Source organism: Ammospiza nelsoni, chromosome 17, assembly GCF_027579445.1.
Source record: "Ammospiza nelsoni isolate bAmmNel1 chromosome 17, bAmmNel1.pri, whole genome shotgun sequence".
NCBI lineage: Eukaryota > Metazoa > Chordata > Aves > Passeriformes > Passerellidae > Ammospiza > Ammospiza nelsoni.
The window spans coordinates 6801763-7064277 of NC_080649.1; the positions used below are offsets into that span (position 1 = coordinate 6801763).

Consider the following 262515-nt stretch of genomic DNA (forward strand, 5'->3'; position numbering starts at 1 on the left):
GTTGCCAATCAAGCCGCGCTCGGAACAGTCGGAGGAGGGCGGGGCGTCTCTCGGATTGACGTCTCCCTCCGCCAACCCGCTGGCGGGGCGGGGCGGGGAAGGCGGGGCTTGGCCGAGCCCGCGCGCAGGACTCGAGGGCGCGGCGGGAGCGGCTCCCCCTGGCGGCTGAGTGTCCCCTCAGGGCCGGGGAGGGCGTGGAGCCCCTCAGAACTGCCCCGGGACCGGCCCCGCGGGAGCAGAGAGCCCGGGCAGCCCTTGGGATCAGCCCTGCGGAGCACAGAACCCCTGCTGCCATTCCTTGGGATCAGCCCTGGGGAGCACAGCCCCTGCTGCCATCCCTTGGGATCAGCCCTGCGGGGCACAGAACCCCTGCTGCCATCCCTCGGGATCAGCCCTGCGGGGCACAGAACCCCTGCTGCCATCCCTCGGGATCAGCCCTGGGGAGCACAGAGCCCCTGCTGCCATCCCTCGGGATCAGCCCTGGGGAGCACAGCCCCTGCTGCCATCCCTTGGGATCAGCCATGGGGAGCACAGCCCCTGCTCCATCCCCTGGGATCAGCCATGGGGAGCACAGAGCCCCTGCTCCATCCCCTGGGATCAGCCATGGGGAGCACAGCCCCTGCTCCATCCCTTGGGATCAGCCATGGGGAGCACAGCCCCTGCTCCATCCCCTGGGATCAGCCCTGCAGGGCACAGCCCCTGATCCATCCCTCGGGATGAGCTCGGCCCGTTCCTGCTGCTCTGCGGGGCTGATGAGCCCCAGGTCGGACACTGGGATGGGGACACCACGCTCCCTCTGCAGCCCGAGCGCTTCCAAGGCTGGAGGTGACCTTGTTGAATTATTGATACCAGCGGGGTTTAGAAATAAAGATTATTCTCGTTTAGGTCTGTGATTATGCTGAACTTGGAGTACATGAAAATGAGGTGTCAGCTCTAAGCAGCATAAATGCAAGTGTTAATCCTAAGCAATCAGAGCTCTCTGCAGTGAGGAAACAGGGAAATACCATATGACTAACAAACCTGATTTCCGTTTTCCAAATAATTTAACAAAAAGGCTAATTATGTCAAGATTATATAATGACTTTGGGAGCACAGATTGTCCAGAGAAATGTACAATGAGTGCACCCCTGGGAATACATGAAAGGAAAGTTTTGTGTTCAAAGCAGTATTTGGAACATGGTGTCCAGGAAGACAAAACACAAACCTAAATCCCCGCTGTCCCTCTGAATTTGTTCTACCATGGGGATATACTTGAATCAAACTATTCTTACCATGTGTGTGTGTTACCTCAGTCTGCTATCTTCTGTCTGGTTGAAGACACTAATTATGTTACCAAATGACCCATATTTTTTGAAACATTCTAATTAGTTTTCCTTCCAAAGGAAATATTTTACTTGAATAATAAATTGAATACAATCATCTCTTTTGTTGCTTTAGTAAATTATTACTAATTCATTATCCTATTTATAATGAATTACTCTTTAAAATAATCCCAGAATACTGTTTGTCTGGTTGTATGTGGATGTCATGGATAGCAGGCAAAATGTGATCCCTTCCCTTTAAAATTAGTGATATATTATGTACAATACATGATATGTATGACATAATTTTTTCATACACAAACAGCCACCATCTCCATTTAAATAGCTCTTTGCTGCTGTAATACTGAGGCTGGTGATGACAAAGCTGTGTCTTTTTCTGTATGTGCTGTAAATATCCAGTGGAAGCATCAAGGTTAGTAATTTATCCTTCACTCTATGCCATCTCCCATGAGCATGGACACCATGGCATGGGGACAGTGTGGCTCCTTGCAGCTGAGGTCAGAGCCACACTTTGTAGTGATGGTTAATCAAACAACACCAAACAAACACTGTGTTCCTGTGGTGTAACACAGGCAGATCCTGCACCCTGATACCTGCAGAGCCTTGGGTCTGAGTTACTTCTGAGTTCTGCCACCAACCTCATGCAAATTCTACAGAGAAAAAATGTTGAGATTGATAGCAGCTACAGACATGAAGTTTAAACCTTCCTTTGTAGCCTTCCAGCACATCTACAGTGCAAGGGTGTTCTCATTTCACTGCTGAAAACAATTCATTGCACCTCAGCACAGCAGGCTGCTTGATTTCCCAACCCAGCCTATCATAATTGAATGCTGGGCCTTTGATGTAATTTTCTGATAAAACATCATGTGGTAATATCATCTGGGGCATTATGGCAGCATATCATTACAGGGACTTGTTAGAGCACTGTTCTATAATGAAGGGACACTTAAGGTTGGCTGTGAATTAGTCACTGGTAGAAGTTAAATAACCAAACCTTCCAATCCTTTGTTCTACACCTTAGTCACAGTTTACTCCCCATCTTCAAATACACCACAAACATCAAAAAAAATCCAAGGATGCAAAGCTTCATCTCCTATCTCCATCCTTGGGAATGCTAGATTCACTCATTTACAATTTCTGCAATTAAACATCTGTGGTAACTACACGAGACTAATGGGATGAGCAACATAATAGTGAGTAATCTGAAAGGTACCTACAAAGAAAAGATATTTACTTCAACCAAACTCTTCCTGTACACAAAATGGGACGTGTCACCACGTATCACTGCCTCGTGTCTCCTCATTATGCACTGCTATCATGGCCAAATTACTGAAGCTGCTGTTCAGCGTGGGAGGTGTTAAAACCTTTTTTTAGAGACAGATAATTGGATCAAGGAGAGGATGTTGATAGTTTGATTTTCAGTTGGTTTTCTTCAATATTTTTGATAACATTATTCGTGCAGAAGGAATATTTGTCCGGCGGGCTCGGTGAGCTGCCAGGGGGGTGTTAAAGGTCCTCGGTGTAACTGTGAACACAGCCCCAAAAGAATCACAAAATCACAATTCATTTACTACAAAACAGCATCACCAAACACCTGGAGCTGAGCTGATCACAGGACCCAGCTCCTATTCCAGATCACTGTTTTAAGCACAAAGATTGGCTTCTCTATTTGGGAATGTTGAGACACACACTCTGCTCTCCCTCTCCACAAAAGAATCACATCTCCTGCTTTCAAATATAACCTTTCTTTCCCTGTCAGTGCTGTCTTTTTGTATTTAACAAAGTGATTTGCTTCTCCACCTGACAGAGACAAAATAAATATCACTGGTTTTAACCTCCACCTTCAGTCATCAGTGACCTAATAGTTTTTTTATATAACTGGAGGCTTTTTTCTCCATTTCAAAGTCCAGCATCCAGAATTTCACATTTTAAGGAAAATTGGCTGAAGAAAACTTCATTTAAAAGTTCCACAGTAAAAGAAATCTTCCCATTTGAGTCAATTGTTTTCCCATTGTATCTATCTGTCATTCTAAAATGGGTCTAGTCAGAACACCCTGATTTCTTCCCACAAAGGATTAAATTTGCATATGGAGAAACAAACCTCTGGATTATATGATATTGCATATTTTCAATTGCTAGTAGAAAATTCAGTTTGCATTAATTTTAAAATGTGTTAAATAAAGATAAAACAGCTCTTTTAAAATCCATTCCTTGTAAATCATGAAGGAATTACAGTCTTCTTGGGAAATATTTAATATTTGGACTTGCATCTGCCACTAACGTCCAGCAAAATTTAGTACAGATTTCATGTATGTTGACTCAGGAATACCTAGTAGATTTTTATGAGCTGGATTAGGAAGGTTCTGCTTCCTTTGACTTCAAACAGGTAGACTTTCAGTAAGTTTTAACATTAAGATATGAAAATGGATTATAATTGTAAATGTGTCTCATGCAATTAATTTAAATTTACTTTATTTACTTTATTAAATTATATTCATTTCACTTTAGTCCACTGAACCATTATATGGAATCAATGTAGTTAGTCAAAAGAATTAATTTTTGTGAAGGAGAACTTAAGTACTCCCTCAAAAAAGTATAAGTGCCAACATCAGTATAAATTTATTCTCAACAAGATTCCATCCTGATTTACAAAAAACAGTCACAAGTGGGTAAATTTATTTCCCCACATGTTATTCTCATGATGTTACCATCCAAACTGTCAATTCATGCCAAATTTGAAGCTGTTTTTTATGCCACTGACAACTACCTAATGCTGAAATAAAAAGATTGTCTGTGGTGATAAATCTCTATTTTAAAGCTTCCTCCAAAATTGTAAGAGAGAAATTATATGTGACTATTCCCTTCTCAGGTACAGGAGGTTTAATTAATTTCCATCACACAAAAGGAAATGCAAAGTTTTGATTTTTGTGAAAAAAGCTGTTGTAAAACTTTCTCAGCTACATTAGAAATTCCTTCCACCCTCTCCTATTTATTTTTAGCAAATATTAAACTCTGTGGACTATTACATTTTGCTCCAGATGCAGCAAAGCAGGACTGAATAGAGTGAGAAACCATTTAACCAAATGAATGCCTAATGCAGTCCTGATCTAAATATACATTGTATGTGTGTCAAGGGAAAAAAAAGCAAAGCAGAAAGAATATTCTCACAAACAGCCCAAGTAAGAAGCAGGAGATCAAACAAGGAGGTTGCAGTTCAGCATCTCCTCATGCGATCCTTCCACGAAGGCAAGAGCTGGGGAAGGTGCTCAGCAGCTCTCAGGAACTTGTCCTGTCTGAGCTGGCTCAGAAAAGCAAATGTCACCTCGTGGGGCTCGGGGTGTTCTTACACTGGAGGTGTAGGTGACAACAACAGCACTTCTGCAAAGGAACAGCTCAGCAGCACTTCTGCCTCAGTGTAAGGGTTTAGTAAAGCTGCCCACAAGGTACAGAACCAGGCAGTGCCTCTGAGGAACAAACCATCCCCAGGCTGCAGTGCTCCTGTAATTAGCCATGTTCAGCTAAGTATTTGCTGATGTAAACTCTGCTTACAAAATGCCAAAAAAGCATTGTCTGCTTCTAGACCTCTTGAACAGCAGGAATCTCTTAATCACAAATCCTTTCAGTGAAGGAAGACAAACTTTTGAGTGCAAGATAAAACATGATTCGCATGTCTGTCTAAATAGGAATTCTCCTGCTAAATTTTGATCAGTGTTATATGTCACTACTTGAATGTGTCACCTACTGAAAGCCAAGAATTGTTTGGAGTCCTACCAAACAGGGGATTCTTGATCAGCCTGTCTATTAAGGTAGTCTTTTCCATTTCCATACCACTTTGTACCTAACTATAGAAAATAATCAAGAAAAAGTCTCATACAAGTACTAGTTCTCATTAACATTGAGCAAGCTGAAATTCACTTAAGATTAAAGGACTTTTTTTACATATGCAGGACTCACTTTTCATTTTCAATAGCCTTAATAACCCAATCCTATGAAAGTGCTCTAAAATTAAACCAGAAATTACCTTAGAGCACTTGCATTTCATTTCAACAGTCTCTCACTGGCTTCCACACTCAGTTTTAGTGAAAGCACAAGCAAAGAGTTCAGGCTGAGGACCCCCTGTGTATGGGGGGGAAGCTCATCCCAGTTTGAAAATCATTTGTAATAATGACAAAAGGAATTTTTAACAGAAGCACTTGGATGTGGAGGGCAGATCCAGAAAAGGATAAAGGAACAGACTAAGGAAGCTGCTAACAGAGACAATTGGTGTCTCAATGCCTTCAGCTGGAGTGCTCACCTGCAAGAAAAGCACAAGGATCAAGGATTTAAAGGAAGGTGCAGCTTATTGCTGCACTGCAAGGGAAGGATGTACCTTGTACTGCAATTTTATGCTTTCTTATGTATTTTTCTTATATTAATGAATGTTGTCTTCCACAGCACTGACATTTCAACATGAACAATTACACAGAGAATTGAGTGAATCAAGACAACTTAAACAGGATCAGGAAGAATCTTGTAAATTGAGGAAGGAGCACAAATCAATGATCCTGCACATGTAAACTGGAAAACAAAATTTTCAATATTTTCATTATTTTTAATAATTATTGGTTCAAAAGATCACATTCAGAACAAGAACCATTTACAGAAGGTAACAATTGTTTATAAATGTCTGTGCTATTTGTTAATCAGAAGAAAAAGAGGTATAAAATACTTCAGTGCAAATTTATTAGAGAAAGCAATAAAAGCTAACAAGCAAAGCTTATGCCACCGACAAGGAACAACTCACTAAAATCAAATATCAGATGCATTTTAAAAAACCTTGGCCATTTTAAGAACAGCACCTTAGTTTAAAAGTTTACTTATTAACTGGTTACTTACAAAAACAAACCTGAAATATTTAGCTCATTTTCCTTATCCTTGCAGTCTGAGAGTCCAAAGATCATCCAAGAACCAAAGCCCTTCTATCTTCCACAATCCCTTTATCTTTTTAATAAAGCTAATTCAACAGAAACAGGTTTACAAAATTATTTACATTTTGTAGTCTTACAGATGAAGTTGCTTTTCAAAGCTTTGACCAAAGTGAAAAGGCCTAATCTTATTCATTAAATGTCAATTTAACAATTTTGCTCTCCAGTGCCATAAAAGAAAAATTGGTCCAGATAAAAAAAGTACATTTATCTTCACAGGGAGCTGGTGTTTCCCTTTGATATCAAAGCAATGTAAAAACCAACAAATATACCTTAGTGGGGTGTTTCTGGTGTGTCAAACAATACAGAATCTAAATGACTTCTGAAGAGTAGAAAGGGGTTTGATGACAATTTGCTGACAATATATGAATCTCTAATATGAATCTCTATATACACTCTATATACACTGAGTAATCAGCAATCAATGGTAGCTGGAAAATGCATTTTATTCTTCATATATTCAAATGTAAATTCTTTGAACATGAAGGAAATTCAATCTAAAGGTCTAAAGCTAATCAAAGCCCAGGGGCTGTAGAATGTTCAGCAGGAGGATCTCTTTCATATCTGTACACAATACAAAAGGGATGTGAAGTTCAGTGCTGTGAACTCCAGAGGGTACAGTGACTACCACTGCAAATTGAGAAAAAATATTGTAAGAGATTAAACTACATATGAAAACAGTTATCAGCACCTTTGCCAAAGGTTTAATTCCTCTGCAAGTGTGTGCTACCATGGCTAAGCAATTTTGACCACACAAATATTTTAGAACATGGGAGGTGACAAACCTGCTCCAAGACATCAGGAATGCTCATGACACATCTGCTTGGAACTTCCTTTAATGCCAAAGCAGACTGGGAATTTTAAAGATAACAAAACCCCCACAACTTTATGTCATGATGTACCATATAAACATGAGGAATTATTTCCTCTTGGATTATGGGCATGTGCCATCAGCACACTGCTGGAAAACTGCCTAACAAGCTGACAGCTTCTGAATTCCCCTTGTGTGAGCACAGCTCAGGTTATCTATTTATAAAGTCCTACCACAGGTGTTGCCTACGGTGGCACATTACAATAAGCAGCAGTTAAAGAGCTTTTCTGATTTTGATGTGACCCAGGTGCTCGGTTGTGTCCTGTCGTTCTTTCTAGTCAGTGCTCTCAATTAGAAATTTGGAGAGCCTGGCATCTGGCACAGGAACACAACAGAAATGAACATTACCATTTCCCAGGGGTCATGGATTAAACATGGCTTGCACCTGCTCTGCTTACTGCTGAGCTGGTAAAAGCAAGATTATCACTTTTATCCTTTCATTGGTTAAATTTTACAGCTTAACTACCCACCAAAGTATAGACCACTTTTTATTTGACCCAAATATAATCTTCATTCCATGCAAACCACTAGATATATTTATTTTTCTTAAAGACATGTCTCAAAAAGCTGATTCTCTAAACGTAGGTATAGAAAATATTATTTTTATCCAGCAAATTAACACAAGTCATATTAAATTCCTACAAATTAAATACTCCTGTCGTACTAGAAAATATTGCAATGCTCTCTGCGCATAAGCAGTAACATCAGTGTGTGATATCTGATTTTTCCTCTGCCTGGATTTGCTTATATTTGTTGGGGATCAGGACAGTTACAAGAGCTTTGCTCCTCACTGGCTGGTCCCACCACTGGCAAAGGGCTTGGACACACATCCCTGCTGCATTGTGCTTTTCTCCAGCTGGCAAACACGAGCCTGGCAGCCATCTGTTAACATTCTCCATGCTGATCTAGATTCCCTGCCTGGGCAGACCCACTGCAGAGGAAATCCACTCTGGGATTCCTGGTCTCATGTACTGTGAGCCTTATCCTGCAGACAAGGTGCTAATGGGAGAGAAAGGGGAGAAGTGTGCTGGTTTGGCTGGGATAGAGTTAATTTTCATCACAGTAGCTGGTATGGGGCTGTGTTTTGTGTTTGTTCTGGAAACAGTCTTGATAGCACGAGATGTTTTTGTTATTGCAGAGCAGAGCTCACACAGAGTCAGTGCCTTTGCTGCTCCTCTCCCCACACACCTGCCAGGAGAATGGAGGTGCATGAGGAGCTGGGAGGGGACACGGCCAGGACAGGTGACCCCACTGATCCAAGGGATGTCCCAGACCACAAGGCTCCGTGTTCCATGTCTAAAGCTGGTGGAAGAATAGACAAGGGGGGACTTTCAGAGTGGTGTCATTTGCTTTCCCAAGTCACTGTTACATGGGATGGAGCTCTGCTTTCCTGGGGTGGCTGAACCTGACTGCCCATGGGAAGTGGTGAATGAATTCCTTGTTCTGCTTTGCTTGTGTGTGTGAATTTTCTTTACCCATTAAACTGCCTTTATATCAACTCATGAGTTTCCTCAATTTCACCCTTTCAATTCTCTCCCCATCCCACCAGGCAGACACCAGTGAGTGGCTGCATGGGGCTGAGTTTCCATCTGGGGTCAAACCACAATGAGAAGGAAGGTCTGTAGAACATCAAGCTGATCACTGCAAGGCAGCAGATCCTGAATGTGCCCCACCATCACCTGCCAATGACTCCCAGAGAGATCTGGACAGCACCAGCTCCAGCCTGAGCCCAGGCTCACCTCTGCTCTGGTGCTGTGACACTCATGCAGGTGGCTCAATTCTTGCACACAGCTCTCCTTAGAGAGCAAACTCAGAGTGAGAAACACTCAGGAGCTCTGCCACAGGTTGGTTTAATGTCCAAAGAGCTCACCAAGGAATATTGTTTCCCATATTTGGTTTAATGTCCAAAGAGCTCACCAAGGAATATTGTTTCCCATATGTGCTCTAAATTCTTTTCTGCTCTGTCTTTCCTGTCCTTGTCTGGAATGCACTTTGTCCACTACTGAGAAATTCAGTGCTCTCCAGATGGCTCTGGCCATTTTCTTCCCTTAAGCAGAGTTTTGTGCTGCTGTATAGAACTGCATGACATTACAGAATATGAGGGAAAGTGTGTTTAGTGCTGTGCAATGAAAACACAATGCTCCCTGTTAGAGGCAAAAATCTAAATAAGACATAGATACAAAAGTCGCCATTTGGAAGACAGCATATAGATAATAACTTACATATTTTCTGATTATATGATGAAGGAATCTTGCATTTAATGATTTTTAGATATATATAGATAATTCACATAGAGAAAGAATATTCATTGGTTCAGAGGACCAATAAATCAGTTGTTATACACTGAAAATGGCTTGACAGCAAACACTAACCCAGTTATGTTTTATTTTATTGCTACTGCACAACAAGCAATTAGCATAAGCACTTGTGATAATTACAAATTAAAATATGCAATTGGTCATGCATTTTGTGTATGTAATTTTGAGTCTAATTCATCATCTGGCCTGGGAACAGCTATCATATATAGCCACATTTATTTACAGAAAGAGACTCTTACACTGCAACTGATTGTTTTGTGCAGTAATTTCAGCATAAAGGAGACACAGTCAAATGTCAAATGGATGTGAAATAGAACAGTCATTCCTGTGTTCTCTGTCTACTGCATTATTATTGATATGCTTTTGCTTTTGCTTCACAGAACTATATTTGGCAGAAGAACTCAGGCTCCTGCCTGATCTTAAAAAAAAAAATTAAAATTACTGAGGAAGGATGGCACAGATAGATTTGCACAGGATAGACATACATGTGTAAGAATGCATTCAAAATCCCAATGAAGCAATGTCTACAAGTTCTGTAAGCCTTTAAGCTGCAGAAGAATCCCTCATTGATTGTGCCCTTTGTTTAGTGCTGCAGACTCCACAGCAGTTCCGGCCATTCACACAGGGAAGGGTCAGCCCTGAGACTGATAAGATACTGCAGAGATTACTGAAAGGAAGAAATACACCCACTTAAAAGAACATGGAAGAAAACAGTGCCTTTCAAATGGAACTACAAGGAGAAGGAATCAGAATCTCTGGCTATGTTTAGAAGCACAATATGATCCTATTTATGCAAGGGCCTCAACCCAAATAAGTTGAGGAAATTCCCATTCCCAAAATTAGGAAAAGAAAATGTAACTTGCATTCACTTAAGACTCCTTTCAGATTTGCTCATCTTTCCTTATACAGTTTTGTAGATAATTAGCTCCTAACTGAGAAATTAAAGATGAAGCACACTAAGAGTGAAATAAACACAGTATGGGAATGAGAGGAGAACCTAAGGAAAATTTCATATCACGTTTCCTGAAAGTGAGCTTCTGTCAGAAAGATGATCATGACTGCATTAACAAGCCCACTAGTTATTCCCAGCAACATGACTTTCAACAGCCTTTGATACACATAATGACAGCTTTGCAGCTTTAAAGCTTAATTTGGGGTGAATAGAATTCCTCCTTGATTTTTCTCTCCACAAAATCTGATGCAAATAATTCCCCTGACACTGCTGCTATTAAAACCAGGTAGGTCAAATTAAAGCGGTTAATAACAAATATATGTGGACCAGAAGGTTTTTTCCCCCTGACTGCAGTATCCTGTACATAATTTTACATAGAATCAATTGACTCTTGTTAAAAATACTACATGGTTCCTGTAATAAGAGGTTGGAACTCTTGATTCTACATAAATATACATTAACAGCCTTAAGAAGAAAATTGCTGCGGAAAAAAGTCAGAACTTATGTATCTTTCAGACATGAGAACTGGATCTAGGTCAAAACTGAAGCTTTAAATAAATACCATAAATAAATTGAAGTCTAGACTGTCTAGTTCTGTAAACAGGAAAGATTATTCTGTATTTTCTGTGACATGTAGTTCACATTACAATACAGTTTGGAACAAAGAAGTGTGTGATCACTCATAAAGCATTTTCCCTAAATGCTAATGAACCTGTGGTGAGCTAAAAAACAGGCAAAGATGCTGGGACCTTCCTTTCTGCTTAACCCTCAAGCAATCATCCCCTGGAAACTCACATTGTGCATCTTCAGGTTACAGAATGAGATGTGAGATATTGAATAAGGCTTCTCTCTCCCACAAGCCAAATAAGTCTTTGCACTTTGATTCTGCAGTCAGGACTTGAACCCAATGCTGACTCATGTGCATCTCACAGGGTCACAGCCCTGATTTGCTAATACTGCCTGGCAGTCAGAACAAGAGTTTCCATTGCAAAGTTCATTTTATCAAAAAACCCAATGTGAATATAATGCCTTGAAAAGAGCTGGATTGATGCTGCAGACTACAAGCTGAAGTAGTAATTGCCTTGACTGTAGAGGCACCAAAACAACATGGTTTTCTAAACCAATCAGTCACCCTGAATTGGACCTGGGACATATATTGGCAGTTAGGTACTATTAAAATACTGCTGGTATTAATTACAGTGTCATTAATACTGTTGTATCCTTGCCATCTCTATTAAGCTGTCACACATACTGCTGCATGTGCAAAACTCCCCCTGAGCTGGAGCTGAAGGGTGATGTTCAGAAACAGAGCACACATTTGCCCAATTTTCAGTTCTGGTAGTATTTGCAGTGACACTCTGCCTAGGAGCTGAAATCATGGACAAAATTCTGTCTACCCAATGGGGGTTCCAGTCTAGGTAGCATTATACAGACTGCACAGAATTCCTGCATGGAATTGCTGCTATGAATCCCACAAGCTGGACTGTTTGACCAGCTTTAGGTAAGACTCCTGCTCACTCTCCATCCTAAAACTGCAGACACAAGATCAAGTGTTTATTTCAGCAGCCACTTCCCACGTGCAATTCTTCCTCCAGGTGAAACAACCTCCTGTCTCAGCCACCTTTCCACACAGGCAAGCAAAAAGAACTCTTAGAGATGCAGGTGCCTTGACAAGACAAGAAATTTCAGATAGTTTCCTGACATTCTGCTGATGGGAAGAATGCCTGCACACTTTGTTACCAGTAGACCAAAAATTCTTTGCCAACCATTTTATCTTACTGCACTGGTGGTGTGACTTTAAACCGTATTGTCCTTTTGCAGTAATCAATCCCCAAACTCCTCTAAAGAAGTGCCTCTGACCAAATATCTCTTTAAAAATATTCTGAGCATCAAACAGCCCACAGAAATACCAATGGGACATTTCAAAACAGAAATTGCTGTTTCTATCCTCTCTATTGAGAGATTACCCCCCTAATACCCTCTGAGAACTACTAATTAAGAGCTACTAAATTGTTTTGCAGATACAATATGCCAGGTAAATGCCAATCCTTTCTGTAACATACTACAATGGAATGGCATGATAACAGCAATAAGGAAACATAGTCAGAAAATGTTACCAGACAACAGGAGAGCTATTGTATCTGAATTTATAATGTTGCAGTTAAAGAACTGTTCTTGCTACATGGAGAAAGGCAGAAGTTCTGACCAGAGCTGCTCAACTGTGAACACTGTGGAGCTGCTGGCACTTTGAAGAGACCTGGGCTACTTTTGCTCTGATGGAATGATTTGAAGATGAATCAGATACAAACTTATTACCCTTCCTCCAATTCACCGAACCTTTTACTGCTTTCCTCCTGTCTAATTTAATTTTACATCTCTGAAAAATTAGGCATGATGCATTGCAGCCACTGGTAATGGCTGAAAGGGAGAGCATTCCTTGAGCTGCACAGCTCAAGTCTCATCCTCCTGTAGGAGACAAGAATTGCTCTTCACTTGCTGCTATGCTTTGCCTCCAGGCTCCAGCCACAAGGCGTGCTGCCCTTAGCTATTATCTAATCTAGAAATGCACAATATTTACTTTCTGAAAACAGTTGCTCCTGAGCCTATCATGGCAATTCTTCATTGTGCAAACATTTGGAAAATGCTTTGCATCACCCAGCTCTGTCTGGAGGCACTCCCAGCCACAGCAGCTGGGTGTGTGCAGACACAAGTGACTGGGCCAAAAGAACTCCAGCAATGGCATTTCTCAACAAGTCCTTTACTTTTTGTTTGATCTTGCAGTCAGTGCCAAGAAGCAAATCTCTGATGGATTCAGGAGATCAAGTATGTAGGAGCATATTTTCCCCCTGGCTCTGCTAAAATTTATAACCTCAGTGAATGGCTTTGTGATGGCTCCTCTCTCCATAGGAGGTGCTCTGACTATTCTCATTGGCTGTGAATTCCAGAAAAATACTGGAAATATGACATCCACAGGGGAACAAATCAATAAGCACAAAAATCAGTGTGTCTGTACTCTTTCTTCATATTAATACTTCTCTATGACAATCCTGAGGGTGTAGTCAGGGCCTGAGGGCCTGTGGAGTCAGGGGGTTCACACAGGCAGCTAAGCTATCAAATGTCTATTTTCAGGTCATCTTTGGTTGTGAAAAGGGTTTGGTTATCATCTGGGCATGGCAGGGCACAGCCTCCCCCTGGGCCTCACACAGGACATGCCCTGTCTTCCTTGGAAGTTGCCTTGCAAGACAGAATGGCAATGCCAAAGGCAAGGTGAGGTATCAGGAGCTCACCAGTAACTCTGCTGGAGCATGGAGAGGTCTTCTGCATTTCTGCTGAGAACAAAAAATTCCCACTAATGCAGTATGTAGAGAATTTATTAAGGAAGACAGAAATGAGAGGAGAGGGAGGCTGTCACTGAATGTTGAGGAAATGACGGAGTATTAAAGAAATCTGTGATCACACTGACCAAACAAATTCTGTTTGGTGGAAATAACTCAGACTAGGGATGACAAAAACTGCCCCAGCAGGACAGTGCTGGGGATCTTTTACAGCCTCTTTATTCAAACTTGAATATAAATTATAAGAGATGTAAAATTACAGGAAAGTAAGAACTGCAATTCCTTGTTTAAGGAACACTTTCACTTCCCAGACCTAAAGCAGAAAATTAATGCCACCAGTGATAGCAGAGCTCCATCAAAGACACAGAGATGGTATAAAGTGGTTTTCTTAAATAATAAATCAGCAAACAAGAGATGGTGTTTCTTGAGAATAAGCAATGATCCTTTGCTTTGACATTAGGCTAATAACAGATGGGATTGACATATAAAGGAAGCAGTAGTCTAACAGAAATTACAAGTCTTAGGAAAAATAGAGTATATTTCTTCATGCAAAAAACTATTGAGGAATACATACAATCTCCTCCCTAGCATACTGAAATGACTGGTATATGAATTTACAAGTAAAAGCAAGCAGTGTTTAATGAATTTCAATGAAAGCTTGCCTAGGACTTCAGCATAGCAAATGCAATGTTTATATTTCTGAAGTGTATTTTTAGAAAGTATACATATTCTAAAATGTATTTTAAAAATTCAGTATAATGCCAAGTCTTAGAACAAATTAATTGTAGGGAGGCAAACAGAATGTGAGAAAACATACATGGTTTACCAGAGCAGAGGATATCAGACTGAGCTGCTGTATCATGAGTAAGATAATTGTCTCTCTGGAATGAAATAATGCAGTGAACTCAGTCTATTGAAGTTCAAACAGATCATTTGATACAGTGCTCTGCAGGAATTCATTACTGAAAGTGGAGGTGATAGAGATTAATATAAAAACAATGTGAAGAAGGAGCAACAGGTTATAATGAAAAAGGATTTACAAGAATGGAGCAAATTACCCAACAGATTCGTTAGGGATCACTCTTTGGAGCAATACCATATAATCCACATTTCCATGAACTAGGAACATCATCAGGCCCAGCCTCAAAAACTGTCATGTGATAAAAAGCTGGAGGGTATTGCCAGTCCTGAGGAGGACCAGATCACCACACTGGAATTAGATGACCTTCTTGCCTGCAGTGATAGAAACTTAATAATGTGAACTGCAAAGTCATGTTCTTGGGATTCATCAGCTGGAAGCAACAGAGAAGGAAAAAGATCTGAGTGTTCTGATAGACTGACAGTGTGCCAAATCTGCCAGCACAACACAGATGTGGAAACAGATAATGTAGTGTTCAGATGGGTTAGGTGAGATTTTTAGCAGAGAAGGAAATATTGGCACTTTTAGACGAGGCACTGGTAAGATTTTGTGTGAAATATTTATACAGTTCCTGTCAACAGTGTTGAAAAAGATTAGCTTGAACTGGAATCAGTGCAGACTGGCTATTAAAGCAATTACAGAATTAGCAGTCTTAGGGAGAGATAAAAAGAACATGAACTTCTTCAGTGTGACAGTGGAGGAACAATATGCAAGTCTTTTATAAATAGATCTTATGATAAATAGAGTGGGAAAAGAACTAAGTTAAAGGTTAACATGACTGTGAGATAAAATTGTTATAATCTGATCAACAAAATGTTTAGAATGAAAACTACAGAAAACTCCTTTAGCTATTGAAGGAGAGCACACTCTTGCATGGTGTTTCAAAGACAGAATAAGGGCAAAGAACCTAAGCAATCTTAATATGGAACTTGGTAATCTGACAGAAGAGTTTCATGACTAAGAAAATGAGTCTGTGGGCAATCAATGTTTGGGAAATACCAACAGAGGCTTGAAACAAGGCTTGATCTCTCTTGTTCTGTATTTCTTGTGTGTGGATCCCATGCTTCATCACAGAGTTTTCTGATACCCAAAGTGTTTCACCAGCAGGAGACCAGCAGGCTCCTCCCAGCACATCCTCATTGCTGCACAAGTTAGTTTCTGGGATTTTTTCACATACTGGGCCTTTGCCAGTTATTCAACTTCACCTCCAAAAAATTACATCTGCCTGGGAAGTGCAGAGTACATTGGATGACACATAGCCAAATGATGTATTTCTCCTCCCAGGCAGCTGGGATTTGCACCTGGCTGCACTGATGTGCAGAAGGATTTGGGTAGGTGTGTAGACAGACCAACTCCTCCTCTCCAGACCCCTTCTGCAGCACTGGAGCACCTGCTAGTGCAGTGTGGCTCTCCCTTTTCCAGCATAATGCACTCTGTTCCATGGCCCAAACTAATCATTGGATGACATTTTATTCTGTACAATCTTATTGCTGAATTTTCATTTCTCAGGTGTCTGTTTTTTGCATTCTCGCTTATATTGGTATAAATCTGGAGTAACTTTCCTGTAGGCTGGCCCCTGCTAACTGAAATTAAACACAGGATTAAATACTCTTTACCTCCTAAGACTTCTATTCAGCATCAGCTGCCCAGTCCCCATTCCCTGAGTTATTGATTCTGCTCTTTTATCACAGTATGGAATGTGATAAAGCTGTGACGCTGCGGAAGTTCAAGGACACATTTCTGCACCTGCCAAGGGTGATTCCCTGAAATACTGCAGGGTGTATGTCTGCATTTTTCCTTTCTCTACAGTTATCATCTTCCCCACCCTGTGTTATGAGGAAAGCCAGAGTAGTTACATAACATGTTCTCAACAGGAAGCCAAATAATTGCTAATGCGTGTTTGTTTTATTTGTTTCCATGTCAAACTGAAAAAAAGCTCATATCCCACTGTGATCTACCTGGCCAAATGTAATTCTTTCTTTTATGTCTGAAAAATACTACAACATCTCAAACATTTGTGGAAAGAGTATTAGTAACAGCAGCAACAACACATGCCATGGTTTGATCTCACTTTGTTATGTTGCTTTTCAGCCCTTTCCCAATGATATCATAATCTGAATCTGGGGCTCTCACACAGTCTGCCTGGGTTTTCCACCACATTAAATAATTTCTTATTTTTCTGGAGTTTTGAACATGAAATTGGTATGAATAATTCTGATTTAATCACAAAATCCTGTGTAAGTTGTAGCCTGTCAGGGTAAGGGGATTTTTTTCTCTTAGAATGCATAATTTCAATAAGCCCTGCCTGTGCACTTAGACACTCCTGTGTCCCAGTGGATATGACACTGCAGGATATTTCAAATCCCCAAGAACTGCTTTGTTTGAAATTGGGTTCTTCATTCATTTGAGGATCCAATGTTTGTCTACATAATAGAAGGCATCTATTTAAGGTTTAGCATGGGTGATATGAGTCAGGTACTGATGCCAATGGCAGCTTTTCACAGCTTGATGAGAGAACCAGGACCTTAGGGAAAAATCTTTCTGGAAAGCTGAACCTCCACTGCAGAGAAATGCACCAGAAAAGATCACAGTGGGATGGAGGATCATGTACAAGACACTCTGGCAGGATGGAGAGGGTCTGGGTTATGTCACAGCAGCTCTGTGCTCACCTGAGGGAGCCAGAGGAGTCACAGACAGAGGGGACACAAAACAGCACAGCAGCTGGAAGGGCAGCCCTAGAAGCTTCCTTGACCTTGCTGCTGATATTTTGTGCCTCGTTTTTTGCGCTGCAGAGCAGCATTTAGTGTCCTATCAATAAATCCTCATATCCATCCTCCTGGCTGACTCAGCAGTGTAAGAGGGGCAGCTTTTTCCATAAAATATTTTCAAATAATTTTAGAAGCTCAATTTTTTTTACCTGATTACGACCTCAGCTGCTCTGTGCCGCTCGCACGCAGAGCCCGGCGGCTGCCGAGTGTTCTGCGGGAAGGCAGAGCCCAGCACCTGATCCTGCTGCTTCCCGGCCCCGAGGGACCCCCCGGCCACCCTCCCTTCCCAAAAACCCCGCGGCCACAGCCCCAGCACGGCAGGCACGAGGTGGCGCTCAGCAGCCTCCCTGCGCAGGGAGCGGGGCACTCCGACTGCGGGAACTCTGCGATCCCAGCACCGGGATGGGAGACGGGCATTCACAGCACCGGGATGGGAGACGGGCATTCACAGCACCGGGATGGGAGATGGGCATTCACAGCACCGGGATGGGAGATGGGCATTCCCAGCACCGGGATGGGAGACGGGCATTCACAGCACCGGGATGGGAGACGGGCATTCCCAGCACCGGGATGGGAGATGGGCATTCCCAATGGCAGGATGGGAGATGGGCATTCCCAACACCAGGATGGGAGCTGGGCATTCCCAATGGCAGGATGGGAGCTGGGAATTCACAGCACCGGGATGGGAGACGGGCATTCCCAACGGTGGGATGGGAGTTGAGCATTCCCAGCACTGGGATGTGGAACTGGGCATTCCCAATGGCAGGATGCAGGGCTGGCCATTCCAAAGCGATGCAGAACTAGGCTGGGGACAGGCCAGAGGCCAGGAGCCAAGCTGGGTAAGGGCTGCATACTCTTAGCCCTTGAACAAGTGTTTCCTACATCAATGCAAATCCTCCACAACTAAAGGCTTTAGGTTTTAAAAAGTCTTGAGAAGTGTAACAAACATATTAAGGAAACACAGTAAGAGAAGGAAAATTGAGGGAGGCAAGAGACATCTTAACACACTGATGTCAATCCTGCCAGAGCCTGTAAGTCAGTGTTTGCAGGCTACCAGCCTTGTCCTGTTCTTCCTGCCAGGCTCAGACAACAGCAGCTGAAAGGAGAAAGACAAAATCACCTCCAATATGTACTACAGAACAACATCTTGTTCACCTTTTCACTCTCATTATTTTTCTGTCTTTTGGTCATTCTCCGCTCCCTGCCTATTTATTTCTCTTCAGTCTCCCTTCTCTGCTTTGGCTGTTTTGTCTCTCAGAAAGCACAAAGAAAGAGGACTCAACAAGCCAAGCCCTGACTGACAAGTCCAATACTTTCATCTCCCCATCTTTGCAGCAGAGCCCACTTCTGAGTGCAGTTCATGGGTCACCTGTCCTTCCCTGCCTGAAAGCCTGAAAAGCAGCCTTTTTTTGAAGGAGCCTGATCACAGTGAAACATTCTCCCAGAACAGTTCTTTATTATGATCACCCCTCTGTTACTTCTCTTTGTCCTGTACAAGCAGGTCAGGCCATGTGTGTTTCAGTCACACACTCATGTCCACATGCATCACATGCAACACGTGCTACCTGTGCTGGTACCAGCTGGGCAAGATGAGGTATCTGTATTTATTTATATTGTACTTCATCTTGGAACAGGTGGTCTCTTTGATTTCTTGGCATCACCAGCATGTGTGAGGCCCATTCTTTCATGCACTGACGTTTATGGCTGCTATAGATGTATGACTTATCCCTGGGTAACGCCAACTAAATCAAAATTATGTTTATGCATAAGAACTGCTTTATTTTTTCAGGCATCCAGCTTTAGTGCAAGCAGTTCAAAAATGCTTTCCCATCTTTTCTCCTTAATACCTTGTCAAAATTTGATTAGTGCATTATCCCTTCTATTCTAGCAGGACCAGCCTTTAAGCAACAGAATTCACTCTTCTTTTCCATCCTATTCTTATGACATTTCCTCTTAGGCAAATCTTGCCTGCTCCAAGAAAAATAATCTAATCTGCAAGGACTGCCTGTCAAGTAGGTGCAGAATTCAATGAGTTTGCACACAGTTAGCACAGATGAGTTCCATGCTTGTTGACTGCTGCATACCGAGAATGTGTTATGGAGTGCAAGGTGCTTATTTGGGATTAATAATAATGCACTGCTCTGCATCACCCTGCAGGAGCACCACAGCAGCACCAAAGCCTTGGATGGCACTGTGCCCCTCAGCCTTGATGACAAGTTTTAGCCACTGCTCAATAGCTCAGCTGAGCTGGAGGAGACAGTGTGTATCCTTCTGCTTTGGTTTTAGTTAGAGCAATTGCCCAGCTTGATCCCTCTACTGCTCCATCAATGACTTCCAACATACAGCACTCCTTGGACCATTGTAAGAGCAGAATACTCCACAGCTGACTGCTCCAAGAGCCCAGTTTAAGTTACACCTCATTCAAAAGTGCAATACTATGCATCTAAAAATTAAAAAAAAAAGCTGGAAGACCTCAGCTCCCACCCTGCTGCTTCAGTCACTTGGGAATAAATCATGAACCTTCAAACACCATTCAGAGATCACAGACATGAACTCCCACATTCATGATGACTTACCATCTTTTGAGTTGTCCTTCTGTCAATCCAAACAATCCAAGTGATTAATAAATCCCAGCAGTTTCACAAGGCCTGCTGAACTCTCAAAGGTCAGAGCTGTCTCTCACAGTGGGGAAGATGTGCTCGCTCTGCCACTGCTAATTCAGCCTTGGGAGGTGTGTAAGCCAGCCACAAACAGCTACTGCTAATTACAATTAAGCTCCAGATCTTCACCTACCACAGATAAATCTGCAAAGTGTTTGTATGTTTGTGTCTTATTTAAAAGAGTCACAGTGTGAAAAACCAAAGTGCAGTGTTGCTGACTGGCTGATTAGCAACAAATCTGCATGATCTTTACCCACATTTTTACACCAGCTTAGTCTGCAACATTAGTTAAAGCATTCCCCACTCCTGGCACTAATCTGACTTATTTACATACTTATTCTTGCACTGCTTCAAATCCTGCTACAAGATCTACCTCCCAGAAACTGGATGTGGATTTGGAAAAAACAATATAAACCCAAAATTAAACAGGAGTTTCATTCTAGAATTGAACCTCCCCCTCCACCTTTCACACAAACATTATTATTCTATGCCATATACAAGTAGCTGTTGAGGTGCTGTGTGAAAACCAGGACGCTTTAAATTTCTTACTTTTCTTTAAAAAGGCAAAACAGAGAAATTATTCTTTGATTACTCTGTCTGATGCTTGATAGTTATTTTAAAGGTAATTTATTTATTAAAAAATGTCATTTCCTTTAAACACTACGGGCTTTTTTTAATGAGTCTTTCCTGTTACATAGTTCACAGAAAGTCACATATCAGGTTTTCCTGGTGAAACAGGCTGAAAGAACAAAATCAATACCACAGGTGGAGATTTTAAAAATGATTGTTGATCCTGTAACAACCAATATATTTGATTAGCAGCAGAAAAGCAATGACTGGCCTTTTCTTTAAAAAGGCAGCACCTTGTCCAATCTCTGAGTTTTGCAGCCAGACCACCCCAGGCAGTCACACAGTGAAGTTCAAGGGCAGAGGATCTGGTGTGCAGGGCTGTGACAAGAGGGTAGCAGAGTTCAGACCTAACCCTGGCTCTAAGCCTGGCTCCAGCAAGGATTTGTGAGCTGGAATTTTGAGCTGTATCCCCACCCAAGAAGCCTCTCCCCCAGCCTTGCCCACAGTTTCCCTGTGGCCCTGCTGGGGTCACACCAGTGCAGGCACAGGATGGAGGGTTAATGAAGGCCAGTGTCAGCACCAGGATCTGGTGTCTGCACCCAAGAATGAGTCATTTTAAAAGAATGTAGGTATCAAAATGCAGGCACTTCTCCAGCTACATACAAGTTAGACTATCTGTTTCTTGCTGATACAAATTTTCACACACTAGGGGGGAAAAGTGCTGGTTTCATGCATCACTTTGCACTGGATTGTGTCCAGTTGCTTTACTTATCATTATGCAACTGAACCCAGGGCAATTCAACACCCAAGACAAAATTAGAAATACATAAACATATTTGCTGCTCTTTGCTCTCCATAACAATATCCCAGCCCAAGATGAACTGCACAGAACAAAATGAAGTAGAGAAAAAATCCCCACTATTTTATTTTTCTGAATTGAGTACTTTGCCATTTATTATTGGCTTGCAGAGCAGATCAGATGGAACTATTTCAGTTTAAAATAAAATACCATCTTGATAGCTGGGAAATTCATGCATGGACCAAATCTACCATAAGGCAGCCCTTAATTGGCAGAAGCTGAAACTTTATCAATATAGGGACAAGCAAAGACTCATGACCAATGCAACTCAAATTCCATTTCTACTAAACTAAAGAACTTAGAGAAAAGCTAAAAGATAAACCAAACCAAACCAACCCCACCCTGACAACAAAACCAACTAACCTGTATTCCAGTACAATTTTTAATTTCCAGAAATCATTGACAGTAACTGTGGAGTTCACACAAACCTTTCAGCCATTAAAGATATTAGCCAAGTTTTGCTTATGGGGAAGCAGCATCTTAAGTGATGGAAACAGCATCTTTGTGATACATTTACACTGAGTAGGATCTGATTCCTGGAATCATCTGTCTTGCAATTGAGCAGTTTGTAGCATAAGAATGTGTTCAACATACACTGAGACAGTATCAACAATTTTCCCTTTCAGCTTTGACCTCTTCCTTTGACCCTTTTTTAAAGACAAAGCCTGTCACTTAAATGCCTGTGGCAAACTGGCACAAAGCACACAATAAATATCAGCTGTCCAGGGCCACAGGGAGGCTCAACATCCACCTCAGAATTAGAATTCAGATGGTGCATCCAGGGTTTTGCATTTCTCTCTCTGAAAAGCATAAACAATTTCCATACACAGGCAGGTGATCCCTGGAGGCAGAACTGCAGGAGTGGGGCCCAGTCCTGCTGATCCTGCCAGGGCAGGTCCTTGCTCCTGAACTCAGCCATGAGAGCAACTCAGCCAAATGCCTGCTGCCATTCCTGGGCATCCTGCAGCCACTGCTGCCTGAGGAGGGGCTGCTTCCTCCTTCTACTGACAATTACCATCTTTCTTTGAAATGTTGAAATGTTCCTCTTTTGACTGGGAAGTAGATTTAGGAATATGGCTGAAAATGACCACATCACCTTAAGAGAAACTTCCATGTGTTTTGACAATGGTCACAAAGTATACTAAAATGGCTTTAACCATGATGAGGTACAGGATGAAAAAATTACAGATCTTGGTAAAAACAAGGACACTACTTAATTTTCAGTAGTTGAGAAACAAATCTCTCAATTTCAATTCATTCTAATGGCCCACTTCTTCTGTATCTATCACATCCACCTTGTGAAGCAATTTCCAAATGTTAATTATAACATAATTTTGATGGCAACATGGCTTATTGTGGTCCAGATCATGTTGGCACTCAAATAAATGGGAATTTTTCCATTGACCTCAATGGAAACAGGAAGTCTCATACAGCAGGCATTTATAAATTTCAGATATTTGTCCCTATAATTTATAAATGATGATGTTGTTTTCAAGAATAAATCTTACTCCAGTCCCAGTAGAAACCCAGGGAATTTCTTTCTTTTGGACTCAGGAACACTGTGTTTTCTGTGTATTGTATTTATTTCTGTCAGGGAACGTTAATTTCATTCTGCAATCTGTTCTCCAGACAACAGAGGAATGACAGCAGCAGCCTCTGAGAGAGCTGTGTCCACCCTCATGAGCCGCAGGTTGTGTGACTGTGCTGGGTGAGGAGAAGGACACAGGGACATGGCTGGGCCCACACAGACTGTGGGGCTACCCAGGGTCACATGTGCTGAGATTCCTACTTGATTCATTTTCCCAGAAAATCTCCTTATCAGAGAGACTCCTCAATGCAGAATAAAACCACCAGAGCAATTCTCTGAGTATCCTCTTCTTATAAAGCTATAAATACAAAAATCATAAAGTAAAGTCTGACATGCCACACACATACAGAGCCTGTCTTCCCATGCACAGGGAAAAAATTATCTTTATTTGCTTTTCATTCTTATAAAACCTTTGAGTTTCTCAGCATTGGGATTGTGGCCTCTTAACTTTTTATTTGTATTTAAATCCTCCCAGCTGAAGAACTTAGAGAGAAACAATCTTTTGTATTTGAAATGTTTTATAAGAATGAAAAGTAAAAGAAAGTAATATAAATAGGAGCACATAATAAATTTCAGTGTTGTCATATTTAGTGGTGCAATAAAAACCCCTATTATATATGCACTTTACCCTAATCAAAACACATTGAGAGATTGATTCCACAATCTGTATTCATTAAATTCCCAATCACTCCTTACCAGAGCTTTATTTAGAAATTTGCCAAGACTCGTTTCCTACAACTTCACAGGTGTAGAATTTACAATCCAATTCACCACTAAGCAAATGTTGCCTGCAGAAATGTCAGATAATACAAAATATCTCAGAAAGATCAGGAAAGTGCTCTGTGCTCCCCAGAACAAAAACAGCCTTTACCACCAAGGAAAGATTCCTGTCACATATGATTCAAAGAAATGGACTTTATAATATTAATTGCAAATATTTAGAAGTCAATAAAATACAGGCAGTATATTTGTGTGGGGAGGGAAGCTAATTATCAGTGTTAAGAAGAGTCATTTTGCCCAGGTTTTCCACTGTACCAGGAGTTCTACTATGATATTTACAGACAGATTTGTAAAACTCAGCATTTTGTCTGCAGCTCCTTCCTAACTCCAGAGGTCTGATGTTATCAGCTGTGAGATAAAGGCAGAAATAGCTCCGTGCACAGATGTGCTCTAGGCAACATCAGAAAATATGTCCCTTCTCTCAAGCTTGTCAAGACTGCACGTTTTCCCTTGCATGAAAAGGAAATCCAAGGCTGCATTTTTAGCAGCACTATAGAGAAAAGACACTAAGTCCTTGAGAGTTAAAAATTGGATGCATTTTAAAAACCCATCTTCCATGTATTTACCTCAAAAACATATCTCTTTCCCTAAACAAGCACAATCTGATAAAATTTGAAACCAGTGTGTGGGATGTGATCAACAGAAGCTAGAGAGAATTTGGATTCTGGGGACTCTTTTGGGTATGGAGGCTGAGTGTATTCCCCAAACACAGAACTCAGTGTTTTTGTTAAATATAGCCCTAAACTCTCACTGTGCTTGAAAATATGTGTCAGCTTTATCTGCATTGACCAGTCTGTAATTTTACACCCTGTCAGTGATCTGAAAAAACAGTCTTAACACAAACTAGGCTGAGAGCCTGTGCTTTTAGAAAACCCTGGGGCTAGAGTAAAATTCGTGGTCTTTTTCAATTTTGTACTGTTGCTTTTGTGCCAAGATCACACCATGAGGCTTGTGAGCAGCAGCACAAGCACAAGTTCTTGCTGCAGGATTATTCAGCTTTGCTCAGTTATGAGCACAGTGGGAGGAACAGACATGAACCTTAGAAACTAGAATTTAGGGGGGAAAAAGCATTTAAGGGTCATATTACATATACTTCATGATTTTGGTGGACTTTCCCACCAAGAAGGAACTATTAAGCTTCTTTTTTCTTTTGTTTTCTACTGAATAGTTATTAATGAATTGCACTACTAGCAGCAAAAACAAAGAATATTCAATACATCATCCTTTACTTCTGAGTTTTCTAATACTGATGCCAATATCCTTTAATCTAACTGCTCTGCCATATTCAGGGAAACAAGCCTCTTATTCACTAAGTCTGTAAGGTTCTCTTAGGAATGGTGCTAAAACCATCATGGGGATCTTGGGTCACCTGAGACACAGGATATCTGATCTAGCAGCTCCTTAGTTGGAATTTCCTTAGTAGCTGAAACAGTAGAGGACAAGCTGAATTATCAGATTCATCAGACAACTTAAAATGTTCTAAATTAAATGATGGTTAAACACATTGATTTTCCTTTGCTAGGCTGGAGTGAATAGAAACAAAGATCATTTTGAAAAGTATTGTTTGAGTTGAATTAATTTGATTGTGAATGCAATTAACAATAACTTTTGTATGTCAAGCCTTTTTCACCAAAACACCCTTCAAAATAATCAGGAAAGAGACTACAGAGAAACCTCGTGTTTGTTGCTTTAATTGTTAACATTTCTCATCTATAATTCTATGGTTTTTTAATCTCTTCCATCTGCTCTGCATGTGCTCAGCATTCCCCGGACACAAACAGTTTAGTAACTATATCAGCTCCATTCTGTATTTCTCACATCAGGCCATGTCATGCCAAGCAAGCATGGGATACTCAGCCCTGCTCCTGCTGCTCGTGGCAGGGTTGTAAATCTGTTGTAGGAACAGACCCACGGGCACTGCTCACACTTGGGACAATGTCAGATCCCCTCAGGGGAACAAATGGCTGCTCTATTGCAGTGGGGCTTACCCAGATTACTTTAAATAAGCCAGAAAAATCTTGAGCTTTGTCCAGTCATGAGACAGTGTCTCCAGACAGGTTATGCTCTCTCGGGAAATCTGAATTTCAGGCTGTTTTCCTCCCCAGAGGCTCAGCTGAGTGTGCTGTGCAGGGCTGGCTCCTCACTGCCCAGGGACAGCTGAGACCTCCCTGAGCCGTGGCCTTCAACTGGGCTTCCTGGAGAACCTGAGCTAACAAGAATCAAAGCACCATGGCCTCATTCCCAGGTCTGTCCTCTCAAATCCCACCTCTCTGGCAATATCCCTACACAGGTGATACCCCACAGACTGCAGTCTCCAGGAGGTTTAGAGATATTTTTTAACCTCTAAAGATTGCACCTTTATTTTCCATTTTACTGATTGTGTTTGTTTCTCTAAGAGCAGCCATGCTATTTTTGCCATTGTTGTTGTTTATGCAGTTTTCCTTGAAAAACTCTAGGGGGTTGCTACAGAACTGGCAGAATTAGGACATCAAGATACAAGTGCTGCCTGATTATCAGATTGTGTTTTTTATACTTCTAGTTTTAAAACTGAGTGAAATCCAATTCCACTCAATCAAAGGAAATCCTCCTCTTGGAAGATGACCTGCTGGCCATTTCAGCAGAAAAGAAGTTTACATGTTTTCCTTTTGTTAATAACACTGAGCTTGGGGTTTTCCTTTTGTTAATAACACTGTCCATATGCTTGGGGTCTAAATAGAAATGTACTCTGCAAATAAGTATAATTCAGATTATAGAAGATGTCCAAGCAAATGTCCCAGAGGAATGGGTCACACTGAGTCACTGCCCTCAGACCCAGCAGAGTCACTGCCCAGAAACTCCCAGGATTGCCTCCATCAAAATGGAATAAATTGACAAAGACCAGGCTGGTCATTTCAGTTGTTTGTATCCATAAAGGCACTGACTTTTAGAGATTTTATAGAGAACTGCTTATAGAGATTTTAAGAGTGGTGGCCTTATGCATCAATTTCAACAAGAACAACTTTCAAACCTTATCCAATGGATGCTTCTCTATCCATTTTGTAATACCTACATCTTTAATAGAAAAATCTGCTTGTTCACCAAATATTCATGAATGTTAAACCATGCCTAACTTAGTACTTTTCTCCAAAGCATGACTTGAATTCTTCTACCAGTTCTAATAATGCATACTCTTTAATTCCTATGCCAAAAAAATCCATCATTCATAACCAGAAGCATTCATAATTTAAATGACTGTCTCTGCTGTTGATGGCACCATCAATTACAGGCTTAGGTGATGGGGAAGATCTGCACTGATTAACATGCATTTTTCAACATCACTGCTCAGGAAGGTTTTATATAGCTGCAACTTTCAGGAAGTAGCTGGGATCTGGTATTCTGAAATTACCTTGCCATGGTATTCTGAGATAACAGCTTTGGAGCATTTCTTAGTAAAGGCTTCACATTTCATTTAAGAATCAAATTTCAGTAACATCACATTGGCCACAGAAGTAATTAACTTTCCAGAAAAAATTCTACGTGACAAATTTTGCCCAGAACTACAGCTTGTACAGCCCAGCTCAGCATAGTGTAGAACATAGAATATATTTGCAAAATGTTCTTACTTCTCAAATTCAGCAAAGTTCTTACGCATTTATTGTCCTTATCAGCTTCTTTCATCCACCCCTACTCAGAAAAGGACAAGCCAAGATGGAGAATTTGGGAATCAGCAAGACACCTTCTGCTCTCACCATCTGGATTTTTAAATATGGATGTTGCTGTATGGTATACCAAATGCAAAAGTCAAATAAAATAATAAGTGAAATCCTTCAAAAATTGTGAGTTCTCCCAGAAAATCAAAAGTACATCAAGCACCTCCCCATTTACCTCCTCCTGTGTGAGCAGGAGCTCAAGCTCAATTCCTCTGCAGTTCAAGGGCATTTTCTGCTGTAACAATGAACCAGGCACAGCCAGGCTGAATTCCTGTTCCAAGGGAGACAGGCCTCCTGCTCTAGAGATTCACCTGGCCTTTTCCAGCCTTCTTCTCATTAAGCTTCCTGTTTAGTCAAATTCCTTTTTAAATGCATCCTTTTTAGCAAGGTGCAGTCATTACTATAATTCAGCCCAGATGAAAGCCATTACAATTCAAGGAAAGACTGTTAAGTGAATTTATAACTTGAATACAATAAATTAAATTTTTCATTCAGAGCAAGAGACTTGAAGTAATTTACTTTACACCTGACTGCAGCAATTTGCCAATGAAATCCACAGTGAATATAATGTGGTTTGTTCATAAATGGAAAAGAAGAACTTGCATTTTCTGTATGGGTTGTCCTATGCTATACAATAACGCTTGAAATCACTGGATTATCTGGACACTGATATCACTCAGGAGCTACAGCACAAATGCAGCACTGTATGGGAAGAACAATGCCTGCTTCTGTCTTTTCATCCCACTGATCCTTCAAATATTTGAACAGTGGAATCACTTCATTGATGCACCATTTGATTAAACCAGGCTTAGCTCTCAAATGCTCAATGGATTCTTGTTTGTAAAGACTTGATGCTTTCATATCCGATGCTGTTATGTCTCTAGTACCCATTTCCATATTCATTCAGCTTACTTCTCTATAGTCCTCATTCTAATTATTGTCAGTGTTGTTGGCAACATCTAATGAGGGATGAAGGAATGTTTCTGAGGTCCTAGGTCCGGGTGTTGTGCCCTGGAGACATGAACTCCACATTTGGACAACACCCAAACACACACCAGCCCCTTATCATGCTCTAGTTTGCATAGAAAAGCAGCCCAGCACCCCAGACAAGTCCTGACCATTTCCCAATCTCAGCAAATGGAGGAGAAGGGAATTAAGTCACACCTCGCTGGGCACCTTTAAGTCAGATTGGAGCTCAGCTTTATGCACAGAGAAAACATCTCTGAGTCAGCATCTGGGACTTTTGAAACATGTGTATCCTTGGAATATATATATATATATACACACACCTCCTTGAAAAGCAATTCTGCCAAAAGAATCAAAGGCCCTGCTTTATTCAGCACTATGGATACCAGATCAGCAAAGCACAGACAGTGACCCAGTTTGACTCAGTTTTTACTTGGTGCTCCTGCAGTTACACAAGCCAAGGAGCTGTTTCTGTTTATAGTGGGACCTGTTGTTTACACACTGGGATAAGGACTCTACAAGAACATACAGACAGGCTGAAAAACATCTGAGTTCATTTCAAACACATCTATATTTGAGAGCTTGCTGCAACTGAGGATTATTTATAGTGCTTATAAACCACAGTTATGGAGCAGGACTGCACCAGGCTACGTAGTGTAAACACACAGAGTAAAGTTACAACTCCTGTAACAAGGATGGGGAGGGATTTTACCACACGGGATTTGAAGAACAGAGCTCAAGAACAGAATATGGTAGATGAAATATTGAATAGAAGTTCTGTTTTCAGCATATGTCTTTGCTTCCAGCTTAGCTAGAGAAGATTGCCTTGGCAGAATTTATTTTATTTTCCACACAAAAACCATTATATTCCTACACACACCTTGTTATTGCCATTTCTGTTTGGACACTTTCAAAAATAATAAGCTTTTTGTTTCAGAATTAAGGCAAGAAAATTTATTCTATTTTTTTTACACTTACTGCAGGTAATTTAAACCTAGGGAGGGAGTCATCTGGAGGTTCAAGTATCTTGTCTGTTTATGAATGATTGTATCAGATTTAACAGACTCAAACCATTTCAGAAATCAGACTATGAGAATTTCTTTCTTTAAAAAAAGGCCTTTTTCTTTCTGTACCACCGAATGAACATTTTTAGAAAGAAACAGAAATGGAAGTGAACTGGAAAGGTTAAATTCAGGAATAAAAGTTTTGAACTACAGCTTCAGAAATCACATAGAATTTACATCTGGCCCATATTCCTTTCAAATGTTGGAATCAGGATTGAAATTCCCATTTCAGACATGGAGGACCACAAATTGTCTGATATATGTAAACAATCTACTTGGCTTAAAAATTATGTTTTCTGCACGTAGGAAAAATATGACTGAAAAAGTTTTGTACATTAACATTTTACAGGGCACCAGAAATTGAAAAGCTGCATTGTAAATTTTTAGCACCTCTGAAAATCTGCCTCAGAGGTTGAACCCACATGACATTAGAATGATAGCTGGTGAAAAATAAATTACTTGAAGTTTGTGATTCATTCAAGTTTGCAAGAGTAAACCAGATGTTATTTGGTGTATTTCCCACAAACAGCCTCCTCCCCTCATAGCAATCCTTCCAGCATTTTTCTTTATTCAGTATTTTACTGGGGTGGGGGAGGAGTAGTTATGAGGTGTCTATCGATAGTAGGTTAAGTAGTAAAACCTAAAACCCCTCACAGATATTCCCAGATCTCTCCAGGAGTTACATTCCTCAAATGACTGGAGCATGATGCATTAATATAATTACACTAAATTACATCTACACAGCTTCTTTCAACTCATAGATTCCCAAAGCAAATTACAAGCTGAATGAATATTCCACTCTCACTGCTCACAAGCCATTTAACAATAGGTTACACACATTTTGTCAGGTGATTCCTGTTCCCTGACTCGTGACCATGGATACCCCTATCAGAGGCATTCATCTCATCCATCTGAAAATTATCTCAGGCATGTAAGAGGCACTAAATCACACTTATTTAAATTAAAGCAGGCACTCACACAACTCTTGTTGCTCTCTTGCACGTAATTCATATTAGCACTCAAAGTAGAATGACAGGAATAGATTATAGAGCAATCACAGAACTTAGGATGACCTAAAATACAGCTTTTCAACCTGGGGAGGTAGCTTCAGCTTCAGATGCTAAAAGAATTAAGGTTAAAAACGGGAAGAATAAAACAACTCCATGCTTCCAGAAAGAAGAGCCTTGAGCAAAGAGAAATGCTCAAGCCCAAGGGTTTAAAACTGCTTTTAGTGGCAGCCTGACAGGCTGAAAGGAATATCTTTTCCTTACTTTTTCATAATTCCTCAGTTCTTCCCCTGTGAAGTTGGATGGCAGCTGCAAAGTTCCTAACAGTATTTGATTTAGACAGATGCTTATGCAATCTCTAATGTAGGGCTTGAAAAGAAAATGGTTGTTGGACACTGGTTGTAAATAGTTACATGATCCCTGTGCATTTCATCAGTGCACATGTTCTGGGTCTCTAGTGCCTCCAATCTTACTGCAAAAGTGACTCCAAAACTTGCTGGAGTCTGAATACAGCTGAACAGATCAGAACCATAAATCATTTGACTGCATGCTTTACCCTTAAAATCGTAGGGCACAAAAGAAATTACCTTGTCAAAACCTCTTAGAAAACAGAGCACACTTTTAAAGACTGCATCCTTATATGCTTCACATAAAGTTCAAACTAATGGCAACAGCCCACAGGCATTAAGAGAAATAACAGCAATCAATGCTATTTTTAAAGGGAAGAGTGGGGGCGAGGGGTTAACATATGTGGAATTAGCTCTGGGCAAAATGAGAAGCCATTGCATCTAAAATCAAATGCATTCTCTGAAATAGACACCAGGGACCAAATTCCCATGCAGACTCCTGCAGTCCAAGAGTTTCAGCAGAATTTGGCCTTCCTCTTAACTTAGCTTCATTAGGTCATTTCATGCCATCAGTTTTTATGTTGGACACCCTACGTACTGCACATCAGTTGTTGGCACTATGTAAACAATTTTCCAAATTGGAGGAGGAGGAAAGGGTGGTGTGTGTAAAAGGGAGAGGAATTTTTGCCCATTTAGAATAAAAGTAATTTCTCATAAGAGTTTCAGGGGGAAAGTGGTATTTGTACCCCTTCTACCAGATGTCACCACTGACAACAAGAGCCAGTATTAAATATCTCTCCATCAAATTCTTCTTGAAATTTTTCAGCGCCAGCTGGTCAAGAACCCATTCAAAAAAATAGGGAAAGCTGAAATCTTCATCAGCCATTCCTAGCCAACAAAAGAATTATCTTCTCTGCAAAACAATTATCTGTGGAGGACAGACTTGCAGAATTTTTAATAAGAAAAAAAAAAACTTGTAGCAGTATTTTTTCTTACATTTATATACTGCAAATGAAATAGCACCTCCTCCACAGAGAGGATCTTTTGCAATGGTCTTTTGTTGCCTTTTGATCAGCTGCTGCCATTGCTGGATGCACTAAGGTTCAGTAGGTACTCTCCATTTGTCACTTTTCTGTCTGGTACCCTGATTTATTAGTGACTGGCTTCAGTGACTGATTGAGTTTGTCTTCCATCTTAGAGGGAAATGCTTTGGAAAAAAGATGCCTTGATGCTCTCTCTGACATTAGGACAGTCTCTGCACCATCACTTACTGTGCCACCACCTCAAGCTGTGATGCCCCTTGCACTGTCATCCCTTGCCATCCCTTAATCCTGGCCATAATGACACCTTGTGCTGTCATCCATATGACTTGTCTTTCACTGTCCTGCTACCTCAAGGCACAAGTGAGATCCAAGCTGACAGGCTCCTCACCCAGCTAGGCTACAACGTTCATGGAAGAAAATTGAGATGATCACATAATATCCATGAAAAAAGTAACTAGCACAAAGGAACACTGGGCAACAGCACTGGCCAAACAACTCTAGAAAATAATCACTCCGCTGAAAGGGATTCTAGACAGGCTGAAAAGGGAAAAGACACTCTTCAGAAATTGCTACAGCGATGATGTTGCTATTGAAATTTTCCTCTCTATTCTGAAAGCAAAGATCGATCTTTCATGTAGGGCTCAGGGGCTTTTGTCTCAGAGACAGCTGGGCAGATCACAACCCCTTTACTTCATACATACCCAACTAAACAGGTTGTCAGAATCTTGCAGAATTGTAAGATTTTCTCTGGAAACAGAGCAGATGAAATACCCTCCCCCAACCAACTGTTCTGATGGATTGACATAATATTATTTTACCTCCTATAGCAACAAATTCACTGTGTGGTTTTTTTTCCAAACAACAACAGATCAGATATTCTGGAGATAACATGGCTATTATTTTCCCTGATTGGTTTGCTATGCAAACAATACCTGAACAGTTAAAAGGATACTTTTAATTTTTTTTCTTTTTGTTTAGTGCTCCAATGATGAAATTCTATCACGGAGAGTGTCTACAGGTAAGATAAGTTATTGCTTTTAAACAGTCATTAAAGACACTTCTTCAGAAGTTATTGTGCTTCATTTCATCTGACTCTTCAGATCAAGCATATCAGATAGTGGGGACTTTTGTCTTGCCCTACATCACATGAAGAAGCTGGTGTTTTCTGCTTAAATCAGAGGAAATTTGACATGACTCTGTTCTTTTTGCCTATCTGGCCACTTATCTTGTTTCGTTTGCAAATATCATATGTATTCTCTTGAGATAAAAATAGTGCAAGATGATTAGTTAGGCAAGTTCATTTGACACCATTCCCCCTTCGTGACGCTGAAATCTAAAATCTGTATATGGTATACAACTTAAAGTATATATATGCAAGCTCAGCTCTGCTGGAGACACACTGCAAGTACCTTCCTCCCAACCTGACTGCTTCCTTACCCAGTCAAGAAGACCACAAAGGTAAGCTGATTACATCTTCTGCTTTCAAAGAAACACAAAAGCAAAACTAAAGTATCTATTCTTATCTCAGCTTCCAGGATGCTGTATCTTTACAAGCTAATATAGAATAGAATCAGAATTTGGATTAGAGGATGGAACAGACAGGAACGATGTCCCTTGTCAAAAATGCTGTGATTTTTAGGTTTTCCTTCAACTCTTCCCCTTTTTAATCCTGTCAGCAGTGAGAATTAGGTGAACAGATGAGCTCAAAGTTACATTGCCTAATGCTGAGAGGGGGAAGTATTTTGCACAAGAACCCACTGGGACAAAATAATTCAGCAGTAAAAGAAAAGTAACCCAGCTGCCTGAGCTGGGGAAGGATCCATTGCCATCAGTGGGAACGTGTGCCATCACTTTCTTAACCATTTCAGAGATATTCAGAAAGGAACTAAAATGATTGACAATTTCTTCTGCTGCAAACCAACAGGTACAGAGGCAGCCATTTCATATTTTAGAGAAAGTTTAAACCTGTGTTTAGATCTCAAACCAGTGCACAGACTATAAATGGGTATCACTAGTTGATTCCTTCTCAGTCCGTGCTTAGACAGGAAGAATGATGTTGCTGAAGACCAGTTAGGGATTAATGAAAATATATTTCTATTCTCTTCTGGCTTTCAAGAATAACTTTTCTATGCCTTAGTCCCTTTCCTTCACTAACATGAATTAAGAGTAATGTTGCAAGTTTTAAACTGTAACCTGTCTGCACTGGTGTGTACAGTTTACCAAACTGTAACTGCATCAATTCACTAAAAATTGATTAGAAATTCAAGCGTTATAGCATTTTGTTACATGATACACATTGCACTGGCAAACTATTGCAGCTGTTGGTGGCTGAATGGGACAGAGTATTTTTCTCACATGAAAAGCCGCTGTGTCAGAAAAAAACACCTCCTCCACTTTACTAAGAATGAATATTAAGTCATGATACTTCTGTTCTAAAGACAACAATCTACTGAAATGCCAAAATCTGGGCAAAAATGAGGTTTATTATAACTTATATGGAATGCAAAAAGAAAAAGACCTCAGAAAATACTGACAAAAACGTTTTTACAAAGCTCTCATGAAATGTAATATTTCACTGGTGCAGTAGCCCAGCAAGACACATTTATCATTGTAACTAAACAGGAGAGGAACTTAGTCTCCAAATTTACATGAGTAAAATTACTATTACTAATTCTACACTAATATTTTCATTCTTTGTGAAGATCACTACATCTATTGATAATAACACCAGATTTTTCACATTCCTTTTACTCCAGGTACAGTTCTAGGGGACACACCAGCCCTATCTCTCATGTGTGCTGTAAATACCCTCTGGGTTTTACTGAGTAATAATCCACCTCCAGGAAAACCCACACAGAAGCCATGAAGTTGTGTGGTGCTGGACACCCTGGATGTGCTCTCCCAGTGCAGCAGATCCTCGGAAGCCCCACGCTCCCGCGTGCAGAATTCCTCCCTCATTCCCAGCTTTCAGTGGAGGCACCTGCTCCAGACATCTGTTACAGCCTGCTCCACTTGCCATCAGATGAATAATGTCTCCCCTATCACACACTGTCACTGCTGAACTTCAAATAGAGCCATGAAAGTAGGAGAGAAGTCATTTTAATGACTAAGTAGCTCACATTTAATTTATTTTACAGTTCAACAATGGCCATCACTGACATCCTCTCTGCTAAAGATATTGAATCTGCTCTCTCCAGCTGCCAGGGTAAGGAATGGTTGCTCTGCAGACAGAAGATGCATATCATTTTTATGTCTTAAGATGACATGCCTATCATTTTCCCCTCAGATTCCTTCCCTGTGAGATCTCTTTCTAAGCTGCATTACAGTATAGTCCCTTAAATTCAAAAGGTCTCACAAGTGGTGAACAGCAATTAAATAATCACCATTTCAGTTAGGGCTGCCTTCACACTAAGCTGTCAGTGTCTAAACCTGTTAAAGACTTAAATTTAAAGTTGGCCTTGTCCTTCAAAATTTCAGAGAAAGCCTCAGCTCGCAGAATGAGAGTGTAATTTGTGAAGCAATTATCAGTTTCACTTCTCTTAAGAACTGTTCAGTAAGACCAAGTCAATTTTCCAAATACTCAAAGATCTGGTTTGTCTGTGAATTACTTACTCTTCTATCAAATTCTTCACCTAAGTAAGAACTCTGTGAAAATTAATGAAGAATTACAGGAGTTGTTTGTAAGTCACAGCAGCACCTTCTCAATATTTATTATTAATTGCATGTGACACATTGCATAAATCCTGATTTAGCGGAATGTGCATTGTAGCAGAAAACTTCAAACTGGCTGAAAGGAAACATGACCACGGGCACAGAGTGATTAAAAAGGGAAATTATTATCCACTGTATCTTCTCTTTTGCTACACCAGGGAACAAGAGAAAGAGAGCAGGCTGATGCTTTAAAAAAGACATACATATTCACAAGGAATACACACAGTAGTAGCAACTTCAAAGGAGAATATTTAACAACTTCTGTTTCTTCCAGCTGATGATTCCTTCAACTACAAGTCTTTCTTCTCCATGGTTGGTTTATCCAGCAAAACTCCTGATCAGATAAAGAAAGTTTTTGGAATTCTTGATCAGGACAAGAGTGGTTTCATTGAAGAGGAGGAGCTGCAGTAAGTACTGTTCAGCTGCTCTATTTCTTTAAACAACAAACAAAAACCTTAGAACTTGTTTGGTGTCCTTGAAGAAACTCTTGATGTTATTTTAAAAATAAAACACAAATTCTGGTAGTTTCTTGAATCTTGTGTGGATTCCCTCAGATAATAAGAGCAGACATTACCTTATGGGATGTTTCAGAGAGGAAAACTCAAGCACAGCACCCTGTTATATTTCAGGCTGTTCCTGAAGAATTTCTCCTCAAACGCCAGAGCCCTCACCTCGGCAGAGACCAAGGCTTTCCTGGCTGCAGGGGACACCGATGGTGATGGCAAAATTGGAGTTGAAGGTAAGACTGGAAAATTGATAAATTTTGTGGTTTAAAATGCACACATTTCAGGCTGCATTTAAACTGGGGCATGAAGAATACACACGAGTACTTTGGCCTAACACTTTCTGCCACAATTTTTGTATGAGCAAATATTCTTTTATTTTCACAGCTTTATTCCTATTTGATCTCTGTCGTAGCAACAGAATATTTAAGCCCAGTGTAAAGTCTGGTCTTCCAATCAATGATAACAGCTTTAGGGTTAATTCTGCAGTGTTTCTGACCCATAGACTCAATGTGTCAGATTCTTAAAAGATTCAGAACACCTGAAAGTCTCTGATTTTCTATTACAGCAGTAGATGTTCTGCACTTCTGGCCATACAACAGTTCCATTTTTAAACACGTCTGACAAAAAAAACTTATTTCTTTGTCTCCTATCAAACACTGGCCACTATTACTGGGTGCTTAATGCACTAATGTAAAATATGACTGGTATTGTTTCTCAAGGCTGCAACTACAGCAGTGCAGCACAGGATTTTCTGCTGGAAAATTATCTGATAAGTTAACATGTCACTGGACAGTTTCCTCTGAGAAACTCAATCAAATTCCTGAAGAAAACCTCACAGGGATGATGTGAACTAGTCAGGATATTTCTTTTAGAAACTGCAGCACAGAAAAATAGGACATTATGCATCATGTATTAGAGATGAAGTCACTGAAAACAGGGCTGTCTCAGCTGAACTAGGACAGGTGGCAATAACTCCAACAGACACACGTGCTAATCTTAGCCAGATTTGGGAGGAGAGAGAGATACACTGTTGGAGGAATTTGCTTTAGCAGCAGCTTTAGCAGCTTCTGTTTATGAGCCCCAAATAGGGCATTGTAATTTGCAGATCTTGGCCCTTAACCATTGAATCTCCCGTTCTGGAATTACTTCACTACAGATATTTTCTATTTGGAATAACAAAAACTCTCACTGAGAGCTACAGGCTCCTCTTCCTTGGCTATTATCAGAGTTTGTAATGGGGTAAAGATAGTTTACCTTTAAGTCAGGATTTCCCACAAATACAAATTTACAGACACACTCCTCCTCCCTGCACTTACTCTTTTTAAGGAGTGAAAAATCTGTTACGCCCCCAGAATCTCAGTTTAGCAGTAGCTTGTGCAGTGTTATAATAACTTTGGGAGCCCTCCATGCCTAGGAGTTTTAGTCATTTTTATCTATCTTTTTAAAGATGTCAAAGAACTACTTTCAACAAGTTTTATTCCCTGCTTTTTTCACTTTCTTCCTTGACAGAATTCCAGTCTCTGGTGAAGGCATAAACAGCATTAGACCAAAGGCAACCTTGGACTGACTCTGCCAATTACCTCGTCCAGCAAGCACTTCGCACTCAGCATGTGTTTGTACATTTTTATATTGTTCCAGGCATTAACAGTTCCCCACACATGAAGTTCACACACCTGATTGCTGAGAAACCTTGCAATGTTTTGGTCACATGGCATTGTTACATTTCCATTGTAAAGAAGGCACTTTGTGATTTTCCACCACTGATAATGTTGAAATTGTGGCTGGGAGAGGGGAGAAGACAATTAAAAAATCAACTAAACAAAAAGACCCTCGGGAGAAAAAGCTGCTTTTAAAAATTTTATTTAGGTTCTCCATCCTCACACTTGAGCATGCTGACTCACCAGACAAAGTTTTGATGATCTTAAACCCTATCATATCTTCTCAGGCTTAATTGTACTGATTTAATTGAGGTTTTTTCTGATTAATTCTCTGATACTTGAGGAAAAGCAATGCTGAAAAGATAGCTAAAAATAATTCATATTAAGTCCCAACCCTGAGAATACAAGAAAAAATTGAGACGTTTCAGAAGAGTTCACACCTAGCTCAAAGCACAGAATAAGTTTGTGGGTAATTTTCCAAAATAAAGTAGTAGACCACAGCGTAATCGTATCACCAGAAAGTGTTTATGGCCTAAAATGTGTCTCTCCCTTAAGAAGATTTATCTTTCATGAAATCTAAGGCAGCTGTGAGATAGAGGAGAAGGGTCTAATCCTACTCTGACACTGTCACAAGTCATGGTCCCCTGACAATCTGGGCCACAGGCCTGGAGGTTTTTCCATGAATCATGAGCCTGTTGCTTATTGTCTCTTAACATGTACAAAACAAAATATTTGCCTCATCTGTGAATTTCTGCATTTCCTGTGGATGAAACTACAGCAAATCTTGCTGTTTGGTTATCCTAAAGCTCTTACATTGTTAAATAATGGCCATTTCTCAAGTCTTTCATTTATTATATGAAATATTATCTATATGTTCCGTAATATCAGCAGTTTTCTTCAGTCTGAAAACTAAGAACTAGTCTTCCCTTTGAGAAGTGTCTTACAGGATTTAGAGTTGATTATAGCATTGTCTTCATCAATGGACAAAGTAAATAATGTTCTAAATGCAGACATCAGCAGGCTGAGTAGATGTGCATGTCTGGCTGAGTGTGTCAGAAATTTCCCCACCCTGATTTAGCTGTTTCCTTCCCCATGTCCCATGCTGTGGCTCCAGCTCACAAGCAGACTGTAGTTTTATTGCTCTTCACTAAAACTGAATGATAATTATGATTTGGCAGCTGTTTTGAAGAAGAGCAGAAACAAAGCCTTTGGAACTTTTATGTAACAGCCAGTGTTGGCATTTCCATGAATTGCAAGATGATTATGTGAGGCAAGCACAGCTCCCTCATTCCCAGGCATGTAAGAGAGTCGGTCGACCGATTTAAGATGGTAAATGCAAAAGAGGAATTCTAGCAATCAGACTCACTGAAGCCTTGGCAGAATTATAATGAATATAAATCCTAATTCTATCCCCACTGCCTTTGATGTTAAATCTGGGCTTAAATTATAGCTGCTGTTAATTGCAGCACTGAAATATTTTGCATAATGATGAGACTGGCTCCTTTTACCTTAATTATTTCCCTGTTGAAGAAAAAACCTGGGGCAACCTAGATGTGCAGCAATACCCAGATGCAATATATACATTGGGTCTTCACACTGCTGATCACTAAACTATCCTTCACTGTATGAGCAGATGGCACACACAGTACCAGAAGTGACAGACCTGACACTGCATTCCTTGCACCTCTGAGACTCTCATGTGGAATGCAAGAAATGCAAGACTGCTCAGTGGCCCATCCTGTATTTCAGAGATGCTGAACAACTGCACATCACTGCCTAGTGCTGCCACAAGGGAATGAAACACTCTCAAGAGTCAGGAAATCCTTGTGTGTGCTGCAACTTCACCTATGCTTATAAGAAAATCCATTCTTTTTAAATAGTGGCAAGAAGATGTGTTTTAAATATTATTAAAATTATCCAGCCATTTCATTTGAAGGAATTATAATAAAAATCCAAGAAGTCCCCAATTAAAAAAAAAACCTGTAGGCTTCAGCAAAAATACCACCTACTCTCTATTAAGGTTTCTTTTGGCATTAGGATCCATATTTTAGATCCACATTTCAACCAAATTAGAAAAGAGCATTTTTCAACTAAAGGAAACAAATTCAAAAAATGTGATGTTTTCTGGCAAGGTTCATTTTAATTAACTTAAGTCAGTGGCAGCTTTCAGTTTTTTATGGAACATCATGGAGTGTTCTGTGAATTTGACAATGCAATCATGCTAGAGAAAAACTTCAATTGCAGGATGTCTATGTGAATGCCAACTGAAGTACCAAAGAGACACATGGTTGGTATCACAACGTTACCATAATTAAGGTACAGAACCAGAGAGTAATTCCTGATGGAAAGGTCTGGAGTTCTCTGGTCCAGTCACTCCCTCAGAAGGGAGGGATGGAAGGACTAAGATGAGTTTGAGTATCATGAGGGATACAGGTTCTATAACCTCCCTGGTCAATCTGATAAATAAGGATTGAATCCTCTGCATTAAGCTGCTATGAATGAATTAAATAAATAAAACACTGCTGAGTACACAGTTAAAAACTAAAATTCTGTTAGAAATGGTTTATGCTACATCAAATCAGAAAGAATCTAGCAACCCCTGGTATTTTCACATTGATCACCTGCTCTCATGTTCAGAGTAGGACCATCCTACTCACTATAACAATACTCAGTATAAAACTGCTTCACAGTTCCCAGCATAAAGGAAACGTGGTTTGTGTGTTTTACCTTCACTTAAGGCAATTAAAGAGCAACCCAAACTGTGAGTGGTAGATCTGAACTCCACTAGGACTCTGAGTTCTCAGACATTTCTGTCCCTTGCTCATCCTGTGGGAGCAGTTTAATCTCTAATCCTCCCTATACTTCTTAAGAAATAAAGATGTGCCATGATCCCTTTAAGCAGGAGCAAAGCACAAAGAAATCTACAGTCCTACATGAGCTCCTGGAAAAAGGATACAGAGGGCCAGGGTCACGATCCCAAACCCACCCTAGTGCTCCAGCCACTGAATTCACCATCTCTCTTAAACAAAAATTTTGAGTTGCCCTGAAAGAAGAGCAGAACCATGCATGAGATAAAACCTCCTGCTGTTTAGTGGAAGCTGGCTGCCCCCTAACTTCATGTTCCTTTGGAAATCCCAATCCAAAAGCCATTTGTAAACCTGAGATTCAATTTCAGCTCTCCAACTGCTTGAAATTTCAGTCATCTTCTAACAAGTAGAGAGCACAGAAAGGGCAAGGGGATGTCAGAACATTCATTGCACACATAGGCTGGTACAGTTTCTTCTTTGAGTTAGCAGCCAGCCCATGTGGAAAATCTTTGATGCAGCATCATCAGAGGTGCCTGGAACTCTTCACACAAACAGTGTGGGCAGAGGGGGCCAAGGCTGGATTAATTTCCTGGAATGAGTTACTGAAATAGACACATCTTGATTAAATCCCTGAACAGACACATACCTAAAATTTTCATGCTCAATTTTTCACATATTATAAAACATTTTAATAAGAGGATACTGGGGAGCATGACCTAAAGTGTTCACATTTTATGAAACCAAATTTCCCCATTAGTTTTGATCATAAGCACAGAAAGATACCATTATATTGGTCTGGCCTTTGTGGTCAACTTTCTGCACAAATATCTATAGAGCTCATCAGCAGCTGAGATATGGCTACTCCAGAACTTTTGTTTGTCAGCATGTCCTACACTTGTGGAAACAAGAAAATCAGTCTTATTTATCAAGCTTCAGAAGAGAAAAACAGATCACCATTCCAGTTACAATAGAAAAAGAAGATACCCTTGGACAATGCCTTTCCCTGCAGTTACAAATTATTGACCCTAAATTCAAAGGGAACTTCTGTCCAAGTAGAATATACAAATATTTGACTCAACAGGAATCACATCAGTTCCATCACAATGACGTATTGATCAGCTGTATTTCCTAGACACTGACTTCCTGCTTTAGCTCCCAGGCTTCCAGAACAATTTTATTTTATATTTGTAATGATATCCATAATGGACAGTAAAATTTAGCCAACATAAAAATAAACAGTAAACCCTGATTTTGTTAGGCAGATGAAGTAACACGTTCTTCTAAATCATCATGAAGGGAGAATCCTCAGGAATTATTTCGGATTTATCAGTCTAGTTTGTTTATATTCCTGTTCTTTCAAGTGATTTCCTAGGCTAGATTTTTTTCTTATAAATACCTGTTCCCTCTTCTCTCTCCCTCTGATGAACACCCTCCTGTTACCCTGTTCTCATCCTGGTCCTCGGTTTTTCCTCACCCTCAGTTCCATAGAGCTGTCAGGGCTGGACTTGCCTGTCTTTGGTGCCACCTTCGGGCAAGTGCTGGTTTGCCACAGAAATACTCCAAAACTCTTCATAATAAATGCTTTGTAATATCAGTATGGGCTCCTCAAAAGGATTACTCATTAATTAATTCCCATACAATTATCAGATTTTCTCTGATCCCTGGCCATGCTCTTGATTATTTCCTAGGTACCCAACCCAAAGGCACAGCTAGATTCCCAATGGGAAAATTGAATTATTTAATTTATATTTCCACCCGTTCAGGATAAAATGCCTTTAAAAGTAACTTGTTCAGTTGATCTTATATCAAAAAGTTAGTTTTCACAATTTTCAATTTACCACACTGCATGAGTTTGGAATTAACATAGTCAATGTTTCTCTTAAAAATTCCTCTCTGGAAGAAATCAAGGGGAACTGAGGTAGATGAGGTTTTGTATTTATTTTCATGTACCTAATTTTTGAAAGACAGCAGCTTTATGTTATAGTGATTAGAGAACAGGCTTTGTTATAAATTTTCTTGTCACTCAAATGTTATTTAAACCTAAGCAATACTCCAGCCATGCTTATGTATGTGTGAGTGTGAAATGTTCTCTCAATGGCTTTTTACACCCCTGGCCTATTTTAATTATTCTCAAGGCCGTTAAGTCCCAATAAATTCCATGAGTTTACTGACTGGGAGTTCCAATTCATATTCAGTAAGAGAAAAGCTGCAGTTTGAGCTTAGCTGCTGTTTGAGACCTTACAGAAGTTTGTCTTTTCAATGCAGCAAAGAAGAAGCAAATATCATTGATTTCACTGCTCTGCTTCCCTCCTGGCCATAACTGATCCACTCTCCTGTGTCCTGCTGAGCAGCTGACAACCTTCATTTTGTAAATGGTCACAGTTACTAGGATGATTTTAAATGTGCACCATGCAATTAATTACTGCTGAGCAAATGCTGTCAAGATGAGACTTTTATAGCTAACCAAAGCTTATATAACAACTTATTAAAAGTAATTTGGGCTGAAGAAGTTCTGTCTTTGAGCTTGTACTTGTATATCAGATATATCCATTACAAATGTATCAGTATTAGTATGTTTTGAAGACTACTAGGGCAACTGCAGGGTAGTGTTTCATAGATAATTCATATCAGGATTGGGCCCTGAAAAGTCAAAGTCTACTTTGAAGATGTCAATTTCTAGCTGTCGTTAAACAATTAAAAATATATTTATTTTTTCATTTATACATTAAAAAATTCATTTCACTAAAATATGATCAAGCTGAGAGGATTTAATTAGTATGGCACTAAACCTTCCATATTGTCTAAAGCACCATGCACATTCCTTTGGGATATAAATATCAATCTGATTAGCTAGCAGGTCTTGTCAGCCACAGTAACTTATCCCCTGGGGTATCTGAGCCATCACGTGCCTCCAGGACTTCTCTAAAAGGTCAAGAGGACTTAACTAAGTTCTATATAAGTCCTTCTCTATGTCATTTGAAAAAGAATTAAGTCAACAGGACTCTGCTGATTTTTTACCTGACAGTATTTTCTGTTCTTGGTTGGGGAAAACTAAGTGGCCAGGTGAGTTCAATGTTTCCTCTGGAACTTAAGAAGACATCACAATAATTCACACAAAAAACGCATGGAAATAACCGAAGATGCCCAAATGCCAGGAAGTTCTATAAATACATTTGGCTTTGTCCTCAGCTTGTACACCTGAAGATTTAACTGGAAATACCAGTGACTCAGATGCACAATGTGTGTCTGAAATGAGGATGGAGCAGCTGGCACCTGCAGGGCAGCTCATCTGCTCTGCCCTGGGACCTGGGCTCACCTCGGGGCACCTGCACAGCTCAGAGACCCAGAGCAGTGGCAATTCTACCCAATTCTACCCAACAGTATTTTTCATTTTGCAGTATCCTTGGCATGGCTCTTTCCAGTATCCTGACAGAAGCTGAAATTGCTGCTGGTCTGCAGAGCTGTCAAGGTAATATCTATGTTTTAAGTTTAGCTATCAAATTCCTTTGTCCTTGCTACCCCAAAGTCCCAATCCCAATAGAAACAGAAAATTCTCTCTTACTAAAACCAAAAAAAGGACTCAAGGTAATGGAACAGATGCAAGCTTTAATCTTGGCCAAGCAAGCTACAGATACCCACAATCATTTGTGCATTGCAGCAATTTTAAGGATGAAAAAATCCAAAGGCTGAATCCTGCATCAGAAATTCTGTTTTTTCAGATAATAATAATAATAAAACTACTGCTGATTTCAATACAAGCCCAATATTTACTACCAAGTTCTACAAACATGTCTTTCAATGAAGTATCTATGTTACAAGGGTCTTCTCTTGCATGCTGAAGACCACAGTCATTATTTCGTTACCTTCCTAGTTGTGAGACATCGTTGATGGAAAAATCCCATTTATCTGATATAAACTCAGGAAAATCAAAGACTGTTACTTGGTATTTGTAATTACCCTCACTGTACTGCAGAATAGTTTGCTGCTTTTTGATCAAAAAGCTATTTTTTTTTTGTTCCAGATTTTTGACTACTTTTTTTCATCTCTCCTTGTTTCCATCTGCTTATTTCAGCTGCTGATTCATTTGATTACAAAACCTTTTTTGTCAAAGTGGGTCTCAACTCCAAGTCCAAAGACGAAGTTGCCAAAGTCTTTGGAATTCTTGACCAGGACAGGAGTGGCTTTATTGAGGAAGAGGAACTGAAGTAAGTAAATAAAAATGTTACCAACAGGGTTGTGGTTTATCACTAAAAATGCATGATAAAATCAGAAATATTCCCTTTCCTCCTCCCCCTTTGGATGGGAGACAATCATGTGTTTGTGCACCCGTGTGTGAGTGCTGGTGCTGGAGGAGCTGCAAGTCAAATAACAAAGTCAAGGCTGGATCACAATGGGGAAACTCTGACAGCACTGAAAATTCTTGTTTCATGTAGCAATAACTGTCAGGCTGTGAAGATAAAAATAGCAGTTCTGCTATAGCTGCTTTTTATTATTGTAAGATTTTTTTACCAGACTGAATTCAAAGGGCCATTTTTCTCTCATCTTTTTTCTGTCACATGAATTCTACCTTCCAGATCACATTCATCAGACTTTAAAGTTAAAAGTAAGCTTAGAGAAACTCCTGCTAAGACTCTGCATCTTTGGAGAAAGAAGGAAGATAACAAGGGAGGGAAGATGAATCCTGCCACTACAGAGGATTATTTAATTTTGTCTTTTTAATTCAATTCAACCAAGATGTCATCAAGGATTTTTTTTAGGCTGTGAAGCAGCATCCTCTTACTTCCTTACCCTCACTCTCAACAAAGTTAGAGGAAGTTTTACCATCTAAATAGTTCTCAAGAACTGAATCATGCTTGAAATTTTGCAGCTATTACCAACCCAAACCCTGAACACTTTCAGTACAATGTCTCTCTCATTTGCTCTCTCACCTTTACCAGACTTTTCCTGAAGAATTTCTCAGCCAGTGCCAGAGCTTTGACTGATGCTGAGACCAAGGCATTCCTGGCAGCAGGGGACAGTGATGGAGATGGTAAAATTGGAGTGGATGGTAAGACTGCCCTTGTCAAAATGATAATAACTGCCTCTGAGACTTCCTAAAGGCAGCTCCAGGCACCTGCCCTGCTCCATGTACTGCGTGTTGTGGATCTGATGCTGAGGTGCTCAGATCTGCTGTGCTGTAGAGAGGATCTGACATAGAAACAGCTCTCTACTCTGCCCCTGGCTAAAGTGCTCAGTCCCTTTTCTCATCTATGGAGATTTTTTCAGGAATGGAAGTAAATTCAGTTTATAATTTCACTGCTTTTTGCTAGTGAACAGTGATACAATGGGACACTTAAATGCAACACTTCCTTTGCCTTAAATATCTATCTGTGTCAGGAATACACAATGTGCTGCCTTTAAGGAATTTTTATCAGGGGAAGCAGTGTTAGTTTCCCATTTGAACTCTAAAAATTAGGAGAGAAAATTTTGGGCTGTGTGATTACAAACAGAGGTCCCACTGTATTATTCTTTTTTTCTTCTTTTACAGAGTTTCAAGCACTGGTCAAATCATAGTCAGCAGTCAAGTAAAGACCAAGACCTATGTGCCATAAACAATCTTCCCTATTGCAAACCTACCATTTATTTACACATTTTGTACCCTGAAAGGTCATGAACAATTGTTGGCAAGTGGTTTCATATTGCTGGAAAACATCTGAAGTGGTAAAAGCACTACTTAAGCCACACTGCCAGGTGTTTTAAGCAGGTGTATGCCACTGAGGGACTGAACTGGAATCCACTCTTCACATCTGAATTTAGGGCATTAAAGCTATAAGCATAAATATTAAGAGAAGAAATAGAAAACATCTCTGTGGGCCATTGAATTTTCAATATTTGCATAAATAGCTAGCATATGTTGTAATAAAAACCAGAAATAATAAAATGTCCAGGTGTAAAACCTGTTTCTGGTAACCAGTGGCAGCGGTATTCAATCAAGAGGTATTTTAATATTCCATATGTTTTTCTGTCATTCTTTATGCAAGTGATTGTGTTTCAGAGACTAAGTATATTGCAGAAGCTTGCACTAATTAAGTCATCAATTTAAGATCAACTGGATCCAGGATTAATTTAGATTTCTGAAACAGCAGTACATTCAAAATTCCCCCAGGAATCCCTCACCTTCATGCCCACCCGATGGCACTATTGTTCCACTGCTGAGAAGCTAAAACAGTGCTCTGTGTGCTCGAATGATTCCATAACACTCCCGTGTCCCACCTGCCACTTCTGCAAAAAGCACTTCAAAAACACCAGTCCCAGTGCTCCATAAGAGCAAATGGGGGAATGTTGCCTAAATAATCAACATTCTGCTGCTTTTCTTCTCAGCACTGAGAATAACACAATGCCCACATCTCACAGGGGTGTAAAATGCATCAATGTTTGTAAGGAAAGTATCATAAAAAATTGCTATAAAAATTGCTAAAAAAATAATAATTCTTTTCTTTACAGACAGATTGAAATAGCAAGACAGACATAATGAAAAATTCTGAGTAGTTTCTCACTAACTGAAGTTCATTTTGTGCCCTAGGTTAGGGTTCTGGTTGAAAAGTGTGGGTGTGATGATGTCACCACAACTTTGTCATAGTATAAACACACAGAGCAATCAAACTGGGCTACAAAAATGAACTCATTGCTAATAGTGTCTAATGAAACACCACAGTGTATCAGGGTTTTGTCTTAGACATGTGACCAAAATAAACACATAGCCAAACAGCCTTTTTAAAAATCTAGATGGCTTTAACCATCCCAAACATTAGACTTCCAACACTACAGTTGCTCCTACATACTCGTGGAAAAAAATTTGGAGCTCTTGAAAAGTCATTCTTGGACAATAAACTTGTAAAAACTGGCATGACTGTCTCACAATGTATTTGTTGGAGGTATTCAAGAAGATATTTCAATATCTGCAAATCAAAAACCTTAATTTCAAAATTGCCTGCTGATGTTATTGTGGTTCTGATGCACAACATATTTATGATGAGACATTATGGAAAAGGAAGGATATCAATACAATGTTGTGGAAATCATCATATTACACAAAGTTAAAGCAGTCTACAAGACTTTAATGAATACTCAATAATGTGTTCATGCTCTATACATTAGCCAAAAATATATTTCCATTAAGTCTAATGAATGAATCAGGTCCTAATATTGTAGAATTTTCTGTAAGAGTGAAAAAAGAATCATCCATCAAGCAAATTGACATTCATTATTTCAATGTCATCTCAGAAGAGCAATTAAAAAAGGGAATTTTGCAGAATTAATAACTGCAGCCTGACTGCAGGGCTAAAAGCTCTCATTATTGTCAGAAAATGCTTTGTTTCTCAGCAGATATCAAGTTTTATGTTTCCATTGTGCAATATGGGTCACCCAGACTTTTTCAAGCGTTGTACCAACATTAATGGCTAAATAAGAGAGAAGGGCACAGACAGCTCAGATAACTTCTGAGATAGCAGGCAGCTCCTTTATTTAACCACACTTACTTCCACCCTGATTAGCCTGCTAGGCCTACAAATCTAAGACAATTTCACCACTTACCATTCCATTAAGAACAGTAAAAAATTCATGACAAGGTAAGTCTGGTATCAGCTTCAGTGATCACTCCAGAAAGTTAAGAAGAGCTTGTGACTAGAGAGGTTTTTAGACCTTTCCTTCTTCCAGCATTGCCACTAACAGATCAGAGGAGAAAAATGCTGCTTTCTTTGCACAAGAATATACTCACTCAATTTCTTTTCCTCTCTTCCTCACGTGGGCTGTCAGTACTGTGAAATTTCTGTTACTACTTACCATGGGATTTAAGAAAGCTCTTCAAATTGTGCCTCAGCTGGAAATAATGCTGCCTGGTCACAAGCACAGAGTCCCAAACAGCTCCCTTAGAGTGAACAACTCTGCTGGAGTCAGACATTTGGAGGTCTGAGACCTTAAATATGGGACTGCCTCTTGTCAATGGAATTTTGTCACATGCTTGGTGCATGTGTTTTAACAGTTTGTCTGAACCTCCTTTCTTTAGCCCATTTCTGCTAAACAAATTACTTTTGATGATTATTTACAATAAAGTTAGCTCTAATTACAGGGTAATTTTATTTCAAGCCTCACTAAGGGTTACACATCCTCCTACTGCTGAAATTAATGGCTGAAATCCACCTGAAATCAATGAGAACAGGCAGTGAATACAGAAGACGCTGGAATTGGGTTTATTTCACCATGGTTCCGTACACTGTGGGGCACAGTGAAATGCAGCCATGTGCAAAGAGCCTTTGGTAACAGTAGAGTAGAACTGTACTTATCTTTTTATCTTTTACATGGCACAATAGCAGCATCCAGATTTTTTAACAGCCTCCAACATTAAGGCACAGTTATTACTAAAATGGAAAGAAACCCTGAAAAATGTAGATTTTTAAAGGTGCCTCCATCTGACACTGTCTATAATGCTGACAGCAGACAGAAACATGTTAGACAATTACCTTTAGGGTCAGAGACAGAAAATTGTATTACTGAGTCTCAGAAGAACTTCCAAATGCTTTTAAAGACAAACACAAATCAAATGCTGTCAGAGATCTTCCAGGACAGCTTTTTAAGTGAAAAAATATGTTTATCAGACCAGACTCTTTGAACTAGTGACACTATTACTCAGCTATGTTAGTCTACTCTGCTGCCATTTTAAAACAGAAATTAAATTCACTCCCACAGACTGATAAGAACATAATTTGAACTGAGGAAAGTCTACATGGGATTCCCCTAACGTGAGAGAAGTACCTGTTTTCCTTTAGCTCCAGACCCACTGTGCTGCAGAATCTATCTTGAATCTTGGGTTCTCTAGTCCAGATCTCTGCTCAGTGCTCTGGGTAATGTCCTGTACCTGCTGCAGGGAAAGAAAGCTTTGTCACTGGGGCCTGGCCTTCCTCCTTCTTTGTAGCAAAAAAAGTCAAATACTACAGCACGTGCTCAGACCTCTCTGTTAGAAATGGCCAAGCAGCAACTCAAATTAAATGCTGTAATGATTTCTTTATTTCTCTAGGACTAAAGCATCTGCCCTAAGAGACAGCTTGAAGTGGCAGGATTTAATTAATTTTGTTGTCAAGGTCCTTTTCAATGATTATGGCTGGGAACACACTAAGATTCTCTGCTGTCACCACTGAGACATCAACACTACTATCAACCACAGGGGTTACTGGGTATCTATTTTAGTTACTTCCAAACTCATTACAAAGGCAGAATCTGTTATCCAGGATCATGATACCATTGGCCCTGACACAAGCAGGGCTGAAAGATGGAGTTGTGTGGGTTTGAGAATAGCTGCTGCAGCATCTCTTTACACTCTTGTAGCTGGTCTCAGGTTAACACCTCTCCTCTGATCTCACCTGAGACAACTGCTGATGTTTCTTCTGCATCTGCCACAGCTTTGCTTGATTGCCACTGCTCATTAACTCTGTACTTTATGCAAACCAGAACACAGAGGGTACAAGACCAGTCCACAACCTGTCAATGCTTTACCAAAACACAGCTTTCCTCTACACTTAGAGAAGTAAATAGCACTTGATTTGAAGACAATTGTCTCATATGTTTAGATTCCTAAAGAACCTAGAACCTTAGCAAGAACTTATCAATATGAATATTCTGTATTTTTCAGAGTAACACCTTCAGGTTTAATTTTGGTAGTCTGAAAAAAAAGAGGCTTTAATACTATTTAATAAAGACACCTCAGGTGAAAACAACACTAGGTAAGCAAGTACATAAATATTCAGATGATCAACCCAACAGAACTTTTAGATGTCTCCCATAGAGCAAAATAAAAAAAAAAAAAAAAAGCCAAAGCAATCAAACAAAAACTAATTTTTTTTCTTTAATTTCATAGGAATGAGTGTGAAACATTCTTGAAAACTGTGCAATACTAAGATTCTGTGTCAGATTTTGAGCTATTGTTAACTGCTCATTACTTAGCAGCTGTTGTTCTGGTTGATTTATTGAGGATTTTCATTATAGTGTTACATTGTTTGCATAGCATCTCTAAAAAAAACCACTTCCATAGATCTCTAGTTTTTGAATGCATAAAGTAATTACAACCACCTAAGTTAACACATAACCAAGAAAGAAGTAAAACAGGCAGATAATTTAGATGTAAAATAAATTATCTCATTAAAATATCCCTTAATATACTAACCCCTGATTATTGCATTCTAATTGTAGTGGAGGGAAACCTGTACTTCAGATGAGGTGTCATTAATAAATAAATAAAACCCAGTAACCCTAGATTCCCACCTGTATCAATGTACAGTGACATCAACTTGATTCTGAAATTCAGCTCTTTTAGGCTTTTGTAGACCATCTTTCAGCCAGGATTAGCATCACTTTTGTTGCCAGCATTGAATTTCAAACATTAAAAGATCTCTTCAAAAGCAATCATAGCAAATATCTCCCTTTTATTTGAGATCATATTTTAATATAATACTAATTCTGGCTATTCTACAACTGTTGAATACACATAAAACCAGCTCAGCACTCTGCTATGCCAGAGTGCATGAGGTAACCAGATGTCATTCTTTGAACATTTGGTGTTTATATTTTTAACAATGTCCAAATTAGTTGCAGATCTATTTTGAGCTTGAGCATTATGTGCTCACCTTGATCTTGTCATTTTTCTCCATTTCAGTTCCCTTGTTCTCATTAACTGTCAATAATTAGTGTTGCATGGCAAGTCAGACAAAGAGAGCAATTCCATGAGTACTGTGTAGGAGCCAGCAGAAACAAAGGAAGTTTCCTGTAAAGGAACATCCATGGCACTGTCACAGAGGACTGAAAACACCTTTTTCTCTAGAAACATTGTGGCAGTAAGAAAAGAACCCTTCTGCTCAAACTCATATTAACTTGAGATGATCATAAAGGAGAAAATACAACAGAGTGTAAAAAGGTACCTAAGAGAATGAAAGTTATTTCAGGATAGTTCTGGAGAAAGCACAGAAAGAACATCCCTACAGTCACTGCCATGGAAATCTCAGGCAGAAAGCAAAATGAATATATAGCACTGAATGAAAAACATAAATGGAAAGGACACCAAAAGATCTGTGATCAGAGCTTCAGCTTGTACAAGTCAGCACTGTTTAATTTGTTTTAATCACAAAATGCTAATTTACAGCAGTTCAGGGTTCTTAGGTTCACCAGTAAAGTCTTCTTCCACGTCACTATAACAAATTTTCCTACTGGAAGCAATAGAACAAGTGCCTGGTTGTTCCTGGCCAGCTGCATTTGGGACCAAAGGTAAGTCTGAATATTTGTGAATTATGCCATGTTCCGTCACATACAAAGTAGGTAACAAGAAAGTTAAAAGTGTCATTAAATTATGTCTGCATTTTGTGTTTCTTATACCTTGCATTTCTCTATCCCAATTCAAACAGAGCTATGGAACATTTGCTATGATTTACACTTTTCTCACTGTCATGAAACCAAGCAGGGTAAACCCACTGTAGTCCATTAATTTACATCAAGGCTCAGTTATATTTATTACTCTGCTCCACAGTATAATTAGTAACTGTTGCTACTAGAAAAATATTACCTCTTTGGCATACCATGCTATTTCCATTGGTTTAAAAATGAAACAACGTTCATGGAGTAAGAGAACATCAGTTTAGATACCACTACTGACTACTATACAATAAATACTAACCAAAATACATGTGAGTTTTATTGGTCTCCATCCTAGAATTTTGCCCATTTAAACCCCCTTAAAGATGGAAACATATTTTTGTCTGAGAAGGAAAACTTCCCATCTGCTGTTATGAATTTTCTTAAGGTTTTTTGTTCCAAAAGTAGTACTCCTGAAATATATAATAAACTCTCATTTATTTAAATTAAAATTTTGTTATTAATGAAATAGATTGTGCAAGTGTATTATAAAATCTATATACAACTATTTCCACACTAATAAAATCTGATTTCTACAACCTGTAGAACTTGCTACAACTAGTAAGGCTATTATTGATTTCATGTAATTCAAAACATTCAAAATGGATTATTAAGCAGGCCAACTGATTATATACAATCTTCCAAGGAATACTGATGACAAGATCAGTTTATTCAGCATTACCTAGCTCATAGTTTTCTCTCACTGAATACACTGGTTTCTGTTTCTGTAATTCAGAAAATGGTCAGGAAATACAAAATGAACCTTACTGCAGAAAGATCATCCAAATTAGAAATGCTTTCCCCCACCCTGGTGACAAGTTATCTTTGTCAGAATGACACATTGGCACCTCTGATCTGTCATCTCCAACCTCCTTCATACATTCCAAAGGATCAACAGAGCCAGGGAACAAACAAATTCATTTCTTTTCACGAGGATTTGACTGCTGGAGTCATCTTCCAAAGAGTGACTCTCAGGTGCAGAGGTTACCTGTGAACATACTTGGAGCTGAAAGGCTGCTTTGATGGCAGAGTTGTACTTAATTAAGCACTAGTGGATTTATTTTTTAAAAACTGTTCTTTTTGTCCATATTATCTTAGGATATAAATAGAAAGAAAAGTTTAATTAGTTAAGGAAGAAATTTGAGCCAAGTCCCAATTCAAACATTTGATCCATGGAAGTGTAACCCAAGTAGTGGTTATTGTCACCTTTTGAATCCTTTATAAGACAGAGTGGCAAGCCAGAGCCAACATTACTATTTTGCCTGGTATCTCCTCAGCTATTTTTCCTTTACCTAGCTGAGAAAACTCTAAAGGTGAGCAGCGACTTGAGATTAATTAAATAAAATTACTGTGCAGAGCTGCACCATTAGTAAGTACAACAACCATTGTTCTAAGGTTTTTATTTTAATTGCTGGAATTACATATGGATGGGCTTTACATAGATAAGTATCAGTTTTCTTTTTATTCTTCAGAGCTGTGGGGGGAGAAAATAGAAGTAAACTTTCTTACCTTTTGTTTTTCAACTGCATGTATTGTTACTTGTGTTGCCAGATTCTGTGCATTCCAGTAGACTATTTGTTAGATGAATGGTTACATAGAGTTTAAATATGTGCTGTATTTATACAGGTTGCAGGTAAATGATAAAATATTGATCATCAGCTTACAACATGGTTAATGTAATCCATCTCATCAACAACTGTTATTTCTGAACTGCCATTTTTAAGGATGTACTAAAACTTGTAATTAGTTAAGGAATACCAGAGATGTCACTCTGATCAATGAGATCCATCTACTCTTGTTGACCTTATAGTAATCTTCAAAACACAGAAAAACCCAATTTGTTGTAAGATGCATTTGTATTTCAAAACTCTGTTTGCAATATTCTATTTTGCACAGGTTTAAAATGAGCCTTACAGACATTCTAAGCCCTTCTGACATCGCTGCTGCTCTGCGGGACTGCCAAGGTGAGAAAACAATTCAAAATCTCAAAGTCTCTTATTTTGTGTAACCTGGGGCAAGTTTCACTCAGTCCCAAAGGAATACTGAACAAGTGCATACTTTAAACAGATTTCTGTAATCTCTTTACTCAGCTGTCACAGTATGTTTGTTCATTACTGGTTTATATAGTCAATTTGGAGCTCATTCTCAAATGATTTTGTTGGATGTTTAGTAGGGTATGGGGAAGTATTGCAAATTCATTCATTCTTTGACAGGCTTCACCTACTGATCATGTTTAGAACAATGAAATTGTAACAAAGTATCATCCTCAGACCATTTAGGAACACTGAATGCAGTGGTCTGGGGTTAATTTCTTTATTAATTTATTTTCAGCTCCAGATTCCTTTAGTCCCAAAAAATTCTTTCAGATCAGTGGGATGTCTAAAAAGACAAGCAGCCAGCTCAAGGAGATCTTCCGGATTCTCGACAATGACCAAAGCGGCTTTATTGAGGAAGATGAGCTCAAGTAAGGATTTTGTTAACTACTTGGAGGATATTATAAAAATAAACACTTTTTCCATTCCAGAGCTTTCAGTAAATGTGAACACAATTTATGCTAAATGTTGATAAACCTTCAGCAGACTGTGAAAGATATATTTAAATAGATCATTCAGAAAATAGCAGATTAGTAATACCTGCCTTTTATGCTCATTATAGAACAAAAGAGCACCCTGGGGCTGGATTTTCATAGTGGACAGAATCAATTCAACCAGGGTTGCACTTATAAAGCAGAAATGCAAACAAGTAAGATTTAGCTTGTCAAAAAAAAAAAAAAGCAGTGTTTTAAGGACTTGGCTATTGTGGTAAATTATTTGGAGGTGGTTATCTCTTTGATTGTACAACAACCCTAAAAATACTGTGGTGTGAAAATCTAAATCCAAGTTGTTTCCTCCCAAGGTATTTCCTTCAGAGGTTTGAGTGTGGAGCCAGAGTGTTAACTGCCTCAGAAACCAAGACCTTCCTGGCAGCTGCAGACCATGATGGGGATGGTAAAATCGGGGCTGAAGGTATTGACTGCTTTAAGTACAGAATGAGGAGTGATGTGGGATTCTCTTTTATGTTGATGGTAAATTAATGCACTCCCAGAGATTTTACTGAAACCCTGGAGTACCAACCTGTTTAAGGGTGGAAATGGTCCCTGATCTTACAGGTTCATCTCTGCAACTCCTTTTCCTGAGCAAGTAAAAAACCTTAAGGAACTTTCCTGATGCCACTGACTCCCATATTTCAAGGTGTTCTGAAAGGAACTGCCCCTTATTTCTCCTCCCACTCACTCTAATGTAAGGCAGCACTGGCATCACTTGGAACACACAAATGTAAAATCAAGGACAAAAGAACCAGCTGTACAGGAGAACAAACAGCTCATAATCAGCTCATTTCCAGCAGCTCCTGCCCCACAGAAATGCCACTGGGCACTGAAATCATTCTCAACATGAAGCATGGAGCTCTGTATTTGCTCTGCATGTAAGGATAACAGAACGATCGAGTGTCACAGCCCCAGTAAGAGATCCCAGAGCAGGATGTGTGCAGGGATGGCTGCTCTTTATCTCTAGGGGCAGGTTAAGATCCAGATAGGAAGGAGCAGCTCTTTAAGGAAGCAGCAAACTGCACTCACCATGTGCAAACACTGGTGTGATTTAATGGCTGCACGGTGCAGAAACCTCCTGATCTCCTAATTCCATATTTCTGTGCCCTGTTTTGGAGACAAAGCACACACACAAAGGCCTGCAGCTAATGGCAGCCTGCCCCATGAGAGCAGTGAGCTGCCCAGAGCAGCATGAAAGGGGCTGAGGGAATAGCATGCAGGGAATGTGCCAGCGTGCAGATTCCCCAGCTCACTGCACTAGCAGGACAGAACCCCTCTGTTTCTTTCTTTGGAAGGAATGAAATCCAGTTCCTTAGGAACTATGCCAGAATAAACACACATGATTTATGGAGCAATCTGTATATTAATACAGACACATAATCACTCAGGGGTGGGACTGATCAGATACTCTAATTCACGGAAGCCAAACATTTAAAAGATCTTTAAAATAACAGTATCTTATTGCACAACTCACCGCCCCAGGATCATACCTCATGGAACTGCACAGTGTTTTTAGCTTAGGCTGTGCTTGAAATCAACACTTCTCAATGTCTGAAGCATTACAAACAGCTAATATAACATATGGACTCGCTTTTCATATTTTTACTTGAGCTCTTAACTACTTCTCACTTAAATTCCATGTAAGCCATTCCATTATTTTTGCCTAAGATCTGTATTATGCAGAGAGAAGAACAAAACTACCCTGAAGATTTAATTATGCCCTGTAAGTCAGCAAAACAAACTGCCTGTCCATGTGTTGTTTAGAAGGAGATGTCTAGGCAATGCCTCTTGTCCACACATTTCTTCCCTGGTCATCATCATCAGTTAGAAAACATTTTATGTTCATTCCTATTCTAAATCTCTTGATAAGCTACTAATTCTTTACTCCTAATCCTTTCATGTTAATATTTCTTTCATGTAAATATTCTTTTCTCTTTCACAGAATTCCAGGAAATGGTGCAGGCTTAGAGGTTCAAAAGGACCAAACCAGAGAGAATTGGGATGAATCTGCAGGAGACACTCCCAGACCTTGAAAATCAGGAGTCCCTTATTTATCTTGACAGTGTCTGTTATTTTTTCACTGCCTTAGCAACATAATGAAACACTGATTACTGATTTTTTCATTGTGTGGACTATTTACCATGTTTTAACCTCTACTTTAGCAGACACTTCCCTTAAAAATATCCAATAAAAATTAATCATATACTGTAGTCTGTGTCTATTTTTTTGACTCCTTTACTGAGAATTCTTAAACCAAAACTGTTAATCCCTCCAAGATCTTAAACTTATCAGATCTTCATATATGGAATACCTTTTGCAATTTTGGGGAGTTCTGTTTACAATAGCCCTTCTGGATTAAGCTCAAGTTCTCAGAACACTCAGGTCTTCATTGAAGACTAGGAGCTCTGATACAATAATTTGACATACAAGTTGTTTGTAAGCTGGCAGACTCAGTACATTTAATATGATCATCACAATTTTTCCTCTTATTGTACAAAAATAATATAAACTGATAAAAAATAAATATTGGATTTTGATACTACTTCTTAACATTATGAAACATGCTCTAGAATATAAATCTCTAGAGCATCAGTGACTTAAACAGAGCTCTTCAGATTTACACAAGCTGAGGGTCTGAGCCATGAACTGAGCATGGCCATTCTCAGAACACAAGATGGATGTCACAGGACAGTCACAAGAAATAAAGTGTGTCCTTGGCAGTGAAACCACTCTGATGACAGAAGGGCCTTTGAGTAGTTCACATGTAAGTAACAAACTGCTCTCCATTTCACTGACAATTAAGTTTCCTGACCTTGACTAATCATGTTACATCAGGCAGGCAAATGCCTGTAAAATAAAGAATTTTCCAGGTGCTGCTGCACTCTGCTCCTTTCAAAGTCTCAGCCTTTGCACTGTGGACCTCAACAAAGAAACCCAGAGGCCAAGTACAAATTCTGTTATTCTCCACCGAGATGCAAGTAGGATGCTGGAGCAGGTCACCAAACATAAAAATACACTTGCCCTACTCAAGATATTCTGAGATCTCTCAAACATCCAAAGCATTGCAGTTAAAGAATCTTTCCATGCTTTCCATCAGGAAAAAAGTATCTTAAAAACCCATCAGTACAGCACCCACCCCAGCAGATTCAAGTAAGGGAAAACTTGTTGACTTGTAGCAAGAAACATTTAAAATTAAAACATCTTATCACTTCCCCAGGATCCTTGAAACATTAAATCATACTTTTGAATGCTCTTATAAAACATGTGATGGTAATAACTCAAACTGAATTTATTCACTGACAAAGAGACTGGTCTGCTCCCTAGCCTAAAACAAAACACCACCAGTAAAGCTCCTAGAGACATGGTATGTAGAATTCCCACTGCTTCAGGCAGGCCCCTGTCATTGAGAGAGCTCCTGGGCAGGATTTTACTGACTGACAAGGAAGGAAAAACTAAACATACTGACCATTTTTAACCCCCATTTAACACATGGGTATGGGTGTGTTACTTACTCACTGTAAGTATATATTTAACAAACAGGATGGAAACAATAATCAATCTGCATTCACCACAATTTGACATGAAAGCAGCAGTCAGAAATCAGCCATCACTGGCAGTCATGCTCACAGATTGGTTTTCAGAATTGGTTTTCAGAATTGCCAGTTGTACATTGCATACAATGGACACAACTACTATAAAAATACATTTTTAGAAAGCACTAGAATACTTATGATTCCCTTAAAATACAGGTCTCAAGAGTGCTATTACATGTTCACATTAAGTACACACCTTGTGCCAGTGTACTGTATTTATGAACAGTTAAAATTAAGATATAAAAAAACTCATTAGCTTTATTCAACCTCTAAGCAGAAAAATGCCATGCCTTAAATGTGTCAAACTGTGACATCATTCTTAATGTAATTCTCATTTTTTGCAGTGCTCAGAATGGAAATAATTAACTTATTAATACAATCCATCCTCAGAGCTGAAATTCTTTTAACTGCCTAGCCCCTTCCTCATCTTCTCTTCCCAGCTTTTCTTCAGGTGCAAGCTAGTAACATTAAACAAGCAAAACAATTTCAATATCTCAAGTTTTCCCTGAAAGCAGTTTCTCAATAATTGCTACTCAGTAACTTTGTATTCTTAATCATAACCCAAGCCAGTGTGAAGTTACTGCCTTCCTTTATGAATCTGTGGTCCTGCAAAGCAAATGCATCCATTATTAAACCATTACTCACCAGGACAGCCCCAGTGCTGCTCACACTCCCTGACATCACTCAGAAGAAGCCTGGGGGATGTGAGGGCTGTCTCAGCAGGAGCCCAGCTCCAGCTGCACTCTTGTGTTTTCCCACACAGCTCCACTGGCCTGTTGCAGTGCTAACAAAGCCTGCAGCCCAGGGATACACAGGCATTGTGCTTTTTGCTGGGTCACAGCATTATTTTGTAATTTATTTGCTAAACTAATCCCAAAGTGCTGAGTCCACGCATTTGTTAACACATTTAGACCACATACTGTCAATGGAGCAGCTATTTGAGCTGTCAGCTGTATTTATTTAAAGCTGTCAGCTCTAACACCCAGAGTGATTTATAGCACACCTTTTTGTGAAGTCTGCTACTACACAGCTGATGGAAGTGCTCAAAATAGTATCCAGAAATAGGCTCCACAAACCAAAACATATGTCTACACAGTATTATTTCTTACTTCTATGTACTTTTAAAAACAAATTGGAAAGCACTCATAAAGCTGTTAATTGTTTGTCCCTTGATGCAGGGGTTGTCCTGCAAATTCCCAATGTACTTATGCAGCAGTTTAATTTTACATAATCATGGGCTGGGAATCACATTTCAAACTCGGGGTGATCTGATGCCACTTTGCAAATGTCAAGGTGTGGTGTTACTGCACATACAATTAAGAAGATGGGATGAAATTGGAACCACAATTGAAGTTTCTTCATGCCCTGTTAATGTGCACATTAGAAATGTAATAATTTAATTGAATTTGTTATCACTTGCTCATTGTAGATTCTCACAAATACTTCCACCAAAAGCAATGCCAAGTTGCAGATGAGGTTGCACTGAGCAGAATTCTATGTTAGCAATCACTACACATACATGAATTCCCTTCCCAGGGAAAGCTGGACATGCAAACACCTTCCTCAGCAATCCCCCTTTACAGTGAGTGCCCAGTGGAGCTCCATGTACCCCCACAATATCTCCCTGCAGCAGTGTTGGTATTGCAGCAGCAAACAGGCACCCCAAGGCACAGCCCAGGGTGTTCATCCTGCTAAGTCCTGAACAAACACAGCTAAACATTTCAACCAGCACAAGCAAAAATCTACAGTCACTGCTGGTTTTTAGTTTCTTTGGTGAGAAATTATTAAACTTGATAATCAATACCACCAATTTTCATAATTTCTTTTTTATGCAGAGTAGTACAACAAATTAACTTCCCCTCTGGCCTGAGCAACACCTCATCCCTGCCTGCAGAGGAACACAAGCAAGGAGGGGAATTTGGCTCCTTTTGTTTGATACTTTCAACCCTGACTGGATGTTCCCAGAAATTGTCTCAAGTGTGCTGCACCCTTCAAATGGACAGATCTCAATGAAAGAGCCATACTGCACACACTGCTGAATTTTAACTCAGAGCTGTAGGGGAGGAAATGAGATTTACTGAATGTGGATATCTCATCCTGACACATTTGGCCTGATCCTTCCTCAGACCCTGCTCAGGGAAATGCTGGGAGCTCAGCACAGCAGGGTCTTCCTGGCAAGGGAAAGGAGTTATCCTCTGCTGTGACCTTTCTGAAAACACCACAAAACGATAATGCAGATTCCCTCTGCAGCTTTGAAAACATTTCCTACAGCTCTTCTGCGCTGGACTGTCTGGAAATGCTCTGCCTGTCCTGCCCTGTCACTCCTGCCTGTCCAGGAGTGACTGCTCACTCTTGAGCAGTTTGGGTTAAAATTACCTGTGCAGGCAGGAAAGGTGACAGCCAAGGTGGTGGGGATCTCTGCACCCAGGGAAAGGAGCCTGAACTCACACCCAGGAACCCACATATCCAAACTGCAAGCTGAGCCACGGCACAAGGCAGGAGGGAAGGGATGGAGCTGACTCCAGAGGGATTTGCTGCCATGGCACAAAGAAGTAGGGATGGGATGAGATGGAGCTGACTGCAGCAGCCCTGGGGGAAACAGTGGTCATCCCTCTCTGGCTTACACCGTTCACTTTTTGAGTGCACACATTAAATATTAAATTGCTGCAGTCTTAGAGCATCTCTATTCCACACAGTGCTCCTACTGCACTGGGTTGGAATCTCAAGGAATACACCAGCTGCTGAGGCTGAGGAAGACTACATAGATGATACTACTGGCAATGAAAGTAAATAAAAACTAAGAGTGATGACAGAAACTGAAATAATAACAGAAGGAAAACAATTACAAGAAATATATCAAGAAATATTACCCAAAAAAATCAATAAATACTGTATTTTTCAGATTTAATTTGGCACAACTAGGAGAGTTTACTAGTACATTTTTCTAAATGACTTGGCAGAATAAGGTATTCAATTTTATGTTTTATACCTTACCCAGGTGTTTATTTAAGCAAATATCTGACCTTAGTTTATTCAGATTCCTAAACTTCACTCTCCTGTGAAGAAGAAAATTATACATCTCACCATGTAGCCATTTTTACTTCTAGTTCAGCTCACACTGAATTTTATTATGACAGGAATGGAAAAGCAATAGAAAAGCTTATTTTATTAGCTAAATTCCACTATCTTAAATGTGCCAGACAGAAAATGGAAAAATAATCAGAATAGACATAATATCTCTACTTATGGTAAAAGGATTACCTGAACTAAGTGATGCTGCATGCCAATTCCTTCTATTTACTCAAACTTGATTGCATCTTTCAAATCTCGGATTCTACCTCTAAAAACAAAGCGCTTCTACATTTTGCAGCTGCCGGGCAGCTCCGAACGAACCTGAGGGAATGAACCGCTCGTGGTTTCGTGCTTCGAACAGGGCGCAATGGCCGGGGCACCGCGGAACCCCCGTGCCCACCGGCCGGAGCTCTCTGCGGGAATGGCGATCCCGACCGGGCACGACCCCGGCTGAGGGAACGCCGGGCACAGGCTCCGGCTGAGGGAACGCCGGGCACAGGCAGGCTCCGGCTGAGGGAACGCCGGGCACGGCCTCTGCCTGAGGGAAGGCCAAACACAGGCTCCGGCTGAGGGAACGCCGGGCACAGGCTCCGGCTGAGGGAACGCCGGGCACAGGCAGGCTCCGGCTGAGGGAACGCCGGGCACGGGCTCCGGCTGAGGGAACGCCGGGCACGGGCTCCGGCTGAGGGAACGCCGGGCACGGGCTCCGGCTGAGGGAACGCCGGGCACGGGCTCCGGCTGAGGGAACGCCGGGCACGGGCTCCGGCTGAGGGAACGCCGGGCACAGGCAGGCTCCGGCTGAGGGAACGCCGGGCACGGGCTCCGGCTGAGGGAACGCCGGCACGAGCTCCGGCTGAGGGAACGCCGGGCACGGGCTCCGGCTGAGGGAACGCCGGCACGAGCTCCCTCTCCCGCCGTTCCCGCGGCCGCCGTTGGGGGCGCTGCGGGGCTCCCGGGCCGGGAGCGCTTCCCGGCCGCCGCTGCGCTTCCGGGGCGCGGAGGCGGAACCGCGGCCGGGCCGGGGCCGCTGGAAGCGCGGCGGGGCCGGTGCCGCGGCGGCCTCGGGCCGATCCCCGATGGTGTCTGGCGGCTGCTGGCCCCAGGCTCAGGATGGCGGCGGCGGGGGCGGCCGGCCAGGAGAAGCAGCTCGCTCCGACCCTTCTCAGTTTCTTCATCTACAACCCCAAGCTGGGGCCCAAAGAGGGAGAGGTACCAGGGGGATGTTGCGCCCGGGGATGCGGGGAAGGCGCGGCGGTCCCTCCGTGCCCGAGGCCGGGCCGCAGCGTGTGCGGGCTCGGCGCTGTCCCTGCGGAGCGGCCCCGCACAAAGGCGGTCGCAGCTGCGGCTTTCCCGGCCCGCGGCCGCCGCATCCGTACCGGGCATTTGGGTACCCGCGGGGCTGGGTACGACTGCCGCCCCCACTGGGGTCTGGCACTGCCTCACACCGAAAAGAAACAGTAACCAAAGGTGTTGTCAGCAGCCCGGCGTATGTTGTAGATGGGGAGCTGGACAGTCAGCAACTGTTTTGCTGATGCTTTAACTTTGTCTAAAAATCTTTCTAGACGTAGCTACAATATGGTAGAAAGGTTACTGTTTAACTTAGTTACAGTGAAGTTACTGCTAGTGTTTATTCGCCGGTGTGTCCCTTAGTAAGGAGAGTCAGGAAGCTCTGGTCTCTCGCTTTAGGTGACAGCGTGTTGTGTGGTTCAGCTTTAATAGTTCCTGAACAGAGCAGTACTTACACACAGAGCAGTGACAGGCTGAGGAGGCTGAGCCTGCCCTCAGCACGTTCCCGGTCACTCCGGCCCGGGGGAAGCTGCTTGTTCCGCTGGAGGATGAGGCGCTGTCCCGAGGGACCCCAGCGAGCGGGGGACGGGGCCGGCAGGAGCCTCTGGAGCTCAGCACAGCCCCGTGTGTGGGGTGGAATGGTCTGGCTCACCGTGGCAGGTCGGGTGGACTGGCTGGGAGCAGCTCTGCACAACAGGATCAGTCTGAACAACAGGTCCTACGTGAATCAGCAGTGAGCGCTTGTGGCTGTGGGAGGGAGGGAGGGTGGCTCAGCAGGTCCAGCCAAGCCAGTGCTTCCCCTCTGGCCAGCACAGTGGCTGCTGTGATCTTCCAGGGATTCCCAGAGTAGGAAAAATACTGGCAAACTGAAATAGCCTAGTGGAGAAGCCCTGAGTGAGTCAGTCAGTCAGGGGGTGCAGTCTGTGGGGTACCAGAGGAGCCTTTGATAACTGCATTTGTGCATTCTGGAGGAGAGACAATGTGGAAAGGGAGCAGAGGGCAGTCTCTGCCTGAAGGAAAGCAGTAGATGATGGGGTGTGGTTCTTGAAGTGAAAGAATGAGGATGGATGGAGGGAAATTCTGATGAGATAGAAAAAAAAATTCTTCAAGGTGAAGTGATCTAACATCAGAGCAGGGCTGGAAAGTTGTGGGATTCCCATCTCTGGAGGTATTGAACACATGACTGGACAAGGCCTGGGGCAATCTGAGCTCCCTTTGAAGCTTGTCATGCTTTGAGCTGGCTTTGAAGCTTGCCTTGCTTTGAACAGGCCCAGAAGTAACTGGGGCCTGTGATATCAATAGCCTTCAATTTACAAAGCCCTTTGACATATCATGGGATGTTTGACTGCTTAAGTGTGCTTAATATATCTTTTATCCATTATTACAGAAATCCATTTTGGTACAAAATAAAATTCTGCCTATGTTATTAAGGGATTAAAGAAACAAACAAACCATGAACTCAATATTCTTTGATTTTGTTAAAATGCATTTGCTTGGATTCTTTTTTTCAAATTTTAGGAAGAAAAGAAGATTCTCTTCTATCATCCAAATGAAGTAGAAAAGAATGAAAAAATTAGAAATGTGGGGCTGTGTGAAGCTATAGTACAGTTCACAAGGTAGGAATTCTGATTGCATGGGTGATTGTTTTGGCACAAGCACTGTATTTTAAATATCTCAGTTATATGTCTTCTTGCGAGTGTGTATAAATATCTATATCTACTTACATGTTTTCTTTTCAGGACCTTTAGCCCAACAAAACCTGCAAAATCCCTACATACCCAGAAGAACAGACAGTTTTTCCATGAACCTGAAGAAAACTTCTGGATGGTCATGGTACTTATGCACGTGATATGCATATTCCTAAAGCACCATCCTGCAATGTTCTCAATGCATTCTGCATTGTCTCATACCAGCCTGTTCCACTTCCTAGGTTGTACGGAATCCCATCATAGAGAAACACAAAGATGGAAAGCCAGTCTATGAATATCAGGAAGAAGAATTGCTGGTAATAATGAATTTTCCTTTTTTTTTAATGAGTTATGTTGTATTTTTGAGAGTACTTCCATCTAGAAATATCTTAGTTTAATTCTTCTTGAACTGCTGTTAAATTGATTTTTTATATATCTATATCTATCTTCATAAATGGAAAAAGGGCAAAGTACTTTTCAGTGAAGTTTAAAGAAGAGGACAAAATAGAGAATTATCCAGAGAACAGTTCAAGATCATTCAGTAAACACTGATGAAATATTCAGCTGAGACTTTTAGCTTGAAATAGGTGAATATTTCTTAGGATCTGTTTGTTTAATTAAGTTCTTAAATCTCTGTATTTTTATTAGGTGCCAGTATACATGTCATTACTTTCTTAAGACTGCTAGTAATATTTACTAGTCTGGAAAACGAAAAAAGCTCATAACTGTGATGGGATTTCTTGTCCAAGCTGCAGAATCATTATGTCTGTTGAATTGTATACAGGAAGGGTATTTGGCAGGGTGGGATAATAATTAAAAAGCTGGTTGGTCATCCTGCCCCTGTTCATTACAGTGTGCATTACTTTTGTTCCTCTCTGTTGTCCTGAGAAAAGGATTGGAGTCCTAGGGACTCTATTTTGCCAGATAAAATGATCTCTTTTTGTTCTGGGTTAAGATCTCAGCCCCATAAAACCTGCTGTAGTGTCCCACATTCTTCAGCCTTTGATTTGGATGAAGAGGACCATCAGAGAGAGGATCATTTTCACTGACCACTGGCCTCAGGGAAGGGCACTGTTTGTAATCCTTGGCATGAGTTCTGAAGGTTCTTTTGGTACTAAATGTGATGGGGGAAGGGACTCCCTTTATTGAAATCATACTTTATAAATACAGAGACATTTCTAGATGCTGAATGACAATGTCATTTAGCTTTTCAGAGCTTGATTTCTCCGATTTGTGTCTTTGCTGGCTCTTTGCAAACACATGTTATGTGTAGCTCAGCCAAAATACTGGTAATTCTGCCTCTGCTTGTACTGATGTGCTGCTCTCTTTCCTGCAGGACAAGGTTTATAGTTCAGTCCTCCAGCAGTGCTACAGCATGTACAAGGTAGGGCTAACTCTGGGGGCTCAAGGCCTTTTACAGGACAAGAGCATGAGATACTTCAATCACACATAAATTCTTGCTTCTGCTGCCATTAATACCTGGACTCTGCAAATTTAAATGTTTTTTTCAGTAAAGAAGGGATACATTTGAATTGATTTGGAGTATGTTAAGGAATGGGAGTTATTTTGTAATCCATATTCATAACCAAGTTAAAAGAAATGTCTGTAAATGATTACCCAATTAACTGATTATTTTCTTTTTAAACTGTTAGCTTTTCAATGGCACATTCCTGAGAGCCATGGAAGATGGGGGTGTGAAAGTGCTAAAGGAGAGACTAGAGAAATTCTTCCATCGGGTAAGACCTCATTTTTCAGGCACATACTGTGATTCTGCACTGGAAATAAAACCCAAAAAAAAAGAAAAAGTGGCAGCAATGTGACTATAAAACACAGGCAGTGGAAAAGATGTAGAGTCAACACAAAGTGTGTGGTTACTCACTTTGTCAAATACTTCCTGCTTTTCTGACAGATTGGGGTTCTTTCAGTGGAGTTGAACCACAAGCGTGGTTATGACTTGATGGAACAACTTAACTGTTGGATCTTTTTTCTGATGGAATTGTGTTCCTTCTTTCAAAGTTCTGCTTTAATGTTTGAATTGGTTACTGTGATAACAGTTTGTACAGACCTATTTGAGTGACTGTTGAAGATTCATTGAGCTTAGAAGGAATTTGGGGAGGTCATCCAGTTCAGCCTCCTACTCAAGGGTAACACTGAATTTAAACTCTCCTGCCCAGTGCTTTGGGTGGTTGAGACCTGAAAACATCCAGGGGTGGAGATTCCACAACCTGCATGCTTAAAGTCCTTTCATACTGTGAAATAGTGAATAGATGAATTTTTTAACTCCTCCACTCTACTCCACTATGTGGAATTAGTAGCCAATCCTAAGAAGGCTTCAGGAAATATTGCATGCATTGTAAGTAGTCTTCAGAATGTTATTTAATAGCTGATGTTATAGTGAAAGGATAAAAGGCAAAACCTATTTTTCACATAAAGTAACTGACTGAGTAGTCTCATCTGGCACAATTTTGAGTTCCTACATGAGAAGTTTCATCACACTTGAAAAGTGCCTGCTCCCATTTTTCTTGTTTGCAAGCAAGGAAACAAGACTGCTGTCAGCAGTTTGTACTTTGTGGTATTGAGATCTGAGATAGTGATGGAGTGTAGGCACTGTGTAATGGTGTTTAAAATTTTGTTCTTTTAACAGATTTGTAGAATGGCACAGTGTTGTCACAGCATAAACAAAAGTACAGGCTTTGCTTGTGGACTTGGGGAGGGTCTTGCTTGTGTAAGACTTATGGTAGACTCCACAATAAACACCACTGGCACAAGGAGCACCATGATGAGCCTTTGTGTGCTGCTGTCCAGACTAAATTAAAAGTAGACCTTTGCAAAAAACAAAGTAATAAATTTTTATTGCTAAAACAGAGAGACTCACAAGCTGTGCCAGAGATCTGTCACCCTGTTGGTCTGTATTTCTTGTGGGCATTCAGGAATGTGAAGTGACTGTAGAGGGAGCCATTGGATAAAGCATCTTCCACAGACCACTTGACAGAGCATTTGAAATCTCTTGCTAAAGATTACAGTCTATCAAGAAAGTGAATAATGGAAATTATTTATTCCATTACACATTGGAAGCATCTGTGCCTATTTCTACAACTGGATCTGAAATTAAATATCAGTAAGATAGGCTTTGCTTGCTTATACTCTCAAAAGATCTTGAACTTTCCTTAAAAGCTGTTTTCATAATGACTAAATAAAAGCAAAGTGATGCCTGGAATCCCATTCATGCACTCACACATGGAATCACAGAGTGGTGTGGGTTGGAAGGTACCCCTAAAGGTCATCCTGGCCAGCCCCCTGCTATGAGCAGACATCTTCAACCAGATCAGGTTACTCAGAGCTTTGTCCAGCCTGGCTGTGAATGTTTCCAGGGATGGGGCAGTCACCACCTCTCTGGGCAAGCTGTGCCAGTGTGTGACCACCCTCATTGTAAAAAACTTTCTCATGTCTAACCTAAATTGAGCTTCCTTCAGTCCAAATACAAACCTTTGTAAAAAGTCTGTCCCCACATGAAAGAATGTGTCAGACAAATAGCACTGGAAGAACTTTTTTTTCTTTGATTTTTAGTCCAGATTGTAGGGGATTAGACTCAAATTTGTCCTTTAAATCCACACCTTGGCAGTTTTCTGAATTCTAAAAGCCAGCTGTCTTTGTTCTCTCAGTACTTGCAGACACTGCACTTACAGTCTTGTGATCTGCTGGATGTGTTTTGTGGAATCAGCTTCTTTCCACTGGATAAAATGACTTACTTGAAAATCCAGTCATTTATAAACAGGATGGAAGAAAGCCTGAGTATAGTCAAGTACACTGCCTTTCTCTACAATGACCAGCTTATCTGGTAGGTACTTCAGTAATTCTTTTGTGTTTCTTCAATTTCTAGTCCTATGAGTAAGTGCCATTATAGGGAAGCTTTTAAATTAGTGACAGAGTTGGATGAAAATGAGAAAACATGAGTCAGGCTGCCATTCAGTAAGAAAGGCATTGGTCTGAGCTAGTTAGAGGAAAATGTGTGATCTGAACTGCAGCACAAACATAATTTGCTTCTTTTTCCCCACAATATTCTAGGAGTGGACTGGAGCAAGATGACATGAGAATTTTGTACAAATATCTCACGACATCTCTGTTTCCAAGGCACATGGAGCCTGAGGTAGCTGGGCTGGGGGTTTTGAGGGGCAAGGTAGTTGGGTGGTTTTGGTATTTTGTTCCTGTTTATCTGGTACTAAAGACTAAAATACCAAAGAGAAATCTCTTTTCTCTCTCTTCTAAGCTGTTTTTTCCTGTATGTTCTTTTCCCCCTCAGTTAGCAGGAAGAGATTCTCCAATACGTGCGGAAATGCCAGGAAATCTCCAACACTATGGAAGGTAGGTCTTGTTTTACTGCCACCATCTACTGCTTCTTCCCCCCAGGCAAAGCATTTGGGAGGAGTGTGTGTGTTTTGAATACATATTCCACACACAGTTCATTCCTGAGGGTCACACAATTGTTGCTGCAATGTAAAACTTCACCCTTGGAAAAAAGAGAAAATGCTTCATTAACAGTACAGCAGATTTATTTTTCTTCCCATTGTTCTTAATGCACTGTGTGACAAATTTGGGAATTGTTCCAGTCATTTCTTTTCAGTCAAGCTCTCCAGACAAAGGTGCAGTTTAATCTAGGATTTATCTATTTGTTCTTCCTCTGCACTCTGCATGTCAGTGAGGAATTCTGTACTTAACCAAGTGGGCAACATTATTTTGCATAATTGTGGGTTTGGACATCCTTAATCATGAGAACTCCTAATTGCAAGTTTGGAGAACATCTGTTAAATTCAAGAAACTGAAATACAAGTATTCATCACATCTGACCTGTTGAATTATTTTCTAGGTTTCTTACTGGACCTTTAAATCTGAATGATCCAGAAACAAAATGCCGTTTCCCCAAAATATTTGTTAACACTGATGACACTTACGAAGAGCTTCACTTAATTGTTTATAAGGTATTACAATTTCCTCTGCAATTACTCCTCAGAATTAGGAATCATTGTGCAGTGAAGGTGACAATGATGTGAAATACTTAGGAATTGTATAGAAAGGTGTACTATAAGAGACAGAAAACTGGCATTTCTAGCAACAAGCTTTAAAGCTTGAATCCTCTTCTCTCCTCTCCTGTACCCTGTACAAAACAATTATTTTGTTTTATTCAAACAAAATACCAGCCTTTAGTTGCTTTAGGTGATTTCATGCCTTGCTTTATATGGGATTAATCAATAAAACAAAAAATTTTTTGTTCTTACCTTAAATGGGAGATTCTTGCAGGTATCTTTGTATGAAGTGCATTTTTACCAAGTTTTATCTTTCCCCTACAACTTAAGCAGTTAATTGAATTTTAAAATCATAGCTGAATTTTAAAATCATAGCTAACCTGTGTTGTGCAGGACTGCAAAAAGGTTATCCTATTGAAGTGTTACCTTTAAAAAGGATTTTTAAATCTCTTCTCACCTGTGTGTGCAACTTCAAAAATGAAGTTTTGTCATTTATTTGACTTAGTGAAAGTAATCTGTTGTAAATGGCTTTTTTGCTTTTGTTTTGTTCCAGGCAATGAGTGCTGCTGTCTGCTTTATGATTGATGGCAAGTACCTATTAGCATCAATTATTTGCCAAGACTTTTCTATGTAAAATACTTTGACATGCAGCTTGTTTTACTCTTGAAAAATACACATATTAATTTGGTTTTTGAGTCTCTTTTTCATGAGTGCTTTTATCAGTCTTTTATCTTTGTTCCAGTGGTCCAAGTAACTCATTTTACACAATAAAATGACTAAATACTGCTTCACTTAGCCATATTCAAATTCACCTCTGAGGTTTGAATTGTGGGAGAAATTTGTCCTTGGACTCTCACTGATGTTTTAAGAAAACAACTGCAGAAAGTGTACCTTCAGCTGTGGGAAGAGAATCTCACCTTTGCCTTTTCTCTGCCTGACAGCTTCAATTCCACCCACACTGGAGTTCTGCAGAAAACTGGACAGCATTGTTGGGCCTCAGCTCACGGTGTTGGCATCAGACATATGTGAACAATACAACATCAACAAGAGAATATCAGGGTTTGTACCACACTTCTTTTCCTCATTAGTTGGTGAAATTTAGATTAAATGAACCGCTTAAATAATGAGCCCAAATTTTGAAAGCGTTAATGGTGTACTTAAAGCAATGCTTGTCTACTTTTCTGCATCTTAAGTGTTTATAAATGCATGTTATTGCATATCTGGGTCTCCCTGAAGTAACAATAGGTGTTACTAATTTAGGAACAAATGTTTATTGTCTGGCTGGAATGGCAATTTTAGTGAGTAAGTTATTGGGTTGCAGTGGAAGCTTTACTGTTGAGGACTTTTCCAGAATTACTGCTTCTTGAAGTGTTGCCATGTATAGTAGGTGAGGAAAAAAGGTCTTTTATTTTCCTATTTTGCAGGACTAAGGTAATTACTTGAGGGGCAAAAAACAGTCAAAAGAAAAAGGATGCTAATGCTTTAGAAAATATCCTTCACTTAGAACTAGAGCTGACTTGCAATAAAATTGCATTTATTTTTTGATAGATTTATTAGTTAGGAAGCAAGAGCAGTATCCCATATGGCAATATAAAAGGATTCAGCCAAAGATAGGTGTGTGAGTGAACTCAGTCAGTGGTACCATCCCAAATCAGCAAAACTGCACAGGATAGAATAGGGTGTGCTTGAAATTGTGCCAATCTACTAAATCATTAAACTTGGGGTTTTTAGATGTCATCTGGGACTGGCTTTGGCAGCTTTAACTCTTTAAAAGTTTAATGCCACGGTGTCCTGAAAACATGATACAGTTCCTTGACACTAATGCATGTGGGTGACAGAGAGCAGGGGTATCTGGTTGTTTGCTAAGGTGAGCAGTGTCATCACAGTATCTTCTGCTTCTAAATAATGCATTGCCTCAAGTACCAGTTGCTGCAGCCAGTTTTTGGTCAGTCTGAGTGTGTTGTGACTTCTACAAAAAATTACAGCTCTAGGTTTTTAATATTAACTTCATAAAAGAGGAAATGGAGGAAGACTGCCAAGGCAGGAGTTTGAAAATAGTCTCTTGCTTGGCCCACACAAATGATGTGGGGGAAAATCTAATTGCCTGGATCAAGAAAGAGTTTGTTCTCTTGGTTGTAATAATGAATAGCACATGACTTATTGCTCAAATTAAAGACCCAGGATCCATTCAAATCAGCTTTGACTGGCATAAGGGAGAGCAGCAGGAACAAAATGCGGCCAGGAAAAAACAGCTCATTAGAAAAATGCAAATTAATTACTATTCTGAAGTGGGGCAAGGCCTTCAGACTCCCCTGTGTGTGTTTTGCTGGCAGCCTGAGAGGCAGAAGGGGAAATACTGGCTGGTTCTGCAGGCTTGGTTGTCTTATTTTTTTAAACTGTGTTAAAATGAACTTCAATCTCAAAAGTCTCTTCAGTGTGAAGAGAAGTCCAGGCTGTGTAAGTTAGCTCTGCACTGGCTCACTAACCATTCTCTTGGAAGCCTGTGCTTAAAGAGCATCTTGGTATTCACAAATCACTTTTTCTTTTTAAATCTTCCTAGGGCTGAGAAGGAACCTCAGTTTAAGTTTATCTATTTCAATCACATGAACCTGGCAGAGAAAAGCACCATTCACATGAGGAAAACCCCCAGTGTATCACTTGCATCTGTTCACCCTGACCTCATGAAGATTCTGGGTGACATCAACAGTGACTTCTCCAGGTAATGCCTGACTGTTAAATAGTCTGGAACTCCTCCTGTCAAGCAGATTTTTTTTCTTTGCAAAGGAGTGGCCCTTTCCAGTCTTTTTGTTGATGGCTGGCTATTCATGTTTGGTATTTTGTGCTGCTTAGAAGTAGTCCATCTTAAAAAAAAAAAAAAAAAAAACAACTTCTAGTGTCCTTTTAAACAAAAAATTAAAAGAGGGCCAGGGCCTCTATCAAAGAAAGTATCTCATCTATTGGAGGCTTCAGAGTAGTCATAGAAAATGGGATGGGAAGCACAAGAGTCTGTCTAATCTGGGAAAGCAGTGTAAAGGACAGGGACACCTGCTTCTGCCTGTGTCACCTGCCCTGACACAGCTGGTGGCTTCTAGGGCTGAGACAAAGGATGAAGTGCAAACCTTGCAGTTACTGCAGCCCTGCTGACAGAGAAGATAATGCCTTTAGTCAGTGGGTGTCATGCTGCAAGGTAGGAGAGACCCTCTGTCACTACAAAAGTTAAGAAAGAACATGACAGTGCTGAATGATTGGGATGCCCCTAACTCCCATTAGCAACAAGCTGTTTCCCCACTATGCTTAAGGACAAGGTTTCCATTTTTCTATAAATGAAGAAAGTGTGTTTTATGATATAATGGAAGTACTGGGTTGTGACAGCTTTATAGCAGATATCCAATTGTTGAGCACAGTTTAGGTCTAGGTGTAGCAGTTCTGGGAAAGCTTAGTATCACCAACCCATCTCCAGCTTTCAGTGTTTGGTCCCTGTGCAGCAAATCCTCATTCTGTGAAGTGTGTCCTTACCAGAAGGGAGGGGAGGTGCTTTCTTCAGTGTTTTCACTGCAGTGCTTGGCTAATGAAAAAAATTACTGATTGACACATTTGGGCACGTCCTGAGCAGCCATTTCTGAAGCCTTCAACCTGGACTGAATGATGGCCAAGTTAGAACTGGTGTTTTCTTTGATACTGCACAACCACAATTTCTGACATTGAGCTGTCCTAACAAATGCAGATAAAGTTGTTGAAGATGATCTTGCTGCCACCTTCTTTACTTTTTACAAATTCTTTCAGAGTTGATGAAGACGAGGAAATTATTGTGAAGGCAATGAGTGATTACTGGGTAGTTGGGAAAAAGTCTGACCAGCGAGAACTCTATGTTATTTTGAATCAAAAAAATGTAAATCTGATTGAAGTTAATGGTAAGGATTGTTTCTTATTACCTTTAAATACAGTTACTCCTAAAATGTGTCCCTAGAGAAGTAATACAGCCCATCTCATGAGGAGTCTAGAGAGGGACTGATCTTTGATGGAGCTGCTGAGTTTGCCTAAGGTTTTAGTCTGCCTACTCCCAGCTGTGAAAGGAGAGCATAAATATTCAGCAGGCATTTTTAATTATTAATCAGTCATTCTTCCTCCTTCAAATAATAAAGAACAGCACTGTGAGCTTAGTTTAGGCATAATTTAAAAAGTGTATTACAGCTGAGAGATGAATATATTTACATCTGTTTGTCAGTGATGCAGGGTTAGTTACTCACACATCGTGGCTGTCCTGTCAGTGATCCCCATCCATCACTGTCTTGTTTCTAACGTGGTTTTGAGAATGATTTACTGGGACTAAGAGGGAGAATTAACATTAAGATGCAAAAAGCATTTACATTGCTATTTCTGTAAAAATCTGTTTGAATCTTGCAGCAATGCTAGGGCTCTCCATTCTAACAGGAGGCAATGTGCTCCTGTTAGCACATCCTTCCCTTAGACAATGGGAAAGAATTCCTACCTTGCAGGACCAAAGCCCAGCAGCATTTTAAAAAGAGGAATGAGCTGTGTAACTTGGCAATCTCTCTGTAACTGTATTTCAGCATCAAACCTACCACAGAGAAACAGTGAGTGAGTGTTTCTGTGCCTGATAAACCTAGGAAGTTTATCAGTCTACCAAATAACACAAAGCAAAAGTTTTGCAGACTTGATTTACTGTAACAGAATATCCTAATTCCTCCTTTCTCTGAAAAAGGGGTTATCATATACTTCCCTTAACTTCATGTTAAGCCAAGTCTGCTGCTGTTGCAGTGTTTTTGAGAGGCCCACAATTTACACTTAAACCACTTTCAGCCACTGGGAGACATCAGACTTGACTTTCTCCTACTGAAGAGAGAGTAATATTAAGTGTGTTTCTACATTAGAAACTCTCAGGACTTTTTCTGTTTGAGTTTTATATTCTCCATGACAATCCCCAGGGCTTTTCTTGAGGAGGTTTCTGTAAAATACAAGACTGATGGGGCTTTTTTGTTTTTTTTTAACAGAAGAAGTGAAGAAACTTTGTGCAACACAGTTTAATAATATTTTCTTCTTGGATTGATCTGCAAAGGGCTGATTTATTGAAGATGTCAATGTCAGGCACTTGTTCAACATGAGAAGTTATTAGTCATATTATTGACTGGAATAATGACAATAGTAAAGCAATACTTGCTTTGTAAGAATCAAAATTTCTACTAAAATCTGTAAACTCTGACCATAAAATTTTTAAATTTTAAAAATGTTTATGTCCAAACTAATTAAAAACCAGTCTGAACTCATCTGTACCATTCCATTCTGATATGTTATGTGAATATTTTGCTGAAAAATAAAACTAATAATTGTTACACTTTAGAAGCATCTGTGTTCATTTGCATTGTGTAACTTGCTGCTAGTTTACCCAAAACTGGTGTAAAAGGCTGCTCCCTCTGAAAGCAGCAAGTCTTGTGCACACAGTTGAGCCATTCTTACAGCTTCCTACAACTGTGGGTCTTCTGGGGCTGTTTTGGTTTGGTTTTGGTTTTTTTTTTTTTCCCTTATTGGAAGAGGACTTGCTTGAAGCTTCAGCAGTTCCCAGCAGAGGATTTATTTCTTTTTCTTTCTGTCAGCAGTTGCCTTGGTAGCTGTGGGTGCTGCCTTAGCCTCACTGCCTCGTGAGCTTTTTGTTGGTGAGGGTTCTCTCTTGGAGACCTCTTTTTTCAGCTGGAGGTTTCTCCAGTAGAGCAGTGTCTCCCAAGATGATGAGGCTTCTTCACTGAGCCTGACACTCTCCTGTAATGCAATTGCTTCTTGCTTTCTTGCCTCTTCTTCTTCTTCTTTTTCAGCAATAAGTCTGCATGAACAAAATTTGAATTTAAGGTACTGTAAGAGAAGGGAGAAAGGTTTCCACTGGCCAAACAACTGCAGCTCTAGTCAGAGTATGAGCAGCATAAACTGCCACAGTGTAGAGAAGCAGAAAGTCTCTAATATCCCCCTCAAGTCCAAATATGTCTTAACTGCCTTTGCACAGAGCAAGAACCAAGTGCCAGGAAATACCAGAGCTAAGTTTGTAACTTGAAAGCAGCCTGGATTTGTTACCCCAGTCAGGGGCAGAAAGCACATGAGTTACATTCTGTATGTTACTAATGAAACCTGTGTGAGTCTGTTTGCCAGCTACAGTAAGCTATATTAATTTCTTGAACACGCTTCTCATTTTCAATTATTTTGCTAGTGGAAAAGAAAGGATAAACAGTACTGCCAGACAAGATTCAACACTCACCTTTTCAGCTCCTCAGCCTGGATCTTTCTCAGCTCAGCTAATTCAGCATCTTGGGGGTTTTTTTCTTTTATTTTATCTCTCAGCACTATTTCACGCTCAAAAGCAGGGAACAACTTAGTTGTGAAAAAGATTTCCACCTGACACATCCAGAAACTACACAGCTCCTTTTGTTCATCTTTATCTTCTTTTGGTTCATCTGCAAGATGTAAATTAAACATGTGTATTTAGCAGGGCACTTCTATTTCAAATGTGTTTTGGACTACAATATTTCAGCTCTGACACTGCAAAGGGAAGGTCTGGCCTCTGCATGGTACAGAGGATGAAAGGTGTGAGACACTTGGAACTGAATGGGGGGGGCTTCAGTGACCTGGCCCTGGGAATGGCACAAAAAGACAATGAACTCTCCCCTTTAATCCTGTGCTAAGAGTCTGCTGCAGTAACCTGATGACAGTTCAGTATCTGTGCCTCCTGTGCATGGGGGAAGGGATGGACAAACATGACCAGCTGAAAGGACAGAGGGTGTGCCAGTGTCCCTTGTCATGTCAGGGAACAGGCCAGGCCCAGCTGATGGGCCCTGAACAAAACTCAGCCGTGTAACATTTCACCCATCAGATTTCAGCTAAAGAGCTGATGACTGCACAAAGATCCTTGTCTACCTCTGTCCTTGGATTTGAGTTCTGTAGCAGCAGAAAACATTAAACAAATACAAAAACCAACCCAGATGAGATCTGCTAATGAGCTGGAAGGAAGATGGTACAGAAAACTACAACCCTCAACATTTCAAAGTGCTCTTACTGAACATCTCTCCTGCCTGAATGTTGGCCTGTCCTAACATAAGGCATCTTATCCCAGCTAGTGGTGGTGCACCATTAATAATAATTCTTATTTTAAGTAGAAGCAGCAGGACATGGCAGTAATACATTTTATTTGTCCAAGACACTCCACAGACAGGCTTGCATCTTGAGCTTCTCATAGAGTAAATACAAATTACAGCTTATAGATGTCCTGCAGATAAAATGTAGCATTTTGAAACTGGGGAAACTTTGTGAGCCAGTTCTTAAATATCTTATTTAATTTTGAAGTTTTATTTTATTTTTTAAAATATTTTAAATTTTTTAAAAATCTTCCTCCAGAATTAATGCTCATTTACTGCCCTCTTGTGACAAGCTGAAATCTGCCTATACAAATAAAACTTCACAATTCAAGAGCTACAAGAGATTTGTGTGTATAAGTCCTAAAACAGTAGGATTGTTTTACCTATCAATTCCTTTTCTGGATAGGAATCTTCTTCTTCTTTTACATCCTTGTTTGGCATTGATCCATCATCTTTGCTTTCTCCAGGAGTTATGGGAAATGAAAGAAGAGTTTCTGATATTGCAAAGAAAGAAAATTAAAATTTCTCAGCCTTTAATCCTGTGCATGAAATTCCAAGTTTGATCTTCAGCACAAACAAATACAGGTTGTCATCTGCCATGAAAGTCAGACCTGTGGTTAAAATGCTTCTGAAATTATGAAAAGTTTGTTTCTAATGAAGGCACAATGCAGAGTTCAAGCTCCTGTTTCCATGCCCACATGAGTGGACAGAACAGGATAAATTAAGATTTAAAAAATATTTTTAATGAAAAAATGATAGCTTCTAATTAAAAAGCATAGAAAATTTAGAGATTCCAACTTAGCCAGCCATCTGTGTACAGCAGGCATGGAAAGCTAAACTTAAACTTTGTCATAATTGCCAAACTGAATGGAGCTGCCCTCTGTGACTGCAATACATCACCTGTTTCCATGAGCAGCTCCTGTTTAATTGTTTTGAAAGCTGCAGAAAAAGTGAATCTCCTCAAGCCACTTTATGGTTTTATAGTCACTTTATACAGTACTCACCCAGCAGAGAAGGTTGAGGAGCAGGCTCTGTGTCTTCACCAGGTCTCTGTGGCTGGCAAAAAGTTTTAAACTCAGTTACTGAATGTCTGGCCCTGTGTTCAAATCCCAAAGTGAAATCCCAAGTCCCTTTCAGTTGTGCAAATTCCCATCTCCAAAGCATTCTGCCAGCCAAATGCATCCTGCCATCATGCTTATCTCAAGATATTTCTATTGCAGGAGTGTTTCACCTTTTCAAGTATTTCCAGGTGACACTTTCCCTTCGATACCAGCCAGGCCAGCAGGATTATCCTATTTCAGAGCTAGGGAAAGACAGCACTAGAGAAAATGAAAGCTCCTGCTCTTTGAGCTGTTCTCTGTTCTTACATGTTGCTCTACATATTGTTCATCTATTGTTCATCTGCTCCTGAGTGCAGAGCTCAGCTGCCTGGGAAATGTCATCATTTATGTCTGTACCAATTATACTTCTGCTGCACCAATGAAATGTAACACAAGAAACATTTTAGCCTCAGAACATTTAAATTAAGAATTTCTTTTTCTTTTATTTTACTATTTTAAGTGGACCACTTCACTGTGCAACTGTGTCACTGCTTGCAGTGATGCTGCAAGGGAATGGGTGCACAGGGTGGGAACAACTGGCTAAAGAATGGGAAGTGGTGGTGTACAGTGGCACAGAGGCTGTGAAATTATGTTTGTGAATACTCCTTGAATTAATAAAAATACTTTCATCTTGTGCATAATTCCAAATAATAACAATTCTAATTCATGTCTTCAACTACTCTGTATACACAAATTACACCAGTGTCACAGGCAGCATCTCACAACCTACAAAATCCTTATTCTGAAGTTTAGCAAAAAGAAAAAGAGGACAGCTCAACTGTGGGCAAACAGCAAGGCTTGCTACACACAACAGCTGGCATAAAAATGCCATTTTTACAGGACAATTTTAGACATTCAGCTTAATGCAGAAGAGACAAATCTTTCACCAGCCAACCAATCTGTCAGTTCTCCTTCAGAAGTACTCTATGTGTATTTTCAGTTATCTAGGAAAATGTGCAAATGTGTTAAAACTGTCTACACTGATGTTAAAATTTAAGGTACCAACAAACAGAAAAAGCAGAAAGACACAATCAAGAATTAATTTATGCAAAAAGGGGAGAGTGGTTTCCATGGTCAGGAAACAGAACATTTTCAGGGCCTGACTTCACTCTCTCAGTGGACACAACAACATTGAACAGGTCTGCATCTGCTTTACCTGGGGTGGAGCCTGTTCTGTGAGAGACACAGCTGAGGTTTCGTTGGGGACCTCCTTGATTTCAAAGCTACTTCTTTTCTTATTATCTTCAGCTTCTTTCTTCAGGACCATATCCTCAGTAACATACACCAATGCACATTCAAGAAGAGATTCAAAAAATTCCAGAAAAACCATCTAGAGTAAAACAAAGGCAGTGGTAAATTAATTAATTTTTACAAAATCTCTTCATTAACAGGCCTGTGTACCTGAGCAAGCAAAGAACTCAGAAGTGGCAGTGAAGTCCCCCTGGCTTCATTCATCTAGTCAAACATCCCTTTGTCTGAAGAAAAACTGAAAACAGACAAAGCTTAAAATATTCAGGAGAGGATATGATGTGTTACACTTTATACAAATCATATTGAGCTGAAGCACTGCACTGATTTTTGTTCTATCTGGAGCTATGAGAAATTTCTCTAACAAGTAACTCACAACTACAGCTGTTACCTAACACATCATATTTTAATTGCATGGGATGCTGCTAGAAACCTTGAGTGGGTTTATAATGGATTCCTTAGTAAGACTTCCACTGTGTGTTCAGTTTATCAGATCCTGTTTAAAACAAATTCAGTTATGCTATTTACAAGAGGCTGTTGCTAAGTAAGAGTTAATTCTTTAAGGGTGAAAACTCTCTGTACTAGGCCAGTTCTCAGGTAGCACAAGAGTCTTCTTCAGTCACTGAGGTGGCAGCACCTCACATGTCACTAATCAGGTTTCTTGCATCACCAGATTTTCAGGATCAGTGGGTTCACATCTTAATTACTGACCCACCTTGCCAGCCCCAGTGCAGTGATCAATCCCTCTGTGATCACTGCATATCCACAGTGTCAGGCAGCTCCCCAAGGACAGAACTGTCACTACCAGCACTCCACTGCAAAGGGGATTTCCCTGCCTGCATTATGGCACTCCTAAGGACCTTTCTGAATGCTCAAGTATGCTGAGACTGTGCTAAGATGAGAAAAACTGCATTTGCAGCAGTTCTTAAAAGCAATTTTAACTGTTCCTGTACCAATGAACTATGTTTTAATTTCCATACACACCTCCAGCTCCAGGTTGACACCATAGATGTCAGGTACAGAGGCACCAACTTTGACAAGTATTTCCAGAACTATTGGAGCAGTTAATTGTTCACTGAGAAGTTTAAAATCCTGGGTAAGAATAAATATCACATGTTAACAGCACTTAAGGCATGCCCCACATGGACCTAATCTACCTCCCTTTCAAGCCTTTGCCAAAATTTCTAGTGGCTTCAAATGATACTTCCACTTTTGTAATTAACAGCAGAAATTCTAGTCCTATTGAAGCCAATGGGAATTTTCCCTAGACTGCAAAAGCAGTGTTACAAAAGAACTTGAGAAAGTTCATACACAGAAATACAAAAAAATTACAGTTTTGCTATCCAATTTTTTCTTCATGAAAAAATTGCTCAGATTTATAAAGTGAAGCACCCCAACCCTAGGCATACCAGGGGGAATTGTTCTCTACCTTCATAGTAATCTTGATCTGTCCCCAAATTACTGAATTTTAGTAAAGAATCTCATGCTCCTCTTGTAGTAAATACATTATTGAAATGGTTTATGGTGTTATTTCAATAGCTGTCAGTCTTTGACTTCTAACAATAGGACATGCTCATATACACATTTTATAGATGGGGCAGAGGAAGACACAGTGGGGATCAGAAAAAAATATTTATATTCCCCTAAACACATCTGTCTAGGATTTGATAAGAGTAAAAAATTACAATTCAAATCTTTAAAAAGTCCATAAATAACAGAAGAACAACTGTTCCTTTACAGCTCCTTGGACAGTTTGCACAAATAACCTCATTCCCACCTTTTCAATTGAGCAGAAGCCACAGGGACTATTTTAAAAGGTTCATATAAACTGAACAAAGAAAGCACATCTAATCACACAAAACAGAGCAAAATGAGATTATTACATCCAACATCCAGAGGAATTGTCTCAGCTTCACTGTGGAGTCAAATGGAGGTCTGGGACATGGTCTACAAAAATCTCCATATATTTCCCAGCATTTCTCAAGGTAGTTCATGGCAAAAGATGAGAATTCTCCACCAGAATATAAGATACCTAAAATGAATTGGGAAAAAAAGACATTAACAATAAAACTGCAATGCATGTGATACTAATTAATGAATTCTGCAGAGAAGAAATAGCATTGCTTACCTTGGACACAACAGGCAGAGGGCAGAACATTCCTGGACATCATTTCTAAGAAACACTTCTGCAGATGAGGAACTTCATCTCTGCAGTTGAAACAAAAACTCTCTTGTCTGGGAAGATTCAAACTGATTACACTGAAATAAATTTCACTAAAAGATGAAACTTACTTGCACTTTTCATGATAGATATGAAATGCCAGGTGAACAAGGTAGCATACAAATGTTCTGAACAGTACTATGTCACTTGGATCATGGATGTCCTTAGGTGATTGATCACCTGAAAAAATTTTAGAAAAACAAATTTCTACTGTTCTCATGTATATTAAAATGCTTATAGGCATATTGATTTGTCAGCCCTTCTTATCCTCTCCATCTGCACCCCTCACAGTGTAACAACACTCCCAGAAATCTCACACCAGATAATGCAGCACTTCCAAACAAGTTTCAAGGGAGAACTGTCCCCCTATAGCTGCATCTTGGACAATTCTCTTTCTAGAAATGCATCCACTCAGCATATACAGAAATAAAAGGGGATTCAAAGTTGGAGGTAAACCCTTCACATACTAAGGACAGGGCAGGTCTAAAGGGATTTGATTGATGACCTGCCTCAATGGAAGACCAAAAAATACTACATGCAAACTAAAGTTAAGAACACTGAAAAAAAATTTTTTTTTCTTCTACTTCTCTCTCAAAATTCTCTCACTCTCTCTTAAACAGTAATGGCAAGACCAGGGGTGAATACATATTTTGAACAGATAGATCTTCAGTGCAATTTTTTATGTCGTATTTTATCTTGTATTTTCTCGCCTAAGGACCAGAAGTGCCCAGGGAAGTGTAAACTGATCCACTGAGAACTCACAGGCACAGAGGAACTGACTCAGGACCACAACTCCCAGAGCTGAGCTGCCAGGAGAAGTCGCCCTCCAACTCTGCACAGCTTACCCTGCTCACCAGGAGTACAAACCTCTCAACACTCGATCTATTTCAGCGAGAGTCACGGAGCAGAGATGAAAATTGCAGTCCTTCAGAAACCTCCAAAACTGCAGCATAGTCATGTTGCAAGTGTTGTCACAAGAAGTACAGCCCAAGGTACAGTAGAAGTAGTAGGCTCTTCTCAATTTTGAAATATGCCTCAACACAGCCAGTTCTACCTAAATAAAGCAGGATATGTTTTCAGCATCATCTCAAAGCAAGAAGAGACCAGTTTGTATTGATTCTGTAACTGGGCAGATAATTATTTGACCTTGTAACTTTGCATATCCCTGGCCAAGAGTTCACAAAAGCATTACTCAAAAGTAATGCTTCAACTCAGAGGGTTTTGGTGACTGATACAAACAAATCATCCTCTATCAGCAGACAAACCTCAGAGTAGCTAAAGCTGGTTGCTCCATTCCCTTCCAGATATGTTAGCCTATTTTTAATTGGCCTTTTTTAGTGGAAGCTCAGAAGAGGCAATATTGTCTATTCATACTTTTTGCTTTTCTGTTTTCATGGCTTTCAGATTTTCAAATAATTGTTTAATGGAAATCATTACTTTAACACCAATAAACCAGAAATAAAATAGTATGAAAAACAACACAGAGGAAAACTGAAAGTATCAAACAGTAGACTTATACTTTTTGTGATTCATTCTCTCTGTCTTCCCTTGGGAAGAAGGCAAGCAGTGATGATACATCCAAATCAAGATCTGATCCCAGAACAGAAATCTTTCCCAAGGCATTAACGACTGCAGTCCTTTCTATCAAACAAATAAAGTAAGTTAGAACAAACTAAAACAAAGCTCAATATACACACACAGAAAAACAAAATGTGTATTTTTCCTTCTTATATTACTAACTTGGAACAATAGATTCCTTCACAGTAAGAAGTAGAGATTTCACAACCAACAGCAGAACAACTGAAGAGCAATTCTGTCAAATGAACTCCTAACCAAAAGAAAATGCAGACATTAAAAAAGCTGTGAAACTTTCACACAACAGTTCCACTCATTACAAGATGTGGTGTGGATGTGCCACTTCACTCCATGTCACTCACAGAAACACAGGAAGGAAGCAGAAGCCATGACTCCCATTTCTATCTAAATTCTTTGAGGAAATATGTCTGCTCTTTGAGTATGTACAAACAATCTCATATTGTACTAAAATGGAACAACAAAATGTGAACTAAGTAAAATTTGTTTTGTTAAGCTGCTCACTAGTGCCAAAATTCTTTCTTAGGCTGGTGGCTCTCCGGTTCTTGGCCTTCACAGCAGAGCCTTGACGAGGAGGCCTTTCCACAGGACAATCATTCTCAAACTCTCCTTCCAAACAAACACCACTCTTGAAGACAAAGATGCCCTACAGATAGATTAATTATAATATAAATATAAAACAAGGATTTATAAAAGCCCCAAACTGCTAATTCTCTCAGTCAAATTTCCTTTTCAGAATCTTGGCTAAAATGCAATATATGAAACAACGAAATAATTTTTCCTACTGTCTTTTATAATGCATTTTGTCATCTATTAAATAGGTACACTGTTGGGATAAAGGACTGACTATATATCTGTTTGATTTGAAAAGTATTTTTCCCCCATACAGAAAGACTTGTTTGTACTCCTTAGATGCATATATGGCACTCCACTCAGAGCTTTTTCAAAAGTCTGTTTTATGAGAGGTTTTAAGAACTTCTTTGTGCAAGGACAGCTTGAAATCCATTAGCTCACAGTGGAAGTGTGAAATTCTGACCAACCACTGCAAAACTCAAGATGCACCTATTGAACTGAAAATCTCCACAGTGAAATACATGTCTTTGTATACCCAAAATATATCTAATCACAGAGTCAGCCTGTGTCCTTGGAAGGACTCCAGCTGCTTTCAGTGGAGTCTCTGCCCTTTGTGTGAGGATTCCATCCACACTGCAAACTGAATGAAGTTTGCTGTACAGAAATCTAGAGATCCACTCATCCAGAGCAGGACAGTTTGCTCTGCTGCTATCTGTAGTTCTGCCAATACTCACCTTGCCATGCTTCTTGTTATGTGCCCATTCTCCACTGTACATTGTTCCATCAGAATAAAGAAATGTCCCATGGCCATGGCGCTCCCCTTTCACAAAATTCCCCGCATATTCATTCCATAGAGAATACTTAGACAAGTCCATTCTCTTAAAAAACCATGTGTGCATGCCAGAACCGTGCTGAAAAAAAAAAAAGTGTGCTTAAAAAACAGATCCAGACTTTGGCAGACTCTGAAATAAAATCCCCCAGCTGATGGCTGCAGCACCTCAAAGCAGGGACAGGAGATCCTACAACGGTGCATGGGAGAAGCACCCAGAGGATGCACTGCATCAACACATACTTGAGCAAGCTCTACCAGGGACTCCTAAATTTTAAGCAGAGTGAAAAGACAGAGCAAGTAACGCACCTTCTTTTTGAAACAGAATAATAAATGGAAGGAACTGAAAATGCCACAAAATTGTGGCATCTCCCATCATAAAACTTTTCCAAGAGGGAACAGTGTGGTCTAGTATTTTACAGGTGACACAGAAATAAATGCCACATATACCTACTGCTGAAGTCATAGCTCAAGCTAAGTCACAAACACTTCTTTAACTTTTTTTTTTAATTGAAAAATGTTTCTTTTTTCCACTAGGGAATGAAATTTTGATTTTATAAGACTAAATCAAAATCCCTTAACAATTTGAATATTGCTAACATAAGAATCAATTTACAATAAAGAACATGGTTTTTTATCTCAACTAGCAAACTCAACTGGCAAAAATCATACAAAGCTGCTTTGATTGTTGAAGTGAGGGGAGAACGACCATCCTTTGATGCATCGAACTCGAGTTTATTGATCGATCAGCCAGTTTAAATAACAGTGTTAACGAACTTCATGCATATTCCAAAATCCAGGTTTATGATAGGCTAACAGAGAAAACTCTAACCACTCCTTTTGTTTTACAATACCATTGATTGTTTACACAAAATAAAACCAGTGTTCCCACTGTGATATGAAAGGTTCCCAAAACTTCCATATCTGTTCCGAGGGTGCCATCTTTTCCCAGAGAGGGTGCTTTGCTTGTTATGGGAAGACTACCTGAGAACCTTATTGTTTATAAAGTGATGCCTGAGAGAGTCTAATTGTTTATAGAAATCAGGCTGGGAACTGCTTTTGGAACTGCTTCACAACTACCTTTTACTTTTCTCTCAATTGCATGGCTTCATGGCCTTTTTCTTTAAGCCATGCTTGAACTAAACTCTCCACACTTGATATTGCACAAAACTCCCTATTTAGCTTTCCAATAGAGTAGTGGACAGATGCTGAACTAAAGAAGGGTTTCTGAGGAAGAAGTTATACCTGCAGGCCACACTCCCACTCTCCTTCATACTCTTGGTTATCTGCCAGCCATATCATTTTTCCATGTCCATGTCGTAGATTTTGCTTCCACTGACCAAAATATGTATTTCCAGATCTGTAGCTGCAAAAAACCAATAAAAGTTAATTCATACTAAATTCTGTGCTGATCTTATGGAAGATTTATGTGAAACCTCATTGCTAATAAATTTATAATTTATTAAGGTTAAATATAAGCATTAAATTGAAAATTGACTCACTATGACATGGACACAGAGGTTTTATTGTAGTCCCTTTATACCTCCTATTTTTAATTTAGAAATCACTCAAAGTATTAACCAGCTCTTTTTCCCAAAAATTCTTTGCCATAGCTATTAACAATATTTGTTTATATATAATTCTACAGAGAAGTCATTTATTCATAAGGCAGCTTTATCTGCTCAAATCAATCAAGTGTGTTTGCTGAATTGTGGTTTACCAAAGCTGATTTGGGACTTTGTCTTAAGCTATTTTTTTGTGTGAATGGTCAGTAGAAACAAAAATACACTTCTAAAGGTCTGTCTTGTTATCATAAAGCACTTTGTACATTTTTTATTCAACTGCAGAAAGTACATACTACTATGAAATGAAAGCATTTGTATGCACTTTAAATAAAAATAAAAACTGTTGAGGGTAAGAAGAAGTGTTATCATATTTACCGTCTGAATCCCCATCCTTCTCTGACATTGTTTACCCAATCACCTGCATACCAGGAGGTCTGTTCCTGATCATAATAAATTTTACCCTGAAACAAAGAGCACAGTCACTTTAAACACCTAAATATTCATCTACCTGAATAAAACACCACATACAAATGATATGACGCTTGTAATCATGTTCTAATACTTAGGGTCACTTTGACTCACTGTACTGAAAGCAGATGAAGGGATAGAATTAAATAAAGAAAGCAAGCTCTTTTGATTAATATTAGGTGAGACCTTAGAAAGCACCAAATGTTCAAAAGAAAAATCCTATTACATTACATCAAAGTCTACCATTTTTTCAAACCTCTTGGAAATACTTTAAGAGAGCTAACCCTGGCATCTTAATTACAGTACTCAGTCTGAGGTAGATAAGTTTTCTGACCCATTCAGTCTTTTCCTTCCAACAGTATGGCTACAGTATTAACTGTATTCACAACCTCACAGAAGCTCCCTAGGAAAAACAAATCTCTACACAGCATAACACCATGCAACAGAGCAAAACCTTTGCACGGTAACACTTGCTGTTCCTGAAGGAGCCCATGCTCTCATTTAGCTCTTACTGACCTTTCCATGTCTTTTGCCATTGCACCAAAAACCAGCGTAAAAAATGGGATGAGTACCACTCCTGAAAACTCCATATCCATGCCTAAGTCCATCTTGGATTGATCCTTCATAAACAGTGCCATCACTCCAGGTATAACGGCCACAATGCGTTGGCACATTCTTAACAAATGTTCCCTGAAAGATTAAATGACAACATTCAAATCAAATCTCTGTTTCCCAACCTTCTGGGACAAGTCAGGCTTGTAACTGAAATCACTGCCACAGCTCTGCATTTTCCACTTCCACTGTACCAATTACTGCAACTTATCTACTTTCCTTCAATTTGCACATCTAACTGCACGGAACTGTGCTCAGTTATAACTTAAATTGTACTTTACCTCATACTTCACTCCATCAGCCCATGTGTAAGTCCCTTCTCCATTCATACGCCCTTCAGAAAACAGACCCTTCAAAATGAAGAGAATAGCATCACTTGCAGATTTATTTACTCTTACCCCAGCTGAAGCCTACAGTGACTGTAAGATTTTAAAAGAATTAACTCCCCTCCAACTACTAGTTTCAAATCAAGAGTTTTAATGCCAGAAACTAAACAGAGCTTTCAATGCTTCTCAGTGCTCTTGAGAGAGAACTTACTCTGCTAATTCTTAATAAACTTATACACTCACCTTGTATGTATTTCCTCCCTCAAAACATATAAATCCTTCGCCCTCATAGAATTCATTAACTTGTTCACCTTCATAGCTACAAAGAAACCAAACTAAAGATGAAGATTTCAAGTCACTGTCAATAGATCTAAATCACATAAACAACCATACAATCACATAAATGATCATAAATGACCTTTGATTTACCATGGTCTACACACAGGTCAGCTGATGCACCTTGTGTAGAACAATGAACAACAAGAAAATTTTCAATTTTTTGAAACCTCCTTGTAACATTCCACATCATTGTTGTGTTGCCTCAGACCCATAATTCCTTCAATTAAGAAAAAACCCCACATTGGTAGTATTCTCTACCTCACAGTCAGGCATGCTGGTATATGACACATTAGATATAAACATCATATTGAAATACAAAAGGATTTTGTTAACATTGCCATTCACCTGCTTCCTCAGTTTAGGACATTCTGAAGAGATATGAGCAGCTTTAAGCATTAAAAGGCAGCAACAACTAAGACTACATGATATATTTTCCTTCACCAGTTATCTGTATACTTTAACAAAACTTCATTTAAGGTGAACAAGCTAAAAGAATGAGGGTTTTGGCAGGCAGAGAGCACCAGCAGCACTCTAGGATGCAGGAAGGCAGCAGAATTGCACATGTACATCTCCTAAGGTGCCACTGCTACTAGGTCTGCATAACCTGATTCTCTGCCACAAATCAGTGTTTGTATGACACTGGCTACAGCAGAGATACTTAAATGAGAGTTCTTGACTTCACTGCTGTATTTGTAACAAGTGTACCTTTCAACAATCACTTGAGCAAGAAGAGGCTCTTCGTGGAACAGGGGAACAGGCGGGACTGGTGGTTCCTCTGCCACTGGCTCTTCATCTGGTGCCTCTGGAATTGCTGGAGTTTCTTCACCCAATGAGTCACTTGGCAAATCTCCCAGAGTGGCTAAGCTGCTATCAGTTGGGGTACCTAGAGATTCTTCTGACTTCTCAGCAGCTGACTTCTTACCATCTTTCTTAGCATCTTTCTTCTTGCCATCTTTCTTCTTGCCTTTTATCATAGCTGCTGAATTGTCTCAGTGTGTACTTCCCTTATGAAAAAAGAAAATTTATTTCTGTCTAACGTACATGTTTTTAACCTATGAACTAGTTAAATAACCTAAAACACAGATAACTACCAAAAAAAAAAAAAAAAAAAAAACACCAACCAACTCAAAAACCCCCAAAACGCCAGTATTTCTGTGATTAATATAAATATATGTATTAAAGCAATCTCTGTAACAGCAATTCCTCAAGCCAGTGGTGTCAGCTTGCGGCAGGCAGGCCACAAGGTTAACAGGGAGCAATGTCTGTAAATTACATCCAAGTCTTCCATCAAAACCACTGTGATGGAAGTGTTATCAGTAGCCCTGCTTTTGCCACATGGAGATCTCCATCTTTACCCGATTTTTAGCTATTAATTACATTGAAAAGTTGAAAGCCGTTTCTCAAAGATATGCATTCGGCAAGTTCTGGGAAGTTACACCTGCACTACTATTATTGATTTAATTTGCTTTCAAGTTATGAGTTGCAGACTGAACGACAGCACAGCATAACCACCACATCTTGCAGTTATTTTGCCAGTTGAGAGCTACCTGAAGGTTACAGGACTGCCTGCACAGCTGCAATGTTCACAGCCGGGTATCACCGCTTGGTAGTGCAAGAACCCAACCTGCGAGTGCCGCAGCGGCGAGGCCGGGCAGGAACTGCCCCAAGCGGCACCGGCACCCGAGAGGGGAACGGCGGGGCCGGGCCGGGCCTGAGCCCTTACCGAGCCCGGTCTGAGGGGCAGCGGGGCCGAACCGGGGTCGAGCCCTTACCGAGCCCGGTCTGAGGGGCAGCGAGGCCGAACCGGGGTCGAGCCCTTACCGAGCCCGGTCTGAGGGGCAGCGGGGCCGAACCGGGGTCGAGCCCTTACCGAGCCCTGTCTGAGGGGCAGCGGGACCGAGCCGGTACCGAGCCCTGTCTGAGGGGCAGGGGGATCAGGCCGGTACCGAGCCCTATCTGAGGGGCAGCGGGGCCGGGCCGGAACCGAGCCCTTACCGAGCCCTGTGTGAGGGACACCGGGACGGGGCCGGGGCCGGTGCCGGGCCCCTCTCTCCCGCGCAGGCGCAGTGCGAGGCGCTGCCGTAGCCGTAACAACGCGGTCGCCGCGGGCCCGGGCCCGGCCGCGCTGGCTCCCGCACGGAACCGCGGCTCCGCACGGACACGGACACGGACACGGACACGGACACGGACACGGACACGGACACGGACACGGACACGGACACGGACACGGACACGGACACGGACACTCTGCTGAAGGCTCCCGGCCACAGCCGTGCCCCGTACCACGGGCATGGCTCTGCCACGTTATTCGGAGAAGCGGCGCGGACTGGAGGAACAGCAGCAGCATCATGGCCACAGCTCCATCAGTGGCAAATGGAGCATGAAGGGAACACGATACATAAACACAGATTTCTTGGGTTAAATCTTGGTCCTACAGAACTGGTAGAGCGTAGCTACCCGTTTTAATGGATTCTGATTCAAACAGATAATTTTCTGCCTGTTTTGATTTTACTGAGATAGAATTTGGACTGACCTAACTGGCAGTGCCAGCTTTTTTTCCCATTCATTATCAGGCGAAGAATCCCTGTTCTTGAAAAACAGGTTCGGAATTTGGAAGGGAACAATGCTAATAAAAAGTAATTATGCCAGACTAATAATTCTATTCAAGTCTTAAACACGGATAACAGGAAATTAATCATTAAATGCAATATTAAAGCTCTAAGTCATTATCTAACAAAACCCAGCTTTGGTATAAGAAAAAATATTTAAACTCATGTATAATTTTAATTTTCTCTAAAATTATCATATATGTGATATATAAACATTGAAAACTAATATTTGGTTTATGGCATTGCCAGGGACTTAAATTCACATTTCACTTGACTTTCAGAATCAGTGTATTTCTATGAATGAAGTTCAGCTACTTCTTATCTTTATATATAAATGTATTTATTTTATAAAAGTTTTGACTGCTGCTCAAAGAAGTACAAGACACAGTAAATTGCAATAAGAGAGAAGCCATTTACATGAATTCCAGGATGTTGGTATTGATGACAGGCATAACAAGGAAACCCTGCTGAATGCCTCCAAGTGCTCTTGTTTCCAACTTGAAGACTGCCTAAAATTATTTTTACTCCAAATAAGAGAATCATGATAAAAGCCCAAAATATTGCCAAGGTTTAAAATTTAAAATGTCAATAAACAGACACTGACTTATTGTGGTGAAATCAAGTCCAAACTGACTATGTGTCTCATAGTAGGCCTTCCATGGGGGCAGTTCCAGGGATGCTCAATCTCACCCATGTGGGTGATCAGTTTTCTCATTTCCTGCACATTCAGTGCAGTTCCAATCATCACCTGCAAGCAAAGAAAAAAAAATGAATTCTTTCCTTTTTCCATTTGCTAGCTGACACAGACCAGAGCAGTACTTCAGCTACCATAGCAAATTCTGTACAAAGCATTAAAATAAAAACCACCTTCAATCAGACAATCAGAAGACAAAACACAGCTCACAGTGGGTTCATGAGTGCATTAGTTTGGAACAAAATAAAAAAACTAGCAGAAATATTTCCCAAGGTACATTAGATAAAAACATGAGGAACAGAAGGAAGGATATTAGCTGTTAACACTCAGCAGTAAATAAACTTGCCCTGCAATGCACATGCAGATACAGCCACCTGCACTACATCAGGAAATGGATTTATTTATTTATTTGAACACAAACATCAAGTGCAGTACTTACAGACTTCCTGCAAGCTCGAGAAGCAAACATCTGCCTGACCCTGGAGGGCCTGCACATCACTCCAGGGCAGTCACTCAACATGAAAATCAGCTCATCTATGTCTTGTGGCCCAAAAGTCCAGTTTTTGCTGGTTGGCAATGATACCAATTTAACTCTTTGAGTTACAGGAGCTGGAAGGTTTGCAATGACAATAAAGATACAGAGAAGTACAAAAAATTACTTTTTTCTTGAGAGAAAAGCTGAGAAACTACTTTAAATGTTATTATGATGTGATGTGCATATATACTAATGTTTAATCTTTTGATAGATGTAACTAAAGTGGTAACTATGGCAGATGTCCTTTTAACATCATCCAAACTCACCATTTTCATTTATGACAAAATCAAAGCCATTTTTTCTGAATATTTCCAGGTTTTCAATCAATACAGTTTCATTTACTGCTGTTAAATTGAGATTTTGAGGCCTGAAAGAGAGAAAAAAAGATGGAGCTGCATAGATACACAGTGCAGAGCATTAAAGACTGATTTCAGAAACAACCTAGAAATACTTAAAACAGAGCTCTGTAGTAAAACTTTTCACTCTGCTGTGTGAAAAAAATAAATCTCACTAGGTAACAGTTGCTTCCAAGTGTTACTCAGCAGATGAAGTCAGTTGGGCAGCATTCCTTGCTGCAGGAACAGTTTCCAATATCCTGTCACTGTGGGAAATCTGTTTGACCACTGACTTTCTGCACAGCTACAACTGCACCCATGGAATTGATGTTTCATGTAAGGATTGACTCTTGGAAACACAGAATATAAAAACCACTTGAGTCTCAAGTGTTCTGAATGTGTGAAATGCTACATAAATATAAATCATAGATATCCTTCTGAAACATTGAATTCAACACATGTTATTGTTAAACACTGAGAATACTTACACTATCAGCTTCTGACCCTGGAGAACAGTGTGCTGTTGCAACATCTCAAAGTTGTATTTCTCATCAGTAGCATGCTGGTCAATTATGAAAAGATCAGAATTCAGCTTTGCTATTATAAACCCTAAATTGAACTGGCCAATGATTTCCATTTTTGAAAACATTTCTTTACTGTATACAAAAAAAAAAAAAGAGATTATGAATTAGACCCTTATCAGTTATCATGTAAAACTTAAAAACTTCTGTTTCTCCCCTGCAGAACACACTTTATATTAAAAAAAAATCTTATTTAAGCAGGATATAAGTGTTGAAAATCTGCCAATGACCTATGAGGTCCTTTCTGGCAGAACAAAATCCATCATTAAGACAGGTTCCCCCCATTTGTGAAAACAAAATTAGAAGCAGGCAATATGGCAATAGCCCAGGTAAGTAACACTGAAGATGGCAGGGTGGTTTTGAAGGCAGCTGACATATTTGCCTTCTTTTCACAATTAAAGACTTTCCTAAGACATTTTTTGAAGCCAAATATTAACAAATCACAGACACTGACTGTCCCCTGACCACCAGAATGTAACTTTATTTTTCCAGGGATGTCTCATCAAATTTCATTCACACAAGGGAGGAATATGAGCTATGCAGTCTTTTCAGTGTGCTATCTGTCATGACATTTGCTGGTTCTCTGACTGAGCTGCAATTTACAAGGCTGATCTAAGCCAAATCCATGAAGTTTGTGGCTTCGCATTCTGTTTACACTTAGTTCAAGTAGCTGCTCTGTCAGTAAAATAACTCATCAAATAGTTTTTTTGTGACATTAAAAAATAGACCCAAACCTAGCAGGTACATGCAAGCCTCTTGCCACCCTCAAGACAAGTCTTATATTTTTGCTTAACTAATTTAATGAACTGAGGAGTAGAATACATTAAACAACTGAAAGCAGAAATACCTGATCTCTTTTCTTAATTCATCTTCTGCAACTTTATTGTCCCCAGGACTAATTTTTGCTTTAAATCTTCTGTAATTTTCAGTTTCTGTATTTTTCTGTTGTTGCTGTATTACCTTTTTTACTTTCTCTGCCAAAACCTTCATAGAGAATTCAAGAGGCACAATTTTCTTTTTAACTTCCACCAGTACATCAACACTAGCATTCTTTTCTTCAGGGTATTTGTCTGCCTTGGAATCATCTGCTTCACTTTTAAAGTTTCTGCTTTTAAAACGTTTTACTCTTGGGGAATAACCATTTGCTTCTTGAGAAAGCTTGTTTTGATCAGTCCAGTCATTCACTTGACCTAGCTCAGGTTCAGTGCCCAAGACCTGAACATCACAATCCAGTGATTTCTTACTGCACCCAGCAGTTTGAAGACATTCCTTCTGCATCTCTTCTTCTGTGCTACAGAATTCTTCCTCAGAATTAACTGCACTTTCATTATTGATGCAGCTTCCAGCTTCTGGTGTACTACATCCAGCATCTGACTCAGAAATACTACAGAATCCAGAATCTGAAGCATTTTCTAATTTTCCCAAGTGTCTCCTTGGAATTGACACCTTTGAGTCCAACTTCTGACAACTTTCAGCCTTCTTAGTCAAGACAGACCTTTGAATCTTTACAGTCCCCCCAGTGGGATCGAGTAACCTTTGTCTAGGGGAACTGTGCTGCTGTTTTACCTTTTTAGAGCTTTGAAAATTACTTTCTGTTGCTTGATGGAGAGAGAATGACTCCCTTAATCTGGCAAGAGTCATTATTCTTTTGCCTTCACCACTTGGACTCTCAGTCTCAGAGTCAGACAGCATGTCTGCCTGAGGCTTTTCTGCCTCTTCAGGAAGTGTCTTCTTCAAGTTACCTAATGAAATCACAATACAGAGTATTTCAAGATTCTAAGTTAGCTGGAAACATGAATTAAATTATGTACTTTAGGAAAAGGAATGAAAAGAGGTGGAAAAATAGCCAACAGCTCAAAGGAGCCCTGAAGCTTCAGACAGTGAATACAGGGCTGAAATGCATTAATATCAAACACAGAAACAGTTACATCTTGAGGACATTTAATCACAACTACTAAGAATTAATTTGTAGTCTCTTTTTCAACTGGAACAGTCATCAGTCCAATCAGCATATTTATTTATATTATCAAAAGAATTTAATGACACAGTGACAATGAAAAGTGAATTGCTCTTACACTGTAATGGTCACTATAAAATTCCACTGGCAAAGTGTTAAGGAGCTGGCAGAATAGGCACTTAGAGTATATGGGATTTGCTGGTCACTAGAGAACTTCAACCCCATCAACTGCCAGTCCAAACAGGATTTTACTGAAGGTTAATTTAAAACAACAGTGGGAATCAGGCTACAACTGATTCTGTAGGTCAGCAAAAAGGAAAATTAGAAGGGGCTCTGTTGAATGAAAGGAAGAGAATGAGATGATCTTGAAAGACTGCACAGTCACAAGAGAATCATCAATTTCTGTAGGTAACATAAAAGAATCAAAGTTTAAAACCCAATAAACTCATACTTAATTTTTCTATTTTATTTATGACCACTTAACCATTTTTTCTCACAGACATTTTCATAAAAAAGCCATATGTCCCTTTTAGTATATTGGGAGAAATCTTTTGCAAGCATTATCGATTAATTCTGCGTGAATTTTTTCTTCACAAAGTTGACTGTCAATCCTGCTGTGCTGGCATGTGTCATTTCCATAATAATCACTTAATAAGTTTGGGTCCTTCTTTAGTTTTTATTTAATTTTCTTTTTCGTTTCTTTTTTGGGTTTTTAAAAACACTTTTTTCCATCTTTAATTCTCTGCCATATATCATACTCAAAACTTTCACATTTTGTGTCCTACCTGCAATGTCCAGAAGTTTCTGATTGACATTTAGTTTGTTAACATCACTACCAAACATCTCCATCAGAGAAGTCTTTAGAATTGCTAATAAAAACTTTTCCTCCTGAAGTAAAATTTGCCTTTTGTCAGGAGTTACATTGATGTCAACACACTCTGGAAAAAAAAAGAAAAAAAGAACTGCTTAACAAATAAAATGCAATGTTATTGCACAGAATTAGTTCTGGTTTGTTTGCCATTTTATTGGCAAATCAGATTTAACTGTCTCAACATCCCAGCAAACAAACACACGATACAAGTTTTCTTGTAGTTAAGATGACCTTTTCCTCATCACTTAAGAAGATATTTTTGAGTATAGAAAAGGTGGAGGGGAAAAATAGTGGAACCACAGTTAGAATCTATTTCTCCCTCACCAACATGGCCTTAAAAAGTCCCCAGAGTGCAGGAAGTCATACAGATGAAAATGAAAATATTCTCTAAATACAAACATCATTGAAGAATAAACTGTAATACTGCAATAGCCATTACTGAAGTTACTAAAAATTATTCAGAACGTACCAGAATCTACCCCAATGTTAAGGACAACAAATGGATATTGGTGTTTATTGTGTAAGTGATAAACTTCATTCACAATCTTGACCACCTGCAAAAAAGGTGAAAAAAACCAATAAATTTCAAAAATATTATCTTCTATTTTGCACCAGCGTATATTAATTAATGTACTAAAACATATATTGTATGATTAAGATCTTGTTCACTCAAAGACACAACTAAGACAGGAACTTGAGACAGAGGAACTTCTACTACCAAGAAACAAACATACACATGAGTGCTAATGCTGAGGTTTCCAGAGAATATTGAGTTAATGGGGCTGATGACAGAAAACTCCCTCACCTTGGCAGGATCACAGGGCCGGTGGTTGATGAAGAAGAACTGTCTGTCTGTCGTGCTCCTTCCCACACCGTGATCACAGCGGGAAATGAAACCACCAATGCTGTTGGGTGAACAATGTGAGAGGAAGGGAAATGGATGAGAGAAGCAAGTTTGGGGGGAATGTGCTTTATAAGGGGCTTAAGGAAACACTATTATACAGCAGCAGTGAATATGTAAATACACATTTCCTCTCCCAATTCCTTGTCCAACAAAGGCTACTACAAAACTGCATTCCAGTATCTACTATGCTGTTCTTGGCTCTTTTTAATACTATAAATCACAGCTTTTTTTTTTCACTTTATTATTTTAAATTTTGGTTTATGGTAAAGTGCCACAGGCAGCAGTGATTTGTACTTTCCTAATTACCTATAAAGATTTTGTGGCATGTCAGCAGGGTTGAGTCCATATTCTTCACAAACAGCTTCACTAGGAGGAAGCTGAACAAAAGGAATAAGGCTCTGCAACTGAAAAAAGAAAAAAAAAGGGAAAGAAGTGAAACATCAAACCTATAGAGATTTTCCCCTTCTATTTTATTGTCCTTTAATAGCCTTAAAATTTACTTGAGAAAAATAGTGGGTTTGGCTGACCAAGAGCTGACCAACACAAACACTTAAAATATCCAAACCCACTAGAAGATAATAGCACTGTTTACTGAGAAACAGAGATATTCCTCTAAGAAATGCCTGTTTTCATCCTTTGATATCACAACCTGTGCTTAAGTTATTTCACAGACCCTTACATTAAATGTACACAGGCAGAACAACAAAATGATTCACAGTTTGACATATATATGACCTAAACAAGTTTTATGCTAAAAGACAAAAAGAGTAATAGGAGTTTCTTTTAAAAGGACAATAAAACTATTAAAAATGTGTTATTTGAATCACAAGCTCCCTAAGAACAGTTACATTTACCAGAAACATGTTCCCAGTCATGCCACTATTATTTTTCTGCCATTAGAGCAGCTCCTATCAATTTAAGTATTAAACATTAAAATACAGACTATAAGCTAAACATTCTATTCAGATAACACTCAATTTTCAACTATGCTTGGTGCCACAGGCAAGACAAAGTGACATCTTCCCTCCCATCTTTCAGCCACAGCATGAACAGGCTTTGAGATCTCTGGATGGGCACTGTGGAGGGAAAAATTGTTTATCAACAGCCAGCAGCTATCAACCACTCAATATATCTGATGACTGCAGGAAGGATGTTTTTGAGCTTTTTATCATCTCTGCTCTTATCTAGAGGATAACAATTATTTTTATAGCTTACCTTAGAAAGCATCACAGTCTACAGCTTTACAGGGGCTGACTGCAATCCCATTTAAAGGGGATTGCAGAATAAAGAATTTAAAGGGGATTCCAGAATAAAGTTACTTAGTTTCATAGGAAGAGCTTGCCAATGTGGATACACCTCAGTTTTCTGTTCTTCAGTTAAGACTTTCACATCACACCATTTTAAGGATTTTTTAAAATTGCTTGTTCTTGTGACACACAGTCCATTTGCTGACACAACAGCTCTTAAAACTGGCTTCAGAGAGATATTAAGCCATAACCCCATGTTGTAAATAACTTCTAAAACATTTCTGAGCAGATCCAGGACTTTCAGAGTCCGTGGAGGCCGGGGTGTCTCTCCTCTGTCGGCCTCTGGGGTGCGCTGCAGACCAACACTCCATCCTCTCACACTTACTAAATATTACAATTCCCTCTACACAGCTACATCCTCTCTCTTTTCAATAATAAAAGCAATACCTGTTTTTGTCCAAATACTGCTCCAATGTTCTCCTTTAAACTGGGACTTCCAGCAGTGGATATCACACAGCTTTTTTTCCCCTGGCCAATTTGATTAGTGCAGTTAATCCTCACTCCTTTGGAAATAATACAGTAGGCCTGCAACAGCTGGACCATTTTTGCATATTCCTATTAAAGTAAAAAGAAAGTTCAAATTCATATGAAATGTCTCTTTTTAAAACACAAATGTATAAACAAAACATTCAATATCTGCAGGTAACAAAGGGGGGAGCTTTATCCTTAAAATCTTTACGAGCTAAATTAAAAAAAAAATATATATATAGATGAAAAATAGTACTTTAAAAATAAATAGGATGTTTACAAGACATATTTAGCCACAACACAGCAGTTTGGTTTTAAAATAGAGATAAGTGATCATGGTATGGATTCTTTTCAAAATCTGAGAATGAACCTTTAAATCCAAATATTGCAAAGTAGAAGAGAAAAGCATGCAAGAAGACTTTTGTTATTTGATAAAGATGTAAGACAGGCATGAAATAGTCTGTAATCAGTACATTCTACAGAGAAGTGAATTTCATTCAGCAGTGAATGAATTCTGGGGGACAATACTGCTTTGAATTGGGAATTTCTGACCTTTTTGATGTTTCTCTGGAACTCTTTGTGCCGCACTGGTAAGGTGTAAAACAACTGCTGGATGCTGACAGTGGTGCCCTGCTGCCGGGGGAAAGGAGCCCTCTGGGTGATTCTGCCATTGTGATCAAACACCAAACGGGTCCCAACCTTTGCTGACTTGTGACAGGTGAAAATGGTGACATCACTGGGAGGAGAGAGGCAACAGAATTATTCCCTGAGCACCATATTATCTTATCTATTCCTCGTGACAAGCAGCATAGAAACTACAGCAATACTGTTAATTTCATCAAAACAACTCTTCCCCATACACAACCAAGAACCTGCTCTTTAGAGTAGTGTAACATTTCCCTAGCTAGACATTCTTATTTGTATCCCTTTCATCCCCCTCTTATAAAACTCAGTGTTAAAATCTAGTTTTGCTAAACACTACATTCACTAATAGGTACCAGCAGCACTGTGCACAAGGGCTGATTTAAAATCTACAGTTGGTCTGAAAGAAATTTAAGTACAACCTTAATAAGTTACAACCTAACAACCAGCACTTAAATATTACAGTGCTTTACATCAAATACTCATGCAAATACACAATCCCACCCTGTAAAGATCTGCATCCTTAAGTAACACCAAATTTTGTATATGAAATGACCAATTAGGTGCTTAGAAACACAGAATAATTTTGATTGGAAATCAATCAGGATGTCATGCAACCTAATGTTCAAAACTGACCTGACAGTCAGGAACTGGAAGTTTCCAAAGCCCCACTTTGTCAGTAATGGTAAACTGAAAGGGTGCAGTGCTTTTGTGCATATAGTAACTTCCCACTACTAATAAATAATATTAATTACCTTAATGCACACAGTGAACTCAAAGCTTCACCTCGAAACCCAAATGTTTCAACATGTATTAGATCAGAAAAATCTTGTATCTTTGATGTGTAATGTTTCAGAGCTGGAAAAAGATATTTCAAATTTATATTTCACTTCAAAGTGCCACTGGTCTATGCAAGTACATTTTGTCTGCATATCAAGAAGCAAAACACCTTCTGTATAATTCACTGCATTTCACATAACGATTAAAGACAAAATACTGCTTGCTTTCCCTTTCTGCTATAAACAAGAGCTCTTTAAAATCCTCAGATGCACCTGCCATTTCACACTTACATCACAGATTTATTCAGCATTGTTGCTATAAGCTCTGCAAGGCGCCTCAGAGCAGGACACAGTACCTGCCTGTGCTGCTGCTGGACCTGTCACAGATTTTGTCCTGCCAGAAGCAGCAGCAGCCTGTGCTGCGCATGGGGCACAGAGGACAAGCCCAGCCACCACCACAGCTGAGGAGGACTCAGTGCACACCATCAGTGCAGCACCAGTCACCAGCTGACAAACTGACCCAGCAGCAGCACCCCTGAACTCTCACTGAGCTGGAACAGCAGCACACTGAGTTTCTGATGATCCACAATTGCTCAGTGAACACCAAAGTTACTGAGGAATAACCTATGGGGAAAAGATTCCGAGGTGCTTTATCAAAAAAGAAATGACAGTATTTCTGCTGCAGTGGTTAGTTAGATTCATCAGACAGTGTTGTTTCTGCTCCCATTTTGTGCAATTCCAGACTAGCAAATGGGAAGTTTGACAGGCAGGACAATGTCAGTTCCACTTCAGCAAATACTCGAGTTTATAATTCACCTTCCCAAAGCAGCCCCTTCCACACAGCTCAACTCCAACAATGACCAATGATTAAACATGAATTAATCCACATGGATTTTTAAGATTTTCTCCTCTGTGCTTATTTCTATTGCTTGTGCCACTTAAATAAGCAAAGTAACCAAAGACTATTTCTGAGGCACAAGAACTATAACCACAAGAGCACCACAGAAGATCAGTCTAGTGTTGCTCAAGTCTTGCAGGTAACACACACATTATGTAAAAGCCAAGTGTCCATTAAATATGATTAAACTAAATGCCCACATCTAAATTACAAAAAAATTTCAACTTACTCAAGCCTTCAAAGTTTTCCTCTTCCACTCCAACTCCATTATCTGAAACTTCTATCAGTTCTGCCCCATGATCTTTAAGTTTTATATCTACAAAATTGAGTCATAAAGTATTTTAATTCTTTATGTTCACACACGGTGTTTGGTATCAATTTTGCACTTGAAGTCAATTTTTCAAATAATAACTTTCCATGTCAAAATTGAATAATAACAGGGAAAAAAACCACAAACAAACAAAAAAAACCACCCTAACCCCTGACAGCTATCAAAAGTTAGATGAATCTAATGCAAACCAGTCTGTAGTTTCAGGTAATTCAGCTTCACTGAACTTGTGTCTGAACAGAAGTTTTCCCAATTACCCCATCCTGGATGCTCTGCAAGCCAGCCCCGCCTTTACCCTGTGCTAGCCCAAGGCCAGCGGCTGGCACAGCCTGATCACCGCTGCTGCATGGAACAACCACTTTTTTAGTGGCCAAAGGGTCACTAGAAATTAAGTAACACAATCTCACATGCTGCTAGGAATGCAGCTGGAGTCTGGCAATAAGAATGCTTTATTAACCTGAGGTGTAAAATCACTGCAAAGATGCTTGGCCCAAACAGAAAGTATTTGCCCAGGTTTGTTTACATGCACTCGTTTTGAGGGAAAAGACGTGCTTTAGAAGCCTACGGAAAGTTCCAAAATTCGAGGAAGAGTTACCGATGTTGGTAGCTCCGGCATCCAGGCTGTTCTCCAGCAGCTCTTTCACGGCAGTGCCGAGGTTCAGCACGACCTGCCCCGAGCAGATGCGATGCACAGACCGGCGGTCGATGGGCCGGATGGCCCCGGCGGGCTGCGGGCTGGGGACAGAGGGACAGCAAAGCACGGGCAGCGGTGAGAGCCGGCAGAAACCCCTCAGGCTTCCCCAGGCGAGCCGGGAGGGGAGGCAGGAACCAGGGGAAGCCGGAACCGCGGGGTACGGCCCGTGCGAGGAGCGCGGCTCCCGTGAGGGGAGCAAAGCGGCCTGGGCAGGGGGTGCTAGCGCGGGGACCAGGGCCGGTGCCGGGTCGGTGCACACACTCACCAGGGCGCAGCCGCCTCCATCGGGGCCCCGGCGGGGCGGGACGCGCCGCGCTCTCCTCAGGCTCCCGCCCCGCTCGCTCAGCGCCGCGAGCGGCCGGAGCGCGCTCGCCCCACAAGGACGGCGCTCCCGGCCCGGCGGCGTAACCCCGCCCACCATCCTGTGGGGACGCGCTCCGCAGCTCAGCGCCGGCCAATAGCAGGAGGCCGTAAGGGCGAACCCGTATCCCATTGGGTGTCACGCGTGTCAATCACGAGCCGCTCCGCCAATGGGCCCGGGGGCGGGCGGGCCGGCGGCGGCGGAGCGGGCGTGCGGCGGGCCGGGAGCCGCCATGCCCGCGATGTACAAGGTGCGGCCGCTGCACAGCGCGGCGGTGCTGGCGGAGCACCTGCCCAGCTGCATGTACCCCCTGCCCAACCTGCACCGCGCCCCCGGCACCGCCGCGCCGCCGCAGGTACGAGCGAGGGGTGGGCGGAAGGACCTGCTTGGGCTGGGGCCCGCGGTGCTCGCTCTGGCCAGGTCAGGCATGCCGCCGCTGGGCCGGTGTTCCCTCCGGTGAGAGCCCCAGCTCCGGTATGAACCGGGAGGAGCCTGCGGTGCCGGAGAGATCCCGGGACCGAGTCCCACTGCCTCAGCCCCCGGAAGGGGCCCTGGCTCCGGCTCGCCGTAAGCGGCGGGTCCGAGGGTTAAATAAAATCAGCGTTTTCAATAATTTCCCTGTAGTGTCTTTGAAGCCGTCCGCAGTTCTCATTTTAACTTTCCTGGGCTCTCGCGTGTGTCCCTGTGGCGGTTTTTGTGTTTGAATGGCCGTGCTGAGCTCTCTGCCCGCCCGGAGAGCGCCCAGCAGGCCTCGCTCCGTGCTGCTGCATCATCGCCCTGCTGCCTCAGCTCGGGTTCCAGCCAAATACGCTCCCTCAGCCTCAGCTTCTAGTTTCAGTTTCTTTCGCCTTAAATAAGGCAAAAACGCCAAATACTGTGTTACATAGGTTTAGCTGAGCAGCGTCTCTCCAGTGCCAGGAGTGCTTGGCATTCTCACAGGCCACTTGTGGCCATCCTGGATTTGCCGTGCCCTCACCCAGCTCGATGGTGGAGACACTGAGGAGGAGAAAATTTGGGGCAGAACTTAACAGAAATGCTAATGAAATGCCTTCCCATTGCAAAGGATGGAATTGTGTACAACTAAATAATGGCACTTAAGAGGTCTTCCCTTGTCTTGTCTTTGAGAATATTATGTTAAATGGATATAAATATTTTACTTGGATACCTTGTTTAGCTCTTCATCCATGATAGTTTGGGTTTGTTTAATCCTTATTCAGGATGCTTAGAAATAGGTTATTTGAAATTTTTTCTTTAATATTATTTTAAACTAGTAGACTTAAAACCTGCCACAGGAGTATATTTTTCATCCTCTTTTAAAAGAGATTGTAAGATGAGATGCTTGTGAGGTAATACAGATTAAAAGCTGCATTGGTATTAACATGTAAAGCCCAAGGTCTTTTTTTTCCACTGTAATTTATATTCTCTGAAACAAAGACTGAATCCATCCATCTAAACTTGCAGGGCTTTTTACTTTCATTAACTACCTGATTTGTCAAAAAGTTTCCTTGTTTTGCCACTGTACCACAGACTTACCAACTTTGCTCTTCTGGGCTGAGAACCTGACAAGCTGTCTTTGATTTTTCAGTCATTGTTCAGCACTTCACTGCCAACTCTTTGTCTGATTTTGACTGTGTTACAGAATTTGCTGTAATGGTTTAGAAGCATCTATTAAGCAGGAAGATTTCAGAAATTTATTAAATATGCCATTTCACCGTACTCATACAGATGAGAGACTACTGATAGACATAAACCCATGGTCTGGCTGTTTGTAGGTGTTTAGTCTTTCAAAACTTAACCTTAAGTGAGCTGTAGACTATTCACTGAGTTGAGTCAATGTTTATATGGCCTTGCTTTTTCCTCTCCTGTAGGAGGAGGTTGACCCATCACTTCAAGCACTTGAATCCCGCCAGGAAGAGATTCTGAAGCGCTTGTATGAACTCAAGAGTGCTGTGGATGGACTCTCCAAGATGATACAAACCCCAGATGCTGACTTCGATGTAACAAATATCATTCAAACTGATCAATCTTCTCCTTTGTCAACAAATGGAGCAGATTTAGATCTCATGCTTGGAAAGGTGAGTTTAGTTGAGCAGCTACATTGGCGCTTTCTCAACATTCCATTTTCAGGGCTGGAAGGGGGCATTAAAACCTGGGACATTCAGAACTCAGTACACAATCTACAATTACCATTTAATTACATGTTGAGGAAGGAGGATGTGTAAAGGTTTAAACAAGTTTTAAATGTCCAAGCTTGAATTTATTTACTTTAATATCGTTAGAATTTCAGGTATACACGTGCATGATTTTGTACATTTTGGTGCCAAATGAAAGCAGTAGTTATGAGTATGACCTGGAATGTGTCTTACCTGCTGAATGTTTTACTTTCCATTCAGGATTATGGAGCCCTGAAAGATGTTGTCATCAATGCAAATCCTTCTCTACCTCCACTGTCACTGTTAGTGATCCACAGTCTGCTTTGTGAACGGTACAAAATATTATCAGCTGTTCACACACATTCATCAGTGAAAAGTGTGCCAGAAAACCTCTTGAAATGCTTTGGAGAGCAGACTAAGAAGCAGCCACGTCATGAGTATCAGTTGGGCTTTACTCTGATTTGGAAAGATGGTAAGAAGGAAATTTGTAGATCAATATTTTACAATAGAAGAGAAAATGAAAGTTTTGCTATAAACCCTTGCACAGAGATGCCTCATTGTCCCTGTGCTGGCATATGGTGGATATGAAGAAGCAGGAAACATTTTTGTTCTCTTTTCATAGCTCTGAACCATGCTGGGCCAGAAGAGAAAGATTCTTGTTCATAGTAACTGCTGTTAAAATACACATGGCATTGACAGGGTTGTTTGTACCCTCAGGTTTTGGGGGGGCTTTTTCATGTTTTTTAGTTTCTACAAATAAGGTAACTAGAAATTATGGGGGAGATTTGGCTGAATTTTTAAAAAAGCGATCTCTTTATCCCACAGGACTGAGAACTGTTCATCAGGTTAATATTAAAAGTTGTGCTGGCATCACAAATATTCATCATGGAATTACTGTTCTAGTTAATTTCTTTATTATGTTGGATTCACTTTTTTTCCCCTTCTGTTAATTTCAGTTCCCAAACCCCAGATGAAGTTCAGCATTCAAACCATGTGCCCCATAGAAGGAGAGGGGAACATCGCTCGATTCCTCTTTTCCCTGTTTGGGCAGAAGTACAACGCAGTTACCTCGACTCTGATCGACAGCTGGGTGGACACAGCCATGTTGCAGCTGCAAGAAGGCAGCAGCAAGGAGAGGGGAGCAGTGCTGCGCTCCATGAACGCCGCCCTGGGCAAGAGCCCGTGGCTGGTGGGCACTGAACTGACGCTGGCCGACGTGGTGGCGTGGAGCGCGCTGCAGCAGACGGGCACTGCCAGCAGCGCCCCGGCCAACGTGCAGAAGTGGATCAAGTCCTGTGAGAATCTGGCACCTTTCAGCTCTGTGATGAAGCTACTCAAGTGAGCCCCTACCTTTCACACTGATGTTGTTTTAATCTTACTCCACCTCGTGTCTGCTGTAATGTTGGAGTCCTTTCTGAGATGTATTTTAGGTATTACAGTTGGACAGAATCCTAAAATAATAAAAACATTACAGCTGCCTTTTGGGTGTGACCTTCCTTTTTTGTAACTCTTGTGTAACACGTTTGTTCAATGTCTACGGTATACAGCCTGTGCTCTTGGTTTTTCCACTGCAAGTGATTCTTTTCTCAGGAGCCTTCGGGCAAGGCAAAAGGTAAATACCTTTTAAGAACAGACAGCCAAATGAAAATGCATTCAAGTATTTTATGTAAAAAAAGAAACATTTTATATAACTTAACACACAATCAAGGATAGTTCTTCCTGTACTTAAACAGGAGAGCCTTGTCTTGTTTGTTCATCTTGCTCTTCAGAAAGCTGTCTTATTGTCTCCCTCAGCTTCTCTATTTCTTCTTCTTGCTGTCTCACCTTCTGCTGGAGGTTAGAAATAACCTGAAAATGAGAGTCAGTTTACTTCATTTATAGCTAAACAAGGATATAAAGCCTTATTGCCCTACTTGAATTGTGCTTGCAATCCACTACAGACACTGTGCAGCAGCACTCAGCTATTCTACATTCAAGTGACTATAACTTAAATCCATAAAGCAGTGGGGCATGAAAAAGGAAAAATTATTAGAAGAATCTGCAGATGTGATGAAAAGCTTTGAAAGTTTTCTGACCTATAAAAATGCCTCTCAACTGTACAGTCTTCAGAAAGTTGCCTAAAGTTAATGACCAGCTATCTCATTGCAAAGACACCAGAAATAATACAGTGGCCTAAATACTGTAATCAGAAAAAGAGTCTTAAGAGGAACGTGTGATTAAGTTCAAAGCCAAACACATGTAATGCAGGCAGGGATACAAAGGGCATTTTCTTTTTATGTTGCTTTAGGCTGGAGGGGTTGGGGTTGCTGGCACACATTACCTGGTCTGTGGTGTGGAAGAGTTCGCTGTCCCGAAGCTGAGCCGCCGTCGGGCGTTCTGTAGCTCTTGGACTGGTGAGGAGTTTCACATACTTGGCCTGAGTGGGCCATTTCTTGTAGAAAGTGTGAGGAATTTGGCCAGTCCTTAAATGTGTAAGGACTTCTGTTCTTTCCATTTCTGTTCCAAATGGTTGGAAGAGTTCTAGCAGGACAACACCCAAGCTGTACATGTCTGACTGTTAATGGGGTGAAGAGAAAGTTCTGGGATAACTGCAGTTTTAACTTAGTGGGCTTCTTTTTCTTATAAAATCATTTTATGAAAAAGTTTCACAACAGTGAAGTTTCATGATTATATGAAGAGCATCATGACACTTGTAAACACAAATTCAAATCTGCATATTATTATATTATTTACTATGTTATCAACATAGCAAAAAAAAAGTTTTGCTTTAACTACAAACAAGAACGGAAGTTGAAATCCATGTTTCAAGAAAAACATTAGGAGTGACAGTAGGAGGAATGTTTATGTATTTGCCAATTGAAAGGTTTGATTTATTTCTATTATCTAGCATGTTAATAGAGAAAAGAAGAAACAAAACAAAGTTCTCTACCTTGAAATCATAGTGAGATCCCTGCAGTTGTTCTGGTGAGGCATAGAGGCACGTCCCCACTCCTGACGTATGTGTCAGTCCTTTGAAAGGCAATTGAGACTTAGCAAGTGTTGTTACCCTTGCAAGTAAGACTTTAATGATTTTAATACCATAGAAACTTAAACACTGAAAGCCATGACACTGTCTTCTCTTACCATTTATCCGTTCTGTCTGAAACTCCTGGTCTGCATCATCCCAAAGAAGGTCTTTGCAGGCTAATCCAAAGTCACCTATTTTTACCTGATGATCTGATCCATGTAGAAAGATATTTCTAGGCTGCAAATGAAGACAGAATACAATTTAGAAACATGTCTGTGTAAAGAATTACAGAATTTCACCTGTTTCAAAGTCTGTAAAATCCAGCGTTTCACAGGTATAAGATGACTAACATTTTAGTAGTGGGAGAGAAAAAATAGTTATTGCTGATACCAAATCATGTGTTAGCAACCCCATTTGGGCCAAAAAGCCCAAAGGAAAAAAAGGAGGAAAAGCAAAACAGAAAAAAAACCAAGATTCAGTGAAAATATTAAGTACATTTTTTTCCCAACAGAAATTGGGAAATTTGCAGCACAGGAACAGGCAGAGTGGACAGTAAATTTGACCAACTGATGCAGCAGGAAGGATGACTAAATATCATTGGGCTAGACATAATACAACCCAAAATACCCTTTTCTGTATGATAAGCAGCTGCAATATGCTACTTGGTTCTGAGAAGCTGCTAGGAAAAAAAAAGCCAAATTATGACAGACTTGAGAGCTGTGACTCAGAAAACTGAAACAGTTTTTATCCAGATATTTTGTTTTAAGATCACGAAGAAGGAGAAATGCAAGCTTTATGTACCTAGAAAAATTCCCCAACTTGTTCAGGTGGCACAAAGGAAATACTTGGTCTTTTATTAGTGTATAAAGGAGATGTGAATAGTTTAACAAGAGATGGGCAATCTCCACTCTTTTCCTTTATTCAGTGCAGATCAAACTTAAAAGATGCAGCACTGTTGAATAAGTTGCTAGGCTTCTCATATCCACTGAAGTAAAAACATATCCAAGACACCCACCCACTGGGCTTCTGTTCTCAGAAATTCACACACTGAAAGACTTTCTTAGAATATTATCCCAGAAATTACAGTCTCTGCTAGGTATCTGCAAAATCACCATTAGAAGAATATATGGTGAAACCCATGAGAACTGGCTCAAACCAGGTCTGCAGTAACTGTATGGAATTGTGGAATTCTTTATGTAACTACCAGACTTTGGACAATAAGGCCAGCAGGATGCTAAATGGGGAGGCAAAATGAAAAATTGTTCACCCTGGACCAGTTGACAGAAAAATGAAAATTAATCCAGAGTGAAGACTCTGTGATTTCAAGTAGTTCCAAGCTTCCACATGTGAAGTTTTAATAATCATGATTTCTTCATACAGCTCCTGTATCAGATGCAGAAAACCTGAGTAGGAAGCAAAGTAGGAAAACACACATTCACTTCCTTGCTATTCAGGTCTATCAGTAAGCAAGCAACTAGAAGATATTCTCAAAAGCTAACGGTATGCAGTTAGCAAACTGAAGTGTAGTCAAGGGATTTTGTTAATTTTTGTAATTACCTAAAATATTCTTTTTTTAGGTAATTAAGTTCCTATCCTGATTAAGGAAAGACTGATACAAAAGAAAACCAATCTGACCATGCTTGTTTCTGAAGGAAAATGGCTTCAAAGGAGAAAACACCTCCAGAGCTGAAAATCCACTTGTAAGTCAGTGTAACAGTACTATGCTGATAGTAAAGAAAGCATGGCACTGCTATAGAGGAGATGATGTATTTTCTCACATGTAACAACTAAATTCTTAAGAGCCCAGGTCATCTCTAATGCAACTGTGAAGCTGCTTTCATTCTCCCATAATGTAAATTGTCTTTGTTTTCTTCACCTCAAGTAATAATTTGATGAACTTACTTTAATGTCTCGATGCATCACTCCCATGCTGTGGATATAGCAAACTCCTTCCACTACCTCCTGGAAAATCTTCATTGTCCAGGGAACATCCACAAGATGGTATGGACCTTAAAACAAATTATTTCACCTAGTTTTACTGAGTTATGTAAGATTATGGTGGTATTATGGTTGAATTATGTTTATTATGATGTGGAATCAATTTTTAAGAGAATGAGTGTGTTTAAATACGGATTTTAATATGCTTTTCTCAAGATATTATTTTTGAATCAGCCAGAAGTCACTAACATCAAAATTCCAAAAAGGAAAGGTCAAGGAACATGAACATATATCCTTCTGAAAAGATTCTTCCAAACCCCATCAGACAGTTATTTGATTATGAATTTAGGAAACTTTTTACTTTCATGCAAGTCCTGATCGAGCATGAAAAATACAGTTCCAGATAAAATCATAATAATTTATGTAGCAACATGCTGTCTTTTGTGCTACATTGCTTTGCACTCTTCTTGTTTTATTCCTAATCCTTCTGCCGCTGTGCTACCCTCTGAAATTCCTCAATCTCCTCTGGCTGTAGCTGTCCTAAATAAACTTAGCACCTCCTTGTTTTGACCATTTTCCACATTACTGTTTTATTAAACTACATTGTCTCCCTGCTCTAATGAGCCATATTTAACATGTCTTTTTGAACACTCACCATTTACTCACATTTGGATTTCTATCTCTTTGTGTCTAACCTATGATAATATTCACCTTTTCCATGAAAAGGTGTGAAAACAGCATTTTGCAAGATCAAATGCCATCATAATTCTGTCATTTCATGGAATATAATCATTTAACTCATGAAAACTTAAATATTATGATTACAGGAGAAATTAGTGGAAGTCAGCTGACAGTTTGCTGGTAAACCTGTCCCTATCAATGAAAACAACAGATTTACCTTAATAGTGATTAAAACCAAGATAAAACATTAATCACACATTTTGTTTTACAACCTGATGTGCATAAGCTGCTTTTGTACAACCACCCCAGAGGATGGAACAAGTCTCTACTGCTTTAAGAGCATTGGATTTGTTCTTCCAAATGTCAACAGTTGCTGATGACTGCTTGGTAGGAGGGCATGAGAACCCCTGGTCACTCAGAAAAAGTCAATGTTACATTCTTTAACCTATTACAAATTAACCTGTCTGGATCAAATGATATAATTGTATTTTCTGCAGCAGATAAATTAGCCTTTAACCAGCTTTCTGAGAAGCCCCAGATTCTGTCAATAAAAAACTCTGCTCCAAATAAGGAGCATTGCCCAGACACTGATCTCCCCTGGTAACAACTATGCCTCAGGCATTCAGTCATTCTTTTTTGAAGAGCTGTCTAAAACTCAGGAATTTCAATTCTTTTACCAACATCTATCATGCACAAATTCAATACAAGCTGCTATTCGATTAAGTGAATAAAGAATTTAATAAAGATCTGTATTATAAGCTGCTGAAGTAAAATAAAATTAGATAACTGCACTTCAAATTACAAAAAAAAAAAAAAATGTTTACAATGAATTAGACAGTGATGAATCTTACTAGAAGTGTCCTCTGATCTCTTGTTACATCTTTTATTACGGTCAGCAATCCACTCCCACAGGGATATTTCACACAACTGCATTTGTATATGAAGCATCAAGTGATACTCCACCTAAAAGAAAAATAGTTGTACATCATTTTGCCATTGTAACATGAACAGTATTTCCTCAGTTATTTTCTTTAAAGTAAATAAACCCAACATTTTTTAAATAAAAACAGGTACCATAAGGACATCAAGTATAGTATTAGTAATCTACTGCACTCAAGAAGCAGATGCAACAATGCTATCTAGTTTTGGAGAGTTTTTTTGCTTGTTTCTCAAATTTTAACAATTGTTATATGATAAATGCTAACAAAACTGCCAGATGTATCTTTGATATTCAAATTAGAGTTTGAAACCTCTAGAAATACTAAACAGAGGTTTATTCCAGCTTAATCCATATAAAATAGCAGGAAAAAATCAACTTCTTCATACAGAATTTTATGGAATGACAGAATTGTTTAGGTTGGAAAAGGCCTTTGAGTCCGACTGTTTGATTTATTACCATAAATATACAGCTCAATTTCTGGTAATGGACCAGTTCATCTGATAACCTGGACAACTCAAGCAGACACCTTTAAAACTGGGTTTCCTGCAAGAGGGAACTCCAAGTGATAGCAAAAGCTTGAAGCACTCCAGAGCTGGCTTGTTATACAAAACACATCAGTGGTGTGGTATAAATGTCAACAAGGTTTTAGAAGCACAAGTGATTCCCTGCTCAAATCTGCTTTTATCTCCTTCCCATGTACTCCTACACTGCAGGGGCACACATGACATATCAACACACTTTCACCATTAATAGCTGCTTTACCTTTCATTACTAAAAGCTAAAGATTTTCAATTTTGATGAGGCTGTTTAAGTACTACTTTTTATTCATGCAGGTACTTTGAAAGGACTCAAGAGGCCTAACACATGGGAAGTTCCTCATAGATGCTGAGCTTTGCCAGCTCCTCTGGTCAGCTTCCTTGCAACAATGTTACCCACATAATAAAATTTGTTTGAACTCTTGGCTCTACTTGCAGTCATTCCATTCTTCTAAATTTATTTTTATAAATCATTCATTTTCTCTGTCTACTGAACTGCTTTAAAAACATCACCAAATTAGACAGCAGATAAGGACACTTAAAGAGAACTGTATTTACCTCAAAGTCTCCACAGAGCGCTACCTCATTTTTGGAGCATCCTTCAGAGCAGGACTTGCTTTCAGAGCTGGACTCACTTTCAGTGCTAGCACCTTGATCCAGACTGGAATGAGGTCCCCATGTTGAATGATTGTCCACATCACTTGATAAACTGTTATCACTATTTACAAAGCCTCCTTGTAGTTCTGTGGATAATTCACCTTTATTTGGTTTCACACACTCTTTGCTATTGCTGTTTGTAAAGTCATTCCTCACATCCATATTCTGCACTGATTCTCTATTCACATTTTTAAGACTGGTACTGTCACAGGGCTTCTTTTCTTCTGAGGTAAGGTCAGCAAAGATAATTGAACTATCACTTTCCACACTCTGGATGTGACAGTGATCACTGAAAACAACAAAGGCAGAGAAATTCAAATAAGTACACAGTTTCATACCATCTGTGATACACCATACTGATTTTTTTCCCCAACTGCAAACAGCATTCCCAAGTAAGAGCTCAGCTGCTTCCTCACATAAAACTCCAGGATTACATAACTTCAGTGCAGGCTCCAGCTGATTTAATCCTTTCTGCCAGCAGGTATTATGGACAGTTGTCCCAGACAGCAATGGCTCAGACACACAGCTGAAGTTAAAGCTGAATTTGTTACCACTGAGATTAGTAATACTCACTTGCTATTCTTTTGCTCCAAAACCAGTGGCTGCAACTCCATTATTGTTTTACCTGTTGGATGCAAAGATAAATATGGTATTTCATAAAACAAAGAATGTATCCACATATTTACTAAAAATAACCACTTAAGCTAGAGCACCTCACTTAATTTAACTTTGTTACCTGTGGATAGCTCTAGATTATCTCTACTTCTGCTGCTGCAAAAGGGACTTGTTAAGTCTACTAAGAAGCTACCCTAACATGTAATTAATTAATCTTTAAATGAAAAGAAAATATACATTGTACAAAGTCAATAAAAGGGTTGTACTGGGCTTTCATAAATATCTACTTAGACTTGATCTTTCAGAAGTCAGCCTGTTCAAAGCAAGGGTTTACAATGTATAGAATAACACACAGTTAAAGAAGCAGCTCCACAAGGCATCACCCTTCACATCACACTGCTGCTGTTTTGAAGACACTTGATATCTTGGAAATAATTGTCATTAAAATTGTATTTTTACATGAAAAAGCTGTTTCAGGACACAGAAGCAAATACAAAACATCAATCTTGTAAGACAAGAGAAACCATAAAGTACCACAGAAGCTACCTGCAGATTCCATTATGCAATTCCATTAAATACTTATTAAGGACCCCCAGCATTAAACAATTGCTTCCCTTGATTCTCTGGATCATTGGTTAAAAAGTTTTGCCTGTTTTACTCTACTGTCAACTTCCTATGCACTTATGCCTTTTCTTTTGTGCTTATGGCTGGCTGGGCAATAAGTCAGTGACTTAGAAAGCAATAAAGTTATACAGAGCATAACCAAACCTCCCACTAAGAGAGGATCAAAAGATTTAATTGCTAAAGGCATTCCAGGAAAGGACTAGAAAGGGACCAATGGATTAGGGTTACAAAGGGACCAAAGGACAGAGTGTGCAAAGAGCTGAGAACAAAGAACCTGAAGAGAAAAACCAAGAAGAAGGTGTAAAATAACACAAAAGTAGATAAATTCTCAACAGTTACAGACAGTAGCTGATACACAAAAAAATCCAATTGCTTTGTCAGTGCAGGACTATGAAACACAATTAATCAAATTTAAAAAGTCTAACTTGGAAAGCAAAATAAAGAGTTTTTGGTGGGGGGGTTATCATTAAAAGTATGTATTTCCAGGTTCTTTCAGTTTTTCTTAGATCTTTTCCAGATCAGAAGAGAAGCATACTGGGTTGCTTATTCCTAGTGTTGTTACATCTCTGAGACTTCAAAACATAGTTGCAAATTTATGGGGTTTTTGTCCTATTCATCACTTTCTCCCCAATATCTGAGGCAGCTCATTCCTCAGCCTTCATCCTTCTCCTCATCAACTCACCACTTCTTGCATTAAAAGGTTTTCACTGATTTCACTGACCTTCACACAACTTTAAATTCCTCCTCATATATTACCACAGGTAAAGCAGATATTTCCACAGTTCCAAATTAATTACTAAGTAACAGATAAATTATCTGGTAAGGAGGGATTGAATGCACAGAAGGACCTGGTGATCACTTGCAATTTCCCTTTCTTTTAGTTCTTTTAAGGAGGGGGAAAAAAATAGTCATTTTATCAGAGAAGTAATGCTCTCCTGAAAATAGCAGTACAGAGGTTGTAAGATGCAAGCAAGATTTACACAATGAGCTGTACTTTCCTTTTGGATGTACTGTTTGAACTTGCTCCATCCAAGCAGTGTGATAGCCTACAATATTGGGATGCTGCAGCCCAGCCAGCACTTTGACTTCTCGGAGCACCTAAAAAGACAAAAAACCCCACAGTGTGACACTCCTTTATTTTGTGTGCTTAGTGAACACAAAAGGTAACAAAAAGTAAGTTTCTTAGAGAGAAAGAGCAGATGAAATTGTTACAGTAACAGAAAAAAAGTGAAAGCTTTAAAACAAATTGATTTTCATCATTGCAGAGATTACCAAATTTAAGTAATTAAACAGTTCTTTTAATGGACTTCAATGTCTCTCATTTAGTTTTTTCTACTAGGTACTGATAGGCTCAAACCCTTGGAAATTCAGAATGCATAAAAACTTGTATTAGCTACATTAATAAACTAGAATAGAATAAGCTACAGAGGAGTTAAAACAGGGACAAAACACAGGAAGAAGAATACCTTCATGCAATCTCTTCTTGTAGCCTTCTTAATTTTGATTTTTTTAATAGCATAGAACTGACCATCTAACTTGTTTCTGACCTGAAAACAATTGCAATAGGAGAAAATTAGATGTTAATGTGCTTAGATTAATTCAATCCTTTTGAACCCACTCTTTTCTAAAATTTTACTTCTGCACCCCACTCCTATGGAATATCACCTGTATCAGGGAATTAAACTGGGATTAGGCCCCTGCTGTCACACAGGTCCTGATAATGGCTTAACAAGTCCTCAATAAATATGTGAGACCCCATTTGTCATTTCCACATGGCACATATCTCATAGGGAACCTTGGGCTGCCCATACACTACAAGTACTTAGTACAATTCAACATTGGCTTGGACAGTTTATGCTCATTTTTTAAAAGCAGCCACAACTGAAGCATTGGGGAGTGCAGACCAATCACTTCTGATGCTGTGTAGAGTCAATATATCATAATAATTCACATGTCAAATAAGGAGCTTTCATTCACTTTAAAAGGGTCAAAATACACAAAGTAAAACATCTGATGTATCCTGCTTCTGGCAAACAAAACTCATTGCAACTGAGCAGCTTTTGAAATGAAACACCAACTTTCTTTTAAGGTACAGATTTGCACCTCTTCTATTCAAAAACATTTGGCAGTACAGCTAGAAGAGTAACTCCAAATTCCAACAAAAAACAGATATAAACAGAGTAGCTTTATATGGGAGGTAAAGAATACCTTGTATACTTTGCCATATCCTCCACTTCCTAGCCTTGCAACCTCCTCAAATTCATTCAAGTATCGTGAAGTCTGTGCTTCAAAGAGAACTTCTTTTTCCCTAATTGAGAAAAGTTAGGCTGCATTAAACTAAATTACAACTTACAAGTAAGATACAGCTGTACACATGCTAAAAATATTATTCATGTTATGGAAAGAAGAGGAAAGTATTTTCACATTACCATACTGAACCAGCCTGAGTTTCAGTAAATACTGAAAACCAGCAGACTGAAGAGCATGCACATGTGCTACAAATCCACACTCTGTTTTAACAGAAGTGTTCAGATTATTTCTTTTACATTGATGCCTGATAAATCTTGTTTTCCTAAACTGTGGCACTGACTGCAAGATTTGTTTTGAAGAACGAATTATCACCACATCATTTTGAGAATTTGGAAAAACCTTTACCATTTTTTCTGTTTCACAGCCAAATATGAAATGAAATGTAGTATTATTTAAATTCAGAGTGGAGCAAAGAACTTTAAGGAAGGAGTCAATTTAGTATTTCTACATGCTTTGAATACATACCCAATTGCAAGAGCCTCTCCGTTATCAAGTTCCTATGAAACAACAAAATCCAACATAAAAACATGCCATATAAAAAGAATAACAGGTCTGCTGTGCCAGTGGCATGGACAGCTTCATCAGAACAGAAACTGCAACCTCCTTGGAAGAAAATGAGGTTCTGACAGACATTCACATGCTGCAGAGAGCTTCAACAAATTAAAGTATTATTATCCCACTGGTCATCTGTTCACATCTCTCTGCTGGAGAGATTACTGCCCTTTTAGAGTTGTGCTGGCAAACAGGATAAAATAAGGGCTCTAAAATGTGCTTAAAACAAAATTAACTAGCTTAGTTCAAGCAGCAAGATAAGCAAACAGGTCTGATTCAGCCTGAAGTACAAGCACACAAACTACACCCTCCACTAATACAAATATGAGTGTTAGCAACACCTTGCCTTTGTTTACAAACATTTTAAATTGTTACTCTTTAACAAGGTACAAAATATTGATGGCTTCAAAAACTGGTTTGCACCTACAGAACCAGAGCATGCCATTCCAAAGAGCTAAGGAGTTATTTTGTGTAATTATTAAAAAGACCCAATCCAATATGAAAAGAATCCCTAAACAAAAGCTCCTTACTGCAGAGGTTGCCAAAGCCATGTAACAAAGCTTACCCCTTTAAGCACTTGTTGATTAGCTGCTTTCATCAGTTCAGTAATGGCTCTGTTGTGCTGCAGTCTTATAGTACTAAATTCATCACAAAAGACAAAAGGAGAGAGTAACCCTGTTCTTGTGAAAGTCTGACGAAGAACTGCACAAAGGAACAGAGAAAAGGACAGAAAAATATGAAATAAAGCCATCCAATAAGACCATGAAAGTTTTAAAACATGAAATCTAATTTGGAATATAACATGACTGAAAAACTGAATAATCCCTCCTACTCTAGTGCTGTTCCTGTACCCTTAGCAATTTAAACTAATTCAAACCAAACTAGAGCTGCTCAATGGGAATCCCTTCACAAAATACAATTTTCCAAGGTCACAACTGCATCTCCTCTGCCTCCTCGCCTCAGCAGATGAGTTAAACAAACACTTTCATTTTCACTTTCACCCATTCACTTACATTTTACTTTTGGACTGATTTTGATCAGTGAAAAGAAAAAAATCAAAGCAGGTTCACAATTATGAGGATGGATTTATAATCAGAAGTGGTAATGTCAAGATTTTCTAATTTCCATCCAACATACTCATAATAGAGAATGAAGTCACTCCCTTACACCACTTCATCTTTTTCATATGGAGTAAAACAACTCTGGCAAACAAACCCTCATAAATCCTGGAGATGGGTGCAACTGTGATGCTATAAATGGCATAAGTTTAACTATGAAAAACACATTACATTTTATTTCCTACAGTCATGTAAAGTAAGGACAAAACCCTTGGATATGCTTTCTTAAATGTACTAAGTGTACACCTAAATGAACAAAATAGCCATAGTAAGTCATATACCAAGAAGGTATTTTAAAAAATGTGAATTCCTTGAATGATATCAAGAGACTTTATGGCAAAATAAAGAACTTGTAAAGGTATTGACACAGATTTTTACAGAATATAATTTTGAAATATTTAGTGAAGACTCTACTGCACCTACTTCTTGATAAATATTTTATTAAATTCCTCTTCTACCAGCATTTTTAGATTACATATAACAGTAACATAATTTACCCTGCTACCCTTCTCATGATGCAACTCACACGATCTAGCTGAAACAGAACTGTCTGATCCTTACATCTACAGCAATACTCTGTTACTGTTTTCAAAAATAAGACACGGTGTCATTGCCAATTTAGTTGATTTAAGTTATTCATCCTCTTCACAGAATCATTCTTGTCTCAGCGGGATGAAACCTACAGCTTTGTATTGGTACTACACTGTAACTCTACACAGAAGGGTCTGGTACACACTGCAGTGAGGCAGTTTGAGAGACACAAATGAACTCTTCCTACTGACTTCGGAACAAACCCCTGGAGTGAACGGGGTTGTGTGTGTACATGTGGCAAAGATGCTCCAGCAGTGACACAAGCAGCAGCTGGTTTTGGATGGTCGAAGTGAACTTCACAAATTTTTGCGACCCGTTTGCAACTCGCAGCTCCGCCGGCACATCCGAATCTGGAAGAGGACAGTCAGGCAAATGAACTTTGGCCTCAGTACACACCCATTTACCTAAACATGAAAACAATGTACAGCCACACAGCTTCATCACAACCCCGGCCCACAGAGGCAGCACCCAAGCTGCCAACTGAGCGAGTAGCTTTAAGAGGCCAATTAGGAACATAATTAATTTTTTGTAAGTGTGCTCGGAAAGCAGCTACCCGGGGAGGCCGAGGCGTCCCAGCCCGAGGCAGGGGGAGCTCGCACGGCGGCCTCAGGGCAGGGCGCTGCTGAGGGCCTGCCCGCTCTTGCATCACCCCCGCGCCTCAGAGCGCTGGGGAAGGACGGGAAGAGGAGGGCGACGGTTCCATCCTCCTACCCTCCCTGCCAGCCGGGGGAAAGGCGTGATTTCCCCGCTCACCCACAGGGCTGCCGCCGGCCCCGCTTACCGTCAAAGCGCGGCTCCGGGCTCTCCTCAGGGAACTCGATGGCGGGTACCGGCGCCCGCATGGCCGCAGCCCTCCCGCCCCTCATCACATGCCGGGCACCGGGATCCCATCGGCCGGGGCCGGCGGGGCCCGCCCGGCCCGCCGTGGGCGGCTCCGGGGGCCGGGCCAGCGTTTATGGCCGCTCTTTGAGCGCGGAGAGATAAAACATGGACTGGAGGGATAGACCCGAGAGGGGAACCTTCGGTCCGAGAGGCGGGGACGGGCGGGCAGGAGCTCGTACCGAAGGTCTGCGGTGGGGAGCGGAGCGTCCCCTCCCCTCCGCACGGGGACCGGCACCGCCCGCAGCCCGCGTGAGCCCCGCGCCCGGACCGGGGGTCGCCGAGCCCCCTCTAGCGGCTCCCGGCCGCGGCACAGGGGCGGTGCCGGTCCCCGTGTGACCCGGAGGCGCTCGCTGCTCCCCCCGCCGCCGCCGCCGCCTCCTCTCCTCCCCCCGCCCGCCTGCCCGGCCGGCGCCGGGCCCCGGATGCAAGAGGCCGGCGGAGGGACGTCATTGTTCCCCGACGGACTGTAACAGTAGGCGGAGCGGGCCGGGCTGAGGCGGGGGCTGCGGCGAGGGGGACCCGGCAGCGCCGAGTCAAGCGGGGCCGAGCCAGGTAATGGGGCTGGGGGGCAGCGCCGGGCCCGGCGGCGGCCCCGGCACAGCCCGGCGGCACCGCGTGAGCCTCCCGCCTGGAAATCAATGGGCCGGGGGGAGGGGCCGGCCCGGGAAAGGGAAGGGAAAGCGACCGGCGGGAGCAGCCGGCTCAGCCCAGCCCACCGCGCCGGGGCGCGGGCCGGGCGCTCGGCCGCTGCCCTCCTGGCTGGCGGGCAGCCGGAGGGGGTGGGACCCCCGGGCGGGGCGGGGCGCCGTCCCCAACACGCGGCGGAGGGACCCAGCCCCGCCGCCGCCGCCACCCCCTGGGCCGGCGGGACCGGCCCCCTCCCGGCGCGGCGGTGCTTCCTCGCCCGCCCGCCCTCTCCGTTACGCGCCGGGGTCCCGCCGGCGCCCGCATCTCCTTCCTTCTTACTCCTGCCGCTGTCGGCGTGGGGGACTCGGCGTGGGTCCCCCGCGTCCCGGCGCAGGCGGGAGGGCGGCCGGGACGCCCCGGCCCCGCGTCCCGCCGCGGGAGCGGCGCTGTGCCCCGCCTGCCCCCGCGTTGTTCCCGCTCGGCGCGGCGGTGGCGGCGGCTCCCGCGGCCCCTCCGCCCCGTGCCCGGGGGGCTCCGCGCTCGCTTCGCCGCCCCCCCACCCGCGTTGCCATGGGCACGGAGCCGCCGTTGGGCGCCGCCGCCGCGGTCCTGCCCCCGGGCCGGGATGGGACGCGGGCCCGGACAGGTCAGCACGGGGCCGGGCGGCGGAGGCGGCATGGCCCGGGCGGGGAGCCGCGGGGCTGGGGGCCGGGCGGTGTGAGGTGTAGAGGAACAAGGGCGAGGCGGGAGCTCCTTCAGGGCCGGTTCCCGGCCCCCCTCGCCTGCGCGTCGGGCTGGGTTTTGTTTTGTGTGTGTTTGGGCTCTTGCCGCGCTGAGTGCGGACATGTTGCGTGCGGTGCCCGTCCCTGCCCCTGCCAGCGGCCTTTTACTGCCGGTGTCAGCACGTTGTCGGGAAGCGGGACCCCGCAGAAGGGCAGAGCGAGGGAAAGCGGGTCGGTGCTGCGGGCTTGGCGCTGGCGGGGCGGGCGGTTCGGTTGTGAGCGGGCTCCGGGGCTCGGGGCCGCCCGGAGCGAGGCGCTCGCGGGCGCTCGCGGGGCCGGGCTCGGTCCCGCCACACGCAACGGCCCCGGGACACGGAGCTCGGAGCTGCCCCGCGCCGAGCGCTCCCCGCCGCCTGCGCTGCCAGGGTAAATGCATTAATCACTTTCGCCTCTGCTGCCTTTAATTTTGTAACGAAAGTAAAACCAGCGCGGGGCGTGTGTTTGTGTTGTGCGCTGCCCCGGGTTGTTTTTGCTGCCGGCGGCGTGTGCGGTGCGGTCGGTGATGTAGCGGGGTGACTCTGCCTGGGCTGCTGCCGGAGTAGTTTCCTCCTGCTCCTTGTTTGTGCCTCGCTGTTGCCGTGTGCCGCTCTTGTTTTTGACACTAGCTGCTGGAAGTGTTTGGTTTGTACTGAGATAAAGACACGTACTCCCTGGCTGAACGCGGTTCTGTGAACGGGATCTTGTATAAAACCCTCCTGAGCTGTGATTTATTGTATGCAAAGCGGAGACCAAACATAAATATTTAGATCCGAGTATTAACTGATGCGTGTTGTGATGAGACTGCGAAAAAAGAATCTAAACAACGGTGATGCATCACTCCAAATGGGAGGAAAGCAACTGTTTGTGCTGTTTTGCTCGTCAGTATCACACTGTGAGAAGTCTGTTATGGGAATAGCAGAGGGAAAAAGAGCTCAATACACATGGCAATGGGAATTTATGTTCAGCAGTGGTACAGGAGCAGAACCTGTATTTACAGTGAACAGTGGGGAAATATCCGTGTAATGTTTGTGCTACTTCATCAAAAGATGCTCTATCCAAATTAATTATATTGATAGATTTTGAAAAAGTGGTGGATTTATTTTTGACATCCGTTGATAGTTGCAGGTGTCTAGCATTTGATATCTGATAATCAGTTGTCAAAACTAAATTAGCAGCACCAATCAGTGCTACTCAGTTGTCAAAAATAAATTTAAAAATACGTGAGGCTTCCCTCATTGGTCAGTATAAAGCCAAAGCTTTTTTGTGATAATGTTCTTCTGTTTGCCTTTCACTGCAGTCTTGATTCTGGTTTTTGTCCTGCAAATAAGTTCATTATGTTGTTGAAACCCCTTCCCTTTCCATCAGGAAAAGTAGATGTCACCAGTATCTGCAATTTGGAGTCTGGATCTCTCCTGAAAATCACTAAGCCCAAGAATTGTCATCTTAGTCTTTGAAATGGACAAGGATGTCCTCATTTTTCAGTTACATAGGTGAATTTCCCATTTTTTGTGTATTATCGTCTCTAAAATGGAAAGTGTGTACAGGGTAGCTTTTAAATTGAAAATTTAGAGAGGAAAAAAATCTAATTAAAGGTTCCACACATGATTTGTCTTTTGTGGGAATAGAAGTTCTGCGATTTACTGTGCTTTGTTTAATCTACTGGAAGTTTCATCATTAGCAATGAAGTTGTGCCATGAATCTGAAACTGCTTCATGCTTTGTTCTCTCAGTTATTCTAGTGTTACAAAGCAGGTTATATTTTAAACCCTTAGTTAAGTTTATAGTTTCCCTAAACTTGAACAGGCCTTACATGATAGAGTACGATAGTAGTAAAAATTTACATATAGGAGTTGATAATTGATCATGTAATTGTTCAGCAGCTTACTATACACACAACATTACATGTATTTAAAGAGGTAACATCTTGAAACGTAATCAGCATTTTATAAATGACTTGGTATCAGTTATTGCCTTTATTCTTGAAGGCTGAGGATTAGGATTTGTTTTGCTTTCTGTTGCAGTCATCATTTTCTTTTTATAGTTTACATTCCTCTTTTGTTTTTCCCTGGCAAAACAACTTTACATAAGTAGAACTGTAAAAGATGCTTTTGAATTCAACTTCTTGGTTTATAAGTAAGCATTGTAAATGATGGGTACAAAATACCACAAGGAATACTGCCAAAATTGTATCCAAACAAATACTTCTTGGAAGGGTAGAAGAAACCCAGGTGGAAATAAATTTGCAAGTGTTTTCTAGCTCTTTTTCCCAAGATTTCTCAGAGCTGTTTCCCATGCTCTGTGTCATCAGGGGTGTGTGGTTCCCAGGAGCTGGAAGATGTTGGCCAGACAATTCCTCCTGGATCTCACCAGGCCAGCACTTGATTGTGCCACTGCTCACAGCTTCTTTTAAGAAAAAGATCTTGGCAACTATAGTGGTTTAAAATCCCAATAAATGCTATCAGTCATTAACTCAGCAGAAGTTAAAAAAAATATTGATGCCATTTGGATGGGAAAAAATCTACTTTGTGCATTCAGTTTTGCACTGGGTGGAGTTTTTTGGTGTGTTTTGGGGTTTTGTTCCCTTGTTTGTAATCATTCTTAGCTGTTTAGTTCTTCAGGTTCTTTGAAACTAAGGGGCAGGATTTATCTTGGTCTTTCCTTTCTGGAATACTTTGGACATTCTTATACCAAACAGAACTTTTGCCTTGTTGCAGATATGAACAATGACCATAGTTAACAAGCCAAAATCTTCAAAGTCTAAAAAATCTTCCTCAAGACGCTCTGACAAATCTATGAAACCCCGTACTAAAAAAATGACGTCTCGCACTGCAAGTTTGGGCCGGGTACCTCCTACAGAAGATCCAAACAAAGTCTCTGTGGACAAAGGTCCTGGGGGGCATATTTATTGTAGATCATCTCAAAAATCAAAGCCTTTTGCCCAAAGAGATCTAGGTAAGTGTCTTCTGTCCTCCCTCCTTTTTGTTGAAAACAAAACCAAAGTAGAAGCAGATTTTAGTTGTTGCATTGCTGTAAAATGGGACTACAGCAAATCAAGAGTGCAGCCACAGACTTCAGTTTTGTGCATCCCCTGAGGCAGCTGCAGGGAGAGGTGTTGCAGAACTTGGGTTTATCTATTTACAATTGATTTGTAAAGTATTTTTTATTTATGTAAAATCAAACAAGGGGAGCTTTTCATAATGCATGGATGTACCTAGGTCTCTTCTGTTCTGAAAAGTACATTTTACCATGTCTATTCATGGCTTCCATTATTCACAAGTCTTTGAATAATAACACTGCCCAGGAAGAGATCTGATATCTATGGGGTTACTTTTTGTGCTGCTTACTTGTTTGTCTGTCTGATTTTTCTTACTGCATAACCACAAGTGTAAGTTTGTGGTTTAAGTTACGATAAGGAAAAAACCAATAATTTAATTAAGAGATTAAAGGACATAGAGATAAAGAAATCGGGTGCTAAAATCAGAGTGGGAGTTTGTGTCTTTTATTAGAAGAATTAAAACAGATGAATAAACTATTGTCCAAAGGAGAGTGTTGACTAGCAAATTCACGTGGCAGTGTTAAAGCTGTGCATCATGTGTTGCTGTGTTTTGGAGTGGAGCTGGTTCTTCAGGCTGCTCCTGCAGAATCCTACTTTTTAAATACCCTCTTTAAAACAAAATACCCTTTTTAAAATAAAATAAATACCCTTTTTAAAACAAAACCAGTACAACTCGTTTCAAAACACAAATTTCTTGCAGTTGTTAATGATGGGATTGCTCCGCCACAAAGAATTCTTTTTCCACCTGAGAAAATCTGTATGGATTGGCAGCAAACACAAAGTGTTGGAGTTGGGCTGCAGAACCTCGGCAACACTTGTTTCCTTAATTCTACTCTCCAGTGTTTGACCTACACGCCTCCTCTTGCCAATTACATGCTTTCACTTGAGCACACCAAGTCATGTGAGTATTTCTAACACTATAAATCTGTTGGACAGCTCCAAAGGGGAAAGAAAAACAGGGTTCTATGAAGAAAATTCTTAGTTGTTCTATTTTGCCTGTAGAAGCAGTTTTTGAATGAGATCTTCAAGGTCTTTTCCAGCCTAAATGGTTCTATGATTTTGCTAACAGGAAGCTCAGAATTATAGGAGGCATATAAAGTGAATTTGTTAATTTAATGTGCCACGTAAAACTTAAAGAAAAGATCATTTCTTGCTTCATGTGAATAATGAAGTGCATTGTAAAGTGAGGCATTTGATGAACATTTGACATTTGGGTTTCCTGCTGGTAGAAAGGTGATAAAGTTTAGGATGTTGGCATTGAAGATTCTTAGTCTTCACAGCTGAGATACTGCAGTGCACTAATACTGTGATAAATTACATGTCCAGTGTTGACCCATTAAAAATCCCAAACATTCTAGAAAGCACTATAAGCTAATCTTTTATGAACTCAAATACAAATTTGGGGGAGACTGTACTGAAATTTAGGCTAATTTTATTCTAAATAATTAAGTTTGTATATTTTAAAGCCTGGAATTAATGTTCTTGAATTTTGATTTTATACTTGACTTTATTAAGCCTAGGGGAGTTTCTTTTTATATCCATAAATATGGAGCTGTTTCCTAAGGCAGCTGTATGCTTTCTAGTTTGGTATCTTAATATATATTCCTAGAAGTTTGATTGTGTTTTATTCTCATATATAAAAATTATTTCAGTTAAGAATCACGGAATTATTGGAAGGAACCTTCAAAATTATTTAGTTCCAATCCTCTGCCATGGGGAGGGCTCCTTCCAGTGGGAATATTCCAGGCCAGGGTGGATGGGGTTCTGAGCAGCCTGGTCTGTGATTTAAGGAGTTTTATTCTGTACAATTCTCCATAATAAAATGCCACAAAACTGTTGGGATATTGACACTGTAGGAGAAGGGAATGTGTCACAGAGAGTGGACATTGCCCCCACTACTTAGATTATTACTATTTTAGTGAGGGTTTTCCTTTTAGCAATGTGTATTTGACTAGAATGGGATGCTTTCTTCTTTCCCTAGGTCATGTAGAAGGATTCTGTATGATGTGCACAATGGAAAGTCACATCAACCAGGTCCTGTGTTGCTCTAATAATGCTATCAAACCCACATCTGTTATCAATGGCCTTAAAAGTAAGTAGTTTCATACAGGTTCATTTTAAATTTTTTTTTTAATTTTACAGTGAGTTATTTGATGCATGTAAATATTTTTGCTACTTTAAAGAAGAGGTATTTTAGAAATGTGTGTTTTATTTCATTCTATAAGAAATAATTATATGATAACCTTCTTATTTATTAGGAATAGGAAAACATTTCCATTTTGGCAGTCAAGAGGATGCACATGAATTCTTATGCTTCACTGTTGATGCTTTACAGAAAGCTTGCTTGAATGGAAGCACCAAGTAAGGCATAAAATAATTACATTTCAATCTTTCCTAGCCCCTCTTACTACTTTATTTACTATCATGAATTAAAATCTACGTCCTTGGTTTTCATAAAACCGAAAATTGTTTGAGGAATTAACTCTGTGCTTCAGCCTTCTGAGGTCTGACTCTAATTTCTTTCCAGATTAGACAGATCTTCTCAAGCCACCACACTTATTTATCAAATATTTGGAGGATATCTCAGATCTCGAGGTACTTTTTAAAAAAAATTACTGTCTTTTGAACTGATCTGTGTCTTTTTGTCTGTCTGTAGCAAAGGAGTTTGTAGTTTGACTAAAGTAATGTGTATTAATAATTTAAATTCATGCAGTTAGTCTCATTGAAGTGATGTTAAGCATTTGTGTTTTGGTTCCAGTAAAGTGCTTGAATTGCAAAGCAGTGTCGGACACGTACGAGCCATTTCTCGACGTTACTTTGGATATAAAGGTAAGAATGCCTGTGAGCATGGCCTGGGTTGTGTAAATGCTTGTAGAGCTTTGTAAAATAAAGTCATTTTGCTTAGAAACTTACCTTGTTAAAGCAAAACAGCTTGGGAGTGGATGGTGGTGGATTGGACTGTGTTGTTCTGTGGAAGCCATGGAAATGCTCTCCATGTTTGGATTGGATTTAAGCTGGAAAAATAATAATTATGGCTACACAAACAATGATATAATCATACTTCTCAATTATTCTACTTCAATATACATCTATTGTTAGACTGATGGGTTTGATTTTTCTCATTATTAATGCCAAGGCATACCACAGATACTGTCTGGCACTGCAAAATTTATTTATTTTGAAGTGGGATCATTTTGAAATGAGGCAAATACTCAGAGAACTCCATTTCTGGCTCCTCCTTCACAGTGTTTGCTGGTTCACAGTAGGCCACTTGAGTATAAACTAGCAAGGTTCTCTTGTAAAGTGCTTGTTGTAAGTGCTGGAAATTTTGCAGTTCTTGTGACTTAGTGTTCTACTTTCTCTCTACTCATGCAGGCAGTTACATCTGTCACCAGAGCTCTAGAACAATTTGTGAAACCAGAACAGCTGGATGGTGAAAACAGCTATAAATGTAGCAAGTAAGATTGTTATTAATTACACCTTGATACAAGTTACATATTCATGCAGTGCATGACTTGGAGGATGAGTTATCTCTTGACTTTGTTTAGCAGTAAGACAGAGATGACTTGCTGTTTCATTCAGTTTTGTTTACATAACTAATATACTGAAATCATTCAAAGCTTGGGAAATAATGCACTCGTTTCTAAATGAGTATTTTTTTATATTTCTGTTTGAATATTTGTAAATACATTATAAGAATTGTATTGCTCACATTAGACTTCTCTTCCTGATCCTGTCTGTGCTGGGCCTTGTCAGCCTCCCTGAGTGTGAAGTTGCACACTAAATACTCATGGCCAGAAGTTAAAAGGCATGGCTGAGGAATGTGAGCTGGAGCACAGGGATGTGGACAAGGATCTGGGGTGGGAGGCAACACAGCTCAGTCACACACAAACCCACAAGTTTAGTCTTTTTGTGAGTTTGAAAAGAAGGGTTTGGGGTATGTACAATGTCATTTCCATTGCTGGCAAACTATTATATTAGTTTTCGGTTTCCTTTTTTTTTCTACCCTTATTTTTTCTAATAAGGATTACTACTGCCTGAAACCTTCATCTCTAAATACAAGTTTCAGAATTTTACAAAACAATTCTTTTTTTTTTCCTTATTCTGGGTGGCTCTCTTATTTTCTTCACTGGCTTTCTCCATTAGTTTGGAATTCTCTGCCTTGTATTTTGACATGAAGTTTTAAAAGAAGCAGTCAAATCCTTTCTGTTTGTTACTCAGCAGTACTTTTCTTGACAATGTGAAGTGACATGTTTCAGTCTTTGTGCTGATGGTTGCATTTCAGGACTTAGTCTGTACCTCCTTTGAGTGTGCAGTGAAACAAATGAAATTAACAATTTTGTTTTGAAGGACTGCAGAGAGTTTGTCTTTCCAGGCAACCTCAGTACAAGAAAACTCAATATTGTCCAATATTGTCTGCCTCTTGCAGAATGGCTGTTTCCTTCCAGTGATTTCTTTACATATTTTTACTGCCTTACCTTTCTGACATAAAGATACATCTTCAGGCATTTACTTGGCTATCCAGAGATAATGTCCTAAATCCTTTGTTCCGTGGAGCTGTCTCTAATATCCTGCTACATTCTCTCCACTAACAAAGCTGAAATGCAGTTTATGGATTTAAGAAAAGATCTAACATATTATACAAGCAAAATATCATTCAAATATCATAAGCACATGTGAGAGATGGAAACTTTTTTCACTTCTGAGTGAGAAAAGAATATAATGTTAAAAATGTCTGTGCTTGTTTTAAAGGTGTAAAAAGATGGTTCCAGCATCAAAGAGATACACGATACATCGCTCTTCCAATGTTCTCACAATATCACTGAAAAGATTTGCAAATTTTACAGGTGGAAAGATCAACAAGGTATGTTTGCAGCTGGAGTGCTCCTTTATCTTCTTGGAATGGGCATTTCTCAAAGATGAATACTCATTTTAAAGTTGTTCACATTTCAGGCAGTAACTACAGTGTAAGAGAAGTTGATATAACAACTTAGCAACCATGGCTGTTACTTTCCTTTTTAATACTGATAGAGTTCCTGTGTGACCATAAGAACATACCTTCCCCTTAAAGAGCTAATTCTGTGGAAAACAGCTCCCTGCAGCTTAAGTTATTAAATGTTGTTTCTGGGAACAGGCATTTTCAAGTTAATTGAAAAATATATTTATACAGTCCTAATCTGTGTCTTTTTCAAGCTGTTCCATGAAGTATTTCAGGATAACTTTTGAATCGTCTTTGTCTTTGTTTAGGATGTAAAATACCCTGAATATTTGGATCTTCGAGCATATATGTCCCAATCTATTGGAGAACCCCTCATCTATGCTTTGTATGCAGTTCTTGTACATAGTGGCTTCAACTGTAATGCTGGACACTATCTCTGCTTCATAAAGGTAGAGATCAGCTCAGCTTCTAACAGGATAAAATTTGTGCTGGCAAACAAATTAAAATGTTATTGGTAACCAGTGGTTTTAGGGGAAAACATTGCATCATGTGCTTTGTTTGCTTTGTTTTGGTATGCTTTGTTCTGCAGTGCTCTATCTGTGATGTCCTTTGGAACACGTGCAATTCATCTGAAGATATTCTGTCTTTGTTTGCAGGCTGGTAATGGACTTTGGTACCGAATGAATGATGCCTCAGTAGAGCTTTCTGATATCAAAACAGTTCTCAATCAGCAAGCTTACGTACTTTTCTATATCAGGTAATAACACCAGATGTCCTCAGAACATTTTTATTCTCAAGTTGCTAATGCATTTCTTGTTTTGAAGGCTTTTTCTTTTCACTGTAGGAGAGTATTACTATTTGTATTTTTCTGTCTAAGTGGAAATTCCCTGTGTCATTTATTACCTTTCATTGCTCGACCTTAAACTTCTACACTTGGGTACACTGCTTTCCATCTGCTCACTGTAGCTGGCTGGTTTAGAAAAGAGGAGAAATCGTGGCTATAGATGGTGTGAGGCTGAACCATTGCTCTGGAAAGGACAGTCATTGTAGGAAAACCATTATCTAATCTTCAGTTTGTAGTCCTGCCTAAATCTTCCAGATGTGTCTTTTGTGTTATATTCACTGTTGCTGAGATTATGGGATGGGTTTAATCCAGAATTGGCTGAGGAAGAGCTGTGAGCTGAGGTGTCCCTCTGTCCCCAGGCGCTATGACCTGACGCTGGGCGAGCGAGCGTTCTACCTGCCCGCGCCCTCCTACCCGCGCTCCTTCCTGGGCCAGCGCGGCGCCGGCAGCAAGCAGCCCGCCTTCATGGGCCCGCGGCTGCCTCCTCACATGATCAAGGTAACTCCAGGGGGATAACAGCACCACGTTATACCAGGCTTTGGTGTAGGGTGGGGTTTTTTGAGTTTGTTTCCCTTCCACACTGCAGGTTTCTTCACAGCCCTCATGCTAGAGCCAGAGTTGCTCAAACAGTGGCTAATCCTTAACTGTGCAGCCATGCCAGTTTGTTACTTTACCCTTCCAGCTCTCCTAAAGCTTGAGAGCTGTGCTCTTGAGACAATTTGTCTATTAATGCCTAAATAACTTAAATTTTAAAAGTAGTCTATTAATGCCTAAGTCATTTAAATTTAAAAAGTAAATATCTGCCCTGTCCCTATCAGTGTTACTTTAGTTGAGACAGTGATAGACTACAAATTGTCTTGTTCCTGAGTATTAGCAGGAATATTCCAGTGTTGTCGGGGAGGAAAATGACTATTTTTTAATAGCTCTAGTCAATGTTAAATTGTTTGGGTGGGTGTGAAACTGATGCTCATTTGGTACCAAAGGCAGGATTTACACACACCCATTGGATGTGCGTGTGTATTGGGAGGAAGATGAGGTTTCTTCTTGGGTATTGAGGCAGTCTGTAGTACAATTTAGCATGAGAATTTAATGTTGTAAAACTTCCAGTGCTGTGTGTTTGAACATGTCCATCTTACAATCTCTTCAAATCCAGAGTTCAAGTCGTTTAAATGGAAATGGACCCTTGAAAGAAGATCCCAGTACTGTTGGTGTTGCTGTGAAAAGGCCTTCTTCAGCTCCACCAACAGCTTGTGTTCAGAACTGGGCCATTTCCAGGCCGTCAATGGCAGACCCTTCCAAGGCCCAGAAGATCACCATCAGTATTCACAACAAGCTGCCCCCGCGGCAGGCGGCGCCGCAGGCCGAGTGCCCCGGCAGCGCTGTGGAGGAGGAGGATCTGAAGCCCCTTCCTTCAGCCACAATTACGAACTCTTCTGCAGCAGAGCCTACCTCAAACCTCTCCACAGTGTCAGTTGCTACTAATGTCTCCAAGCAGGAGGTTCCTGATGAAATCTTTGTTGAGCCAGCAGTGAATGGAAACCCCAAGCTCTGTTCTGACAGCATGGTCCCTTACGGTGCAGAGCCTTCAGGAAAACCCGAGGAGTCAAAGGGCTTGTTCAAAAGGCATTGCAATGTCATCTCTTCCAATGGGATTCTGATTGGGAAGGTGGTCCGTACATTGCATAATTCCCATTCATCCTGTCAGAATGCTGAAGAAAGATCCCAGCATGAGCTGCCAAAAATTGATTCCCTAAATGGTGCTATTAGTTTAGATAATGAATATAAAGAAAATGGACTGAAACTTGATGATTCCACTTGCCAAGTCCAACCCGTTAAACCTTCTGAGATTTTCTTCTCTAAGGCAAACGGAGTGCTTGAAGCGGTGAGTTACATTTGTTCATCTGCACTTTCTCAGCTATGATATGTTCAATATTCATGGGCACTACAATGTGGAATACCAAGAAAACATAAGCACAGATTTTATTCTAACCCTTTGTGTTATTATCCCACTGAATTTGCAGAGCTGAGCTAACATGAAATATGTCAACATAAGAGAAGTTCAGGGAGATAATACTTCATAAGTTTCATAAAATACATTTTTGGGAGGAGGGGGCTGACATGTCAAGTGGGAAGAGTGCAGGTATCTCTGTGATCTTGTGTAACATGTAATGTTGGAAGTTTGTCAGCAGTGGTTTTTTACTAAAAATAGCATTTTTTCTCTTTGTTAACTTCTGTGTTTTAATTGTAGATGCCTAAAGATTTGTCACCAGATCCTCAAGGTATCTTAGAATCTCTTACGTACAGCCAGTTGAACAGCTTGTCAGAGGAAAAGAGGTAAAGTGACTGCACTGATTAAAACAAGATTTCATACAAGTTTATTACTATTTTATCCATCTTAAATAATACTTAAAAATATTTACATCAGTACAGGGAATTCCACACTGTATATCTGGTATTGCAAACATCAGCACTGGGCACACATTATCCTGATACTAAATACAGGCAGATGCCTCCTGTAAAACTTTCACAGGATGTTTTTACATTTTTCTTTCATTGTCTGGAATACTTTTTCTATTCCTCTTTCCCTTTTTTCATCCTAGGATGAGTGAATGTAAATTCCCACAATCTGCTCTCTCACCTGGGAGAATAGGAAATCTCTGTGTTTACCTTTTTTCTAAGTGGGGAAAGAGCAAATACAGTTGTTCTGGCTATTGATGAGATTCAGAGCTGCAAGTGAAGGAGTTGGATGTGTTTGGGATGGGTTTTTTAAGGCAAGACCAGCAGAACTGAGAGAAGAAAAACTTTCCATGGGAACTGAGGGGGGTGTAAGAATGGTTTTCTAAAGTCAATGTCTTTCAGAATTTTGCATTAGCAACTTTTTTTTTTTTTAGGAGATTTTACTCCTAACATCTTTAGATGGATTTTTTTTCAAGTTAAAAATATGATTTTATTTTTGTGCAGTGTCTCTGGACCTCAGAAGTCTTCTGACAATGATGGAGTTACAGATACTGTAGTGATGGAAGCACTATTTGCCTATGAAGAATCCAGGAAGGTTCCTTCCAACTTTAGCTGTGAGGTTGAGAAACTTTTTACTCAATCAGATTCTGAAACCATTTTTACCAAAGAAGAAGTTGCTGAAAGTATTATAACAAAAGCTGATAATGCACATCTCAATATCAATGGTCAGCACAAGGTTAGGAAAAAATCCTTGGATACTGAAGGTGAATTCCTTGGGCAGTGTGAATCTGAAGACATCAGAGATAAAGACAAACTAAGAAGATCAAAAGAACCTGAACTCATTTCAAAAGAAAATCCTTTGTACATCAAAGGATCTCCTGAGAGCAAAGAGAAATTAGGGCAAATTTCCTTTATAAAGCCTGACATTGAATGTAGTTCTAAAAAACTTGCATCTCTAGATATTCCAGATAAATGCCAAGATACAAAGGACATTTCTAATAACTATGTAGAGGTACCACCTGTTAATGACTCTTCTATTACAAAGCTGGATAAAGTATTGGAAAGTCAATTTTCTAGAGCAGATGAGGGACTGAGTAATAAAACATGTGAAGATGATGATAAACATATGAGAAAAAATAAGAAAAAAATCCATGACTCTAAAAGAACTGACAAAGAGCACTACCGGAGGAAGAGAGAAAGCTCGGACACTGAGGAGAAGGAGAGGCAAACCAGAAACAAACCAGATGATCATTCCCAGAGGAGGAGGAGCTCTCACAGCATGGAAACAAACAAGCAAAGCCGTCACAAGCAGGAGTATTGCAGTGAGAGCAAGTACAGATCCTCCCACAACGAAAGGAACAGTCCCAGTAACGGCAGGAGCTCAGGAAAATACTCTCGCTACAGATCCCGAAGCAGAGAAAGGACAGACCCAGACAGGAGTAGGTATTATTATTCCAAAGGAGACAGACCCTGGATTAGGGAAAGATACTATCAAGATGAATCACGGAGATGGGACAAATGCAGGTACTACAATGATTATTATTCCTCCCATGGAACAAGGGATGGTAGGGAGAGGAGGTCCTCTCATTGTGATAAAGACTATGACAAACTGAGCCAAGCTTACAGCAGGTCACACAAGGATTATCACTGCAAAAGCAGATGGGCTCACAGCACACTCTCCCGAGAGGAGGATGTGCATCACTTCAGCAGCCACAGAGCAAACTTCCACCACTGCTCAGTACCTCAGCAGCACTCGGAAAAATACTCCCGTGAGAGGCACGCGCTTCCAGCAGGCTCAGCTCACTCCAGCTTCGAGGACTCTTCCCGGGAAAATGAAAAAGAAAAGCTAAGAAATGGCAAAAGAAAATACTCCCACCAAGAAGAAAGTGGAAGTGACGTAGAAAAGAAATGCCGAAAGACAGATGACCAAAGAATCAAAAAGTATAAGAAGGTCAAGAAGAAAAAGAAGTCCAAAGATAAACATCGAGAGAAGGATTACAAGTAAGCAAGGATTCCAGCATAATCAGCAATTTTTTCCTAATTATTTTCTGGGTATTTTTCATGTCTGCCTTTTTTTCATTGTTTCTAAGTAACTTATCTGTCATAATGTGACGGGATCATGTTGTTAGGTTGGCCAAGAGAAGATAGGAAAGATGTTGCTGAATTGTGTTAGAACACTAGAGCTGGACAATGTAGACAGAATAACATCTGCACACCGTTCTTGATTAGGTTACAATTTTAATTTTTTTTTTTAATTCCCCATATGCCTGTTAACAATTTGTGTACAAACCATGACCTCTTGTCCTTCATTCTGAGGGCTTAAGATTGCTGCATCTAAATTAACTTAGATATGCAGAAAGTACCACAAAGTAGCAGACACTCTGCAAGTCGTCACCTGTGGTAAATAAATAACATTTCATATATACATCAAGTGCCACATCTGTTTTTCCATTTTTAACTTGCATGTTTCCTTCAGACTTTATGATTTGGATTGCTCTGTGCTCCACTTTGACAATGACAATCGCAAACATAAGAAAAAGAAGAAAAAGAAGAAGCACGACAGGAAACTGAAAGACTTATTGGAATATTTAGATCCTCGTTTCCAGAAGAAAACATGGGAGAAGAAGGAAGAATCCCGTCCTCCAGATGACCATTTATGTGAGCAATACAGAAACCAGGGCAGTAAACAACCCTACAAGGAAGAGAAGCCTTCTGGTGCAGGTGACAGCAAGAAATACAGCTCCATGGCATCCACTGAGTATGTCAGAGGTAAGGCAGGACTCCTGGCTGTTATAAACACCTTTAAATGCTTGGCTGATGAAATCCCTGGGTTTTAGCACAGCTTCCAAACAGCATCGTGGCAGGGGGTTGGAAGTAGATGATCTTTAAGATCCCGTTTCAACCCAAACCATTCTATAATTTGAATAAAATACTACATTCAGTTGTTCATAGCATAGAAACAGTGGAGGATGCTCACTCAGAATAACAGGAGTTGGTGATAATACTGAAATATTGTTGGTCCAGGTGTAGCTCTGCCTTCTAAGCACAGCTGTCAAACCTCCAGAGGACACTTCACAATTTAACACCTGGAGAGTGTTAAATTCCTGCTATTGTTTTATTCAGTTGTGGGATTTTTCTGTTAGTATAGGCTTAACAATACATAGAAGTGGGCTGAGGAAACAGCTCTTTCTCCATTTTTGGTATTTGAAAAAGTCTGTCTGGTGCTTCTTACAAAAAACCCAAATATGAATTTGTGTGCCTGACTAAATTTACACTGAGCTCTCAGCTGTTGCTTGTCATAATCTCAACTTGGGCTTGCAGTAGATAAATTAATTAGTTTAATTAGCTCTAAAATTACGCAATGAAGATGATTGCACACTGCAACAAATTCAACATCTAAAATCAAACTTGACAACATTTCCCATGAAATTTTTGCTGAACAGAAGTGTTTATTATAGAAATAAAACCTTATTAAATGCCTGTTATCTGACACAAACCAGTTCCAATTACTGATCTATTTTAATAGAAAAGCAAAACAATCCCCTAACTATTTTACTCAAAGATAAGTGAAGAAGACAGCTCACTATCCAAAAGCAAGTTTAATTGTTAAATTGTCTACATTTTATACCTATAGTTTAAAAATTGGGTTAATGGTCAGTGACAGTCCTGTTCATTTCTAGTCATGTTGAAACTGTCAATATAGCACACAAAAAAATTGGAGAAGTTTGATCTTGAAATTCTGGAAAATTAAAGTCCTTTTCATGGGGTTTCCACACTTAGGCAGATTGCCACAATTAGTGCACTGAATTCTTGCACTGAAAAGTTTGCTCACGGCAAAGGAGAAGTGCATTTGTGGAAAACTGATTGTATTTTAAGACACAGATAACCAAAAGTTCTATCCTAAAATTAGAGTGGAGGGAAGCTGATTGTTCACCCATTATTGTTTAATGAGAAGAAATTAAGAACTGAATTGAGGTCTTTCAAATCCTAATGGTGTAAAAGGAGGCTTCTTTTTTAATACTCATGTCCAAAATAACCCTTATTGCACTGACAGGGTCTGTTCTAGCTGCCGAATCAGGAACTAAACAGAATAAAATGCTTGTGCTCAGCCGTGGTTTGGCCTTGGTGATTCTGTGGCCAGCAGGTGGCAAACTCGGGTTTTCCAAAGCAGCTTTGGTGAGGAATTCATTGATCTGAGTCTCCTTGCTCAGGGCAGGGCACTGAGGCTGCGGGGCCGAGCAGGAAGGAGAAGGAGCTGAACGACCCCAGGGGGAGACCAGGGCTGCCAAAAGCAGTTTAAGTGTTGGGATTTTTAGTATTTCCTCAAGTCCATGGATGTTAATTAGCTCCATCTTCTGGAGTGTCAGGGGTTTTTTCTTTTTTCTTTTTTTTTTAAGTGGGTCTCAAGTAGTATTCTCTGTTGGATAACATCTGCTTTGTGTTTTTAGAATACTGAATGTCTCAAGGTAGGGACAGGCAAGGAGCCACTGAGGAATTGTGAGGTTGTGCCTTTTCACCCAACTCCTGTTATTTTGAATAAATAAAGGATGAAAACAGCTAGTGAGAAGTTGTTTTTTCAGCCAAGTTTATACAGGAGAGGGGGAGGAGCAGCTTTGAAGCAGTTCTTTCCTACATTCCTACATGTTCTCTCCAGCAAGCTTCTGAAGGCTCTGCCCTTGTGGGTTCAATTTGGTCAGCCTGACCACAAGATTGTTACTAAAACAATGCTGCTTTCTAGGCAGAACTTCAATTACATTTGATCCAGCCAAGGTCCAGCACTTGCTGTTAGAGCAGGTGGCTCTGTCCTAAGGCTCTGTATGGCCCTGCAGCCTTAGCCCAGAACTGGGGAGCAGCTGGATCCTGTCCTGAGGGAGCAGATGGAGCTGGGGCAGCTTTGAGCTTTGTCTTTTAGAAATCAAACCCCTGAGACAGTTTAATGTTAAATGTCACAGCAGGACTGACCTGGTTTCCTTTTGCCTTTCAGATGTGGAGCTGAGTGATGAAAGCCTTCAATACTCAGACTGAACCCACCACCAACCCCAAGGACTTCTGACCACCACCCCCACCAACCCTTCACCTTCAAAACCAACAACTTCTCACCATCACAACCAACGACTTCTTACCTTCAACGACTTCTTACCTTCAAACCTGACATTACCAATACTGACCATCAAAACTTAAGATTTATTATCAATTACCATCAAGACAAAATCCAGTCATAAGTGGTGCTTAACATTTCTGTACAGAATTTTACCATATAAGAACTTTTTTTTAGTTTTTAACTTGAGACTTTCTTTTTTAAAATATACTTCTAATCCAAAAGGGTGAAAACTTTTTACAACTGCTGAACATTGTAAATTACCACATAAATATCTCACTGAGCTGAGATAATGCCCTGGAATAGACCATCTCAAATGCTGCTTAATTACAGACTCAGGTTGACTTTATGTTATTCATGTAATGTTACTCCAAGTTAAGACATCTGGTGCAAGAGCGACCAGGAATTATAAAAGTTGCAACTGACAGTCTGTATATTTAATTTAAAGACTTATTTAAAACTTCACAAGTTTTGCAAGAGCTTCATTTTTTTTTTCTGTGGTCTGACACTAGAAACTAATTTACTTCACATTTGAGTTATATTCAAGATCTGAAGAAAATCTTCTGGTTTTCGACATTGTGAAACAACAAATATGCAGTTCTGAATGTATCTCTCAAGACTATTTGTATATTGTTCCATATGTTTTTATTACATTTTCTTAATATACTGTCATTTGTCTTAAGTCTCAGTTGTCTGTTTTGTCTCTCTAAAGTGTCTAGTTACAGACAAATTCATACTGTGATTTTTATTTTTATTATTAAATGCTATCAAACTGTGATGCACTTATTATTCACTGGTCCTGCATCAGGAGATGAGTGGGGAACCTGTATTAAATACAGTTCATCTGAATAATCTGTCTGGTTTATACAAGCTGTGTTGTTCAGAGATGTCTAAAGTTTGATCTTTGTTTTTTTAAAGATAAAAAGCACTTGCCCCACTGTAAATATATAGCATGTAAAATTTATATAGTATATAAATACAGCAAAGTTAAAATGGATTTTTACTTGAGTTTTACTTGAGTTATTTAACATGCACTGTGTCATGGGAGCTGACAGCTGGCAGAGTGTGTTTGACACTGGAGAAGTCACAACTTCCTCTCAGTGTAGGGGAGAAGATGCTGTTGGTGGGAGCCAGAGAAGAAAATCAGTAACTGGGACTGCAGCTGGCTGGACAAGGATGCTGAAGGCTTCTCTGAACTTAAAGCTTCCCCAGCCAGGCACCAGGCTGGGAGCTCAGCAGGAGCTTGGTATTGTGTATGACAATAAACAGAATAACCCACAAAACCAAAACTAACAGGAAAAAAAGCAAAAAAGAGCAAGGTTAACATCTCACTAAATACTTAAAAGTAATCTTTTGGTACATGGAGAACACCATCAAGCCAAAGCATAATGTACCTGCATAATGTTCCTATGGCAACAGTTATGTGACTTACATAAAGTGACATGGCAAAGTAACCAACATTCCTGTCCTGTATCTGGCTTTTTTGTCCTCCCTTGACCTCTGGCTCCAAGGTTTGGTGTCCTGTCCTTTGTGTGATGAGTGACTCCAGCAGAAGTGTCTGAGAGGAGTTTGTGTGGCTGCTGTGCTGCCCCGTGGCTCTGGAGCAGGGAGGGCACTGGGTGTCACTGCCCCAGAGCTGTGAGAGCAGCACCTGTTTCTAATTGCTAATTGAGGAAACTAATTAATCACTCCAGGAGCAGAGATCCGCTTCCCCCTCACATCTGACTAACTCCTGGCAGGGAACTGACAAAATAAAATACCTCAATTTAGGGTGGCTCTCAAGGGAAACCTCCTTTTACTGGAGTCACACTCATGTGGTAACACACTTCACTGAAACATTTTGCAGTGGAAGGGTTTTTCTCTGAAAAAAATGAAACCTGATAATTTAAATTACTGTGCCTAAGGGTAGGGAAAAGAAGCCTTTTACTTACAAGAGCAGTTGTAAAATTAAACCTTAACCTCTTAAGAGTCAGCTATTGCCTCCCATGTATTCCTGGTAAATGAGGAGACAGTACAGTTTCACACTTTATTTTTGAGAAAATTGACAGATTTAAGCAACAGGTCTTAATGATAAATGAAAACATTAATATTGCAGTGGCTTTACATAGGAACATCACCGTTATAACAATGATTGATACAGAATATTTGTCATGCAAATCACTTGTATACACGATGTAATACTCATATCAATACATACCTGTACAGTATTTACATTTTATATTTAAACTCTAGCTAGAAACATTTTCCAAGAAAATATAGAAATGAAACTGGTAAGCCACAAGTCTCAATTTGTAGTATCTGGTCTACAACAGACCTAGCTTTTCCAGCAAGCATATCTACATAGATATGTAATAAATCTTAAAAATATGCAGTTTTTTTTATATATGAAGCATTATAAATGCTGCTCACTTTATAAAGGTTCCGTTTTGTACCAGTTTAAAATGGTTCAAAATGCTAAGTGATGCAGAGCTTATTTTGTCAGAATATTGTAAAATTTAAGTCAGTCCAGCTGAGCTTAAGTTCAGTTCCCTCCCAGCTGCACTGGCACCATGGCTCTCCCTGCCCTGCAGTTGTAGAGGGCAGGGCCAAAAGCAAAGAGCTCAAGAATTCCTCAAGTTTCAGTGCCACAGGAAGGGAGAATCTGTTGTCCCCAGAGGACTTTTCCTCAGCATGGCCAAACTGTAACAGATCCTGCTTTATGCCACCAAGCAGCCACTTTCAGTAGCCACCCCTGGACTTGAAGCCCAATAAAAAAGGGAAAGGTTGAGAGATTTTTCTTCACTCTCGTGGATAGTACCTGATATGGCCAAAATTTTCACAAGCCACTTTGTTTTACTGGCCCCGTGGCCAGTGGAAATTTTGGGCCAGTTTCACTCCCTGTTAATACTGTTACAAAGAACATTTGAAATCAAATATTAACACACAAAAAATGCTATTCCATTAGCTTTGGTAAATTAAATAGATACACTGAGCACCACAAGTAGCCGTTTAAGATGATGCATTTCAATGCCAAGAAATAAAATATTTCCTGCTATAATATCCTCAGTTACATGTTACTCTAAATAATTATTTCTGCTGGATATAAGAACTTCAAACTAAATACAGGAAATGAACTGTCAAGGCCTTTCCTTCATGCTTATAGACAGACATCCTCACCTGGTTAAATAAATAGATTTCCTCAAAGGTGGTATTTCAGAAAATAAAAATTGATACAAAAGTGCTTCATGGCTTATTAATGCTTTTGTAATCTCACATTTCTCCAGAAATACTGAATTTGCTGCCTTTCACCTCTGTGCTCACTAGTACCACTGATTTGGCTTGTCACTATTTGCATTACAAATCTACTTGTCCAAAGCTAAGACTTGATGTATGCAGTGCTTGAAAACAAAATGTCACTGCAGAACAGAAGACTCAAAACAAGTGCTGGCAGCAGCTCCATCATTGTGCTGCTTTGCAAACACAGGACACACAATTAATTTCTATGAAGAGTTTAAATGTGTTCCATTAAGAAAAGATATCCCCACACTGACACTTACTCAAGGATTCTACCTCCTCTGGTTGAGTTTTACTCCTTTGGAAGCACTAAGATTTAAACATTCACCCCAGCAATTCCACACACCCTGGGGAAAATCTAAAATGTAGGAAAATTTACTTTGTTCTTTTCCTCTCAGCCTCTTTTGCAAACATGCAATAAAGCAAAACACTCACAAGGCTGACACTCCATGCAAAACAAGGCAAATCAGTAAGACAGAACAGTGAAACAGACTCTCCCTTAAGTTCAAAGGAGATTTCAGACAGATCACCTTGGTAAGTCTGTGGGTTTGCCAGTGCAGCACATCTCCCCACAACAGAGCCAAAGGTGCTCCTGTGACCAACAAGCAAAGCTGCTGGAACATTTTGGGTCTCCAACACATCCACTGGCACAATAGGCAGGACTCAGGTTCAACAAGTTTGGGAAAAACTGAGTAGTAACAGAAGCAGTAGAGTCAAAAGCTCCCACTTTTTGCCCTGTTGTGGAATTAGGGGTTTTACCTTAAGAACAATATGTGTGCTATCAACAGAAAAGCACTGGAGTAAAATCTGCTGCACCAGTTGTGTTCCTGAAAGACCCAGCAGTAGGACCTTCACAGGTTTCAAAACCAGAGACACATGCCTGTGGGGAATTCTAGCTGCACCAGGCAATCAATACTTTATTTTTAGTAAAAATGTCTATTTTTTTCAATTCCAACTGCTGTAGCACAAATCTGAAAATCACCTTTAAGAATGCAATAAAAATACTGAACTTGTATAAACTTGCACAAACTCTCTATGTCCAAAGTTTGTTATCAAGCAAAGGAATGAATCCTCCTTGCTTCACTCTCTAGGGCTGCATTTTACAGGGACATTTTACAGTTCACCTTCCTGGCTTTTCCCTTTAAAAACATTGAATGCATGTGAAATTATCTGGGGGTGTTTTCACATGCAAGGCCTGAAGTCACACAAGCTCTGTTATCTCACTCCTTTAGTAGCAACTTAGTGTTAATTAATCAAACCACAGCATCTCAAACATAAGAAGGAAGTTACTATAGAAAAAGCAGATTAAACGAGTCATTAGACCTTAGTGTTTGCTGTGAGTGTATGAGCAGACAGGAATGAGCTTTAGCCAGCTGGCAAACACCAGACCACATCTGGTACTTCATGGCATGGCCACAGCCTCAAACCTCTGCTGCTGGGCCCTGCCTGTATTTGCATTTCAGTGCTCACTGACAAACCCTCTGGCACCACGAGGTGCCCACTGAGCTGCCAGTCACTGTGTTTCTAAAGAAAGCTATTTCCATGAAGGTAGGAGAGGAATCCTGAATGAAAGCTGCACTCAGCTCTTCCTGTGAAACACACACGACTGAAAACTGCCACTGGGACTGTGAGGTTTCTGCTTACAGGAAAATACAGGGAAAATGCAGTGCCAGGTCATGCTGTGCTCCACTGCTGGTGCTGCACTCAAGTGAGAACTCAAAAGTAATTATAAAACTCCTTCTTTTATGGGAAATGTGCTCAGGTAACAGGTAAGGACATTTTAGTGTTAGGCCTGCACTCCTTCCCTCCCAACCCAAGTAAACTGGAGTTGTCACTAATCTAAGTGAAAACAAGGCTTCCATGTGTTCAGCTGAATTAAGTTCCAATATAATAATTCTCTGGGAATTGAAGCTTACTTCAAATTATATACCAGTAACTATTTACCCTGAAAAGTTCTGCCAAGTTTTTATGCCATAGTAAAATGTGTATATATATATATGTGTATATATATATATATATAAAATTTACAGTTGTCTTCATTTAGTTTGTCCAATTTCTTCTATCACTCCACAGTTTGTTCAGTTATAGGTTGATGCAGGTCACAAGTTGCTGTTCATGTTCTATTTCTTATTTGCAATTCTTCTTTTCCTTGTTGCCAGCATATCATAAAAGGGATCCCTGCTGATACTTGCTCTAGAAGAGAAAAAAGGAATCATCAGTTTGGTTAACAAATACCCATTAACTATTTCAATAGCTGCAAAAACTAAAACTTTTGTTCTCTCTTCCTTGTGGATGACTCCACACTCTTAAGATGGATGGCTGACTGCTAAGCACCACAACTATTTCTTCAGCACAAGGGTCTATTCCACTGTGTTCAGAGCTCACACCTTCACATCCTGACTATTATTTATTTAAAGTGTGGATCTGCTTAGAAACCTTCCAACATAAAGTCAAGCTGTGGAAGTTTAAAGCTGCTTGTGAACATGCTTAAGATACATGTCACTAAAGTTAATTATTAGGTGAAGCAAGAATCCAATAGAATTAGGTCTAAAGACAATTCACACAATATTTTACACTTGCATAGAACAACAAATCCATATTCTCCTCATCTGAGTTAGCAGCAGAATTTCCTTAGGACCACACAGTAACAGATTTGAATCTTGATCCACCAACCCCAGAGAGCTCACTGTTAGTCCTCGAGGACATTGCCACATCAGAGTTCTTCCAACAAGTTACAACAGATTCTCTTCATATCACGCTCTGAAAAGAGCTTACACTTCATTTCTGAAAGATATTTCAGACTTCAAACTCACTTGATAGATTTAATCCACTCCTCCTTCTCCTCTGGGGTGGGAGCAGATATTCTGTACACGACATGGTTGCCCTCCACCACTCTGCCGTCAGCTTCGGTTTTGCACGCTTTGATTACCTGACCTTTGTGACTGGGGTTGTAGAGCTCAAAGCAGTTCTGGAGGGTAGAAATGAAGTAATAAATTTAAAAGAACAAAACAAAACTGACAAATAAATTCATTTAACAGTACAATTAAGTTCCATATGGTTTACTCATCTTCATTTAAAAAATAAATTTGAAACTGTCTTACTGGTTTTCTAGGGTCTTCCACTTCTCTTATGCTAAGATTTTCTAATGGAATAATTCCTCTAGGTTCTTTGTCCTAAAAAATCAGGAAAATATCACATTGTTAGCTACTCATAAATCTTGATTATAAAGAAAATTCACCATGATATATACTCACTGTTGTGTATTCAAAGTAATACAGGCAATTATCAGTCAGAATAAACCATCTCCGTTTCCATGTTTTTACTCTTCCCCCTACAAACAAAAGGGATTCCAGAATTAAACATGTGCTGCTGTCAGGGCTTCAACAATGGGCAAGGAAATAATTAAGTTCTTATTTTTCAAAGTGTGGTTTAATTGCTTAATGGTAAATGGATCAGGCACAGATGAGTGAGGTTAAAGGAAGTTACTGCAACTTGTCCTGAGGCAGCATCAACTATGGAGGTGCCATCAGCCACGAGAGCCATGGGCAGCAGTGAGTGGCCAGACCTGCTCCCTCTGTCCAGGCCTTCACATGTGCTCATTGCACCAAAAATTCCAGTTCTGCACAGGGCAGGACCCTGCCCTTGCTGCTGGGGGTGAGTGAGGCCAGCCTGGGCTGCTCTGACACCCACAGCAGCACCGGCTGCAGAACCAGCAACTGCATCCCTGCAACAGGAGAAACCCCCCAACAGCTTGTCCTGGGCAAGGAAAGGGTCCCATCAATAAAATTAAAGGGCTTTTTATCACCTTCCTGTCACTCCACTCATCAGCAAAGATGTGGTTAAGAACCTGTCTCTACTTTCAGATTTAATATCAAGTGCGTTAGGTGCTCAGAAACATTAACAGAACAAATGTGATGAGAAGCAAATCCTATGCCAAAATATACCATATTTACTAATATGTCATCTTTCAGTATTTTAAAAACATTTTCTTTTCATGGGTTAATATATCATTGAGTACACGTGACAGAAGAAATAGCTACTGCTCCAAAAATGCCAATTTTTCCTTCATTGACAGTTTAGACAACAGCAACCACAGAGTTCCTCTTCCTTACACCTGCTAATGTCACCCTGCAGGGAACAGTTTCTTTTTAGAAACAACAGCATTGTTCTGGCCCTCTCAGTTGTGTTTCTGCCAAGGGCTGCTTCAGAACACACTTGGCTTCCCACATTACGTTGTTTTAAAATTCACTTCCAAGAAAGCCAATTGTAGATAGAGCAAGCATATGTTATTAAAGGTTTAGATCCACCATAGTTATGTGACTTCAGGATTATGTCACCACCTGTGCATCATCCATTCAGCAGTGATTTAATTTCATTAAGCCAACATTTCAAAAGAGTTGATCTTGCTACTGAACACCTGTGCCTAAAAGAGCACCATCAATACACACAAGATACCCAGTTTAATCCAAGTCATATAATCAAATTTAAGATATAAGCGTATTTTTTTATCTTTTTGTTGTGCTTAAGATAGCTGGGTTTTTGTTTAATATAGAAATCCAACTCAAATTAAAGAACAATTCTAGGGATATCATGACATTTCTTGATACCAATCCACTGCATATTTGCACTGCAGACCAAGTGTGCTGTACATTGTACCTTCCTTTTGCTACTTTTCACAACCTCCACAATAACCCAGTCCTAAAATAACACACTGCAACATTAAGTGTACTCAATAAACTTGTTTCCACCAGATGCACTCATATCTTAAGAAAAATTTAATCTGCAAGCAGGTGTGGTGAAATAAGTGAAGGCAAAAATGTGCAAGATGCAGAAGCCGTGACACAATGAATGGTTGAGTGAACTGGAGACAGTGAGGGAAGAATTGAATTTTAGTACAACCACTGTGACAGCTCCTTAAACAAACACTGCAGAGATGTTCAAACTGGCACGTGAGTCACCAGAAAAATCCCCAGCGCCTTGCCCGAGAGCTGGCTCAGGTATCAGGAAGCGTTTGGGCCTGGTTTGATGAACTCCAGCCCAATGGAATCACAGGGAGCAGGGCACTCCCTGCAGCTCCCAACGTGACTCGCTCTCACACAGCCCAGCACCCCTGCCAGCACCCCCAGTCACCTTCTGCTCTCCAAGGTTAGCAGATTAACATCACTTAACGCTTTTATGACCCTAAAACACCCTGTTTTTTTCAGGCTAACAGGTAATATCAGCTATCAGAGGTCATGGCTTGCCCAGTGCTAGCAGGAAAATAATTCAGGAGGAGAGAGAATGAATCCGACAGGGAAAGAGGTTACTAGCACAGAGCAGACTGAAGTGAACAAAGGCATTTCTCATTAAATGTGATATGAAGTCAAAACACAATAAAAAATTAGTAATAACCATATATTTAAAAGAAGACCTGTTTATAATTTAAGAAAGAAACAACAGACCTAAAACATACACTCCCAGAACAACATGAATTGCCAAGCAGTAAACAGCAGTTGAGTTTGCTGAATGTTTTCCTGACAACATCCACTCTCTCTGGAAAAGCCAGACTTTTCAAACTTGAAACCTTCTGTAATCATGCTGCAGTTTTGAGGAAGCTTTTGTCATGAAACATTGCCCAGTTCCAGGGAAACCTCAAAGATGATTATGTATTTCCATCAACATCCCTCTTACTGCTCCCTTCTCCTAAAACAGCCAGTAGCTCACTGGGTTACAGCACTCATGGGAGTCATTGAAATAGACCTTAAGCCCCTGCTGCACCAAGCTATCAGTTACTCTTCCAAAGAGAAAAAAAAAAAAAAAAAAAAAAAAAAAAGAAAGCAGTTAGGCAGGATTTTTTGGTGGGATAAGGAACTACTTTCACATATAAGTCTCTGTCATCCCATTACTGAGTTTCAGCTGTCAACAGCACAGAAACTCTAATAAAGCTCAAAATCTAATCTGTACTAATCAAATTTTGCAGGGGTCACCACATCACATGTGTTTAATATACCTTTACAATGGGCTGCAGCTCAAGCAGGTGGCTGATAAGGCACTGTGGCCTCTAAACTGCACATGAGATTAATAGGTAAAAACACGTGATAACAAAACATTCTTGTCCTTGGCTGAGATTGCTGTAGGCTCACAAAGCAACAACAGAGGGTTTAGTGCCATACTTCATCTGTTATTCCAGCTCCCAGCCTTTTAAAGATTAAGGCTGGAAGGAATTAAGTTAGCAGAAGAGGATCAAGAAAACCAGGGTATGAATCCATAAACATTTCAGAAATGGAGAGATAAGTGACATACTTCTGAAAGATCATGCTGATTACAAAAATGCACAGACATCTCAAATAATGAAATATAGAAGCAAAGTATCTTCCATAGTAGGTGGAAATGTAAGTAAACTACAAGAAAAGGCTACAAGGGAAAATGTATAGAAACAGGAACAGAAATCCTCTTCACCTTTGTAACTCAACAGAGGATTTTTTTTTAAACTCTGGGGAAAGAATAAACTAGGCAACAAGGCAAAATAAATCATCTATAATAAAGGGAAAAATAACTGGCAAGGACTTAACGAAACATTAATCTCCAAAGTAAAAAAGGCCTTAAGGCTAAAGGCAGCAAGGTATCTAAAGTTACAAAGTTCTACTCAAATCTTCAGGTCATTTATATTAAAAACTTTAGAGCTGAGAGATGCACACACCAAAAATGTTTTTTTTTTTTCTCCTGAGTTCATTTAGATAGCACCAGACAGAACAGACTCAGCAACCACACAGTTGGTTGGATCAAAGCTTGGCTTTCTTTTAAGAAGCATTTTCCCTTGAGCACAGCAGTGATTCCTGACCCTGGAAGAGTCTCAGTCCCCACAAGGGGCAGGCAGGTACAGGAAGGCCCCGAGTTCCTGTACCTGATGAACAGCCCTGCTCTCCCAGCCAGATCAGGGAGGAGGAACAACATCCTCCCAAGGCCAGATGTGCTGGAACAAGCACCGCTGGCGGGACAGGCCCGGATGTGAAGCTCCTGGACCCTCTCCAAGCACTCCGTAACCGCCTGACTGGCAGAAAAAATTAAAACACTCATGTGTCTGGCTGAAATCATTTCCTCTCCAGTTTGGGGGAATAATGTCAAAGTTTCCCTCTAACTAACTAGAAGAAAATATTACACAAACCAAGCAATTGGCCAAGAGAAGCTGTTTAAGGTAAGGAAACACCTTCCTGGCACAACAGTTCTAACTTGGGCATTAGCAAAGAGAGCATAGGCAACAATTTCAAAATACTTTAGAGTGGATGGTAGAAAATTTCATGTTATCTACACCATTCATTATGTAGAAAAGTCTGAAGGCTCACAGTGTATCAAGCTGCTCCAAGGAGCACTCACTAGCATTCAGCAGCTTTCAGTTTTTAACTTGCTGCATTCATTTTCATTACACCATGCTTCAAACGATGCAGAACTGAATGATAATTTAGGCCTACCAAGATAAAGATGTCTATTTAAAGGCACTGGCTAAGTCTAGATAGATAAAACCAGAATTGCTGTCTGGCTGCCAGGTTTGGCATTCGGACTTAACACAGTCACCTCTGAACAATTCAGAGCAGCAAACTCTCCAAAAGCCTTCTGTACCCTCCCAGCCTTCTAAAACCCAGATTAGTGTCTCTTGGACAGATGAATTCTACAATATATTAAAGTTGCACAATATCTATCTTCTGCCCAGAGAAAAATCAATACAGTAAGGGATGGAATACTAAAAAAAGAGGCACAACTACATAAATGGGAAGAGCTGACTATGAGAAACACCAGATACAAAATACTGTCTTGATATACTCAGAGTCTGCAAGTAGTCTTAGTCATGTTTATAGTTTTATATAAAAATTTTCTATCTTCTATGTTTTATCACAACTGAGCACTTAAACCCTCATACAGGAGTTTGTCTCCTAAGCATTTCAACAATACACAAGTTTTTAGTATCAGAAGCCTCTAGAACTGAAGGAAACCACACCCATTTCACAAGAAGTGCTTCCCAAGAGAAAGGACTGTAAAAATGCAAATGATGTGGATTGAGACAGCACTCTGAACATACAGTTTAAGACTCCTAGCAAATAGGAAACTTGAAGGAGAGGAAAGAAATAAAAGGGAAAAAAATTAAGAAAAAAATGTCAGGTTTATTTCTGGTCATTGCATCTAAACTAGCAGTGTATTAGTCTGTACCAGTCTGTGTCTGTGGAAAAAATGCAGTCTTTCACAGAAGGCAGCTCCAGGCATTCCCAGGCTGATTCACCGGAGGCTTCTGGACACGTTTCATTTCTTTATTCAAATAACCCTCATACCGTGGGAGTGTTACGTGTAACACCCTTCTGCTTCACACACCCTTTTACTACTGGGTTTCTGTGCACTGTGCCTCATCTGCATCCTGCACACTGCACACTCAGACAGAGTTTTCAGTCCTGACCTGTGGTTTATTGACTGCACCACAGACAGACTGTGCAGAAGTTCCTGGCAGCTCTCACTTACTTTCAGTCATCACTTCCTCAATTTCTTTGTTCCTCTATTTTTTATTAGATCTCTTTTATGGGCAGTTTCTTCCACAGAGGATGTTGTCACTCCTCTAGACACACTCACACTTGCCTGCACTCCCATTATGTGTAAGTTCATGAGGGAGCACTGGCAACAGCAACAGGCACAGCCTGGCCTTACACTCGACCTCTCCTCCAAAAGCACATTCCACCTACAGCAGCTTGAAAGGCTTTTCTGTTAACCATCATCTCATGCTACTAAATAGAGAAAAGCTGCAAGGTCATGTTTGACATTGTGCTAGCTAAGCCAATACAGGTCAAAAAGCAACACTTTGCTTCTTTGTAGTTAGAAAAGGAGCTCCACAGCATCTGTAGCACAGAGGTCAGAATTGGACACTGGGGAGCATGTGAATGAATTCCAAATGCTTCCTTTTCACATCCATTTCCTTCCAGCACCAGCATGACCACCAAGTTCCAGGTGCAATCAGCACTGTGGCCTATGGCTCTATCCAGGCTTGACCTTCACCATCCTTCCCATGTGCACCCCAGCACACATCAATTTCCACACTTCAGTCACCATTCTCCAAGTGCAAAGTTCCTTCCACTTCAACACATTAAAGTGGCCAACAGCTGTCTCTAGCTAGGCAAGCGTGTGCTGGTGTTTAAATTTAAAAAATTTATTGTCTTGAAAACAACTCCTAAAACAATGTGTCAGTCTCCTTTATATAGGGAAAAAAATCCCTAAGGCCAAGCAAAAAAGTGAATCCCATCAACTTTACAAGTCTGTAAAAATAAAGGCATCTTACAGTGCTAGGAGACTGAACTACCTGAGGTTTCTGCAACCCTAAATCTGAAGCTCATTTAAGACTGTTAAATAAGCTAAATGTGTAGATAAGCTAAATATTTTAAAAGGAAAACAAGCAGGAAAAAGAACAGCTTTTATAAATATGTAGTTCAAGTGTAATCAATCTTTCAATAACCTATTATCATTGATTAACAAGTAACAAAAACACTCTGAAACTTCATGACAGAGTAAGACATGTTGTTTACTCTCAGCAGAGATTATTCTTTCCTTGTTATGATCTTCCATGAATGATAAAAGTGTGCTGAAGTCATCCTTATTTTTCTGCTTTGCATGTAAATGCTTTCTTCTTTTGCAGAACACACCTGCATGTGAGTCAGACACTGACATGCCAGTCCCTCAGAGCACCACTGATGACACTGTTAGTGACACTGAGTGAAAAAGCAAAATGCTACAACGAATCTGATTAAAAAAAAAGAAAAGAAAAAAAGAAAAATCCTTGAGGAAGGAGGAAGAAAATAAAAGAATGAGCAACTGAAGAAGAGGGGACTGGAAAGCAATCAGATACGTACCTCCTAATGCAGAATAAGCAGAGACAGCCAGTCACAGAACAGAAAGGTGATAGGTCATAGGCCATAAGGAAAACAAGAAGGCACATTTAAACCACTCATTAAAAAATCATAGCCAAAACCAAACCAAGAGAAACTCACAAATAATATGGAAAAATAAAGACATACAAAAATAACTATTTGAAGAGAAATCCTTTTTTTGTACACAGAAAACTGTGTTGAAACATCACACACAGTTTTCTGAAATGACCTTATGGAGACTCAGTTGTTATTTATCAGTCACAGCATGTGGTAAATACCATGTGGTGTTTCCTTTTTGTCCACGAGTTTTTATTTCTCAGATCTCAGAAATAAAACTCCGAAGTTTGAACCTGATTGCTAATTTGGGTATGCAAAATAAGAAGCAACAGCCTTCAGACGTAAAGGAGCTACTTATTTTGGTTCATACATTTTTAAATACAAAGTGAAACCTGTTACCTTCACAAGAAAGCAGGAAGACACAGAGCAGCAAACATGCTAACAATGAACAAACACACAGCAGCAGAACTGCCCTTGTGACTAACCTAATTTCAGCAGCCAACCTTCTCTATCTGGATTAAAAAATGTATGCGTTAGATCATTTCCATCATCCTCTGGAATTTTAAATGGCTCATTCTTAATACTTTCATATAAATTCTAGAAAAATAAAAGAGGAAAAAGACCTCATTAATAAATGTCTTAACAGAAAATGCAACCAGGATATCTTACTGCTTCTCAGACTATTAGTATAAAAAGCACAGGAAATATTGTCCATAAAATTCTGGACCACCCCCGTCTGTCTTTGTTTACTACTTTGATAAAATTTGATTCTAAACTACTTCATGTGTACACAAGTCTCTCTTCAGTACAAATTTCTTAAGCACTCCTAGCAATGACATTTTTATTTTAACTTCAGCATTTGGTATTTTGAAGGTTTCAAGATCAGCTTCATTTAGAACAAGTTTTGGCAAATGAATCTGGGTTTTCATAAAATGGTGTAGCCCATAACACTGTCTTACAGCAGTTATTTCTACTGATTTCTCAAGGAGGGAGCTTCATAAAATGTGGGGAAAATGAGAGGCAATAAAGAAAAAATAATTTTTATGATTTTTTTTATAGAAATGCTACTTTTTTCATAAGCACCCAATTCCACAAGAATTTTGTCATAGGCAAACTACTGAGAGATACACAGAGCATTTTCTCTGAAACAGCCTGTTCTCAACAAAAGGTTGGATATAGGCAGAACTAGCTCAAAGTACTGTGAATAACAAAAAATGCTTCTTTCAGCTACTCAAATGGTTACACATGCCAGAAAATGTTCTTTTGCCCTCCCTTGACAAATCTGCCTGAGAACTGTTGTGCACACTTTTAAGTCTGCTATTAAAAACACAAAGCCAGGCTTTGTCCTAGCCAGCCCAACTTACCCTCAGCAATTCCTCTGGAAGGTCTCCACCTTCATTAATTCCACGATTCATGGAGATAAACCTCTCCACCGTGGGTTTATCTCGCACGTTGTGGTTGTGCAGGCTGGTGTTCAACATAATAATGGCAAATGAAAGCACATAACATGTATCTGAAATCAGATTTGAAAAAGGGTTTATCTTCCCATGTGTTGTGTGTACAAACCTGTAAAATTAGTGTACAGCTCATCCTGACTGATAAAGGAAAAGAAACAGTCAAAAATTCCTGAACACTGTACATAAAAGTATAAAATCCTTAAGCTCTTGAAATCAGCCCAAGAAGAAAAAAAAATTTGTTACAATTCAAACAAAAAACAAGAAAATCTGTATGGGAATAAAAAAAATTTAAACTCTTATGCTTATTGCTATCACCTTAAATTAACATTTCAGCTGAAACGCTTAAGAGTTGGGAAAAATGTTCTCTGCACAGATTTTGCCTAAATCATAGTGGTGGATGCTATAATAAACCTGGTCCATCAGCCTCCTCCTACTCAAAGTACTTCCAAAGATCTCTCCAAAGAGCAAGAATGGTCTCTTCAAAGTAATATTCTGACTGCATTTAACAAGACTGAAAATGACATTGATTCAATTCCCTGGCATACAGGAGGCAGCTACACTACTGGATAATATCAGAAGATGACAAAGGAAATCTTATCATGCCTCTTGACATGGTTATGATTATAGCAAATTCTCCCAGAATTCAAGTACAAGATTCTGTGTAAGAAAAAGCAGGATGAAAACCTGCTACAGAGAGGGAAAATGTGCCTGCATCTTCAGCAGTTTGTTATCAGTAGCTATTTTCCTCTCTAGCTGTTACAGACCTGCTTTACACCAACCTCTTCCCATCCTATCTGTTCCTTAAATTAAGTGATCAAGAGCAATCTATTTGTGTATAGAGCCAAACAGAACAGCAATGCCAGAGCATTCTGTGCAGTTCTGTGATGTTTTATAAATAAAAATGCATTCTGACCATAGGCTTGCACCTCCTGGATTAGTCAGTCACATTTTCTCATTTCTCAGGTATTTCTCATTTCACACATTATTTTATCCCTAACTTCCATCTTTGCATCAGATGCAGAAGAACACACATACACACGCAAACATATATAAAAAAATTATATTTGGATCACACAAGTACTTAGGAACTCCTGTGGTTTCCTGTGACTGACCTGTAGACTGGAAGACTCCTGGGTTACAAAGGCAATAGCGTGAAGCAAAAGCTTCCATCATACGGTCAATTTTTTGAGCCTCTCCTGGGAGTCTGAAGCTCCACAGAAACTGCCTAAAAAGGGGAAGAATAGTTATTAGACTCATTCCAGTATTTATATATCAGGTTTTTATTACAAATAATCCGAAACAAACAGAAAAAGAAAAAAAAAATCAGCATTGTCTATATAGAATGTCCTAGAAATATGTTCTCAATCTCTCAACACACAAGTCAGGAGCTATTATAAAGCAACATGCACAGATGGCTAGCCCAGTAACTCAGCCAGCAACACTGCATGCTATCAGGCAAGATAATATGGCAGTTCATATTCTGAGGCTCTCTCTCTTTTCCAGACTAGTAAACAATTTTCTGTATGCATCCCATTTTTGCCATGAGAATGCTATGGGGGGAAAAAATGAGTTCAATCCTCCTTGGGTTTCCTGGCTACAAAAAGCAATGAACAGTCAGCTAGACTTTATTCACAATGTAAAAAGACACATCATACAAAATACTTCTGGTGTAAGGAGAGAGAAACAAGGAATATAGAAAGACTTAACATATTTACTTAAATTCATACAAAACCTTCTAAAAATAGTAACAACAAGAAGAAAACCCCACTGCTTAGAGAGGTGCTGCCTGTCTACTGTAAGCTCACCCTAAAGAATCAGACCTAGGCCTTAAAAAGAACAACTTGTGTCATCATTTCAGTAATTCTGGAATATATGCAGCAGATCTTGCTGCTGCTTAGCAGCATAAACTGAAATACAGAGTTTACTTTTGTAACTTATTATTTCTACATAGAGGTACACTGGAATGCATACAGGACAGAAGTCTTCACAAATTTATTTTGCCACACTGAGGCACTAAAATGTTCCAATGAATTTCATAATTTATCCTTTTATCTCTTAGCAAAAGATTTATCTGAATTAAACCAGGATCTAAACCAGCAAAGTTACATGCTCTGCCATGCAAAACAAGTTCTCACTATTCCCTGTACATTGGATGCCAATATAACAACCCTTTATTCCTGTCTTCATTGGTTTTCATTTTAGGACATTATATTCAAGTGTCACAGGCCATCTTTAGCTTGTCAGCTCTATGTACTGTCTTTTACTCACCTCGTGCAAGGTTCCAACCCAGATCACCAATTTTGTAAGCTACCAAAATACAAACATTTAATAGTAGCAGCTGCTAAGGAAGAATAAAGTCAAACCTAACATCAAACTGGGTAAAAAGAGACAGGAATACGAAGCTTCCCAGACAAGCTTCAGCAGCCACAGAAAAGCTTCTTTGGCCCAAGCCTCAGGCAGCTCAAGTTATCATCACCACATCACTCAACCATAGCAAAGCTGTTCTGACTCCACATCACAAGGCACTGCACCAGAAACAAAGATCACACGGACATTTCCATTTATCTGGTGTCAGGAGGGAGTCACTTGGGGCAAAAAAACAGGCAGAACTGTCTAAGTCAACCTAATTTGATCAATCTGTTACAGATTTTCAACAAGATGAGAAGGGATCTCACAAGGTCACTGTACGCAAGCATCCCAGATAAATCAAGGGAATTGTTCATGTAGCAAGGGAAGAAAACAAACTAAGATATCACACTCTCTTTCACATGACAAGTAGGAAACTGAGGCAAGCAGAAGGAAATCACTTGTTTCAAAGTTTACCTCTCTGTGATTGAACATGATCAGTGAGAGCATGGATCAGTGGATTTCTCCCCCTCCCTGCCCAGAAGGACAAGTTGAGGTGGAGTAAAAGGAGGAAGAAAATTACTTAAGTAAAGAGTTTATTTCTTTTTTAGCCTATCTCTGTGCTAAGATATAAAACAGGTCTTCAAATGTCCACATATGGGCAGGCACACGGAGGATTAACAGCTGTTTCAGTTGTTTTTATTTGAAAATAACCTGGAATAACCAGGAGTTTTCACCCTCAAGGGCAGCACACACACAAGCAGTCAGAAGGGTTAAACAGAGCTGTCTCTGCTCACTTGCACAGTAATTTGTACAGTTGTGCTGAGCTGTACAGCAGCTTGCTGACGGATAAATCAACACAGTGACTCATATAAACATGCAATTTGATAGAGGAAGCTCAAGTCAAAAAACAGAAAGAATTTACTCACCTTAAGGCTTGTACAAGATTGAGATCAGCGAACTCATGGAGTTCAACAAAAGCCTGAAGAACTTTAATATTAAATTCATCTCTATGAAAGAAAAACAGAAACAGACAATTACAATTCTGACCTTTAAAGACTTGTTAGTTATCTCGATTTGCTTCTGAAAACAAATAAGGAAATAAACACTCACACTGATCAAATAAAGCCATCAGAAATAATCTACACTTTTTTTGAAAGGTATTTTCATGTTTAACACTAGTACTTTGCCCATTTTTGCTGGTAGGTTAGCAAAAGCCAGTACATTTGAACGTATTTTAGAACTGCTTATTTAAATGACCTAAAAATAGCCTTGCCTTCTTTGCTTCACATTTATTATCACTCTACTGTACTTCACATTTATTATTACTCTATCTCCTTGACATAGGAGGATACCTGAGAAATTCAATCAGTAAAAAGCCTTTTGCAGAAATTGTCATGAATTCTTAAAACAATGGCTAATGTAAGACTAATTTCTCTAGCCATACAACATACAATTAACTATCCTTTTTCCACTCTAAGAACAGAAAATATTGAAGCAGTATCTTAATTTATATACAAAGATAAGAAACAAAAATGCTTCTATTGATTGCATCCAAGAAAAAGAACAGCTTTTGAAAAGAGCTGCTTAGCATGTACTGTACTCTTACTCCATTCCCAAGAACTGGTAGAACAAAGTTAACTAAAATCAGAAGAGGTTCTGAAAGGGCTTCCTCTCACCATCTCTTACAGTAGTACGCAAATCATGAGCCAAATCATGCTTTGTTTGGTACAAGGATGTTTAAATTCAAAACTAACATTTAAAGATGTCATGAACACAAAACTATGTGAATGGACAGAGCTTGGCCCAAACCATCAGTGAGTTCCTGTGCCAGAAGAATAAAGGTTTATAATCCTCAGGGTGTGCTTTAAATACCTCACCAAGACAGAATGTTGTGTATCAGCCTCACCCAAAAATAGAAAGGTGTGCACCCACCAGGAATGATCTGCTGCTCTGCTGACTAACTGCACAGTCAGACTAACCTGCAACTCAGGAGTAAATACCCTAAAACCAACTGTTCATTCATTGGCATGCTCCTACATTGTTTACAGAAAAACACACCAGTTCTCTCAGCAAATCCAAGCAATTCTCATCAAATTTAGCAATGCACAATTCAACGGGGCACCTGCTTTCCAATGAAGTGGCATGAGAGTGTAATAAAAGAGAGCACTCCAGAGGGGTTTGTTTTTGCTTAAAGCAAATTTTATTTTGTTTATAGGCATGCAGTACTTGTGCTGGGTACACCTCCAAAGACACAAGACAAATAATAAAATGCTCCAGAAAGCCACTTTAAAAAAGAAGTGAATATTTACCCACACAGAAAGAAACCTTAAGTCTTTTTTTAGGATGCAATTCATCCCTTATTTATTATAATTTTTGCTATATTTTTAAGTGTTACCTTATTCCATTACACCATTCATTTTTCTCAGCTTGCTGAGTGCTTTAAGACTATAAAAGTCAGTAATATAGATTCTATCTCTTTATGGCAGAACGTTATATAAATATTTCAGTCTGTTGATTAACCTGGTCTTGTCCTCAGCTATATTTAGCGAGAATACAGAAGTAATTTATGATGGGCCCCTGAGAGGGGATGGCAAAGCAGGAGAGAATTTCCTCAGACATAATTCTGTTGTATAAAAACCGTTGACATGTCTACATATTCTGCATAGAGACTTCATAACAAAGATCTATTTTCAAAATGCTCATATTATAGTAAAAACTTTGACTGAACCTATGAAAGCCAAGAGGAAACTGCTGAGCAAAAACCACGCAGCTGCTGCTGGAACCAGCCTGAGGAGTGTCTCAGAAGGGACCTGCACAAGCCAGCAGCACAGGAGCACATCCCAAATGAGTCCCTCTGAGAGCTCCTGAGGTGGCACTGACCATGGGCCAGCACGTCCATGCACACACTCCAACCCTCTGCACTCCTGCCTCCCTCAGCTGCCTTTTAAAACCAATTCCTGGGTTGCACAGCAATGGAAGGTATTTGCATTCTGACTGGGTTTTGCAACTGTGTGCATAAATATTCACACTGCATGTTGATTGTAGCAGGGCTGATAAGGACAGGGTGCAGCTGCCCTTGGAGACACCTGCTGAGCAATGGGACGTGTGTGTGCAGGGAAATGACAACACCAAAACCTGCTGGAGCTACTGTCCCAGGAAATACCTGTTCGAATAAGTAATTTCTTTACAGTCCTATTATTACTGACTGTAAATCACTCCTCCTCAGGACACAATACTAAGAGTTACCAGGAGTGTTGCAACACAACTCTCAGACATTCCAAAAGCTCATGGTATTGAATTCTGTGCTACAGACAAATGTTTTGGTTTACTCAAAATACTAAATTATAGTTAATTATCATTGCATGATGTACCCATATAGAAATAACAAGCTAACACAATACTGTAGCAGTTTTACATCCCCACTGTAGCTTTTATGGATCTCAGAGAACTTGAGCAGCTCTCTCCTGCAGCCTGTGAAGAGAAACTACCCAAAACCTGTGAAAGTGCTTTGTAAGCTCAAGAGCAAAGTTTCAATATTTTTACTTTACCTTTCACCAAGGTAATCTCCAATTACCGTTTTATTTAATCCTTCTCCTTTATAAAGGAACTGTGCAATGTCTTCTGCAGTGTTGTGCAGGAGGTCATTTTCTATCAGAAACTGTATTCCCTAGGAGAGCAATTCCAGAGGAAAAGGGATGTTATGTCTTCTTCCATAAGCATTTAAGTAAATATCACTCATAACATTTGGTATTAATATACTGACACAGACATACACATAGCACATTAACAGTTACATTACCTACAGATTTTTATTTCTTTTAATAAAATGGTAAACAATGTTTTTCAGTTAGATGAGCAATATTTAGTACTGGTTTTAAGATGAAAATGAAAACACATTTTTAAGGCTAGAAGTACTAGGTGGCAGTTTGAATCCGTCAACCTTCAATATTTGATTTGAAAGATCAAATATTAATTGAATAATGACTGCACATTGCTCTTTGGAGCTAATGTGTGAGCTGGCCTGTTCCCAACATTGCATCAATGTCTGCAGAGCTGTAATCTGCAAAATCATGTAATGAAGAGGTACACAGAAACTACTTAATTACCACCATGACACAAAATCAAGCATCTGGTATAATCTACAAACTGCAACCCAATACATCAAGCCACTACTTGCAGCAGGAAGTCACAGCTGAAGATACTGAAACCGGTTTAAAAGAGTTGATGCTGACATTGGGATTATCAGTGAATTCTGGTTGTGCTGGAACTAAACTATTCACAAAGGACTGAGCTACACTACTCACAAAGGGCTGCTCAGTCAGCTGCTACCAAAGGCAGGTGGAGAGTCTTACCCTGTCCCTCAGAGGGTACTTGGACTCCTACTCCTCCATAAATTACTGCCCTACAACTGGCACAAACCAGGGAAACCCAGAGACTTCTCTGGAAAGTGGCAAAGAAAGGAGACTGAGTTACACAGAGATTATGGAAAGGATGGGAGGGATCTGACACTGAGCAGCTCATGCAGAGAGAACCATCCTCTGTTCAGCCCACAGACCCCAGCACAGATGCTGCTACTCCTGCTCATTTCTTCCAATCCTAACAACAGCCTGTTGTTAAAGTAGAAATGGAAACTTTAGGTAGCCTTAATGCCTTGGATTCCAAATACGTACAAAAGAGGTTAATAAATTATCACTAATATCCTCTACTAGACTATTTCAGACTTTCAAGAATTCTAGTTTTTCAATTTCTGCAAGTGGAGTATTATTTATTTCATGACAACTGAAAAAAAATCTCATTTTTTTAATAAAGCATAGATGGCCCTCTAGTAACAGTCAAAAGCATTATTATCCTTCTGTTTGATTAATTCAAGTTTTTAATAATGAAATTATTACCTGCTTGACAAAAAAGGTCAGTTTTCTGACCCAATTTAACAGGGAAAGTAAACTGTGATGTTATAAAGCTTGAAGCTTTTTTTAGAAAGTCTGGTATGTAATTCTCTCAGAACAATTTCATCATCATCTGAAAAATTTCGATGCCAGGCTGGTACTCTGACAACTTAATATTTTGATAAGTCATTTCACAACAGACATGATTTCTTTGCAAAGAATATATCCATTATATCTTGAACCAGAAATTGCTGAGCTTGCCTCAGAACTGATCCCTTCAAAGCTTACTTGTACAATATTTGACAACAAAACATAGTGCTTTCTCCCATCCCAAGTTATTCAAAAAGCTTTCATCTCTGAAAATCAAAAGAGAATCTCTCCTCTGACATCAGAAACAGCAGATTCCCTTGGTTCAACACCTGGACCATATAATTCATGCTTGGTATAAACAGATGGATCTGAATAGGTTTTTTGGAATTGTACAAGTTACTGATAATGGACAGGATTGAAGTATTGAAAACAAATTTCTGTGCACAGAAGCAGACACTTTCCCATATTGAAAAAATCAATTTAATTTTCCTTTTCCTGAATTTTTTTTAATTATTCCTAAGATGTTAAAAGAACCAGAAGTCAAACAGACAGGAAAAGTAATTTGTCTGAGACAACAACTTCAGTGTCTGGAATAAATGGCAAAATAGGCCAAGCAAACCCCCACCTCCTACACTATCTTTTGTCTTGATGCAAATTTTCTTTCTGTAGACTGACAGGAGACAGATGACAGCTGTACTAGTTTAACTTACCCACACAAAACTCATTGCCACAGATATTTTCAATATTCACTACAAATATTGCATGGATTTATTTCTTATTTTACATCACTGCAATGAAATCTGCTTTGAATTTCATCTCTTGTCCAGTAACTCAATTATAAATTTTGCAGTTACTTAAACCCTGCCTTTGTCACAGAGAATTCATTTCCTGGGCCCAACACAGGCAGTACCAACTTCAGCATGGTGAATTTCCAGCACAACTTTGTCTCTGCACAGGGATTTTTGAAGTGTTTTACAAACTTCACCATTACAGCCCTTCCCACAGGAGCTTACCAAAGCCAAACTCCCAGGTACACATCCTGGAAGTGCATCACACACACTTATTTTCAGAGGGGGCAAGGGAGAATTGCTCTACACACACTCATGAATGTGTAATGGTGTCTTCAAATAGAAATGATAAAAGAAAATTACCTCACTGTGCTCCTGCTAATATGAAAATACCAGACCTTTGTTACCTGGTTTTAAAGGAAGAAACTTGGTGGGTTCAACCCAAGTATTATTACCCCAGTTCTTTGACATTCTTAAATCCAGACAGCATCTTCCCTCCTGTTCCTGAATGAAAAATATCCTTTTCCCAGTGAACCCCAGGTAGTTTTTCCCAGCACCACAAGGATGTTTACACACTTCAGCTGTCTGGAACTTAATGCAGCAGCTGCAAGCAACACCACAGCTTTAGAGCAGACAGCTACTGCAGCACCACTGAGCACAGGCACTATTGAGAAATTACTGCTCTGAGGCTGTTCACCACATTTAAATTATGTTACAGTAGCAACGTGGCCACAGCATCTATTTATAGAAATAATTCCATCCAGTAAGAACCATAACAAAAAATAGTTAATGCTGGAATGAAAGCATCTGACATCATCCTGTGACTTTGCCACAAACTTCTAGGACTTGAAAGAGCTGGAGGACCACAGGAAACTACCAGGATATTTGGGGGTATTCTGCCCTCAATAGAACAGAAGTTAAGTAGTCACCAAAATGGAAAATAAAAGACATGGCCAGCATTTTAGAAAGGCTTCTTGTACTTGAGAATTTCTGGCAAACTGGAAACTGTCTGAAGAACAGAAGCCACACTGTACTTGGAACGTTTCAGAAAAGCCACCAAAATGTAACTGAATTCAATACAGCTGGAAAGAAAACATGTCAAGATCACAGAAAAACAAACACTAAATAATTTCCAAGAAGACCTTAAAGAATACTCTTCACAAATTCAAAATGGAATCTCAATGACAAACAATAGAGGACAATAAAACAAAGCAAGGAAGATGAAATATGAAAAGCAAAGGCAAAAGGTCAAATATGTCAAAGAAGCTCTTTTAAACATTGCAGGGGAAGTCTGGAAGAGAATGTGCAGGTCCCCAGATCTTCCAGAAAATTAACAACTATTTAAGAAACGGAGAGGCACTCCAGAAAGAACTGCATTACTTCCTGGCTACATGCAGAGCAGACTCCTTGAAACTGGTAACCAAGCTTGTACAAGTCAGATAGGTACACATCTGTATCTATAGATGTGTGAACAAAAATACAGATGTTCACACGTGCCTTTTTCAGAAACAGGCTTTAGATATCAAAATATAAAAGTCTGCATGAAAACAAAAAATATGGCAAAGTATTTTGAAAGATAAAATAGGAGAGCATTAAAGAAAAAGAAGTATGGCCTCACTAACAACAACACATGAAAAACAAATTTAATTATATTTAACATATCAACATAGAATACCTCTGTCAGGTACAAAGCAGCCAGGTCAATCAATACCTGGCATATTTGGTTGTTGATAAGTAACCTCCAGTATCAAGGGTTTGTTTAAGTGAAAGAAGCACACAGCTGGCACCTGACCTGATGGCTGCTTCCAATTTAACCCTCTGCTCAGTGTGTTCCACGACATGCAAACAAAGCCTATGAGCTTACATTATCAGAAATATTTCTTTAAAAAGCCATAGAAGTATTTGTCATTGGTCACACTACAAGCAGAGACTTGATTTCTGACAAGTGAAAAAAAAATCTTTACCTTCTTCGGGTCCATGTTGAATTTCTTCCTTCCCATGGCTATTTGCTTATTTCTTTGTGTAGTTTTGCTACATATGGAGACAATGAAGAAACAACAAGCACTTACCAGTCACTCTTTTACAAAAAGATTCTAGATGAGCTTTTAATTTGTTGTGGCTACTTTGTATTTTCTACTACAAAATTAAGACATTCACTTTTCATAATGGAGAAAATTATGATACAATTTTCAACTCCTTTAAGGAATTGCAGCTTCAGAGACCCATATCCTTATCCACAGGACAGTAAATATTACACTCTATCCAACATATTCTCTAGCCAAACAAATGACACATCTGCATGGGATAAAGTCAGGCTTTATAACAGATTAAATAAAGGTAATCCATCATTTGTTTAGCATGGGAAAGGTATTTTTACTTGCTGTTCCTGGAAGACCTGTTCCAAGGTCTTACTGAATCATGTCCATATGTTGGCATTACTTACCTTTCTTCTACACTAGTCAGATTATCAATTTCAGTCATAACCTCAGCAATTTCAAATTTTAATCTCTGTAAAAGAAAGAAGGACAATACATTAACCTACATTAGAACATCTTTTGAAATCATCTATCATATAATAATATTATCTATTAGGTTTTATTGTCTAATATTTGTTATTTGCCTGAAGAGAAGTGAACAATCTTAGGGCTTCCTTAGGTATTAAAAGATTTTATCACAACTGAATGACTTAAACACATGAACCTGCACTCTCTGTGTGTGCTTATCCCAGAGCACCAAGACCATTATCAATGAATAAGATTTCTTTACCCAGACCAAGCTGCCATTATCAATTAATAAGATTTCTTTACCCACACTTCCCGCTCACTCCTATCCTGGATGCAAATCTGCTGTTTAATGAGTTTTTGATTACACAAAAAAAAATGTGGACATCTGCACATATTGCATTACGTAAATTCAGAAGTTAATCTTTTTTAAAGCACACACATGATGCATAAACCCTGCTCACTATTAGAAGTATTTGTTTAAGTCTTTTATATACTTTTAAAACCATTACCTGAAATCCTGAAATTCATATTTAAGTCTGCAGCTTAGGTCTGTAACTTAATCTACTGAAGGAGTCTTCTAAGGATCTTTACAGTAAATCAATTACCTCAATATCATCAATCAATTCTTTTTTCCTGCGACGAATATTTAAAAGCTCTTCTCTTTCTTCCAAGGAGAGATCATCAGGCACTGGAATGGAGCAAAATGTACAATTTTTTAGCATTTGATACCTCATCATTACACATAAAACTCATTAAACTGATTGGGAAAAATAACCTCATATGAAACATCAGGACATTTCTTTTACATCATTTTCAGGAAAAAAACCCAAAACCAAATCAAAATAAACAACATAAATGAAATCTAAATCTAATATATTTGTAATCTGCTTTATAAAAATCCTAAGTAAGGTAATTGAATGAATGACTATGGACAGAATCTATCTTTCAAAAGAAAAACAGACAATTAAAGGATTCTTCTTATCATATGATGCGGCAAGATTTGGTTCTACAGCTTAATTGCCAAATTCAAGCTGGATATAATTATATTACATAAGTAACATACCAAAATTCTACATGTAAATTAATTATCTTCCAGGGAAAAAAACCAAAGAACAGCCAATGCTCTACACAAGATGTGTATTCTGGTGCTGAATTCAGACATCCCCTAATGCCAGCAGAGCCCCTTCATTTGGCTGCTTTGGAGACAGAGATGCAGGCAGGTACAACCCAAAACCAAATACCTCCCAGCAGTAGGACACACAAGTACAGCAGCAAAATCAGTTATCTAACACAAACATGGGCTTTGTATAACATCTTTTAGGTGAGTCTGTAGTATTTAATTCAATTTTAGGTCTCTTATTGGCCATGCTAAATGAAATATATGACCCTGCTGATAAAAATCAGTTGCTACTGACGGTGCAAATGTGTGTCTGTCACTCATCCTGCCCTCACCCTGTGTCTCTGTCTAACAACAGCAAAGACCAAAAATCATCAGCATAAAACCACTGCTTTTCTTGAACATCAGATGTTCCCCAGCAAGAAACTTCTTTGGACAGAGATTACTTCTGCTCATTTGTACAGCATTAGACATCAACTACAAATATTCACCTCCTGTGCAGCAATCCTGTAATAACAGTTCTAATGCTACCCACTTTCTTGGGAATAGCTCCTTAATTATAGAACAGCTTTTCCTTCCAGCTCAGTAAAATGGAACACCAAAAGTAATTAATAAGATCTGTAAGAGCAACACACAACAAATGTACTCATTTGGGAAGGTCAAGGCCACTCTTTTATGTCCTATACACACATAACAGACTGTAGCAACAGAATTACAAAGAAAAGTTCATCTTGAGAGGAGAGCTTTAAACACACATTTGGAACAGAGCTACTGTTTGAATCCTAATAATGAAATATATTGATTATTTCAACATCCACTGGTTAAGCTCCTTTCCTTTTAGGATCCGAATCATAACAAACTCCAAATGGCAACAGACCTTGTTAGACAAGAAGTAATTATGGCAAATGATTTCATTTAACTACTCCAGATACAAACATGATTAAATTACTTTCAGTTTAGGAAATGACAGTCTTCTGTTGAACAAATACCAGACTTCAGTATGTTTACCTGCTTACTCTCCTCATCAGAAAGCCACCCACTCCTAAAAATCTCTTGCATGTGAACAGTGGCAGGATTCTTTTTGCATCAAACCTTATAAATACAAGATCCTATACCACAGAGAATTAATGTACACAGTGTACATAAATACACCACAAATATTCCAACTAGTTAACTGACAAAAAAAAAATTAATACTGCTACCCAATATTGATTATAAAAAGGCAAACCATATATAATCACTCTCTTAGTTAGGAAGCACACTCTGAGATCCTTAAACCATTTCTGCAGTACTGAAATTACACTGCAGCTTTACAGTAGCAGTACAAGTAAGAGATGCTAAATTTTTAACTGTGTGCTGAAGCAAGACAATTTGGTAACTGTCACCTTCATTGGCAACTGGAAATAGTAATCAAACCTCAAAGAGAAAATCATCTTGAAGCAATAAATATTTAGAACTCATAGATGGCGTTGCTTTTTCTTCAAGCTGAGTAACAAAGCCTCTGGATTAGCCACTACCATGAGCCCTTCCCAAATCTGCACACCAGTGAGTGGTACTGCAGGTTCCTCTCCCTTACTCCACCATGCAGTGAAGGCTCCTTGGGACAGGTCTGGAATATCTGGAACGACTGAAATGGCTTTTTTGGAATCAACACGAATTGTAACAGTTTTCTGTGCTCAAGCAACCAACAAAAAAAGAGAAATCAAACACCTCAGTGTTTTCCTACAGCACCCAAATACTGTCTGCTGTATTTTCCTTTCCTCTGATCACAGCCACAGTAGAGACAAGCCTCACAGTATAATTAATGATGCTGTTAGACAGAAAGGAAAAAAGCTAAATGGAGTCAGATGACATTTTGCATTAGGGAATAACATCAAGTATTTATCTGCCACATACAAGACAAGCAGTCTGCTGGAAAAGAAGATTCTGCACTTGGAGAAGACTTATATAAAACTAGACATTAATGCAACATCTTTAAACAATGGCATTTAAATATCAGAGCCAAAATATTTCAGTATCTTTTGACAACAGTAAAAGAGTCAGGATACAACTGAGTGGGAGTTACAGGACTGCTCAACTTCTAGAAACTCTGGGCATAGACAGGATTTTTCTTCCCCTCACACTACCAGCACAGAGGGATGTGTGACTCACCAGGATCACTCCCAAGGGCACAGTCCTGTACTCACATGAACTGGCCTCTGTGTGATACTGAAGATGTTTGCTCATTACAATCCTTCTACTGGTTTCTATCACTGCCTCCCTCCTCCAGTGCTGCTCTTTATGCTGTAGAAAATGTATCAGTGGGAAACTCAATGCACCCAGAAAAAGTTTCTGAAGAGATTTCATGTGGCATCACAGCCTGTAAGGTGCCTGCTCCAGGGGGCCCTGGGACTTCATGGCTGTTGAGCCTGCTGTTTCAACTCTGTGTCTTAAAACAAAGGCTAACACTATTTCTGTATTTCCATTAAGGCTTTTGAAATATTAACATAGGAGGGTAACACCATGGTGGTTTAAATTTCTTCACAGTCCCAAGCAAACACTGCAGGTACATGGTAAGAGATTATCTGCCCTGGCAAGACCCCTCCCAAGGCCACCCTTCTGCCTCCAGCAAACACTTCTCTTTCACCCCTGTGTTCACATAATCCTCCACACAAAATAACTCAGGGAGCATGTATGATGTATTTGTTCTGTAAAACAAATTTTCTAGCCGTCCTCTCTGAGTCAGTTCTGCGTGGTTTTTTTTCTCTCACCAATCTAAACACAAAGTAGACAGGATGGGAGGAGTTAGCATGAACATTTAAATACTAAAAAAGAACAAAAGCATTTCAGTACAGTGAACAAGCTACAGCTGCAGCATTCTTTCATGCTATCTTCTAATCTTTAAATAAAGACAATGTCCTAATATAAGTCATTTCTGTGAAATCTTTTAGCTTACAGGGAGAGCATCTCCTTTTTCTACAACTTCAGACCTTCAGGTACTACTAAATAGAAAGTCAATATACTACAGATATTTTATTCATGAGGAATACAGTTGTTGAAAATACAAATTAAATTCTTGGACAAACAGAAAGAAAAACACAACACCATATATGTTGCAATACTACTCCTACTACCAACAGAAAAAAAACCAGAAAAATATTTAATATATTCCAACTTGGCCAATAAAATTCAATTCCTGTAAGTGAACTATATGTAATTAAATGAACATCTGTAATGCAACACTTAATGGAACACACTTTTAATATAGTTCTGTTTACTACACCATGCTGGGGAAAACAAACAAACTGCATCTCGCCACAGAAATCAGTGTATTGTGCATCAGTTGTGATGTCACTTGGTTAAGTATTCTCCACTAAGGACAACCCAAGTACAATATCCAAAGAAAAGCATTATCCCACAACTCTCAACATGAATCATGTTTGAGCTAGCAAGTACCAAAAAACTCAAAACGTTTAGAGATTGAGAAAGAACTGCAACAGATCAGCTTGCAGAGAAATTTCCCACAGGTTAGGTAGTGAAAACCAGGAGCAAATCCCATAATATGAAACAGAAACCCAGTACTTTCCAAGTCCATAATCATGATATCATCCTCCTTCTCAGTAGTAAAATTTAAATCTTTTCTACCTCTCTAGCAATAAGCAAAACTCCTTTGTTTAAATTCACTCACTAGCCTTTAATTGCCAGTCACCAGCCAAAGTCTAAAGCAATCCCATTTGACTCCTCAACTGACTTCAGTCTCCCGAGAGGACACAGTAAAATATCCACAACCAGCAGAAAGCAAACATCTAACAATATCTAACACAGGCTAAACACTAATTCTGTAACCCCACTTACAAAGCAATACAACACCCTGACTCTCATTGCTCAGCTAACTTCTTGGTTTCATAAAGATAAACATTTTCCTTCTTCTGTGTCAGTCCAAAATTAGAGGTCTCCAATATTTGCATTCCAAGCAAAAAACAATTAGATGGAATTTAATTTTGCTGCAGTTGAAACATCTTGCAAGTGTAAAGATATTTACACAATGCAAGGCTTTAAACTAAACAAACCTTTCCTTACTCATACACAAAATCAGTAGACATGTTTCTTCTGGCCTTTAAAATAATATACATTCATCTCTGAGAACAAATCTGATTGTCTCAGAACATTTGCCTCAACGGATATTCTCAGGCTGTTCTCTCTTCCTTTCCCCCTACATGTTCCCTTTTTTAAAACTCGATTAGAGGAACATTTTCCAGCTTTCAGACAAGATGTATAAACAATGCTCCAACCACTTCTGGCTATTAAAAATTCCATAGAAGTTTTCGTAGGAGGACATCCTTCTGAATAGATTCACTTCAGAGTGCAGAAACAAACTGAATCTACACGAAATTCCACCAGTAAAACCAGCTGGATTTGGCTGCTCCCTTCACTACCTTACTGTGGGAATCTGCTGTTTAGTCACTGCTGAGCACGTTCCAGCATAGGAGCAATGGCACTGCCATTAAGGGGGGAAATAATCCTGTACACAATATCCTTTCACACACAAAAAAATCACCAGTTGGTGGTATGAGGAATCTAGGACAGAATCCATGGCTGGCAGAGTTATTCTGAGTTTTCAATCACAAGGGACTCTGTGGCCAGAAATCACATTAGTGGCCAAACCCAGAAGAGAACCTCCAACGCACATCCATCATTCTCATTGTTCAGCTGCTGGAAATCACACACCACTACAAGATGTTCCTGAAAACATTTTTTTTTCTTTAGGATAAGTGCATACTTTGCAGGAAAGTTACAATAAAGATATTATCATTTTGTGCTTCTAATAATAGGAGAGGGGAAACCCTGAAAATATGAATATTATTACCACATAAAAATACATTTTCAGGATTTTAGAGGAAATAGTTTCCCTCTGACCTGCTACACCTTCAAGATTTTTTCCTTTTACTTCTGCTGCAAAGCAGGTTTATTATATCAGTGGTACATATTTGTGTAGGTTTCTGTAAAACAGACAAAAGAATAAAAATTGGAAATATGAAATACATTTTTTGTTCTATATAGAAAAGGTCCAGCAGGGTGACAGTACCATCAAGCGTGAAATCATCTCTTCTAAAAAACAAACAGTATTTCTTATAGTCCATAAGAATTACTTCCAATAATGCAAGACTGTTTTTGTTCTGGCCAGAAATAGCCTTATATAATTTGTTAAAGTGTTAGTCTCTAGTCAAGCAGAAAGCAGGCAGCTGCAAAATTGTGCAAAATCAAGGTCCAGTTAACACTGATTTGGAGGGAGGGAAAATTTTACCTGCCTCCCAAAAACCATCTTAGTTCAGATATCACAAGTGACAAGCCCTGCCATGGTACCTGCAGCTGTTTCTGTCTATGGAGTACAAAAGGCAGAGGAGGCAGCAGCCAGAGCAGATGTGTTTTACACACTGTGAGCAGGGAACAGAGCACCAACAGCTGTGCAGGGGAACGGCACTGGAGAGGCTTCCAGAGCTCTGCATGAGCTGCTAATCCTGCCCTGGAGCCATGGGCTGCCCTTGTTAACAGCACCAAAGCACAGAGAGGAGCCCACAGCAACTTCCCATCCTCACCCTCCTGCACAGATACACCCACTGAGACAGGCAGATACAGATACCCTCCACAGAAACTGCACAGCCACCTCCCTTGCTTTTCAGCTCCTAATTAGGCCTCTGACACAGATGGTGGCCATTAGAAAGCAGGGTGTGTTTAAGTAATGAGTATATATTTTTTTTACTGCCCATGCTCTTTATTTTCATGAGCAGGCAGTGTTGAAGGTCATGATTATATTATACTGACCTCCTTTAATTCAATAGTGTGTCTTATTTCAATGTTTTTATGCATTTCCATTAGGAAACCAAATGTTTTGTAGCAACTAAATGAAAGAACCACTTCCAATCACATAAAGGAGCATCACTTGGGGAGAAAGAAGAAAACACACAGGGACAAGGTGTGAGCAAGATTTCACAGGTAGAGTTGGCTCCTCTGTGTTCCTGCACTGCTCTGCCATTCAGTGCCTGGACCCTGTTGTTTCTGAGTTGTTCCTTTCCCCAATTCAGCAGGACAAATGGTTTCACCAAGGGACCTCAGAATTGCCCAAGACAACAAAACAGGCACAGCACAAATTCCTGGCAGCACAAAGGTACAGGGGACAGCAACCCCCCTTGAGGTCAGCCAGCCCTAAAACCAGCTTAGCTCAGCCCCAAAACCCCACCCTTACAGGCTGTATTCTCTAAATACTAAAAGTAGTTCAACCTGATATTAATAATAGATAAGCATGGATTTCCTTTCAGAAGCATTTTTCTTTTGAAGTCACTCCACTCTTGCTTCAAGATCAGAAGATGCTTCTAGGCCAACTTTTCTTTCAAAAATATGTAAATACAAATTACTGAATATGAAAAGAAAGCTGAGTTTAACTTAACATTTTAAGTCTCTTACCCAAATACATTAATACTTGCATTAATAATATAAAGTGTTAAAATATGCATATCCATGCATATTTAAGAAGTGCAGAAAAATTTTATGCCAGCTAATGTGGAAATCAAAAAAGGAGATGTTGGCCACACTGTGTGTGTTTCAGAGAGGGCTATGAACAGATTAGCACAGATACAGGAAATACTATCCAACATAACATGTGCCTCCACCAGCATCAGTTACCAATTACTATTCAGGAATCCTGGTGAATCACCATTCTGATTTCAGTGTTACAGCTACACACTGTCACATTATCACATCTAAACACCACAGTCCCCTTCCAACGTGGAAAACAGTAACACTGAAGTAATGTGGGACAAATGCAATGCTGTGCAGTGCCAAGCACTGTAAGTAAAATTACACAGTCTTGTGTTGTCCTGCTGCCTTAGGGACAGTGGGGCATCTATACCGCCTTAAAATTCTCTTACTCTGCTTTCAGTTTTTTAACAAAATGATTGCCTCTGATTTCTTTTCTGCACAGCAAATAATGAGGAAGGGTGATCTGAATCAGCCTTGTGTAGTAATACCACCAATATAAATACAGATATCAATCCTCCAAAATGAAGTGGCCTCAAGCTTTTTCTTTACACTGCATCAAACCAACAAAATACTGTCAAACAGAAAGAATTTTTTTTCCCCTCCTCATTATGTATGCTGCAAGGCAGAATCTCAGATAAATAATTTCGGGAAAGCTCAGTAATCATTTTCTCTCTGTGGAGCATTTGTATGTGCAAAACTGGAGAAACAAATGGGGAACTTAGGTAGTGCCATAGCTGAAATCAAACAAATTTTCTCTGATGTTTGCATTTGAAAGCCTTTGCTTATAGTACATTTTATTTATAGTATGCATTAACACAAATTTAGTCTTTACAGAGTCTGCAAATTCTGAATTTCTTTAGTACACTTTCATGGCAAGATTCAGGTCACAAAAAATTTTAGCACCCCCTGAGGAAAAGGATGATGCAGCAATAACACGTGGGGAGATCATGGATAGCAGCTGATAGCACATTATGTATCCACTGGCAATGCAGAACAACAGCCACTTTTCAAGTGGGAGTCTTGGGAAGGAAATCAGGGCTCCCCCTCAACACTATATAGGAGGTGAAAGGAACAGATCACCATGCCAACTATGCACAGCACAGCTATGTGTCACATTAGAGATATCATGTCTTTAGCTGAAACCCCTCATTCACTACAGAGCAAAGAAAGGGCAGCAAAAGAGCAGTGGGTTTTGCTTGCCTGCAGCAAAAAGAGAAAATTCTGAATTTAAAATGTGTAGATGCAATAGCTTTCCACAAGTAAGACCTTTTAAGCTACACAACAGAAGCAAGATGTGCCTTTTAACTTGGGGCATTTATGGTTTTGCCCAATACAACTGCAGTGTATTACTAGACAGAATTATACAAAGAACTGGGTGGAAAGGGACTGGATGGTCCCATGACTAATTCCTATGACAGCACGGCTCACTTCTGATTGAGCCAAGCATACAGACAACACTGACAGGAATTTAAAAATACTTTATCTTTAAGCAAGTCTTCAGATGACCAGCACAGGAGAGAGACCTGCTCAGACTGCAGATGGAAAATGGGAGGAACAAGTGGGAGCCCATTCAGACTGGGAAGCTGGACAGACTGAAGTACTGCAGCACTGCTCAGGATTTGGTTCTGTGGTCACTTCAGCACGTTTGGGATGACTCCCAGCAGCTCTGCAGAGTGTGAGACAAAGCTTAAACTACTGACAGGGAAAGAGCAAATACTCCTCTGTCAAATTCTTTTCCTTGTCAGTCAGGAGAGGACTTTTTCTCCCAGCCATCCCAAGGAGTATGTGTGGATGAAAAGGAGAGGAGGGACCCTTCATCTCCCACTGGTACATGACTCCCAGAAGTCCCTGTGAACAACTGGACTAACCAGACATGTCATGTCGCCAACCTGGACTCCTTTCAGCTCCAGGATCCAAGCAACTCAGACAAAGAATGGGGCAATTCCTCCTGAAAGCAGAGGTCATTTCATCACATTCTTCGTGAGGAACAGGCAAACAAAAACACTGATTCCTTTGGCTTTTGAAATGGCATGAGAAGGAAAAAAGAATAAGACTGTAACGTGTTTCAGCTTTACCCTCACAGAAGGGCTGTGTTTCCCCTCCTGAGGAAGAGGAAGTGGCTGGCTGGCAGGTACCTACATTTTTTCCTAGGATAGATCTTGGAAAATAGACTTGCAAAGCAAACACACCAGAGTAGTAGCAGACATTCCTGTCAGATCCATTTCGAGGAGCAGCCTGGAAAATTGACAGGAATGTCGCTGAGCAGCTGCAGGGGGGTCCTGGAGCCCAGAGCCTGTGGTCAGCTGCCAGCAATACCCCCAAATCCTGCTCAATATTCAGGCACAGCTCATCAGACCTACGGTGTTCCCAGCAAAACAGCTGGGCTCAGACAGTCTTTCTGTCACAAATTTCCAGTAACATCTACCCTTGGCAATGAGGGATCTGCTCACAGCACTGCACTCATTAGTGAGGAGCATTAGCCGTTACTTAGGATTGCCAGCTGTTTCTAAAGCACACAATCCAATTTTCAGAAAAAGCAAGGCAAAGTTGATTTTTCCCCTTCCCCCATCCCTGCCTGACACAGTTCTGGAGTTAGATTTCAGAACAGTATTTATTGCAGAAGCTTTCTATTTATTCATTTTCCAAGATCGGTTGCACAGTGAAGGAGGTGGAGCCGGATTTGAAAGCAATCTTCCTTCCCTGAGGAATGTCTCCAAAGACAGCTATGGAGAGCCACACAGGACTGCTCATCTATCAAGTAACTGCTTGAGCAGCACTCATATTCACCCAAAACAAGACAGATTCCAGGATGCACAACTCTGCACAATGTGGTGTCCGATGTTGTGTAAGCCTCTGATATTCCTGCAGTCTCCTCTAAAAAAAGTAACCGTGGTACCTGCTGTGGAAACCACTGAGCTGCAGTACTGGGAGAGAAATGCACTACAGCTAATACAGTACCTTGCTGCTTGGCTGTCTTAGGCTTGAAATGCTCCAGTTTCATATTATTACATCAACAGGCCCATTGGTCACATTGCCTGAAGTCTGAGAGGCCACAGAGAGAGTCAGGAATTTACTCATGGATTTGTTGGTGAGGGAATAGCAAAGCTTCATTTAAGACTGTGAAACATTTTCAGATTCCTCAGAAAAGAATACACATAGCTTTTGTGAATTGTTGCTTGCCATCACACCATGAAACAATTAGCTTGACAGGTCACTAACTCAGATACAAAAGAGCTTTTTATCTGGCCCACTGATAACAAGTCTGTTGGATGGATCCACTTACTGTAAGGTCAAACCCCTGGTCTCTCATTTTTTGCTTGGCAAAAGCCCATCAGCAGTCACACCAAATCTGCCTCACCATGCTTCCAAAATAGAGCACATTCAACATCTGCTGAAATTCTTCTAAGTACAGACATAAGTTCTATGTTACAAAAAGAAAGGTTTTTCATACTCCAGGCAGACCTCCTGGCATTCTGATCAAAAAACTCATTTGAATAAATACATTCTTCCATTTAAACTTCCCCCAACTGTTTCAACTAAATCTGCTGAAATATTACATTGCCCTTTCTAAGCTGTTTTCTCTGCCCCTTACTGGCAAAATCACTGCATTCCTTCCAGAGATCAGTGAAAAATAATCTGAACACATAATCTTTTGTACTTTATTTTCAAGTAACTTAGTCATTTTTTCTCAGCTAAGTACCTAACAAGAAAAAAAAAAATCACATCCATACAACTTCAAAGATCTAAGCAATTTAGTTTTATTATTCTCAGTGTCTCTGAGTCTCAGCATTTTCCCTGAAAACATAAGGAACTAACTGGGATTTAACCCTCAATCTTGTTTTTAAGTCCACCAGTTCCCACTGCTCCTAATAATAAACATTTTTTCTAAGATTTCCACTTCATCCCATCATGCTCAAACACTAAGTATTTTTGTTGATTAGGAAACAATTAAGTAGGACTACGTGTTTTAGTTCTGTAACCCCTCAACATGACACAAAAGGTAACAATAAAAGATATCACTTCCTAAATGGGTAAAACCGAGAGCAAATCCTGATTTTTCACCTGCACATACCAGTTCCATTCACAGTGTGGTCAGAAGTAGCCTCTGCTAAACACCCTTCCAAAGAGGCAGAGCCTTCAGAGCAGGGCTCTACCTGGCACAAGCTTTCATTATACAAAGACAAACTTTGTGTAAGACTGAAAAAATCTGACTCACATTAACATACTTGCAATTATCCTAAACTTGCCTTAGGGCAGCCAGAAATACCAAGCTGTAACTTCTGTTCAGCAGTCTGCAGCACCAGTGTTTGCAGCTCCACCACAGCTGACATAGTGAACAGTGGGAAAACTTCTAGTGCAGTTCAGAAATTCTTCTGTGTACCACAGACATGGACAGCAGCAGTGAGTACAAACCACCTGGAGAACACCATCCACAGGTAAACTCTTCATTGTTTTAATGATTTCCTGAACACTGAAAGAAGTGGTTAGTAATAAAAGAAGTGGCACTATTAAGCCCAGGTTTTGTCTCCAATAATTCTGACTTACATCTGCACAGGCAGCAGTCTACACTTCACTTGAAAATCATACAGAAACTACTTCTAAAAGGTTCTTCAATCATAGCATCTATTCTACATTTTTACATGTCTTAATAAAGTGGATCTTGAAATTTTGTTGAAGCATTTGAAGCTCAAGCAGAACACCTAAGTGCCATACTTAACTGATCCTGCAGATGGTTAACCAGGATCTCCAAATGACCAGAAGCTGCTTCTGAAAAACTACATTGTGGTCCTTAAAGAAAAAAGGTCAACAAAAATAAATTATAACAGTTTTTAATCAAGCTATTAAATTCCACTAGATCTGATTGCAAATATTTTGTCATGAAGTTCACAGCTTCTGTGACAACTGGAAGCATCTAGTTTTTCTTTTTTTGAATTCTTCCACATTCTTTGTACCTCAAAGCAATGTCTTGAAATACACTGAAGAACCTCAAAGCATAATTAATTATGAACTAACTTTGAAAGTCCAGCCATCCTGTGTTATCCTAGCTAAGAACTTACTTAAAATAAATAAAACCTTACCATAAATTTTCCATTTTACATGCCAAACTGGTCACTAATGAAATCTAGAAATACTTTACAGTGATTTAATGATGATGTACATGCTTCCACTAAACCCTGCAGCATGCAACTTTGCACAGTACCCATAATATGCTCGTACTAAATAGATGACATATTTTCCATTAGAAACAGCAGCAATGGAAAATGACAACTTATACAGACCCACAGAACATAATCACAACATTGTTCACCAATGCCTGTTAACTCTACCCCAGAAAGTCTCCAGAGGAAGCTAGATATAGTACCAGAAGCTGATGAACTTCCAGCTGTAAGGGGGTGGGAGAGAAAGGAAGCAGACTGATTAGTTGAATAGATTTATTGTATGCACATATTCTATGCTAAAACCCTGTATCTACTTCAACATACACTTTTTGGAGTCATTGGACTGTTCACAATTCAAATACAGGAAAATGCTATCAGACTAACATGTGTTTGTTCAGCAGGAAACCCTTTATTCAAAATGTAAAACGAGGTAGTGAAAAGCCAAAACTTGGCTAGAATTGTTGTACTATTATTTCTCCAATGTGAGAAGGACCTTTTGATGTTCTCCCATCACATTAGAAAATCAGATCTCCTAAGTCCATATGAGCTCCAGAGAAAAGCACAATACAGTAGGAGTTGCAGTGCAGTGTTCTCTCCCTCTCCAAGATGCAAGACATTTTCATACTACTTCCTTCAACTTAGCTGGCAGATTTTATTCTCAAGCCACAAATATTTTCTTGATTTTCCTTATAGTGTGTCATGAATACAGCCAAAATATCCTAAAGCAAATCTGTAAGCCAAGTTTCTCATTCTAGTTGCTGTATTTTAATGGTCTTTGACATTGGCAGAGTCTACATAAAACCAATTTTGCAAAATGCACTGGAAGTTGACCTGAATTTCAAGAAAACAATTAACTGAGAGATTTCTTTAGGCTCTTCACAATTCACATAAAGAACATAGCCTTTAAAAATTGGGAGAAAAGAACTCTGACTACCATTCTTACTAAACAAGAATTAATGTAATAACCATGTAATACTGGTTATTTAATCCCTGCAAATGTCCAAAAAAAAGGGTAAAGCAAATTATTTGCATGGTATTAATTTAAATTATTGTATGCAAAAGAAGGACATCACAGATGTTTTTGCATAGCAGTTGGTTTGTGTTAGAAGAGTTCTGCCTTCTAAGCACAGAGTTTGTCCACATTTCACTTCCATTCTGAAGCCAGAGATCAGCTCCTACTTGCTCAGGAAGGAAAATAAGTTGTTGTTGCTGTTCTGTTCTAGCACTGAGGGGCAAAATGCCAGGCTATCCCAGAGCCAACAGACCCACTACAAATCTTCATCCATTCTTTTTTCTTTTTCCTCAAAAAATTAATATCAACAGCCAATTAAGGCACATGGAAAGAAATGCAGAATCCAGGTTATGTTTGAGACAGTAATTATGTTTTAAAATTCATGTCACTGTCAGTATTGATGGATATAATTTACAGTATTTGAAGTATCTTTCAGTCAATCAGAACTTATCATTTGTATACTATTGTTATTAAACTTCTTAAATTAGAGAAGTGTAATTACAAACTGATTGAGTAATGACAGTCAAAATTAAAGGCTTGGAGTAACAGTAAAAGAACTCTGAAATTCAGGCAGCTATTTGAGGGACTTCCTCAGCAAGTTAAGTTCAGAATGAAGATTTGGAAGGGAAGTAGATACCGAAACTACAGAGTTGGAAGCACCAAATATACCGAAGGCAAACCAAATTCTATAGAAATATATTAGGCTTCTCCCCTTCTTACATCCTTAGGATCTGTAAAACAAAAACTAGCGAAACACAGCATAAGTGAAATTCATAAAACCAAACCTGTTGATCTACTCCACGTTGTAGCATTATATACTGCACCAATACTGTAAAGAGAGCAAAGAAACTAAAAACCTTGTACTGTGGATGAGAAAACAGCATCTTCTTCCATTAAATAATTTGAAAGAACAGGCACCTTCCCATTCCAAGCAATTCATTTCTGTTTAAAAAATTAACCAAAAACTCTTAAATGACTTCAAGTCTACAGCAAAATCTGAAGGCGTTTAAGTATTTCAGGATGGGATTTATGGCAGAGCTCTGAAATGGATACTCCTAGTTCCTGTTGCTTTTACTGGAATACTTTTATGGAGAGTCACTTTTTTCCCACCCTACCCTTTTCCTTTACTGAATTTCCACACAATAACTTAGATCTGACCATCACCGGACATCTGAACAACAATAAAAAAGTTACAGCTGGGTCCTGTATTAGCCCCAGCTGCACTGGATCTTTGGCTGCCTTCAGAAAACAAGACAGCCAATAGGAAAACAGTAGGAGAATTTCTTTTAGCAGCTTACCTTCAAATAAACTGGTTTTTTGTATGCTGTTACAGCAAACTATTTTACTACTCAATGTGAAAGGTGTTATTCTTCCTATTTTTTACCTCATTTCTAAAAAAAAAAAAAAATAAATTAAAAGAAATTAAAACTTCCTTCTTCAAAAACTTTTACTACGAAATGCCAGAAAATAATCATCTCCATATGCTCTTTCAAGTCTAACATACCACAACGGATTGATCTGCCAAGTCCACCCACCCACAGGCTCTATAAACTTGAGAGTATTATTTGTATTTAATTTGGATTACCAATTTCACCCAACTTTTCCCCTTCATAACATGTTACTTTTCTAAGCTTACTTACTCAGGTAGAAGATACAAAAGGAAAATAAATAACTTTTTAGACAAATAGAAACAATACCATAATGCATATTCTCTTTACTGTGAGTATCAGTGAATTCACAGCGGAACGACTTGACCAGTCTTTTTTTTATGCTTGCTCTTATAAAATATCACCTAATCTTTTAAAACATTCATGTGATACTATGTCATTTATTGGTACAAGACCAAGACTGAAAACACTGCAGTCTTTCCAGCTTACATTGCACAAAATGAGAGTGAAGAAAGTTACATGTATTCTTCAAAAAAAAAATCACTGGGAGTGGGGAAGTTTCCGCTCAGATATTTAAAAAAAGAAAGTTACTATATTTAATGCACAAAAATCCACTTCCTATAGCCAAAAAAATAATCAAATCCATATGCTCCATTCATCTATGCTTGCTAAAACATGTACAGCAAACTGAAATGTCAGCTGCCTGGAAAGGCTGATCACACACAATACACAGAACACAGGCTTCAGACTCAGCCTGAGATTCCCACAATTCTGAGATTACCGAATTAATCAGCAACATCTACACAAAGAATAAACTACTCCCATATACCTGGAACTTTTTAATCTCTCCCTTCTATGACTGCAAATGTGTTCCTACACATAGGAGCCAATTCTCTAAACTTTGACTAGCCTTGGCTACCAGTATCAACTTCCAATTACAAAATGGTTCATCTGCAAACTGCAAATCAGGGATGACAGCAGCACCACTGATAAGAGATGGTGGGAACACGAGCACGAGATACTCTCCCTGTCCCCAGATGAAAGTTGGATGCTGCTTTAAAATGCTGCTACTACATGATATGATAATTTTAATGACTAAAAGGGTATAGCAGGTCAAAACAGAATAGCAGAAGAGGAAGTAAAATAAAAAGTAAAGTAACACAGTTGCTTTTGAGTCTGTGAGCATATTCTTCCATAATAAGGACCACTCATTTATGTATTTACATGACAGATGCCAAATGTAAAGTGAGTTTTCCCCAATTAGTATATACCGGGTTTACAAAATATAAGATTATAGGAAGGATTATTTCAACCCAATAAAGGCTCTTGAAGGCAAACAAAGTGCTTGTTTTGGGTGGGTACCAAGCAGAACCCTTTCAGTTAAAAGAAAAAACATTTTAAAATGGAACCAAAAATATGAAAAATGTAAAGGGGGAACCACAAAGCACTGTGAGATTTCATACAGTGAAGCCCAGAGATCTACTCACAGATGTGCTACAATGGCCCACCAGCAGGCAGGGTTTGCACACACACAAGAGAGGGCCCAGCTCCCCCTGGTCTCTCCAGAAACACTGAGAATGGTCCTGGGCAGGAGCCAGCCCTGTACTGTACACATGAGGAGTTCATGGTCACAGAATGAATGTATAGAACTTGCAAAGTTCTTCCCCAGGAATGGAGTTTCTGCTCAACAGAGCCACCATCTCCTCTTACAGCCACTGTGGTTTAACCTCAACTTCCTGGGAAAACAACGTTCCTCCACATGCCCTGGCTGGGCAGCTACAATAGCAGAACAAAAATATGCAGCAGCTTTACAAATTCAGAAATTTCATTTGCAAGTGGTCGAAGCTGTACTCAGAGTACAGGGCCTGGTGGGAAAATTCCTCCTCGGTGCAACAGAATGACTGGGCAGGAAGTTCATTAGGAACAAACTTACTTGAGTAAGAAACACAAAAAAGAAAAAAACTTACTTGGAATCTGACTGCTGAATATAAGAAACACTGCCTCAAGCAACCATAATTCCTTATTTTTTAGTAGCTAATGCAACTACAAATACCCCTTTTGAGAATTCCCCCTCCCTTGTAAGTGAGGCAATGGGATTTGTTTATGTCAGAATTTGACTCTACAGACAACACTGATTGAGAGCTAAACAAGGACCTTATTAAGGAACATGATATCTACAGTACATGAAAGCAAAAATGTAACAGCAAATAGACTCTTGAATACTTGGAATTCAACAAGAAAACAGCATCAATAGTATTTTGCAATATGAATCAGATATTAAAACAAAAAAATTAAAATCTGCATTCTAGAAGTTACACTAATGAGGCAGTTGTATAAAAACCTTAGAGGTGACTCATTAAGAGATTACATCTCACAGTTCTTAGAGAAAACAGTGTGAGGCAGCTCCCTTACTTGCATATGCTAATTTTTTCAGTCTTTTTTTGTGCATGCATGTGTGTGAGAACAAGAGTGAGCACAAGAGACATTGGCCACATTTGTTTTCCTACCCATCAGCTCCTTCTGCCAAAGTACACCTTGCACAGCACTCAATTTCCATCTCATTTGCCTAAGCAGAAGATGTTCCTACAAGCTGTGTGAGAACTAGCAGCTGGATAGAAGAGCCACCAAAACTAATTCCCACAGTAACTGTCAGCTTCTTCCATACCCTGAGATGAGCAGACTCACACTTCAGAATTTTCACACAGCTTTTTTGTTTCCTTAAGACACTCAACATATTTCATTTAAAAAATCAACACTGGTTTCTCCTTTTTTATTAAGAACTTACATTAAAAAATCCAACCAACCCCTTGGGCATGACAGCAAAAGCTAGGTCTGAATTCAGATTCAACTTTCACAAATGGACCAATCTTAGATTCTCGTTGAAGAATTTTCTTATGAAATTGAGAAGAATTGTTAGTAAAATCAACAAAAGATATCCTCACTGGGACAATTTCCATTATGCTGCTAAGTAACAGAATCAGTTTCAGTTCTTCTATACAAATGGTATAAGACAACTTTTCTATAATAAACACCTGAAAATGAGGCTAATCACTAAAACCACACTAAGAATGCCAAGCTGTTGAAAAATTAAATCAAAACACCTTCAAATCCTAGATGAGATTATGATTTAGATTTATTTCCCAAGGTTCCAGCATGCAACATTTCCTGTTAACTCCATGGGATCCTACTGAATTTGTCAAACACATTTTTTCCCCTAAGAAATACTAGATAACATTAGTGTTTGCCTTTCAACATGTCAACTTTGACTGGAAAACTTACCCACTTATATCATACCTATGTAAAAGCACGTATCAGAAATTGAATGAAATTGTGGAGCAGCTATGTATCACTTTATTTTCCTTAAATAAACCTTTGTATTAGCAAATAATGTGCTTAAAGAACCTCAGAAAGTAATGAAATAAATGTGACACAGATGTTCACAAAAAAAAAAAAAAAAGGAAGAGAGAGAGAACAAGAATGTTTTTACTTCATAGCAACCAAATAGGTCAAGCCACTTCCTTCTTCAGGCAAATCTCAGAGGACCACAGAACACATGGTTTTCTACCAGATTTTGTACGTCTATCCCACTAAGAGGAAACACTGCTGTCCAAAAAAATTTGCAATACTAAGTTTTCCCATGAAGTTGTTGAAATTAAAAGAAGGAAGTCATATGCAATTAAAACCCATTTGCTAGATGTTAAAATTATACAAATAGCATAAATAAATAGACCCTTACTAGCTCATTTATACACCTTTCCTGTACAATATGCTGCTCTAAAAGAACACACAGTGAAGAAGTCAGAAATGCCAACAGCACATCTGGTCACACAACTTCTCTTTTGCTTTTATAAAACAAAGTAAAACACCACGTGTTCTTCACTTCCCTGGGATCCCTGCCTCACAGTTCTGTACTCTGACAGGTTTTCCTAACAATCCAGCTGCTAGGGATTTATTTTTATCCTCTGTGAATGAAGCACATGGTCATTAGGTCCAAGCTCCTCACTAAAATTAGTGCAATTCCTTCGTACATGCTTAAGTACTCATGAACTGCAGGGAGACAAAGTGAACTAGAAATCATTAAATATCACATTACTTTAAAAAGAAGGAAACTGCCGCAAAATGCTAACCTGTGTGCTGGCTGGTCCCATGTAGAAGTCTACAGAAACTGTGATCCCATAACCAGATTAAATCTATTTGTGCATTCAAATGAGAAAATTAACATTGCATAGGAGAACGTCTTGTTTTGTAATTATGTCAATATTCTTCCATTGCCCTTTCACTGCCATTTTTACCACATCTTCTCTACAGACTATTTTTTACGAAGCAATAAATGACAACATCACACTATTTACTTGTCAATAACCACTGGGGATGCCAGCATGTGTCCAAAGACATCAAAAAGAGGAAGTGGGTGGAAACAACATTAAGAGCTGTTTCAGACTCATTAAGCTTAAGACGACAATTACACAATGTTAAGATGTCAAACAAGCCAACATTTTAGCTGGGACAGATGGTACTGGATCCAGAGCACACAGAGTATGTGCTGTGAGTCACCAGTTTAAATACTATAGTTCCACTCTTATTTGCAAATTTGGTTATCCAGAAACAAGATGTAGAGAGGAAGAGTGATAAAGCAAGCACAGGGTCCTGCAAATCTTCACCAAAAAAAGATGGAAGTAGAAAGATCATCTTCCAAATGAAAAAGCAAGTAAGACAGCAGGAGGAGGAGATAACTTCTTCAAAGAAGTGGAGAAAAAAAAAAACAAACCAAGATTTCAAAAAGAAAAATATAGTAAACAGTACTAGAGGCAGCTGGCAGTACAAAGAGGAGGAAGGGAATGTACTGAGTACAAGGGGTCAGGACAAGTGTGGAAAGGACCTAGGATAAACCCCTAGGAGATAGTCTGAATTCAGAGTGACTGCAAACAGCTCATTCAATGACTTCCAACAAGGAAAAGAGATGAGTGATAGTTCAAATGTTGGCCTCGGAGACAAAGATGGGGTGTATAAAGAATCAGAATAAAACATTTTTGCATTGGGAGGGAAAAGAATGGGGCAGAAGATTGCAGCAGGTAGGATGGAGCTACAGTTTAAATGAAATGTTTTAAAGCTTTTCAAACCTTTATTGGACTAGGAAAAGAGACTTATAGGACAAAAAGAGGGCAACCAGAATCCCAGAATGGTTTGGGTTGAAAGGAACCTCAAAGCCCTTTTCATTCTACTCCCCTGCCATGGCCAGGGACACCTTCCATGATCCCAGGTTACTCCAAACCCTGCCCAACCTGGCCTTGGACACTGCCAGGGATGGGACAGCCTCAGCTTCTCTAGGAAATCTGTGCCAGTGTCTCACCACACTCATAATGAAGAATCTCTTCTTAAAATTTAATCTAAATCCACCTTCTTTCAGTTTAAAGCCATCACCCCTCGTCCTATCACCACACACCCTTGTACAAGGAAGAAAATGGAGGAAAGCTTTTTTTTTTTCATTTTCCCTTTAAAAAGCATTCAAAATCCTAAAAATAAAGAAGGGGAAGCAATAAATATGATGGGATTGAAAAAATTGATGTGAACTGCAGGATATATCCTGAAAATCACTGTGCTGTCTCACCTTCTGCATCCCTTCAATTGGTGAAAGCTCTTGGAACTCCAGTGATATTAAAAGATTGCAAGATCCATTTGGTAACAGTGCCCATGGGGAGCCCACTTTCATGTGGCTGTTACTGTGATTCCCAGCCCTTGTTCTGCAAAACACACTCAGTTCCTCCTGTAAATCCTCCAGCTTTCCTTCCCAGCTGCAGCAGCACAGACAGATGCTGCTACAGGCACACTGCTCCCCTAAATCCAAGGCATGCTTACATTGCTGAGCATGTCACCAAATACTGTTATATAACAATGCATCAAGTTTGGCAACCAACCACCTCTGGGAACTCTATCAGCAAAAATTTCACATTTTCTTCCAAGTCACAGCTAAAAATATCAAACATCAGGCTAAGAAAAAATTAACAAGTTACTGCAATTAACAAGCACATTTTCTGCTACCACCAAAAATAACTAATATGTACAACATAATTGAAAATACTTTATTGTGACATTTTTTACTGCAGTGATAACAGATTAAATGGTTTTGGGCTAAAAATTAAGATCCTACTGAGCTGACAGGTAATCCTAAGAAATATGAGATTAGTTTAGCATGAAGAAATATCTATTTAGCAAACAAGAGACTTAGCATGCAGCTCTGCTGGCTGGCAAAAGAACACAAAAAACTAAATTATATAAACAGACTATCTCTGTATCTGCTCTTTTTCACTCCCTAGAACCAAGGTGAGTGGTCAATTCAATACTCAGGTGCATTTTTATAATCTTAGGATTTCCCCAAAGTGCTATCTAAAAGGACAAGCCCTCCTCTGAAGGACTTTTGGGACAATTCTTATTTAAAACTACTGGTACAAGTTATCCACTTTGACGAGTAGGGAGTGAAACATACTTAACGTTCTTCTGCACTAAACCACATTTGTTTATAATGAAAGAAACTCATAAGAAAACATGCAGAATTAGTCTTAAATGCAAAGCAAATGTCTATAACCCTGAGGAGGCCTCATGGCTTGTGGTATCTTTAAGGTCTACCTATGAAAGGGATTACAATGTGGAAAGAAGAGATGAGGCTGCTCATATGAATATATCTTTTTAATCAATTTTAATACTTTTTTCTAAGAAAAATCTGGGTCATTTGTTACATTTAACAGCTTTTGCCTGTAGGTAACTGTTTTGCCTTGCAGAAGAACAGAAGTCATCCAATAAGTCTGGTTTGGCAGCAAATCCACTCTCCCGAGTCCTCTGTGCGACGATCTGGTCTCTTGGTGCCTCTCCTGATGAAGGACTGTCTGCATTCTGTGCTCATCACAGACCCAACGTGCTACCTGGCACCACTGCTGGCAAACACAGCCAGCAGCTAACAGAGCTTGGCAACCCAACTGCTCTATCCCAGAAGAGCTTCGACATTCAGAAACAAAGCACAGAGTTTGGGGAACAGTAGGGAAACCTCAATGCCGTAATTAGTGCTACAAGTTGGTCTATTTGTCAAGTAGAAGCAGGACTTCAACCTTCTGGCATGTGTGTTTAGGGCTCTTTGTAGAGACAGTGTAAAACAAACACACAGAAGCTGGTAAATACCCAACCTTGCAGCCTTTTTCCAGGGGAATGGCACAGAATTGAACTGGGGGCACTGAAGAGCTGCTCGTTGACTAGAGTCAAATTCAGAAAACAAACAGGAGCTCTATGCTGTGCCTGCAGCACTGACTGTTTATCCACTTTGACCTTTCCCAGAGGATCACTCGCTCACTGTGTGACCACACCAAGAGCACCACTGAACGCGAGGGTCCGGCACTGGCACTGCCACCACCCGACTGGGAGCCTGTGAGAAAAGCCACTCAAAGCACACAAAATGCAGTTTTAAACCAAGTGGGGAGAGGGAGGAGGAGAACTTTCCTTCACTAAGCAAACCACAGAGATATTTTAATCAGGACACAAAAGCTAGTTGAGCCAAACACCAACTGACTCGGATCATATCGCATCAATAATCCATGCACAGAGGCTCTGCTGAAATCAATGGGAGGCTTGTGTGCAAGTGGATTGTAGAACATAAATGCACGGCCCTGTTCAGGGCTCCACATACAAAAGAAAAGGAGGTACTGAGAACAATCCCCTTAATTAGCATTTCTCTTCCATCGAGTGCTTCTAAAATAATAAATTCTGACTTTACACAGCTCTGTTTTCATTCACAGTTTTTATCAGAGGTGGTAGAACAACTGACCCCATTTGACAAATAAGAGAACTGAAGCATAGGATGCAAATCAAACTGATGAGCAGCGCAGCAGGCAGAGCTGAACTGGGAATAGCAGCTTACCTTCTGAATCACACTTCAATGTCCTAGATATTTACATGCTTATCTAGTTCAAGTCTCTAATTAGGGTGACTCTGCGCAGCCCTTAAATAATTTTGCATACTTCCTAAAGTACCTGTGCAGAGTGATAAGCTTAGCTGTAAAGAGTTTCCCATTCAATAATGTCAATTTTATGAGGATTTAGAATATCTGCAGAAGTTCAAAACACCGGGCTGCCCTGGTCAGGCTCCAAAGGGAGTCTCATTGCTCAGGTATCACAAGTCTCATTACTCAACAGCAATAAAGAGTTTTAAAACAGGCTGTCAAATCCACACGCCTCCTGTCATTAAAGAAAAAAAAAAGGGGAAAAAACCCCAAACAAAATAACAACTTGCCAATTCATTAGCTAGAAGCCACCTAACTCGTCCTGGTGTCCCAAACTGACAGCAATCCCTAAGAAAAAGCGAGACTGGGTCTCTATTCAAGAAGTCAGAGTAAAATGTCACATACACCAATTGCAAAACAAAATTCCAATCAACTTGGCGGTGATTGTTTTACAACAATACACTATACTGTAGTTTGCCCCAAAAAAACGTGTTTATTAAAGTGATATTAGCTTCACTTGCATGCTAGAGGTACAAATCAGGCTTCACATACAGAATCAGCATTTAGCTAAATGCAGACTGTGTCATCCCCACGTCCTGAGTATTTGCCCTCCTATGCAAATCCAACTTTGAAATGCTTAACATCTTATGGAAGATTAATTCAGCAATATGTCCACTTTCTAGTTTACGATTTGTACGTTATTAAGTACTATATTACACAGGCTTAGTGCAAATAACAAGCATGTTCATTTCCCTTAACTACAGATGCAAGTCCATAATACTGTGAAAATAACATATTTTGAGTTAAATGAGCTTTCTGCTCTTTACAATTACAGTCTTCAACTGCTTTGAATAATAACTTTTCAGGACTGTCTTGCTTTGTCTTTCCTTTTTCAGATTTTTTTTTTAAGAGTTAAGTCTATCGCTGTCAAAAAAAGCAGAAATGCCTGCTGAGAAATGGCCACATTTCCAACCCACTGCTTGAAGAATTATTTTTCTGATTCATCACAGCATTATTTTTTCAAGTTGTCAAAACAAACACCACACCCTCTTGATTTCCGAGTTCTGGGTAATTATATTTAGAATTAGCAAGTAGCACACAACTATTAATCATACAATGCTTAGCCTTTACTTTACCTATTTAGAGATCAGCCAATGCATTCAAAGGCCGCCTGTTTAGCATCTGGTTTAAGATAAACCCTCATCGCACCACCACGGCACAGACACACTGAATACAGGGCAGGCCATGCACAGGCGATCCCTCTGCCCCAGGGCAGGATCAGCTCCTGCTCAGCCACCATTATCGCTGATGATAGACAAGAACTGGTTATTTCAGGCAGCAGCTTTACACACGCACTCACAAAACACATTATAAATTAAAGGAGGGAAGCGTGTGGCACGTCTGCAGTGCCTTAAACTGGGGCAGCGCTCAAGCCGGTCGCCGAAAGACAAAAAAATACAAATAAAAGCTTCCCCAACATGCGAGTCCGGATTTTCTAAAAGTAGTATCTAGCAAGGTTAACGCCGCTGCCTTTGGAAACAGTTCACCTTGTTTAAACTGGCTGAACCACCCCGTGATTATCACCGAGCCTCCATTAAGATGACACACACAAACAGAGCCCTCGCAGAGCTCAATTAGTCTTTTCTCCACTCCTACACCACCAGACGCGGACTTTTTCATATTTCGCCCCTTCCCCTCTCTCAGCAGAGGAGCAGCTGCAGCAGCGAGCGCGGGGCTGTCACGGCGGCGGGGCCGGGACCCGCCTGCCCTGCCCTGCCCTGCCGCCCCCGGACCCGCCGCGCCCCCGCCAGACCCTGCCCGGCCGCGGGACACAGAGCCCCCATTGTGGCCCGACCCCCGCCCGCCCGCCCGGGCACTGCTCGGTAGCGCCGACACAGCGGCTCGGCTCGGGGGCGCCGGGCGGGACGGGGCAGCACCGGCGGCAGGGGCCGCGGCCGCAGCAGCTCCCAGAGGCTCCTGCCGTCCTGCCGCCCGCAGCGCCGCTGAGGGGCCGCGCTCCCCCGGCACGAGCCCCGCACTCACCGCCGCCACCTCCGCCACCCTCTTCGTCCATGTTGGGACCGCGGGCAGAGCGCTCCGCGGCGGCCGCGGCTCAGAGAGGCCCGGGGCTCGTTCCACTCGCTCGGCGCCTCGCAGCCACTCCTGCCCCTTCTCTTTCTCCTTCTTCTCCTCTTCTTCCTTCTCCGCTGCTACTACCGCCGCCGCTCACTGCCGCTGCGCTCCGCAGCCCGGTCCCTCCCCGCCCAACCCAACCTCAGCCCCGGCAGCCACCACCGCCTCGGCCCAGCCGCCCGCCCCTCTCATGTGACCCGCCGAGGGGAGGCGGCCCCGCCCGGCCCCTCCGCCGCCACCCCCGCGCCGCAGGGTCGCGGCCAGCGCCGCGCTGCTCATCCCCCTCAGCGCCCCGGCCGACCTGTGCTGCGGAGCGGGGTCTCCCGGCTGCCCTTTGCGGTGTTCCCTCCCTGGCAGGTCCCGTACGGCGCGGCCCCGCAGCGCCCAGGCCCCTCAAGCGACGTGCCCGGGGACTGTCGGGGGTCGCCCGGGCGGTTGGGAACGAGAGGAGCCTGGGCCCGGTCACTGGGCTCGTGCCGGCCGAGGTCGTGTTTTGGGGTCTGCAAGAGCCAGAAAATGTCTGCAGAGCCCCTGACTCTTTTGTGGAGGTCTAAAGACTCTTTTGGGAATTCTAAAGGGGAGCGGGAGGAGACTGGAAGGTGAGGGCTGAGTGGCCTGAAGCCCTGTAGTGAAGGGGGACGAGGTGGGTTGAAGTCTCTGGAAAAGAGCCCGAGACATCTGATGTTTCTGCATATATTCTGCTGGTTTCTTGCTCCTTGTTCTTGTATCCGGTGCTGGGTGCTCCCCTTGCCACAGAGGTCATGGAGAGCCTGGTGTAGAAATGGGATTGTGCCCCTTGGGCCGTGCAGGGGTTTTGTGTTGGTGAGCATTGTCTGTGTGGGTAACAGAAAGGACTCTCCTGCTTACTGCCCTAGGAGCCAGAGCATCTCTGGCATTTCTTTAGTCTTCAGTAAAGATCTTCAGTGAGTTACCAACCATGGGAGTCAGGATATGAGCAGCCTCCAAAGTCTGTAAAGGTAAGCTGAAGTGTACTGGCACACATCACTCTTCCTTCCTTCCTTCCTTCCTTGGCACTGCCCCTTATTATTTTTTAAAAACCGTTTGTGTCAAAATTTTATTCAGAAAGGAAGCTGTGGGAGGAAAAGGTCAGCCAACAGGAAAATATCGGGTTTTTCATTTTCCTTTTGTAGGCTGGCATGGGACAGCACCGTCTAGGAAGCTGTGTCAGGAGCACTCACCTCTTGACACGGCTGCTAATAGCTGGTTATTACAGCCCATTTTGCTGAGAGCTGAGGTTTGCTTCTGACAGCTGCTCTGGTAATAAAGTGTTTTACCTCATCTAAAAATCATAAACTTTTAAAATACTCCTCATTGTCATTCGTATTTGAAATTAAATATTGTTACAAGTTTAGTAAGTTAGTTATAAAAAAGGATATGATTACATAAAACAGAAGCATCACCTTGGTGAGAGATTTATTTTGAAATTATGTCTATAAAGTGCCATTAAAGGATGGTTTAAAATAAGTCAGTGCAGATGAACTGACAGTGGGCTCTGAATATTTTTGCACACTGAGCAAACTGTTCATTTACATTAGTGGGGAATCTGGTTCATGAGAAAAAGTCTAATTTTATAATCAATCACAGATTGTTTGCTGTCATTTAATTTATGCTGTTTTACACCTTTATATAATGTACATTTTTCTTCCTTCCTTCCTTCCTTCCTTCCTTCCTTCCTTCCTTCCTTCCTTCCTTCCTTCCTTCCTTCCTTCCTTCCTTCCTTCCTTCCTTCCTTCCTTCCTTCCTTCCTTCCTTCCTTCCTTCCTTCCTTCCTTCCTTCCTTCCTTCCTTCCTTCCTTCCTTCCTTCCTTCCTTCCTTCCTTCCTTCCTTCCTTCCTTCCTTCCTTCCTTCCTTCCTTCCTTCCTTCCTTCCTTCCTTCCTTCCTTCCTTCCTTCCTTCCTTCCTTCCTTCCTTCCTTCCTTCCTTCCTTCCTTCCTTCCTTCCTTCCTTCCTTCCTTCCTTCCTTCCTTCCTTCCTTCCCCAAAATACAAAAGGCTTATCACTCATTCTATTAGCAGGGGAGAGTGAAGTGTGGAGAACAGTCCTCCTCCCACCCATTCAGTGCAAAATTCCTGTTGACTGCATGACAGCAAAACTAGTTTTAAAACTCTCCAAATTAATAGCAAAGTGAAAAATTGTTTTGTGATGGAAGGAAGATATGAGAAATGTCTGTCCTAGTTACAAGTGACCAGTTGCAATATTTAATAGAAACTTCTTGGTGAAATCCAATTCCAAACTCATGAGGTATGGAAAATGCTCTTTATTCTACCTTCATTAGTAACTTGAATAGGGAAATTTTCAGTGTTTTGCTGAATATATAGCTTACTGTGTTGGCACTCTGGAATATATGTCATTTAATACCTTCTCAGGAAGAATCTCTTCTTTTCAGTCCTGCTTTAGTAGGATGACTTATTAATGATACATAGTACAAAAGAGTAGTGAAATTATAGTGTTCTCTCCAAGGCCTTTGTGTCTTTGAAAGGATGGCAGATATTCCTTAAAATATTTCCATTCATGCTGTGTGTATCATAAATACACTTACTTTCCATGTGCCTGATCCTACAAGTGTTCTAAACATAAAACTTAAATCTGTGTACAAGGTGCTTTAGTGGACAAAGCTGTTCAATGTGTAGCTGAGAGGTGCCACAGAAACTTTTAAGATCAAACCTTTCACCCTGTTGCCTCATTTTCCTGTGTGTAAAGTAAAGCTCATGTCTGGCTGTAAACCTAACTAGGTCAGGAGTAGATTTTTTTGAAAATGTGTAAAATCAAGTAAAGAATTACAGTCACAGTTCCAAGTTGTAGCTATAGCAGTTCTACCATAGCAGAACTCCTCCCTGGTTTTTGGCAATCCACCAGCAACACCACTATCATTAAATATGGGGTAGTTCCTTACCAACAAAGATGCCAGGAGCAATACAGGTTACAATCTCAGCAAATTCCAGTACAAACTCCAATAAATTATTTCCTGCTCATGTGAATAACTTTTTTTGCATCTACTTTATTTTATGGAATTTTGATCATTGTTCTGTTTTGAAGTATATATCAATTTTAATTCTTTTCTTCATATGATTGAGACTTTAAATCAGCAGTTTTCTCAGGATTGCTTGAGTTTTTTTCCTTCTTGTACCATTTTCAATAGTCTTAGGTCTGTTTTTACCACCAGTATGTTTTGTCAGTTTCCTATCCAAAAGACTAACCTTCAGTGTTGGAAGAACTTTGTAGTCTGTCATTCATATAAATAATAGTCTAATAGAAAGTCTTTAGTGGAAAATTGGGCTTTCTCCAAAACCTGCTGTTGGCAGGGTTGATTCCTCAATGATAAATGTGGTTACTTGCTGATTTTTCAGGTAATATACTTTGTCTATTTTTTATTCTGTCTCTTTTTGGATAGTTCAGCAACTGTTCTGATTCAGTTTCCACTAAGAAGTAATTTGTCATGTCGTTTTTCATTTTAAGAGTCGAGGAGCACATCTGTTATGGCATTTGTCCCTATACAGAGAGTCAGTGAAGACAACTGAAACCCTTACATCACATTTTTGTGGTCTATAAAGCTCATTAAATATGAAGCCATTCCTGTGGGCTTCAGTTAGAGCCAGATTCCAAGAGCAGTGAATGAAAATAAAAATTTTACGATTATAGATTTCATAAAGTTTTTATTTCTAATCAAAAGCATGAGCTATGAGGATGTTCGTAGTAGCATTGTAGTCAAGTGTAAAAAATCAAATTTTGAATTTTCTCAGTGCAGAAAGAAATAAAGTAACTGTTGGGCCATCAGAGTGGATGTCAGTGTCAGCCACAGGGAGATGGAATAATGCTCCTCACTGTTGGCAGGAAGACTCACCTCCATGCAGGTATTCCTGTTTCTTGTGCAGGCAAGACATCACTCACTTGCAAGTGTGGCTGAGTGTGATTTCTGTTAGATCTGGTGAGATGGATAGTTACCCTGGAGGAAAACAGCTCATCTTGGAGACATGAACATCTGTACAGTCTCAACAATACATCCTCAGAGAATATAGATCTATACCAAAAATATAGATACATCTTAAACAATGCAGGTGTTGTGCAGTGTTTTATAATATAGAATTGATTGGTTGATTTTGCAGCTTGCTCACATAGATGTCTCATGTTTAGGAAAATAGTGCAAGCATTTAATTTCCTAAAACAACATCTTGTTGATAGCATCACTGTCATTGATACCCAGCCATTGTATTAAATAATACTTTTGTTTGAAATATAGACAATCTAACAGTTTTTATTTTTTAAGAAACATTGCTTAATAGTTTCTATGCAGGAAAGTCTTAGACCATCAGCTTGTCCTTTTTTTCCCCTATTTTTTTTGTCTTTTTTTAAAATTTATCAGTACTTGAATAATCTGGTATTCTTAAACCCCTCAGGCAAACTCTTTGACTTCCTCTGCCTGGCAGATGGGTTTTAGCCATGTATTGTTTCTTAAAATGTTTATGTTGTCACACTGATCATATTTTTTTCAGCTGGAAAAACATTTTTGTAGAAAATCCTGTTTGCTGGTTGTCTCAAAGGTTTTAAAAGTGCTTGTACCTTTCATTTAGGCCAAAAAAATTTTACATGCAGGTATTTTATATTGCTTTGGGGAACATCAAAGCTAAAGCTTAGCAAGTCAAACATCTTTTATGAATGGTGCTTTTTTGGTATGGATAGGAAGCTAGTTCCATTAAAATAGTCAAAACCCCCAAGAATAAAGATATGTCTCTTCTAAAAATTTGGCAGAGGTTTCTCTCAGATTAACTTTGAAATCATATCCTGAATTTTATTTGCAGTTCAATTCCTATTCTTGACACATTTGAGGGTTTGTGGGTTTTTTAAGATTTCTAAATGAGCTTTATCTACCCCTAGCATCAAATATTACTGGTTTTGGAAGGCAGTGGTTGTTTCCATTGTGTAACACTGATAGGGCCCCTTATGAGTCATTGAGGAAAAAACACCAGAATGTCCCAGTGAGGAAAACAAAATGCATCAAAAATTGCAAAAGTCCATCACCTCTGTAGTTCTTCTGATCTGAAATACACTTTGCATGAGAACTTGTTCTACCTGTATTAATTATGCACAGTACTAGACACAAGCAGGATGCTTTCTAGCATGAAAGCTGGGCCTAAAATAACAGAAAAAGAGGACTTGGATTCAAAGAACATGGGCTGACACAGATCATGAATGGAATTTTGCATGAAGCTGGAGAAGGTTTTTCTATCTCAGGAAAGTGAAAGAACTTGATGTAAATTAACTCTCAAAGGAGAGTGTGCTGATTAAGGCCAGACTGTTCCCACCCTGAGAAGTAGCCACAGTCTGAATTCCCCTCTGCTGGCTGACTCCAGCTTGGCATGGTTAGATGGATTCTCACACAGCACTCTCCAGTCTCAGCAAGGCCTGGGAATTGAAAATTCCTGATTCATCCTACAGTGGGAGCCTCAGCTGGGCTGCAGACCATGCATGAATGCTGCTCTGGCTGCATGCACATGGATGGGAGCCCCACAGTTCCTTCTCCTGCCTGAAGAAGCCTCCTCAGCCAAGTCCCAGTGCACCAGGGCTGGTGTCCCCTGGCACAGGTGGCAGCCAAGTGACAAGCTGAGCTTGCTCATGACACGCTGTGTTTGAGGGGTCACACCAGGTGCTCGTGTTGATTCACCAGTGAGTGAAATGCAATGGCATATATCCACGTGAGCTGGCTCAAATCTTGCTGCTGGCTAGTCAGCAGAGCACAAATCTGGGTTTAATAAATATGGAACCATAAATTCAGACAGGAGCAGGAACTGGCAACTAATGATTTTGACTTATTGTGGCCTCTGAGCTGTTTGTGCAGCTGTTTGTGAAGCCATGCTGTAAATCAAATCACTCAATCCAGATTTTTAAAGTTCTATCTAATCCAATCATTTTTAACCAGAATTGTTCCATTGATTAAATTCATGCTCTGGACCCACAAACAGTTGCATTGGCACAACTGCAGCCCTGGTAGACTGTGACACACAGATGGTGTGGAAAGAAGGAAGGGAGGCTGCTGGATGGTAAGTTTGTCTGTGGGGACAATATCCCTGTGTAATTATAACCTTACCCTGAACCACAGATTCTCCATTAATTTCACTTTCTGATCCCTCATGCTCAGCCCTTCTCAAACTGAGCCTATACTCAGGCTTACATGCTAGTTACATCTCATCTGTGCAATCCCAGATCGTCTAATGGAAATAAATTGATCAAGATTAAATGTGAACATGTATTTGCATTTCTTTCAAGTTAGTGAGCTATGAGTTTAGACCAAGCTTTAACCTGGCTTTTTACTGGCAGCAGGAAGACAGATGATAGCAACTCTAACATAAAACCATTGGGAGGAAAACCACTCACCAGTCCTTGTTTTTGACGGTTTTGGGTTTTAAATAACTTTGTACTGCCAAGTTGAGTTTCTACAAAGAATTTCATGCCACATTGCCATCCAAAAATTAAATTTATTGCATCATGAAATTGCAGTTATATACTGCTGAGAGTAGGCTTTCAGCTTCTCTCATAGGTTATTTTTGAATATACCTGTTGAGTCTAGGGAAAGGGGATGATTCTTTGTTAAAAGGTGATCTGTAATATTTTAAATTCTTTTGGTCTCTAGCCAAGAAAGGTTCCTGTTTATTACAGCTGTTGCAGTTAGAAATAAACAAATGGGTCTTAGGCAGAAAAACGTTACTGAAATCCTTGCCCTCTCATGGTTATATGTACTGCTTTATACCTTTCATATCCTCACAGATGTAAGAATAATCCCATACACATCTATTCCAAATAAAAAGGTTTTGGCATTTTCTTACCATAACTGAAGTGTAATTTAAAAAGCAGATCCTCACCTTAATTGTCTTTCCCCTGCTGTATTTCTCTTTATACTCTTAAAGAAAGCAAAACTTTTCTCTAGGCACAAGAAGATGTTAAGCAAAGGAGAGTCGAAGTGAAAACTTGGCAAGAGCTAAAACAAAGAATTTTTCCAAGGAAATGGAGGAGACAGGTCAAATTAATTCCTTATGTAACTCCATTTACCTCAGTACAGTTACAGGAAGGATGAATTTGGTACCTTATACCTCTGTGGTCAGAAAAAGATTTCTGTGATCTCAATCAGCACAGTATAAAATAATAATGCCTAAGAAACAGAATTGTAATTTAAGTCTGGTAGAACTGCCCTTGTTATTTTTAGTCTGTTAATATGATTGTAAAAGAACAATACGTCTGCAGAACAACAAAAAAAGTCTTCATAAAAAGATTAGTCCATGATGATTTGTAGCTTACATCCTTGGTAACATTTTTTGTGGAAAAAAGGAATTCATGACAGACTGCTAAAATGGGCAGGGACAGCAGAGACAGATTCTCTTTCTTGTATGTTCCAGAAGCTTTTCTCCAGTTTGCTGCATTGCAACTTCAACTTTTTCCCTCCAACCTCATCCTTCTCCTCTGACCACCCCTAATTCAAATTCTCCTTTCCCTCAAGACTGACTGGGTTCCACTGTGTGTGCAGGGGCCTCTGTGGCCCCTCTTTACTGATGAGTTTTTTTAGGTTTTTCTCCTCAGGCAGAAATATTCAGCCCCTTGGGACAGATAAAGGAGAGATGTTTAACCTCCATCATAATTTCTTTTCAGATTTTAAATTTCAACGTGTTTAAATTTGAGATGCTTTAAAATAATGCAAATTCACTGTGAGAACCCAGCCTTCATATGCCAATCTGTAGTACTAAAGTGTAGCTGTACCCAGAGATTATTTCCATTTTAAAACCTTATTATGAAACATCATCCTTGCCTCTCCTCCCCCCTGCCAAATTCAGGAAATACTTTTAATATCAATGTTAAGATCTTTTAATACAGTAATATTAAAGCATTCATATAATGTATTAGTGCAGTGAAATTTAAGTCAACAATCTGTCTTTTTTATCCTTACCAACTTGCAACTATCAGTTTTAATGCAGAGGAAAGTGTCTGTGTATACAAGCATATAAAAGATGTGAAAATACAAAGGCATTTATTGAAAACAGACAAAACCAGGAAGATGATAAAATAGCAGAAGGAAGTGGCCTCACATATAAAAACTTTTGCTTTGTATAGCAGAATTTATCACTAAAAGCCCTGGCTGGCAGATTGCCATGATTTGGACTAAACAAGGAATGTAACATAAAAAAAATTTGACCTAGTGTACAAAACCCAATAGAATCAACAATGTCCTACAAAGTGATTAAATTAAACATTTTTTGTTTCCTTTTAATGTGGATCGTTAAAAGTTTTGTTATATTTTCAAATAGCAGAAATCTTATTTGCACAGATGCAAGCTCTCCTCTTAAGGATGTCTGCATTGATCAGGTGAGCCATTCAGCAGGATATCTGAAATTCCCAAATATCCAAATTAATCAATGATAGTGGAGCTATGTTTTGAAAGCAAATAATTTTATTTCAAAATAGTGGAACCATTAAAGCATATTTTATAAAAAGTTACATTACTTCAGTTTTAATGCACAAAGCTGCTTAAGAAAATGTGTACTCCTCAATGTTTTCACACTGGCTAAAGAATATGTTTTTTAAATAGACTGTGTTCTCCATTTCTTTTTGTGTTTGTGTGGAAAAAAATGAAAACATTAGAGAATAACAGTACAGTTATGCCTGAAAGACTTTCACATAGCAGTCTTTGAAATCTGCTGGTGATGGAGAACACTTCAAGAGCACGAGGATCTGGCTACTTAGTTCAGTTACTGTACCAGCTGAGAACAAATGAATTATTTTGTGCTGGGATGTTCTTCCCCCTGCCTGCATTCTGCTGTTCCTGCTGGAAGTGCTATCCAGCAGGACATGGGTAATGAGCACAGCTGAGTTCTCATGACTAACAAAACCCTGCCCCTTTACTCTGAAAGGCTTTTCCAGAGCTTGGCAGTTAAGGAGGACTCCAAACCTGAAAAACAAGGTGGCAGATAACTACAATTAAAACAAACTGATAATTTTTTCAACGTCTTAATCACATTTGCAAGATAAATACACTGCCAAGTACTAGTTATGTTCTTAAATATTGTCTCATTCACAGTTAAAACCTTTTCATCCTGTTGACAGGAGTGGTTATCTCCTCCATACATTAAATTAATCCATGAAGTATTTCTATGTGTTTCTTATATTTGAATCTCCAGTATCCTGATTGTTTCTGTGGAATTTCCATCTTTACTCTATACAAAGTACACTTGCCTGGCAGTTATTTTTCTAACTGCTGCTTTTTCCTGAAATGGTTTGGACTTGCATAATTTGTACAAAGCGTTCTCTTCTATAAATGTAATTTTAATTTTGTTTTAGTAAAGTTGGGATATTCTGATACCAGTTAAAAAGAGATAAATTCTTCATATTCTTCAGCTAAAATAATGAAATGCTGCCTTGAACCTATAAGAAATGAAGTAGTATTCTTTTTATTAGATCATGAAACTGCAAATAATGACAGATAAATGCAGATAAATCAGTATTCTTAGAAATCTAAACTGCTAATCAATAAAAGATGTTACTCCAGAATACTGACCATAGGCAGCAGCAATGAGTTGAGCAATATCTTTACCACAATGGGATTTTGGAAGGTCAGTACTAATTCCAGAGAAACACAACAGCAAAAAAGGTGTGCTTTTACCATGCTTAATGCAGCACCTACAGCTGCACACTTGGGGTGTGTTTCCATTCTTTCTACTGCACTTTTAATCATTTATGGAAAGCACTTAAGCAGGAATATATCCTTGATCTAAACAAGCAGATACTAATCTGTGTATATGTTTATATTTAAGTGTTTATATATAGTTACTGCATGCAGTCAGGAAAAGTACAATTTCATATTTTATGTTAACAAAATGGTCTTTTAGCTCTAGATCACAATATTGGAGGTGTGCTGGGAGCATGATGAGCAAAAGACTCCCTGAATGCTGCTGCAAAGCTGGTTGGACATCCTGCCTTGGTTTCAGTCCAGTTTTGAGCAGAGCCTTGTCCACTCACATTCACTTGGATAACAGGAACTCTTTAATTTCCTTACAGGGCCCTTTAGTAAAAGTTTAGACACAAGCTCCACCTTTGAGTTTGGAGTCTGCCTCCATTGTTAAAACAATGTCTCCTCCCCTTCTGCTAACAATCAGCAATTGTTTAACACTTCTGTAGTACTTCTTTGCCATGATAACAACAGCAACTTTTTGAGATGTCATTTAACATTTATCCCTGAATAATTGATCAATAGTAGTAGATAAAAATATTAAAATTATGTTTAACTGCATCTCCAACAGCAAGCAAAGTAATACAAGACCCAGCATATCACAAATGAACATTGTGTAGCTGAGAAGGAAAAACTAGAATTTAGTACTCCAGGAAATAAAAAACTTATACTTCCTTATCATAAAAAGCTTTAATAACCTTGTTCACAATTACTTGGAGCAGTTCATGTGAGAATGTCTAAGATTAAAAAGCAGTAGTGAGCTTAAAGCTATGTAAAAAGTCTTATCAAAAGCTGTTACCAATTTAATCACTCAAACAAAGTAGCAAATGTTACCATTTTATAAACTGGAATTCCCCGGAGATTTCTCTAAGAGGACCATCCATATGCTATAACTTTGGACATAATGTATTTTATTATTACAATTGTCAGATGGTAAATTCTGTCTCTTTTTTTCAAGATAGTACACTGAAAGATGGCTGTTCTGTAAGGAGTACAGTATTTGGAATGTATGCAATAAATTTCAAGGCCCTTCAGGAACATGATATTGTCTCAATTGGGATGGCTGGGAAGATTCACATTGACTCTGCTGTGCACAGGGCTGCACTTTTAACCCAGGCTAAATTGAATGATATTCCCATAAATCACCAAGTCCAGGCATTGTAGCTGAGCTCCCACAGGCAGATCCTCAGCTCCAGAGCTCTGATTAAGTCAACAGGGCTAGACATCAGTACTGATCTTGTGTGATTGGATTACAGGATTGGAGCTGTGATTTGTCCTACTGAAACCACTCTAAGGTACTTAAACAGATAAATCCTACTATCAGATTTCTTTTCTTATTGATTACACTTTCTGAAATGCAAGAATAAATAAAAGAAAACAAAACAACAACAACAAAAACCCCCCTACCTTGCTTTCTCCATGTAGCATTATGATAAGGTACATGTAGGGCTGGAAGGACAACAGAAATACCTCTATTGGAATAATAGTAAGAGTGTGATTTTCCTTTTCCACAAAAAGGTTGTAAAATACTTGTGCTTTTTTAATTTCCTCTGAGCCCATTTCAGTCTTTACTTAACCCTACCTCCCTGTGTGATGTGGACTACTTGACAATTTCTATTATAAAGGAAAATCGTGTCTAGGTTGCTTCCTGTCTCAACTTTTAATTCATCCTTTCTCATCCCATGTTTCTGGCAAAATAACCTATAGAATTAAACCACTAATTTTTCAAAACACTTTTTTAAATTGGTTGGTCTTTCTGTTTTTTTTTCTCTCAGATTCGTGTGTGAGGTTGAGAGGAGTCACCTTGTGTATCTCATTATCTTACCCTGGCTGGAATATCTGCTAGGAGGCAGAAGAGCCCTCCCAGGCACATCACCTGCTGAATTTAACAAACACATGTGAATAACAAAGATTGACCAGAAATATTGTCACTTCTAAAAGTTCTTTTATACTAACTATAGTAAAAATAGCCATATATAAAAGGGAATCAAACCTTTGGACAGTGCTGTTTCAATAGAGGCCTTCAAAAAAAACCACTTCCTATGTGATGAAAGAGAAATGCTCAAAAATCCCTTCAGGAATACCTACAATTTCTTATGGATACCTAATGAAAATATATTAGAATTGAGCAAGTAGCAAAAAAAGCTTGATGAACTGACTGTAACAAAATATCCAGTGATGAAAAGTTCTGCAGACTTTTCTTGCCAGCTCTGGCAAGTAAGTAGTTTTGCTAAATAGAAGGAAAGCAGAAGATACAGCTATCAACTGCAAACGAATGATTATAAACCAGAAAGAAAATGTGAGGAAGAGCTCTGAAAATTATGATTGACAGTGACAACACAGACCAGACAGCTTTTATTTTAAGCAACAGATTGTTGGGAACATACACCGTATATCAAAGTGAAGGACTTGAAACCTGCTGTTGTCTGTACAGATGTTCTCACTCAGAAAGCAGCTAGAGGGAACAGAAGATAAAAGAAGGCTGTACAACTTCAAAAAAGGTTTGAATTTTCATTCTGTTTTGACAAGTTTTTATGCTAGTCTCTGATTTTCAGTGTGGTAGAAAATTCAGCATCTACAAACCTGACCTAAAGTGAGAAACACCTGAAGGGGTACCAGCAAACCCTTAAGAAGGTGCTATACAACATCATGAAATAGTTTTTGTTGTTCTACTCTTAAATGCTTTTATACAAAAATTGAAAAAAAGCTGTAACTGTTGTAGCTGTGGAGCAGGTCATACGTGCTTGCAGTCAGCAGTACCTGGAATGCAAGGCTGAGATCTAAGAGGCCATTTAGGAATCCCTGCTGCAGAAAATACTTTTTTATGATACAAAGCAAGGCAGGATTACTGAGCTCAGAGGGGTTATTTGTGAATAACTTCCAGCTAAAGTGATTAAGGGCTTCAGCCACTAGCCCCAGAAAAAACCAACAAAGAGCATCAAAAACATCCTGCATGTCATTGCTGCTGGCTTTTTGTTCAATGAGCAAGAGGTCTGTGTTGGTTTTGGTCCTTTGCCCTTGGGGGCACTTTTAACAAAACATAATACTTGAAAGAATTCCAAAATGTGTTTGTTTTTTTTTTATTTTCTTTGAACTATAAGGTTAAAGATAAATAAAGGAGTATTTTGATATGTCTGAAAAATACTTGTGATAACAAATAGACAAAGCACTTCCTAACGTTCAAGACTTAAAAGTGCACTTTACAAACATGCCTCAGTTCTTGATAGCAAAAACCCCATCCAATACCTTTTCTTTTTTTTTTTTTTTAATGTAAGGTAAAGCACTCCATCCTGTTTTTAAAAATCATCTCTCTAAGAAACGTGAATATCTTCAGCAGAATCTTTGATACTTGTGTTTGGTTTAAGGTTTGGGGGTTTTTAAATTTTAAGCTGCTACAATATCTGCCAGAAAAAGCAAGAGCCAAGAAACATACTGAAGAGATAAGTGTTGTGATGAGTGCAAATTGGTAAGAAGTTCCTCTGGCAATCTCAGATTTGCAGAGAGGAAATTTGGGCTGCTGTACAGATGAGTTCCTCTTACAGAATTTTACAGTATGAGATGAACAAAGAGACTACCACAAAGTCATAGGCCACCACCTTAAATCCCACTTCAAAGCATCTCAGATCCTAATAGGAAGAGATTTGGATATGCAGAGTAGCCTGTCTGAGTTTATTTGCAAAAGTATTCTGAGTTCCTTAACATTCTCCATTGCAGGAATCATGCCCAATCATATAAATATATGTAAAACTATTGATAAACCATCTGAAAGTGATGACAACATGAGTAATTAAGGGTGTGTCACACCACTGTCACAGTGGGTGGCTGGAACATCTTGGGCAAAGGTTACAATTTCCTATTTCAGGATCTGCCATACAAAATTCCAAAAGCCATGAGGAACCCACAGTGATGTGCAGGGAGCACTGATAGCACTTCCTTAGCCATGGAGGTCACGTGCAAAACTTTACAGAACTTTATTATATTCATTTAACTATTTATTATATAGTTTTTTCCTCTTTTTTTCTGTTTAAATGCTTGTTTTGAGGGGAAATATGATCTCAGCATTCATTATGAAGAAAAAAGTGCACATTAATTTTGTACTCAGAGTATTAGCCTGTTCTTCAGGGCTGCTAATACCAGTTCTTTTCAGAACACAGCTCACAACAATAACATTCTTCCTCAAAACTATCACTTGTGGCAGCAAGGGATCCTCAGACCAAACAAACATTAAGTTTTTTGAGTCTAGAAACAAAAGGTCACCTGATAGCAGCTTCAGAAGAGAGATCTCTGAAGGGTGAGTGGCTCCTGTTTAAATGTTTTTTAATGTTCAACATTTAGCAGGGGATACATCTTTATTCTACTCCCTTAATGGGAATATTTCATTCAACAGAAACAAAAGCTCAGGCATATCTGTTAATATCATGGTGATTTTAACTGTGCAGAGAAACACCCAGCAGTGTTTCTCATCCTGGATGATGCAAGAGTTGCTATGGCCATTACATGTATTTATCATTTACCATGGTTTGCTTTCCCCTTTAAAATGAAGCTGTGCTGTAAGATTGGAGCTGGTTATTTAGGAAATATCTTGGAACTGCATTGAAAGCAACTGGCTTGTTAAGGCTTCTCACTAAAATAAAGTGTGTAAAAAGAATGCCCATTAATAACTACTGGTGGCTAACATCATTAAAGTAGCTTTGAGTTCACATACTAGATTTCCACGTTCAGGTGCAAGCATTGAGCCCTTTTATCCTCACAGAGGTTTTAAATTTGTTTGGTTTCTGTAAACACACATCTCCCAAATTGTACCTCTGGAAAAGCCACTCCCTGTCTGACTTCACCTTGTCAGAAACACAATCTCTTCAAGTACAATTTATGCAGTGGAAAATTGGAATGAGAAGCACCAAAACTACCTCTTGTCTTAAAAAAAAAGATTTTTATTTCTGTTTTTAAATAGCTTGACAAAACCCATCCATTGGTACTCGGAGTTCAAATGTAAACAGTTACAATACATTACTGCTGTGTATTGATTTTGCACATGAACCTATTTGCAGTGACAATCCATAAGACAAGGCAAACTGAAATGCACTGTACCAAGATGTACTAACTGAAAATACTCCAAAGACTGATCTGTAACTCCCTCCTGTGGTGTGAGTGAGCAGCTTCACCCTCAACAGCTCCTGGCAGCTTGGGGAGCACTCCTGATATTCCAAAGCCTCTCTTCAGGTTTCAAGTCTACTGTGGAAACTTCTCTCCCAAGTTAAAAGTGTCACAAGACATTTTTAAAATACATTCAAAGTTGTAAACATCTTTCTCTGGAACAAAAAAATAAATGGTTTGTGCCAGCCTTCTCCACCTCCCACACTGCAATAAAAAATAATAATAAAAAATATAGGCCCAAAGACCAAGGCCATAGACTGAAATTGTTGTGCAGGGATGACATCACAGTTTACAGGAAGTATTGAGTATCAGCATAAAATTAGTCAGCATCAGGTAGCAGAACACATTTTCAAGAAATGGTTTCACTCAACTTCAAGTGAGTGAATGAATCAGGCACTGAATATTGGATTTCCTTACTTTTAAGAACAAAAGCTTAAATTACATTTAGGTATTATGTTTGATAATAGCTAAAATTGACTACAAACAGAAAATGAAGCACTGATACTTTTGCAAGTTTGGGTTTTGACCACTTTTGCTGTCAGGTTTATAGCATTCTTCCATGAAGAAGGAAAGGAATTTGCAAAACAGACTATACATATATAGAGATCACACAAATAAAATAGACCTTTTCAAGGCAGATTTTCTTTGTGGAAGTCCCTCTGGTCATTTTCTAAAATGTTTTAGCTTTTAAATTGATTTCATCATTAACTATGAAATAACCATCTTAGTCTGAATCTTGTATCACTACTTCCAAAAATACTAAGACAATTGAGATTTTGGGATGCAGTAGAGGATTAATTTCAAAATACAATAGGATTTGCTCTTACCAGTGCAGGCTGGTAAAGGATAGCATTATTCTAGCACTTCTGAAGTTATTACTCTTGTTTTCACACTGTCAGGAGATTGATATCTATGACCTTGTAATTTAAGCATGACAGTTGATCATAAATATCAGTACTTTTATAGGCAACATTTGGTTTATTTTAAAGTTCTAGCAAGTGCAGCTCTTCCTTGAGGATTAGAGGCTCTGCAGTCTAAAAAGGCTTCTCCCCCCACTCCCAGTTACTGGCTGTAACAGAAACAAGTGGCAGAACACATTTTATTCTGTGCACTTTTCGGGGGAAAAAAAAAAGGTTTCAAAATATTCACCTACTCTTTAATGTACTCTTCAATTTTTTGAAAAGTTACACTAAGTTCTAACCTTAATGTGTTTTATAAGCCCCAGATTCTAGCTGCAATTCTCAGCTGTCAGAGATACCACATAGTCGAATTAAATACTGGATTTTAATTGAAGCAGCTGTTTTGAAGAGGAAAAAAAGCAGAAATATGTCACATTGACTACACACTGCTCTGTCAGTAACACCACCTGTCATACACCCTGATGAGAGACTATGGACTCTTACATTTCTACATGGTTTCTGTCAATTTGTTGTGCATAATTAATTACAGGACAATGTTTCTGAGGTGGAACAAAATATCAGCATATGCTTATGCTGAGAAATTATAGTGAGAGAAATATGTGCATGACCAGGCCATAAAAACAAAAGGAGCAACCTGACAATAAGATTATATATTAGGAGAGTACATACAGGCTTGCTTCTTCCAAAAATTAAATGTGTATACCTATAAGGGGCAAAGGTGGAGAGAAGGAGAAAGGAAGCAAACTTTGGCAAAGTTTAAGAAAGTGCTGTCTTTACAATCCTAATAATAACTTAAAAAAAAAAAGAGAGAAATAAACCACAAACAAACAACAAACCACCAAACCTCAAACAACAACACTGAAAAAGCAAAAGGTTAAAAAATGTCTACAGCTGGAACTGTCCCCTGGTCAGGATGATGCAGACACAATAGCTGAGATTGCACTGGCTAAAAACCACATGGAGAAGAAACAGCACCATCTCTACTGCATTTTGCACTGTCAGAAAGTAAATAAGCATTTTCATAAGCATCCCAACATCATACTGTGGTAAAACAATTTTTATCTACATGCAGAGCTCTGTGCACACATTTAAAAGTATATTTTCTTTTCATAGCAGTACACCACATAGTAAATTTTCACTCAAGTGTAACTAGTAGGAAATTCACTTAATATTGAGTATTTTCTTATTTCTTTTCTAATGGCAGAAATAAAACTTTGCTATGTAGTGCAGGAAGGATCTGGACACTAATCAATGAAATTTCAGATAGCACAAGTTGTTTAGTAGAACCCTGACATTTTGCTTAGAAATAACCTCTTCCTAGAGAAGGATGAGAGACAAAAATACAGAAATATGAAGGCAACTCTTGGTTGAGTATAAAGGTCCCTTACCCCTACTAAGAATGTTATTTTTCTGTACTGTAATAATCATCTGAGACAGTCCTAACAGCACATTAACTCAGGAAAGTTTTCCACACTGGACACAGTGAAGCCATGAAACTCCACACAAACCAATTCTTGGCCAAGACACACCTTCCATCTTTTGAGACGAGTTAATATCAAAACATCTGTAGGAAGAGAACAGTGGCCTAAACCACATAGTGTTAGATTTATCTATAATTTCAAAGGATGGATGCCATCCTTCGGGTTCCTTATTCTCCCTCCAGACAGGAAAAGCCATTGAAACATTGCCTCAGTCAGGGCAGCAGTTCTGTTAGTGCCAGAACAGCGCTTTCAATCCATGGCCTCCCCAGGCTTAAAGTGCAGTCTGTTACATGAGATTTTAACATACCAAACTATGCTTTATTTGAATTTCAGAAGGAATGTTCAAGTTAAAATTACCTTTTAGGTTTTAAGCAATAAAATTCAAGGCAAGGTACATAAACTATCTTAAAATGGATTGAATCCACTTACTTAAGTATTCTTTGTATCTTATGGTCAATATACATATAATACACAACAAACATCCATCATTTCACTTAGCTGTATTGTATTTAAAGTGATCCTGTAATAAGTAATGAAAGGCCACACATTCAAACAAGAATTTGCTTAAAACAGGACTGTATTAGCTGGACTGTGACATGTAACACAATTCAATATTCCAAGATCTCCTCCTCCATAGGCTCGTCATCGATAAGGAGAGAACCCTTGGCACTCTGCTGTACACACAGTTAAATTCTAGTTTATTGGTGGTGTCTCTCATGTTTCATTTCCTCCCCTTTGAAATCACCATGAGAAAAAGGTGCATTAAAAACTGTGGTTTTATGCCTTTAGCTACTCCTCTTGCCTATTAACCTGACAATCTCACCTCCAAGTTCTTGTACAGAACTGTGGTTCCCAAATGACACACAGCAGAGAATGTTCCAGGCCAAGCAGTCAGCTGTACAAACAAGGTCTCAAGTAACAACTGCAGGTACAGCTGTGCCAATGGATCCTTTGTACAGGAAGTCCAAGCACTCAAGTTTTGGGTGCAGAACTGTGTTTGTGCACATTTTAAAGTAAGGCTCACCATACATGGAGGGTATGGCTGTACCTGTGGAGCTGCATAGAGATTAATATGGAGTTGCACAACGTTGTCTTTAGCAATCAAGACAGCTTAAACAAGCTCCAACCCCTCCCAGCCTTCATTCTTCTACCCTCAACTCTGCCAAGTGTTTTCTGGGTCAAGATACAGGCAGACAGCAGCTTAACACCGTGACTCCAAGCCACAGACATCTGGGGAAGTGTCTGTTTCTGGTGTTCTGGGATGTCAGATCCACATCACTTCAGGAATCTTGAACCTCTGCAACACCACGTGCTAACCTGTGTTAATACCACTCACTGCAAGGCTGATAAATTACAGCAGTGGAGATGAGAGTGGATGGCTTGACTGAGAGGGAACTGCTGCTGTCAGAGTAATTACTTATGATACATAATCCACTATTATTTTGGGACTTTCAGTCACTTTGTGACAGGTGATTGCATGGTCAAAAGTCTACAAGTTAAGCAATCATTTAAAAGCACACCAGGGAAAAGTTATTTTCTAAATGAAAGTAAGTGGCTTTTCATCTCTTTTAGTATCCAAAAGAAACAATCAGCCAATGGGGATCATGAAAACACAATGTATCACTTCACATAAAAAGTAATATATCTTATTTTCAGCACTCAAATAAGATTTAAAAATTTCAGCACTTCTCTCCCTAAGACTCATAATCAGCATCTTATCTTCATAATCAGGGACTTCTCTACATGTGTGCTAACAGTTCAATAACCACCACACTGGAAAGTACTGGCTTTCCAGCTAAGTTCAGTTCAAACTAAGTACAACATCACTTCTTCTCTTTCCAAGATGAAGCAAGACCAGCTGGCAGAAAGGATACCCAAAATGGATGTGTGAACCACTTTACTCCACATTAAGTCCTCACTTTTAAGTCAGAGTCAAGGGGAAGCTGAAAATGCATCCAAACCCTCACACCAATACCTCCCTCTTGATGTGAGCCTTCAGAGCACATTAAGCTGATCTACAGCAATGCCCCTGCTGAGGATTTTGGACATCAAAGTTTGACCTACTGCAGGATGAGTTTCTCCACTGAAGTGCCACCAGGAGCCTATTCCTCAAATTTCTATTCACCAGCAGCTCTATGGATTCCAGCATCCTTGCCCTGTTCTTTGGCAAACCTGTCCCAAAGCCAAAAGGCCCAGAAGCTGTTACTGTACTTCAGTAATAACAATCACTCTTTCAAGGAAAAAGAATTGTTTTAGAAAGTTGTTTACAGTGTCTATTGTAGCACAATAAAGCTCACAAAGCATTGTTAAATTAGAGCAGTACCATCCTTGGAAAGAACACTGCTGACAGTTATGCTGTATTGAAGACCACCCTCCCAACAGCTTTCCAGTTCAAAGTGTTTTAAGGACTGATACATCAGCTGCTGTTGGTTCAGAGCAGGAATTCAATTCTACAAGAAACAAGTTTCATTGGAAATGGGTATAAATAGTAGTAGCCAGAACACTCCACTAGTACAAACTCTATAGAAAACAAAGTATCTGTGCTAATCAAATCAGGTTCTAGTTTAGTGTTATCAGCAGACCTGCAGAAGTCCCAGATCTGAAAATGATGAAGTTCTTTACACTCAGATGCAGCTATTCCTTCAAAAAAAAAGTCTTCCATCAGCCAGTTTAACTAGCAATTATACAACTATAGTTTTTGCTTCAGCTAATTCTCACTAAAACCCAAACTGTAACCTCGTCTCTCTTATCTTCTGCTAATATTAAAAATAGTCGTTATTCAAACCTCAGTACTTTTTTACCTTCACTACTGCATACCAGAGACCTACTAGTGCAAAAGCTAGCACAGAGTTTACTAGCTGTATGATGTGAAAATTATTAGTCACATACTGTATATTCATAAGCATTTGCTCATATCCAAGTGTTTGCTCTGAAGATACAAGGTTTAAGCAACAAAGGAAAACACATGGTTTCTGGTTGTTTGAGAGTCCCATAGCAGAGTTGTTCAGAGAGGCAACCAGATTAGAACAGGAATCAGGAAGTCCACCAAGCTCCAATACTTTAAAAAATACAAACTGCAATTCATTCTCTTTGCTACTGCTCATTTCTAATTCCAGAAACCACAGGTTTTTATTATACTGCAAATTTCCCAGCCAGAATTGTGCAAAACATAGAAAGTTGTCTCCTGGGCAGCCTGAGCTGAAGTCTCCAGAGATGCTCCAAGCTTCTTCCAGCCAGCCTGTTACTGAAATGCCACCAATGCAGTGAGAAACCCTATGGAGATTGTCTTTCCCAGGAGAAAAATGCAGATGAAATGAATCCTTCCAAGGAGCAGCTGCACTAGAGTTCGTCCCTGCTGATTCACTGAAGCTCAGAGGCATTTCCTTGCCAACAGAAGACAGAGGTATAGTATTAAAGAGAGAAAAATTCCTGGTGTTATGTAATTCTTGTAAACTGCTACTATGATTTTGAGAACTGTCCAACATGGAATGCACGTGTGTCAGATGAGCTGCTGGCTTGTGGTGATCTGGGCCATTGTCACATACTCGTTTCTGGGTAAAATCTTCTTTCTTCATAGTCCTAGAGCACACGAGCACAGCTTTGATGCTTCACAACAGGCTGGATTTGAACAAGAGTGACTGACTCTAGTTGCAGCATACAGCAGAAGCAGCACACCAAGTCACAAGTCAATGGATCTCAATATGGACCTAAAGAGAAAGAATGCAGGAAGTTATTACACTGCTAACCCAGTTTCCTGGTTCCCAGTGTACTGAACCAAAAACAATTAAAAATCTTTCACATAAAGAATAAGCCAGCTACAGAAAGTAACAGTTGTCCCAGCAGACAAGTCTCCCTACAGGCTGCTTGAGCACATCCAGAGGGGTAGGAAGTGTGCCCAAACACCAGCTGCCCGTCTATAGTTTCAGTTTAATCTGCTACAAGCTCTCTTTTGGTGGCAGGCATGAAAGTGAGTCAGCAAAGGAGCAGCCAGAGAGATTCGCTGTGTAACAGCAGCATTTCCCTTCACCAGTGGACAGGCTGGGGCTGATTAGAGGCTTAACATGGAAGGTTACTATTAAAGTAATCCTTAATTAATTAAGTAAACAGAAGTGCAAGCTGAAATCAGGCACACAACACTGGAAATCAACAAAAGCTTCCCGGAGGGAACAGGTCAGACTGGCTGGCCCAGCACAGTTAGCGGGAATCAGCTGTAGCACAAAGGAAAGCTGGTGGTGTTCCAGGAGAGCCATTCTGTACCAACACTGATAACCAGCAAAGGCAAGGCTTTTTCAGCTGCCAGGGTTACCAAGCTACGTGTACAACTCCTGGCCATCTGGCTCATTTTCAAGCTTCAGAATTTTAGGGCAAATCGCAACAACAAAAATAGGAGATGCCACATTTTGACCTCTTCCCATTTCAAATTACCTTTTACAAGTAACAAACCCTAACCAGACTTGTTTTTCAGCCCTTGGCCACTGGCCAGATGTCAAAATTTTCATTACAGCTATGTTTACGAGGAGAAAGAGTGTCTGATCCTGGCTAGAACAGATGTTTGTAGCAACAGCGCACAGCCTGTTCCTGCTGCCAGTTAAGGTAAAAGTAAATCTTTTATTTCATCACAAAAACAATGAAACTCCAACCCTACAACAGGTCAAAGCTGTGTTAGAGAGTTCCAAGTTTTGTAGAAACAGGCTCAAAACAGGAGAGATACAAATTCAATCTGAAGCATCTTCTTCATGCAATAACATTGATATTTAAAACTGTGCATTTTCCGTGCTGCAACTGTTCTTGATTTCAAAAAAACCCCAATCAACCGAGGAAGGAAATTGTTTTCTCTGCTCCTTACAAGGTGTCAGGACCGTGCTATCAAAGTGCACATATTCACGATTTATTCCCAGTATTTAAGTCAGCTATGGCTTAGGCAAAGGCACAGCAAAGCGGCGGGTTTGCTGCTGACGCGCAGAGCGAGCAGCCCAGCGGGGCACTCGCCCCCGGCCACCGGCAAGGGCAAAGCTCCGGGGCTGCGTCCGTGCAGAGCCAAGCGACACTGCCCGGTGACACGGGGCAGGCACAGCCCCCGCCGCGCCGCACCGACGGGCGCTCCTTCGGGGGCGCTCCGCCGTTACCGGGGAGCGGCTGCGAACCGCCCCCGGGCCCGGCCGGTGACACCGGGACACGAGCCCGGCCCGGCCCCCCCGCCCACCTGCAGCCGCACGTTGAGCATCATGGAGGCGACGATGTAGAGGTAGGGGAAGTTGATGCGGAGCTTCCAGGCCAGGTCGAAGAAGATGAGGAGGGTCCTGGTGAGCCCCTTGCAGAACACGCCGTAGGACCTGGCCGCGGCCGACTGGGAGAGCCTGGCAGCGAGTGCGGACAGAGCCGCCGCCATAAACCCGCCCCCGCTCCCGCGGCCGCGCCGCGCCCGGGCGCCGCCGCCGCCTCCCCGCGCTGCGCGTGCCCGCCGGGCGGGGCGCGCGGCCGCGCGTCAGCACCGCGCGTGCGCCGGCCGGGCCGGGCCGGGCTGCCGCAGCGCGCGGCTCTGCTGGATGCGCATGCGCGGGAGGCGGGCGGGGCGGGCCGTTGGAACGGGAGCGGCCCCGCCCTCACGCGCCGCCCCTCGGCCCGGCCCCCGGTGCCGGTGTCGGTGTCGGTACCGGTGTGATGCTTGTGGGGCCAGCACGGCCCTCATCGAGTCCCGCTGCTGGCCCCGCACAGAGCAATCCCCAGGAGTCCCGCTGTGGGCCTGAGAGCGTTGTCCGGACATTTTCTGTCAGGTTTGGTGCTGTAGCCGCTTCCCTGGGGAGCCGTTCCAGCCCCGCCGCCCGCTCGAGCAATGTTCTGCTGCTGACACCCAGCTTTAACCTCCCCTGGGTTACCGCAAAACAACTTGTTTTGTGAGGGCCTGAGCCAGGTGTGCTCTCGGGCCTGCTCAGTGACACCTGCACTGATGGATGTCGTAGAACGATGGAAGGGTTTGGGTTGGAAGGGCCTTTCAGGCCCCCCAGTCCCACCCAGGAACACCTGGCACTGTCCCAGGTTGTTCAAACCCATCCGGCCTGGCCTTGGTCACTGCCAGGGCTGGGACAGCCACGGCTTCTCTGGCAGCCTGTGCCAGGGCCTCACCTCCCTCACATGGGGAATTTTCTCCTAACATCTAAACCCACTCTCTTTCAGTGTGAAATGTCAACGATGGTTTCTGGGTTTGGATGCATTTTTTGTTATTTTGTTTTTTACACTGACATGTGATAAATGAGCCAGCTACTGTCACAAGGAAATGCTTACTTTGCCTTTCAAGCCAATGTTTGAGTTACATAATGAATTAAAAATACACTGTTCACATCTGAGTTACACACAAAATTTTAAAACCGTTTTGCAAACATTTCCTAGGTAGGTCTTTGAGATAAATTACCATCATGACACTTTTCAAGTAGGCAAAAATGTCCCAACAGATGAACAGTTGAGCAATATCATTTTTGGACATGGCCCCATTTTTTTTGCCCTAGGACTGTTCTTTACAGTTTCCATTCAATCGACTTTCAGTAACTGAAATGAAACAGAAAAATCAATACATTGACCTAAACTTCTTATAAAACACTATTTTATTGACACAGAATCGAGCTGATAGAGACAGAATCATTCCAGAGCAGGACATTTAGCAGCTTTACATTACTAATTGGAAAACCATGTAGGATGCACAAAGGTTAAATCAGGAAGCAGATTAACTTTATATTTACCAGTAGATGTCTGCCAGTCTCATTAGTTCTGGCTCCTGTTGCACATTGCAACATGAGTGACACAGTATCGATTTTCAAATCTTGATTAAGAGTAAATTACTTTCTACACTAAAATAGGCAATATAATTACTAAATTAGGTCATAATAACAAGTTAGCATCAGTGTTTATTTGGATCTAATTATTTCATTAAATAGTGAGATTGATAAAACACTCTTTAGCTTTCCAACAAAGAAATTAGCAGATAATGCAATTGAATACCAATTGAAGAGATTTACCAGATTTTGTCACTTGAAGATTTGGAAATTAGCTAATTATTTTGATAGTGAAACTAAACCTCAAAGGCATCCCACACTTCCTCTTTTGATTTCAGCTCTGTCATGGTGGTAAAATCATTTTCAATTTAGCTAAAACACTGATTACTTTATTATGCAGAAACCAAAACTATTGACATGCAATTTGCAGCTGTAGAGATCATTTCCCATCACTTTAATGCCATCATCTCACTTTTCCTTCTCAGCCCTGATTTTTGTTTTTCTGTTGCATCAGAGAACATCTTTATCTTCTCTAAACTGTTCATGTTCTATTTCATTTTACCTAAAATTTTTTCTCAGGTATTCAGATATTCCTCTATTCAAGGAAAAAATGTTGTGACTCAACATTACTGAGTTGTTACATTTTTCAAAGCATCCCCTTAAGCTTTCTCAGTGTATATCCATAATATTTAGTGGTTTAGGTTTATGAAAAAATTCCTTTTTTTGGCCCTGCAGCATGACACAGAACAATCCTTGTCCTTGAGGTCAGGTCTCCAAGAACTAAAAATGACACAGATAAACTGTGAGCAGTGAGTGTGCAAATGAGACAGAGTTTAGGGTTATTCATGCTTACAGTTCTTTCTTTCTGGTGCCTTTTATATCCAAAGCAAAAATTGCATTAACTGATTGCAAAAGCCTGAGTTCAAACAGGCACTTGGAAGAGGGGAAAAGACAAATATTTTAGATTGAATAGAATGAAAGTTCAGTTAAAAAAAAAAAAAATCACCAGAGAATTCCAACAAACCCCTTCTTGTGAGTGGGGATTTCGGGAAAGGAAATTTGTCGTCAGTGTGGTGTCCTGTCTGCTGCCACCCTGCCTTCCTTCCCAGCAGTGACCTGCCAGGACACTCCCAGGCACCCTCAGAGATTTATTGTCCCTGGTGACAAAAGCACGGAGTTTGTGATGCCATTTGAGAGCCCTCCCTCTCCAAAACCTCTCAGAAAATGCCACAACCCACTGGGCTGGCACAACAGGACATGTGCAAGTGACAGTGACACACAGGACAGGGCACTGACAGCAGGGACAGCTCCCACACCAGCTGCTGGGTTATGGCAGTGTTACACACAGAAACACAGGGACAGGTATTTTTAATCAGTTTATTACAGGGTCTCACAATAATTCAAAATACCCAAGTGCCAGCAGTAAGCAGAAATATCCAGAAATACCCCAAAATACCCAGCTGGATCTCTGGGTAAAACAGAAGGTGGTTGATGTATGTCACTGTTAGCCTAGAGTGTTTTACAAACAGAACAATTTTGTAATTTTTATATTTAGGAAGTGGAGAGTAAATCAAATACCTTATTTTGAGAAGTTTTCCTCTTCACCAAAATTGTAACTTTGCAGCTTATCAGTATCAAATCACTGGGGGAAAAACACTGTAGGTTTTCATACAATTTGTATATTCTATTTATGCCAAAATAAGCTATTTTGTATTTATTTATTATATCTATCACTCTTAAAAGTTCTTCAGGATTTCCACAAATGGTGCCAGTGAGTAATAGACTAGAATATATAATCACTTTTTAATAATTGTCTTATTTCTGTAATAAATGTGCATTTCTGTTTCAAGTGTTGACCATGCTATGTGATGAACCCCTGATTTTAATTTCTGGCTTTGATCTCATGTGCTATTTGTCTGGTTTTTGTCTTGCTCTCCACAGCCAGAGAAGCTGTTCAGCTGGGATGTGAGTCACAGCTGTGACAGGAGGAAGTGGGCTTCTTCCCATTCCATCTGTTCTCAGACAAACCAACCACACAAGCTTTGGTCCTTTTTTAGGTCCCAGTTCTGCTGAAGTCCATAAGCTTGTCTGCAAGTCTGGAGCAAAACAAACATTAAATCTTTCTAAGGAAATCAGGGGCCACATCACAGATTGTAGCTTTGGGTTTTATTCGTGTGAAAAATGACTGGACAATGGAAGGCAGCAAAACTAGTAATACCAAATGGGTTTGTGTCATGGTTAAACCTTTATAGCCTTTTTCTTGCTATTTTAAGGCTCCTTCCTGTGAAATGCTTGATGTCAAGCTGGAAGTTGAGGGGCACTTGCAGCTTCCATGTCTGTGTGTTTCAGCAATGCCTCACCTCAGGGCACTATGTGATGCCTATAAAAGGCTTATTCCCATATTTCTGCTGAGGGAGTTAAAGGGGATAAAAAACTGAAGAGAAAAACACAGAGAGAGGTCTCAGGTCCTTGTTTATAAATATATAATGATGCTTCTATTCCAAACGCTCCCAGGCACATACAGGGATCACTGTGTGTAGTCCCATGGCCTTCCACAACAGTGGAAGCACTGTCTGTTACTGCTTGCTGAACCTGAGGGCAGACATCACTGAATGCAGAGCCTGATTTGGTTTTTGTAACTGAAATTCTTGACAGAAGAGAGATTGATCAGAACTACCTAAAGAAAATACAGGACTTGTTTCTGTTTTATTCATGTACCAGAGAAATCATCTATGCTAGAATCACATGAATGGGATGCATTTCTTTTACAATGCTTTATTAATAATGTAAAGATTTACATACTAACTTTTGATTTTTATGCTCCTTCAATCTGTTCTCTCTGATGCAGCAAATGCTGACATTTAAAAGCTGTGGTTCCTTTTTTATTGCTGGCTTTGGTTCCTCTAGAGCAGACTGACTGCTATATTTGAACAGTGTACATATCACATGCAAGTACAGGATTTTTTCAACACTCAGGAAGTTAATAATGCCAGAACTGTTTGCTTGGAATATCTATCCATTACTTGTGGATTAGAATATTTTCTAACATTCATTTTCTGTCATGGTACTTCCCCAAGTTCAGTGAAGATCTCTGAATTTCTTCTACAGCAATAGTGTCACTTTCCCCAATTAAAAATATGTGGTCCATTACCTTGCAAAGAGATGTCAACTAAAGAATTCAAAGATCATTAAGCAAAAAACTTGGAATCTCAGGCAACTGTTAGGTGAGAAGTGATAGCTACTGTCCAAACAGCTGGAATAAAATCCACTGTCTGGATTTAAAAACAGGAGGGCAGAGGGGCTCAGAGAGTGACAGGCCAGAAAGGTGAATAACACCACAGGTGGAACTTGAGTCCAGAAAGGAATTTTGGATGCTCATTGCTGTCTAACATTGACTTCTTTCTGCCAATTACTCTGTACCTAATACCACATCATTAAATACCTGACTTTTGCCACCAACTCAAATTAGGGTCAAGCCTTAATTACAATTCTTACAGACAATTATGTCAGCTATTTTAAGATGTAAAAGCATCTGGAAACCCCATTTTCTCCAGTAAGTTTTCTCTGTTTTGTGTGAGGTTTGGGGGGGTTTGCTTCTGGTTTTAGTAGAAATTATCGAAAGAAAGAAGAGTGCAATATGCTGAAAACTTTATTCCTCCCTCTGACCCTTCACACCTTTGCTTCACATAAAATTGGCTTTTGCACTTTAGTCCAACCCCTGGTTTTCCAGTGACTGTGAATTCCAGTTACAGCTTTTCACCCTGAACCAGTTTTTCCATCATTGTTAAGAACAGAGGGTTACTTTTGCCCTCAGAATTGTACATGCTGTGTCCTGCAGGCAGCTGAACAGAACCCCTGTCAGCTGGAGGTGTCATGTGTGAGTAAGGGAGCACACCTATGAATCACTGCCAGGTGTTCTGCTTGTTTCCCTGTACAGAGTGTACACTGGCTCTTCTCTGCTTCTCTGTGGCTTCATTCATGAGCTGTCAGTTGCAGAGCACAGTAATAATTGGGGATGAAAGATCCTACAAAGGGGGCAATAATTATTGTCTCTGTAATGTTGATAGTCTGTGTCATGGTGAGTAGAACTTTCTGGTATTGCATCAGCGTGATTACCCTGCCACTCCCCATCCACAAAGGAGAATAATCCTCCCTCAGTGCAGCACACACACAATACACACATTCAGGCAGTTTCCCAAACAATCTTAAATAATGATTTCTTCTTGTTGTCTAAGAAAAAGGCTTTCAACAGCAATTGTAATGGTGAGAGAAGACAAGGTGATAGAGCATGGAGTAATATTAAGACTGATCTAAGCCTCAGCTGTATGATTCATTATTTTATCAGAGGTATGGAAAGATTTATAATGGGTTATTTTCACTGCCATTTATTATTTTCTTCCATCCTGCTCTGTGAGGTGCATTTGTAACTATTCTGTATACAACTCAGCACTGCAGTACTATGTATCAAACTGAGAATTCTTCTAATAAGTTGTCTGTTATTAACTTCATTCCTTTGCCCTATGTTTCATCATAAGTTTCTTTTGTTGAACTAATGTTTCAGAATATTCCATGTTGCTCTCTTCCCACTCTCAGGGGAGAATCCATACCTGCAAAGTGTTGGGTATTTGTAGCATGATGTAAGTTATCTTTTTCTCTTTAAAAACAAACACACTGCATACTAGGTAAACCAAAAAAGATGCAAGAATGAAATAAAATGTAGCTGGAATATAGTAATGTTTCACAATAGAATAATATTCATGTATTTTAAGGAGCATATACACAATTGTCTGCCAGGACAAATAAAGCTACTGTAAGAGAGATATCAGCTACGATTTCAAATGCAAAATTTTCAAAAATTCCAAAGGCTTTTTAAATAACATTTGAGGAAATAAATATTTACAAATGTGTGGAGGAAAATTGTCTAAATATGTTGCCATTATCATCATCTACTCAAACCGTAATATTATTTTTAATGACTAAGAGTATTTCTGTTCGTATTTTCTAATGTTGTCAATTATACACCAAATTCAGTATAAAATTCTCAATTTAAAACCTATTTAAACCATGCCCTGTGTTTTAATTTAAGTAATTTTTGACAGTGCAAAACAATTGATCCCAAAACAATAGGGTGGATGAGCACTGAGAAGAACATATGTAAAAAGATGTCTTGTCTCATGTCAGGATCATAAAACAATTAGTGCTGAAGTGTTTTGTCTGCTACAGCCTTCATCCTTGTCTTTGTTGCTATTTTGTAATTATATTGTAAATGCTGCTGTGCCTCTTTTTCATAAAAAAAGCTCTAATCGTCCCTGTGTTATACACTGGATAAAAAAAGAACCGGTGAAGGAAGAGATAGGTGGTGGAAAATCAGAAGCAGTTTCACGTATCCCTGGAATCTTGCCATGTCCTGGGTGTGACATCAGTCAGACACTGGTGGTGCTGCCCTGTTCCTGTGCGGGATCTCTGAGGTCCCGGAGGCTGCAGCAGCAGCCGGGAGCAGCGGGAGCGCCGTGACCCTGCCCGCACCTTCCGTGGTGACCCTGCCCGCACCTCCGGGGCTGATCCTGCTGCTGCCCGCACCTCCCGCGGTCCTGCCCGCACCTCCGCAATCCTGCTGCTGCCCGCACCTCCGCAATCCTGCCCGCACCTCCGCAATCCTGCTCCTGCCCGCACCTCCGCAATCCTGCTGCTGCCCGCACCTCCCCTCGCAGCTCCCTCCTGCGGGCACACAGCGGTGCCATTGGCAGCGGCACAACCTTGGCTTTAACGATACTGAACTTACGTGACAACTCATTTCAGGTTCCGTCTGTGTGAGGGAACACACACATACAAGTGTTGCAAAAATAGCCTTTAGGTTCATAGTGGTAGTTAGGATTTCCTCTCTAATGGGAAATATCTGAGAATTATTTCTGCTCAATGAAAGAAAAATGAAAGGGAGTAACGGTCTTGGAATGCTCTGTCCACTGATGAAGTTGCATTGTGTGGTATCAAAATAACTTAGAAATGTTCTGAAATTAAGAGGTGATCAAATCACTGGAAAACCACCCCTGCTGGTGGTTTCATTCCTCCTCACGTTGCAGGAGCAGTGTGTGCATGGGTCCTCTCCCTACACTTCCTACCAGGAACAGATGGCAACGCAAACAGAGGGAACAGTGCTCCTGTGCATCAGCCCAACCAGGACATGCTCTGGCAAGTGGAGTTGTGGCAAGAACTAAGTGTAGAAATTAAGACTCTTGGGATCATCAGACCTGCTCTGCTTGACTTCTGCTTCACTATTTCGTGGAAATAACTGGTTTGCTTGAGTGAAAAAGGAAACCCAAAGCTCTGTAAGACCTGGTAGTCCCTGAGTTCTCCCATCTTGAGAAGGCTGATCCAAAACTTGCCAGCACAATTAACGTCACACACAGGATAACGAGAGGAGGAAGGATGGCGCGAAGATCCAAGGATGAAGGAAAACAATCTGGCTCTGCAGTGGTGGCACAGTGAGAGATGGTGCCATGGCAGGTGCCTGGCTGGGGAAAGTGGGCACCTGCCACAGGAGCAGAGGGGGAACGTTGGGGTGAGCTGAGCTACACGTGCTCAGTACGTCTGTAAACACATTAACGTGCTTCAAGAGATGCCGAGAATTAGGGTGCTGCATGATGGGTGCCAGGCGGGACAGACGGGAAAGGCGTCTGGCGGTGTGAAAGGCAGCTCTGTGTTCGAGAGCGACTTGTTACACGCCACGGGGCTGCTGTGGGACGATGCCCAGCCCGCTGTCCCTGACCGGGTTGCGGGCTTGTGCCACCAGTGCCAGCGCTGACATTCCCGCTCAGAACGGCTCCGTCTGAACGCACCACGCACGGATCAAGGGCCGGGCTGTGCTACTGACCCAGTCCAGGAGCGGGGCTCCGGCCCTCCGGCCGCTCCCGCCCCAGCCCAGGCACCGCCCGTGAGGCGGCCCCGGCGCGGCCCGGCCGGATGTGAGCGCGGCGCCGCTTCCTGCGCCCGCAGTCCGCCCTCTCCCTCCCCGCCTTGGGTGGTGCCGCTGCCTCGTCCCTGCTCCAGGCTCAGGGCGGAGGCGGCCGCCGCTCCCTGCTCCGCTCAGCAGCAGCCCCGATGCAGGCCATCAAGTGTGTGGTGGTGGGCGACGGGTAAGTCCGAGGGGCCCTCAGCCGGGCCCGGCCCTCAGCCGCTCCGCCGGCCCTGGGGGTGTCGGGCCGCGGGGCCCCACGCCCGGGCCCCGCCGCGGGGTGTGGGCGATCCCGGCGCGGGGCGCGGGCGCGGCCCGGCCCGGCTGTTCTGAGGGAGCGGGGCTGGCTGGGGCCGGAGCCGAGCCGGGGCCGGGGCCGGGGCCGTGGCGGGCGGGCGGGCGGCCGGGGGCGGGTGGGTGGCGGCCGCGGCTTCCTGCCGCTGCTGCTGCCGGGCGGGGAGGGGAGCGCGGCACGGCGGGGCCGGGGTGTGCGGGGTCCGCGGGCCGGGCGCGTCTCCGGGCCGAGCCCCGCATCGCCCTGGGGCCGCTGCTCCGGGCCGGGCCGTGCTGGTGGCCGAGGGTTTCGCCTTGGTGCGGGCAGGAGCGGCCGCCGTGAATGAACAGGGTGTGCTGGGCAGGCCGGGCCGCGTCCCTGCACTGCCACTGCTTGCTGGGCTTCTTTCATCACCGAAGTAGTCCAAGTGTATTAAAATAATTACTGTGGTTTTAATTATATGCGAAAATGAATATTGATTTGAAATGCTTTTTTGTGAAAGTAACAAACTTTCTGCCTTCTAAGATCTTGATTTTTGACGTCTGACTTTTGCAGTAAAACTGAGTGAAATGGGCTCAACTCTGTGCAGATCATAAATGCTTTTGGGCAGACACTGATTTTTTGCCTGCAGACATCTGGTCTTGTAAGGCTCCTGTCTAAAGGAGAATGATAGGCCCTTGAAATACAAATAGTTAATGATATACTTGTCTGTAAAGAGTGGTTACACCTTCAGTATCTTAATATGGTGTTACTTATATGTGAAACAAGTTGGGGATGCTTTTTAGAATTAACTCATTAGTTTAGCAATTGGATTTCACTGTGAGGAGTGCTGGAATTGAGAAAAGAGTTTGTATTTGGTATTTTTGAATATTCTCCACAATTCTGTTCTGCTCAGCTCAGAGGGATTCTCTCTCTTCCTGCATGTCAGAGCTCAGGGGAACATCCCAGTCCAGCTGGAAAACAAGACTTGTCTTATGCAGTTTGAGTTGTTTTTTTTTTCTTTTAGGAGAAACAAAAATCCTAGTGTAGACTGAGCATAATTGGTATCACAGCAAACTTCTGTAGATTAGAGGAGTGAAGTGTAGCTAAATGGACTCAGTACAGTGGTCTGTAATTTCAGGTGGTGCCTTATTTTTGAAGTTGTCTGTGTTTTGGGGGGTTGTTGATTTGTTTTTAAGGATGTAGAATCCCTAAAAAGGCAGCAGAGTATGGCTGAAAGATAAACCTTACAGTGTGCCCAATTTGTTCTGTGTCACTCTGTATGATTTGGAGCTATATGAACATGAAATGAGATGAGTGGCATCTCAATAAATCATTGTCATAGTAGTGTAATTCTTTGATGCCAGGTAGGATAACTGTGGACTGCTCTTTTGCTGATATTGAATTTAAACCAAACAAAATTGCTTTTCTAATATACATATATATATATATATATATATATACATATACATATATGTGTTTGGTTTTTTAAAAATTCATCTGAACTCTGTATTCACAATGCTGTAAATAAATAAATAAATGTGATGCATCATGTTTGGGTGGGGATAAGGTTCAGTCTACTTCCTCCTCTAGAAGTGAGAACTCAGCACAAACCAGCTGTAAAATGTTCAGTAATTCATTCAACAGAACAGTTCTTTGGGTCATTTCCTTTATAAACCATCCTTCTTCCCAGCACTTCTGTTTTCTCTGTCTTGGAAATGTGGGTGGTGTAGTTCTACCTGACTTTTGTACTTATGTGTGAACAAAATACAGTAGTTTAATTTATTGTCCTTCCTCTTTAGTTAGAAACAAATCTTTCTTAAGGTTCTTTTCAGGTACTGTAGCTCATTTTTGGTCATTCCCTGTTCACTGTTTTTAAAAGACATTTAACTATTTGTCTTTCTGTGCTGTTGCTGCTTAAGAGCTCCATTGCAGGTATTCTAGGAAACGTCTTGTTTGGCTTAGATAAGGCCAAAGTTTTAGTGTTCCTGTAAAACAATGCAGGTTAAAGATTTGCTTATGTAATATAAAACTTGGGTATTGTTTTACCTACCCTCCACAAAGATCTGCTAGGAACAAAAATAAACAAAGCTTTAGAAGTACCTGTGGTTATTTTTCTAATTTGTCAATGGGTAGGCTGTTTCTCATATGTAAGTCGCTTTTTGTTCTTAGAGTTTTGACTAGTGCATGTTTGGACAACTAACTTGGCTAGGAAAGTGTGGCATGTGTGCTAGTTTGGGCTATCACATTTCCCCCTGTTTCTTTTTATTTTGCTGTGGGGATTGTTTGGGGGAAATCAATGCCAACTGTTGCTTTGAGCTGTCGTGTGGAGGGCAGGAGGAATGTGCAGGACAGATGAGGAGCAGCCCCTGGAGGAACTGCAGGAGTTGCTGTTGATTGACACTGGAGAAAAAGCATTGGTGGAAGTTGTTTTTAGCAGCTTTTGTTTTCACTCCAGAAAGGCAGCTGTTCAGTGGTACAAAACCTCCAGTGATGTTGTGTAACGTTGGGAGAAGTTCTGTGTTTGGAGAAATTACCAATTGCTCGGTGCCGCAGAAGTTGTCACACTTCGTGCTCTTTTGTTGCAGGCATTTTTTAATTGTGGAAATGCTGTAAGAGCAGTAATTTAGGAGTTCTTGTTTGGAGTTCTGCTTGATCTGAGGCCTTTGTCTGCTAAAGCTGTGCTTTTTTGGTGTGTATTTGCTTTGATGGCTGGAGAGAAGGGGAGGGACGTGTACAGTAATTGGCTTCTCACTGAGTTCAGTGCAGTGTTTGTGTGAGACACTGAGCACCTCAGATCCCTCCCGTGCCATCTGGAGAAAGTGCAGTGACTTGAAATTTGGTAACTTGTGTTACTGAAAAAGTTCTTTCAAAAGCAGTTTTCTAAGTACTGAAGAGCGTATTTGGGAGAGGGTGTGGCACATTGAGTAATGGAGCTTATCTGGGAGCCGTGTGGAGCTAAACCTCCGACAGCAGAGCGCTGAACTCTTGATCCCAGGGTGGTACTCGGGAAATCTCAGCTGCTCCTCAGCGTCTGAGCACAGACCGGGCATCCTGTCTGCCGCAGGGGCACGTCATGTCTTCAGGGACAGAAAGAAATGGCACAAGCAAAGCCTCTTGTGAAGGTTTACCCCCTGTGTGCAGGTAAAACATGGCTCCAGGGAGCTCTGCTGCAGTGGGGGAATTTCGTAAAACTTGTTAGCTTAAATAAAGAGAAGATATGTATTAATTCCCAAGAACAAAACATATGTGGTTATATGGGGTTAAACGTATGTGCTAATGCATTGATTCCTGGGTGCTACTCAGAATCAGAAAGGGACTCAGTGCTGTCTTTTGTTAAGATAGTTTTGTTAAGCATTTAAAGCTGGATTTCTGCAGGCCATGTTTTTAATGACAGTCAAGTGTTGCTAGTTTCATTTATGTAATAGTGGGTGGACAGAGCTGTGATTAAGTAGTTGCTAGAAATCTTATGACTAATCTTGGTGTTATTTTAGATTCTTAGTCTCAGCCTTTATGTGTAAGGATTTAAACTTTGCCAAACAGTTGGAATTCTCTTTAGGGGAGTGCTTTATTACAGAAATTAGTAGTCTAAAAAAGTTGATAAAGCACTTAGAGGATGTACTTTATAAAGGTAGGCATTAGTGTTTATTTTTAAGACTGGTGACCATAATGATCTGATTCGTGTGGCAGTGAGCCAGAAGGCAAGGAAGGCAGGAAACCTGGTTGGAGTACATCTGAAATGGGGCTGTTGAACGTGTTTTTTCTTGTTTCAATGGCTCTGGCTGATTGGTGCTGCAGAAACACACTACAGGCACTTCTGAACTTGGAATGAAATCTCTCACCACCCTCCTGTGCTGTTCTGATTAGCCAGGGCAGACTGGGGAGTTCCAGTGCAAGGCAGGCACAGGAGCCTGGATGCACAGAATAGTTCTTGGTCTGCTGCTGAACACGTTGAGTTCAACATTAATTTGTTGGAAGCTCAAATTACCTGTAATGACCTTACTGGGAGCTGCAGTGTCAGCCCAGACAGGTTCCAGAGGCGTGAGAAGGTGTCTCTGTGCCCTGAGAGGTTTCCCAGAGCATTTGGCTGCTCTCAGCTCGGGATCCTGAGGCTTTTCCCACCTGTCCTTGTGAGCTGGCCCAGCACAGCTGGCTGTGGTGTGAGAGCAGCTCAGCAGCACATCCCAACTGATCAGCTCATCAGCAGGCAGCTAAAATAGCAAGTTGTCCTTATGGGGGAGGAATAACTTTGCTTAACTCCCTGTTCTGGCTTGTTAGAGTTGGTTCAGGAGCTAAGATGGGATCTCCTCTCTGACAGCTGTTAAACAGGTATCTGTGTGGTGAACTCTCCTTCATGGTTTCCCACACAACTTTTTTTTAATAGCAAATCCATCTACTTTTGAGCACAAGTATATCTCAGGCCTTTTACAACGAGGGAATGTTCAGAGATTGTACTTAATGAGAGCAGAATTAAATGCCTCCCTTCATGATGCCATTATAGCTTGGTAAAGAGAGTGTGTGTTGAAAGGAAAAAACCCTCAGACTGTGGGAGCTGGTGTCTTAGAAGCAGATGAGAAAACCAAGGTGGAAAACTGCCTGGAATGATCAGAGTTGCAGCAGATGGGGTGTTAGGGCAGGTATTAACTAAGAAACAAAAGGCAAATTCCAATTAAAAATGAGTGTGTGGAACAAAATCCCAAATAATTTTGCATGCTGAAGTCTCTTCAGTAGCTCAGGCATTTCAGGTGATGTCAGAGGCTGCTGTCAAATACCTTCTTAGGCTAGTGCTGCTTCAAGCTGAATGGAGAGACTTTAGTTAGAGGTTGAGCCGTGACTTATGGATATGACAAACTCAAATCGACCGGTGAAGGATTTAGTTCAGGAGGCTCATGAGTCAAACCTCATCCTAATGACACCATTACGTGTAGGTGCAGCAAGGTTTCAGAGTTACTGCTGAGTGGCTTTGAGCAGATCGCTGTGGTGATAAAACATCTGCAAGACAATGCAGTTTTCCCTGGCCAGAGCAGGAAGGGGGATCGGGATGTCTGGCAGCATCCCTGGAATCCCTCACAGGGTCAAAGGATTGTGCACTGCAAGGGAACCAGTCTGCAGTGTCACACTCTTTGCAGATACTATTTTCAAAAAAGAAATAAGGCCCAGTTTGAACAATAATTTTCCAACAATAATTGAAACTGTAACAAAAATTGAATGCTGTCATTAATCAAATGTTTGACTCCAGATAAGATGTGGGGGCAGGGTAGAGAGGGCAGGAGCTGGCTGCCAGAGTTTTGAAGGAATCCTGGAACAGAGCCTTGTCCTGCCCCCATTTGAGGCTCTGGTGAATTAGATCAGTAGGAAGAGGTTTGCTGTTCCAAGTTTTCCAATCCTGGAATGTAATTTATCTATAAATCGGTTTATGAAATGTTTGAGTAGTGGGTGAAAACATGTGGGGAGTCACTTTGTAATAGCAGTAAATAATACAAGAGTTATCATTTGTATTCATTCCTTAAATATTCCAAAGTAATGATGTGTTGAGAAATAATACTTTTCAAGCTTTCTTTAACTTCACTTATGCAAGTATACAATTTTCTGGAAAAGATAAGAGTTTTGGAATTGTATAAGAGTATCTGGAAGTACTTCTCAGTTTCTTTATAATTTCAGAGGGTTGGAAGAAGGCCATTTTTCTGAGTATTCAGTCAGATGACTAGGAGATATTAGTGGTCTAATTAATTCATGTGGGTTTTTGGGGGGGTTTTGTGATTAAAAATAAACAAAATCTGATAATTTATCACTTCACAAAATGGATGTTTATACTAGGTGTGTTTTCATTGCCGGTAATTTTAAAGCTGCGGTCTGTCAGCTGTTTTCCTGCACAGTAGTGACTGGAGATGTTCAGTTGTCCTTGGGTGTCTGGATGTAATTAGTCTTCTTCCCCCTGCAGGAATATTATTTCTTGTTATTCAAGATGAATGTGTTTTACATGTGAACTTTCTTTCTTTGCAGTGCTGTAGGTAAAACATGCCTACTCATCAGTTACACAACCAATGCATTTCCTGGAGAGTACATACCCACGGTGTAAGTACTTGTGAAATCCAAAGAACTCATTCCTGTCAGCTTCTCATGCCTGCTGCCATTCCAGATTCCTTAACTGAATTGTTTGATTTGGCTGCCAGCACCCCTCAGGTGTGTGAGGAGCACTCTGAGCTGTTGCTGTGGCACAGTCACACCAGTGCCTGCTGATGGTCCCTCAGCTTTGGCTCTCTGTGCCCTCTGGGCCTGGCTGATTCGGGAATAACATTTGCTAACATTTTACCAGAGGTTGTTCTCTTCCAAAATAATGTGTTTCTGTCTCTAATGTCATTCATAATAAGCAGTCCCAAGGCTGAACAGCTTGTAAAACATTCTGTCATAGTCAGAAATAGTTGTCTTACATGGCTGGTGATTTTTTGTTTATTTGTTCCTTCCACTTTTTGTGCTACAGCCAATCCTGTGCCAAGGCAGCCACGGCTTTTTGGCTCCTCAGGCCAGACTGTGGAGACTCATTTATTCTGGTGCTTCCCTTTTTCATTTACATAAGGATTTGTCAGTATCAGTATTAGTGCAGTTCTCTTTTCCAGGGCCTGTTGGGTGTGCTTTATACATGTACAGCTTCTTTGCCCTTTTCAGATGTCTCTGTGTTTTCATCTGGCTGTGCTGCTCTCTGAAGTATTGATGAGTTTTTTCAGACAACACAATACATTCTAATGAGGTTTATAAATTAATTTTGTTACCTGTCCAAGGCCTTGTTGCCTTAGTTACTGCTGTTTCCTCTTTTTTGGTCTTAAATTCGAGTTTTTGCATTACAGTGTCTTGTGTTCCCAGTGAATTTAAAACCTTTGCACCCACAGCAGTGATGAGATAAAAACGATGCCTCCACTGGCCCCTGGTTATGAGCTTTGATATTTCACTGGAGGGGGTTTTGATTAGCAGGATTAATTAGCTTTTTTCTTACCTACTGTTGTCATGAAGGATTTCTTGGTTGTTGCTCCTGTATCTTCTGTTCTAAATCTCCCACCATGAGACAGATTAACTTGCTGAATGTCCCACTAAGACTGGAAAGTGCTTGCTAAGTACATCACCTGCTTTCTGTACTCACTGGGATTAACACTCCTTTGGAAGAGCCATGACAGATCACTTCTGCTCAGACTGGACCAAGTCTGTTGTGTGTAACTTTTTATTCCATTACTCAATGTCACGCTTGTTATTTAAAGAACAACTTTACAGTCTCTGGGGAGCTGATGGATGCAATGAAAATGTTCCCCAGTTTTCCCTCTGTGAGGGAAAAATCCTTGGGTGCCTTTGCCTTATTTTCCTGCAAGCTAACACAGCTAACTCTCTCTTTGTTTTTATTTTTAGTTTTGACAACTACTCTGCCAATGTAATGGTTGATGGAAAACCAGTCAACCTGGGTTTGTGGGACACAGCTGGACAGGAGGACTATGACAGACTACGTCCACTCTCCTACCCGCAAACAGTAAGAGCTCAGGGTGACACCAGAGCACTCAGCCTGGTCTAACATAAAAGCATTTTTCTTTTTGAACAAGGCCAACATTGTCACACCTGGAGTTGTATTTATTAGTAAGGTTGACCCTTTTTCATTTCTTGTGCTGAAGGTGTCATTTATAATCTCTGGGGTGTGTGCAGTTGTAAAAAAGTTAAAATTTGCATGCCCTGTGTATTTGTGTGCACTGGTACTTGCTGGGTGTAGTTGCAGCCACAGAATTGTCTAGAAGGCTTGATTTAAAATAAAAAAAAACCACAATGAAACTAGCTCAAAAACCTCGGTGTATAGTCCCCTCAGTCCGTTGATTTTCAGGTTAGCATGCCTGCCAGAGGCAGGGTTTGTTTTTGGTTTTAGGCCATGTTTGGCTGCAACCTGACACTGTCACTGCTAAGCACTTGATATTGTTTAGTCTGTGTGAAGATGTTCTACATGTGAAAGAGGCAGCACTGAATGAAGAGATTATTGCTATTGACAGAGGCTGTGGTGTCCCAGCTTTCCAGTGTACTCGAGCCCGTGGTTGTTTCACTGCTCGCTGTAGCTGTGCTGTGACATCGATACAAATGTGCCTCTGTCCTCCCCGTGTCAAACTGGGAAAGTCCTGCCTGCATCCTGCATCTCTCCATGGTCAAGGAAAACACTGAAGTGATCTGCTTTCTCTTTCCAGTGTGACTTCAGCTACAGCTAATCTTTGTAAAGGTGGTTTGTAATGTCTTTACAGCAGTGCCTTTTACCTGGTGGAGCTGTGCTAGAACTAAAGAAAGGGTAATTTGCAGGGTTTTTTGGGCACTGATTACTCTTGATGTTGACTGTCAAATATATGTGAAATGCTAGTAATGTAAAATGCAAAATTATTTCACTCCACAGCATAACTGCTCTTGAATAATGTGAATCTTATTTAAGGAACTCTGGTGCAATTTTCAGTAATCTTTCCTTAATTCACTGCTCACTAACTTACAGTCATTAGGCTTCCCCATCAGTTATGATACACAAAATTGATATGAATTTGCCAGTTGTGGGCAACTATAATAGAAATGTCAGAAATACCTGTCTGTTTTAGGAGAGACAATGGAAAACTGGTTTTCTCTAATACTTAGATATTTATAGGACACTTAAAACTTCAGTTTTGCTTAACATCATAAAAATATTTTCTAAAAATTAGAAGAAGGTATATTGAAAGATCTTTAGTAGGAACAGAATGTCTGTGACAAAGGGACAGAATGCACATAAATGTCTTCAGCCTGCCAAGGTAACTGTGGCTTTCTGGTAGACTGCAAAATAATTCCTTGTCTAAGCATCCTAGGGAAAAGGTGTTGTCTGGGCAAGGATGTATAACTGCTCAGTACAGTTATATTTGGAGTACTTTCAGTTATTTGGATGGGTTTTTTGCAGCAGAAAATGAAATGAGGCTGTAAGTCTTCAAGTTCTTGTGAAGATTCAGATTTCAGACTTGTGCAGTATCAAAGATTCATCACCCCCACACAACTAAGAAAAAGCACAGAGGAAGAGAACAGTGGTGCTGACGAAACCTGGCTTTTTTTAGGATCTGTGTTCAGCCTCTCTTTTCCTTCAGTGTGCTATTTAAAACTCAGCCCTTGCATGTTCTCATGGCCCTCCTTTCCCTATTTGTGCCCCTGAAGGATGTTTTGGGCGAGGTGAGAGCAGCAGGTGTTGGTTCCTTGGGCAGTGTGTGCTGAGATCAGTGACCCAGCAGTTAACAGCTGGTAACTTCACAGTGAGGCATTAATTTTATCTTTTTCTCCTTATTAATATTTTTATTTTATTCATTAAAATATACAGGAATTTAATATCTTCTCCTTAATGCATGTGAAATCTACTACTATTTCCAAATATTTGGGGAAAGAAAAAGTTGGGACAGAAAATGTGGTCACGTCTGTTTCCTCAGGAAACCAAAGCAAAGAGAAATTGTTAGTTGGGTGCTTTTTGGGAGAGGTTTGATCTTGCAGGTTTCCCCTGACAGTGCAGAACTGGTTTCTGGGGAAGGTTGGTGTCTGCTCTGGGTGCAGCTGGTTGTGCTGAATTACAGGGCAGCGTCTCTCTTAAGAAGAAAATCCTCCTTGAGAATATCTGTGAGCAGAAATTGCTGACTGAAAACATTTTCCCTTAAGTCCATTTGAGGAGTAACTTTATCTCCTGCTGTTATTAGGTTGGAGGAAGCAATGGTAAGAATATATCTTCCAGTCTGACAGATCAACCTATTGCCGTATGTAAAACTTTAAATAAACTTCAGTTCCAAGTTCTGTCATCTTGTCTTGCCTATGATAGTGATAAATTGGCCCCTATTTTTTGAACAAATACTTTCTTGGAACTATCAAATTGCTAGATCTGAGAACTCTGTTACCAAATTTGTATGAGTTGCTAAGATTAAATATTTTCTTGAAAACAAATAGCGTTTCCTACTAGTGTGCAAGACACCTGAGATCTTCCAGTAATTCCTTGTGGTTACCCCAGATCTCTTTGGAGCTCTCTGGAGCTTGTGGAGGAGAAAATCTCCTCAAGTGCAGCCCTTGAGTCCCCACAAACCAGCAGAATTGGAAAACAGAAGTAGTGGCCATAGTATCACATGATTTGATGTTGTTTCTTTCTTCTTCTGGGACGCTGCTACGGAAACTTGGGGTGATGCATGAACAACTGGGTTGCAAGTGCTTAGCAGTGAGATGTCAGCTGCTGACCTAACAAATGCCTTGAAATGCAGCACAATCAACTAACACTGCCCTGCCTGATTCTGTAGCACGTTTGGTACTGCAATAAGTACGGATGCAGAGGTAGGTTGGGGAGAGTTGGCCTTGTTTGGGAGACACCTGCTGAGTTTTGGGTCACACAGCAAGTTTACATCAACACAGATGGAGGAAATTTGGGTTATTCTGAATGCCTGCAGACCTGGAAGGTGTCATCTGTGAAACCTGAATTGTCTCCTGTGGTTACTATCAACACGTGCTTTGAAATGGTTTTACCTGCTCTTACTTAGAATCCTTTTGCCTTCAGTTGAAAAGCAAGATCCCTAAAAATACCCTTTTTTTTCCTGCTTTCTCATTATATAGAAAGGGAAGAACTTTGAGATTTTTAATGCCCTTTTCAATCCTAATTTGGTTATAGAAAAGTTCTAAATCCTTTTTTCACTGGCATTCAGTAGGAGTGAGGTTCTATAAGAAGTTCAACAAGTTGCTTTAGATTTGGGTATGGAAGCAGTAATTGTGGAAATTCTTGTGTAATTTTTTTTTTTAATTTCACACTGTTGAAATTGGCCTTTGCAATTTAAGACTGCTTTAGAGTTGTGTATTTGCAACATCCTATGCTGATGAGGTCTATAGAGGAGAAATGACATTTAGAGGGAAAAACCCTAGAAAGGCATTATTAGTGTCCTAGTTGCTGGCTACTGCAATAGCTGATTATAAATTTGACTGCAATCTATTTGTTATTTTCCCCCTTTCTCTCTGGCTGCTTGTAGCTGCCTGGGAATGGATTTCCCACTGGGAAAGCTGCCTCTGATTATTGTGTGCAACTGTATTGCTGACCTTGCCTTTTGCAAGTGTGGTAGAGCTGGCACATCATGGAGATAGTGATGATATTGGCCTGTTCATGACACTCTACAGTGGCTTCTCTGTTGGGCTGACTCTGTCACCTTGTTTTGTAGGATGTCTTCTTAATCTGCTTTTCCCTCGTGAGCCCAGCTTCCTTTGAAAATGTCCGTGCTAAGGTAAGGACGAGCTGGTACTGTTCCATTTCTGAATGTTCTTCATACTGTTCACATTACAGCAGAGTTTGGAAAATATTAGGTGCTTCTTTTTAATTGTTTTTCCCACAGGCCCCATGAAATGCAGTTTGGAAAAGCAGAAATCCATTTGTCTAACTTGTGAGTCATGGAAGTTCAGGCACATGAACACTTCAGTACGAATTGTTCCTTGATGCATTGATAACAGTAATTTAAGTGTTCAGCCAGCAAGGTGCTGAGATCACAAACAGGAGCTTTCCTTTTAGTACAGTTTGAAAGAAAAATAGTTTTAAAACAAATGTATGTAAAAATTAGGTTGATAGCACTTGTTCCTTGCATCAGCCATCCTTCTGCACGTGCTCTGTGACTGTTCCATGTCCTCAGACAACTCAGCTGCACAAGGAGGTGTCTCCGTGGGCAAGGGCAGGTCAGGGCATTTCTGGTGTGTGAGGGAAATACAGCCCTTAATGGGCAACACTTTAAAGTACATGGGAATAGCTGTTGGCTTCACTGACAGGGCTGTGCCCTTTTCTGATCCTGCCCTGATGGGATCTGGTGCTCCCTCTGCTCTGACCCACAGTGAAGGCCTGGGAGCTCTCAGCCATGATGTTCCAGGGCCTCCAGGGAACTCAGCCCCCACACGAGACCCCATTGTTGGTTTGTGTTTTTCAGTGGTACCCTGAGGTGCGGCACCACTGTCCCAACACCCCCATCATCCTCGTGGGCACCAAGCTGGACCTGCGGGATGACAAGGACACCATTGAGAAGCTGAAGGAGAAGAAGCTGACGCCCATCACGTACCCACAGGGCCTTGCCATGGCAAAAGAGATCGGTATGGCACCGGGGGGGGACTGGTGGCTGATCTGGGCTGTGTTTGTGAAGAGCTTGTACCTTAGTTACATGGCATGCCTGGCTTTGGTTGTGCAGCCAGCTGGGAGCAGTGCAGGGCTGCTCTGTAACTGCGTGTGCTTCCCCCAGGCGCAGTGAAATATCTCGAGTGCTCGGCGCTTACGCAGCGAGGCCTCAAGACAGTGTTTGATGAAGCCATCCGAGCAGTGCTGTGCCCCCCTCCTGTAAAGAAGAGGAAGAGAAAATGTCTGCTGCTGTAAACTCACCCTCCCCCAGCCCATCGACCCTGTGCTTTGCTCGAACAATGGAGCATTCACATGCCAATTTTTTCTGTTATAAATTAGTTCTCTTCCATCAATTCTTCAACCAATTGACAATTTCATGGTTTCGTTTGTTTAAAGTATGACCCTTACCTTACATCCTTCTAAGAGCAAACTCTTGAAAAGATACACCTATGTAAAGCCTTATTTTTAAAATCCTCTTCTTGCTCAATTAAATGTTGCCAAACTATCTGCTGAACTAAGGCGCGTTGTTGTGCTACAAACACTAAGCACTAAACTGTTTTTTAAAGATTCTTCTTGAAAATGACTCTAATTTCTGGTAGGAAATGCAAAATCTCTTTCTAGTTTTTCACAGTAAGTAACAGTTCCGGGGAATTAGCAGAACATTGTGCTCTAATGTGTTTTATTCTGAACTGTTTTCCCAGCACAGCCGTTGCCTGTGGTGCATCCAGCACCCATCTCTGGCAATGACTGCCACGCCTGAGTCACAGTGTAAATGCTTTACCATTGGTAAGGGCTTGGTTGCAATCTAGTTCTTGCTGCTGTGATTGGAAAATTAACTATTCTTACTGAAGTGTATCTAGTCCTTTTGACAGCATTGTATTGTGATGAATGAATGGAGTACTGGGTTGGATCAGGAGCTAGTGCCAGACAGTATTTTGACACTGTACAGCTGACTTACACTACACTGCCAGAGTAGCTCAGCAGCCATTTTCCCAGAGGTGCAGTAGTGGAGAGAGGTTGATGTTCATGGGTAAATTCCTTTGAATTTCAAGTAGGGCATTCATGGTAGGTACAATTCTGAATCAGTCATTCCCACTTTTATGTAGTAAATGCTTTTCTTGTAGAATCTCTTCTTATTGAGCAATATAACTTGTATTTTAAAACCTTCTGATAGAAGTTTGCTTTTTTTTCTTTTTTTTTTTAGAGTAGAATGTTCAAGCATATCCTCATTTTCCTGTTATTTCCCAGTAAGTTATGCTTTCTGAGGAGCTTTTAGTCTATTAACTAGGTGTAAAAATTATGTGAAGCAGCTTTACACATTTTAGTAATTTTTATATTTGAAACCTCTGTAACTGACAAACCTTTCAGCCATCACTGTTTGCAAGGCCCCCCAGTGTAACATGACTAATGCAGCCAAGTGTTCTTTCTGTCACTCCATGTGCAGCAGCGATCGCGTAACGGTAACAGTGAGGTTCTGTACTTAGTGCTCATGTTCTGTACCTTCCAAAGTGGCAGGAATAGGATGTTGACCTACACCCTTTCAACCACTAAAGCAAAATTTAAAAATAAAAGTTGCAAAATTGTGAAGTTTTTACATTGATCTTTTGCTAATGCAATTGGCAGTATGTTTTGCATGTATTACTTAATAAATCCTTGAATCATAAGTGTGGTACTGTTTGAGTTTCTGGGCCAGGGTCTCATTCTTGTGCCACTCTGAGCACACATTCCTGTTCCATGCCAGCAGCCCTGTGTGCACGTGTCTGCTCAGGGCCAGTGTGCAAAGCCCAGGCTGGCAGAGCTCCCCTGGGAACCCAAACTGAACCCAGCACTTGGCAGCAGCTCTGCAGAGCCCTTGCCCCTCTCGGTGCAGTTGTTACAGCTCCTGCTGCTGCTCCAGCAGTGCCCTAAAGCTGCTGGCAGTGGGGGGCAGGGTCTGTTCCACTGCCCTCTATGCAAACAGAAATCCTTTTCCTCTGAACCAGTCACAGTTTGTGCTTCAATGGCCCAGATTCCAGGCTTTCATTGAAAGCCCCGCTCTGTGTTGCCTCCCCTCCTCCAGAGTGGCTGCACCCAAGGCTGGGGCTCTGGGACCCCACAGGCCCCAAAAGCAGCAGGGTCGCTCCTGGTGCTGCCTGCCCTCACTGCTCTGACAGCCAGCACTGTACCTGTCACTGCACAGGAGCCAAGGTTTTATTTCATTTTGTCTCCATATCAAGTATCACAGCAGGAACATCCACACAGTTAATTCTCAACCACATCATAATTTACTGACATCAATTTCTTTTAAATAAATGCTGCTGAGCCTTAAAAAGGAAAAAAAAAACCTAAAATAGTTACACACTAGAAACAAGGAATCCACTTTTTAAAAATCATTACAACTGGTTACACGTTCTTGGCAGAATCAGAGTGGTGCTCAATAGCTGGAGCTAGAGCAGGTGACCAACATGATGCCAGGGCCTGAATGCTGTTTTTTCTTTTTTCCTTCTAATTAAGTGGTTTTAGTTTAAAATCAATAAAAGCAACGATGTAGATCAACACATACAAAAGACAGGTAAAGAATATTGCACATGTATATCCAAGCAGCATTTAACCACAACAAGCCCTCCCCTGCAACCCTGGGATCCCAGCACAATCTGTAAGAAAAAAATAGTGCAATCACTGAGCCTGCAGGGCTCACTCACCCTGCAGGCCTGAGCTGCAGCCCCTGGGAGGGACAGGGAGCAGCAGTGGAGCTGCAGGTGCTGGAGGAGCTCTGGCAAGGCTCTGCTCTGCCCCGTGGTTCTCACACATTCACCTTGGTCAGCGTTCAGCTGCCGTGCCAGCACACACAGGCTGGGCTGGAGCTCCTCATCCTGATCCCCTCTGGGCAAGCCCAGCCTTCAGCACAGAGCCACAGTCTGTGCTTTCACCAGCACAACATTCCCCGAGTGCTGCAGAGGCAAGGGCACTAAGACCCTCGTTCATTTTATGCAATGTGAGAAAAGTACTGAAATCCACTTAAGCATGAAAGTGGAATGTGTCCTGAATACCTGAAACCTGCAAAGAAGCCCCCAGGTCCTGCTGGAGCTGTGCTTACACTGCACTGGGGTTGTATTCTCGTGTTTGACAAGACAGACACGATCCATGTTCCTGAGACAAACTGTTCAGAGCTTTGAGCACAACATCTGGCATGTGGTCTGTGATCATCTTGGGACTTATTAAAATGCTGCTGAAGACGGTTTCGTTTGACCATCGTGCCGTGTATTTAATATCTGAAGAACACAACCTAGGGAAAAAACACATCAGAAATAAAATGGCTCTGTCAGAACTGGAACAGACAACCTGGAGGCTCTGGACAGGGCTGAGGGAGGAACTGGAACTCTCTCAGAGCAGCAGGTGGGATCCCAGAGAGCTCCAGGTCTGCCCTTCAGCAAACAGCAAAACTGCTGCCATCAAGTGTCCCTGAGGGCAGAACTGCAGCACATTCCCTGTGCTTTAACAGGGAAAGAAGCCACCATAAATCAAATAATTCTGCTCCCAAAACCACAGAATGGAGCCTGAGCAAAGAGGGGGAGGGCATTGAACACTGCACATTCACGTGGTTAATGTCAAATTCAGGGATTAAATCCCAGTGGTATCAATAGGATACCAGGCAATACATTTAATGCTGCACATAGGATGCACCAGTCCGTAAAATTAAATCCCAAATTCATGATGGGGGCTCTGGTGTGCTAGGCCTACTTAGAAAAACTCCCATTAGTAACTGCTGTGCTGTGGAGTAAAAGAAATGAAAATAAATTAGCTCAATAAAGAAGAAGAGCAGCCAGTGGAAAACCTGCCCAGATCAGAGGTGTTCAAGTATCTAACTTGTACAACCAGTATTAAAATTGTTAGAAATTAAAGATGTGAAGCTTAAACAAAACATTGATCTACTGAATGGGAGGAAAGAAGTGAATTTCTCCTCCAATCCTTTTTTTCCCTCTCTGTAAGGGGCAATTTCTCTTTTCTTCTGTAAGATAGTCGTTGTGCAAGTTTAAAATGCTCTGATTTCTGTTTCAGAACATGAGGGCCTGCCTGGCTTATGGGCTGTTTCAGGTTGCTTTGTCTAAAAAAACCCAACATCAACAAAAACCACAAAAAAACCCCTGAACACAACACTGCCCCAACAAAGCCACAGTCCTCACCCTTCCAGCAGTTTCAGCTTTCTGCTGTCTTTGTCTCAGTTTCCTGCATCCACAGAAAAGCAGCAAGTGACAGGAAAATCTACAGACAGTGTGGGCACACACTGGGCACCACTGCACCTCCTTCTCATCACCAGCACTCAGGACTGCTCAGGAATGAAGAATTGTCACCACTCCACCCCTACCAGGACACTGCAGATCTGCAGTCTCGGGCAGAAACTGCCACCTGGCAAAGCTGAACTTGCCAAGTTTGGGTTTAAAGTCCTCACTTCAGCAGCTGCAATAAATGGGCAGGATAAGGCATAAAGAGAACAGGGTCCAGGGCTTGAAGTGAAACAGACAGAAGTTGTGAGACAGAATAGAAATTGAAAACTGGGTAATGTGCAATAACCAAACTGGGTACTGGAGATGCACAGAGCTGGAAATGTGCACTTTGAAAGGAGCTTGAGGGAGACAGGAGAGTGGTATTCATCATTCCACTTACCTTTTAGAGCTGCATTCTTCAACAACATGGATAATCTTTCCTGGCAGATACAGATGAGGGTACTGAGGGGGTGAATTCAAGCGTGGCTCCTCCTCGAGGGCGTTGTAGGAAGGTGATCGATGAACCATTAAACTCTCCTCGGCCAGGAGGGGCTGGGTCAGGGCATCCTGGTTCCTCCCATCCAGCTCTGTGGGGAAATCATCAGGGTCTCCTCCAAACACCTCGTACCAACACCCCCGCAGCAAAATCTGGTACTGAAATCAGAGAGAACAGCCCAGTTCAGCTTTGGGATTTCTTCAAGTTACTTATTCTAGTTGTGTGCTTGCACACACTTCCTCTGGAAATACAATTAAAAGATTAAAAATTACTTTATGCACATGCTCCCCAAATTTTGTTTGGTAACAAGCTCCTTCCCAGATTTTCCCCCCAGTAACATTAATTTCAGCAGTATGGATCCTTAGCCTCCAGTACCACTACAGAAAACATGACCAACTTTAGCAGCTGAATTACTCCATGTGGATTCTTGCTCTGCAGGTTTAACTTTTCTTGCACCTGTAACTTCTACCTGTCCATTATCTTATTCTGGATTTATGAGGTCACACAGACCTCTGCTCATCCCAAGGACTACATGGAAATCTTGGGCCATGGCAGATTCAAGTTCAGAAGCTCAAAAATGGCAGTTCTGAATCTTTGAGCCACACCTCTGCTCCTCCAGTACCACCCTGCCTGACACCACCTGATCCAGCACATCCAAAACTGTTTCCCACCAACAGTAAAAAGAGGAAAAGATTTAACAGTGTAACAGAGAAATATTTGCTTTCCAAATGAATTCTGACAGTAAAATATAAGTAAAATCAACAATTTGCTTACCTACTGGTACTAGTTATTACACTATTAAAGTAAGTAATCTTACTAACTTTTTGTCATTTTAGCTGTTTGGGGGTTTTTACCCATTTTTGTTTTTTAACAGTTTCCTTTTATCAGCCAAACTAGCAAACAGATAATTTCAGGCCTTTGATGTTGTAAGCCAGTATTTTGGGAGTCTTACTGAATCCTATTCTCCAACAACACAATGTTACAGGATAGGAGAGTAACACAAATGTTACTGAATTAAATGCAAACAATTTTGTTCTGAAACACAACTGTAACTCTCAGTTTTGAGATCAAAAATACACACACCAGCAGTCACTGCATTAAATTTGGGGCTTAACCCAGGTAACAATTCCACAATTTTAACCAGGAACTGCATTTGGTTACCTTGGGCCTGTTGCAGTTTGCCACAATTCTCACTATTCTTCTCTTTAAATCCTCCATGTTGGGCATACTTAACCTGTTTAAACACACAGAACAAAGTAAAGCAAAGCCTCCTATTGTCTACTATCAAACACATCTCCAAATACCAGTTCAAAAGTATTTTCATCTCACCTTGCAACAAGGTCTTTTCCAACAATGACTGAAATAATGAAATTCTTAGTGTAATCTGCAAGTGATTTGCTTAAAAAAAAAAAAAAAGAAAAAAAAGCAGTTTAGATACACTAAGGAGATAAGCACACTTTAGTTTTAGGATGATCATAATAATTCAGTAGAAATACAAACATGTGGCAGCACCATTTGCAGTCAGGGGCTCAGTGGGTGTTCAGACCTTCCTGCTGAAGGTGACAGAGAAACTTCAGAGCTGACTCTAAGGGTGTGTGGATGTCCAACAGGCCAAGGCAGACAAGTCAGGGGAGTATTTTTCTGGAACAGTTACTTTAAATTCTAATTGTACTGCCTGGCAGAATTCCCCAGATGTGTTTCATTCTGTAACACTCCACCAAGAACTCAACTCCAGATGGAGCAAATGAATTTGAGTGGAGAGTGGAGAAGATACAAACTCTTCCCACAGTCAGCCCAGCTAACACAGCTGGCAGCTGCCTTGACTTTCACAGCTTAGACACAGAACCAGCAGCAGAGCCTCTCACCTTAAGAGCCCTCCTGGGGGAGAGAAGGCAAAACACCTCAGGGTGGGGAAGGAGTTCCTGAGCATGATGGCCAAGATGGACGCTGTCCCACCACCCAAACTGTGACCAACTATCACCAGTCTATATTCCTGCAGATAAAAAGACAAACTTAGATGGACACAGAAAAAGCTGTGGGTAATTTTTAAATCAAATTATTTGGAAGGTAACTTACTGGGGCAACTGTGAAAGCCTGGTTTAAAATTCCATCATTTATCAGCTTTCCATAGATGTAATTTGCAGCCTGAGTTATTCCCTGCAAGAGAGCAGTTCAGGTTAGAAGGGAGTCTCTACTCTGAGGTGTGATACAGGTGTAGCTCAAACACAACACCATCACAGAAAAACAACTTTGTGCAAAGCTGGTCTTGTTTTTGACATCCTCCTGACAGAGGTCTGGTTAGAACCAAGAGGTCTCTATGTATTGTATGTGTGGGTTAAAAAGGTTTGGGGATATTTCATAAGGACATTAAGTCTGACAAGAGTCAGACTTAAAATTCTACCCTGCAGTGCCAGAGGCAGCATTCGATGCACCAAACACTGAAATAATTCATGCAATCCATCTGACAAGAACATTCTTCTGTTTAACTAAGGATCCCAGGAGTTTCTAGCTTGCTACTGCTGAGCTGGCCTACAGAGAGCCACAGACAGACAGACAGACAGACAGACACACACACACACCTTATGCACAAACCCATTCTCCAGGACCTCCTCCAGTGTCAGGTCTTCACAGTCTGCTGACAGATCAGTGAGAATGTCCTGTGAACAAAGCCTTGGTCAGAGCTCCCTGCAGGGCTGGGAGGCTCCTGGGTCGTGCTGTGCTGCTCACCCTGTCACAGCTGGCTGCAGCTGTGTGAGCAGCACAGCACATCCCACCACACACCCCAGCCCCAGCAAGCACAGCTCCAAGCCTGGCAACTGCTTCCAACTGCAGAGACCCCATTGTGGATGCACCTCCACTCACAGTCACTCGGAATTACCCCTGCCTGTCCCTCTCTCTCCAGCAGCACAGGGAACATTACCCATCCAAGGGCAGGGGTTTACAACTTAAACCTGGGAGACTCATACCTGTGAGTGAGTTATTTTAACATGTGCCAGCCTAACACAATTTCCTCTGGGTACTGGGAGTTCCCTCATTTCCATAAAGCAAATTATTGATAGCAGATGGATGATACCTCAAAGGACAAGGTTCCTCTCACAGCGACCACAATAGCTTCTTTTTTGTGATCCAAAGCAACAAAAAATGGAATCTCATAGATCTGGAAGAGAAAAATGTAATCAGTAAAGATACCAAAATCTTGCAAGGGTAAGCATTTAAAAGGGCAAGCTCTTATTGAGCTCCATACTGTACTATGGAAAGAAGCTGAATTGGTCTCTGATTTGGTTAGTCTAAGTGCTTTTTTTCAGTACTGAGACAGATTTATATCAATGGTTTGGTGGCTGTTATGTTAAATTAGAAAAGAAATCCACACTGAATGTTTTCATTTGGGTTTGCATTTTACACTTCATAAATGCTGAAGGCAAACTAGACCCTTCAGGCCTTGCTTTCCCTGAATTCACCACTACAGCTTGCCCAAAGCCTGTCCAGATTGTTTACCTTGTTATGAAAGCTGATATGAATGAAGTCTCTGTACTGCAGCCCTGTTATTTTTAGGATGGATCCAAAGTGAAAGTTGTGACGATCACTGCCCATTATTTCAGAATCTGTCGGTCTATTTCTGCAACTAACAGACACAGAGGAGAAAAACTTTCATGTTCCAATTTGTTAGGTTTCCTTTCAAGGAATCAAACTCAGTTAAATTTGCAGAGGGCCTTCTGCCAGGAATCAGAAGTGCTTTCTGTTTGCAACAGCACCAGTAAACATTCTGATGCAAGATGTTACCTCTGCCTTGTTACAGGAGCATTGGCAAACAGTGCAGTAAGAAAAGAATTCTTAACATTATAAACCACTGAGAGAAAATACAAACAAGGAAAAAGGAAATTCAAACAAAAATTTGCACAGCAATCTGATCTCATGTTATATCCACAGTATTCTCCAAGTGACTTATATTATTTCAGTAATATAAGTCACTTGGAGAAAATAATTCTCCATATTTCATAATAGTAATTACAAAAAATCATTCTTCCAGTCACAAATACCAGTGGTCATATACAGTAATCCTATCTAGCAATATGCAAAATTACTTACTGACCATAAACGTGTCTGAGTAGGGGTCAAAAGGAACTAAAAGGAGGCTGGAGGGACAGGGAACTTCTGCTAATTCCTTAAGACAGAGAAAACTACTGATACACTTTTGTTTCTGAATGTAAATCCGTGCCCAAAAGAAACCTCTAAAAAGCCTCATTTTAAAACATATTTCATTTAATTTCAACTCTTCCTTTGTCATTTTGCTAAATGAATTTTTTATCACAATCACAAACCCGTGGAAAAAAAACTCAATCTGTTTGAGGGTGGAAAGGCACTGGAATTTTGTTTCTCTGAATTTCTGAAAGATAACTCCAGCAATCAAGCTAAGGTACACCCAAGAGTGATATAATTTAATGCAACAAAAATACTGCTAGTGTAACTATTTTATTTCTGCTAAGACTAGGTAAACAGAAGGCAGCTGTGTGTTTTTAAGCTCTGAGGTCAAACCTACCAGTCACCATTGAGCTTACAGAGTGCAGTATATGGGTTGGTGTACACATAGTAGGGCCAGCCATAGGCAGCTGCAGCAAAGAGCATGTAGTGAGCAGCATTCTCCAGCTCAACATCCAAATCATCAGTCTGGAGGCACACAGGGAAAGAAAAGGGAACAGAGAAAGGGAGGAAGTTGTGTTAGGCAGCCTCAGAACAAAACTGAAAACAGGCTAGTGAAAATCAAAGCATTATGAAATACACACTACCCAAAAGGAAAACCTCAAGGTCTAAGAGGAACTAAAAATAACCACTTGTATTTCAGGAAAAAGTCTGTGTTTATTTATGTAGCTACACAGCTCAAGGATCTTGAAAAGCTCTCACTGAATCAGTTTCTTCCAATGCTGATACATTGATAAGCTCAATGCTGACAACATTCACTGCAATTATGCTACCTAAGGATGTCCAAGGGAAGGCTGCAGAGTCTGCAGCAGAGCTCTCTGGTCCAGACTCTTAAAGCACAGCCCCATCCCACTGGCTGCATTCCACAGGAACTTGACACAGTTCCTTTTAAAGTAAAGGAACCAGGAACTCCAGAGCTCCTGGTTACAGTAAAACTACATACACCTATGAAACACAGGCTAAAAGGAGGGGGAAAATTTACAAAGGCACTTTTTCACTAACAACCAGCAAAAATCAGTTAGGAAACTAACCCATCACCTGCAAGCATTTAAAAGATGCTATTTTTGCTGCTTAGCTTGTCTGGGTATTTGCAGCAGACAAACAGCCCACAATACAGACTAGATTACCTTCTCAGTTGTATGCAAACAGTATCAAATATTCATTCTCCCTCTGCTCCCCTTCCCTCCCAACTGTTCCTCAATGATCAAATGTCCTAAATTGTTCCTGTTTTTGCACTTTATTCCCCATTCAAAGTTCTACTCATGCAAAAGCAGAAAAATGTTTTTGACAACAAAAACATTTCACTACATGATTTTATTTCACACAGAATGTTTTCACTACATTTATTAATAATGAGGAATGAATTATAATTCATTGTTATTAATTTTATTGCAGTGTTTAATTTTATTAAAAGAATAAACAAAATAAAACCAAAAACCCCTCTCCAGAAAGAAGTGCATTTCAATTTGACCTGGCACCATTTCCCAGAACAATGACACCAGAGGCTGCACCAAGCCCATCTTACCACGAGAGATGATGGAGAATGACACAGGACTTCTTCAGGCTCTTTGGGGCAACTTTCCATTTTATCTTGCTCTTGATGGAGCAGAATCAGACCAGCTGCTATGTCACTTGGCACCAGGTCAGTGTCCTGCACAAGACACAGAAGGCTCTGTAAAACCCCCCACAGCTCCACGGCCAACACCAACACGCGCGAGGCCCTTACAGAGAAGTAGGAGCGGAAGAGCTCGGCGATGCTGGTGAAGGCCACGCGGTGGTCGTCGTCCTGCACGATGCAGCAGCACAGCAGCCTGATCCTCTTCTCCCACACCCTGGTGGCAGAGCTCTTCACGTTGTACAGCAGCTGCCCCGAGTGGCTGCTCTCCAGGTTGCGGCTCACGCCCTCGGGCAGGTAGAACGTCTTCTTCCCCCCGAGGGGGTCAAAGACAATGACAACTCCAATGATGGTGAAGATGATGATAATCCAGCTGGGGACAGGAGTGGGACGGCAGACTGTGACACCACACACTTCTGACAACGCGCAAGAAACCCCAACTACGCTTCTTGGCAGCCCGAAACCGAAGCTGGGGATGGAATTCTGTATGGAGACCTGCTGCTGTGCTGAGGCTGCAGCTCTTTGGGCTGTGCTTGCAATACTCTGGGAACCAGAACAAGGCACCAAAGCAGGAACCACAGCCCAGAGCTTTGCAAGCAGCAGCACAGAGGAGCAGCAGCTCCATTTTATAGTAGCAGCTAAGTGATCAGGTTACTGCACTTCATACTTATCCACTTTTCTACACACCCATTGCCCCTCTTATCCTTTCTGACCTTCACCTCCTTTCCTTCACTGCAGCACACACGTTCTCTCCCAAGGCAAGAAGCCCTTCAGGGAAGGATACCAACCCATTTTCCCTTTCCCATACACAGTCAAGCTTAGATTTGTGGGGAGGCACCTTTACCTTGCAATAACTGTCCCAATGACACCATTCACCACAGTCTTCTCACACTGCACGCTGTTGTCTGACACCCACACAGCTCCTACAACTGCCCAGATGAACTCAGGGAAATAGAGAAGCAGGCGAGTGTAAAGGATTTTGGGAAGTGATTTTCTTGGGCCTGGATTGGAAATTGTTCCTGAAATTAGAGAGAGAATTTAAAACAAGAATTGTTCACAATGCACCTGAAGTACATAAAATCCTACCTGGAAATATGAACTTTCTGGGCTTCACAGAAAGTAGGAAACTTACGTGAAACTATCAAGTTCTTTCATAGTAATGGAAATCTATCATTGAAGCTAAGAAAAACAATGGATGTAGAGCTGTGATTCTTACAATCTACTCCACTAAAACCCAAAACAACTCTAGCCAGAGATAGTTCTGCACTGAACTTGAGGCAGCAGTGCTGTGCCCCACATAAGTTAAAGCTGCATCCAGGAGCACTGGCTCACCTACAGTTCCTTGTGACTCCTGGGGCCTGCTTTTATTATTCTATTTAGCTTTTAGCTGGTTAGTATTTCCTTTTCTGATCCTATTTTGCTGGGCTACAATGAACTTTTTTTACTGGAGTTACGAAATAATAATAGGAGAACAAAAGTAGGACCATTACCAGGACAAATACTTCTCAGGCTCTTTTCTCTATTGTTAATTTACTAATAACCTCTTAGTTTCAGCACTCTAAGGCAATAAAAAAGGGAGTAACTTCTGGCCAGCTCATCTCTTAAAGCAGTCTGCTGATCCCAGGGTAATGGGTAGTGGGGTGGGAGTGCTCAGGTGTAGACAAGTGATTTGTCAAGGCTGCAGAACAAAAACAGCTTTGGGAACTGTTCCAGTAACAAAGCTGTGGTTCACACCCAGCGATGAAGCTGTTTCAAAAGCCCTCGATCCAGAGGCTGCCTTTTCCCACTCCAGGCTGCAGCCTGTCCTGCAGCACTGTGGGTGCTTACACAGACACAATCACATGGAACTGTGCTTCCTCTGAACAACTTTCCTTTCTCACTCCACCCCAGGGTGTGAGGGCTGCAGGCAGGTTCCCTGCTGGCATCACTGACCCTCAGGACAGCACAAGGGCCGGGGCAAGACAGCGCACACCCACACCCACACATTCCAACACACCTCACCCTTTGTTTTCCTGGAAATTCAGCCTCAGAATTGCTCCATTTCTCAGCTACAATGGCCTCACAGCTGTACTTTCACACTGAACAAGGTTCTTTCATCGCTGCTATTTACAGTAACATCCCTCACCTCTGCAGCTTTGGTTAGAGCCTGCTGCTGACAACACCAAGGACGGGGTTTGACCCCTCTATGGCCATTCCCTTAAGAGCTGGACTCGGTGATGCTTGTGGGTCCCTTCCAACCCAGGATATTCTGTGACACTTTGATATAAACATCACAGTCTGGCTGGTCTTACTTGCCCTCCTCTGGAAACTCCAGGAAAACCAGTGGTCAGATTCAAGGCCAGGATTATCATCCACACCTCTGCTCTGCCATTTCCCCTCATGCACTCTTAAAATTGCTTAAATGGAAAGAAGTATAAATGCTTATTTACAGAAGCATAAATACTTATTTTCACTGAGTCATGAGAACCAAGCTATTGGAATCTGTGGAGTCTCATCTGTTACTCCAGACACCACACACATATTTCAAATTAATCTTCTTAACATTACTTCTATGATCAGGTGCCTCACCAGAAAAAAAGCTTTCCTAGCAATTTTAACTCAAAATGAACCATTTCTACAAATAATTAGAAGTTGCACTGTGGTCCTTGCTTCTGTTCAGCCATTCATTTCAAGTTGTGGTCCTGCTCTATTTAGTAGTACTCAATGTCAGTTTTATTATGACATTTATACAATTCACTTTTCTGTGTTTTTCCCCAGGCAGCCCACTGCAGCTGAGGGACTTTCACAAGATATGACTAAACCTGCCTATGCAGGGCAGAACTAACATGATAATGATTCTAAATGATTCTGGACACACTTCCCTAAATCCTTGTCAGAGAGGTGGAGCAGTGTTACATCAGAGGTCACACACAGAGAGTTTTCAGGCTGCTCTGACAGCAATGAACCATTAGCTGAACTAAGCTGTTGTATCTATTCATTATGTTAGATTACAGACTAACAAAGATAATACTATTAAAGCAAATATGCTAATGCTGTTGGAGTTTTTCAAGTCTGACTACCATTAAAACATTTCAATTTTTTACAGGTTTTATGTCAGCTCCGGATTAAAAACAGACATCTATTACAATCCTACTCGATAAAGACAAAACATCATTATTATTTACCTTGCATACTGACGTACACAAGAGCACATAACGCACATATTATGGAAGCCAGGAGAATGATGAGGCCGAGCAGGTAGCTGTGCAGCAATCCTCCCCCGGGACAGTTAAACTGCCCCTTGTGAACAGTGTAAAGGACAAAAATCCCAATCCACCTGCGGGCAGGGAGATAACAACAGTTACAGCGGGAAGGGAGAAGCGCCTGCTGCGAAGCGATCGCTGATCGATAGTGGTCGCCTCAATGAAAGCACCGCACAGAGATAAACAAGGGACCTGTTACATAAGGGAAGTGTCGGGATGAAACCACTACACGAGCACTCAGCAGGAATTACAATTCCGCCGAGAGCACACGGAGCCACAGGTTCCAGCCCGGCGCTATCGCTGCCCCCCTCGGCTCCCGCAGCGGCGCGGACACAAAGCGGCCACCGCGTTCATTACGAAACAGCCGAGCGCTACTCGCGGATTAAACCCGGCGGGGGAGGGCGGCCCGGAGCGCAGCGGCAGCGCGGGCACCGCACCGTGCACTGGGCACCGACCCCGAGCTGCGCCGGGGACCCACAGCACCCGGGCCGGGGCACCGCACCGTGCAGTGACCCCGAGCTGCGCCGGGGACCCACAGCACCCGGGCCGGGGCACCGCACCGTGCAGTGACCCCGAGCTGCGCCAGGGGCCCACAGCGCCCGGGCCGCGGGTACCGCTCCTCCCGCCGGTGAGCGGCCGGGCCGGCGAGCAGCGGCCCCGGGGCGCGCCTTACCACACCAGCCGGACGAACAGCTCGAAGGCCCCCGGGAGCACGAAGTCGTCGCTGCCGATGGCCCAGCGGCGGCCGAACAGCACGAGCCCCGGCATCCTGCGGGTCCCGCCGCCGCCGCTCCCTCAGGGCCCGGTCCCTCACGCCCCCCCCGCCTCAGGCCTCACCGCCCGCCGGGGCGGGCACGACCTCGCGGGGCAGTGACGTCACGCGCGCCCACTCCGCCCTGCGGACATCGCCCCGCCCCGATCGGGCGGTGCCGCGCACGCGCCTGGCGGGAGCCCCGCCCCGTCCCGGGGCGCGCGCGCAGAGGCGGCGGAAAGGGCTGTGGCGCCCAGGGCGCGTGCGCAGTGCGGCCCCCAGTGGGCGGGGCATGCCGGAGCAGTGACGTCACCGCGCTGTGAAGTCACACGCCCGGAACAAGGATCCAATAGGGCCGCTGAATGACGTCACAGCGCGCGGCGCGGCAGGAACAGCGCTCAGCGGGGCCCAGCAATGAGAGCCAGCGCTCACTGTGCGGAGAACGATGGCAAATGAACCCGCAGATAAAACCAAACACACACAGGCACCGAACCCTGCTCTGTGCCAGGCTGAAGACTGGAGCTCTCACTAAACAAGCCAGGACTCAGCCTTCACTGCTTGCATCAGTGATAATGCCCCTCAGAGCCTTAAAAACTTATTTCAGTACAGCAACGATATTAGGCAGCTTATCCTCACCACTTTTCATCCAGTCCCAGGCGAACAGAAAACTTTCACATTCAAGAACGAAAAAAATGAAAAAACCCCGAAATGTTTTCACCATTTCATAAAGTGTTTATTGAGGATGGTAACACAGGATAAATCATGCAACAGCTCAGTAAAAAAAGGGAATCATTTAAAGGATGAAGAATGGTAACTGGTGCTGCTGATTCTGAAAAGTTTATAAAAAAAATATTAATTGTCCAAAAGTGACATCGAAAACCACTTGAAGCTGAACATGGAAGTTGCTTATAAAGCATTCATTAATAAGAAAATGTAGATATTGTTTAAAATGATCACCCACAGATTTCTGTAATCAACAACTTACATGTCTCCCTTTCCCACAGCTGTAATGGTGGAGCAGGGCTGGACATCCAAGATATTCAACCTTCTCTTCCTGAACAAACAGTCACAAACACTTCCCATTAATTAACACAATCTCATCTCTTACCCCTCACAACCTGGGCTGCCAAGTGCTTTCATTTTTGGGATTACCTTCCCAGACATCATGGCAGAACAGAAAGAGCCCATCCTTGTGGCCTCAAGTGATTTCCTCATTGCCCTCTTGCCATCAGTCTGTTTTAGAAGGGGAACAACTTCAAAATGTGACTGTTCCCCTTCTAGCACCAGCATTTATTTTTGAATAAAGAACTCCATGTCAGCAGATGGCACAAAGACTGGGCACCAGCACATCACATCAAACATCGGTGGCTTCAGATTTAAAGTTGACATATATTTGCCTTTTGGAAAAAAATAAATATAGTGGAATGAAAACTGAATCAAAGGGAAAGAACAGATGACTACCATCCATCAAGGATGCACATATTTGTGCACTGAAAAAAACAAAAGAAAAAAAATCAGTCATTTCAAAGAAAATCTTGAAAATTAAAAAAAACGTTTGCACTTGTTCCTGGTCATAAACAATCTCACAAAAATCTCACTTTTGGAACTATTCCAATTGAAACCATACACTGAATTTATTAATACAGTATAAGTTTCTTTATGTAAAAAATCTTTATACATAGTAATAAAAAAGATAAAGGCAAGATGCATCAAACAGAAATCTGCTGGTTGTTTTTCCTCCGTTCTTACAGAGCCGCTGATGACTACCTGCACTATAAAGAGCTGTGTTTCTGACTTTCTGTCTCAAGCATCTTCACCTTTGCTTGTGATAAGGATTGTTCTGTCCAAGCATCCAACAGGACAGATGCTGGTGATGTTTTGGCACTTACGCTGGCAAACTGAGCTTCTTTCCCTTGAGAACTGCAAGGAGGAGTGGGAAAGAAAACAGTCAGCAAAACAAAGTTGTGATGCAGGAGAAGCACACACTGCTAAAATGTCCCAGGGACCAAAACCTTCCACGCCAAACCTTCCACTGCAGACAGCTCTCCTAGGCTGCCTCTCTTCAATACACACTGGTAAAACTAGAATTAACAATTCTAACCTTGCCCTCTTGTGGCAACCTGGAGTTCCCCCTTTTCATCCTCAATGGACATACTAACTCCCCACCACAGCCTCTTAAGAATTATGACTAAAATAACACAGCTTTGTGGTTACATAATGGAAACTTTCAACTCTTGGTGGTATTTAAACCACTGAGAAAGGTATCTGTAAGCACAGGATCTGTATGTAACAGTGTGCATGGTCAGGGGAAGCAGGAGGATCATGCTTATCCATGGAAGGCAACAGCAATATATATTTAGCCATACTTAAGTTTTTCCAAAAGTTCATTAGATCGTTTGTATATTTATATTCTACCCACACCCCAAAAAAATCCTCAGAAATGCCTCACACTAGCAGAAAGTGTACTCAATAAATTAAGGCTACTTCAGAACTAATTTGCAAACAGAATTAACGAGCTCATAATGCTGATGTAGCAGACCCCATGAACCTATTAACTGTGCTACATTCCACAACCTGAAGCTGGAAGTTCTGTATTCCTTACCTTTTGTAACATACAAATAGAAGAAGTCACAGTACAGAACGGTCTGGACCACACCAGCAACAACAGCGATGAGGTCAAAAAATCCCTCAAAGTAGTAGCGCCAAATCCAGTTGACTAAGTACAAGGCACGGTACAGACCCAGGAAGAAAAGATAGTGAGTAGTGATGGTCTCTGCTTCCCCAGTTTTGCTGATCATAAAAAGTTGAGGGAGAATAGCAACCGATTCAAGATAGATGGAGAAGGTCCACAGTATCTGAAAGGAGAAAACCACAGGTAAATCACTGATAACAGCAGGACAGAAAATATTTGACTTGGCTCGACTTTTCACTCTCTAACAATGTTATGGATGGATGAATACCTATTCATACAAGTCCAGTATTTTGGCAAATTTTCCCTGGTACAGGAAAAACTAAGTGAAAGCTTCATAATCAGCTAGAGGATGGGAGGAGGGAACTCTCCTGGCAGACAGCAGACTCTCCAATCCAAACCAGCTCTCTGCTGAGCTGCCACACACAGGTTTACTTGTGAGTCAATTTGTGTGCATCCAGTTCACATTATCACGAACTGCAGCTTAAAGATTCCATGCTGAGAAAGCTGCAGGGAAGATGAAGTCCCTTCCCCTGCTTAATGTTCTTCCCTTTTTTATCTATTTGTTTAAAGAACGAGTTAACACAGAACAAAATTTAAAATATGTCTCCAAGTGTTGCAATTCAAAATCCCTTACTCTGTAATAAATTCATTTAACCCCAATATAAAAATGCAGCTCAGTCCATGGAAAACAAGCATGTAAAATTACTCTCTATTTTGTAGGAAAAAATTACCTGCTTGAACTCTCTGTAATGACATTTAAAATATAATTTTTCTGCAATTAAACACATAGCTGCATTTTAAATATAATGCAGTTCTTTTTTATAGTCTAGATCATTTGCAATTCTATAGAATTTAAGTAGTAGTATAATTCCTTTTGTTTTCACCAGGTGGCACCAACTATTCACAAACTGCATTCCTGGGGATTTCTTTAACAAACAGAACAAAAGGAATCCTGAATTAATACAGCCATCATAGTGTACTGGGAAAAACAGAGTCTTCTGCTTAATAAAATAATCTATGCTGATAACAGTGCTGCTCTCCTGAGGTGCCTTAAATTTGCACAGATATCTGCACCACACAGATTCACTGAGGAAAGGATTAGCCTGAACCTACTAAACAGACACCCTACAACCATTCACTTGTCAGGCCAAAAATGCTCATCCTCACATTCTAAATATCATCTCCTGCCCACAATCAACTCACCTCCAGTGGAGAGAAGTCATGATTGACAAGGAAAGAGAGCCCACCAACAGGAACTATCAGGAACTCCACTCGGAAGGTGTCGTGGTTCCCATCATAGGTGGCCTTGAACTTCATGTAGATCAGGTACACGGTGGCGTACGAGCAAGCGATGTAGATAAGCTGAGGGCAAGGACAGAAAGAACCCCAAAACAATCCACACAGGTTCCAGGATTAAATCACATTCCCTGAATAGGCACTGAGTAAGAGTGGTCTTTTTTTGATTCTTTGCATTGTTTATGCGGTTTTGCAGGCTGTTTGTGGTGTTTAACTTTTGTCAGCAGAGTTATAAATCAAAATGAGCCATTCTGGGCCCTGCTGGTTTTGCTGCTTTAAAGGCATCACATGGCCATGGTTGAAGTGATTGCCCAAAGGTGAAGACCCTTTCCAGAACTAAGGAAGCGACTGGAGAAGGAACACATGTTCTGCAACTGCACTGCCCCAAACATTTAGGTTAAAATGTGCAGGTGCATACACACAATAATAATGGAAGGGGCCTTTCTACATTCAAAAAACTCAGCATGGTGTGGCTGATGTGGCAATAAATAAATATTCAATAATCCCCATTGAGACAACCATTTAACATATCACAAGTTAGCTGATTTGCTTTGGACCTTTGAACATCTCTAAAATCTGAAGAGTGGCAACTGGACACTGTTCTTCACCAACCAAGAGGCCCCAAAACCTATGAGACTGAGAGCAGCAAGGAACCAGAATTCAATCTGAGCTGATGCCTAACCATTTTGAAGGGTTATGGCACAGTAGACTTTATATCTATTCCCTGTGGAATAAGCAAAAAGCTTCATTTTACAGGTGAGAATACAGAACTAGAGAGACTCTAAGACTTTCTAAAGGTCAATCTGCCATCATTAGGACAGAGCTCATTGTCCTGGAGTCAACACAGTACAGCAGACTAGAGAAATATTTTAGCTTCTGCCACTTTCAGCACAAAGACTGAATGTTCCAAACCATTTATTACATTAAAAAAGGATTCTTTGCAACACAGAAGTAACAGATTAAAAATCCCACTGTTTGCAGATGCTATTAATCACTAAATGCTCTGCTCACAGACAAAATCCTACAAATACTGTATTAAGGAGCTCAGAATCCAAAGGCTCTGCTACATGAGCAGCCCAGCTGAGTGGAGATAAAGAACCACAGGACAGGATCCAGGGAACCTTCACTATGGGTGTAAACAAATCACAGCAGGTATGGTCACAGAAGACACTGAGAAAGTGTGAATGAATCCAAATTTCTTACATTACAAACTTCATCTCAAGAATCTCAACTCTCGACTTCTCAGCTAAACTTCTCTCAAGTTCTCAATAACTGTGTAACATTATATCCTCCTACACATAAATAAATATAACACAAAATTGTGTTGGGACACTCAAGCAGCTTCATCTTGACACTACAATAATGGGCTGAAAAGACAATTATATCCATCAGTTTCTAAGCAGTAACATTTGAAACTGAAATAGAGGTTACCATTTTGAAAGTTAATATTTCCACATTCCTTCCTTTTCTGGTTGGGAGGGCTGCAGAACAAAGATGTGCTCATGGCCCTGAATCACACCCAATAAATAAATAAATGGCAAAAAACCCCTACCTTCTCCTTTAGTGCACCTATGGTAACTTCCAATCAGAAATTACATATGGAAAAATTTTCTGTTTCAAGAATATTTTATTTAATCCACAGCTCTTCATCTATACTGTTAATATTAAAACTTAAGCATCCACATTTCACTTGTTGAGTGAAATGTGTGAGTTTAAGACACATTATTTTATTTTATAGTATTAGTTCCCTAATTTATCCATCCATTTTGTGTTATTGATTATTTTAGTCCTTCCTCTTGGCAAAGTTATACTACCCTCTAAATTAAAGCTGAAAAGCATCTAGAAAAATCCAAAAATAAAGGAATTGGATTAAAAAAAAGAAACATACTGCTCTTTCCCAGATCACTGCTTTATTTTCTTGTACTCAGCACCAGAAATTGCAGGAATGAGCAAGTAAAAAATTCAAATTTAGGCTCACTGGCATTCAGTGGGCAAGTGACAGGGGTATAACTCACAGAAGCTACATTCCTTACAGCTTACTCATGTCAACTTTTCATCAGCCTCTGACCAGACAGTAGCTGCAATTCTGGCAGTGCACTCTGAATACTAATTTACCTTGTAGTGAATAAAAGGAGATTTACTTGAGCTTTAATGTCTCAAATGAGAAATACAGTTTATTTGAACCGTTTTTTCCAAAAGCTTGTACTTTCAATAACCAAAATGTCATTTGTTCTAAATGTCACAGTCCTGATATAAACAGTTTTTTAAAAATTGCATGTAGAGTGCAGAAAAGAAGGAGGATTTTGAGTCCATCTTCCACATTCTTTATCCAAAACCCATTGAGAGCTTTGGTGCAGTGGGCCATTAAAAATGGCTTTTACTAATGGTATTATGCACTCTGCATGCAACCTCACTAGCTTTTCTAACTCTTCAGCATACTCTACCTTCATAGATGTGTTATACAATGAAATGAATGAAGTGAAGAGGTCCAGGTAACGGGTAGTGAAGACCAGTGCAAACAGAAGCTGGCTTTTCCCAGAAATACCTAAAGTGATAAAGGAAACAATTAATCATTCAGAAAGTGATGAGGTGCTTTGAAACATTTCATGACGAGGATGAGAAAGGATTTATCCTTTATTTTTAAGGAAGTTGATCACAAAATTAGGACAAAATCCAAGTTGCCAAGCTGTACAAACAGAATTCTAAGCCCCTATAGCTCAGTAGTGTGAACAGAAGTTACCCTGTACTGGAAGAGGTGCTGGCACTACACAAGGTTTAGAAGTTACTCACAGCAGGTAGAGTCATCTCCAAAAATATCACCTGCAAGCTATCTGTTCTGTATTATCACTGGGCAAGGCTGCATTAGCTTTCAGTTCTCAGGGTGCTGTCACATGCCTCAGCACAATCTTTAGATGCTGAATAGCTGGAAAAGTACAAGGGCAATACAAAACAGACCCAGTGACAAGCAGAAGGTAAGATGGCACCAATAATGGGATTTTAGAGGAATACCTAGATTTTAAAACATAAGGCAATTCAATTCACATACTCAATTGGCCACATGGTGAGAAAAACATCAAACAATCAAACCCACATGTTATTAGGTACTAAAACAAAATTTTAAAAAGGAAGTGAGATAAAATGTCAGACACCTACACTGCATCTTCAAAGCAACTTTTGATTCTAGGTCAAAGCCCCAATGTCAAAATGTTTGTTTGTACTTAACTTCAGGCACTAGAGCACAGTTAGAAGCATAAAAGCTTTGCACAGTCAGTCACTAAAAGCTTCTGAAAGCTGAGGTGCAGCATTGCTCCATAATACTGATGTGGTGGTGTGTCACAGCAGGGGGACAAAACAACCTACTCTGTGCCTCTGTCTTGTTATTCCAATTATTCTTGTTTTCAGTCATCCAGGGCGAAAATAATTGAATCTGTTCAGCTAAGCATGCAAGTCTTCTTCAAAAAACAAGAGGGAAAAATACTCTGTAGGAGAGGCTGAAAATCCTTGTCCCTTTATACAGAGATATTTCTAGAAAGGCTTTTATTAACAGCACCATAAAGCAATTAGGAGAAGGCAATCTGCTATGGCTATTGAAGTCCTTTCTCACTCCAGCTTAAGGAACATGGAATAAACTGCTCCAGATGAAGGAATTTAACCTATGAAGTACAAGAATGGCTGAAACAATTAGAAAGGGGTTTACAGATTTCATATGTGAAATGTCTGCAAGGTGAGCCTGACTGGCCACCTACAGAACAGCCCAAGTACAGTGCAGGGAACATAAACCATCCCAAAACCTGCAGGCTGTAGAGCTGTAAAACACAAGCTGCAAGTATCACACACAAAACACACCACCTCTCAAAAAAAAAACCAAAACAAAAATAAAACCAACCCCCCCCCCCAAACAAACTACCTCCAAAAGTTAAGGAAAAAAAATACATTTGACATTTCTTGAACTACAACCACATTGCAGACAGCTGCCGCAGCACTCTGGGCTCATCCCAGGTGTGCCTGTGGGCATCACAACTTGCCAATAAAACCTCCCAGCAAGCAAAGCTGTCCTAAGGTCAGAACCCACAGGACAAAGAAATCCACCTGGACAAATTACAGAACAGAGTGATACTACACTATATAATTAGCCGAAATTATTTAGGATGCTATTGACTTTGAGCAAATAACTGGGAACAGAAAAAAAAAAAAAAAAAAACAAAAAACCAACCAGCATATAAGAGACAATTATTATTGATAATAGCTATAAATTTGGATCTGGATATACTGTCATAAATACATATAATATACTTGACAAATTCTTATAAGCCATTGCCAATCTTATCTCCTCAACCCCAAAGCTGTAATTTTTATTGAGGCTTTCAATACTCTCACTGATTTTTGAATCTTTAGAATAGTTGTGAAATTCTGAAACCCACCCTAGAGCCAAGATTAAACTAATTTTCAAGTAAAGTAGGCTAGACTAGACTAGGCAAGGTTTAAATTGTAAACCAAAGGCCTATGAAGGGATGGGAGAAACATCTAAACAACAAACAGAAACAGGGCAAGGGGACAGGTAAACACAACAGCTGTACCACTTTGTGCATTTTGAGACTTTAGGAAATGTATCAGTGCATGTGTCACAGCACTGACCCCAGCTCACCGCTGGCACCTGCAATGCACTGAGGCTACAATGATGCTATTCTCATCCTTCTCCCTTTCCTTTTCCTCCCACACACGTTACTTAGTTCCTGAACTAAATAAAAAATGGTTTTATTTCTTCTTCCAAAGCTTTGGGCTCAAATTTGGAAGAACCAAACCTCTCCGTTTTGTTTCATGCTCACACATAGAAAAACTCCTTCAAGTTCTGCAATCCAGCTTGGCTGAAAGCCATAGCATGAAACTTTAATTCAGGTGATTTTCAGAGCCAGGCAGGAGGGCAGAGCTGAAATTGTAGTACTTTCTTATCAACTTCATTTTGCTGAGGTGAGTCAGGTAAGGAATAACAGGCAGGAGCAGAGGCACTGAGCTGGGCAGTGTGTACAGCACCTACCAACTATGAACTGCACATCACAGCCATAAAACCTACCAACAAAAATTATTCTAAGGAAGGTCAGCCCATACTTTGCCACAGAAACTTCACAGACTTTTAAAAATAAAGTAGTTCAGCTCTGTACCAAGTGCACATCACCCACAGAAACACAACTCCTTTGGTTCTGCTAATAGGTACCAGCATTGACTCCTGTGCTTCCAATTTAAAAATCCAACCTAATTTTAAAGACAAATTTTCTAACTGAGAAAGAGAATACTTTCCTTCAAAGAGAGAGAAAAAAAATTCAAAGCTACCTAAAGCAGCAGTTTTTGTGAAAATACAGACAAATTAGCAGCAGCCTATGGCAAAGTACTGTCAGAAGTCTTCATCTTAGCATATTATCTGGTACACAATAGACACATAAAATTGAGATACAGCTACATTACCTAGCAAAAGTACTACACATTTACTATCTATACTACTTTTTTGGAGTATACAGCTTATAATTGGACAGCACTGCAACTGCAGGTCACCTTTAACACTTGATAAACGGCACAGAGAAAGGCAAATCAATTTTCAGGCAGTAATTTGCACAGCAAACAACCTAATTTGACTTGAAATGGGTTAGAAAATACAGTCTGAACAGGACAATGTTTGAAAGCACAGGATTCCTCAAGTCTCATGAATTTCCTAATTATGACATGATGTCAATAATGGAGTTACCTATTACATTCTCCATGGCTCTTCCTAATGATTTTTGAACTGTTATTTTGAGTGGCAAACATTCTTCCAAATTCTAAATTTGGAAACACAACCAGACATGCAAAAAATTGTTTCCTGGGCAGCTCTAAAATTCTGAAGTCAAGATGTGATTTGCTTTCCCCTTTTTATCTTTTCAACCTATTGACTAAATAAGAAAAAAAAAATAAGTTTCTCAAACACAGAAAAGACAGACTGGTTCAAAGTGCAGATGAGCCTAGCCTTACCCATCTTGTTCAATTAGAGGAGTCACTTCTTAAGAAAGAAAACGGGGACTACAAGTCTTCAAAAAGCAGCAGTTTGCAGCAGAGGTGCACAGGCTGTCTCCCTCATTTCCAGCTGCTTTTACAGGGCTCTCCTGGAACAAAGGGCTCAGACACACACAGATGCAACCAGAAGAGAGGAGTCGGCACCATGTGGTTTGCCAGCTCTCCATGGATCACAGCCTGCAGCTCAGCCAGAAGCCAGAAACCCTCCTTTATTTTCAAAGCCTGCTCCAAAAGTGCCTGGTTAAAGTAGCAGCTGGTTTGCCTGTGTTTCCTTAGTCACCAATAACCACGAGGTATAAGTTTATTTAATTTATTAATGGTTCAAATAACCATACAATGTAAAGAAATGGCAGAAAGCCCTCTAATAAGTGGCTCTCTGTAGCTGCTTAACATTAATTGGTAACTACTTAGGGGTTATTGTCATGCATGACTTTACAAACATATGCAAATGCATATTTACATCAGTTTCATCAACAGAAACCTCAACTGACACCAATGAACCTCTAGGAGGAACAGAATAAGAGCCCCAAAAATAAAACTCTTTGCTCGTGGTCCTTTGAGGTATTTATGTTCTTCTCATTCTAGACAAACTTGCTAGGCCTCAGACACCAATCTCACAGCAGCAACACAAACCTGGATTTACTCCTGAGGACTACTCAGGCAGAACTAGAAGACACCAAAGAAGCAACCCTGACAAACACATTTCTGCTTTCTTTTTTTTTTTTTTTCTTTTTTCCCCTCAGGAAAATGAATTAAGCAAATATTTTTACTGAAAGAGCTCATGCATGTGTGCTTGTGTCCAAGGACACTGGCTAATTTGGGAAAGGGGAGAGCTGTATCCTCTATGTGATACAGGCCCGTTCACTTTTCTGTCCTGGAGAAAGCTGTACCAATGATTGGTGTGAGGCTGCTTTCTTATCAATAAACCCCTACTAGGAGAGATTCTCAATCAAAATTGGCTTAAGGAAAGCAACATCAGACCACTCTTTAAGCAGAAAGATGGGACCAGGTCACATCGTACTATGCTGTGTAAATAACCTCACATCCAAAGGTCACTCAAGAATCTCTTGGCTCAAACCCTATCTGAATTTCAGCCTTGCAACAGAATTTCACATTTTCTTTCTTCAGTCATTAAATGACATTCAGCTTTTAGATCATTAACCCTCCTGCTGTTCGTAATCTCGACTGCATTTCTCCAACACAGGACAAAGCTCTGCTCAAGAGCTGGAGGAGGCAAGGCCCTGTCCTGCCAGACCCAGGCAGGATTCCTGCGATGCACTAGAGCCTGAGCCAGGTAAGTTCAGCAGGAAGGTGCTCTTGTGCTCCGTGACCTCAGGAACAATAGTTCTGCAATATCGCTGCATGTGGGCCGTGGGGTCACTTGCTTGACCTCTTTTGTAAAGTCAAGAACAGCTTTTACTTTAAGTCTGTTTAAAGCCAAAGCTATTAGTTTACTTTTTAAAAAACAAAACTATTCATTTACTCTTTTTTTTTTGTGCTGCCAAGTGATTAGCTGGTGATTTGACATGACAACACACAGAACCTGTACTTCCTCCTACCTGTAGTGTAAATCTCTTTCATTTCCCCAAAATGAATTATTTCAAGTTACAACTTAAACTAATTCTTCATGCTTTTAACTGAAAACTTTACAGATACATCTGTTCAACAGTGCTAACCCGGTATTTGAATAGTGTCATCAAAACGTGGCAAACTGATTTCAAGAACAACCGCCCTCACTAAAGAAGGAGAAGCTCACTGGAGAGAAGGCAAAGCCAAGCTCACAGTCAAACTCCCGTGCACAACAAAACCCATCCACGTAACACACACCGCAAGGAAATGCCCATTTTGAATGACAACAGCTCCCAGCTTTCCGAAAGAAATCAGCTACGCTGCAGTTATGGGAACTGCCTGCAATTCCCTGCAACCACCACACCGTACAGCGAAGGGGAGAGCGAAGCACGGCCCAAGGAATTGGAGCACGCCCGTTGCGGACGGGGGGAAGCGGCAGCGGGGGGCGGCGGAGCGGGGCTCGCCCGGGTCCCGGCGCGGCTCCCGCTGCCACGTCACACACACAGCCCGCGGCTCCCGCCGGGAATCTCCTCCTGGCGCTTCCCACTGCGGGCCGACAGCGAGCCCGCCACCGGCCCCAACAGCGGCACCAAGCACGGCTCAATGCCTGCACAAAAGCCAAGGAGAGGGGGAGCGTGAGGCCGCCGCGGAGGGAAGGGGAGAGCGGGGAAACTTCAGAGGCTGCGAACCGCGAGTCAGCGGCGGCCGGCGCTGCACCAAACCGCGGACACCGGCCGCCCGGGGCCGGGCGCGGCCAGGGCAAGCGAGGGAAGGGATGGAGGGACGGAGGGATGAAGGCAGGGCGGCTGCTCGCCCCGCGGGGAACGAGGCGCTCCCCCCCGCCTGCCCTCCAAACCGGCCTCCCCATTCATTCGCCTGCCGCCGGGCAGTTACGTAAGGAAGGAGCGACCCTCCCGGACACAGCCGGAGCGCCGGGGCACAGGGATTAAAGTACAAATAATGGCAACCACAACACCTTACAGGGAAATGCAGCTGCCGCCGGCGCACCCCCACCCCGGAGCGGGGATGCGCCTCCTCCTTCCCCCTCTCCCGGCCGCTCACCCGCTCCGCCAGCGCTGCATTTGGAGGGGGCCGAGTCGCGGGGAGGTCAGAAGGAGGGCAGAGCCCCCTCCCCTGCGCGAACGGGAGCGACCGTCGCTTTTCACCTGCCCGGGCCGTGTTCTGCCCACCCGCCCCGGGGCCCTCGGGGGCGCCCCAGCGGGGTCAATGCCCTCCCCGCCTTTCCCCGCTTCACCGGGGCCGCCTCCCGAGCCAGTGAGACAGGCGGGTCCCCCCCGCCGCCCCGGCTCGCTGAGCTCTCCCCGGGGCGCGGCCCTTCGGGGGCGATCGCAGCAGCCCGCGGGGAGTTCGGGGCTACGCCGCCCGGCCCCGGCGGGGCTCCCGCGGGCTCTGCGGCCCGGAGCCACCCGGCCGGTCCCGCCCCGCGGCCTCCGCACGCACCCGCGCAGGAGCGGCTCTTCCAGATCTTGAGCAGCAGGATGATGATGGCCGCCAGGTGGGACAGGTCCCCGGTGAGGCGGAAGATGTTCATGGCGGCGGCAGAGGCGGCGGCGCAGCCGGAGCCGGGGAGCGAAGATGGCGCAAGCTCAGCGGGCACCGAGCGACGTGGCCCGGGGACGTGGCCAGGCAGCCCCGCGCCGGTGCACGCCGGGAAGCGGGGGGAGCGCCCGCCCCGCCCCGCGCCGCCCTCACGGCGGGGCCGCCCCGGCAGCCGCGGGCCGGGCCAGCGGAGGGGAGCGGCCGCGGGACACAGCCCTTGGGGCGGCCGAGAAGCTGATCTGTAAATATATACAATAGCGAATATAATGTATATTATAGTATATATATTTTTAATTATGTTTTGGAGGCCAACAGTGTGAAAATCTACATCAGCCACTAGAGAGAGTCCAGCGGAGGCCATAAAGGTGATGAGTGTCTCTCTTAGGAGGGACTGCGAGGGCTGGGCCTTGTTAGTCTGGAGAAAAGAAGACTGAGAGGAGATTTCCTCGATACATATAAATACCTCAAAGGTGGGTGCCCAGAGGGTCACAGAACCTGGAATCACAGAATGGTTTGGGTGAGGAGGGTACTCAGGGATCATCTCGTTCTGTCCCCTGCCATGGGCACGGATGCCACTCACTGGAGCAGGGTACTCAGGACCCCATCCAGCCTGGCCTGGAACACTTCAGGGATGGAGCAGCCACAGCTTCTCTGGGCAGCCTGTGCCAGGATGGTGCCAAACGCTTTTCTGTGGTGCCCAGTGACAGGACAAGGAACAATGGCCATTAACTGGAACACAAGAAGTTTCACCTCAATGCAAGGAAGAATTTTTTTTACATTGAGGGCTGCAGAACACTGGGACAGGACTGGGCAGTCAGGGATTCTCCCTCCCTGGAGACATTCCAAACCCACCTGGACGCGTTCCTGTGTCACTGCTCCAGGTGACCCTGCCTTGGCAGCAGGGTTGGACTGGGTGATCTCCAGATGTCCCTTCCAACACTAACAATTCCGTGATTCTGTGTAAACTTCCAAGAAAAAGAAAAAAAAAAGCAATTATTTCTTCAATAACCGTGCCTTGAGAGGCAGCACACTGCCTCTTCAGAGTCCTCAATCCCTAAAACAGGACATGACCAGCAAAGTTCAGTGGGCAGCTCAAAAGAGCCATCTCCTCTTAATAACTCTCCAATGTTCTCTGTGAAAAAAACAAAACCCCATCAATCCAAACAAGAGCAAAGAAAAATAGGAATAGCTGCCCAGGAACAGGTTTTCCAATGGTTGCAGAAAATGGGTAACAGCTTATTCCAGGTAAACAGTGGTGCTTTGCTGGGTTGCTCATTTCTTTAAAATCTCTTGGTTTACATTGTTTCACAGCCTGTTTGAGGAAATAGCGTAAGGACTTTACTGTTACAGAATTATACGCTGAAAAGTTCCCACAGCAGAAGGTTATCGACTCTTTGAAATTTAAGAAAAGGATCCTAACTACAATCTTTTGATTTTTCTGTTTAAAATGTGGCACAAACATTGAAATCTTTAGAGAGTTTACATAATCCAGAGAAGGGAGAACTGATTAGTACCTGCTATTGAGTTTATCTTTTTTAGGAAGTACCCACTGTGTGACAAAAGAAAATTTACTTATTTTCAGAGATTAGAAATCAAAGCCTGTCCTCTTACAACACTGTGTTTACAAGTACAGCAGTACAACTCCTTGACAAACTCCCTAGTGTCTCTTACTACTTCCTAAGAAAAGAGGTTGGATGTAAGGGTGAATACTGAAATAAAAGTAGCTAATAAAACCACTGACAGATGCATATCTGGAGTCTATTTAATAGATACATTAAAGGCAGAGAGCTGACATCCATCCTCTCAACCCCTGCTCAGTTCATGCAGTTCATATTCAGAACTTGTTTGTGATCTAAGTTGTTTTCTGACATCTGATTAAATGTTGAAACGTGTCAGGCCCCAATTAAACATGACCTAGGGCAGTTTCAGCTTGTGCATCAAACCAATGTGATTTTAACTATAGCAATGGCTATTCTTTGATAAATCAATACAGTTCACTTCCATATACAATAGTTAAAAATTATCAAGAAAGCAGAACCAAAAAGTATCTGTTGTATCTGTGACATATTAGTGGTTTCCACTGTTTTCATATTTCTCCTACAGGAATTTACTTTTGTCTTCTCTCCTTTTTTCTTTGTCCCTCAAAGAGAAGTTTACAGATATTGAGATGTTAAATATTTGTAAGGCTAATTATACCAGCTAAAACATTAGAAAATAAATGTTATACTGTTGCCAGCAAAGAAGAAATCCATCAATCACAATTCCTCCAGTTAATATTTCAAGGTTCAGTCACTTGGACTCTGAGCTCTGAACATGCCTGGGTTCTGCATCATCAGGGCAAGAAAATCCTCTCATTAATCCGGATTGGAGAAGCAGAATGATGCTGAACAGGAAGGGGCAGATGGACATTGGTTGTTTTCTACTCATTGCAGAAAAAATGTAATACATTTTGTGGCTATTTTTGGGTACAAATAAAGAACCAGCTGTGAACTTTGATAAAAATATCCTATGGTGCAAAACTCCTGCATGTCCTGATGCCAGGCAAGGTCTGGTGGGGTGTCTGAGGCAGTCCCATCATTTCTGTCTAAGGACTAGTTAGAAAGATATGGAAAGAGGGTTTGATAATGGATCACAGTCTTAACTAAAATATGAAATTATGGATACCTGGATAGCACACAGGTCTCTTTTACTTTATGAGAGGTTTGTTATTTATCTGCACTTTCCAACAGAATTGTGTATAACAATACATAAAATGCTCTTTCTGAGGACCAATTCCAAATGTTCTGGGGTACCAATAAAAGAAATTTAACTTGAGTGGAGTTTTGTTTATTCTTTGCAGACCTGTCTTTTCTATCCAGTTTCCCTCCTGCCTTACTAGAAAAGGAAGTCAGATCCCTCCCTTGCAACAGCACTAAACAGTCCCTAAAGCTGCCCCACATCATATGGCACGGATGAGAATATTTTCCTAATCAGGACTATAAGGTTCTTAGCTCTCCTCATCACATGCCAACAGATCCTGTTTAAAAAAAAAAAAAAAAAAACAAACCAAAAAAACAACCCAAAACACACACCAAAAAACCCCACAAACTTACCAAAACATGTAAACATTTTCACTGAAATAAAGAGACACCATTGCTTAAATTTGTGTACCAGCCTGGATATCAACATTTTTAGAGAAAAGAAAAAAAAAAGAGGAAGAGATTATTTGAAATTTGATTTTTACTTCTAAGGAGAACAGAGTTTGACAGGGGAATGAGGTACTGCAGTTTGCTGGCTGTTCCTAGACTGCCCTGGGGAAACTGGCAGTGTCCCACTGGGCAGCAGAGTGTGGTGTCTGTAACCACAACACAGCAGGAGCCAGAACACAAGGGTGCCCCATGGCCAGGTACCTGCTCCAGTGACACATTCCAGGGGACTGCTGAGTCCTTGCTGCTTTCTGGGGTCACTGGAGTGAGTCAGGGCTCTCCTTTAGCCCCTGATGTGTGTGGCTGGCACACCCTAAGCAATGTCTCACATCTGCTCCAAGGGGGGGCAGCCAGTGGGGCTCTGACAAGGTCCCAGCCCAACATGATGGGGCTGCAATTTGTGTTCCTGGAAAGTAAAGGAGGGGGTGATGATCCCCAGGCACAGCAGTGAGGTGAGAAGCTAAACCTGCCATAATGCAGTATGTAATTGCCTCTGGAATATTTGAGCAGATTATACAGAGGCATAAAGGGCTTCTTCAAATTAAGGAAGGAAGGAAGGATGCCTTTTTTTTAAACAGTATCTTTAGAGCCTCAGACTGAGGAGCTGGTGAGCTCTGATGTGACAGACTGAGATCACTGGGAATCAAACATTCCATGCACTGTACAAAACCTGACAACAGCCAGAGTGCCAGCTTTAACAGGGACACTTCTCAGACACTGTGGATGGGCAGTTGTTTTCTTCCTTTTGGGGATTTACAGATACCACAGATGTGCCACTTACCTCAGTACCAGGTCACAGGGATATTTTCTCTCCAGCTGATCCAGAATCAGTGGCCCTTTTCTCATTTCTAAATACAATTCTGAACATAAAGGTAGCAGGCACTGAAATAATAAACCAACAATAGTATTTCTTCCCATTTGTTAACTCCTGGAGGATGCTACATTTAATCACAGGAATGAAATGGCTCCTCTCACATTCTGCTGGACAGGGTTCAAAGCACTCAGAGAGGCCAGGCCTACACCAGAGTTGTGACTGTCAGCAGCTGGATGGTTGGATGTGCATCCCACAGGATGTGTGGCACTGCCCAGCAATCATCAGAAGGGTCACAAGTGGAGAGGAGAGCTGCAGTTCTCACAATAAGCAGATACAATTATTATCATGGTCTATATTCAACAGCAGATTTATGCACAAATCTGATTTTTTTTCTCCTGGAAGATCTACAAGAACTAAAAAGGATGTAGGAGAAATTAAGCTTGGTTTAAACAAATGTTACCCACATCTACAAAGAGCAAAATTTCTTTAAGAATCAAATCTTTTTACCTCATTTCTCTGTAGTGTATTCTTCCCTAAAATCCTGATCAGGCAAAAAGAGAGGGGGTGTGAGACATTTTTCCCATGAATGCATTCCAGTGAAAGTGCTCACATGCATGCTGTATGCAATACACATCTGCAGAGGGGACAGATGCCTGCACTGAGGGGCTCTGTGCTTTGTTCCATGGAAGTAAAGTGCACACATTTCAGTTTCCCCTGGCAGTGTGCAGGGTTGTGAATGGATGGCAGGTCACACACAGATTACATACCGTGCATGTTTGTGCTCTCTATGCCTTTCTCCCCTTTCCATCTATTCTTCCCACAGAAATTCAGTTTCATCAGTTTTGATGGAAGTGTCTAATGAATCCCAGATTTTGTAGAATGGGCTTTTCCATCAGTGACCTTTACAAGAGGGACATTGGCAGGAGTAAAATTGCTTTTCTACAATACTTGCCATCCAAAATGATCACACCATCTCATGAACCAAACAGGATTTGCAATCTCACAGTGAAATCAGTAGAACATTAAGTCAGGGCTCCACATTTACCCCTCCTACACTACTCTTGTAAGAAATAGATAAGCCCTTGACCAAACATAAATGC

General features: G+C 40.8%; 14 protein-coding genes across 23 annotated transcripts; 7 read left to right on the forward strand and 7 right to left on the reverse strand.

Annotated features, from left to right (window-relative positions):
- The first annotated feature begins 33407 nt into the window (after window positions 1-33407).
- On the forward strand, window positions 33408-38418 carry LOC132081075 (parvalbumin, thymic). Its single transcript, XM_059484595.1, has 5 exons — window positions 33408-33480; window positions 35160-35227; window positions 36008-36140; window positions 36363-36472; window positions 37749-38418. The coding sequence occupies exons 2-5, from the start codon at window positions 35167-35169 to the stop codon at window positions 37772-37774; spliced, it is 330 nt and encodes a 109-aa protein (XP_059340578.1). The 5' UTR covers window positions 33408-33480; window positions 35160-35166; the 3' UTR covers window positions 37775-38418.
- A 5275-nt stretch (window positions 38419-43693) lies between these two features.
- Window positions 43694-47588, forward strand: LOC132080898 (parvalbumin beta-like). 2 transcript variants are annotated; one of them, XM_059484286.1, is made up of 5 exons: window positions 43694-43767; window positions 44103-44173; window positions 44777-44909; window positions 45642-45751; window positions 46232-47588. In XM_059484286.1, exons 2-5 carry the CDS (start codon window positions 44113-44115, stop codon window positions 46255-46257), a joined length of 330 nt encoding a protein of 109 aa, XP_059340269.1. In that variant the 5' UTR covers window positions 43694-43767; window positions 44103-44112; the 3' UTR covers window positions 46258-47588. The 2 variants fall into 2 exon arrangements, with proteins under 2 accessions (XP_059340269.1, XP_059340270.1); XM_059484287.1 differs by having other exon boundaries at window positions 45642-45733.
- A 6187-nt stretch (window positions 47589-53775) lies between these two features.
- On the forward strand, window positions 53776-56895 carry LOC132080993 (parvalbumin, thymic CPV3). Its single transcript, XM_059484448.1, has 4 exons — window positions 53776-54101; window positions 54469-54601; window positions 55033-55142; window positions 56664-56895. The coding sequence occupies exons 1-4, from the start codon at window positions 54041-54043 to the stop codon at window positions 56687-56689; spliced, it is 330 nt and encodes a 109-aa protein (XP_059340431.1). The 5' UTR covers window positions 53776-54040; the 3' UTR covers window positions 56690-56895.
- Window positions 56896-62382: 5487 nt separating this feature from the next.
- On the forward strand, window positions 62383-74743 carry CCZ1 (CCZ1 homolog, vacuolar protein trafficking and biogenesis associated). Its single transcript, XM_059484592.1, has 15 exons — window positions 62383-62595; window positions 64192-64289; window positions 64413-64506; window positions 64604-64678; window positions 65698-65745; window positions 66014-66097; window positions 68024-68199; window positions 68427-68508; window positions 68662-68723; window positions 69226-69337; window positions 69936-69969; window positions 70324-70441; window positions 71943-72101; window positions 73166-73293; window positions 74395-74743. The coding sequence occupies exons 1-15, from the start codon at window positions 62497-62499 to the stop codon at window positions 74448-74450; spliced, it is 1425 nt and encodes a 474-aa protein (XP_059340575.1). The 5' UTR covers window positions 62383-62496; the 3' UTR covers window positions 74451-74743.
- LOC132081072 (radial spoke head 10 homolog B-like) lies at window positions 74410-89447 on the reverse strand. Its single transcript, XM_059484591.1, has 20 exons — window positions 89388-89447; window positions 88098-88396; window positions 87297-87372; window positions 87009-87077; window positions 86632-86805; window positions 86023-86108; window positions 85328-85448; window positions 83988-84164; window positions 83185-83326; window positions 82607-82728; window positions 81955-82141; window positions 81159-81267; window positions 80995-81074; window positions 80750-80898; window positions 79851-79958; window positions 78775-78948; window positions 77523-77574; window positions 76902-77012; window positions 75645-75840; window positions 74410-75218 (listed from the first exon to the last, which is right to left on the reverse strand). The coding sequence occupies exons 2-20, from the start codon at window positions 88364-88366 to the stop codon at window positions 74972-74974; spliced, it is 2649 nt and encodes an 882-aa protein (XP_059340574.1). The 5' UTR covers window positions 88367-88396; window positions 89388-89447; the 3' UTR covers window positions 74410-74971.
- Window positions 89448-90316: 869 nt separating this feature from the next.
- PMS2 (PMS1 homolog 2, mismatch repair system component) lies at window positions 90317-101380 on the reverse strand. Its single transcript, XM_059484633.1, has 15 exons — window positions 101260-101380; window positions 100896-101035; window positions 100202-100288; window positions 99051-99153; window positions 98206-98389; window positions 97573-97740; window positions 96185-96282; window positions 95780-95879; window positions 95444-95528; window positions 94889-95041; window positions 92994-93888; window positions 92054-92221; window positions 91497-91597; window positions 91135-91304; window positions 90317-90749 (listed from the first exon to the last, which is right to left on the reverse strand). The coding sequence occupies exons 1-15, from the start codon at window positions 101277-101279 to the stop codon at window positions 90606-90608; spliced, it is 2616 nt and encodes an 871-aa protein (XP_059340616.1). The 5' UTR covers window positions 101280-101380; the 3' UTR covers window positions 90317-90605.
- A 165-nt stretch (window positions 101381-101545) lies between these two features.
- Window positions 101546-104986, forward strand: AIMP2 (aminoacyl tRNA synthetase complex interacting multifunctional protein 2). The gene is made up of 4 exons (XM_059484686.1): window positions 101546-101710; window positions 103224-103430; window positions 103749-103980; window positions 104465-104986. The coding sequence occupies exons 1-4, from the start codon at window positions 101588-101590 to the stop codon at window positions 104848-104850; spliced, it is 948 nt and encodes a 315-aa protein (XP_059340669.1). The 5' UTR covers window positions 101546-101587; the 3' UTR covers window positions 104851-104986.
- Window positions 104987-105168: 182 nt separating this feature from the next.
- On the reverse strand, window positions 105169-118409 carry EIF2AK1 (eukaryotic translation initiation factor 2 alpha kinase 1). Its single transcript, XM_059484685.1, is given in 17 exon segments — window positions 105169-105356; window positions 105829-106062; window positions 106438-106517; window positions 106632-106752; window positions 108418-108524; window positions 109986-110097; window positions 111169-111556; window positions 111841-111891; window positions 113504-113604; window positions 113973-114053; window positions 114715-114814; window positions 115282-115313; window positions 115934-116070; window positions 117269-117427; window positions 117859-117943; window positions 117946-118355; window positions 118358-118409. Coding segments are annotated over 17 exon segments (2373 nt in total). The 3' UTR covers window positions 105169-105233.
- USP42 (ubiquitin specific peptidase 42) lies at window positions 118354-136793 on the forward strand. Of its 3 annotated transcripts, none has more exons than XM_059484682.1 (17): window positions 118354-118511; window positions 122061-122298; window positions 123102-123302; window positions 124383-124493; window positions 124660-124762; window positions 124929-124996; window positions 125160-125230; window positions 125777-125859; window positions 127154-127265; window positions 127649-127789; window positions 127997-128097; window positions 128544-128682; window positions 129338-130066; window positions 130433-130518; window positions 131146-132642; window positions 133118-133410; window positions 135626-136793. In XM_059484682.1, exons 2-17 carry the CDS (start codon window positions 122070-122072, stop codon window positions 135664-135666), a joined length of 4005 nt encoding a protein of 1334 aa, XP_059340665.1. In that variant the 5' UTR covers window positions 118354-118511; window positions 122061-122069; the 3' UTR covers window positions 135667-136793. The 3 variants fall into 3 exon arrangements, with proteins under 3 accessions (XP_059340665.1, XP_059340667.1, XP_059340666.1); XM_059484683.1 differs by lacking the exon at window positions 118354-118511 and adding an exon at window positions 120711-120837; XM_059484684.1 differs by lacking the exons at window positions 133118-133410; window positions 135626-136793 and having other exon boundaries at window positions 131146-133046.
- A 3960-nt stretch (window positions 136794-140753) lies between these two features.
- On the reverse strand, window positions 140754-186459 carry CYTH3 (cytohesin 3). 2 transcript variants are annotated; one of them, XM_059484231.1, is made up of 13 exons: window positions 186241-186459; window positions 161627-161709; window positions 160961-161025; window positions 160482-160548; window positions 156302-156420; window positions 153680-153760; window positions 151517-151629; window positions 150312-150460; window positions 149433-149544; window positions 142267-142343; window positions 142114-142185; window positions 141826-141980; window positions 140754-141205 (listed from the first exon to the last, which is right to left on the reverse strand). In XM_059484231.1, the coding sequence occupies exons 1-13, from the start codon at window positions 186269-186271 to the stop codon at window positions 141133-141135; spliced, it is 1197 nt and encodes a 398-aa protein (XP_059340214.1). In that variant the 5' UTR covers window positions 186272-186459; the 3' UTR covers window positions 140754-141132. The 2 variants fall into 2 exon arrangements, with proteins under 2 accessions (XP_059340214.1, XP_059340213.1); XM_059484230.1 differs by lacking the exon at window positions 186241-186459 and having other exon boundaries at window positions 161627-161743.
- A 14509-nt stretch (window positions 186460-200968) lies between these two features.
- LOC132080865 (small integral membrane protein 10-like protein 2A) lies at window positions 200969-209005 on the reverse strand. Its single transcript, XM_059484229.1, has 2 exons — window positions 208817-209005; window positions 200969-207320 (listed from the first exon to the last, which is right to left on the reverse strand). Exons 1-2 carry the CDS (start codon window positions 209000-209002, stop codon window positions 207300-207302), a joined length of 207 nt encoding a protein of 68 aa, XP_059340212.1. The 5' UTR covers window positions 209003-209005; the 3' UTR covers window positions 200969-207299.
- Window positions 209006-217355: 8350 nt separating this feature from the next.
- RAC1 (Rac family small GTPase 1) lies at window positions 217356-231376 on the forward strand. The gene is made up of 6 exons (XM_059484334.1): window positions 217356-217513; window positions 223589-223660; window positions 224981-225098; window positions 228781-228843; window positions 229531-229690; window positions 229837-231376. The coding sequence occupies exons 1-6, from the start codon at window positions 217479-217481 to the stop codon at window positions 229965-229967; spliced, it is 579 nt and encodes a 192-aa protein (XP_059340317.1). The 5' UTR covers window positions 217356-217478; the 3' UTR covers window positions 229968-231376.
- A 577-nt stretch (window positions 231377-231953) lies between these two features.
- DAGLB (diacylglycerol lipase beta) lies at window positions 231954-244410 on the reverse strand. 6 transcript variants are annotated; one of them, XM_059484332.1, is made up of 15 exons: window positions 244180-244410; window positions 243429-243580; window positions 241109-241283; window positions 240376-240637; window positions 240175-240300; window positions 238990-239117; window positions 237948-238074; window positions 237526-237609; window positions 237032-237109; window positions 236529-236609; window positions 236318-236445; window positions 235782-235850; window positions 235614-235686; window positions 234357-234610; window positions 231954-232977 (listed from the first exon to the last, which is right to left on the reverse strand). In XM_059484332.1, exons 1-15 carry the CDS (start codon window positions 244272-244274, stop codon window positions 232785-232787), a joined length of 2025 nt encoding a protein of 674 aa, XP_059340315.1. In that variant the 5' UTR covers window positions 244275-244410; the 3' UTR covers window positions 231954-232784. The 6 variants fall into 6 exon arrangements, 3 of the variants coding, with proteins under 3 accessions (XP_059340315.1, XP_059340313.1, XP_059340316.1); XR_009419623.1 differs by adding an exon at window positions 233876-234149 and having other exon boundaries at window positions 232762-232977; window positions 240175-240637; XM_059484330.1 differs by having other exon boundaries at window positions 240175-240637.
- A 556-nt stretch (window positions 244411-244966) lies between these two features.
- On the reverse strand, window positions 244967-257498 carry KDELR2 (KDEL endoplasmic reticulum protein retention receptor 2). The gene is made up of 5 exons (XM_059484260.1): window positions 257318-257498; window positions 250690-250790; window positions 248153-248311; window positions 246860-247112; window positions 244967-246177 (listed from the first exon to the last, which is right to left on the reverse strand). The coding sequence occupies exons 1-5, from the start codon at window positions 257406-257408 to the stop codon at window positions 246143-246145; spliced, it is 639 nt and encodes a 212-aa protein (XP_059340243.1). The 5' UTR covers window positions 257409-257498; the 3' UTR covers window positions 244967-246142.
- Between the last annotated feature and the right edge of the window lie 5017 nt (window positions 257499-262515).

What these genes read in the sequence shown, in the direction of transcription:
- LOC132081075 (XM_059484595.1), top strand. Translation starts at nt 35,167, where the DNA reads ATGGCCATCACTGACATCCTCTCTGCTAAAGATATTGAATCTGCTCTC. An exon ending in TGCTCTCTCCAGCTGCCAGG is followed by an intron (nt 35,228 to 36,007) that starts GTAAGGAATGGT and finishes TGTTTCTTCCAG; the next exon opens with CTGATGATTCCTTCAACTAC. An exon ending in ATTGAAGAGGAGGAGCTGCA is followed by an intron (nt 36,141 to 36,362) that starts GTAAGTACTGTT and finishes GTTATATTTCAG; the next exon opens with GCTGTTCCTGAAGAATTTCT.
- LOC132080898 (XM_059484286.1), top strand. Translation starts at nt 44,113, where the DNA reads ATGGCTCTTTCCAGTATCCTGACAGAAGCTGAAATTGCTGCTGGTCTG. An exon ending in TGGTCTGCAGAGCTGTCAAG is followed by an intron (nt 44,174 to 44,776) that starts GTAATATCTATG and finishes TGCTTATTTCAG; the next exon opens with CTGCTGATTCATTTGATTAC. An exon ending in ATTGAGGAAGAGGAACTGAA is followed by an intron (nt 44,910 to 45,641) that starts GTAAGTAAATAA and finishes CACCTTTACCAG; the next exon opens with ACTTTTCCTGAAGAATTTCT.
- LOC132080993 (XM_059484448.1), top strand. Translation starts at nt 54,041, where the DNA reads ATGAGCCTTACAGACATTCTAAGCCCTTCTGACATCGCTGCTGCTCTG. An exon ending in TGCTCTGCGGGACTGCCAAG is followed by an intron (nt 54,102 to 54,468) that starts GTGAGAAAACAA and finishes ATTTATTTTCAG; the next exon opens with CTCCAGATTCCTTTAGTCCC. An exon ending in TGGTAAAATCGGGGCTGAAG is followed by an intron (nt 55,143 to 56,663) that starts GTATTGACTGCT and finishes TCTCTTTCACAG; the next exon opens with AATTCCAGGAAATGGTGCAG.
- CCZ1 (XM_059484592.1), top strand. Translation starts at nt 62,497, where the DNA reads ATGGCGGCGGCGGGGGCGGCCGGCCAGGAGAAGCAGCTCGCTCCGACC. An exon ending in AATCTCCAACACTATGGAAG is followed by an intron (nt 68,724 to 69,225) that starts GTAGGTCTTGTT and finishes ATTATTTTCTAG; the next exon opens with GTTTCTTACTGGACCTTTAA. An exon ending in ATCAACAGTGACTTCTCCAG is followed by an intron (nt 72,102 to 73,165) that starts GTAATGCCTGAC and finishes AAATTCTTTCAG; the next exon opens with AGTTGATGAAGACGAGGAAA.
- LOC132081072 (XM_059484591.1), bottom strand. Translation starts at nt 88,366, where the DNA reads ATGATAAAAGGCAAGAAGAAAGATGGCAAGAAGAAAGATGCTAAGAAA. An exon ending in ATGGCAAAAGACATGGAAAG is followed by an intron (nt 86,109 to 86,631) that starts GTCAGTAAGAGC and finishes TCTTTGTTTCAG; the next exon opens with GGTAAAATTTATTATGATCA. An exon ending in GTGTCAACCTGGAGCTGGAG is followed by an intron (nt 78,949 to 79,850) that starts GTGTGTATGGAA and finishes GTTTTACTCTAG; the next exon opens with ATGGTTTTTCTGGAATTTTT.
- PMS2 (XM_059484633.1), bottom strand. Translation starts at nt 101,279, where the DNA reads ATGGAGGCGGCTGCGCCCTG. An exon ending in AGTTCACTGTGTGCATTAAG is followed by an intron (nt 98,390 to 99,050) that starts GTAATTAATATT and finishes CTCTCCTCCCAG; the next exon opens with TGATGTCACCATTTTCACCT. An exon ending in ATGCCACAAAATCTTTATAG is followed by an intron (nt 95,880 to 96,184) that starts GTAATTAGGAAA and finishes TTCACCCAACAG; the next exon opens with CATTGGTGGTTTCATTTCCC.
- AIMP2 (XM_059484686.1), top strand. Translation starts at nt 101,588, where the DNA reads ATGCCCGCGATGTACAAGGTGCGGCCGCTGCACAGCGCGGCGGTGCTG. An exon ending in GCACCGCCGCGCCGCCGCAG is followed by an intron (nt 101,711 to 103,223) that starts GTACGAGCGAGG and finishes CCTCTCCTGTAG; the next exon opens with GAGGAGGTTGACCCATCACT. An exon ending in TACTCTGATTTGGAAAGATG is followed by an intron (nt 103,981 to 104,464) that starts GTAAGAAGGAAA and finishes TGTTAATTTCAG; the next exon opens with TTCCCAAACCCCAGATGAAG.
- USP42 (XM_059484682.1), top strand. Translation starts at nt 122,070, where the DNA reads ATGACCATAGTTAACAAGCCAAAATCTTCAAAGTCTAAAAAATCTTCC. An exon ending in AGGATATCTCAGATCTCGAG is followed by an intron (nt 124,997 to 125,159) that starts GTACTTTTTAAA and finishes TTTTGGTTCCAG; the next exon opens with TAAAGTGCTTGAATTGCAAA. An exon ending in AGCTTGTCAGAGGAAAAGAG is followed by an intron (nt 130,519 to 131,145) that starts GTAAAGTGACTG and finishes ATTTTTGTGCAG; the next exon opens with TGTCTCTGGACCTCAGAAGT.
- CYTH3 (XM_059484230.1), bottom strand. Translation starts at nt 161,743, where the DNA reads ATGCTAAAAAATTGTACATTTTGCTCCATTCCAGTGCCTGATGATCTC. An exon ending in CTGACTAGTGTAGAAGAAAG is followed by an intron (nt 160,549 to 160,960) that starts GTAAGTAATGCC and finishes CTCCATATGTAG; the next exon opens with CAAAACTACACAAAGAAATA. An exon ending in AGGTTGGCTGCTGAAATTAG is followed by an intron (nt 142,344 to 149,432) that starts GTTAGTCACAAG and finishes TTTTGTTTGTAG; the next exon opens with GGGGAAGAGTAAAAACATGG.
- LOC132080865 (XM_059484229.1), bottom strand. Translation starts at nt 209,002, where the DNA reads ATGGCGGCGGCTCTGTCCGCACTCGCTGCCAGGCTCTCCCAGTCGGCC. An exon ending in TGCTCAACGTGCGGCTGCAG is followed by an intron (nt 207,321 to 208,816) that starts GTGGGCGGGGGG and finishes CTTTCTCTTTAG; the next exon opens with GTCCATATTGAGATCCATTG.
- RAC1 (XM_059484334.1), top strand. Translation starts at nt 217,479, where the DNA reads ATGCAGGCCATCAAGTGTGTGGTGGTGGGCGACGG. An exon ending in CACTCTCCTACCCGCAAACA is followed by an intron (nt 225,099 to 228,780) that starts GTAAGAGCTCAG and finishes CTTGTTTTGTAG; the next exon opens with GATGTCTTCTTAATCTGCTT. An exon ending in TTGAAAATGTCCGTGCTAAG is followed by an intron (nt 228,844 to 229,530) that starts GTAAGGACGAGC and finishes TGTGTTTTTCAG; the next exon opens with TGGTACCCTGAGGTGCGGCA.
- DAGLB (XM_059484330.1), bottom strand. Translation starts at nt 244,274, where the DNA reads ATGCCGGGGCTCGTGCTGTTCGGCCGCCGCTGGGCCATCGGCAGCGAC. An exon ending in ATTCTCCATCATCTCTCGTG is followed by an intron (nt 239,118 to 240,174) that starts GTAAGATGGGCT and finishes GTGTGCCTCCAG; the next exon opens with ACTGATGATTTGGATGTTGA. An exon ending in GAAGAATGCAGCTCTAAAAG is followed by an intron (nt 232,978 to 234,356) that starts GTAAGTGGAATG and finishes TTTTTTCCCTAG; the next exon opens with GTTGTGTTCTTCAGATATTA.
- KDELR2 (XM_059484260.1), bottom strand. Translation starts at nt 257,408, where the DNA reads ATGAACATCTTCCGCCTCACCGGGGACCTGTCCCACCTGGCGGCCATC. An exon ending in TGTATAACACATCTATGAAG is followed by an intron (nt 248,312 to 250,689) that starts GTAGAGTATGCT and finishes CCTTGCCCTCAG; the next exon opens with CTTATCTACATCGCTTGCTC. An exon ending in CTATTTGTATGTTACAAAAG is followed by an intron (nt 246,178 to 246,859) that starts GTAAGGAATACA and finishes TCCTCCTTGCAG; the next exon opens with TTCTCAAGGGAAAGAAGCTC.